This window comes from Moschus berezovskii, chromosome 5 (assembly GCF_049115385.1).
Source record: "Moschus berezovskii isolate FMDL1 chromosome 5, NW_MosBer_1.0, whole genome shotgun sequence".
NCBI classification, from domain to species: domain Eukaryota; kingdom Metazoa; phylum Chordata; class Mammalia; order Artiodactyla; family Moschidae; genus Moschus; species Moschus berezovskii.
Genome location: NC_142464.1, coordinates 40,439,228 through 40,727,585, shown reverse-complemented (window position 1 = coordinate 40,727,585; position 288,358 = coordinate 40,439,228).

Below are 288,358 nucleotides of genomic sequence, written 5' to 3'. Positions count from 1 at the left end.
TGTTCTTGATTTTCTTCTCCCTATTTGATTTCTTATTGCTTGCAATCTTTCTGCCCTGAGATTGTGTCTTACAACAAAGCATTGCAACTGAAACCAGACCCATGCTCTGTTTTTTAGTGGAGTTAAGTAAGACTCCATTTCCCTCTTGAGCAGTGTTTTACTCTATCAACTTGCAAAAATATCATGTATTATGGTAATTAATTCATTTCTGTTGTATATGTGCTAATTATTATTGCAGTGTATACTTGCCTATGAAGTTTATTTTATAGTATGCTTCCTTTTATAAAAGATAATTTTACACATTTTATTCTGTTACGTTTTTCCCCTCTATGATTTCTGGAGATTACTGTGTTGTGTGGAAAGGCTTTCTCCATTCCCAGACTATTTTAACATTCCTTCTAAAGTATAATATTTAAAATTTTTTTTCCTCAGTTGATTTGAACTATATTTTTATGATAATGGAAGGCACAAACTGATTTAGACTTCAAAGGTGAGGTGCTAAATTACTTTATTCCCAGTCCTTTTTGTTCAGCACTACAAAGTCTTTAGGACACATCTGGGGAAAATTGGGGCTTCCCAGATGGCACTAGTGGTAAAGAACCTGCCTGCCAATGCAGGGGATGCAAGATCTAACCAAGGTTTGATCCCTGGGTAGTGAAGATCCCCTGGAGTAGGAAATGGCAACCCACTACATTATTCTTGCCTGGAAAATTCCATGTACAGAGGAGCCTAGCAGACTATAGTCCCTGGGGCCGCAAAGAATCGGACACAACTGAGCAACTGAGCACATATGGGGAAAATTGTGAAAGAAACTACACTCAAATTATCAAAAAAGAACCATTTTCCCTTTAGTTCCAACATGACAGACATAAGAGCATAGGTCTATGACTATGACCTGACAGAACTCAGTCATAGATAAGACAAAAAACCCTCCTGTTAGTCAATTCCTCTTGAACTTCCATTCCAGTCATTAATATTTGTCCTCTATTTGCTATTAATAAGCATTATCCTACCAAATTAATTTACACAGAATCATCAGTATACTTTTTTGGTTCAATTTCAATTCAGGACAATTAGAAACAACTTACCACTCTTCTGCCAGCTAGGGGGGGAAAAAAAGAAAAAATAGCTGTCCCCTTTGGACGAATGCAGCTTTGTAGGTAAGCAGCTGGACAAGCTCTCAGCATTTCTGCACACATTAGAGGGCTCCATCTCAGGACCAAGGCAGCCCAACCTCAGACATACAGCATGCATTGTAGAGCCAAGATCAGTTGAATTTCTGTTCATACCAGGCTCCAAGGCCTGATGCACCAGCATAGTGAAACTGCTCAAATCTATGCTGGGCTCTGCCTAATGCAAAGCTGTCCATGCCCTCTCACCCCAATACATATGGCAGGATAGATTCACTCTTTGAAGGAAAGTACAAGATATTTGAACACAGAAAAACAAGGAGGTGAGGAAAAGGTATATCATACAAATTCTGAGATCTGCCTTCTAAGACCCCCAACTCCCTGGAGTCTCCACACAAGGTCAAGGGCTTCCCTGACATAGACTCATGTCCTTGTTCAGTTCAGTTCAGTTCAGTTGCTCAGTCGTGTCCGACTCTCCGCGACCCCATGAATCACAGCACGCCAGGCCTCCCTGTCCATCACCAACTCCCGGAGTACACTCAAACTCATGTCCACAGAGTCGGTGATGCCATCCATCCATCTCATTCTCTGTTGTCCCCTTCTCCTCCCGCCCCCAACCTTTCCCAGCATCAGAGTCTTTTCCAGTGAGTCAACTCGTCGCATGAGGTGGCCAAAGTATTGCAGTTTCAGCTTCAGCATCAGTCCCTCCAATGAACACCCAGGACTGATCTCCTTTAGAATGGACTGGTTGGATCTCCTTGCAGTATAAGGGACTCTCAAGAGTCTTCTCCAACACCACAGTTCAAAAGCATCGATTCTTCGGCGATCAGCTTTCTTCACAGTCCAACTCTCACATCCATACATGACCACGGGAAAAACCATTGCCTTGACTAGACTGACCTTTGTTGGCAAAGTAATGTCTCTGCTTTTTAAAATACTATCAAGGTTGGTCGTAACTTTCCTTCCAAGGAGCAAGCGTCTTTTAATTTCATGGCTGCAATCAGCATCTGCAGTGATTTTGGAGCCCCAAAAAATAAAGTCTGACACTGTTTCCACTGTTTTTCCATCTATTTCCCATGAAGTGAGGGGACCAGATGCCATGATCTTTGTTTTCTGAATGTTGAGCTTCAAGCCAACCTTTTTACTCTCCTCTTTCACTTTCATCAACAGGCTCTTGAGATCCTCTTCACTTTCTGCCATAAGGGTAGTGTCATCTGCATATCTGAGGTTATTGATATTTCTCCCAGCAATCTTGATTCCAGCTTGTGCTTCTTCCAGCCCAGCGTTCCTCATGATGTACTCTGCATATAAGTCCTTGTTACTTTGTGCTAAACATCAAATGCAGCAATCCTAGCCTCTGCTTCAACTCATCTGTGTATTCTTATTCCATGTGGTCCCTTTTTATTATCCACAGTAGAGGAGTACAGGGCATTTCATTTCTGTCAAATTTATTCTTTCTTTAATATTCAAAATATCTTTTAAATCAATGTATTCATTTTTTAGAGCAAAGCTGATTGTCTCACTATAATTTAAGAAAGCATCGTTTCCATGAACTTACATAATTTGCTATTTTTCCCAGTTTATATTCCATTTCCAATTCCATCTTATCTTCTCCCATTCAACCACCACCATTTTATTTCAAGATATGTCCTCCCCAAAATATATGATGCTATTTTTATGCTATAAATTTTTTTCTTCCTTTTATAATCAGCATATATATTTGAGTTCAGTTAATGTTAGTATATATAAATCTAGTTCATTACTTTTAATTGATCCAGATACAAATATATAATTTTATATATAATACTTTTATTTATCCATTCTTCCATTATTAGATTTCCTCTGTTTCTACCCCATGGACTTTGCTAATTCCCAGTGGTTTTTATCTCCTTAAACTACTTCTTCTCCTGGGATGACCTTTCTTAGCTTAGTTAGATTTCTTACTCTAGAGATATCACTCTCTGAACAGAGAAATCACATCTATACTAATATATCCCTTGGGTAGTCTATGCATTAGAAAGAGAAAGCACTCACCAACCATGACACAGCTTTTCTCCCAAGTATCTCTTTTTAATGTACTTAAAATTTTTTCATAACTGGACACTGAATTGTCACTTTACATTTGATTCTGAAATCCTTCACCCCAGTTTTGACCATTTCTAGTACTCTGAATAATACCATCAGAATAACCCTTATGTCACTCAATTCAGTCTTGTATTATTTTTTTAAAGTCACTGGTTACCCTTTTGTTTTGTGTACATTGTCCTTCCTGATGTTTCACAGCTGCATTTCAGCAGTGTGATACTGTAAATAATTAGTAATACAATTTTTGTACCTTTGCTAAGGATAGTTTTCCAATTGGAAAAAAAGAATCAATCACATTTTCTAAAGTTTATTGTGCTTAAGGCCAGGCTGGGAGTAGTTACTCGCTGCTAATTCATACCCACTTACTCTGGGCATCTAGCCTTGAATTCAGGTACACCACAACTGTATCGCCCTCAGCAGCTGGGATATCAGCTCTACTCTGTGCTCCTCCATGTTTCACAATTCTATGATGAGAAAAAATCATGAACCCAAGTCATTGAAACAAATGTGGTCTCATATAAAATGCTTTTTAAATTAAAATTAAAAAAAAAAAACAACTCTGCACTTCTAACTTTAGAGTCTATAAGGAATTATTCTGCATTTAAAGGGAGATAAAGATGTAGAATCCTACCTCTTCACATTCTCACTTAAGCATCAGAATAAGAGAACAGAAGATAAGGCATACACAGAATCAACAAGTAATTTAGATCTTTACCAGTTTCCATGGCAATCTTACTGTATAAAACTAAGAAAATGAATTCAAAAACTTAAGATTTGCCTCGGCCTTTGTCTTGACACTTTCAGCATGACTTTCTTCAACACGACACATAAAGCAATCAAATTTACACATGAGGCAAAATTTTAACACTACATATAAAGACTTGCATAAACATTAATGCAGGACAGTCCATGTATAGTAAGTGGGGCAAAAAAAATTCTTTTTAAAAGTCAACTTAAAAAATTATGAACACTTGCCTATGAAATGACTGACATGAACTGGTTCATAAATTGCCAGTTTAAGAGGGATTTACACAGGCTGGCTCTGTCCTATCCACTCCTAGATAAAATGCCTTTCACGCTATTTCCCTGAAATTTCATTGCTGACCCTGAGTCACTGAAGATGAATGACTTCTCCAGGTTGTCCCAATAGAATCAATAGCAGCTTTTAAAGCCTTCAAAATGAATCCTCTGGGACCCTAATCTTTGAAAATAAAGATGCACTTTGAATTGCGGACTCCTTGTGGTTCTGAAAGAGGGAAGGTGATGCTGTGACACTTGGCACTTGATTCTCAGGCTTTAGAACTCTAATGTTTACAGACAAATATATCTGATTCCTCTATCACAGCAATGCCTATGGTTCTCCAGCACAATGCTGTCTGGGTTAGTTTCTTCACAAGATGTTTTCTTGCTATTGTATATTTCTTAAGTAGGAGAAGGAAGCATTAATTACTTGCAACAAGTAAGGAGAACATTGAGGATCTTTCCTGAAGCAGTGTCTCCCCTGCTACGCACATTTTAACTGATGATATTCTGAAATGGTTTCTATCATCTTAGTCCAGATTTGTGATAACATTTGAAAATTTTTAAGCAGGCATGTTATTTATAGAATCATATGATTTTACTTTTGTTTTACACTTTTCCTACATTATAGATTTGCTTTCTTTCCATTCAAATTTATTTCTAATATATACTTGATCATTTTATAGTGAGCTATCACCACACACTGGTCAGAATGACCATCATCAAAAAATCTACTAACAATAAATGGTGGGGAGGATGTAGAGAAGGAACCCTCTTGCCTTGTTGCTGAGCATGTAAATTTAAACAACTACTATGGAGAACAGTATGGAGATTCTTTAAAAAGCTACAAATAAAATTAACTTATGTCCCAGCAATCCCACTACTGAGCCAATACCCTGAGAAAATCATAATTAAAAAAAAAATGTACTCCCAATGTTATTGTAACACTATTTATGATAGCTGGTACATGGAAGCAACCTAGATCTCCATCAACAGATGAATGGATAAACAAGTCGTGGTACCTGTATACAATGAAATACTGCTTGGCCATGAAAAGGAATGAAATAGAGCCAGTTGTAGTGATGTGGATGAACCTAGAGTCTGTCAGGAAGGGGAAAGCCAGTGGAAAGCTACTGTGTAACATATGGAGCTCAGATCAGTGCTCTGTGACAACCTAGGGAGGTAGGATGAGTGTGGTGGGAGAGAAGCTCAAGAAGGATGGGATATATGAATAAATATAGCTAATTCATGTTGTACAGCAGAAACTAACACAACATTATAAAGCAACTATTATCAAATTAAAAAAGCATAAATAAAAGGAAATAAAAACATTCTAAATTAAACTTTGTTGAATACATTTATTTCTAGGCCTAAGGAAGGAGTTATGGATATGATAGATCCCTGTCACTAACAGATTTATGTTCAGGGTTCCAGATAAAAATACAAATTACACTAGTGATGACAAGAAAGTATTCTAGGAATTAATATTACTGAACAAAAATTTCTTCTGGGAAGGGAGGAATTATCTACTTAAAGAACTAAAGGAAATATTTTTGGTAGAAGGAATCTCTGGTGTGAGACAATGGATGTATGAAAGAGATTGTCAGATGTAAAGAACCAGAAAAGATACTCAACATGCCAGAGAACAGAGGGAAAAAATTGAAAACACGATTGGTAATGAAAAGTATGGGACACTGTTGTGAGAATTCATGAAAACATTTTGATTGTATTTGTATGTGACAAAATTTGTACTGGGAGTATGCACTAAAGAGTAGAGAAGCACAAGGTAAGAGACATAGAGGCCATGGAAGTTAATTTAATTTTATTTTTTTTTATTGGAGGCTAATTATTTTACAATATTATATTGGTTGGTTTTGCCATACATTGACATGAATCCGCCATGGGTGTACATGAGTTCAATCAGTAAGAATTGATATGGACCTCAGGGCAGTGCAATGATTTGGGAGAATAGCACTGAAACATGTATATTATCATATATGAAATGAATCGCCAGTCCAGGTTCGATGCATGATACAGGATGCTCAGGGCTGGTGTACTGGGATGAACCAGAGGGATGGGATGGGCAGGGAAGGGGGTTCAAGATGGGGAAAATGTGTACACCTGGGGCAGATTCATGTCAATGTATGGCAAAACCAATACAATAATGTAAAGTAATTAGCCTCCAATTAAAATAAATAAATTAAAAACAAACAAGCAAACAAAAAGAAGTAGGAATGAGACAAGAACAGGAATTCACTAAGTTTAATTTTGAAATAATTTTAGACTTCCAGCAGAGTTGCAAAGATAGTACATAGTGTGCCTTAACACCTTTGCAGCCAACTTCTTCCCAATGTCAAGGTTTTATGTAAAATTGCTAATGATTAATTAAAATTAAGAACTTAAAATCACATCATTGTTGAGTGAACTATGGACTTTATTAGAATTTCTTCAGTTTTTGCATTAATACCCTTCTCTCCCCTCCAGGATTGAATCAAGAATACTTTTTCTATTCAGATGTATCTGTTTAGTTATTTTCTATCTGTTACAGTTTCTTGATCTTTGTCTTGGATGAAATGGACAATCTTGAAGAGTATTGATCATATATTTTAAATAATTTTGCTCAATATGTGTTTGTCTGATGTCATCTCATGATAAAACTGATTATTGTGGGTTTAGGGGAAGCATGTTACAAAGGAAAAGATCTTTTATCATACCACCATATCACGGGATACATAATGTCAATGCATTATTACTGATATGCCAATCTTAATCACTTGGCTGAGGTCATGGCTGCAACATTTCTCTACTGGAAAGTTTTGTCTTTTCCTTTCAAATTCTGTTCATTAGAAATGTATCAAAGATCCAGCCCTTATTTAAGAGGAAGGAAATTAAGCTTCAGTTTGCAGAACATGTGGACATATATTAAAACCATCAGACTATAACTAGAAGGTTGATAACATTTCCAAAGCCTCAAATTACCTAATAAATCTATTATTAGAATTACTATTCAGTTCATCTTCCTGTAGTAATTGTTACTGTCATGTTCTAAAGTTCATTTTGTATTTCTCTTATTTCTTCCACATTTATTAATTAGAATTATTTTATAAAAAAATAAATGAGCCCCTTCCTCATTTATACATTTGTTATTTTAAACAAGAAAGGGCTCAGACATATTTATTTTATTGTTAAGGTTATAATCATTCACCTTATACTGATTTGTTTCACAAATTGTTCCAGTACTGGCAATTGAGGCTCTCAGGTTGGCTCCTATAATCATTTTGGAAAGCTCTCATTTTTGAAGCACATCTTATTTTTGCTACCAAAATGTGTTCCAGGCTCATTCGTTATTTATTTTATACTATTTTAGGATTAGCAAAGAAACTATGGCCCTTTTTATTTCTAAAGTATATTTAGAAACCAAGATCTGAGTGCTAGATATGTTTTTCTGTTGTGATGGCCCTCCAAGGCCCCCTTAGTGGACAGAGCTAAGAAATGTATGTTAATACACAGATACAAATATATATGTATTATTTATCTGGATACTGCTATATGTATTTGTATAGTGGCATGTGTGTGTATAGAATATATAATATGCATATATATATTGTTCAGTATAATATATATGTATATATATATTCATTTTGACATCTCAGAATTCAGTTTGGTACCAAACAGCTCATTCTAGCGTTTCCCCTATATTTTGTAACTTTTTCTCTGAAAGTGAGAAACCTAATCTTCTTTATCTATCTTAACTTATACAGTTGACTCTTGAACAACACAAAGTTTAGGTGAACTGGCTACCTTCTCCACAGCTGAAAATCAGAGCATAACTGTACAGCTGACCCTCCGTATCTGCAGCTCCACTTCTGAAGATTCACCAACCTCAGATCTTAAAGTTTGTAAAAAGTAAAGGTGAAAGTAGACTTTGTGATTCCAAGGACTATACAGTCCATGGGATTCTCCAGGCAAGAATACCAAAATGGGTAGCCTTTCCCTTCTGAAGGGGATCTTCCCAACCCAGCCATCGAACCAAGGTCTCCCGCATTGCAGGCAAACACTTTAATCTCTGAGCCACCAGGGAAGCCCTGACCCAGGTATCAAACCAGGGTCTGTTGCATTGCAGGTAGATTCTTTGCCAACTGAGCGATCATGTGTATCTGGTAGAGAAAAGAAAAAAAAAAAAAAAGAACCTACACAGTTCAAACCCATGTCGTTCAAGGACAAACCATACATGGAAACCTAGTTAAATGTATAAGTAGTTTCACAATTGTTAATGTCTACCACTGTGGGAAAACAGTTACCAACTAGAAGAATATACAGGCTTGTATATGAGGAATGAATCAAAAGAAAATTCTTAGGTTCCTGATTTGAACTGAATGGAAAATTCATTAGAGGAAAAAATGATATAAGACACAATAAGTTTTAGATATATTTAGTTCAAAATGACTACAGTTCCTCTAAACAGGTAAGTTCCAAATGTCTTTTAGACATATACATTCAAGGTCCAGGTAATCAATCAATTAGAAACAAATATCTGTGAGTTCTAGTTGTGTCTAAGATATTCAAATACAGTAAATAAAGGCAGAAGATAAAAGGATTAATAAGAGAACCCTATAAAAATAAATATGTATGTTCTGTGAAGAAAAATTCACCAACTCTAGTACTGTGAATTGTATCTCCTAAAACACACCATAAAGATTTATGGCATAATCCAGGGAAAAACTGTATCTCAGAAGCACCCAATATATATCTTCTAATATATACATTTAAGAAGCTACACTTGGATTCATTGTCCATAAATATGCATTTAAATATAGTTATGTTTACTAATATATTTAAATATTTAATATTTATATTAATTTGTAGTGTTTGTATAACAAATTACGACAAACTAAGTTCAGTTCTGTTCAGCTGTTCATTCGTGTCCAACTCTGCAACCCCATGGACTGCAGCACGCCAGTATACCCTGTCCATCATCAATTCCCAGAGCTTGCTTAAATTCACATCCATCAAGTCGGTGATGACATCCAACCATCTCATCTTCTGTTGTCCCCTTCTCCTCCTGCCTTCAATCTTTCCCAGCATCAAAGTCTTTTCCAATGAATCAGCTATTTGTATAAGATCAAAGTATTGGAGCTTTAGCTTCAGCATCAGTCCTTCCAATGAATATTCAGGACCGATTTTCTTTAGGATAGACTGGTTGGATCTCCTTGCAGTCCAAGGGACTCTCAAGAGTCTTCTCAAATACCACAGTTCAAAAGCATCAATTCTTTGGTGCTCAGCCTATGGTCCAACTCTCACATCCATACATCACTACTGGAAAAACCATAGCTTGGACTAGACAGACCTTTGTCGGCAAAGTAATATCTCTGTTTTTTAATATGCTGTCTAGGTTTGTCATAGCTTTTCAATGAAACTATGAGCCATGCCATGTAGGGCCACCCAAGACAGATGGGTCATGGTGGAGAGTTCTGACAAAATGTAGTCCACTGGAGAAGGGAATGGCAAACCACTTCAGTACTCTTGAATTGAGAACCCCATGAACAGTATGAAAAGGCAAAAAGAGACGACAAACTTAGTAAGTTTGTGTTATTCAGAACCACTATCTTACAGTTCTTGAGGTCAGAAGTCTGAAGTGGGTTGGCAGGGATATATTATTTCTGGAAGTTCTTAGGAATATTCCATTCATTTGCTTTTCCCAATTCTAGAATCTGCCCCTATTTTTTCACTTGCAGCCCTGCATCATTTCAATCTTTACTTCCATTGTTACATCTTTTTTTATTATGGTACTCATGACCCCCTCTTATAAGAACCCTGGAGATTACTGAGACCCATTTGTATGACCAGAATAGTCTCCCATTTTAAGGCCCTTAAGTTATTCACATTAACCCTTTGGCTATATAAGATTACATACTCAAAGGTTTCAGGGATGAGAACATTGACAGTTTTGAGTTGGTGGGGGTATTATGCTGCCTACTGTAGGGGCATTGGAATTTGTAATATACATCAGCTAAAGTAATGTTAGCTGCTGTAACAAACTCCAAAGTCTCAATGACTTCTCACAATAGAAATATATTTCTTATTCCCATGCAGTACAAAACAGATGTTTGTGGTTGTTAGGCACTTATTTAGCAAGCAATGATTCAGTGATGCAGTTTCCTTCTACGTCATGGTCCATCTTCTTCAAAAGGACATTTCCAAGTTCACCAGAAAAGAAGGAACACCAACACCCTGGGAAAGTTTTAGAGGGCCAGGGGGCAGTGACATAATTCCTATCAGTTCTGCCCAGATTTCAAAGACTAGAATTCAGTCACATGCCTATACTTAACAGTAAGGCTAGGGAGTTTAGATTAGCTATGTATCCAGTACTAAGAAATATTAAGTATCATGAACAGATACTACCAGTCAACAGGTTTATATATAAAAGAACATTTCAGTGACTTTTAAAAGATACCAGTTTAATCATCTAATAAAAACATTAATAGAAAATAAATTGGACTAACTCTAAATTAGTTATAAGATGAATCAATTGCCTTAAGGATAAAGTAACTATCTCTCAAGTCACCATAGGATTTATAGTACTTTTCTGTTTAGCTAACTCCCAGCTCGTATAATCTTACCCAGCAATTAAAACAGATTCTGATTTAAAGAATAGTTAAATTTTAGTTTTGGGCAAAAAGAAGTTTTATAGAATCTGAGTTTAAAAAATATATTATTTTTAAAAAATATTCTATTGCCATTTACAAGTAGGATGACAATTCATGTGGTTTTTTAATACAGAAAAATAGCTATCCGCTTAATGCAACTACACACTTTGTGAGAAGAAAATGAGAATTATCCTTTGTCTCAGGAGGAATCATTTGTTTCCATTTGTAGTCACCAAATAAGCTAACGTTCATTTATAATCTAAGGTAGGAAATTTTTCTGACACCCTGAAAATCCATGATGATTTGGTTTCTTAACTAATATTCTACTAATCTATTTTTCTATAATTTCTACACCAGCAGTATATCAAGAAGATGTTCTAAGATTCATGGAACAATGGTCACTCTATCCCTTATAATTTTAGGGGCCCCTTTGTAAATCTTAGGGCTTCCCTGGAAGCTCAGTTGGTAAAGAACCCTCCTGCAATGCAAGAGACCCATTGGGTCAGGGGAAGATCACCTGGAGAAGGAAATGGTAACCCATTCCAGTATTCTTGCATGGAAAATCCCTTGAACAGAGAAGGCTGGAAGGCTACCAGTCCAATAGGGTCGCCAAGAGTTGGACATGACATAGCAGCTAAACCACCGCCTTGCAAATCTTTCCAGGAAAGAAAGCATTTGACTTCCTTTGACAAGGCTGCCTCCATTTTTTGGTGCCATGGGATCAATTCTGAATAACTATCATTACAGATTATTTTTGCCTTCAGCCTTGTATATGTGTTTTTGGAATTTTCAAGATGTGCAGAGCTTTAAACATAAAAGAGCATTTGTAATCAGACAGAATTAGGATACTATAGTCATAATATCTAAAAATGTATGTTACAAATGTCTGTGACATCATTCTTAACCTTGCTAATACAGAAACATCTGACAGTTTATTAAAAAGAAAAGCAAGAAGTCAACCCCAGCATCATGGAGTGGATTAGTTTGATATTTAAATGCATTATGGAATTATACTAATCAATTATATGGAACAAAGTTTAAAAGAGAAAATGACTGCTAGGATTTCACAATGTGTGGAAGATAAGAAAAACTCTTTAAAAGAGTATTTCTCTTTGCAATGAATAGTCAGTCAAAAGAAAGGAAAAACTTAAAGTTTCTACTTTCCTCTGGTTTTGTAAAAGAATCTTGAATTATTGTGAAAATTATGCCAATTTAGTAATATTTTCTTATTTTTAAGCACTGCTCCATCATTTTCTTTCTCTTAAATTTACTTCTCAGTTATTCACATGTACAATTTTTCCCACAAAACATTTGTTTTCATTATACATGGTGCCGTAATAGTAAATATATTCTTTCCTAATCCATCACTATGTGTCATTTTAAAATCACTATCATCACAAAGAAAGAAAGTTTATTGGGCATTGTATTTTCTATATCTGTACAATATTCTATGACATGTTTGAAACTTATAATTTTTAAAAAATGAGGCCAAAAAGGCACTTCTGCCATTACATTTTGAAACTGGGTTTAGAGTCTTTAGTCAGCAGTGGTAGGCATTCTAGCAGCACTTAGGGCCTTGCATTTCACTCTGAGGTAAGGAAGGTAGAGGAAGCATCACTTTCAATTCAGTGAATTATTAGAAATCATTTAGAAAGTGTACAATAATTAAAATGGGAGAAATAACAAAGATTTTTCACCAAAATTTGCATTTCTAATGAATTCATAATTTAGCATTCCACATTGGGTGAAAATGAGGAAATTAACTTAGATTTCTATATGTGGTCAAAATGGATGTTCTGATCTTTTGTACTGTTTTTCAATTGTACTGTTAGGAACATCTCAAGAAAGAAAATTCTGATATGGGTGTCAAGTAATTGATACTAAATGGAAAGAGTTGTTTTGGAATGTAAGGACTCTGCATTATATAACATGCAACCTCTAATTCAATATATGATATACCCCAATAACAATAAGCAATACTCATGAAATTCTATGCAAGAATGTTTGCTTGGTATGCCTGCTCTGGCATTAGACTATGAATACTGCTTGTTAGGTTTACACATCTAGTTCAGCAATCTGTGCTTAATATATGGAGTGAGTCTACCTCAGTAGAAAAAATGGTCCTGCCCTTAGAGTGTGACCTTAGGCCCATTGATTTAACCTCTTTAGTCTCTATAATCAGGGCTCCCCAACCCCTGAGCTGAGGTCCTGTTAGCAACAGGGTCCCACAGCAGGGGGTGAATGGCGGGCAAGTGAAACTTCATCTGCTTCTCTCCACCCCATTGCTAGCATTACTGCCTGAGGCACCCCTGTCTCACTTGGAAAAACTGTCTTCCCTGAAACCAGTCCCTGGTGCCAAAAAGGTTGCAGACTGCTGTCTCTAATAATCTATATAGAAATCCCTAATACCATCCCTGACATGGAGTCATTTAGGAAATATACATTATTAATGTTCCTATTCTACTGTGTTGGGTACTATCCCTATTCATTTACTATCAGAACTGGCTGAGGAAGTTAGTAGCATGAAGCACTCACATATCAAACTTGATTGAGAGACATATTCCACACTAGGTCCACTGTGTAAAGAGCAGCTCTGCCTTCTCATGATGGTTAAGATCAATTGTATTTACTAAGGTAGTCATTTCTCTCCTTGCCTGCTGGCTCCTGGACACAAGAATCCCAAAATGAGCAAACCTTATAGTGTAATCACACTCTGGCTCTAACACCTGGCAGAATTACACCCACCGTGGGAATCAGGTCTCTAACCCCACAGAGATCAGCACCGTGGGAATGGAAAGCACACACTTCAAGTCAGTAATGAGGACCGATAGCAAGTGAATCGGAGAAGGCAATGGCAACCCACTCCAGTACTCTTGCTGGAAAATCCCATGGGTGGAGGAGCCTGGTAGGCTGCAGTCCATGGGGTTGCGAAGAGTTGGACACGATTGAGCAACTTCACTTTCACTTTTCACTTTCATTCAGTGGAGAAGGAAATGGTGACCCACTCCGGTGTTCTTGCCTGGAGAATCCCAGGGATGGGGGATCCTGGTGGTCTGCCGTCTATGGGGTCACACAGAGTTGGACACGACTGATGTGACTTAGCATCAGCAGCAAGTGAATTCCTTGTATTTATATCTCTTGGCTCCTGGATTTATGTACTCTTCCAACTAGGGGAATGTTGCCATACAGAAGACATACAGACACTAATGCATCATGGAACACAGTTCTCCATCCCTGTGGAGTGTTACTACTGAGCTGGCACTATATGCCTTCAGTAAGGTGTTCCTATACTGTATTAGATCACAATCATGGTGCTTACTCTTGTAAACTCTTTTGCTCTAAACTGGTCTGACATGATGTTAAATGGGATTCCATGCCAGTGGATCAAACAATCAGTAAGCACTCAGATTCCAGTGATGGCCACAGCCCTAAAAGCATAAAGAAAGTGCATACACAGAATATGTATCTATTCTAACAGAATTACTCACTGATCCTCCCAAGGTAGAAGGGGTCAGTGTTGTTTACTTGTGACTAAGTGGCTAGCTTCCTTGAGAAATGGTGCTATACTGGAGATTCAGCTATGATCTGCCTCTGTTATTGACAGGTTAAATATTCAGCATTGGCGGTAGATATACCAATTTCTATCCACACATAGCCTCCCACCCTTCCCACAATGACTAATTAGTTCATGTGTCCATCATGTCAGCATTTGGATGTCTGATGACAAAAACTGGCTGAAGGCCACTGGTGGACTTCTTGCTAAATGTCTCTTTAATAGAGGATGCTGTGGTTTGCTCCTTAGCATGTAATTATAAGATCTTCATACATTGCACACATTACTAAATATATATCTACATTTTTCTGTTTCAGATTTGGATCTTTCACTATTTCTCCTTCCAAGTCTGTGACCAAGTCTCAGCAAAGTCATTTTTCCAATGACCATGTGTCTGAATGTAGTGTAACTTCAGGCTATTTCTTTTACCATATGAAATGAACGACCAAATGCAGTGCATGAAATCCTGCTCATTTTCTTTTTCAAGGCTATTTCCGAGTGGAGTTAGAATGCATCTGTCTTCATTTTCAGCTTGAACTTATAAACAGAGCCAACTTACAGGTCATAGCACAGGTAGTAGACGAGAGAGAAGCTTTGGTGCAACAGTTGTAATGACTTAGAAGTTGGGGTTACTACCCATGCATTTTGCTTTTATTCTTGACTTGTCCATAGTCAATAATGGATATACAGATTTCATTTTACAAACTGTTTCTGGACCCATTCACTCTTATGACTAGGTAGATTTGAGAAATCACATTTCATGAAGGACAATTATAGCAGTACTGTCACTTGGTCCAGAAATGCACCAAGATGGCAGGACCTTTTTACAAAACTCCAGGGTCTTCAGTGCATCTTCCCACTAGAGCCTGTCAAGAACCTCACAAAGCATCCTTTCCCAACACTGACAGCCTGCATCTGCCCCAGTGCTCTCTTTAGACTCTGAGCTCTGTTCAATGCTGGTAGACCTTCACATCATGCAACATGGGATTTGGAATGGTTTCTCCAGTTGTAGAATATGCTGCTTCAAAAACCTCAAAAGAGGCCCTTCCAGTGTTTTTTTTTTTTCTTATTCATGGTGGAAAGTGCAAGATGAAAATATCTGTTTTTTACTTCAGCTGGAATATCCTGACAGGCCACCATCTGGACTCCTAATTATTTTACAGATGTGGTAAGCCCCAGAGCTTTATAAACTTTAACTCCCAGTGTTAGGAGCACATATATGATTGTAAGACCTCCAGTGTGTTAGTCATCTGTCTGTGAGCAATGCATCCTTGCTCATCTGGATTAACATGAGATTATGATATGTGATAATTTCTGTGGGACGTGCAGAAATTCAGATCTATTTGTACTGTGTATTAGGATGGTGAACTTGAGATAATCCTAGGAAAGAATACAAATATGTCTGTACTGAATTCCATGTGAAACTATACTATCTTGAGCTTTTTTTTTTTCCACAAGGAAAGGAAATAACTTGAATTTAATGGATTCATCAAATCAGTGGCAACACACCACGACCAGAGCTTGTATTAATCTGCTGCCATTTCAGCTGTGATTATGGCTAGTTGTTAGTAATTAAGGCTAGAGATAGTTGAGCTTGAGGTATTCTACTGTCTCTATATCCATCACTTTTGTGCAGTCAGACTGATGAATTTTTGGGAAAATAGTGAGGGCCCAACACACAAGCATCCATTAAATATTTAAAAGCAGCACTAATTTCCAAACATTTTAGCATGTGATGTTCCTTTTGTTTTGCTATCTCCTCTCTGAAAGGGGATGTGAGAGTTGGACTATAAAGAAAGCTGAGTGCTGAAGAATTGATGCTTTTGAACTGTGGTTTTGGAGAAGACTCTAGAGAGTCCCTTGGACTGCAAGGAGATCCAACCAGTCCATCCTAAAGGAAATAAGTCCTGAATAGTCATTGAAAGGACTGATGTTGAAGCTGAAACTCCAATACTTCGGCCACCTGATGCAAAGAACTGACTCATTTGAAAAGACCCTGATGCTGGGAAAGATTGAAGGCGGGAGGAGAAGGAGAAGACAGAGGATGAGATGGTTGGATGGCGTCACCAACTCAATGGAAATGAGTTTGAGTAAACTCTGGGAGTTGGTGATGGACAGGGAGGCCTGGCATGCTGCAGTCGATGGAGTTGCAAAGAGTCAGCCACGACTGAGCAACTGAACTGAACTGAACTCTGAAAGGGGCAAGTTTTAGAGGCAGCTCCTTTGTTTTTCTCATTATGATGATTAACCCACAGACCAAGAACCTAACATGGGGTTTCACTAAATACCATTCAAGTCTCTTCCAATTATACATTCAGCAACCAGGAAAAAAAAAATCTCCCAGACCCATTTAATTATCTGGCCCCAAAATGGCCCCAACCAAAGAGGAAGCCATGAAAATGCTTTGAGTTTCTGGGAGTCAATGTCATCATGAACTCTTGTTTCCAATGATGCTCATAATACTTTTTGCCAGCATTCACTTACCAAGGCAATTGGCCATAGGTTTCTTTGGGAAAGGACTGGAACAGTCACCACCTTTATACTAACCATGGTGTTACAGGTCCTTTCTCCTCAGAGCCTGGCCTATCCAACAGTCAGTGATTCTGTTCTGACTGGCTCAGGTCTACAAACTGGAAAGGATATTGGAACATTTTTACTGAGGCAACTTCTATTAACCTGATTTCTCATCCTTGGTTTCATCTGAGGAAACAAATTGAACAGTACCTTTTTTCACTGCTCATGTATCTTTGCTGTTGCTTTGACTAATATTCTAGTAGGTTGCTGATGCACTGCATCTTCTTGAGTTCTGCATGGAGAAGATGATAGATAATAGATGGATAGATAGATACAATGTCATTTTTTTTTTAACTCAAGTTTCTTTTCTATAGGGATTCTATTGGATTTTTCATGACCAAGGTGTTGGAAAACTTTCTTTCATTTTAAGGAAATGGACACAATAACTTACTTCTAGCTGATATGTTCTCACCAATTTAGTCTAGTACTATTTTTCCCTCATACTATTTTTTCTTAGTCCATCATGACAGTTCAGTTCAGTTCAGTCGCTCAGTCGTGTCCGACTCTTTGCAACCCCATGAATCACAGCACGCCAGGCCTCCCTGTCCATCACCAACTCCTGAAGTTCACTCAAACTCATGTCCATCGAGTTGGTGATGCCATTCAGCCATCTCATTCTCTGTCATCCCCGTCTCCTCCTGCCCCCAATCCCTCCCAACATCAGACTCTATTCCAGTGAGTCAACTCGTCACATGAGGTGGCCAAAGTATTGGAGTTTCAGCTTTAGCATCAGTCCCTCCAATGAACACCCAGGATTGATCTCCTCTAGAATGGACTGGTTGGATCTCCTTGCAGTCCAAGGGACTCTCAAAGAGTCTTCTCCAGCACCACAGTTCAAAAGCATCAATTCTTCAGCGATCAGCTTTCTTCACAGTCCAACTCTCACATCCATACATGACCACAGGAAAAACTAGTCCGCCTTGACTAGACGGACCTTTGTTGGCAAAGTGATGTCTCTGCTTTTTAATATGCTATCTAGGTTTAATCCTCACTATATTTTACGATCAGTCTTCTATGATATGTAGACATAGTGGTTTGCTGTCTGTGTATCCTGGACACCATGTTTCCCATGTTTCCTTTGTCTTGGAGGGAAAGAAATTTCTAGGCATTTAAGTTATAATTGTCTATAGTTGTATAAATATAGCTCTACTTTGTCTCTGCATTATACCAAAACTCCTTTATAATTTTTTCACAGAACTTTAAAATCACTATCTAGTTACCCTTATAGTATTTTATAAGTTGATTACAACTAAATGTTTATGAGGATGATTTTGACACAACTACATTTCTCAACTACATTTATCTATAACTGCTAACTGTAAGTCCTCTGCAAATTCTTCTTTCTTATGATTAATTATACCTTACCTACCCACTTACCCACATATGTGTATATATAACCACACACATATACACCTACATATTTCTATATAACATTTTACATATTTTACATAATATTCTATTAGAAAGTTTAATTATGTCTTACAATATTTAAAACACTAGAAGTTTGATCTGAATCCTATTATGATAATTATATTAGGTCTATTAGTAATTGCAAGGTATTTGATCTTAAAAAGACACAAGTTATTTTAACCTAAGTGTTTAACATAGCAAGATACTGAGAAAGTAGATACAAAACCATGTAACCAATCAAAAGAGACTTTTTCTTTGACCTAATTCTTCATAAGTAGTCAAGGGGAAAATGAATAAAAGTGTTTTATTACTTAAAATGGAATAACTTAAATTAGAAACTCCTCAAATATACTTCAAAACAGATGGTAAGGCAGTTACTAATATCATTCCACTAATTTTCGCAGAATCTTAATCTACTTATAAAACCTTTAATAAAAGCAAGTGAAATTAAATCAGTAGTAGTAATCTTTTCTTGTAGGAGACCCTATATATTATTGTTGTATACCTCCTTTAAGAACTTGAATAATTACCTATCCTTCCTTTAAACTTCAAATTCTTACCCTGTACTGGTTTCTTCACTTCATCCTTGCATTTTATTAAACAGTTTCTACCTCTTTGAATACAAATTCTGCCTTTTTTCCCACAGCAAATATTCTGGAAATAATTTAGTTACCTGCATCATTTATTCCCTTCTATTTATGTACTGTTCAACCCCTTTACATGAGGTTTTGACACCAGTACTGGAACTGAAATTCCACTCTGACCTCTCTGTAGTCTGCTCATCTCAATGTCTTGGTAGGTCCTCAGATTTATTAGAACTCACAAAGTACCTTCCCCCAAAACAAAACAAACCAAGCAAATTTTTCTCACGTTTTCAACATAATGTTAGCATTAACATTGGTTCTTCCAGAGTTTAGGTTCAATGGTTAAATATACCGTTGATTTCTCCTTCTAATGCTTCTCCCATCCCCATTATCAGTAGCATGATTCTTCCATATTATAATTTCAAAACTCCTGTGTTTTTAAAAGTTTTGTTATTGCTGTTGTAATAAGTCACCACAACACTATATACTTTTCTTACCTTGCTGTTTGGAGGTCAGAAGTATGAAATAGTTCTCATTGTATTAAAAACAATGTTAACAGGACCACATACCTTTTTGGACATGCTCCAGGAGACTCGGTGTTCATGTCCTTCTAGACATTGCCCAAATTAATTGGCTCAGTCATATATTCCAGCTTCAAACCGAACAATGACCTGTAGAATCTTCCTCAGGCCATCTCACTCAGTCTCTTAACTCTTCTGCGTCTTCTCCCACAATTAAAGGAAGCTGTGGTTACATAGGGCATACCTGTATAATTCAGGATAGCTTTTCTGTTGATTAGCAATCTTAAGTCCATCTGCGACTTTACCATGTAAGGTAGCATTCAGAGAGTCAGGGGATTAGAATGTAGGGATCCTATTTTTCTCCTATCACGTCCTGCAATAAGCACTGACATATATACTTCTCTGTAATAGGGCAAGTACAGTATTCCTGTGATTTCTATTTATAGAAGTATTCAAATTAACAGGTTAAAATATATGGACTTTGTTAATAACTATTAAAAAACACTCAATATGTCCTGGTGAATATTCTAATTATTAAAGTCTGTGAATAACAACTAAACATTTGAAGTAGTGGATTCCCTTCACTGGTTATACATTTCAATATGAGGGGAGGGGGCATGTGCAACCAATAATTGACAAAATGCTCAAGGAAGGACTAACTCTTTGTCGCAATTAACTGTTCTCAGCTGCTCATAGCTATCTTGGCCTCCCAGGTAGCTCAGTGGTAATGAATCCACCTGCCAATGAAGGATATGTGGGTTTGATCCCTGGATCAGGAAGATCCCCTGGAGAAAGAAATGGCAACCTACTCCTGTATTCTTGCCTGGAAAATTCCGTGGACAGAGGAGACTGGTGGGCTACAACCCATGGGGTCACAAAGAATTGGACATGACTGAGCAAATGAGCACTCATGCTGCTGATAGAGCTGAGCTAAAGCTAGCTCCAGCAGACTGTATCCTCTGTTAGCCTTCTTCTGAAGCTCCATCCTGTTTCCTTCATTCCTCATCTTCCAAGAATACTCTCTCAAGAAATCACTAGCCTAGAAATCCCAGAATTTCAAGTTGTGCTTTCAGAGAAGACAGCCTAAGACTTTTACCAAAGCTGACAATTATCAAGTTTTTAATCACTTCATATATTATTGGCTAACTGTGTTTCTCCTTCAGCAAATTGCTTAATTCCTTTGATATATTAAATTATTCCTATTTGTTATTAATTGGCAAAATGTTTATGTTAAATATATATTTGTTGGTAAGAGTTTCAAAAATATTACCTCCCCTACTTATATTTTCATTTCATTTATGAACATTTTTTGTGATCTTTTTGCTTATTGTCTTTTGATGAAGGTAAAAAAAATAGGATAGTATTGTATTATTGTAGAGAATAAAAATCACATTATGTTAGTGTTATGTGTTTTGGTAATTTACTAGTTCTATTTTTTTTCTGGATTTCTAAGAATATACAACATCATGTCATGGATGAATAGAGATAATTTTGGTTTTACCTTTCCATTCTGAATGCTTTTCTAGCCTAAATGGTCTGGCTAGAACTTTCTGTGTAATGATGAGTATATGTGGCTAGAGTAGATATTCTTCACTTGTTGCTGATCTTAGAGTGAAAATACTCAGTGTTTCTAAATTAAATATCATATTAGTTATAGGTTTTTACACTCTTTATCAGATTGAGAAAGTTCCCTTTTACTCATTGTTTTGCTTTTTTTATATCAGGCAAGGCTGTTAGATTTTGTCAAATAGTTTTTGATATGTCTATTTAGATGATCATATTATTTTATCTTTTATTTTGTAGATACAGTATATTATATGTGAATTTATTTTGCATGTTAATTCAACTTTTTATTCCTCTGGATATATCCACCTTGGTCATGGTATATTTTCATATGTTTCTGGGTTTTGTTTACTAGCAATTTATAATTTTTACTTTGATATTTATAAGATATATTGATAAGCTTTTTTTATTTTCTTGTGATGTTTTGTCTGATTTTGGTATCAAGGTAATACTATCCTTATGAAATTACTTAGTAAAGGTTCTCCAATTTATTATGGAAGACTTTGTGAAGAATTGATATGAGTCATTTTTAAAATGTTTGGTAGGCTACACCAGGAAATTTTCTAAGTGTTAGTTAGTGGAACATGTTTTTTAAATTACTAATTTAATCTCTTTACTTGAAATTGTTCTATTATGATTTTCTATTTCTTCCTGAGTCAGTTTTGATAATTGGTATCTTTCCAAGAATTTGTCTTTCAACATATATGATATGTCTATGTGTAAATATCCTTGTTTTTATACTACTTGGAGTTTGTTGAAGTTTTCAATGTGCAATGTTTTTCATCAAATTAAGAACTTTTAAGGCATTATTTGTTCTTAAACTTGTCTGCTTCTTTTTCTCTCCTGGCACTCACCTTTCTTGTACTTTGATGTGTTAATGTTTCCCAAACTTGGTCTAAGGATATGTTTCTTTTTCTTCATTTTTTTTCTCAATTTCTTTGGGTTGCACAAACTAATGATCAGTCTTTACATTTGCTGATTTTTTTCTTTCCCAAGTTTATATCTGCTGTTGAGTCCCTCTGGTTAAATTTTCACTGAGTTCAGTTCAGTCGCTCAGTCGTGTCCGACTCTCCGCGACCCCATGAATCACAGCATGCCTGTACCTTAAACTTGAGTTTTCATTTGGTTATTTTTAAAACTGTGTATCTCTTTATTGATATTCTCTTTTTGATATTACATTGATGCAAAAGTAATTTCAGGCTTGCATTGTTGAAATTTGCCATTTGATATTGGAAAATATTCCTAAACAAATCACTTTAATGCACAGTTCTTGCATAATTTTTGCTAATGAATTGTTACTTGATGTTTATTCTACATGTATTTTCCTTCCCTGATAGCTCAGTTGGTAAAAAATCCACCTGCAATGCAAGGGACCCCAGTTCAATTCCTGGGTTAGGAAGATCTGCTGGAGAAGAGTAGGCTACCCACTCCAGTATCTTATATTTGATACAAAAATCAGACAAAACATCATAAGAAAATAAAAAAGTTTATCAATATATCTTATAAATATCTTATAAATATCAAAGCCCAGTATTTGTGGGCTTCCCTTGTGGCTCATCTGGTAAAGAATCCACCTGCAATGTAGGAGACTTGGGTTTGATCCCTGGGTTGGGAAGATTCCCTGGAGAAGGGAAAGAAAGAAAGAATTATCACTTGATGTTTATTCTATATGTATTTTAGACTATGTAAATGATGTTGGATAAAAAGTAAATTCAAGCAGTTTTCTTATTCAAGTTCAAAATGGGTCATGATGCAGCAGAGACAGCTGGCAATATCTAATATGCATTTGGCCCAGGAACTGATAATGAATTTACAGCACAGAGGTAGTTCAAGAAGTTTTGGAAAGGAAACTAGAGCTTTGAAGATGAGGAGCCCAGTGCCTGGCCATCCAAGTTGATAATGACCAACTGAGAGGATCATCAAAGCTAATCTTCTTACAACTAAACAAGAAGTTGCCCAAGAACTCAAAGCTGACCAATCTATGGTCATTTGGCATTTAAAGCAAATTGGAAAGGTGAAAAAGCTCGATAAGTGGGTGCCTCATGAGCTCAGTGCATATCAAAAAAATTGTTTTAAAGTGTCATCTTCTCTTATTGCACACAAGAGTGATTCCTCAATCAGATTGTGACATGCTATGAAAAGTGGATTTTCTATGGTAACCATTGATGACCAGCTCAGTGGCTGAACAATAAAGAAGCTCTAAAGCACTTACCAAAGACAAACTTGCACCAAAAATAGGTCATGGTCACTGTTTGTTGGTCTGCTGCCACTCTTGTCTACTACGGCTTTCTGTACCAGGTGAAACCATTACAACTGAGAAGCATGCTTAGCAAATTGATGAGATGCACCAAAAACTAAAAGGCCTGCAGCCAGCATTGGTCAAAAGAAAGGGCACAGTTCTTTTCCTTGACACCTGTCAGCGTGTCGCACAAACAACACTTCAAAAGTTGAAGGATTGGGCTACAAAGTTTTGCCTCATCTGCCATATTCACCTAACATTCTAACAACTGACTATCACTTCATCAAGCATCTAGACAACTTTTTGAAGGGAAAATTCTTCCACAACCATCAGGACACAGAAAAATTTTTTCCAAGAGTTCATTGAATCCTGAAGCATGTATTTTTATGCTGTGTTGTTCCGTTGCTCAGGTGTTTCAGGCTCTTCGCGATGCCCTGTACTTCACCATCTCAGATTACTCAAATTAATGTCCACTGAGTGGGTAATGTCATCCAACCATCTCATCCTCTAACATTCCCTTCTCTTCCTGCCTTCAGTCTTTTTCCAACATTGGGAACTTTTCTACTGAGTCAGCACTTCGCATTAGGTGGTCAAAGTATTGGAGCTTCAGCTTCAGCATCAGTCCTTCCAATGAATATTCAGGACTGATTTCCTTTAGGATTGACAGATTTGATCTTACAGTCCAAGGGACTCTCAAGAATCTTCTCCAACACCACAGTTAAAAAGCATCAAGTCTTTTATGCTCAGCCTTCCTTATGGTCCTATTCTTACGTCCCTACTTGACTACTGGAAAAACAATTTCTTTGACTATACTGACGTTTGTCAGCAAAGTCATATCTCTACTTTTTAATATGCTGTTTAGTTTTTTCATAGCTTTTCTTCCAAGGAGCAAGCGTCTTTTAACTTCCTAGCTGCAGTCACCATCTGCAGTGATTTTGGAGCCCCCCCCCCAAAAAAAAGTCTGTCACTGTTTCCCCATCTATTTGCCATGAAGTGATGGGACCAAATACCATGATCTTAGTTTTTTGAATATTGCATTTTAAGCCAGCTTTTTCACTCTGCTCTTTCACTTTCATCAGGAAACTCTTTAGTTCCTCTTTGCTTTTGGCCATAAGGGTGGTGTCATCTGCATAGTTGAGGTTATTGATATTTCTCCCAGCCATCTTGTTTCCAGCTTGTGCTTCATCCAGCCTGACATTTCACATGACATAGTCTGCATATAAGTTAAATAAGCAGGGTGACAATATAGAGCCTTTACGTACTCTGCTTTTCCAATTTGGGACCAGTATGTTGTCCCATGTCTGGTTCTAACTGTTACTTCTTGACTTTCATATGAGTTTTACGTGAGGCAGGTATTCTCATCCCTTTAAGAATTTTCCATAGTTTGTTGTAATCCACATAATGAAAAGTTTTAGCGTTGTCAATAAAGCAGTAGTACATGTTTTTCTAGAATTTTCTTGCTTTTTCTATGATCCAACAAATGTTGGCAATTTGATTTCTGGTTCCTCTGCCTTTTCATAATCCAGCTTGAACATCTGGAACTTCTTGGTTCACATAGTGTTGAAGCTTAACTTGGACAATTTTGAGCATGGCCTTGCTAGTATGTGAAATGAATGCAATTGTGAAGTAGTTTGAACATTCTTTGGTATTGACTTTATTTGGGATTTGAATGAAAACTAAGCTTTTCCAGTCTGTGGTCACTGCAGAGTTTTCCAAATTTGCTGGCATATTAATGCTACAGGAATAATAAATGAATGCTTTTCTCAATGGCAAAAAAAAATGTGTTGACTGTCGTGGTTCCTATTTTGATTAATAAAGATATGGTTGAGCCTGCTGCTGCTGCTACTGCTGCTGCTAAGTCACTTCAGTCGTGTCCGACTCTGTGTGACCCCATAGACAGAAGCCCACCAGGCTCCGCCGTCCCTGGGATTCTCCAGGCAAGAACACTGGAGTGGGTTGCCATTTCCTTCTCCAATGTGTGAAAGTGAAAAGTGAAAGTGAAGTCATTCAGTCGTGTCTGACCGTTAGCGACCCCAAGGACTGCAGCCTACCAGGCTCCTCCATCCATGGGATTTTCTAGGCAAGAGTACTGGAGTGGCTTGCCATTGGTTGAACCTAGTTATAATTATTTAAAATTCAGAGTCCAAAACCATAATTACTTTTGCAGCAACCTAATAGTTGATTGTTATTACACCTTCATCTACTTCTTTAAGCATAAGGTCTTTTGATTCTTCAAAAATGTTTATAATTCCTCTTTTGAAAATTGTATTTGGAAGGTGATATCTCAGCCCACTCACAGGCTGTTTCTTTTTTTTAATAAAATTTTTAATTTTATTAGAAAACTGAAATTTACAATGTGTTTATATCAATCACTGAGTACATGGCATTTAAAAACATCATTATTACAGAAAGATAACAAAAATACAAAGTCTTAATACCTACGGGATATGGAAATCATTCCACTGAGGGATGCAAGGATCTTCAATAGCCGCAAATCAATCAATGTACTACACCACATAAACAAAATGAAAAAAGGCTCTTTCTTTTGTATGCTTTTTTTTCTCCTCTGTATTGGTCATGTCTGCCTGTTTCCTTTCACATCTACCAATTTCATATTCAAGCTGGACAGTTTTGATAATATATTGCAGCAGTTCTGAGTACTAAACACTCATATTCCTCTGGGGCTTGTTGTTTTGTTATATATCTGTTCAGTGATTTGGTTGGATAATTTTGGTGATGTCTGTTTCATCCATAGTGTGAATCTTGCCCTTTTCAGGTTGACACTATAATCTTTGCCTGGGAGCTGGGGGATAAGGAGCTCAATTTTTTTTTTTTTTTGGCCATACATACAAAGTGTGGAGCATCAATCAGGTTGAGTTTATATGGGTATAGAGGAAGGCAGTCAGAGAAGGCAATGGCAAGCCACTCCAGTACTCTTGCCTAGAAAATCCCATGGATGGAGGAGCCTGGTAGGCTGCAGTCTGTGGGGTCGCTAAGGGTCAGACACTACTGAACAACTTCACTTTTACTTTTCACTTTCACACATTGGAGAAGGAAATGGCAACCCACTCCAGTGTTCTTGCCTGGAGAATCCCAGGGACAGGGGAGCCTGGTGGGCTTCTGTCTATGGGGTCACACAGAGTCGGACATGACTGAAGTGACTTAGCAGTAGCAGCAGAGGAAGGCAGTGGATTGTGGTTAATTAGAGTGGATTGTCATTCCTATCTCCAAGGGTTCTTCTCAACCCAGGAATCGAACCGAGGCCTCCTGCATTGCAGTCAGATTCTTTACCATCTGAGCAACCAGAGAAGCCCCACTGATGGTCTTACTGAGACTTAATAGACTTTCTTTAATCAGTATTACTACATTTATTGTATCTTCTTAGGATAATTCTAGAGACATTAAATGCATGCTTGTTGTTTAAAATAATTTTCACCAGTTATAGTTTTTCCTCTGGTAAGCAAGTTTACAAATGTTTTATACTTTATTCCAGAATGAATCTATCCACAATTACTCTTTGCTTCCCAAATCTCAACATTATACCCCTCTGTATGCCAAAAAAGTATATATTATTTTACAATTAATCACTACAAATATCTATTCTTCATGCATCACTTATTCCTACCAAGAAGGTTATTTGTCTTAAAATATTAATAAGATTACATTTTGACCAATTATAAGTTGAAGTTTAATCATCTTGAAATGAGTTTTTTTAAATTATCCTTTTAATATTTTTTACTATGATTTTCAGATTTTCATAGTTTGAAACAGTCCTATCTTTCTAAACCAGCACCTCTCATCCAAAATAATGTTGCTTCTTTGGAGACATTATCAATAACTGGAGACATTACTGATTATCATGAGTGGGTCAGTGCTTCTGGCATCTAGCCACGTAGAAGCAGAGTTGTTCCTAAACATACTACAAAGCACAAGACAGCATCCTATAACAAAGAATTATGTGGGCAAATGCCAATAGTACCAAATCTGAGCAACCTTGTCCTAATCCATTCATATGCTTTTGAAGAATATTATTTTAGCCACATCACACTTTTATAACATGTATCTCATGCTCCCCACAACTGTTATTAGACTATGTCTAACTTTAATCCAGTAGAATTAGCAAGAAACTCATATCAGTTCTCTTCTAGAAGTGAAAAGATACAAAACAATTTAACATATAGAAAATTTAATGTAAATATTTTCTCATCTTTGGAAAAAATCATATATATATATAATGAAAAACAAAACCTTAAGACATTGCTAATGAAACTATAAATTATTCATTCCAAAATAACAGCAAGGATCTTTCATTTTAAGCAACATAAAAAAGCATTTACCTCAAATATACAATAAAGAACAAAAAGAAAACAGAATTAATGAAAACAAAAGTCAAATGAAAAGCAAATTAAAGTACTTAAAGTACCATCAAAAGCAATATCCCAAGCTCATCCCAAGATAAAGAGAAATAGGACTCCAAAGGAAATAGAATGTTACAAAAGAGTCTCTACCAAAGCCAACACATAATATTGTACTTCTGGCTACTCCTTTTTGGTGCTCAGCCAGATATAGTTGCAAACAATAATAAAAGTGTTCTGGTAATTGGAAAAATATGGTTTATGCCAGTCAGCAAGCAAGACCACATGCAATGGAGGCACTTATAAAACTCTTAATTTGTTTTCAGAAAAATCTGTTCTTCAGTATTATGTGTTACTTACACTGGGCTATGGGGAGAATCACTGTTAAATGACTTGGGAGTTTCTGTAAAATATATGAAATTATTCCTGGGAAACTTTGAAAGTTAAGCTCGTTTTAAAGTTGAAAGTGATTAAATAATTTATTGGAGAAGAATGTCATTTTATGCCCTGGTTTTATAATCATTAGTGTGTACACACACATGATGCACAACACATGCACACATATAATCACTTCCTAATATAGATGTCAGATAGTTATTATTTGAGATGCAATAATGGCTTGAATAATAAAATCTTTAAACCCCTTACACTAACAGGCACTAAAGCATAATAATCCAAAGCCTAAAACTATTATTAAATTAAATTATCCTTTAACTTATGAAAGAACAGCAATCCTTTTTTTTACCATTAATTACTTAACTAAAAATTCAACAAATCTCCAAATGATACAAACACAAGTAAGTGGAAATGTTCATTTATGTATGTTAAATTTTGTTATTGCTTTTTTCATGGTAAATCAGTCTATTCTTTTGCCTGCTTCACTCTTATTTTCAGAAATCAGCGGTGTGAGAGAACTTTCAGTTCTCCTCCATTGTCATTATCCTATTTAGCTTACTACATAGAAGTAGGATTCTGAAATAAACTAATGTTGCATAAAAACAATAATTAAATTGTTAGATTCAGGTTTGATATCACTCTTCTCCTAAACTCTGAGGCTTATTTTGACATAAGAAATAAAGGTTGTTGGCAGAATGGAGGGTCAGGAAAACAGGGACCTAGTTTTAGCTTTGCCTCTAACCAGTGATGAAATAAAATTCATGTTTTAAGGCAAGGCAAGACAAGAAAAATTTAAACAAAAAATGTTTTTCTGCCTATTTGGGCCTCTTCTATCTCCTTCAGTGTGAATTGTATATCTGCATTATACACTGTCCAGACTTCCTCACTGGCAGAAATACCTACTCAATGTTAAAGATCAATTTTTCTTCTTTTGGCATGACCTATGCTGAAACTCCAATACTTTGGCCACCTCATGTGATGAGTTGACTCACTGGAAAAGACTCTGATTCTGGGAGCAATTGGGGGTAGGAGGAGACGGGGAAGACAGAGAATGAGGTGGCTGGATGGCATCACCGACTTGATGGACATGAGTTTGAGTGAACTCCGGGAGTTGGTGATGGACAGGGAGGCCTGGCGTGCTGTGGTTCATGGGGTCGCTGAGTCGGACACGATTGAGTGACTGAACTGAACTGAACTGAACTGATGTAACTCCTTAGAAGATAACATTTCTTTATCAACCCTTAAGGAATCACTGTGACCCATCACTCACCTTGCATATGCAGACATCTTTGGTGAACTTTATGTACAATGCCAAGATATAATTTCCCTTAAAGGTAGTACAACTGATACAAAACAGACTAGGTCAAATGATCTGGGGAAATACTAGACTGCACCTAGAGTAAGTTCTTAGTTTATTTATTTATTTATTTTTATTTATTTTTTTTATTGGAGGCTAATTATTTTACAATATTATATTGGTTGGTTTTGCCATACATTGACATGAATCCACCCCAGGTGTACAGGAGTTCCCCTTCCTGAACACCCGTTCCCACCTCCCTCCTCCCCTTAACCAGCCCTGAGCATCCTGTATCATGCGTCGAACCTGGACTGGTGATTCGTTTCACATACGATAATATACATGTTTCAGTGCCATTCTCCCAAATCATCCCACCCTCACCCTCTCCCACAGAGTCCAAAAGACTGTTCTATACATCTGTGTCTCTTTTGCTGTCTCGTATACAGGGTTATCATTACCATCTTTCTAAATTCCATATATATATGTGTTAGTATACTGTATTGGGGTTTTTCTTTCTGGCTTACTTCACTCTGTATAAGAGGCTTCAGTTTCATCCACCTCATTAGAACTGATTCAAATGCATTCTTTTTAATGGCTGAGTAATACTCCATTGTGTATATGTACCAAAGCTTTCTTATCCATTCGTCAGCAGATGGATATCTAGGTTGCTTCCATGTCCTGGCTATTATAAACAGTGCTGCAATGAACATTGGAGTACATGTGTCTCTTTCAATTTTGGTTTCCTCGGTGTGTATGCCCAGGAGTGCGATTGCTGGATCATATAGCAGTTCTATTTCCAGTTTTTTAAGGAATCTCCACACTGTTCTCCATAGTGGCTGTACTAGTTTGCATTCCCACCAACAGTGTAAGAGGGTTCCCTTTTCTCCACACCCTCTCCAGCATTTATTGCATGTAGACTTTTGGATAGCAGCCATTCTGACAGGTGGAAATGGTATCTCATTGTGGTTTTGATTTGCATTTCTCTGATTATGAGGAATGTTGAGCATTTTTTCATGTGTTTGTTAGCCATCTGTATGTCTTCTTTGGAGAAATGTCTGTTCTTTGGCCCATTTTTTGATTGGGTCGTTTATTTTTCTGGAATTGAGCTGAAGGAGCTGCTTTTATATTTTGGAGATTAATTCTTTGTCAGTTGTTTCATTTGCTATTATTTTTAGCAAAAGTTCTTAGTTTAAATAGTTGCTTATGAACTTATTAATGTCACTAACTATATTACTCATACTTTACCTATTTTACAAGATTATTATTTCTTACAATAACAAATGTGTGACAGACTCTGGTAAAAATAACAATGACTAGGAAACTTGAAACAATTGACTAAAGATACAGTTCTGTCAGATCAATGATGGTTAATAGCGTAATGCTAGATACAGGAAGAAGCAACAAGAGAGAATCAGTTTCTAGACCATAACAGACTCATAAGGCAGGCAGTCTAAGGGCTTTTTTCTTCTATTAGTAGAATCAAGACCAGTAATAGTATGTGCTGTGCTTAGTCACTCAGTCTTGTTCAACTCTTTGCAACCCCATGGACCGTAGCCTGTCAGACTCCTTTGTCCATGGGGAATCTCCAGGCAAGAATACTACAGTGGGCTGCCCTGCCCTCGTCCAGGGGATCTTCCCAACCCAGAGATAAAATCCTGGTTTCCCTCATTGCAGGCAGATTCTTTACCAGCTGAGCTACCTGGGAAGTCCAACAGAATATGGAATGGCCTACCAACAAAATCCTCACCTGACCTAGAAATGAGCATTTCTAGTGTGTGGGACAAGTTGGTCATGAAATGCCTCCGCATCCTTGGTCAAAGTTAAGGCTGAAAGGAAGGGAACTGTAAAATAAAGAAGGGTGCCCACCATCCATTCTACAAGAATCAAGTTTCTAGCCATTGCAGTTGCTGACCTACAATACATCCTGAAAGGAATTCAGGGTGAAGATATGGATGAGACATTTTGTTCTGTGAACAAACTGGTAGAACTGACCCTCAGATATTTTCAGGAGAAAATTTTATGAACCAAGTTTCTTACATCTTTCCATACATAGAAAAGCACTAGAACCATTAACTTAGATGCCTTTTCTGCATAAATAGCAGTAACCTTCTACCAAGATGTGTGCTTGGTTGCAAGTACTCCTTTGTCAAAATCACAAACACCTCCTTACCTCTTCAGAACAGTCCTCAGAGCTTTCTGAAAGACTGACTACTCCATGGTTAAAATCCTCAGGTTGGCGCAAATAAAATTTTCCATTGTTTTCTTAGAATGACTATTGATTTTTTTCATCAATGCCAGTCACGTGGTATCAGACATTCTGCACCATGAGTGACACAGAGTTCCTCTACCTACATGGAAAGAATTATAACCTTGAATATTAATGTGCCTTTGAATCATTTAAGGAATCTTGTTAAAATTCAGATTTTATTAAAAAAGTCTGAGGTGAGGCTCTAGATTTTGCATATCTAACAACTTTCCAGATAATGCCAAGGCTGCTAGTTTGAAAATCAAGTTTTGTGGAATAAGGAGCTAGATGATTTTGAAATTTCTAACCAACATTTTTATTTACTTTTGGTTCAAAGATGCTTTGAGGATGTCTTTGATAAACTTGATAGATAAAACAATCATTTGAACAATTTTTTTAAATTTTAACAGTCTGAATTAAAATATTGGCAATCAGAATAAAAACAGTTCTAAAACACTTGCCCATTTATATTTTGGGAAATTTATGACTTCTGAAAGAATCTCTCATATCTATTTTATTTAGCAGTTGAAGACTTTGTCACTGAGGTGTTCTCTGAAGCAAATATTAGATACATTAGCAATTATACCTCATGAACTTATTCTAAAAATCAAAAGTACATTAGTATAAAGCTACTGCTTTGCCAAAAAGACATATTGGCTCTCTTCACATGAATTTCCAATTCCTGTTTATTGATGCACCACTTGAAATCACAGGATAGCATAATTTAGTGACAGCTTTTATCTCTGAGCTGACAATGTGTATGAGAATTACTTGGCATGCAAGTTCAAAGATGACCTTGTTCTACTGTAAACAAATTGTTGATCTGTAACGCTGTAATGATTCTACAAAATGATATATAATCTATCACATATTCTTTTGTGTGCTGTTTCAGGGCACAATGTTTATAGACAAAATATTCTTCTAAGACAATTATGAATACTTGTTTATAGTCTCATCTCCTTGATGATTAATAGTATGGGTAAAACAGAGTCATTTCTTCATAGAACAGAAAGAGTATTTGAAGATAAGATTCTAGATTCTAAGTAATTTGATTTTATGTAAGATAATCTTAAAGAAATTTTACTCCTGATGGCATTGGAGTTCTAAAAATATTCCTCATACTTCCATTATCTCTAATCTTTCTTAAAAATACCACTAATATTTCAGGAAAATATTAGTAAAGGACATGTGTACATGTGTGTGTACATATATTGTTTCTCATAAATGACATTTAAAGGATGTTCTTATTCTTTATTTTTTTCAACAAAGGATATATGGAATGGAGGGCAAGATTCCAAGGTGGCACCAGAGATTCCAACCTGCATGCTTCATGTAACCTCTACCCCTAAACTGCTGTGAATGTGATGGCATATAACTCCTGTAATTTTTATATTTGATGTCAAGACATTTTGCAGATGAATTTAAGATTCTTGATCACTTAACTCTGAGATCATTAAAATGTAGATTATCCTTGGGCCTGACCTAATCCACTGAACCCTAGAAGAAATCAAAGATTTCCTGCTGTCATTGAAGAGGCAAATAATCATTCTCTAAGTTGCTGATGGTGAGTTCATGTGGCAAATACTTTAGGATGGCTTCTAGGAGCTAAAAATATTTCCTCACTGACATTCAAAAAGAACACTGTCTTATATATGCAAGACACTGAATTTCATCAACAATTGGTGATCTTGAAAGAGGATCCCAAGCCTCAGATTATACTGTAGCCCCTGTCAACATCTTGATTTTAGCCTTATGAAATTATGAGCAGAAGAATCAATTAAGCTATACCCAGATTCCTGTCCCACAGAAACCATGAGATAATAAATATATATTAAGATGCTAAATTTGTAATTTGTTTGGAAGTAAGATATCCAATCATGAGGAACAAAAGAGATGGGAGCAGAAATAATAGTAGATGTCAGCAAGTTTTTGGAAGACTAAAATAATCCAAATGATACTAACAAAGGACAAAATAAACACATTCTGTGTACCAACAGATGTAGGTAATGATTAAAATATCAAGAGCTTATTTACTCCACAGAGTACTGGAAATAAAGGAAGAGGATGTAGCGGTGGTAGTTAACCACTCTCCCCCTCACCATCCCGACAAAAAGCAAAGCTTTATTTTCTGGAAAAATTTAATCAGAGAACCCCTATACTTGGAACATTGGGCACAGTAGAGGGTGAGATAAGTTTCAAGACTGAAAACTGGGATGGTAGAACCACCCTCCCCCTCCGCTACAAATGCGTGCTTCAAAGCCAGGAAACTGGAGAACAGCTTTTTACAGAAACTGCTCAGTCCCAAAGAAAAGATCTTAACAGACTAACGTTTGGGGGTCTTCCAAAGAAAAGGCTATTTTTCTATTTCTCTGTCAATGTAACCATCTGTTAGTAATTCCTACCCATGTCCTCAGAGCTTTTGACAATCTTTTCAGTGTTTTACTCTTAATTATTCATGTGAGGCCAAGAATAGACTGACATTGAAGAAATGTCAAGGGAAATAGAACCCCCAGAACAAATAGAAAAAATAATAACAGAACTTTATACACACTAGATATAAAAGAATGCAATGCCTTCAATATTATGAGGGACAAAAGGATTTTTTTTTTTTTTTTTTTGAGGGGAATTCCTTGGTTGTCCAGTGGTTAGGTCTCCACACTTCCACTGCAGGGGACAGAGGGTCAATCCCCAGTTGGGAAGTAAGATTCTACATGCTGCACAGAGCAGCCAAAAAAAAAAAAAAATGATGTTTTCAAACTAGAATTCTATATCCACTCTAAAAAAATTAATTGTAAGTGCAGAATGAGAAAATTTTCTGACATTCAAGTTTTCAAATTATATCTCCAAAATACCGTTTTCTAACTTCTTAAAGAATAAAGATATAACATAAGGGAGAAAATAAAATTTTGCATTAGGAATATAACTGAACTGTCAAAGATTAAGGGAAACGTGATATACACATTGAAAATTAGAGATACAAATGCAGGAAAATTGTAGACAAAATGAAACATAATCAAAGTAAGTTATTTGGTTTAACATGACCAAATAAGTATTTACATAGTCAAACAGTATGTATAATATGATAGCTAATTGTATGTGTCAACTTGATTGGGCTAGAAGATGCCCAGATAGCTAGTAAAGCATTATTTCTCACTATATTTTTGAGCATGCTTCCAGAAGAGATTAACATTTGCATAGGTAGCCTAAATAAAGAAAGCAGCCCTCATCAAAGTGGGTGGGTATTATCCAGATTGCTGAAGGCCTGGATAGAGCAAAAATGTGGAGGAAGCTTAAATCTGTCATCTGCTTGATCTGGGACATCTGCCCTCTCTTGTCCTCAGACAGCAGCATTATTGGTTATCTGGGCTTTCAGACTTGGACTGCGACATGCACCATTGACTCCCCTGGTTCTCAGGTCTTCAGAATCAGAATGCATCATACCACTGACTCTCCTGGATCTCTAACATGCAGATAAATAAACCCATATGTCTCCTATTATTTCTGTTTCTTTGGAGAACCCTGGATAATACAAATACTCATGCTGTTGATTCAACTGAAATTGTGATAAAACTGTACTGAATAGGGGATAGAAAGTAGAAGGTGAGATGCACACATCTGGTAAATTCTGAACTAGTATAATATAAAAAATATAGATATCTAAATTATTCAGCTATAAAAAGGAACTCTTTTGAGTCAGTTCTAATGACGTGGATGAATCTAGAGCCTATTATACAGAGTGAAGTAAGTCAGAAATCTAAGAAAGACAAACACTGTATATTAACGCATATATACGGAATCTAGAAAGATGGTACTGAGGATCCTATGTACAGGGCAGTAAAGGAGGCACAGACATAAAGAACAGACTTTTGTATTCACTGGGAGAAGGAAACAGAGGGATGATTTGAGAAAATATAATTGAAACATACTATATGTAAAATAGATAACCAGTGAGAGCTTGATATATGAAGCAAGGCACCCAAAACCTGTGCTCTGTGACAACCTGGAGGGGTGGGGAAAGGGGTGGGAGGGCGTTTAGGATGGAGGGTGCACATGTACACCTGTGGCCAATTCATACTGATGTATGGCAAAAATTCACAATATTGTAAAGTAAATATTCTCCAATTAAAATAAATAGAGAAGTTAAACAAATAGATAAAATTGATAAAAAGATAACCCTATTATCTATGCTTATAGAGTTATCACATGAAATAGTTTTAAAAGCAAGCAAAGAAGTTAAAAATAGTTTCTAGGAAGTAAGTCTAGGGGATACAGAGGGGACAGAGAAAAGAATTGCTTCACTCTACACTAAACCATTGATGGGTGCCAATTAAATTCTGTATAGTCAAAGCTATGGTTTTTCCAGTAGTCACATATGGATGCAAGAGTTGGACCATAAAGAAAGCTGAGCACTGAAGAATTGATGCTTTTGAACTGTGGTTCTGGAGAAGATTCTTGAGAGTCCCTTGGACAGCAAGGAGATCCAACCAGCCCATCCTAAAGGAAATCAGTCCTGAATACTCAATGGAAGGACTGATGCTGAAGCTGAAGCTCCAATTCTTTGGCCAGCTGACACAAAGAACTGATTCATTGGAAAAGACCTTGATGCTGGGAAAGATTGAAGGCAGGAGAAGAAGGGGGTGATAGAAGATGAGAAGGATGGATGGCATCACAGACTCAATGGATAAGCTCCCAGAGTTGGTGATGGACAGGGAAGCCTGGCGTTTGGCAGCTCATTGGATTGCAAAGAGTCAGACATGATTAAGTGACTGAACTGAACTGAACACTAAACCGTAAGGACTAGCTCATGTTTTTAAATGTGTAATTATTTAATACAATAAATAAAAGAACCTACTGTAAAGCACAGGGAACTCTACTCAATATTCTGTGATAATCTAAAGAATCTAAAAAAGAATGAATATGTTTCTAATTAGGTCCGATTTGTTTATTTTTGCTTTTATTTCCAATATTCTGGGAGGTGGGTCTTGGAGGATCCTGCTGTGATTTATGTCGGAGAGTGTTTTGCCTACATTCTCCTCTAGGAGTTTTATAGTTTCTGGTCTTACATTTAGCTCTCCAATCCATTTTGAGTTTATTTTGGTGTATGGTGTTAGGAAGTGTTCTAGTTTCATTCTTGTGCAAGTGGCTGACCAGTTTTCCCAGCACCACTTGTTAAAGAGACAGTCTTTTCTCCATTTTATATTCTTGCCTCCTTTGTCAAAGATAAGGTGTCCATAGGTGCGTGGATTCATCTCTGGGCTTTCTATTTTGTTCCATTGATTTATATTTCTGTCTTTATGCAAGTACCATACTGTCTTGATGACTGTGGCTTTGCAGTAGAGCCTGAAGTCCGGCAGGTTGATTCCCCCAGTTCCATTCTTCTTCCTCCAGATTGCTTTGGCTATTTGAGGTTTTTTGTATTTCCATACAAATTGTGAGATTATTTGTTCTCGTTCTGTGAAAAATATCATTGGTAGCTTGATAGGGATTGCATTGAATGTATAAATTACTTTGGGTAGTGTACTCATTTTCACAATATTTATTCTTCCAATTCACAAACACGGTATATTTCGCCATCTACTAGTGTCCTCTTTGATTACTTTCACTAGTGTTTTATAGTTTTCTATGTACAAGTCTTGTTTCCTTAGGTAGATATATTCCTAAGTATTTAATTCTTTTCGTTGCAACAGTGAATGGAATAGTTTCCTTAATTTCTCTTTCTATTTTCTCATTATGAGTGTATAGGAATGCAAGGGATTTCTGTGTGTTGATTTTATATCCTGCAACTTTACTGTATTCATTGATTAGCTCTAGTAGTTTTCTGGTAGAGTCTTTAGGGTTTTCTGTGTAGAGGATCATGTCATCAGCGAACAGTGAAAGTTTCTGCACAGCAAAGGAAACTATAAATAAGGTGAAAAGACAGCCTTCAGAATGGGAGAAAATAATAACAAATGAAGCAACTGATAAAGGATTAATCTCCAAAATATACAAGCAGCTCCTGCAGCTCAATTCCAGAAAAATAAATGACCCAATCAAAAAATGGGCCAAAGAACTAAACAGACATTTCTCCAAAGAAGACATACAGATGGCTAACAAACACATGAAAAAATGCTCAACGTCCCTCATAATCAGAGAAATGCAAATCAAAACCACAATGAGATACCATTTCCACCTGTCAGAATGGCTGCTATCCAAAAGTCTACATGCAATAAATGCTGGAGAGGATGTGGAGAGAAAGGAACCCTCTTACACTGTTGGTGGGAATGCAAACTAGTACAGCCACTATGGAGAACAGTGTGGAGATTCCTCAAAAACCTGGAAATAGAACTGCCATATGATCCAGCAATCGCACTCCTGGGCATACACACCGAGGAAACCAAAATTGAAAGAGACACATGTACTCCAATGTTCATTGCAGCACTGTTTATAATAGCGAGGACATGGAAGCAACCTAGATATCCATCTGCAGATGAATGGATAAGAAAGCTTTGATACATATACACAATGGAGTATTACTCAGCCATTAAAAAGAATGCATTTGAATCAGTTCTAATGAGGTGGATGAAACTGGAGCCTCTTATACAGAGTGAAGTAAGCCAGAAAGAAAAACCCCAATACAGTATACTAACACATATATATATGGAATTTAGAAAGATGGTAATGATAACCCTGTATACGAGACAGCAAAAGAGACACAGATGTATAGAACAGTCTTTGGGACTCTGAGGGAGGGGGTGAGGGTGGGATGATTTGGGAGAATGGCATTGAAGCATGTATGTTGTCATATGTGAAACGAATCAACAGTTCAGGGTCGATGCATGATACATGATGCTCAGGGCTGGTGCACAGGGATGACCCAGAGGGAGGATAAAGGGAGGAGGGAGGTGGGAGGGGGGTTCAGGAGGGGGAACTCATGTACACCCGGGGCAAATTCATGTCAATGTATGGCAAAACCAACCAATATAATATTGTAGCCTCCAATAAAAAATAAATAAAAATAAAAAAGAATGAATATGTTTATATGTGTAACTGAATGATTTTGCTGTACACCTGAAATTAATACAAACTTGTAAATCATTTATATGCTAACACAATTCTAAGAAATTCACAAAACATTTAAAACTGTAGGAAAATTAGATTATGTACCCCTCACCACATGTAGCCCATGCTTCTAATGAAAAACTAAGGATTTAACTTATTCAGAAAGCTCATAAAGGCTTGTAAAGTTGCGGCACAAGTTTAAACTCATCAGTATGACTCCTTGATTTCCTACACCATACTCCTACCATTATAAGGGACCATAAATAATATCTACTGCTATGTAACATAGTTAGTTGGAGCAAAGAGCTTCTGTTTTAGCTTCCTGGGGCTGCCTTAACAAGTTATCACAAATTAGATATTTTAAAATAATATAAATTAATTTTCTCAAATCTAAGGGCCAGAAAACCAAAATTAAGGTGTTGGCAGGATTGTTCCTTCCAGAAAATCCGAGGGAGAATCCACTCCACATCTCTCTCCTAGATTCTGGTGGCTGCCAGTAAGCTTTGGCTTTCCTTGGCTTGTGAACACCTCACTGCAGTCTCTGTGTCAGTCTTCACATTACTTTCCATTCTCTATGTCTTTCCATTGTCTTCTGTTCTATCCTATCTAAGGATGTACAGCCTACCCGATTAATCCAGGATGAGTTCATCTTGAGATCACTAGTGCAATTATGTCTCCAAGATACTTTTCTCAAGTAAGACTACTTTCACAGGTCCCTGGTGGACAAATCTTTTAGGTGACCACCATTCAGCCCATTAGACTACATAAAGCTTACTTTTACACTCTTGTCTTTATGGAGCTGTCTATTTTGATGAGCACTGCCACTGAGCTAAATGAGTTTCCTGCACGTTATTTTTTTTTTTTAATTTAAGAATGGCAGTCCTTTTCCCCCAAAATGTAAGAGCCAGAACTATTTTTAAAAATAGGAAACCTGAAGTCAACATAATGTTATTTCAGAGAAACAGAAGGTCATGTGACTTCACTGTCAAAGGGATATTCTGTTTGTATTGGTAGAGAACTGGCCGACAAGAAATAAATGGGTTATTTATAATATTCTGCTGCATTCTTAGGGCCTAGAAATCCAGAGGGTTCTTTATTTTGTGAGTGGTCAATATGTCTGAATATGTGCACTTGAAAAAAATAGAATAGTAAAATTAGTTTGCTTAAAATAAAAAGAGACACACAACAACTTGCTCAGAGAAAATAAAGAGCAGGTGGAGAATGTAATAAGAGTTGTGCTTAAGGTGGAGGTCAAGAGAAAATTAACTTTATACCATTAAGAAAATAATGTTAGTCTCCATACCCTTCCCTTTTGAAATTTCTAGTTCAATCTATATTAGTCATTATTCCTTTTGTAGGATGAGTTCTTTCAAGTGATGCTATTTGAAGGGCTTTCTGCTTCAAAGTTGGCTGCATATGGGACATAAATGACATTAACCATTATATTTCCTATAGACTGGTAGATAGATGCAATTATTTGTTTTATGTTTAAGATTTTGTTCTGTCAGCAATTGGAGAGGGATGCTAAAGGCCCTACTCATGCTCTCAACGGGACAAAATCTAGGGAAGGAAGAATAGCAAAGAATGAGTCACCTCATAGCATAACTGAATATTCTGTCCAGGTCTTTTGTTAGAAACATAAAATCAGTCATTCACTTGTATAGCCAAATTCCTTCCAACCATCAAGACCAATATATAATCAATAATTAAGTAGCATGCATAATAAGGGAAATTTTAACTCTTGAAATTTCAGTGTTTTGTATGTATAATTCTTCAAGGAGTACTAAAACTATATCCTTTGATTAAACAATTAGTAGAAAACTCTATGGGAGAAGACAAAATATAGATTATGAAAATAATTCCCTATATTTCTCCTTGGCACTCACTATACTGTGATTTAATTGCTTAAATTATTTTTCCCCATCATATTGTGAATTCCATGAGAAAAGTGACCCTTCTGTCTTGTCTAACACTCAAAAATGTCACTCCAACAGTTTTAAGAAATATTTGACAATTAAACTCTTTTTTGCTTGTTGTCAAATACCTTATTTGAAGAATATATTTTGGGAAAATGAATCCAATCTATTTTTATTGTCCTTCATCACATAAGAACTTGGACGTAGAGTGTAGCTTATAAATGAAGCTGGTGATTCTGTTTTTCTCTTTATTCCCTCCAATGGGCTTCCCTGGTGGCTCAGACAGTAAAGAATCTGCCTGCAATGTGAGAGACCTGGGTTTGAACCCTGGGTTGGGAAGATCCCCTGGAGGAGGGCATGGCAACCCACTCCAGTATTCTTGCATGGAGAATCCCCATGGACAGTGGAGCCTGGTGGTTACAGAACTTGAGGTCACAAAGAGTTGGACATGACTGAGCCACTAAGTATAGCACATTACCTCCAGTGACCCCGTTTTCTTTAGAGAAGAAATATGATATTCTACCTAAACTTTGATGAAAATAGTTTGTTAAACTTATTCCCATGAAAGAATGTATGATTATTAATTCCTCCACCTCATATTCTTAAAGAGATATTATATATTTAATAAAAACAAAATTTTGCTTAGTTTTAATTCTACCATATCAGATACAAGCTAGTTTCTTGATGAGGCAATAAAATCATATTCCTCTGCTTAGTACTGCAGTTAATTTTCTTTTGATTCTTTTCTCTTTCATCATAGGTTTAAATATTGTTAAGAGGTAGGGGAAACAGGAGGGATAAGGCTACTCTATGTTATCTTAGTAAATAATGAATAGTCAATAGGGAGGTTATGTGTATCTTTCTTTGTCAACATGTTATTGAATGTAGCTTACATGTGATCTTATAAGATCTTATAAGAACCCCATAGTATTTTTTAAAGGGGGTATATGAATTTCTACTAAACTATAATTCTTCAAAAAGCACAGTATTCAGATTGTCCTAAAAAGGATAGTTTTAATAAGAACAAATTTAAAGATTTAAATTGGAAATTTTGTTAAAAAATAGTAAGGATTTCTCAGTTTTTACTCTTCATATAAACTCTCTAAGCTCTTGACCTAAGGTTGGATAATACTTTTTCTATCTACTCCATTTTTTCCTTTAAAACATAACAGACAATGGAATGGCTCAAGGTCTTAAAGATTGTTCAGTATTCAGTTCGGTTCAGTTCAGTCGCTCAGTCGGGTCCGACTCTCCGCGACCCCGTGAATCACAGCACGCCAGGCCTCCCTGTCCATCACCAACTCCCAGAGTTCACTCAAACTCATGTCCACAGAGTCGGTGATGCCATCCAGCCATCTCATTCTCCGTCGTCCCCTTCTCCTCCTGCCCCCAACCTCTCCCAGCATCAGAGTCTTTTCCAGTGAGTCAACTCGTCGCATGAGGTGGCCAAAGTATTGCAGTTTCAGCTTCAGCATCAGTCCCTCCAGTGAACGCCCAGGATCGATCTCCCTTAGAATGGACTGGTTGGATCTCCTTGCGGTACAAGGGACTCTCAAGAGTCTTCTCCAACACCACAGTTCAAAAGCATCAATTCTTTGGCGATCAGCTTTCTTCACAGTCCAACTCTCACATCCATACATGACCACGGGAAAATGGAATTTGATGTTTCTCTTTTCCAGGTAATTTTGGTGCCTATGTCTATAAGTTTAATAATAATAATATGCTTAAATTGAAATAAAATAAAATAATATGCTTAAAATGGAATAAAAATAGATATTGCTTGTTTTAGAGACAAGAAAGTGCTCAGAATTTATACATTATGTAGAGAGATTTTCCTTGTACTAGTTCAAATGAAAATAAGATTAATAATGAATCTAAATCAGGCCAAACCTTCCAATTTTTGACTCCTGGAACTTATATCAATAAACTCTTCCAGCATTAGATTTGCAAGAAATCAAAATTCCTTCTGTAATCTTGGGATTTGAAAACTGTATTAGTTTCTTATTTCTGCTATAACAAATTATTGCAAACCTAATTACTTCAAACAACATGAGTTCATTATGTTTCCGCTTTGGAGGACAGAGGTCTGAAAAGGGTCTCACTGTGTTAAAATCAAGGTATAGGCAGGGCCCAGAGACCTTTGCCTGTCTCAGCTTCTAGACTCTGTATGCATTCCTTGGATGATGGTCTCCTTTCATCTTCAACTAGTAATGGCAGTCAAGTCTTTCTCACAGTGATTCTTCTGACACTCTTCTGCCTCTCTCTTCAGTATCTCTGTATTTTCTTGTGATTAGATTACACTGGACCCACTGGTTAATCAAGGATAACCCTCCCCTAGATTAAGGTCATCTGATAAGCAACCATAATCTCATCTGCAACCTTAATTCCTTTTTGACATGTAAGGTAACATATCCAAAGGTTTCAGGGATTGATATGGTAATTTTTGAAGGGTCCTATTCTGCCAATAAAAAAAGGCTGAGTGGTGAAGAATTGATGCTTTTGAACTGTGATGTTAGAGAAGACTCTTGAGAGTCCCTTGGAACTGCAGTCAATCCTAAAGGAATCAGTCCTGAATATTCATTTTAAGGACTAACGCTGAAGCTGAAGCTCCAGTACTCTGGCCACCTGAAGTGACAAACTGACTCATTGGAAAAGACTCTGATCAGTATTAGGTGCTTTATTCCTTCTAACTGCTGGATTGAGTTTCCCAGTGAGATAATCATATTGTTATGTGTGTGCGTGTGTTGGGGGAGGGCATGTGGTGAATGATATCATTAAAAATCCTATAGATAATAGCAAAGTATTAAAAACAATATTTCAATAACAAGTTTTTCCATTTTAATGAAATAAGTTAATTTCTTAGAAAGCACATCTTACAAACTTATGTAAGAAGAAATAAAATATATAATTGGACATGACATACTTATTTAAGTAACAAAATCTGTTATGAAAAATTTCTTACCAAAAAATTCTAGATTCAGATGGTTTCTCTGGTGAATTTTTTCAGATATAAAGTAATAAATAATACTTAGAAAACTTTCAGAAAATAGAAAGAAAACATTTTATAACTTGTTTTATGAGGGTAGAATGAGCCTGCTATGACCTGATAATAATTTTACATGGAAAAAAAATTAATAGCACTTTGGAACATAGACACAATTTATTCGCTAAATATCAGAAAATCTAGCAACATATAAAAGTAATAATGTAAAAATTATAACTAAGTGGAAATCTTTGTTTTTTGGTTTTTTTGGTAACATTTCAAAAAAAAATCAGTGTAACTTATTACATTCATAATTTGAAGGAGAAAAACTACCAGATCATGTCAATATGATGCAGACTAACATATGCAGTTAAATTCAATTTAATTCATATTTTTTAAAAGTTTGATTCTATCCATATGAAGTTCAAGAGCAAGTCAAAATAGCTGTATTAAAAACCAGAACAATAATGACCTTAGAAAAGGGGGAATTGGCTAATATATACAATAAGCATTTCTGGTATGATGGAAATAGCCCCTATCTTAATTATTTAGTGGATTCATAAGTATATTCATTTATTTAGTCAAATTTGAAAACTTTTGTCCATATATAAATTGTGCCTCAACTAAAATATTACAATAAATGGGTAATTAAATACTTACAAAAAAGCTTTGCATTTTAGTTTACTCATTTTTCAAAATCTGTTTTCATGAATTGCAAAAAATGCAATGAAGTTAACAAAGTTCCTAGTTAAAACTTACTAAAAATTGTTTACAATTTCACCTTATTGTCATGTTTTATGAAGGAAGTCACATTTTGTGAAGAATTTCAGCCTGTTCGAATATTTGCATTTCTGATAAATTTGGCACATAATTTCAGACATCTACCTATAATCATTAATATTATTACAATTTGTTTTCACATTCCTAAAGTATATAACTGCATTGTGAGTATTACTTCAAAAGTTTTATATCCTGATCTTAGCACCTTCCTTTCCTTTCAGTCGCTCAGTCGTGTCTGACTCTTTGCGACCCCGTGGACTGTAGCCTACCAGGCTTCTCCGTCCATGGGATTCTCCAGGCAAGAATACTGGAGTGGGTTACCATTTCCTTCTCCAGGGGATCTTCCCGACCCAGGGATCAAACCCGGGTCTCCCGCATTGGAGGCAGACGCTTTAACCTCTGAGCCACCAGGGAAGCCCGATCTTAGCACATACATTTATAAAAATGCCACAAATTTGCAATTCTTCCTCAAATAAAATTTAATATTATAAAGTGTTATTTTCAAAATCCATTACTGTACTGTCTAAAAACAGAAATTTTTAAAAGTGGATTTTAAGTAATAATATCCATAAATTATTACAAGAGATTGAACTTTACATACTTTTGTTATAAATTTGCAACAAAATTTATGAGAACCAAAAGAATGTCTGGGCTATTTTGAAGTAAATAATTAGAAACATTTATTCTTCAAGCAGCTCTGGCTATAAACAATACTGTAAAAATTATTTTCTTTCTCTTCTTCACAGCTAAATATTGTTACCTGCTTAAGCTAATTTTATTTAAGCTACTTGCTGCTGCTGCTGCTGCTGTCACTTCAGTCGTGTCCGACTCTGCGTGACCCCATAGACGGAAGCCCACCAGGCTCCCCCGTCCCTGGGATTCTCCAGGCAAGAACACTGGACTGGGTTGCCATTTCCTTCTCCAATGTGTGAAAGTGAAAAGTGAAAGCGAAGTCGCTCAGTCGTGTCCGACCCTTAGCGACCCCACGGACTGCAGCCTACCAGGCTCCTCCATCCATGGGATTTTCTAGGCAAGAGTACTGGAGTGGCTTACCATTGCCTTCTCCGTTAAGCTACTTAAGGACATATTAAAATGCAAACCGAAGAAGTTTGTGTGTCAGATATAGGATAAACTATTAATATGGCTTATTTCTAAGTAATTTATAGTAAAATATAATGCAGTTCAATAAAATACATAATGCTTTCAAGAATGTATATTGAAAGGACAGTTTTTCCACTTGAGTTTTAAAAGTTTTATTTCATCTTAAAATTTGTCAGGGTGGCAATAGCATGAAATATTTGTACTAAAAGTTAAATATGCTTTCGTTCAATATTTTCTATTGGTAGCAAGTAAAAACTTTTTCAGTATATCTTCCAAACAAAAGCATGAATATATTTTCCTGAGTTGTACCGTTCTACATGTTTTTTGAAAGGCTTAGCTATTACCAAACTACTTCTTCTAAGCAAAGTGTGATTGATCTATGTTTCAAATTGTATGAATTACATACTTTATAAATAGTTGTATAATTTAGTCCTCATTAAACTCACAAAAGCATTGAGAAAATTTGAGTAATAATGAAGACTTCTAGGTGAGAAGATTGTACTGTTTTGTTTAAATGTTTAATGTAGTTCAATAATGGAAGACATATCATTGTTGTGAGACTTTTTTTCAACTGTCATTAATATTTATAATTAAAAAATAATAGAGAAAAAGAAATTTACTATTTGTTTTTTGATTAATTGCAAAAATGAAACAACTTCTGTGCCCTTCTCTGAATCCACCTTCACAGACATTTTTACATTTCTGTTCCATATATCATGAGGTAGAGTCTATTTCCTGCCCCTTAAATCTCATTTGTCTTTGTAACTTGCTGTGACCAATAATGTGGAGGAAATAACACAGTGCCAGTTACAATAATAACCTTAAAAGACTTTGAGCCCTATTTCTGCCATGAATACAAGTTTCTGTAGAAGGATGAGAGATCACATGGAGCAGAGCTCAATCATTACCACCAAGGCCAGTCTAAACCACTGAAATCCTAGCAGAGTCACTAGTTCATAACAGATGTGTGAACAAGGCCAAGAAAAATAAACCAAACCAGACTAGATTAGCAGAATTTCCCACCTATTTGTATCTTCTACACAAAATTAATGTTAGCTATTTTAAGTCATTTATTTTACAGTTGTTAGTTATGCAACAAAGCTAACTGATATAGCATTATTTAAGACACTAAAACTATAATTTCCACATTTTCATACAAAAATGCTTCTTACATCTCTACCTTGAAGTGATATAGAAGATTTCATATTATTTTTCAAATTTAGATCTATTTTCCATATGCAAATGAGGTTTTTTGGTTGTTTGGGGCTTTATCTTTGTATATCTAAAGAAAGAATCAATTTATTAATGTAAATATAATAAGTTGTTCAAGCACTACATATTTTAGAGTCATTATTTTCCCCACTCTATGTAACTCTTCTATTACCTCAATCCCTTGTCATAAACCAAGTTAATCACACATGTATGAATATTTAGGGGGATTTGGTACTGTCTTCCATTGGTCTATTCATGTATTCTTATAACTATATCCCAGTAACCTAAAGGCAATAGGTCTTTATAGATACTGATATCGAGTAGGAGAATTTCCTCATAATTAGTTCTTTCTCTTTAGAACTATCTTGGTCATACTTAGTCTTTTACTCTTCCAACTATGCAAATCATATTGTCAGATTTTGTGAAGGATCATGCTAAAATTTTGATTAGAAAAGACTCTTTCCATAGTGGCTGTAAGAAGAATCAATATTGTTAAAATGGCTGTACTACCAAAGGACATATATAGATTCTTTGAAATCCCTATGAGAATACCAACGGAATTTTTCACAGAACTAAAACAAATAATCCTAAAGTGTAACTATAGACATTATGGAAACACAAATGACTCTGAAGAGTCAAAATGATCTTGAGAAAGAAGAACAAAACTGGAGTTACCATGCTGCATGATTTCAAACTATACTACAGACCTATAGTAAACAATATGGTACTGATACAGAAACAGACACTAAGTCAATGGAATAGAATAAAGAGTCCAGAAACAAACCTACATTTAAATGGCAAATTAAAATATGACAACAGAGGCAAGAATACAGTGGGGAAAAGACAGACTCTTCAAAAAATGACATTGGGAAAACTAGATGGTGACATGCAAATGAATCAATTTAAGACTAACCTTCATACCATGCGCAAAAACCAAATAATAAAGTGTTAAATATAATGCCTAAAACCATGAATATTCTAGAAGAAAACAGGAGCAGGAAGCTCACTGAAATTTCTCTTAGTAATATTTTTTTAATATACTCCTCAGGCAAGGGAAACAAAAGCAAAAATAAACAAAGGAGACTACAACAAACTAAAAAGCATATACAGAATGAGGAAAACTATTTAACAAAATGAAAATAAAGAATATAGTTGCAAATTTTATATATTTGATAAGGGGTTGCTGCTGCTGCTGCTAAGTCACTTCAGTTGTGTCCGACTCTGTGCAACCCCATAGATGTCAGCCCACCAGGCTCCGCCGTCCGTGGGATTTTCCAGGTAAGAGTACTGGAGTGGGGTGCCATTGCCATCTCCGTGATAAATGTCTATCAAAATATATCAAATATATCAAAAATATATCAAAAACTCATGCAACTCAGTATCAAAATGATGATTAAGAAATGGGTTCAGTTCAGTTCAGTCGCTCAGTCGTGTCGACTCCGCGACCCCATGAATCACAGCATGCCAGGCCTCCCTGTCCGTCACCAACTCCCGGAGCTCACTCAAACTCATGTCCACAGAGTCGGTGATGCCATCCAGCCATCTCATTCTCTGTCGTCCCTGTCTCCTCCCGCCCCCAACCTTTCCCAGCATCAGAGTCTTTTCCAATGAGTCAACTCGTCTCATGAGGTGGCCAAAGTATTGCAGTTTCAACTTTAGCATCAGTCCTTCCAGTGAACACCCAGGATTGATCTCCTTGCAGTCCAAGGGACTCTCAAGAGTCTTCTCCAACACCACAGTTAGAAATGGGTAGAGGATTTGAATAGACAATTTTTCAAAAAAGAGATACAGATAGCCAACAGGCCCAGGAAGAGATGTTCAACATCTCTGATTATGAGGTAAATGCAAATCAAAATCACACTGACATATCAACATATTTTAGGATGGCTCTTATCAAAGAGACAACAAATAACAAGGGTTGACAAGGATGTGGCGAAAAAGGAACTCTTGTGCACTGTTGATACAAATGTAAATTAGTGCAGTCACCATGGAAACAGTATGGAGAGCCCCCCAAAACACTAAAAGAAACAGAATTATCCTACAATCCAGCAATTCTAGATATTTTTCCAAAGAAAACACAAGCACTAATTCAAAGAAATATATGCAACTTTATGTTCACTGCAGCATTGTTTACTATACCCAAGATATGGAAGCCCACTAAGTGCTTGTCAATAGGTGAATATATAATTTTATGTATATGTGTATATCTATATATTTAATATTTATATATTGAATAAATCTAAGATGGCAGAGTAAAAGGACATGCACTCATCTTCTGTGAAAACATCAAAATCGCAACTGGTTGCTAACAACCACTGACAGGAGAATGTTGGATCCCACCAAAAAGGATACCCCACATCCAAGGGAAAAGGAGAAGCACCAACAAAATGGTAGAAAGGCACAATTTCATTTTAAATCAAATCTCAGACCCACCAGAGATACTTGGAGGGTGCAAACAAAATCTTGTGTGCACCAGGACCCAGGAAATTGACAGTGACCTCCACAAGAGACATAACCAGACCTGCCTTTGAGTGTATGAGTGTCTCCTGTGGAGGCACAGGTCAGCAGTGATTTGTCATGGGAACAGTTGCAGCAGAACAGGGGGGCACAGTGTATAGCATAAATCCTCTTGGAGGAGACTGCCATTAGCTCCACTATAGAGCTGCTGAGCAGACAGCCCACAAACTGGAGAACAACTGAACCAAATAATTTCTCATACTGTTGCAAAAGTTCTAGGGACACAACAGATTTTCCAACCTGGGTCCTGGCAAAGGGAATGAGAACCCCCAGGGAACTTGACTTAGAAGGCCAGTGGGATTTGATTACAGAACTTCCACAGGACTGGGGAAACACTCTTAAAGGGCACACACACACACAAAAAAAACCTTTTGTGCACCAGGAACCAGAGGAAAGGAGAAATGACACCAGAAGAGATTGAACCCGCCTTGCTTGTGAATGTCCAGGAGTCTCTGGTGGAGGTGTGGGTCAACAGTGGCCTGTCGTGTTGTCAGGGGCACTCAATACAACAGTCCAGGGTGCTGGCATAAGTCCTTTTGAAGGAGGTCAGCATTACAGCCATTACCCCTCCAACAGTTTGGCTTCAGGAAAAACTGAGGGAACACAGCCCCTCAGCAGAAAACTGGATTAAAGATTACTCAGCATGGCCCCCACACACCAGAACAAGGCCCAGTTTTTTCCACAACCAGTTCCTCCTTACAGGAAGTTTCCACAAGCCTCTTATCCTTGTTCATTAGAGGGCAGACAAAATGAAAACCACAAGTACAGGTAATTAAAACTGACCACATGGATTACAGCCTTGTCTAACTCAATGAAGTTGATAAGCCATGCTATGTAGGGCCACCAAAGATGGACCAGTCATGGTGGAGAGTTCTTAAAAATACATGGTCCACTGGAGAAGGAATGGCAAACCATTTCAGTATTCTTGCCTTGATAATCCCATGAGCAATATGAAAAGGCAAAAAGCCTTAACCCTGAAAGATGAACTCCCCAGGTTGGTAGGTACCCAATATGCTACTGGAGAAGAGCAGGGGAAATAGCTCCAGAAAGAATGAAGAGACTGAGCCAAAGCAGAAACAATGCACAGTTGTGGATGAGTCTGGTGGTGAAAGTAGAGCCCGATGTTCTAAAGAACAATATTGCATAGGAACCTGGAATGTTAGGTCCATGACTCAGGGTAAATTGGAAGTGGTCAAAAGGAGATGGCAACAGTGAACACTGACATTTTAGGAATTAGTGAACTAAAATGGACTGGAAAGGGCAAATTTAATTCAGAAGACCATTTTATCTACTGCTGTGGGCAAGAATCCATTAAAAGAAATGGAATAGCCCTCACACTCAACAGAAGAGTCTGAAATGCAGTACTTGGGTGCAATCTCAAAAATTACAGAATGATCTCTGTTCCTTTCCAAGGCAAACCATTCATTATTACAGTAATCCAACTCTATACCCCAACCAGTAATGCTGCAGAAGCTGAATTTGAACAGTGCTATGAAGACCGACAAGACCTTCTAGAATTAACACCCAAAAGAGATGTTCTTTTCAGCATAGAGGACAGGAATACAAATACAGGAAGTCAAGACATAACTGGATTAACAGACAAGTTTGACCTTACAGGACAAAATGAAACAGGACAAAGGCTAACAGAGTTGTGTAAAGAGAATGCACTGTTCATAGCAAACACCCTCTTACAACAACACGAAATGCCTCTATACATGGACAACCCCAGATGGTCAATACCAAAATCAGGTTGATTATGTTCTTTGCAGTCAGAGATGGAGAAGCTCTATCAGTTCAGTTCAGTTCAGTTCAGTCGCTCAGTCGTGTCCGACTCTCCGCGACCCCATGAATCACAGCACACCAGGCCTCCCTATCCATCACCAACTCCCTGAGTTCACTCAAACTCATGTCCACAGAGTCGGTGATACCATCCAGCCATCTCATTCTCAGTCGTCCCCTTCTCCTCCCGCCCCCAACCTTTCCCAGCATCAGAGTCCTTTCCAGTGAGTCAAATCATCGCATGAGGTGGCCAAAGTATTGCAGTTTCAGCTTTAACATCAGTCCTTCCAATGAACACCCAGGATCGATCTCCCTTAGAATGGACTGGTTGGATCTCCTTGCGGTACAAGGGACTCTCAAGAGTCTTCTCCAACACCACAGTCGGCTAAAACAAGACTGGGAACTGACTGTGGCTCAGATCATGAACTCCTTATTCCAAAATCAGGCTTTAAATTGAAGGAAGTAGGGAAAGTGCCTGAAGAACTATGGACTGAGATTCATAACACTGTATAGGAGGCAGTTATCAAAACCATCCCTGAGAAAAAGAAATGCAAAAAGGCAAAATGGTTATCTGAGGCAGCTTTACAAATAGCTGAGAAAAGAAGAGAAATGAAAGGCTAAGGAGAAAAGGTAATATATATCCATCTGAATGCAGCTGTACAAAGAAACAGCAAGGACAGATAAGAAAGTCTTCCTAAGTGAACAATGCAAAAAAAATAGAGGAAAGCAATAGAATGGGAAAGACTAGAGATTTTTTCAAGTAAACTAGAGATACCAAAGGAACATTTCATGCAAAGATGGGCACAATAAAGGACAGAAACTGTATGGAAGTAATATAAGCAGAAGATAATAAGAGGTGGCAAGAATACACAGAAGAGGTATACAAAAAAGATCTTAATGACCCAGATCACCATGATGGTGGGGTATGATCACTCATGTAAAGCCAGACATCCTTGAGTCCAAAGTCAAGTAGGTCTTAGGAAGTATCATTATGAACAAAGCTAGTGGAGGTGATGGAATTCCAGGTAGACTATTTCAAATTCTAAAAGATGATACTGTAAAAGTGCTACAGTCAAAATACCACCAAATCTCAAAAATTCAGCAGTGGCCACAGGACTGAAAAATATCAGTTTTCATTCCAATCCTAAAGAAAGGAAATGCCAAAGACTGTTTAAACTAGCACACAATTGCCCTCACTTCACATACTAGCAAAGTAATGCTCAAATTCTCCATGCTAGGCTTCAACAGTACATGAGCTGAGAACTCCCAGATGTTCAAGCTGGATTTAGAAAAGGCAGAGGAACCAGAGATCAAATTGCCAACATCCATTGGATCATAGAAAAAGCAAGAATTTCAGAAAAACATCTACTTCTGCTTCATTGACTACACTAAAGCCTTTGACTGTGTGGATCATAACAAAATATGGAAAATTCTTCAAGAAATGGGACTAACAGATCAAATTACCTGCCTGCTGAGAAAACTGCATGCAGGTCGAGAAACAACAGTAAGAACCAGACAGGGAACAATGGACTACCTCAATTTGGGAAGGGAGTAAGCCAAGGCTGTATATCGTCACCCTGCTTAGTTAAATGATAGGCAGTGCTCAGTTCAGTTCAGTTCAGTTGCTCAGTCGTGACCAACTCTGCAACCCCATGAATCACAGCACGCCAGGCCTCCCTGTCCATCACCAACTCCCGGAGTTCACTCAAACTCATGACCATCGAGTCGGTGATGCCATCCAACCATCTCATTCTCGGTCGTCCCCTTCTCCTCCTGACCCCAATCCTTCCCAGCATCAGAGTCTTTTCCAGTGAGTCAACTCTTCGCATGAGGTGGCCAAAGTATTGGAGTTTCAGCTTTAACATCAGTCCTTCCAATGAACATCCAGGATCGATCTCCTTCAGAATGTACATCATGTGAAATGCCAGGCTGGGTGAAGCACAAGCCGGAAACAAGATTGCTGGAGAAATATCAGTTATCTCAGACATGCAGATGACACTACCCTCATGATAGAGGGTGAAAAGGACCTAAAGATCCTCTTGATGAAGGTGAAAGAGCAGAGTGAGAAAGCTGTCTTAAAACAACTTTCAAAAAACTAAGATCATGGCATCTGGTCCCGTCACTTTATGGTAAATAGATAGGGAAACAATGTAAACAGTGACAGACTTTATTTTGGGGGGCTCCAAAATCACTGCAGATGGTGACTTCAGCCATGAAATTAAAAGACACTTGCTCCTTGGAAGAAAAGCAATGACAAATGTAGGGAGCATATTAAAAAGCAGAGACACTACTTTGCCGACAAAGGTCTGTCTAGTCAACACTACTGTCTAGTCAAAACTACTGTTTTACAGTAGTTATGTATGGATGTGAGAGTTGGACTATAAAGAAGGTTGAGCATAGAAGAATTGATCCTTTTGAACTGTGGTGTTGGAAAAAATCTTGAGAGTCCCTTGGACTGGAAGGAGATCAAACCAGTCAATCCTAAAGGAAACCAGTCCTGAATATTCATTTGAAGGACTGATGCTGAAACTGTAGCTCCAATACTTTGGCCACCTGATTGTGAAGAGCCAACTTTGGAAAAGACCCTGATACTGGGAATGATTGAAGGCAGGAGGAGAAGGTGAAGACAGATGAGATGTTTGGATGGCATCACCGACTAAATGGGCATCAGTCTGAGCAACCTCCATGACAGTGTGAAGGACAGGAAAGCCTAGTCTGCTGCAGTCCATGGTGTCACAGTCAGGCATGACGAGCAACCATGGGAAGCTAAAGGAGGTGGCTTAACTTCCTACTAGTCTACATTAACATATCTGCATTTTCACTTTGTCTTTCTGACTATAAACCTCTGAATATTTGAATGTTGGTTTTTTCCTTTCAGCAAACCTGCAGTCAATGCCAATCTTATTATATCTCTAATACAACACTTTTGGAAGAATTAGGATACCAAATCACCTAGCAAGTTAATCTTTGCTGCAGGAGATAAGAAGTAAAAAGGATTAATTCGGCATTACTGAGGGTATGTAACTTTCCAGTCTATCCCTTGATTATCACTCTTTATTTTTTCTCATTTTCTAGATATTGCTGGTGTCTGTATACTTTCAGTTCAGTTCAGTTCAGTTGCTCAGTCGTGTCCGACTCTTTGTGACCCCATGAATCGCAGCACGCCAGGCCTCCCTGTCCATCACCAACTCCCAGAGTTCACTCAAACTCATGTCCATCGAGTAGCTGATGCCATCCAGCCATCTCATTCTCTGTTGTCCCCTTCTCCTCCTGCCCCCAATGCCTCCCAGCATCAGAGTCTTTTCCAATGAGTCAACTCGTCGCATGAGGTGGCCAAAGTATTGGAGCTTCAGCTTTAGCATCAGTCCTTCCAATGAACACCCAGGACTGATCTCCTTTAGAATGGACTGGTTGGATCTCCGTGCAGTCCAAGGGACTCTCAAGAGTCTTCTCCAACACCACAGTTCAAAAGCATCAGTTCTTCAGCGATCAGCTTTCTTCACAGTCCAACTCTCATATACATACATGACCACTGGAGAAACCATAGCCTTGACTAGATGGACCTTGGTTGCAAAGTAATGTCTCTGCTTTTTAATATGCTATTTAAGTTGGTCATAACTTTCCTTCCAAGGAGTAAGCGTCTTTCAATTTCATGGCTGCGATCAGCATCCGCAGTTATTTTGGAGCCCAAAAAATAAAGTCTGACACTGTTTCCCCTGTTTCCCCATCTATTTTCCATGAAGTGATGGGACCAGATGCCATGATCTTAGTTTTCTGAATGTTGAGCTTCAAGCCAACTTTTTCACTCTCCTCTTTCACTTTCGTCAAGAGGCTTTTGAGTTCCTCTTCACTTTCTGCCATAAGGGTAGTGTCATCTGCATATCTGAGGTTATTGATAATTCTCCCGGCAATCTTGATTCCAGCTTGTGCTTCTTCCAGCCCAGTCTTCCTCATGATGTACTCTGCATATAAGTTAAATAAGCAGGGTGACGACAATATACAACCTTGACATACTCCTTTTCCTATTTGGAACCAGTCCGTTGTTCCATGTCTGGCTCTAACTGTTGCTTCCTGACCTGCATACAGGTTTCTCGATATATGTTATACAATTTCTTTTGCTATAATGATTTTGAGACAATTAGGATGATATAGATAAATTACATAAGACTACCTGGTTAACTTTTTAAATTGATGGTGATAACTGAAATAGTGACAGTTAAAATCTAATCATAATACTAGATATCTAAAATAGACTCCATAAAATAATTGCAAGTTATTTTGCAAGTGTCAACTGCCTACACATGCAGAATGTGGTTTTAGGGTTTTTTAAAGCCAGGTTTGGTTTATTGAAAGACTGCAACAATGTGGTTATATACATATTTCACCTAGTATTGATGAGTTTAAAAAAATACTGTAAAATATTTTATCTTCATTTACCTACTGAAAATAGAAATAAATCAATATATACAGTATAAACATTAATTAATTTAATGAAAATAGATTTTGATTAACCCAAACTAGGGGCACTTGGAAATTGTACAGAAATATGGCAAATTTTAAAAATTATTTTTTCAATTGGCAGTATATCAAGTTGTAGCTTGGTTTAAAATTTCTCAGATTAATTTGATGTTATTTTTATAGTCTTAACAGATTAGAAATATATTGTTAGCCACTTCATGGAATGACTTTTCACATCTAATCTTGTTACCTCTTTTAAGTATTATAAAATGTTTTTAGTCAGGTGACAATTTTTATTAAAGTTTGAACCCTTTCTTCTATCTGATCAAATTAATAGAGTGTCCATTTGCAGACTCTATTGGAAAGTATTCACTTGTAAACAACTGAATACACTGCAGTCAGTCTTTTTAAGGTAGGAAAGGACTAAATGCAGGAAATTGGGCTTGTACATAATTTTTTTAAAGGCAGAAGGTCACTGTCTAGATCCCAGGAAAAATTTTTAGCACTGAAATCTATTGTAACTCTGCTAAAATCAAAAACGTTGTCCCATCATTGCAGAAATTGATGAATCAACAATCTGCTAGCTTCAAGCAATGTGGATGAACCTAGAGATTATCATGCTGAGCAAAATAAGTCAGAAAGAGAAAGAAAAATGCCACACAATATCATTTATGTGTGGAATCTAAATACAATACAAGTGAACCCAGCTACAAAAGAAGAACAGAATTACAGATATAGAGATCAGACATGTGGCTGCTAACAGGAGCTGGGGGAGGACTGGGAGTTTGAGATTACCAAATGAAGCCTATTATATATAGGATGGATAAACAACAACGTCCTACTGTATAGCACTGGGAACTATATTCACTATCTTGTGATAGCCATAGTGAAAAAAATATGAAAAATAATACATATGTGCATAGCTGGGTCACTTTGCTATACAGCAGAAATTAAACACAATATTATAAATCAATTGTACTCTAATAAAATTAAAAAATAAAGAATCTACTACCTTCAGGACCATTTTACCACTAGTATGATCTGTTCTACAAAATATATATCTTACATCCTGCCTTTATCTAACCTAAGCCTTGCAAACATGCATCCAATTGCTATAAATTATATTCCAAACTCTAAATGCAAAGAAATCTGGGCATGTACTTTTTGCTTTTCTGCTATCTGCTCATGAGAGATTATAGGAAAAGATGTTGCGTGAGTAAATTCCAGTATTTGCCAAAGTCAACAACTACTCAACAGATGCACATAAACACATATCTTTCTCATGCTTAAAGTTTTGACCAATAATACTGCAACAACAGCCTGAAAACAACTAACTTAACAGAAATAATTTCTTGTATGTTCCTACCCCTTTCACAAAATAGAACACTCAAACTCTGATCTGTCACACTTACATGTCTGAGTGGTATTCATTCTTCCTTTCAGATCAGTAAAAATCTGTCCTTAATTTCCTGTAACTTATAAAATAACAGGTAGCTCAGCTTTTAAAGAATCCATCTGCAATGCAGGAGACCCAGGTTTGATTCCTGGGCTGGGAAGATCCCCTGGAGAAGGAATAGGCTACCCACTCCAATATTCATGGGCTTCCCTGGTGGCTCAAATGGTAAAGAATCCACCTGCAATGCAGGAGACCTGGGTTTGATCCCTGGGTTTGGAAGATCCCCTGGAGGATGGCCTGGCAACCCACTCCAGTATTCTTGCCTGGAGAATCTCCATGGACAGAGGAGCTTGGTGGGCTACAGTCCATGGGGTTACAAAGAATCACACATGACCGAGTGACTTAGAACAGCACAGATAAAATAACATATCTAGTCCCTTCTATATAATATAGTAGTGTAAAAAGGGAGAGGGAAATAAAAAATAAAATTAGTTAAATATTTATGTATATAACTAATGAAAGAATTAAAATGCAGGATAAAATGGTAAATATGGAAAATATATTAAATGAAAGAATGAATAAATAAATAAAACAAATAAGATAATATTTGTACAAATGTATGTTTACTATAGATATCTGATAATAAAAATCTATTTTTAAGAAGATGTCCATCTGCAGACGAATGGATAAGAAAGCTTTGGTACATATACACAATGGAGTATTATTCAGCCATTAAAAAGAATACATTTGAATCAGTTCTAAGGAGGTGGATGAAACTGGAGCCTATTATACAGAGTGAAGTAAGCCAGAAAGAAAAACACCAATACAGTATACTAACACATATATATGGAATTTAGAAAGATGCAAATGATAACCCTGTATACGAGACAGCAAAAGAGACACAGATGTATAGAACAGTCTTTGGGACTCTATGGGAGAGGGTGAGGGTGGGATGATTTGGGAGAATGGCATTGAAATACGTATGTTGTCATATGTGAAACGAATCACTAGTTCAGGGTCAATGCATGTTATAGGATACTCGGGGCTGGCATGCAGGGATGACCCAGAGGGAGGATAAAGGGAGGAGGGAGGTGGGAGGGGGGTTCAGGAGGGGGAGCTTATGTAAACCCGGGGCAAATCCATATCAATGTATGGCAAAACCAACCAATATAATATTGTAAAATAATTTGCCTCCAATAAAAAATAAATTAATTACCTAAAAAAGAAAAAAGAATAATTTGTTGAGAAGGCCATGGAATTCTGATAATTTTCCTGGGAAACCTTATCAAACTTTGGAAATCCTGCTCATAAGGGAAAAATATAAAGACTTACTTATGTAAATAATGTCCCAACACTGCTTTCTAAAGAAGACTTAAGATTCCTAATATGGTTGTATTAAGGATGCTCATGTAATTACAGTAGAAATCACACAAAGCTCACCATAAATTTTCCAACCTTATTATACCAAATCAGTTTCCATATAAGATTCTTAGCACAAATATTGAAGAGATAATTTAAGACTTTAAAATTCCATTTCCATGACTTTGTTCCTACTATGCCAAAACTAGGACAGTGTCATCAGCTTTACTGTGAATTTTAAAACAATCTTTGGTAGCCATCTGTATGTCTTCTCTGGAGAAATGTCTATTTAGTTCTTTGGCCCATTTTTCGATTGGGTCATTTATTTTTCTGGAGTTGAGCTGCAGGAGATGCTTGTATATTTCGGAGATTAATCCTTTATCAGTTGCTTCATTTGCTATTGTTTTCTCCCATTCTGAAGGCTGTCTTTTCACCTTGCTTATAGTTTCCTTTGCTGTGCAGAAGCTTTTGATTTTGATTAGGTCCCATTTGTTTATTTTTGCTTTTATTTCCAATAATCTGAGAGGTGGGTCATGGAGGATCCTGCTGTGATTTATGTCAAAGAGTGCTTTGCCTACGTTCTCCTCTAGGAGTTTGCTCAACATCCCTCATAATCAGAGAGATGCAAAGCAAAACCACAATGAGATACCATTTCACACCTGTCAGAATGGCTGCTATCCAAAAGTCTACATGCAATAAATGCTGGAGAGGATGTGGAGAGAAGGGAACCCTCTTACACTGTTGGTGGGAATGCAAACTAGTACAGCCACTATGGAGAACAGTGTGGAGATTCCTCAAAAAACTGGAAATAGAACTGCCATATGATCCAGCAATCGCACTCCTGGGCATACACACCGAGGAAACCAGAATTGAAAGAGACACATGTACTCCAATGTTCACTGCAGCACTATTTTTAATAGCCAGGACATGGAAGCAACCTAGATGTCCATCTGCAGACGAATGGATAAGAAAGCTTTGGTACATATACACAATGGAGTATTATTCAGCCATTAAAAAGAATACATTTAAATCAGTTCTAATGAGGTAGATGAAACTGGAGCCTATTATACAGAGTGAAGTAAGCCAGAAAGAAAAACACCAATACAGCATCAGTTCAGTTCAGTTCAGTCGCTCAGTCGTGTCCAACTCTCCGCGACCCCATGAATCACAGCACGCCAGGCCTCCCTGTCCATCACCAACTCCCGGAGTACACTCAAACTCATGTCCACAAAGTCGGTGATGCCATCCAGCCATCTCATTCTCCGTCGTCCCCTTCTCCTCCCGCCCCCAACCTTTCCCAGCATCAGAGTCTTTTCCAGTGAGTCAACTCGTCGCATGAGGTGGCCAAAGTATTGCAGTTTCAGCTTTAGCATCAGTCCTTCCAATGAACACCCAGGATCGATCTCCTTTAGAATGGACTGGTTGGATCTCCTTGCAGTATAAGGGACTCTCAAGAGTCTTCTCCAGCACCACAGCTCAAAAGCATCGATTCTTCGGTGATCAGCCTTCTTCACAGTCCAACTCTCACATCCATACATGACCACGGGAAAAACCATTGCCTTGACTAGACGGACCTTGGTTGGCAAAGTAATGTCTCTGCTTTTTAATATACTATCAAGGTTGGTCATAACTTTCCTTCCAAGGAGCAAGGGTCTTTTAATTTCATGGCTGCGATCAGCATCTGCAGTGAATTTGGAGCCCAAAAAAACAAAGTCTGACACTGTTTCCACTGTTTTTCCATCTATTTCCCATGAAGTGATGGGACCAGATGCCATGATCTTCATTTTCTGAATGTTGAACTTCAAACCAATCTTTTCACTCTCGTCTTTCACTTTCATCAAGAGGCTTTTGAGTTCCTCTTCACTTTCTGCCATAAGGGTAGTGTCATCTGCATATCTGAGGTTATTGATATTTCTCCCAGCAATCTTGATTCCAGCTTGTGCTTCTTCCAGCCCAGCGTTCCTCATGATGTACTCTGCATATAAGTTAAATAAGCAAGGTGACAATATACAACCTTGACGTACACCTTTTCCTATTTGGAACCAGTCTGTTGTTCCATGTCCAGTTCTAACTGTTGCTTCCTGACCTGCATACAGGTTTCTCAAGAGGCAGGTCAGGTGGTCTGGGATTCCCATCTCTTTCAGAATGTTCCACAGTTTATTGTGATCCACACAGTCAAAGGCTTTGGCATAGTCAATGAAGCAGAAATAGATGTTTTTCTGAAATTCTCTTGCTTATACTAACGCATATATGTGGAATTTAGAAAGATGCAAATGATAACCCTGTATACGAGACAGCAAAAGAGACACAGATGTATAGATCAGTCTTTGGGACTCTGTGGGAGAGGGTGAGGGTGGGATGATTTGGGAGAATGGCATTGAAACACGTATGTTGTCATATGTGAAATGAATCACTAGTTCAGGGTCAATGCATGTTATAGGATGCTCGGGGCTGGCATGCGGGGATGACCCAGAGGGAGGATAAAGGGAGGAGGGAGGTGGGAGGGGTGTTCAGGAGGGGGAACTTATGTAAACCCGGGGCGAATTCATGTCAATGTATGGCAAAACCAACCAATATAATATTGTAAAATAATTTGCCTCCAATAAAAAATTAATTAATTACAAAAAAAATAAAATAAAATGAAACAATATTTGGGCAAAAAAAAAAAAAAGAAATCATTTGTTGGTAGTCATAGAAGCGTTCTAACTTTCAGAACTCAACTTGATCTGAAGATAAGAACATGGACATGCAAATTTTCTTTCTTTAAGCTGTCTAACACAGTTGCAAGTACATGCCAGCAACAGAGTTAGTGTATTCCTTATGGCAATCTTGTTCTATTTTGGCAGCAATGTGGTCCATCACAATGTTAACATCAACAGGCATTTCATACTGGGTCATAGCACTTGATAATGTAAGTAATTGGTTCATTAGTCTATGGTTTGATGTCACAGCATTGTGTTCCATCTACTAAAGGATTTTCACTAGTGTCAAACAAGTCAGGCAGTGTCAAACAGTCCTGGGTGTTCATTGGAAGGACTGATGTTGAAGCTGAAACTCCAATACTTTGGCCACATAATACGAAGAGCTGACTCATTGGAAAAGACCCTGATGCTGGGAAAGATTGAGGGCAGGAGGAGAAGGGGATGACAGAGGATAAAATGGTTGGATGGCATCACCGACTCAATTGACATGGGTCTGGGTAGACTCCGAGAGTTGGTGATGGACAGGGAGGCGTGGCATGCTGCAGTTCATGGGGTCGCAAAGAATCAGACAGGACTGAGAAACTGAACTGGAACTGGAAACAAGTTAGATAAATCAGAAAGGCAATCATAGAGTTCTCCTTCTTTGAAGTTGAATGTCTACAAATACTTCTCATACCTCTGTGTGGTTCAAGTTATGCATAAAATTTTAATAGGTGCATACAAGACCATTTCATCGGGGAAAGGGGTGTGGTGGGCATGCAAGTAGAAGAGTAAGCTCTAGGCTGAACACACTGAATCAAAGCCCAGGAAAATCTTCTTTGTCACTGCCATATCTGGGAAAGCTACCACTGCCACTTCAAAAACTACTTACAGCAAAATGATATTTCTATTTCCACTACAACCAGAGCTGTGATATAGAAAAATGGTGCCTTCGCTGTAGTAAGTGGCAGATTCAGGAAGGTTTTATTAATAGCTTAAAACCATTCTTTTGCTACTGATATCAAATCTGATAAAATAAATGTCTTGCACCCTTTCTCTCTTCTCACCTGTCTCAGTTCCGAATTGGTAAAACTGTTGCAGAACCCAAACTTTAAGAAGATTGGAAAGAATGCTGAACAAGTTAATCATATTATCTGCCACATAAGCAAAGCACAGATTTTACTTTGTTTTCCTTTCTTTAACAAAATGTAAGACTGACTGATTCTGATGAAATAAATTCTACAGAGTCAAAGATCAAGACAGGATTTCCATGTTCAATCAGTCTGAACTTGAAAATGAAGGTCGATTTCAAGATAATACACATATTAAAGAATAGTTTTAATATTTAGGAATGCAAAGTTTCTTTCTTTGGTGAGTAGCAATATGAAGTTTTCTTTTTGTTTCTTTGTTTTGTTTTTTAACATGACTCTAACCATCTGAATATATTAAATCCCATCTCTGGAATTCAACTTAATTTGGAAACTTGAACACTATTCTATCATTAGATTTCTAAGCCATGATTATCTTTGGAGACTGTCTATCGTTTAGATGTATCGTCTGTAAATTCCTACTGCTGCTCAGGGAAAACACACATGAAAGTCTAAATTCAAATGTATTATCCTCATTTCTTATTAATCTGTCTTCCTACACATAACTCAAAAAATTCTGATCTGTGCAATGCATTAACTCCACAATTTTATCATCACCACTTTGCTGACATGCAGTCTAAATCATTCACAGTCATTTTGATAGTTATTAGTTTAAGATGAAACAGAGATAATTTAAACAGTTATATTATTTTCTTACACACGATAATAAGAACCACTGAAAGTCAATGGCATTAGGGAAAAATGTCTTAAGCTTCATTAATAGATGCAGTTATATCATTACTTCTGCTGATGTATTTTAAATGTGTTTTGAAGGAATATTGTTCCACTGTATCTTTGGTATGTGTCAGTGCACAAGCAGGCATGTGTGCGTGTGTGTGTGTTTTATAATAAAAACCATTTCATTTTTCAAGGGTTACTATCTAACGACCAGTTCTGTATATTCTGAAAATACCAAAGGCCTTTTGCCCTCCTATTTTCACTCTACATAAGGTTTAGAAAACTTGATGAATTTGTGTCATTACTAAATTGTGTGTCATCGCAAATTGAAAGTTTAGTATTAGTTGCCTTAGGTTTCCCAGGTGGCTCAGTGGTAAAAAACCCACCTGCCAAGCAGGAGATTTGAGTTCAGTCCCTGGGTTAGGAAGATCCTCTGGAGAAGGAAATGGCAACCCACTTCACTATTCTTGCCTAGGAAATCCCATGAATAGAGGAGTCTGGCAGGCTACAGCCATGGAGTCAAAAAAGAGTCATATATGACTTAGTGAATAAACAACAGCATTACTGCTTTAGTCATTGACCCTTAAAATAATGCATTTGCATTTTTAAGACATAGAGTTATAACTTTGTTTTACAAGTTTAATTTTACAAGTAGGAATGGTAAAACTGTAAAAAACAAAATACTATACCTTTGATGGTGTTCCTGCCATTGAAATTTCAGTTGCAATATAGACAGTATTTATTTTAAAATACTTTTCTGCAAGAAGACTCAGGGAACTATCTTGATAACATTTTAATACATCCATATTTCATTCTCTGAAACATCTATTAAAAACTCACTTTAAACCCAGATAAAGTGATAGAAGATGAGAGTGAAGATCAAGAGAAACAAAGTTGCAAAAGACGTATTATGAAATCAAAGAATTTTCAGGTGAAATACATTAACTTTGGAAAAAGAAAATGACAATGATATTTTAAATGAAACTGCAAATATGGATAATGTACATGTGAAAATATGATTCTTTTGTTTCTACAAATTTTTAAGGAAAAACTAACAGAAGAGTACACGAGAAAGGCATTATCTTTTCCATCAAACAATATTTTCTGTGTTTAAACTGTCTAATTTACATGTTATCAGTCTTCATCTATGGCAAAATTCTAAGTGAAGCATTGGTCATAGAATCATTGACCATAGTTTTAAAGGTATTCTGGCATATCATAATGGAATGAAATACACCAAAGAGAAAATTTCACAGAACTATAATTTTGTTGTTACTTTCAGTTGCTAAGTCATGTCCAACTCCTTGAGACCCCATGGACTGTAGGGGACTCCTCTGTCCTTCACTATCTCCCAGTATGTGTTCAAACTCATGTTCGTTAACTGGTGCTGCTATCTAACTTTCTCATCCTCTGCCACCCGCTTTTCATTTTGCCCTCAATATTTCTCAGCATCAGGGTCTTTTCCAATGAATTAGCCCTTTGCATCATGTGGTCAAAGTATTGGAACTTCAGCTTCAGTATCAGTCCTTCCAGTGAATAATCAGGACTGATTTCCTTTAGGATTGACTGGTTTGATCTCCTTGCAGTCCAAGGGATTCTCAAGAGTCTTCTCCAACACCACAGTTCAAGAGCATCAATTCGTCGGCACTCAGCCTTCATTTGGTCCAGCTTTTACATCCATACATGACTACTGGAAAAACCATCAGATGAGATCAGTTCAGTCGCTCATCGTGTCCAGCTCTTTGCGACCCCATGAATCACAGAACGCCAGGCCTCCCTGTCCATCACCAATTCCGGGAGTTCACTCAAACTCATGTCCATCGAGTCGGTGATGCATCCAGCCATCTCATTCTATGTTGTTCCCTTCTCCTCCTGCCCCCAATCCCCCCCAGCATCAGAGTCTTTTCCAGTGAGTCAACTCTTCGCCTGAGGTGGCCAAAGTATTGGAGTTTCAGCTTCAGCATCAGTCCTTCCAATGAACACTCAGGACTGATCTCCTTTAGAATGGACTGGTTGGATCTCCATGCAGTCCAAGGGACTCTCAAGAGTCTTCTCCAACACCACAGTTCAAAAGCATCAATTCTTCGGCGATCAGCTTTCTTCACAGTCCAACTCTCATACATGACCACTGGAAAAACCATTGCCTTGACTAGATGGACCTTTATTAGCAAAGTAATGTCTCTGCTTTTTAATATGCTGTCTAGTTTCGTCATAACTTTCCTTCCAAGGAGTAAGCGTCTTTCAATTTCACGGCTGCAATCAGCATCTGCAGTGATTTTGGAGCCCAAAGAAATAAAATCTGACACTGTTTCCCCATCTATTTCCCATGAAGTGATGGGACCAGATGCCATGATCTTTGTTTTCTGTTTGTTGAGTTTCAAGCCAACTTTTCACTCTCCTCTTTCACTTTCATCAAGAGGTTTTTCAGTTCCTCCTCACTTTCTGCCATAAGGGTGGTGTCATCTGCATATCTGAGGTGATTGATATTTTTCCCTGGAATCTTGATTCCAGCTTGTGCTTCTTCCAGCCCAGCGTTTCTCATGATGTACTCTGCATATAAGTTAAATAAGGAAGATGACAATATACGACCTTTTCCTATTTAGAACCAGTCTGTTGTTCCATGTCCAGTTCTTACTGTTGCTTCCTGACCTGCATATAGGTTTCTGAAGGGGCAGGTCAGGTGGTCTGATGTTCCCAAATCTTTCAGAATTTTCCATAGTTTATTGTGATCCATACAGTCAAAGGCTTTGGCATAGTCAATGAAACAGAAATAGATGTTTTTCTGGAACTCTCTTGCTTTTTCCATGATCCAGCGTATGTTGGCAATTTGATCTCTGGTGCCTCTGCCTTTTCTAAAACCAATTTGATCATCTGGAAGTTCATGGTTCACATATTGCTGAAGCCTGGCTTGGAGAATTTTAAGCATGACTTTACTAGCGTGTGAGATGAGTGCAATTGTGCGGTAGTTTGAGCATTCTTTGGCATTGCCTTTCTTTGGGACTGGAATGAAGACTGACCTTTTCCAGTCCTGTGGCCACTGCTGAGTTTTCCAAATTTGCTGGCATATTGCGTGCAGCACTTTTACAGCATCATCTTTCAGGATTTGTTTCACATGTACAACCGGCGCACTTTCTCAGGTGGATGTCGACTGGCCAGAATCCCAAGAAATCTTGTTTAGCAACTAAACCTGATTGCACTTTGGTAGATGATGCCTCTCTAGGGCCGCGATTGCCCCCTTCTGGCTCTGGCAACCCTCCCCTACCTGTCTTGGCGGGGGATGGGCCATCTGCAGATGGCTAGCTCTGCTCAGTCCTTTGTTCTGTGAGTAGGTCTGGCGATGTTTTAGGTTAGGACTTTTCATCTTTTCTTGAGGTAGATATCCCACAGTCTGCTTTGTTATCTCAAGTTGGTTCCCTCAGATTGCCCTCGGGGCTTTCAGGCCTGGTCCTCACTCTAAGCAATGCAGCCCCACTTGCTAATGGGGGATGTGGGCTTCTCAGCTGGGAATTACTGTCGGGCACGTAATCTGTGGGGTTTAATTATTTATTTATTTTTCCTCCTGGTTATTTTGCCCTCTGAGGTTCCAAGGTTCGCCACAGACTCACCAGTGAGAGTGTTTCCTGGTGTTTGGAAATTTCTCTCTTTTTTAAGACTCCCTTCCTGGGACAGATCTTTGTCACTACCTCTTTTGTCTCTCTTTTTATCTTTTATATTTTTTCCTACCTCCTTTGGAAGACAATGGGCTGCTTTTCTGGGTGCCTGATGTCCTCTGCCAGTGTTCAGAAGTTGTTTTGTGGAATTTACTCAGTGTTCAAATGTTCTTTTGATGAATTTGTGGGGGAGAAAGTGGTCTCCCCATCCTATTCCTCCGCCATCTTAAGACCACTCCTATTCATTTTCTTTACTATCTTTGTCTATTTTCTTGTTTTCAACTAGAATATAGAATTTTTTTTTCTTGAAGCTGAGATGTGTACCACATGGCCTTGAATGTTTTAATAAATATATAGCCAGAGGTTCACTATGAATTATTATCCAAATCAAATAATTTAAGCAGTTCCTCTTCAGCAGCTCTATTCAGAGCCTTGGTCTTTGACCTGTTAGTCTATCCCATTGCTACTGGAGATAGCTCTAGAAAGAGTAGATTTTCACATCTTGGCCATGTTCTTCCTAATTTCTACCATCACACCAGACTCTGTTTTTCTATATAGAAAGTAGTTTTCAATATCTTAAAATTATTTTAAATAATAAAATATTTTTAAATAGTTTATAAATCATAAAACTTAAATGCTTGCCAGGCTTGCTAATAAAAAAATAAGATAACCTTAACTTATAAAAAATTAGAGATGGAACCACTTCCCTGTAGTCTGAAACTCAGTTCCCTTAAAGAGTTTTTAGTCACTGTGACTAATATGACATTTGAGTGACTTGAAACTTTTGTGGATAACAGGGAATCCAACTAATGGAAACTAATAAAAGGCATTACCACAGCCCACCATTCATAATTCCTTTAAAATGTCTTAGGGTCATTAATGCTTCCTAGAAGGTGAGAAATCACACAGGCTTTCAACATCTCCAGTAGTAGACACAGCAGGATAAAAATGTGTGTGCTTTATTTGTAGTTTCAAACATGCTATTGGATGCCCCTTCTCACACAAAAGTTGCTATGTTATAAAAAGTGGCTGCTACTACTACTTAGTCACTTCAGTCATTTCCAACTCTGTGTGACCCTCTGGACTGCAGCCTGCCAGGCTCCTTTTTTCATGGGATTCTCCAGGCAAGAATACTGGAGTGGGTTTCCCTGCCCTCCTCCAGGGGACCTTCCTGACCCAGGGATGGACCTGGATCATCTGCACTGTAGATAGTTTCTTTATCGCTGAGCTGCCAGGGAAGACCCTAAAAGATGCCCATGTCACCATCAATAGATAAGAAATGATGCAGGCCAACACATTTATTGTGTTGAATATTCCTTGTAAGGGCTGATGCTGAAGCTCCAATATTTTGGTCACTTGATGCGAAGAGCCACCTCATTAGAAAAGACCCTGATGTTGGGGAGGATAGAAGGCAGGAGGAGAAGGGGATGACAGAGGGCAAGATGGTTGGAAGACATCACTGACTCAATGGACATGAGTTTTAGAAACTCATGGAAGATGAAACTCTGGAAGATTGTGAAGGACAGGGAAGCTTGGTGTGCTACAGTCCATGGGGTCACAAAGAGTTGGACATGACTGAGCAACTGAACAACAACAACACATTTAAGACAGAGAAGTCCCAAATCTGAAAACCCTTCACTTATTCAACAACTTACAATAACTTTGTAAATTTTTAATCATCATAAACATCACAAAAAATTTATATAGCCATACAAAGCAGTTTTCACTTTTTGTTATGATAGAATGGCAATGATAAAAAATTTACACTCATGTTTATTATTTGACATTACTGTCAGACATATGATTTTGAATTTTTTGAGACAGTAACAAGTAAATAAATTTTATAACTCTCATTCCTCATAAATAGTTTTACTCCTAGTGATGTCTTTGTAAGTTCTTCCCTAATGATCTCTATATTTGTTGAACATAGGAGTGTGATTTCTTTATTCACAAAAGTTGAAATATTAACTGAATCTCAATCAATGCTTAATATTAACTGAATGTCTCTCATGTGCCTTGCACTGTTAAGCTGTGTGAATTCTAGAGATGAATCAGGCAGGGACAAATCTGAGCACCTCAGATCTTTTACTCTTCTGGCTCCTGAAGAATGTCTAGTTTCCCTTGGAAATAATGTTACTTCCTGAATCTGCTTCAGAAATGTTTTGGGTCAAAGACAGACACCATCTCTACTGTCTCTGAAAATTTTTCATTATCACAGGAAGAGCACAGTGGAACTGCCATGAGAAAGACCCATGAAAATCCTGCTGCATACAACAAGCATTGTCTTAGCAAACTCACTTTTGAACCTCTTCAGTTGCACATGACTGAGGGCTTCCTGTACATTTTTTTTTTTTAATCACAAAGCTCATTCAACCTGTATAATATGAAAGTTACAGCGATAAAAATGTGATAACAAGTTGAGGTAGACTGAAAATTTGAATCAATCTAACTCTAATGTTGGCTTTTGTATGTTGACTTCCTTGAAATTATGATTTATGTAGTATTAAGATATGATTAACCCGCTGATAAGAATGTCATATAATATATTGGTTTAAACATGTACTTCATATTAGTTTATGGAAAGCCCTCCTCTTCTTAATAGCTTGCATTCATGGAAACAATTCCTCCATTTTGATACCTTTTCACCACTAATATTTCAACCATGTTAGCTCCTAAGTATATATGTGTGTGTGTATGTATATGTTATATGTTTTTTTTTCCTGGCTAATGTAACAACTAAATATTAGAAAGAAGATAATGCCTTCTTCAATGTCTGAAATTCCTGGGAAGACTTGGCCCATTTAAAAAAAAATCCCAAACTATTTAGACTTAGCTATCATTTCTCTTAGAGGCTTATTAAAGACAACAGCAGTAAGTATTTGTTTACAACCAAATTTCTAGAAACATAATCAAACACACTCCCAAGGATGCAATCAGTCAGGAAACATCTTACACAACAAATCCCTGTGGGATAATCTGACACAGTTGTGGGCCCCTTGATTTCTCTGATGCATGAAACAGAGCACAGACTGTGTTTTGGAAGTATTCCTGGATTTGTGTGGGAATGGTGAACTCCTTTTTTGACTGAACAGTTTGCATATCATTACTTTTGTACTGTTATCTCTGTTAATGCTTCTCTGCTTCAGACCTATAAACTATTTATTTACCTTACAATTCTTCAAAGTTATTCTCTTCACACAACAAATAACCTGAAAATTAGTTCTTTAAAACTGACAACTGTTTCAAAAGGAAAATCTTTTTTAATTTAAAGGAAAAGTTTATAAAAATTACGTATTTTATTGGCAGAAATATGAAAGCTGTTGTTTTTTTCCTTAATGAATGTGACAGCATAACTCTGAAAATGCCCCCTCCTCCCAAGATTATCTGCCCTAACACCTGGGACTACGAATATGATGATATTTCATGGCCGTGAATATGTTATATATCATGATAAAAAGGACTTGGCAGATATAATTAAGAGCAATTTACTTTGAAATAGATCACCTTGGGTTATCAGGTGGGCCTAATCATATGAGCCCTTTGGGAACAGGGGGTTTTCTCCATCTAGGAGGAAAAGGACAAGTCAGAAAAATCGTAAGCTCAAGGTTGACATAATATCGTTGGCTTGAAGATGGAGAGCTTCCTGTGCAATGACAGAAGAGTCATCTCTAGAAGCAGACCCTGACTGACAGCAAGGAAAGAAAGAGGAATCCTCCAAGCCACAGAACTGAATTCAGCTAACAACTTAGATGAGCCTGAAATAGGATTCTTCCCCAGGGTCTCCAGAGAAGAGCACATCTCTGCCAAGGCCTTGATTTCAGCATTGTGAGGCAGGACCATTTGCATCTACCCTGAGTTCTGTCCTACAGGGCTTTGAGATAATAAATGAGGGTTGTTGAAAGTGATTGAAATGTTTAACAGCAAAGGACAACTAATACAGAAATATTCTGAATTTTTTCTTTTTTTCTGAGATATAAAAGACATTTATTGTATCAGTTAGAATTCTTTGGGCTACAAATACACAAACAAAATTGAATTAAATGTCAAGATGTGTGTAATCAAAACAAAAATATCTAAAGGAAACTTTTTAGGTTAATTTGTGGCTTAATAATATCAGCAAAGAATCAGAGGCTTTCATCTTCCACTCTGCTGAATTCAGGTTATCAGTGGTCTTCTCTCCTGGTTGCAAGGCAGGTGTAGCAGTTCCAGGCACTATATGTAAGCACAAGCTTGCCCACTGAATTATTTATTTGCTACTTTCAGACTACAAGCAAGAGATCTAATGCTGAGCACTTCATGATGAGGTAGAGTAATGCTTTAAAAAAGTTTTTTTTAAGGCAAAAACCAACCAACCAAAATAAAATATACACTCATGACTGATTCATGTCACTGAATGGCAAAAACCACTACAATAATGTAAAGTAATTAGCCTCCAATTAAAAAGAAAAAGAATAAAAACCTAAAATCCCTGCCTGAGGGCTTTCCTGGTATTCCAGTGGTTAAGAATCCAACTTACAAGACAGGGGCCACAGGTTCGATCCCTGGTTGGAGAATCACAAGCTGAAATCAAGATTGCCAGGAGAAATATCAATAACCTCAGATATGCAGATGACACTACCCAAATGGCAGAAAGGGAGGAACTAAAAAGCCTCTTGATGAAGGTGAAATAGAAAAGTGAAAAACTGGCTTGAAACTCAACTTTAAAATAAGCAAAGATTATGGCATCTGTTCCCATCACTTCATAGCAAATATAAGGGGAAGAAGCGGAAGCAGTGACACATTTTATTTTCTGGACCTCCAAAATCACTCCAGATGGTGCTTGCAGCCATGAAATTAAAAGACGTCTGTTCAAGGAAGAAAAGCTATGACAAACCTAAACAGCATATCAAAAAGCAGAGGCATCACTTTGCTGACAAAAAGTTCCATATAGTCAAAGCTATGGTTTTTCCCCTTGCCCGAGGTCAGGGTCAGCAGCCAAGAGGAGCAACCCCACGTCCAAGTGGTGGCGGCTCCGTGGGCACAGGAGGGCTGAGAGGAGCTACTCCACGTTCAAGTTCAGGAGGGAAGGTCATGAGGAGATACCCCTCATCCAAGGTAAGGAGCAGTGGCTGAACTTTTCTGGAGCAGCCGTGAAGAGATACCCCACAACCAAGGTAAGAGAAACACAAGTAAGATGGTAGGTATTGCGAGAGGGCATCAGAGGGCAGGCACACTGAAATCACAATCACAGAAAACTTGTCAATCTGATCACACAGACCACAGCCTTGTCTAACTCAATGAAACTAAGCCATGCCTTGTGGGGCCACCCAAGACGGGCAGGTCATGGTGGAGAGGCCTGACAGAATGTGGTCTACTGGAGAAGAGGATGGCAACCACTTCAGTATTCGTGCCTTGAGAACCCCAGAACAGTATGAAAAGGCAAAATGGTAGGATATTGAATCAGGAACTCCCCAGGTAGGTAGGTGACCAATATGTTACTGGAGATCAGTGGAGAAATAACTCCAGAAAAAATGAAGGGATGGAGCCAAAGCAAAAACAATACCCAGTTGTGGATGTGACTGGTGATAGAAGCAAGGTCCAATGCTGTAAAGAGCAATATTGCATAGGAACGTGTAATGTTAGGTCGATTAATCAAGGCAAATTGAAGTGGTCAAACAGGAGATGGCAAAAGTGAACGTCGACATTATAGGAATCGGTGAACTAAAATGGACTGGAATGGGTGAATTTAGCTCAGATGACGATTATATCTGCTACTGTGGGCAGGAATCCCTTAGAAGAAATGGAGTAGCCATCATGGTCAACAAAAGAATCCGAAATGCAGTACTTGGATGCAATCTTAAAAATGACAGAAGAATCTCTGTTCATTTCCAAGGCAAACCATTCAATACTACAGTAATCCAAGCCTATGCCCCAACCAGTAATGCTGAAGAAGCTGAAGTTGAACTGTTCTGTGAAGACTTGCAAGACCTTTTAGAACTAACACCAAAAAAAGATGTCTTTTTCATTTTAGGTGCATTATAGGTGTATTATAGGTTGTAAAACTAGAATCAAAAGAGACCATAGCAAAAATCAACAAAAGCAAAAGCTGGTTCTTCAAGAGGGTAAATAAAATTGACAAACCACTAGCCAAACTCATCAAGAAACAAAGGGAGAAAAGCAAATCAATAAAATTAGAACTGAAAATGGAGAGATTACAAGAGACTACACAGAAATACAAAGGATCATAAGAGACTGTTATCAGCAATTATATGCCAATAAATTGGACAACTTGGAAGAAATGGACAAATTCTTAGAAAAGTACAACTTTCCAAAACTGAACCAGGAAGAAATAGAAAATCTTAATAGACCCATCACAGGCACGGAAATTGAAACTGTAATGAGAAATCTTACAGCAAACAAAAGCCCAGGTCCAGACAGCTTCACAGCTGAATTCTACCAAAAATTTAGAGAATAGCTAACACCTATCCTACTCAAACTCTTCCAGGAAATTGCAGAGGAAGTTAAACTTCCTAACTCATTCTATGAGGCCAGCATCACTTCAATACCAAAACCTGACAAATATACCACAAAAAAGAGAACTACAGGTCAATATCACTGATGAACATAGATGCAGAAATACTTAACAAAATTCTAGCAATGAGAATCCAACAACACTTTAAGAAGATCATACATCATGACCAAGTGGGCTTTATCCCAGGAATGATTGAAGGATTTTTCAATATCGGCAAATTAATCAATGTAATACAACACATTAACAAATTGAAAAATAAAACCCATATGATTAACTCAATATATGCAGAGAAAGCCTTTGACAAAATTAAGCATCCATTTATGATAAAAACCCTCCAGAAAGCAGGAATAGAAGGAATATACCTCAACATAATAAAAGCTATATATGACAAACCTACAGCAAACATTATCCTCAAAGGTGAAACATTGAAAGCATTTCCCCTAAAGTCTGGAACAAGACAAAGGTGACCACTCTCACCATTACTATTCAAAATAGTTTTCAAAGTTTTGGCCACAGCAATCAAAGCAAAAAAATAAATAAAAGGAATCCAGATTGGAAAAGAAGAAGTAAAACTCTCACTTTTTGCAGATGACATGATCCTCTACATAGAAAACCCTAAAGACTCCACCAGAAAATTACTGGACCTAATCAAGAATACAGTAAAGTTGAAGGATATAAAATAAACACACAGAAATCCCTTGCATTCCTATACACTAATAATGAAAAAAAGAGAAATTAAGGAAACAATTTAATTCACAGTTGCAACGAAAAGAATAAAATACTTAGGACTATATCTACCTAAAGAAACAAAATACCTTTATAGAAAACTATAAAACAATGGTGAAAGAAATCAAAGAGGACACTAATAGATGGAGAAATACACCGTGTTCATGGATTGGAAGAATCAATGTAGTGAAGATGAGTATACTACCCAAAGCAATCTATAGATTCAATGCACTCCCTATCAAACTACCAATGGTATTTTTCACAGAGCTAGAACAAATAATTTCACAATTTGTATGGAAATATAAAAAACTTTGAATAGCCAAAGCAATATTGAGAAAGAAGAATGCAACTGGAGGAATCAACCTGCTTGACTTCAGGCTCTACTACAAAGCCACAGTCATCAAGACAGTATGGTACTGGCACAAAGACAGAAATATACATCAGTGGAACAAAATAGAAAGCCCAGATGAATCCATGCACCTATGGACACCTTATCTTTGACAAAAGATGCAAGGATATACAATAGAGAAAAGACAATCTCTTTAGCAAGTGGTGTTGAGAAAACTGGTCAACCACTTGTAAAAAAATGAAACTAGAACACTTTCTAACACCATACACAAAAGTAAACTCAAAATAGATTAAAGATCTAAATGAAAGACCAGACACTATAAAACTCCTAGAGGAGAACATAGGCAAAGCACTCTCTGATATAAATCACAGCAGGATCCTCCATGACCCACCTCCCAGAATATTGGAAATAAAAGCAAAAATAAACAAATGGGATCTAATTAAATTCAAAAGCTTCTGCACAACAAAGGAAACTATAAGCAAGGTGAAAAGACAGCCTTCAGAATGGGAGAAAATACTAACAAATGAAGCAATTGACAAAGAATTAATCTAAAAAATATACAAGCAAATCCTGCAGCTCAATTCCAGAAAAATAAACAACCCAATCAAAAAATGGGCCAAAGAACTAAACAGACATTTCTCCAAAGAAGACACACAGATGGCTAACAAACTCATGAAAAGATGCTCAACATCACTCATTATCAGAGAAATGTAAATCAAAACCGCAATGAGATACCATTTCATGCCAGTCAGAATGGCTGCTATGCAAAAGTCTACGAGTAATAAATGCTGGAGAGGGTGTGGAGAAAAGTGAACCCTCTTACACTGCTAGTGGGAATGCAAACTAGTACAGCCACTATGGAAAACAGTGTGGAGATTCCATAAAAAACTGGAAATAGAACTGCCTTACGACCCAGCCATCCCACTGCTGGGCATACACACGGAGGAAACCAGAATTGAAAGAGACATGTGTACCCCAATGTTCATTGCAGCACTGTTTATAATAGCAGGACATGGAAGCAAAATAGATGTTCATCAGCAGACGAATGGATAGGAACACTGTGGTACATATACACAATGGAGTATTCAGTTCAGGTCAGTCCAGTCTCTCAGTCGTGTCCGACTCTTTGCGACCCCATGAATCACAGAACACCATGCTGCCTGTCCAGGACCAACTCTGGGAGATCACTCAAACTCACGTCCATAGAGTCAGTGATGCCATCCAGCCATCTCATTCTCTGTCGTTCCCTTCTCGTCTTGCCCCCAATTCCTCCCAGCATCAGAGTCTTTTCCAGTGAGTCAACACTTCACATGAGGTGGCCAAAGTATTGGAGTTTCAGCTTCAGCATCAGTCCTTCCAAAGAACACCCAGGACTGATCTCCTTTAGGATGGACTGGTTGGATCTCCTTGCAGTCCAAGGGACTCTCAAGAGTCTTCTCCAGCACCACAGTTCAAAAGCATCAATTCTCGGTGATCAGCTTTCTTCACAGTCCAACTCTCACATCCATACATGACCACGGGAAAAACCATAGCCTTGACTAGACGAACCTTGGTTGGCAAAGTAATGTCTCTGCTTTTGAATACGCTATTTAGGTTAGTCAGGACTTTCCTCCAAGAAGTAAGCGTCTTTAAATTTCATGGCTGCAATCAGCATCTGCAGTGATTTTGGAGCCCAAAAAAATAAAGTCTGACACTGTTTCCCCATCTATTTCCCATGAAGTGATGGGACCAGATGCCATGATCTTTGTTTTCTGAATGTTGAGCTTCAAGCCAACCTTTTCACTTTCCTCTTTCACTTTCATCAAGAGACTTTTGAGTTCCTCTTCACTTTCTGCTATAAGGGTGGTGTCATCTGCATATCTGGGGTGATTGATAATTCTCCCGGCAGTCTTGATTCCAGCTTGTGCTTCTTCCAGCCCAGCGTTTCTCATGATGTACTCTGCATATAAGTTAAATAAGCAGGATGACAGTATACAACCTTGACGTACTCCTTTTCCTATTTGGAACCAGTCTGTTGTTCCATGTCCAGTTCTAACTGTTGCTTCCTGACTTACACGTAGGTTTTTCAAGGGGCAGGTCAGGTGGTCTGGATTTCCGCAATCTTTCAGAATTTTCCACAGTTTATTGTGATCCATACAGTCAAAGGCTTTGGCATAGTCAATGAAACAGAAATAGATGTTTTTCTGGAACTCTCTTGCTTTTTCCATGATCCAGCGGATGTTGACAATTTGATCTCTGGTTCCTCTGCCTTTTCTAAAACCAGCTTGAACATCTGGAAGTTCACGGTTCATGTATTGCTGAAGCCTGGCTTGGAGAATTTTGAGCATGACTTTACTAGCGTGTGAGATGAGTGCAATTGTGCAGTAGTTTGAGCATTCTTTGGCATTGCCTTTCTTTGGGATTAGAATGAAGACTGACCTTTTCCAGTCATGTGGCCACTGCTGAGTTTTCCAAATTTGCTGGCATATTGAGTGCAGCACTTTCACATCATCATCTTCCAGGATTTGAAATAACTCAACTGGAGTTTGTTCGTAGTGATGCTTTCTAAGGCCCACTTGACTTCACACTCCAAGATGTCTGGCTCTAGGTGAGTGATCACACCATCGTGATTATCTTGGTCATGAAGATCTTTTTCTGTAGTTCTTCTGTGTATTCTTGCCACCTCTTCTTAATATCTTCTGCTTTGGTTAGGTCCATACCATTTCTGTCCTTTATCGAGCCCATCTTTGCATGAAATGTTCCCTTGGTATCTCTAATTTTCTTGAAGAGATCTCTTGTTTCTCCTATTCTGTTGTTTTCCTCTATTTCTTTGCATTGATAGCTGAGGAAGGCTTTCTTATCTCTCCTTGCTATTCTTTGGAACTCTACATTCAATGATTATATCTTTCCTTTTCTCCTTTGCTTTTCACCTCTCTTCTTTTCATAGCTATTTGTAAGGCCTCCCCAGACAGCCATTTTGCTTTTTTGCATTTCTTTTCCATGGGGAAGGTCTTGATCCCTGTCTCCTGTAAAATGTCACGAACCTCCATCCAGAGTTCATCAGGCACTCTATCTATCAGATCTAGTCCCTTAAATCTATTTCTCACTTCCACTGTATAATCATAAGGGATTTGATTTAGGTCATATCTGAATGGTCTAGTGGTTTTCCCTACTTTCTTCAATTTAAGTCTGAATTTGACAATAAGGAGTTCATGATCTGAGCCACAGTCAGCTCCTGGTCTTGTTTTTGCCGATTGTATAGAGCTTCTCAATCTTGGCTGCAAAGAATATAATCAGTCTGATTTCGGTGTTGACCGTCTGGTGATGTCCATGAGTAGAGTCTTCTTTTGTGTTGTTGGAAGAGGGTGTTTGCTATGACCAGTCCGTTCTCCTGGAAAAACTCTATTAGCCTTTGCCCTGCTTCATTCCATGCTCCAAGGCCAAATTTGCCAGTTACTCCAGGTGTTTCTTGACTTCCTACTTTTGCATTCCAGTCTCCTATAATGAAAAGGACATCTTTTTTGGGTGTTAGTTCTAAAAGGTCTTGTAGGTCTTCATAGAACTGTTCAAATTCAGCTTCTTCAGCATTACTGGTTGGGGCATAGGCTTGAATTACTGTAATACCGAATGGTTTGCCTTGGAAATGAACAGAGATCATTCTGTCATTTTTGAGATTGCATCCAAGTACTGCATTTCGGATTCTTTTGTTGACCATGATGGCTACTCCATTTCTTCTAAGGGATTTCTCCCCACAGTAGTAGATATAATGGTCATCTGAGTTAAATTCACCCATTACAGTCCATTTTAGTTCACTGATTCCTAGAATGTCGACGTTCAATGTTGCCATCTCCTGTTTGACCACTTCCAATTTGCCTTGATTCATGGACCTAACATTCCAGGTTCCTATGCAATACTGCTCTTTACAGCATTGGACCTTGCTTCTATCACCAGTCATATCCACAACTGGGTATTGTTTTTGTTTTGGCTCCATCCCTTCATTTTTTCTGGAGTTATTTCTCCACTGATCTCCAGTAGCATATTGGTCACCTACCGACCTGGGGAGTTCCTGATTCAGTATCCTATCATTTTGCCTTTTCATAGTGTTCATGGGGTTCTCAAGGCAAGAATACTGAAGTGGTTGCCATCCTCTTCTCCAGTAGACCACATTCTGTCAGACCTCTCCACCATGACCTGCCCGTCTTGGGTGGCCCCACAAGGCATGGCTTAGTTTCATTGAGTTAGACAAGGCTGTGGTCTGTGTGATCAGATCGACGAGTTTTCTGTGATTATGATTTCAGTGTGCCTGCCCTCTGATGCCCTCTCGCAATACCTACCATCTTACTTGTGTTTCTCTTACCTTGGTTGTGGGGTATCTCTTCTCGGCTGCTCCAGCAAAGTACATCACTGCTCCTTATCTTGGAGGATGGGTATCTCCTCTTGGTTGCCCCTCCTGACCTTGAATGTGGAGTAGCTCCTCTCGGCCCTCCTGCCCAGCGCAGCCACCTCTACTTGGACGTGGGATAGCTCCTCTTGGCCACCTGACCTCAGATTTGAGGTAGCTCCTCTCGTCCACTGCCCACCCAGCCTTTAAAAAGAATTCATTTGAGTAAGTTCTAATGAGCTGGATGAATCTGGAGCCTATTATACAGAGTGATGTAAGCCAGAAAGAAACACACTAATACAGTATAATAACACAGATACATGGAATTTAGAAATATGGTAATTATAACCCTGTATGTGAGACAGCAAAAGAGTATAGAACAGTATTTTGAACTCTGTGGGAGAGGGCAAGTGTGGGGTGATTTGGGAGAATGGCATTGAAACATGTATATTATCATATGTGAAATGAATCGCCAGTCCAGGTTCAATGCGTTATACAGGATGCTTGGGGCTGGTGCACTGGGATGACCCAGAGGGATGATATAGGGAGGGAGGTGGGAGGGGGGTTCAAGGTGGCGAACACATGTACACCCGGGGCAGATTCATGTCAATATATGGCAAAACCAACAAAATATTGTAAAGTAATTTGCCTCCAATTAAAATTAAAACAAACAAACAAAAATAAATTAAAACATTTTTAAAAATGAATAAAGAAAGCAATGGGGTGGATGTTCTTATTATAGAGATTAACAAGTTTCAGCAAGTACTAGGGCAATGGCAAGCCACTCCAGTACTATTGCCTAGAAAATCCCATGGATGGAGGAACCTGGTAGGCTGCAGTCCACGGGGTCGCTAAGGGTCGGACACGACTGGGCGACTTCACTTTCACTTTTCACTTTCACACATTGGAGAAGGAAATGGCAACCCACTCCAGTGTTCTTGCCTGGAGAATCCCAGGGACGGGGGAACCTGGTGGGCTTCCGTCTATGGGGTCACACAGAGTCGGACACGACTGAAGTGACTCAGCAGCAGCAGCAGTTCAGAAAAGATGTTGCTCGAGATAGAATATACCTAACAAGAGAGAATTGTTCGTGAAAACCCTCTGTGAGGACATAGAATGTTAAATTGAAAGAGGGGGTGTGAGAAAATTCACTCATAGGAAAAGTAGAGAAAAGCTTGTTTAAAGCTTTTAAAAAGAAAACAGTACACATGTAAAGAGTTTAAGGCACGAAAAAAAAGAATTTTTTTTTTAATAAAGAAAATGGAAGACTAATGACCTAGAACTCCAAAAAAAAAAAAAAAAAAGAAGTGACTCCAGAGGGAAAACAAGCCAGGCCACCCACCATCTGGTATCCGAGCCATAACCACCATAGACCTTCAGCCTGTGATGGCAGTTCCCAGTCCACCCACCAGTAGGCTGGCAACAGGCCTGGGATTCCTTGGCCTGGCCCCACTCACCAATAGGCTAAGACCAGCTCTAAGTAACCATGGATCCATCAACCAGGTGCCATGACATACCAGTGAGCCTATGTTAGCTTCAGGACATCCCAGACCCTTTAGCCCGCTGTGGCAGGAACAGACCCCACCCACTAGTAGGCTAACACCAGTTCTAGGGCTCCCTGAGATATACAGCCAATGATTCCAGGATTCAGCCCCACCCAGCTATGAGCCAGCACCAGTTCCTGAGGCTCTAGGCCCTGCAGTCATAGACCCTACCTTGCTCTGCATATCAGTGGGGCAGTACTAGTGCTTAGGTCTTGGCCCAACCAAACAGTGGAAACTACTGCAGCCCCATAATCTGCCTTGTCAAGCTTTAGCTGCCAACACAGCAGCAAGCTGGCCCCATACCAGGTACCCCCAGGTCCCATCTCTGTCCACTAGCAGGTCAACCATCCTTGTAACACCTTGGAATGCTTCATCAGTGCCCCCAGGATCCAGCTGTACCTACCACCAGGGTGATACCAGCTTTAGAAATCCCTTGACTTTGCAATCAAATAGTTTGGAACTCAGCTTAGTGAGCTGTCGCTAGTATCAGTACACTCTGGGCACAGGCTCTGCCCACCAGAAGGCTAAAACCAGCTCTGAAGTACCATGGATCCCTATGCCAACCACCTTGGGATCTAGTCTCACTCAACCAGTTGGCCAGCATCAGTTTTGGGACACCATAGGACCCACAAGCAGCTATGTTAAGAACCAGCAGGCCACCATTAGATCCAAGAATCTTAGCCTCACAAACACCCACCCCAGGTCTTGGCTCTGTCCATCAGGAGGCCAGCACTAGCCCCAGGATTCCATGGGGTTCTGCAGCCAGCCATCTGTGAACTGGTCCCACCAAAAATGACTGACAGCCAGCCCAAGGCAGGACCTGGCAACCAGCTTGACTAGAGGCCAGCCACACCTACCAGACTATCCACAGTTATCAACCTGCCTCAATAGAAGGACCCATACAGCCCAAACAGGGGGCAAATCTAGAGTATTTATATCTAGGAAACAATGGAGAGTGTGCTGTTGGAATCATAGGATGGTCATCCAAAAGGCCACTTTTTTCAAAGTTGGGAAACATAATAAGGACAGTTTAAGAGATACTTTAGACAACATTAAGCATATTAACACTTGCATTATTGGGATTCTAGCAAGAGAAGATATAAAGGGTTGAGAACATATTTGACAACATAATAGCTGAAAACTTCCCTAACCTGTTATAGGAAACAAATATCCAAGTCCAGAAAGTGTACAGAGTCCCAACAGGATCAACTCAACACATTTATATCTGTCTGGACAGATCATCCAGACAGAAATTTAGTAAGGAAACACTGGCCTTAAATGACCTATTAGAAAAAAGGACCTAATAGACATTCATAGAAAATTTCATCCATAAAGAGTATAATACAATTTTTTTGTGCACATGGAACTTGCCCCAGGATAAGTCTCATGCTCAACCACAAAACAAGTCTTAGTAAATTTAAGAAAACTGAAATAATATTTAGCATCCATTCTGACTATAACACCATGGCACTAGAAATTGACTGCAAGAAAAAAACTGGCAATAGGGAAAATCCCATGGACAGAGGAAGGAACAAGATGGCGGAGGAATAGGACGACAAGACTACTCTCTCCCCCACAAATTCATCAAAAGAACACTTGAACGCAGAGTAAAGTCCACAAAACAACTTCTGAATGCCAGCAGAGGACATCAGGCACCCAGAAAAGCAGCCCATTGTCTTCGAAAGGAGGTAGGAAAAAACATAAAAGATAAAAAGAGAGACAAAAGAAGTAAGGACGGAACTCTGTCCCGGGGAGGGAGGCTTTAAAAAGAGAGAAGTTTCCAAACACCAGGAAACATTCTCACTGGCGAATCTGTGGCGAGCCTTGGAACCTCAGAGGGCCACATAACCGGGAGGAAAAAGAAAGAAATAAAACCCACAGATTACCCGCCAAACAGTAACTCCCAGCGGAGAAGCAGCACAGATGCCTGCATACGCCATTAGCAAGTGGGGGCTGGGCAGGGAGGAGCCAGCTGAACTTCTTAGAGAGAGGACTGGGCTTGAATGCCGCAGGAACAATCTGAGAGAACCGGGGATAGCAAAGCAGACTGGGATAGCTTCCCCATGAAAAGGTGGAAAGCTCTAACCTAAGACTCTGCCAGCCCTGCTCACAGAACAAAGGGCTGAGCAGAGCGAGCTGGCTGCGGTTGCCCCATCCCCCATCCCCCGCTGAGACAGGCAAGGGAGGGCAGCCACAGCCAGAGGGGGCAACCACGGCCCCAGAAAGGCATCCGATACGAGCTGAAGGCAGGCTTGTTGCTAATCAAGACTTCTTGGGCTTGGGCCGGTCGATATTCACCTGAGAAGGTGCGCCGGTTGTACACCCAGAAAACCGAGTGGCAGGGACTGGGGAGGCGATAAGTTGCAAGACCGCGCTCACCAAACACCTGGTCACCTGAGCTGCTCGGACCGAGGAAGGCACAAAACGCAGACCCAACCAAGTCTGCACCTTTGTGGAGTACCCGAGAACCTGAACTTGAGCCGCTCAGACCTAGGAAGTGCATACAACACAGCACCGGCCTCGGACAGTTCCCGGCAGAGCAACCTAGAGCCTGTGCAGTGTAGACTGGGACAGCTCATGCGCTGTGAGCAGGGGCAAACCCAGTGTGGCCGAGACGCTGCGAGCACTCCCCACAGACGCCAGAGATATTTGTCTGCAGTGTTCCTCCCTTCCCAGAACAGGACTGAGCAACTGAGCCTTAAAAAGTGTCCACCCGCAACCTAGTGTCAGAGCGGAAATTAGACACTGAAGAGACCAGCAAACAGAAGCTAAAACAAAGGGAATCACCTTGGAAAAGACAGATAGAGAAGTCTAGAGGCTACTTCAAGAATAAGACCGAAAACCAGAAGCAAGAGGCTTAAGCCCGAATCCTAAGAACACCAGAGAACTCCTGACTCCAGGGAACATTAATCGATAGAAGCTCATCAAACGCCTCCATACCTACACTAAAATCAAGCACCACCCAAGGGTCAACAAGTTCCAGAGCAAGACATACCATGCAAATTCTCCAGCAACACAGGAAAATAGCCCTGAGCTGCCCAAAGTCACTCCAAACCCACTGACATCGCATAACTCATTACTGGACACTTCATTGCACTCCAGAGAGAAGAAATCCAGCTCCACCCACCAGAACACTGACACTTCCCTAACCAGGGAACCTTGACAAGTCACCCGTCCAACGCCACACACAGCGAGGAAACTACATAATAAAGAGAACTCCACAAACTTCCAGAAGAGGGAAAGGCCACCCCAAGCAAAGCAATATAAGCAAGATGAAGAGGCAGAGAAATAGCAAGCAAGTAAAGGAACAAGATAAATGTCCAGAAATACAAACAAAAGAGGAAGATATAGGGAATCTACCTGATAAAGAATTTCGAATTTTGGTGGTGAAAATGATTCAAAATCTTGAAAGCAAAGTGGAGTTACAGATAAATAACCTGGAGAAAAGGATTGAGAAGATGGAAGAAAGGTTTAATAAGGACTTAGAGGAAATAAAAAAGAGTCAATATACAATGAATAATGCAATAGGTGAGATCAGAAACACTCTGGAGGGAACAAACAGTAGAATAACAGAGGCAGAAGACAGGATAAGCGAACTAGAAGATAGAATTGTAGAAATACATGAAACAGAGAGGAAAAAAGAAAAACGAATTAAAAGAAATGAGGATAATATTAGAGATCTCTGGGAAAATGTTAAACGCTCCAACATTCGAATCATAGGAGTCCCAGAAGAAGAAGACAAAAAGAAAGACCATGAGAGAATACTTGAGGAGATAATAGTTGAAAACTTCCCTAAAATAGGGAAAGAAATAATCACCCAAGTCCAAGAAACCCAGAGAGTCCCCAACAGGGTAAACCCAAGGCGAAATACTACAAGACACATATTAATCAAATTAACAAACATGCAACACAAAGAACAAATATTAAAAGCAGCAAGGGAAAAGCCGCAAATAACACACAAGGGGATTTCCATAAGGATAACAGCTGATCTTTCAACAGAAACACTTCAGGCCAGGAGGGAATGGCAAGACATACTTAAAGTGATGAAAGAAAATAACCTACATCCCAGATTACTGTACCCAGCAAGGATCTCATTGAAATATGAAGGAGAAATCAAAAGCTTTCCAGACAAGCAAAAGCTGAGAGAATTCAGCATCACCAAACAAGCTCTCCAACAAATGCTAAAGGATCTTCTCTAGACAGGAAACACAGCAAGGGTGTATAAACTCGAACCCAAAGCAATAAAGAAAATGGCTATGGGATCATACTTATCAATAATTACCTTAAACGTAAATGGGTTGAATGCCCCAACCAAAAGACAAAGCCTGGCTGAATGGATACAAAAACAAGACCCCCATATATGTTGTCTACAAGAGACCCACCTCAAAACAAGGGACACATACAGACTGAAAGTGAAGGGCTGGAAAAAGATATTCCATGAAAATAGAGACCAAAAGAAAGCAGGAGTAGCAATACTCATATCAGATAAAATAGATTTATAACAAAGGCTGTGAAAAGAGACAAAGAAGGAAACTACATAATGATCAAAGGATCAATCCAAGAAGAAGATATAACAATTATAAATATTTATGCACCCAACATAGGAGCACCGCAACATGTAAGACAATTACTAACAAGTATGAAAGGGGAAATGAACAACAATGCAATAATAGTAGGAGATTTTAATACCCCACTTACACCTATGGATAGATCAACTAAACAGAAAATTAACAAGGAAACACAAACTTTAAATGATACAATAGACCAGTTAGACCTAATAGAACTCTATAGGACATTTCACCCCAAAACAATGAATTTCACCTTTTTCTCAAGCGCATACAGAACCTTTCAAGGATAGATCACATCCTGGGCCATAAATCTAGCCTTGGTAAATTCAAAAAAATTGAAATCATTCCAAGCATCTTTTCTGACCACAATGCAGTAAGACTAGATCTCAATTACGAGAGAAAAACCATTAAAAATGCCAACATATGGAGGCTGAACAACACGCTGCTGAATAATGAACAAATCATAGAGGAAATCAAAAGAGAAATCAAAATATGCATAGAAATGAATGAAAATGAAAACACAATAATCCAAAACCTCTGGGACACTGTAAAAGCAGTGCTAAGGGGGAAGGTTCATAGCAATACAGGCACACCTTAAGAAACAAGAAAAAAGTCAACTAAATAACCTAACTCTACATCTAAAGCAACTAGAAAAGGAAGAAATGAAGAACCCCAGAGTCAGTAGAAGGAAAGAAATCGTAAAAATTAGGGCAGAGATAAATGCAAAAGAAACAAAAGAGACCATAGCAAAATTCAACAAAACCAAAAGCAGGTTCTTTGAGAAGGCAAATAAAATTGACAAACCACTAGCCAGACTCATCAACAAACAAAGGGAAAGAACCAAATCAATAAAATTAGAAATGAAAATGGAGAGATCACAACCGACAACACAGAAATACAAAGGATTATTAGAGAATTCTATCAGCAATTATATGGCAATAAAATGAATAACCTGGAAGAAATGGACAAATTCCTAGGAAAGCACAACTTTCCAAAACTGAACCAGGAAGAAATAGAAAATCTGAATAGACCCATCACAAGCACCGAACTAGAGGCTGTAATCAAAAATCTTCCAGCAAACAAAAGCCCAGGTCCAAATGGCTTCACAGCTGAATTCTACTAAAAATTTAGAGAAGAGCTAACACCTATTTTACTCAAACTCTTCCAGAAAATTGCTGAGGAAGGGAAACTTCCAAACTCATTCTATGAGCCCACCATCACCCTAATCCCAAAACCTAGTAAAGATCCCATAAATAAAGAAAACTACAGGCCAATATCACTGATGAACATAGATGCAAAACTCCTTAACAAAATTCTAGCAATCAGAATCCAACAACACATTAAGAAGATCATACAACATGACCAAGTGAGCTTTATCCCAGGAATGCAAGGATTCTTCAATATCCGCAAATCAATCAACGTAATACACCACATTAACAAACTGAAAAATAAAAATCAAATGATTGCTCAATAGATGCAGGGAAAGCCTTCGACAAAATTCAACATCCATTTATGATAAAAACCCTCCAGAAAGTGGGAATAGAAGGGACATACCTCAACATAATAAAAGCTATATATGACAAACCCACAGCAAACATTATCCTCAAAGGTGAAACCCTGAAAACATTTCCCCTAAAGTCAGGAACAAGACAAGGGTGCCCACTCTCATCACTACTATTCAACATAGTTCTGGAAGTTTTGGTTACAGCAATCAGAGCAGAGAAAGACATAAAAGGAATACAAATTGGAAAAGAAGAAGTAAAACTTTCACTATTCGCTGATGACATGATCCTCTACACAGAAAACCCTAAAGACTCTACCAGAAAACTACTATAGCTAATCAATGAATACAGTAAAGTTGCAGGATATAAAATCATCACACAGAAATCCCTTGCATTCCTATACACTCATAATGAGAAAATAGAAAGAGAAATTAAGGAAACTATTCTATTCACTGTTGCAACGTAAAGAATTAAATACTTAGGAATATATCTACCTAACGAAACAAAAGACTTGTACATAGAAAACTATAAAACACTAGTGAAAGTAACCAAAGAGGACACTAATTGATGGAGAAATATACTGTGCTCGTGGATTGGAAGAATAAATATTGTGAAAATGAGTACACTACCCAAAGTAATTTATACATTCAGTGCAATCCCTATCAAGCCAACAACGATCTTTTTCACAGAACTAGAACAAATAATCTCACAATTTGTATGGAAATACAAAAAAACCTCGAATAGTCAAAGCAATCTTGAGGAAGAAGAATGGAACTGGGGGAATCAACCTGCCGGACTTCAGGCTCTACTACAAAGCACAAAATAGAAAGCCCAGAGATAAATCCACGCACTTATGGACACCTTATCTTTGACAAAGGAGGCAAGAATATAAAATGGAGAAAAGACAGTCTCTTTAACAAGTGGTGCTGGGAAAACTGGTCAGCCACTTGTAAAAGAATGAAACTAGATCACTTCCTAACACCATACATCAAAATAAACTCAAAATGGATTAGAGAGCTAAATGTAAGACCAGAAACTATAAAACTCCTAGAGGAGAACGTAGTCAAAACACTCTCTGACATAAATCACAGCAGGATCCTCCATGACCCACCTCCCAGAATATTGGAAATAAAAGCCAAAATAAACAAATGGGACCTAATTAAAATCAAAAGCTTCTGCACAGCAAAGGAAACTATAAGTAAGGTGAAAAGACAGCCTTCAGAATGGGAGAAAATAATAGCAAATGAAGCAACTGATAAAGGATTAATTTCCAAAATATACAAGCAGCTCCTGCAGCTCAATTCCAGGAAAAATAAATGACCCAATCAAAAAATGAGCCAAAGAACTAAACAGATATTTCTCCAAAGTAGACATAAAGATGGCTAACAAACATATGAAAAAATGCTCAACATCCCTCATAATCAGAGAAATGCAAATCAAAACCACAATCAGATACCATTTCACACCAGTCTGAATGGCTGCTATCCAAAAGTCTACATGCAATAAATGCTGGAGAGGATGTGGAGAGAAGGGAACCCTCTTACACTGTTGGTGGGAATGCCAACTAGTACAGCCACTATGGAGAACAGTGTGGAGATTCCTCAAAAAACTGGAATAAATGTTGCCATATGATCCAGCAATCGCACTCCTGGGCATACACACCGAGGAAACCAGAATTGAAAGAGACACATGTACTCCAATGTTCACTGCAGCACTGTTTATAATAGCCAGGATATGGAAGCAACCTAGATGTCCATCTGCAGATGAATGGATAAGAAAGCTTTGGTACATATACACAATGGAGTATTATTCAGCCATTAAAAAGAATGCATTTGAACCAGTTCTAATGAGGTGGATGAAACTGGAGCCTATTATACAGAGTGAAGTAAGCCAGAAAGAAAAACACCAATACAATATACTAACGCATATATATGGAATTTAGAAAGATGGAAATGATAACCCTGTATACGAGAAAGCAAAAGAGACACAGATGTATAGAACAGTCTTTTGGACTCTGAGGGAGAGGGTGAGGGTGGGATGATTTGGGAGAATGGCATTGAAGCATGTATGTTGTCATATGTGAAACGAATCGCCAGTTCAGGGTCGATGCATATTACAGGATGCTTGGGGCTGGTGTGCGGGGATGACCCAGAGGGAGGATAAAGGGGGGAGGTAGGTGGGAGGGGGTTCAGGAGTGGGAACTCATGTACACCCGGGGCGGATTCATGTCAATGTATGGGAAAACCAACAAATATAATATTGTAAAATAATTAGCCTCCAATAAAAATAAATAAATAAATAAATAAAAGAAAATCCCATGGACAGAGGAACCTGGAGGGCTACAGTCCATTGTGTCGCAAAGAGTCAGACACAACTTAGTAGCTAAACAACAACAACAACAACAAAACCTGTCAATAAACACAATCACATGGATGGAGAGGGTGTGTGTGCTAAGTTGCTTCAGTCATGTCCTACTCTTTGCAACTCTATGCACCATAGCCCACCAGGCTACTCTGTCCATAAGGCTTCTCCAGGTTAGAATAGTGGAGTGGGTTGCCATGCCCTTTCTAGGGACCCAACCCAGGGATCGAACCTGCACCTCTTATGTCTACCTGCTTTGATGGGTGGGGGTTTCTTTACCACTAGCACCACCTGGGAAGCCCATGGAGAGTAACAGTATCCTACTAAACAACCCATGGATCTCTGAAGAAATCAAAGTTAAAAAATTATCTGGAGACAAATGAAAATGAAAACAATGATTCAAAATCTATGAAATACAGCAAAAGTAGTACTAAAAGGGAAGTTTACATCTGTAAAAGCTTAACTCAAGAAACAAGGAAAATCTAAAATGAACACCCTTACCTTATACCTAAAGGAACTAGAAATAGAAGAGCAAGCAGATCCTAAATTTAGTAGATGGAAAGAAATCATAAAGATCAGAGCAGAAATAAATAAGGTAGAGACTAAAAAAATACAAAGATCAGTGAAATGGAGAGCTGGTTCTTTGAAAAGATAAAACTGATAAATCATCAGCCAGATTCATCAAGAAATAAAGAGGGCCCAAATTAATAAAATCAGAAATGAAAAAGAAATTATGAGCAAAAGAAACAAAATTAAAAATAAACAGTGGGATCTAATTAAACTAAAAGCTTTTGTACAGCAAAGAGAACCATCAACAAAACAAAAAGTTAACCTACTGAATGGGAGAAATATTTGCAAATTATATGACCAATAATGGGTTAATACAATATATAAAAACAGCTCATACAACACAATACCAAAAAACAACCTTAATAAAAAAATGGACAGAAGACCTGAATAGATGTTTTTCCAAAGAAAACATGCAGATGACCAACAGGCACATGAAAATATGCACATCACTAATCATCAGAGAACTGTAAATCAAAACCACAGTGAGATATAAATTCAAGATTGTCACAACTGAAATGGTTATCAACAAATTGACTACAGTTAACGAATGTTGGCAAGGATATGCAAGGAACACTTGCACACTATTGATGGGAATGAAACTTGGTACAGCCCCTACAGAAAACAGTGTAGGAGGAGAGGAGGTTCTCAGAAAACTAAAAATCCAGCAATTCCACTCCTGGGTATAGATTCAAAAGGAAAAAAGAAATAGTAATTCAAAAACTATATGTGATTCAATGTTCATAGCAGCCTTATTTACAACAGTCAAAATATGGAAGTGATCTAAATGTCCATCAACAGATAAATGGATAAAAAAGGTGTCTTATATGTGTATAATAGAATATTACTGAGGCATAAGAAGGATGAAACTTTGCCATTTTCCACAACTTCAATCAACCTAAAGGAATTATGCCTACTGATGTAAGCCAGATAAAGACAAATATTGAAGGTTATCATTTACATGTAAAATCTAAGAAATAATACAAATGAATATAACAAAAGAGAAATAGACTCACATGTATAGAGAACAAAGTAATTGCCAGTGGGAGGAGGGAAGGGAAAAGGGTTAGAGAGAGATAGCAGGTTAAGAAGTACAAACTACAATTTATATAATAAATAAACTGACATACTGTACAGACAGAGGGAATATAACCAATAATTTATAATAATTTTAAATAGAAAATAATCTATAAAGATTTTTAGTCAGTATATTGTATACCTGAAGCTAATATAATATTATAAATCAAGTATACTTCAGTAAAACAATTAAATAAGTATAATGTAGGACCTTGAAGGTCATTGTAAACAGTTTGGATATTAATCTAAATGCAGTTGGAAGCCACTGCCAACTTTTGCCATTTTGTTTCCATTTGAAATGATTAGTCTGTTTCCTGAGTGAAGATTAAATTGATTGAAGAAAAATAGTAAGAAAGGAGACAAGAGACTGTTGCATAGCCCAGGGAAGGAATGTTGATGACATGTAGTTGAAAGACAAGTTCCACATGATGAGGTGGAAATTGTTACAAATGATGGACTGGTCATATAATGCGGAGCTTGAATCAACAGAATTTTCTGGTTAATTGAATGTGGAGGATGAGGTGAAATCAGAAACCAAGAATGGCTCAGATTCCAAGCTCAAGCAATAATATGTTTAATGAGGTATTCATGAAGATTGGGGAAAATGCTATCAAGTTCTGTAATAATTGAGATTGACCCACTGAAGTTATCTGACAATTTAAAATCCTAAATATTCTCATGAAGAAAATATTTTCTTTTTATAAGCTTTTATTTATTTAGATTGTCACAGGTAGTCTAATATCCATTATCTAAAACATAAATTATTGTTCATTTTCCTCTTTTTTTGAAACATGAGAAAAAGTCTGATATAAAATAAATGTGTGATATTTGGGTGAGATAAGACAAATTCATACCTGCCTCATGTCTGTTTCTCAGTTATTCTACTTTTTCCAGAAGTGTGAACAAAACTGTCTTGATATTTGTTGCATTATGATTGGTATAAAATTATTGGAACAGCTCATAAAACTTGAAACTAGTTTTTAAAAAGACTTAAAAAGCATCAGAAAGAGATTACATTGACAAAATATTTAAAGTAAATACCTAAGGAAGATACTGTAATTGGTGTCAAAATTTAATTTGACAATTTATTTTTGCATTTCTCTGATAGCCAGAATCCATGAGAGCCTCAATGATCATGACCTCCTGGTATTCACATCCTTGTGTAGCCAGACCCCTCCCACATTGAATCAGAGCTGGGCTCTGTGACCCATAGAATATGCCAGAAGTGATGGTATATCACTTCTGAGGGGAAATCATTAAAGATATTGTAAATTTTCCTCTCTCATGTCAGCTCTGGGATCTCAGTAGCTCAGGGAAAGCTGGCTTTCATGCCTTAAGAAGTCCACATGGCGAAGAACTGACATTTCTGGAGAACATCCAGTGAGGGACTAAGGCATCTTATTAATAGCCATACGAATGAGTTTGAATGGAGATCCTCCAACCCTTATTAAACCTTCCGATGACTGCAGCTCTGGCCAACATCTGGATTAAAACCCCATGAGAAACTCTGAGTTCCAATTACTAGCTAAGCTGTTTCTAAGTTCCCAGCTTACAGAGGCTGTGAGGTAATAAATATGAGACAATAAATACATTCTGAAAGTTTTGGAGGTAATTTGTTTATATAGCAAAAAAAAAAAAACCAAAAAAACAAAAAAACTAATGCTCCATTCCTTATAAGAAACAGAGGAATAAGTGAATCTTCCATATTAAAGGAGAGATAAGGATGCCATGAATTCAGAATGAGAGATGAAAATTCACTTTTGAGGAGGGACTGATGGAAAAGTTGTCTGGGAGGATGTATTAGTACTTTCAATATAATGCCTGTAACCACAGTTGTGACCAGATAAAAGAGAAAAGATATTATACTTGTAGTCAAGAGTCATAGTCCTAAATGTCTAATTAAGAAAATTGAAAAACTGAGGCAGATTCAGAAAGAGTGTTCTACCAATGCCAGATTTGTGAGATGTTCTATGAAGAAAAAGAGGCAAGTGAATAATGTGGGAAACAGAAGGCATTGAAAAAATATCACAATTAACACTTGCACAATAAATAAACCTATTTACCGTAATTTCACCCTCAGTGTTAGTCTACTTGGGCTGCTATATAAAAAAAAAAAAAACCAAGGATTTAAGGCCTTAAACAGAAATCTATTTTCCCAGACTTCTGGAGGCTAAAAGTTCAAGATGAAGGTTATTGGCAGGTTTGGTTTCTACTGAGGCCTCTCTCCTTGGTTTCTACATGACTGCCTTCTCATTGTATTCTCACATGGCCTGGTCTCTTTGTACTCACATTCTCCAGGGTCTTCTCTTGTATGTCTTAATACCTTTTTATGAGGATATCAGAGGTATTGAATTAAGCACTACACATAAGACCTCATTTAACCTTAATTACCACTGTAATGGCCCTGTCTCTAAATACAATCATATTATGAGACACCAGGGTTTAGGCTTCAATATATGGATTGTAGGGGGACATAGTTTATTCCATAACACCCACATTTTCCCAAATTATTGGACTATGAAACCTGTACTTAGACTAAAGGGCATCCCTGATGTCTAGGAATTCACCAAAGTAGTTCTCAAAGTACCTTAAGTAATATCTTTTCTCTAATGTGTTCTCTAATAAAACAGTCACTGAAAATTCAGTGTCTACCCCAACAATCTGCCATACTCAATAGAAAATGCATTCCTGCCCCTCATGAGCCACATTTCACTCCTTGTGTCTGTGTGGCGCCATCAAGAAAAAAGAAATCATTGTGCTTATTTAAAACAGGTGGAATTTAATCCAGAGAAATAGTTTCAATATTGTTGAAAAAGGCAAAATGAGGAGCAGTGAAAGGAACAAGGAAAAAACGATAATACTGAGGTGCCACCAATCCTGTTCTGTAACCCACAAGCTTGTGACTGCTGTTGTGTTTGGAGATTTGTTATATTTGGTTTTGGATCCCCTCCCAAACTGCAGCAGTGACAAGGGCTATAGTATCAACAAGCATGCTGCCTGTGCTTGAGATTTCAAACTAACCTTACACCTCCTGTTGCCATAAGGCAACCTCCAGCAGTTTTCATACTTTGGGGAGACAGAAGATTGACGTGTCTCTCTTCTTTCTGCCTTGTGATTTCCTACCCCCGTTTCCTATTTTCAGTGGCCTAGAGGAAGCCTCTAATGACAGACTGGGAAATAAAGTTCAAGACTTCCAGCCCCAGCAGTTTGAGATTGAGAGACAGGTAAATAGCTAGCACAGTGGTGGCCCAGTCTATGGTCAACTGTACTGTATACTTAAACAAAACAAATGCAGTACAATCATTGCAAACAAAATGAAAGTCCTGCAAATGATTCCATGACTGATTGAAGTGAAAAGAAGAAGACGCCCTGAAGAACACTGAATTAGCTTTCAGATATTTTTGCAAGAAAGATTCTCTTTGAATGTCTTTTATAAAAGTCAAATATGAAGCTCAGGATATACTATCATACTACTTGGTGTCATTAGTAAAACAATGGTACAAAAATTTAATATTATTTACTTCTAAAATTAACACATTATAATACTAACACAATTTTAATAGATAATACTAACTAATTTCCATTGTTTTTCACTTTATTTTGTAAAATACAGGTGCAAATCAAAATATTAAAATTATCTTCCATGAAATTAAATTTCCCTTCCTAAGTGGATTCATTTAAATCAGACATTTTTCGCTACCAACTTGATTCAGAGAATGGAAACTTCTGTAATGACTATCAATATGCTGAAAACCACTTTTCTACCAAATATATTTTGAGGAACATTGATGTAAGAATAAAAGTCAGATTTGCCACAATGACTGCTTTTCTATAAAATGGGGAAATTTGGCTTACTTCATGACTGATGTAAAATTTCAGGATACTTTTTCAAGAATATTTGATTAAGAACAGTAGTTTTGCAAAGCTAAACTACAAATGAACTTATGCGTTCCTTTTCTAGCTAACAATTCTGATATATGTGTCATGGGCTTTGGTTCAATATTAGTTAAGTGTGTGGCTTATGAGTTCCTGCAGCTCTGTGTTCCCATGATTTAGAGTAAGGTTAGTCTTGAGTTGATATTTTCAGCAATAAAGTAATATTTTGTGGAAAATCTGTTTTTACCTTGTGCTTCACTGATATCCACATGGCTTATTTTATTTTTTTCCTATATGGCTAAGGGAGTCAGGCAGATGGTTAAATAAATGCTTCAAGCATGTTAAAATTAAACTTGACATTTCTGATTACCTTGGCAGATACTGCCACTGGTTTACCACAGTGAAATTTTGGGATAAATTATTTCAAACTTTTCTTTTTTACATAAAATGGAGTTCTAAGGATAAAAATTATTATTATATACAGAAGAGTATAGTTACAGTATGACATAACTGATAGCTATATAACTTAACTTATATAGACTATACTATTTAAAATTATGAAACTATTTTATTAGTTATACTTCAGGACCTTAAGACAAATCATACTTTCATAAATGTAGTAATGTTATCAATATTGTGAAATATTTAGTGAAAATTCATTGTGGATCCAGTATTCTCAGCTGCAACCTTTTTGGAGCCGAGTATAAGAACAGACTATTAGGGGTTTTATTCCTGAAACTATGACTAAGCCATATTTGGTTGTGCCAAGTGACTCATTATTCATAGGAAGAATATTTAGGAGGCGTGTGGTGATCCATCTGGCAAGTAACCTAGAGAAGAAAGAAATTTGCTCATCTCTGCAATGTCTGCTTTGGAAGTCAGGTGTTTTATCTCTGCCTTACAAACTCATATCTTCCTGGGAGAAAGGGACAGCCTCATTTTTAGACTAACTGAAAGGACACCATGGCCATTCTGAACTTTGATGAGACAGAGAAATAGTCAGATATAGACCAGAATTTGAGATACACCAGAATTTGTGTAAGAAGATAAACCGACTTGGTTGGCTGCCACACATGGAATCAATTACAGAGTTGCAGTTAATTGGGCCAATATTTAAAGGGAAGGTTTCTATACTTAGTTACTGACTGATGAGTGCCTTTCTAATCCCTTAAATAATCTTGGAATTGTGAAACATGATGGTAGTATTAACATTTTTTTAACCTGAAAATCTGCTTTAAAATTATAGAGGTAAAACTATTTTTAATTATTAAAATAAATGTTGATGTGTAAAAACAAGATGAAAACTTCCATAAATATTTATTAAGTGGATCATCCAGCTTCTAAGGTCACACTGAAATAACAGGGTTTGGTCCAAAGGGTTTGTGTTTTAGTGACTGAGTCCTGGGATCCATTATGTTCCTACAGTTGATGTCAGAGAGATGATGCTGAGCTCCTCGTTTGAGGTGAAGATTGGGGATATACTTCTGAATCATAAATAGGAGAACAAATATTTCCACCCATTCTCCTAGAATTTGGCAGAAAATTTATGGTTGCTTATATTCAGAAAAAAATCAAAGGTACAAATTAAATGTTGGAAATGGCCAGCCTCTGACCTATACAATACTCAACTTACAGGTAGAAATAACAGCTATTAGAGGCTTTTAATTAACAAGTAGATAAGTTTGAAAAAATCATTTTTCAACAATAAAATATAGAACTGGAAAGTTAGAATAAACGATGGTCTTGATAAACCAAACAGAGGATATTAACTTAAGAGGTAAAGAGTATCAAATCTGCCCGCAGACAACTTGGAGAAATGAAGTTAAGGAAAATATAAGAGAGAAGTTAAAGACAGGGAAGATAATTCATGTGTTTCCAAACTGATGACTATAATGATTTTCCAAGGCATATAGTAGAAGGGAGAAGAAAAAAGTGATGAAAAAAGAAAATGACTGAAAATCTCTGGAACTAAATAGCATGACTCTCAAAACTAAAAATAAGTAAATAAATAAATAAAAATTCAGAGTGCTGAGTATGATTAAAAAATAACTTAGGAGGGTAAAACAGAATGATAGTATTGCTGCTAAGTCACTTCAGTCGTGTCCGACTCTGTGCGACCCCATAGATGGCAGCCAACCAGGCTCCCCCCGTCCCTGGGGCAGAAACACTGGAGTGGGTTGCCATTTCCTTCTCCATATCTCAAGATATTAATATTTCTTATAGTAACAGAATACATAGGCACAAAAACACCTACAGACAACCTCTGCAACAAACTAAATAAGTTAACAAATCCCATCATAAGAATAAATAGTGCCAAATCACTTACATCAGCATCGTACAGAAAGCAATGGAGATAAGAAGAGATAAGAGGGACTTAAAATATCTCTGAAAACTAGACACCTTGTTATAACTTGAATTGAATGTCCCCAGCAAGATATTGCTGCTACTGTTTAGTCACTAAGTCGTATCCTACTCTTTGTTCATGGGATTTCCCAGGCAAAAATAATGGAGTGGGTTGCCATCTTCCTCTCCAGGGGATCTTCCCAGCACAGGGATCAAAACCAAATCTTTTGCTTGGCAGAAAAATTATTATTATTTACTACTGAGCCATGAAATTAAAAGACACTTACTCTTTGGAAGGAAAGTTATGACCAACCTTGATAGTATATTAAAAAGCAGAGACATTACTTTGCCAACCAAGGTCCGTCTAGTCAAGGCAATGGTTTTTCCCGTGGTCATGTATGGATGTGAGAGTTGGACTGTGAAGAAAGCTGATCACCGAAGAATCGATGCTTTTGAACTGTGGTGTTGGAGAAGACTCTTGAGAGTCCCTTATACTGCAAGGAGATCCAACCAGTCCATTCTAAAGGAGATCGATCCTGGGTGTTCATTGGAGGGACTGATGCTAAAGCTGAAACTGCAATACTTTGGCCACCTCATGCGACAAGTTGACTCACTGGAAAAGACTCTGATGCTGGGAAAGGTTGGGGGCGGGAGGAGAAGGGGACGACGGAGAATGAGATGGCTGAATGGCATCACCGCCTCTGTGGACATGAGTTTGAGTGAACTCCGGGAGTTGGTGATGGACAGGGAGGCCTGGCGTGCTGTGATTCATGGGGTCGTGGAGAGTCAGACACAACTGAGCGACTGAACTGAACTGAACTGAACTGAGCCATGTGGAAAGTCCTGGCAAGATATGTTGAGGCTCTAATTTCCAGTATTCAGAATGTGACTTTATTTGGAAATAAGGTCTTTAGAGAGGTAGTCATGTTAAAATGAGAATCAAGTAGGTGAACTGTAAGCGAGCATAATGTCCTAATTAAAAGGAGAAATTTGGACACAGACACATACATACAGGGAGAATGCCATGTGAACATGAAAACAGAGATCAAGAAGATGCAACTACAAACCAAGGAAGATCAAAGATTGCCAGCAAATTAGAAGCTAGGAGAGACATATGGAACCGGTCCCCCTTATTAGAAACCAAGCCTGCCAACACCTTGGACTTTTAGCCTCCAGAATTGCAAGACAAAAAACTTCTGTTGTATTAATATAAGGTACTCAGTGTGTGATGCTTTATATGGCAGCCCTAGCAAGCTAATACAGAATCAGATATCAAATTGTCAACATCTTTTTTTTTTTTTTCAGGAATGCTCACAGTCCTTATGAGAGCAGCTACTCAAGAAAAGGGCTCAGTGGCTCAGTTGGTAAAGACTGCCTGCAATGCAGGAGACCTGGGTTCGAGCCCTGGGTTGAAAAGATCCCCTAGAGAAGGAAATGGAAACCCAGTCCAGTATCTTGTCTGGAGAATTCCATGAACAGAGGAGCCGGACAGGCTCCCACAGTCTGTGGGATCGCAAAGCTTCGGACACGACTGAGTGATTAACTTCTAAAGAAAGGCCCTAGATTTAGGAGGGGGAAAGGGACCAATAAATATCATCTGAGTCTTAGAATTTCTTAACTATGCAAAAAAGTTTCACCCTAATAGAAATAGTGACTAAGGTGTTGAATCTTAACTTAATGTCTAGAGTTAAACATTTCCATCTCTACAATTCTGGCAGAATTTCTGATGGTTTCTCTGTCCTGTTGCAGTAGGTCTACCTGGGAAAGCCTGGATTCTCAGCCTCTTGCTTTGCACTCAGAATTGGTAAGCACCTCCCAGAGTAAAACCAAAAGCATAATTTTGGCTGAACTCTTTGGCTTTTCCTTTTTGGTAATATAGGTCTTTCTTATCCTGGATTTTTGGCCTTCTCTGCTGGCTCACATGGTAAAGAATCTGCCTGCAATGTGGGAGACTCAACTTCAATCCCTGGGTCAGGAAGATCCCCTGGAGAAGGGAATGGCTACTTGGTTACCCACTCACAGTATTCTTGCTTGGAGAATCCCATGGACAGTGGGGCCTAGTGGGCTACAGTCCATGAGGTCACAAAGAGCTAGACATGACTGAGTGACTAACACTTTCACTTTCAAAATGAATTTAAGACACTAACAACTCTCATATCATTACTATCTTGTATATGAAATGTATATGCATGGCTGTATATACGTGTATGTATACATGTGGCTTTCCACATTTTATTCTCATATATGTGTATGTTGCTTTTCATATTTTTGATGGAAATATTAAATATGACCTATACATTTTTGTCGGAGAAGGCCATGGCACCCCACTCCAGTACTCTTGCCTGGAAAATCCCATGGGTGGAGGAGCCTGGTAGGCTGCAGTCCATTGAGTCAAGATGAGTCGGACATGACTGAGCGACTTCACTTTCAGTTTTCACTTTCATGCATTGGAGAAGGAGATGGCAACCCATTCCAGTGTTCTTGCCTGGAGAATCCCAGGGACAGGGAAGCCTGGTGGGCTGCCGTCTGTGGGGTCGCACAGAGTTGGACACGACTGAAGCAACTTAGCAGCAGCAGCATATATTTTTGTAAAGACATTACATAAGCTAACCAATACCATAAACTATCAAAAACATACATACTATATTTGGTATGGTATTTTAAAAAAGATCTAAGTGAAATATTTAGCTATACAATAATAAACGTGTTGTTTCCTCCTTTTCAGGTAAGTTTATTCAACCTGTAGTTCTATATCCCCCTCAAGAATGACCATTTCACACCATGACTCTCTTTACAGCAACTGAGATAAAACAATTTCTCAGCATTTTCTCACTTAAAATTATTTTAGAAGAGAACTGGAGCCTGGACATCTTTACTAACATTCAGGGGAGCCTAATGATCTGTTTGTGTGTAAAGTGGCCCTAAATTCTGTGCTTGAAGTTACTGAAGCTTTATATCCCTAATATGTTAAACCTAAATTATTCTTAATGCAAACAACAAAGGTAATCTCAAACCTAAGTTTCCTCCAGAAATTTTTTGGGCTAACTTACAATGTGCGAATAATCAGAAGCAAAGAGATTTGGCCACACTTTCTAACTAAAACAAGTGTAAGTTTCTCAGAATTTGTAAAATACAAAACCACCTATCTGACTTCTCTCACTTCTCTTCTAGACTTGAAAAAGAATATTCTCTTTTATTTCCTCTTCTTGCTACAAAATTTAAATTCAAGGAATGAATCCATTTACATTAGGAATAAATCTCCTTAAAACAAAAAGAGAAGAAAACACTCAAATGCTTCTCCCATCCAACCTATTGCAACACAAAAATTTACATTTTTCCTCCTAAAATTCATTTAGAAGGAGCACTATTCAGTTCAAGGCAAAGATTGCCCAACAATACAAAAGATAAGCATAAAGTGTACATTTCCCAATTTGTTCTTTTATTATATTATTTTTCTTTTTAAAATTGATAAGAAAATTATCACACTACATTGATAATTATTATCTCCTTAAAAATAGTCACACTGACAATTCAGTAAGTTTGTAAATGTTTTACAAACTCTTTGGGTTTGTGAATAAGATTATTTTCCACATGTTATATGAAGGGTTTGGCACATGATATTCATGAGCAATAAAATGAGTCTGGCGACTAATTCCTCTTTCTCTACCAGACTGGAAAATTTCCCATAAATTTTATTTGTGTTCCTCTGTTTGTGACAACCATCTGCTTAGTCTTTACACCATTTTGTGTTTAGCCAAGATGAAATTAAAACTGACAGAAGTATCTACTATTAAAAAAAAAGCAGCACAGATAATTGGGGAGGAGAATGCACCATTGCTTTGCATCCAACACATTCATTATGACAGTGTTCTGCATGCAAACATTTTGAGAGTTGCTGAGAAGAATCTGTTTATAATGGAGTGTTTAAGTTTAATGAAACAATATTGAGGATGTATAAATATTTATTTCATTAAGTGAAAAGATTAGCAATTTAAAGTGTCATACTTCTTTGGCCACCTGATGCAAAGAGCTGACTCATTGGAAAAGACCCTGATGCTGGGAAAGATTGAGGGCACAAGGAGAAGGGGGCAACAGAGGATGAGATGTTTGGATGGCATCACTGATTCTACGGATATGAGTTTGAACAAACTCCAGGAGATAGTGAAGGACAGGGAAACCTGGCATGCTGCAGTTCATAGGGTTGCAAAGAGTCAGACACAACTTGGTGACTGAACAACAACAGTTGTAAAGCATCCCTCTGAAACAGAGCTAATCCTCATATTTCTTCCTCCTTGGTTATAGGTGTGAGACTCTGAAACAAAAGTATTATTTAATAATAAACATTAAACAACACAATACTTTTACATCAAATATTTTAACTATATCAACAGATTGTAGCTCTAATTCCTAGTCATCGGGTAAACTGTGAGCTTACCAGTTTGTTACTATAAGAAAGGAAAATAGCAAGGGAATGACAATGTGTGAAATATCAATAACATATCAAGTCAAATTGTTTGAAGATAGAAGAGAAATATTGTAGGGGGTCCACTGAACACATTTAAGTAAGTTTGAGATTGACTATCAATCACTGAAATGAAATTTATTTTTGCCCTTTCTAATCAGGTGGCTTTAAGTGTAGGTAATGAAAGACACACCCAAACAAGATTAGTCCTTATTCTGGGAGCACTCTTTAAAGGAGGAATCTTCACAATACCCACTTAAAATTGGTCAAATACAGCTATCACCTCTTTTCAGACTGTTTATGCAATTCTCAATTACTATCAAATAAGAAATAACGATCACTACACATTAATTTTGGTTTTGTTTCTGTAAAATTATGTCATAAGAACTATCCCTCATAGTAATTAATATAGAAGGCTCTGAAATGAACCATTAAAACTAGAGATTTTTATATATAAGGACAGACAACTTCTAAATTGTTTTATATATAGTGAAAATGTATATAACTTATTTTACTTTTTGTGGTCAAAACAAAAAAGAACTTGTTGGGTCAAAGACATATCTGAGATTTTACTTTTGTAAGAATATATAATTCATATATATATACATATATATATGGATTTTATGTAGTCTAAGCATTTGACCTTTTAAAGATATTTTGAGGTTTGTATTATATGACAGTTATATGTAAAAATCAAGTGAAATAATTTTTTTTACTTCAGTAAGATCAGTCTGTAATTAGACATGTGGATTTTATTAATTGAAAAATTTTAGTTTTGTCAAGGAGCAGGTCAGTCATAGTTCTAAATATTTCTCTAAGAGTGTATTTCTTAGTTTCTAAATATTTTCCTAGAATATTTTCCTAAATATTTTCTTATATTGTAATAGAAGTATTGCATTCACACACACACACATGCACTACAACTTCTGGCAGTTTGGTGAAGCAACATTCCCAGCCACCAGTAACTATGATTAAAATTTTATGTAAAATATGGATAACACTAAAGTTAAATATTAATGGACTTCATTTTTTACAGCACATATGGTTTACAGAAAAACTGAGCAGATGATATAATATATTCCTTTATACCTTTGCTCCTCCCCATCAAGGGAGAGTTTCCCCTATTATTAACATCTTCACTACTGTAGTACATTTGTTACAAATTGGTGAATCAATGTTGATACATTGTTGTTAACTGAAGTCCATATTTTCAATTTGGGTTAATTCTGTGTTGTTCATTCTATAGATATTATCTAACGTAAAATGACGTGTTTTCACCATGACAGTGTCATGCAGAAGAGGTTGATTAAACATTCCCTGTGTTCTTCTTTTTCATCTTTTCTTCCTGAAATGCTGGCATCTAATAATTTTTCTGTCTCTATAATTTTGCCTTTTTCAAAATGTCACATAGTTGGAGTCAAACACTATACAGTCTTTTCATATTAGCTTCATTCTCTAAGCAATATATTTACATTTAATTTTCCTCTGGTGTCTCTTCATGACTTGACAGTTTTTAACATCATTGAGTAATAATCTGTTGTATGGATGTATCTCAGTTTGTTTATCCATTCATTTTTTGAAGGACATTTTTACCACTTTCATTTTTTATTATGAATAAAGTTGCTGTACATACTTTCTTCAAACTTTTATGTATATAAATTTTCAACTCATTTGGGTACATACCTAGGAGCACAATTACTGGATCACATGGGAAGATTCTGATGAGCTCTGTAAGGAACTTCCAAATGACCTTTCAAAATTGTGCAACCATTTTTCATTCTCACCACCAATGAAGGTGAATTTCTGTTGCTCTACATCCTAACCACCATTTATTATTGTCAGGCTTATCAATTTTAACCATTCTAATAAGTGTATAGGCATCTAATGTCACTGGGAAAGACTCTGATGCTGGGAAAGGTTGGGGGCTGGAGGAGAAGGGGACGACCAAGAATGAGATGGCTGGATGGCATCACCGACTCTGTGGACATGAGTTTGAGTGAACTCCGGGAGTTGGTGATGGACAGGGAGGCCTGGCGTGCTGTGATTCATGGGGTCGCGGAGAGTCGGACACGACTGAGCGACTGAACTGACTGACTGACTGAATGTCATATGATGTTGAGCACATTTTAATATGCATATTTATTATTATTTATTAGCTACAGTAATATATCTGTTTACACCTAGTTTTTAATCAGATTGTTTTATTATTGTTTAGTTTTAAGTGTTCTTTTTGTATTTTGGATATAAGTCTTTATCAGATATCTGTTTTGCAAATATCTCCACCTAGTCTGTGACTGATCTTTTCATTCTCTTAAACAGGATCTCATATAGAACATAAGATCAAGTTGATAGATGGTGATGTTCTATTTAACTATAGCTTTACTAAACTTCTGCCCTCTGCATTTGTCCATTACTGCTATAGAGAGGTGCTGGAGTCTCCAATTCTGAAAGCGGATTTGTCTATTTCTCTTTGCAGTTCCATCATGTTTTGCCTCAAATGTTTTCAAAGTCTGTTTTCAGGCACATACCCGTTCAGGATTATTATGGTCTTATAGAGATTTGATCCCTCTTTCATTATGTATTGCTTCTCTTTATCCCTGATGATTTTCCTTGTTTCAAGTGTGTTTTGTTTGAAATTAATATAGCTATCCCTGCTTCCTTCATTTGTGTTACCATGACATACGTTTTACCATTTCTTTACTTTAAATCAATACATATATTTATTTTCCATGTGGGTTTCTGTAGACAAAGTATAGCGGTTTTTTTATTTATTCACTCTGACAGTCTAATGATACTCATTAAATCATTCATATTTATTGTGCTTATTAATATAGCTGGGTTAATAGCTAAAATATTTGCAATTATTTTCTGTTAGTTGCCCTGGCACTTTTTTCTTTTTTTCTTCCAATCTTTTTCTGCCTTCTGTGGTTTTATTTGAATGCTTTATATAACTCCTTTTTCTCTTTCTTAGCATATCAATTATACTTCTTTAAAATTTTTTTATTGTTATTGTCCTAGAGTTTGCAATATACATTTGTCGTCAATCCTCTGATGTATCTAACAAGAATTGGTGATTTTCAGATATTTTCTTGTTACAATATCTGGGGTAACAAATTCCTAATTAGTAAAAAAAGAAACACAGATGTATACATAAACTTGTGAAACTTATTAAGTATACTTAATAAATCATGTAACCATATGTTGATTGTAACAGTGTCAAGGACCGTAAATTACTTTCAGTGGAACAAAAATTATACTGACACTGACTTCCTAAAAGAATGTAAGTCAAAAAGTAGTGGAATAATCTTACTCCATATTTATTTTTTTCTTGACATCCTTTGTAAGGATGAGGTTAAAAAAAAATACATTCTACAACGATAAACAGATTTTATTACAAATGTAATATTTCTAAAGAAAATTCTTAAGATATTGTAAGCAGAAAAAAATAATAGCAAAGGAAAATTTCAAGATGCAAAAAAGTAAAGAAGAAACAACAAAAGCTAAAAATAAGTGCAAAAATATAAAGAAATCTGTAAAAACAACAATAACTCCTCTGTGGGTTTCAGAAATAATATACATGATAAAACTAGCATATAAATGTCAAATAATATGTTTGATATTAAAGTACTCTCAAGTTTAACTTAAGGAAGAGTAGTAAATATATAAAAAAAAATTTAGATTTTGATGACCAAAGAATTAATGATAAAATATTTAGTGTAACTACACAAATTGAAAATAGAATGCATAATATTCTAGTTAATATGGGAAATGATAGATTAAAAAATAATTCTGGCAATCAAGGGGGATATTGCAGTGGTGTCAGGGCATAGGGATGTACTACAATAGAGCATGTAAGTTAAGTCTGTAAAATAATAAATTTGAATACATTAAGAATTTCAAAGGAAAATTTGGTTTTTTTTTTTAATAGAAGAATCACTGTAAAGTTTGAATCAAACTTCATGCAAATAGAAATACTGAATAGGAAGAAAAATAAACAGTTTAGGAAAAGAGTGAAGCAATACTAAATTCTAACTTTAAAAAGCAAATAACAGCTATAGTACTATCATTTTGTGATATTTTATAGATATTTATGTAAAGTTGTCAAGAACAGGGAGAGATATCTGTGCTGGAAATGAATATTAGGGAGTATCTATGCACAGAAAATATTTAAAACCAGAAGACTTGATAAGACACTAAGGGAGTGAATTTTACTAAAAAAAAAAAAGAGAGAGAATCATGACCGTCAGAAACCACAAGCTCTTAGAGAGCAGAGATGAGGAAGCAGCAGTAAAAGAGATAAAACACAAACCATCCGTTTGAAAGGAGAAAAGCCAGGAGAACGCAGTGTTCTGGATCTGAAGTGAAGTATGTCAAAGAGAAATGATTGATGAACCATGTCAAAGCCTGCTTATAGTTCAAAAAAGAAGATTGGAGATGATGACTCATTATTAGATAACAATGATGAGGATACTGATGATGTTGATTACTCCTATGGCATATGAGTTCCCCATTTCCTTTATCAAAAACAATGGTTTAATTTTTAAAAATAATTATCCCTTATCTTCCCTTTAAATAACAAGTGAAATTTTACTTTTCATTGGCATGTTTATTCCCAAACCCTACACATTAAATATAGAGGGTCTCTGTATTTTAGACTTAACTGGTTCATATTACTTAGGAAGAGAAATTTCATTTAAAAGTTTTTCTCATGGTTAAGTCTTGCTGAGCAGAACAAGTCATTGTATTTAGAGTACACAAGATTAGTATTTCTTTTTTTTCATTAATATAGATGTGGCTGCTGCTGCTGCTAAGTCGCTTCAGTCGTGTCCGACTCTGTGCGACCCCATAGACGGCAGCTCACCAGGCTCCCCCGTCCCTGGGATTCTCCAGGCAAGAACACTGGAGTGGGTTGCCATTTCCTTCTCCAATACATGAAAGTGAAAAGGGAAAGTGAAGTTGCTCAGTCGTGTCCGACTCTTAGCGACCACATGGACTGCAGCCTACCAGGCTCCTCTGCCCATGGGATTTTCCAGGCAAGGGTACTGGAGTGGGGTGTCATTGCCTTCTCCATAATATAGATGACACTCTATAAAAATAACTTTAAGAAATATTCTATTCAGAATCATGCAAGACCCTGACTGGGAGTAAAGAACCACCTCAGCTGTCACCAGGGATTCTTCTGTTATAGGAAGAGGGACAACTAAATTTCCTCTGTCTGCTCTAATAGTACCACTTTTCATTTCAACGACCCTATGGGACTTGTACAGACATTCTTGCTGATCTAGGCTTAAATGAATTTGTTACTACATTCCTTTAGATAGGACTTTTATTGACTAGATATCTTTATGAAATCACTCCTTCTAAGCCAATTTTTCTAATCTTAATCTTGCTAAATTTAATGTCTTACTGTTCCTACTGGTTTTCTTCTGAGATTTCAAATTTCCATATATAGAGCCTAACTTATGACAAAAGCTGAATATTAAATTTTGGTTTAATAATTCAAAATATAGTCATATTTGGCAAAGAGAAAAATAAGATCTCCAATTTTCATATGCCATCAATTTGCCACCCACCTGCTTTCATTACCTGTGTATTTACAAATATTTATACTGAAGAAGGCACATATTAGGAAAATTTCCAATGTATTTGGGTGTATTTTGTTTCAACTACAAATCCTTTTTCCACAGCTAACCATGAAAGGCCTCATGTATGTCTTAAAGTTTCCTTATGTTCCTTTTATTCGCAGTTTAGACTGAAAGAAGATATAGGTTGCTTGCTTTATAGTTCCTTTTCCATGATCCCCAAATTGATTCCTATTTGACCTTATACAGGATAGCAATTTCTAAGCACAGATTATATCTGGGTCTCATCTTTCAAGCCACGTGGAAATGTTAAAAAGAAAAAAGTGAAACTTGAAGGTCATAAGAAGAAAACGGAATAGCTCTGCCTATTTTTTTTTTATAATGACTTTTCTCCTTCCCATTAAATGTCAATTCCATATTATGGCAGACTGTGATTTTCATGATTCCATATAGTATTTTACTAACATTAATGATTCTTGATGGGTAGACTGCAGCAAGTAGTTTGAAGCTCTGAAGTCACCCTACAGATTGAAGTGTGCGATCAAACAATTATTATTTATAGCACCATTCAAACAAAAAATGTCCAAACCTAGAATATAGCAATCTTAAATAAAATAGGCACATTTTTGGTTGTATCCAGACAAAGTTGAGATTTCTATCCCATCTATGATATATACTCTATGATATCTTCATATGAAAGAGTAAAAATGAGTATTCATGAAAGTTTATAAGATTTGTGATGAGGAATGTTATACACTAAGAAACCAAAATCAAAATTCTTTTTAAAAAAGAAAAACTCATGAAATATGTAACTAGAGAGAGCCATGAGCAATAGTGCTGACTGAAAGCTGAACTGATAAAATTTGAAAATACATTAATGTCTTTCTTAACCCAGTAGTAGTATACATAAGCATTTCAATGTATAATGTGATTCAACTAGGAGAACAGGAAAAAAAGAAAAGAGATAAGTTGAAGAACCTTCAATGAGAACTGAGCTCAATTTCATCACGTGTAAAGTTTGAGATATTGAAATAGATATTCTTCATGGTTCTCGCCATATCTGAAATGTGGGTTTTTTAAACAAATTTGTTTCTGAGTGACTCTTGCATGCTATAAAATCAGTTCCTTTATATTGCATACTCTGTATTCATGGGCTGAATGAATAAAAAGTCTGGTTGACACCAAACTGAAGGAAAGCTCTATAAAATATCTCTATAAAATGGGGCATTTGATCAACCTAATATACTTTGGTTACACCGATATATATTTTTTTTTACCTCTAAGATTATTTTATAATAATACCTTCCTGGAAAAGGTCATGATTAAATTTTTGTTCTTCTTTCCTTAACGTTAAATTTTGTAAATTCAGAACCAGACAAAAATGGTATATTCTTTCTCTATGTATGACTCATATATTAATCAGAACTACTAGAAATTCTATGAGGAATTATAATTATCTCAGAATTGCTTTACAGATAGTTTGATTTTAGTGAATGAATAGATCATATTTGTTCCCTCCTTTTGCTGACAGAATTGTTAGCAAAAATTTCAGTGAATGAAAATTACTGCTATGCTATCTGGAATTAGTACAATTTCTAGGAAGCTCCAAAAATTCTGGGCAGCTTGTGTGAATTTAAGGAGAAATTTAATTTCTTGATGCTGGTGAACTCATCCAACTTTCTCTATATCCTCTTTCTATAAATTTCCAGGTCCAGATGATTAGAGGTTGTGAAATTGAACACATCGTATAGCACTTCTTTTATATTGGAAATTTCTTCTTCACTAGTATCCAGTCATACTCAAGATGTGGAAGATTTCTACAACCTCATGAGCATCATAAATGAACATAGGTTCTGAATTCAAACTATGTATCATTGGGCCGAGAGGAGCTACTCCACATTAAAGGTCAGGAGGGGCAACTATGAGGAGATACCCCTCGTCGAAGGTAAGGCACAGCGGCTGCACTATATGGAGCAGCTGTAAAGAGATACCCCATGACCAAGGTAGTTCAGTTCAGTTTAGTTCAGTTGCTCAGTCGTGTCCGACTATTTGCGACCCCATGAATCACAGCACGCCAGGCTTCCCTGTCCATCACCAACTCCCAGAGTTCATCCAAACTCATGTCCATCGAGCTGGTGATGCCATCCAGCCATCTCATTCCTGTCGTCCCCTTCTCCTCCCGCCCCTAATACCTCCCAGCATCAGAGTCTTTTTCCAGTGAGTCAAATCATCGCATGAGGTGGCCAAAGTATTGGAGTTTCAGTTTTAGCATCAGTCCTTCCAATGAACACCCAGGATTGATCTCCTCTAGAATGGACTGGTTGGATCTCCTTGCAGTCCAAGGGACTCTCAAGAGTCTTCTCCAGCACCACAGTTCAAAAGCATCAATTCTTCGGCGATCAGCCTTCTTCACAGTCCAACTCTCACATCCATACATGACCACGGGAAAAACCATAGCCTTGTCTAGACGGACCTTGGTTGGCAAAGTAATGTCTTTGCTTTTTAATATGCTCTCTAGGTTCGTCCTAACTTTCCTTCCAAGGAGTAAGCGTCTTTTAATTTCATGGCTGCAATCAGCATCCGCAGTGATTTTGAAGCCCAAAAAAATAAAGTCTGACACTGCTTCCACTGTTTCCCCATCTGTTTACCATGAAGTGATGGGACCACATGCCATAATCTTTGTTTTCTGAATGTTGAGCTTCAAGCCAACCTTTTCACTCTCCTCTTTCACTTTCATCAAGAGGTTTTTGAGTTCCTCTTCAGTTTCTGCCATAAGGGAGGTGTCATCTGCATATCTGAGGTGACTGATGTTTCTCCCAGCAATCTTGATTCCAGCTTGTGCTTCTTCCAGCCCAGCGTTCCTCATGATGTACTCTGCATTAAGTTAATTAAGCAGGGTAACAATTTACAACCTTGACGCACTCCTTTTCCTATTTGGAACCAGTCTGTTGTTCCATGTCCAGTTCTAACTGTTGCATCCTGACATGTATACAGGTTTCTTAAGAGGCAGGTCAGGTGGTCTGGTATTCCAATCTCTTTCAGAATGTTCCACAGTTTATTGTGATTCACACAGTCAAATAAGACAGTAGGTACTGCAAAGGACATCAGAGGGCAGACACACTGAAATCATAATCATAGAAAACTAGTTGATCTGATTGCACGGACCACAGCTTTGTCTAACTCAATGAAAATAAGCCATGCCGTGTGGGGCCATCCAAGAAGGGTGGGTCATGGGGGAGAGGTCTGAAAGAAGGTGGTCCACTGGAGACGGGAATGGCAAACTACTTAAGTATACTTACCTTGAGAACCCCAGAATAGTATGAAAAGGCAAAATGATAGGATACTGAATCAGGAACTCCCCAGGTTGGTAGGTGCCCAGTATGCTACTGGAGATCAGTGGAGAAATAACTCCAGAAAAAATGAAGGGATAGAGCCAAAACAAAATTAATACCCAGTTGTGGATGTGACTGGTGATAGAAGCAAGGTCCAACGCTATAAAGAGCAATATTGCATAGGAACTGGCAATGTTAGGTCCATGAATCAAGGCAAATTAGAAGTGGTCAAACAGGAAATGGCAAGAGTGAACGTTGACATTCTGGAAATCAGTGAACTAAAATGGACTGGAATGGGTGAATTTAACTCAGATGACCATTATATTTACTACTGTGGGCAGGAATCCCTTCGAAGATATGGAGTAGCCATCATAGTCAACAAGAGTCTGAAATGCAGTACTCAAAAACAACAGAATAATCTCTGTTTGTTTCCAAGGCAAGCCATTCAATATGACAGTAATCCAAGTCTACGCCCCAAACAGTAACGCTGAAGAAGCTGAATTTGAACCATTCTAGGAAGACCTACAAGACCTTTTAAAACTAACTCCCCCAAAAGATGTACTTTTCATTATAGGGGACTGGAATGCAAAAGTAGGAAGTCAAGAAACACCTGGAGTAACAGGCAAATTTGACCTTGGCGCACGAAATGAAGCAGGGCAAAGGCTAATAGAGTTTTGCCAAGAGAACGCACTGGTCATAGGAAACACCCACTTTCAACAACACAAGAGAAGACTCTACACATAGACATCACCAGATGGTCAACACCGAAATCAGATTGATTATATTCTTTGCAGCCAAATATGGAGAAGCTCTACACAATCAGCAAAAACAAGACCAGGAGCTGACTGTGGCTCAGATCATGAACTCCTTATTGCCAAATTCAGACTTAAATTGAAGAAAGTAGGGAAAACCACTAGACCATTCAGATATGACCTAAATCAAATCCCTTATGATTATACAATGGAAGTGAGAAATAGATTTAAGGGACTAGATCTGATAGATAGAGTGCCTGATGAACTATGGATAGAAGTTCATGACATTGTACAGAAGACAGGGATCAAGACCATCCCCATGGAAAGAAATGCAAAAAGGCAAAATGGCTGTCTGGGGAGGCCTTACAAATAACTGTGAAAAGAAGAGAAGCGAAAAGCAAAGGAGAAAAGGAAAGATATAAACAACTGAATGCAGAGTTCCAAAGAATAGCAAGGAGAGATAAGAATAGAGGAAAACAACAGAATAGGAGAAACAAGAGATCTCTTCAAGAAAATTAGAGATACCAAGGGAACATTTCATGCAAAGATGGGCTCGATAAAGGACAGAGATGGTATGGACCTAACAGAAGCAGAGATACTAAGAGTTGGCAAGAATACACAGAAGAACTGTACAAAAAAGATCTTCATGACCAAGATAATCACGATGGTGTGATCACTCACCTACAGCCAGATATCTTGGATTGTAAAGTAAAGTGGGCCTTATAAAGCATCACTATGAACAAAGCTAATGGAGGTGATGGAATTCCAGTTGAGCTATTTCAAATCCTGAAAGATGATGCTGTGAAAGTGCTGCACTCAATATTCCAGCAAATTTAGAAAACTCAACAGTGGCCACACGACTGGAAAAGGTCAGTTTTCATTCCATTCCCAAAGAAAGGCAATGCCAAAGAATGCTCAAACTACCAAACAATTGCACTCATCTCACACGCTAGTAAAGTCATGCTCAAAATTCTCCATGCCAGGCTTCAGTAATACGTGAACTGTGAACTTCCATATGTTCAAGCTGGTTTTAGAAAAGGCAGAGGAACCAGAGCTCAAATTACCAACATCCGCTGGATCATGGAAAAAGCTAGAGAATTCCAGAAAAAACATCTATTTCTCCTTTATTGACTATGCCAAAGCCTTTGACTGTGTGTATCACAATAAACTGTGGAACATTCTGAAAGAGATGGGAATACCAGACCACCCGACTGGCCTCCTGAGAAACCTGTATGCAGGTCAGGAAGCTACAGTTAGAACTGGACATGGAACAACAGACTGGTTCCAAATGGGAAAAGGGGTACATCAAGGCTGTATATTGTCACCCTGCTTATTTAACTTATATGCAGAGTACATCATGAGGAACGCTGGGCTGGAAGAAGCACAAGCTGGAATCAAGATTGCTGGGAGAAATACCAATAACCTCAGATATGCTGATGATATCACCCCTTATGGCAGAAATGAAGAGGAATTCAAAAGCCTCTTGATGAAACTGCAAGAGGAGTGTGGAAAGGTTGGCTTGAAGTTCAACATTCAGAAAACTAAGATCATGGCATCTGCTCCCATCACTTCATGGGAAATATATGGGGAAACAGTGTCAGACTTTTTGGGGGGGGGGTCCAAAATCACTGCGGATGCTGATTCCAGCCATAAAATTAAAAGAGGCTTACTCCTTGGAAGGAAAGTTATGACCAACTTAGATACCATATTAAAAAACAGAGATATTACTTTGCCAACAAAGATCTGCCTAGTCAAGGCTACGGTTTTTTCCCTGGTCATGTATGGATGTGAGAGTTGAACTGTGAGGAAAGCTGAACGCTGAAGAATTGATGCTTTTGAACTGTGGTGCTGGAGAAAACTCTTGAGAGTCCCTTGGACTGCAAGGAGATCCAACCAGTCCATTCTAAAGGAGATCAGTCCTGAATGTTTCTTGGAAGGACTGATGCTAAAACTGAAACTCCAATATTTTGGCCACCTCATGCGAAGAGTTGACTCACTGGAAAAGACTCTGATGCTGGGAGTGATTAGGGGCGGGAGGAGAAGGGGACGGCAGAGAATGAGATGGCTGGATGGCATCACCGATTCCTTGGACATGAGTTTGAGTGAACTCCGTGAGTTGGTGATGGACCAGGAGGCCTGGTGTGCTGTGATTCATGGGGTCGCGGAGAGTCGGACACGACTGAGCAACTGAACTGAACAGAACTGAACTGATCATTGTTATTTAAGCATCAAATGATTTGAAGACAGAATATGTTCCTCATGTATTTATTCAGCATTGAATAGGGTCATAATATTGTTGGTGCAGAATTTATTTGTTCATTATTTAGATTTTATGTTTATATTAATATTCATCTGAATATTATAAGTATCAGAACATTTGTAGTTCATACACTTTAAAATACTTTTTCGTTGTATTTTTCACCAAAAGTGACTGGGAATTTGTAAGTGTCTGTGAGTCTATATGTATATGTGAATATGTGAATAAATGTACATGAGTTGAATAAGAGAATAAACCATTGAGATCAGGGATTATTATAACATGGCGGCATAGGTTTCTCCATGAGATGACACTAATAGAGTACAACTGTATTTTATGATGCAGAGATTTTTGTCCTTTATATGCAGGCTATAGGATTGACTTTGTTTAGTTACTTTTTGTTGTTTTATTTCCTTTTTGTTGTTTCATTCAGCAAATGTTTATTGAACACCTTTTCTATGCCAGGAAGTGAGCACAACACTGGGGTTTATGCAATGAACAAGCTAACAACCCAGCAAAGTAGAGAAATGTGTGAAAATGTAATTAGAAATAGTCAAAGGACATAAAAGAGTAAACCATGCAGGGGAAGAGTAAAATAGAGGTACCATCTTGGGTTTGGTGGTCAAAAAGAGCTTCTGGAAAGTTTAGGTATAGCTGATATCTGAAAAATTCAGTCAAGAAGAATGAGCTGCAGGGGTAAGAATGATGACATTCCAAGCAGAGAATATGGCATAAGACCTATGAAGTCCAGAATTATTTACTTCTTTTTACATGCTCTTTTTGCACCAGTGAATTTTCCTCTCCTCTGTAAGTGTTGAAACACTATCTTGGTATGTCATGAGGGTTATCTTCAAGGTTCCATCACCAATACCATTCTCTGCAGCCCTTAGGCAAAAGTTCTTGGATTTAGGCATTGAGTACTACATTGAGAAACAAAAAGTCCCATGGAATCCAGAAGCTCTGCATGTTGAAAGATCTGAGTGTACAATGAGAATGAGTATCATTGCTTATTAGGCAGAGGAGTAAAATCCTGGAGACAGAGAATGTGATGTTGTAAAGGAGTTAAGCTATATCTGTTTTACAAAACAAAACAAATAGTTCGCCATAAACTGTTAACCACCATGATTAAATGCAGCTCATATTTTAAACCAGGATTTACTATTAAAAAGTAAGTGAAAATAACCTGCCTAATCAATCCAACATGTGAACCAACACTGAAGTAATATGTTGTAAAATATTTTGATCTTGGTCTAAGTACCTGTTAACATAGAGACAGCTGAAAGACCTACTATCTTTTGGGTCATTTCTGTGGAATCAAACTTAGATGTAATGTTCTATTATCAATAGTGAATGACGTGACTGTGATAATTCAGACAGTGATAAATTTCTAAATAAATTTGTCATCTCACTAATTAAAACAGTAAAAGATAAATTCTTAATATTATGGGTTATATGTCTTTATCTAAAAGCTAATAATCACTACTATTTTTGGCCACAATGGACTAACAGAAACCAGCTTGATCTTACTATCTTAAGTTAAAAAAATGCTTATTTTTTAAATGCATTTATGAAATAATTTATGAAACATTTTTTTTTTTTTCAAATTTAGAGCAACAAACAATCTCTGAGAACACAAAAATAAATGAGACGAATCATAGCTTTCTGCCTAGAAAAAGTTTCTGAGCAGCAGTGTGGGGAGGAAGAACCCAGACAAATTTTGGCAATCTCCCTAATTGAAGAAACAGAGTTCAGAGTTGTGGAAACCTAAGCATGGACAGGGAGGCCTGGCGTGCTGTGATTCATGGGGTCGCAAAGAGTCGGACATGACTGAGCGATTGAACTGAACTGAACTGAAGCAGGTTAAATTTTTAGGGTATAGTACTGAGGAGGAGACAGTTGCACACACAAGTGCACCACAGATACACACACACACACACATGTCTACAGCTAAGTTCTGGTCAGTGTGTTCGTGTAGAAAAATTCTCACATAATAACGTTAACTTTCTAATTTCATAAATTAGAAAAAGAAAAGCAAATTTAAACCAAAGTAAGCAGAAGAAAGCTAACAAAGAGGAGGAATTATTAAGAGAGATGACAAAAGAGTAAAAAAATGAAAGTAAGCAAAACTAGTTTTTAAATGATCATAATGATAGTTCTCTAGCCACAGTGACCAAGAGAAGATTAGAATGAGAAGGGATACCAATGAACATTCTAAATTGTACGTGTATTAAAAGTTTAATTAGGCAATATTAAAAAATTTATGACAACAAATTCAACAATATAAATGAACACATTCAAGCACATACAAGAAGCAGTACATAAACTGAGTCACCCTACATGTATTAAAGAACTTAAATTTGTAGTGAATCTCTTTGATGAGAATGTCAACTCTTGATGGTCTCAAAATTAACTTATTCAAAAAATTACTGGAGAAATATTATCAATTATGTACACAATTTCATTTGTTCTCAGAGATGAGAACAACATCTCCCTGATGCTAAAATCCAAAAGTGACATTCCAAGAGAACTCTAGACCAATATCTCTCAGGAACACAGACACAAATTTGTCCGTAACAAAATTTTGTTAAGTTTAACCAAATAATACATGAAAAGGATGAGACATCAAGACCTTATGGTATATTTACCCCCCGAGGGAAGTTGATGTAACAACTGAAAATCAATATAGTTCAACACGTTAAAAATGTTTTAAAGTATCGTCCTAACCAGAAAAATAACAGGGGAGACCGGGAGAAAAAACAAAATGCAATCAGATGGCAAAAGAAATATCAATGTCTTTAATCACAGACACATGGTTATCTATGTAGAAAATCCTAAAGAATACACAAAAAATATTTTAGAATCAATGAGTGCAGTTAGCACCTTTACAGAGTACAAATTCAACATACAATAATTGATTCTATTTAGTGATACTTGCAATGTTCAGCTATAAATATTTTAAACATCACTTTCAGTAGCATCAAAGTGTAATGAATTAGGAATATATTGGATAAAAGAAGTATAAGTTCAACACACTGAAAGTTGTAATATATTACTGATAAAAATAAAACATCTAAATAAGTGGAAAGATACACTATTTTTCAGATAGAAAAACATGTGTCTATCTATCAAAATAATTGATATTACTAAAACATCAATTCTACCCATATTACCTAATAGATTCAAACTCTAATCAGGTGACATTATAGGAATTGATGAGTTTATTCTACAGTGCACATGGACATGGAAAGGACTAAGATAGCCAAAGAAATTTTAAAAAAAGAACCTGAACAACTTATACTACTTGATATCAACATATACTATAAAGTTTCAGTAATGAAGACTGCATGATACCAGTATTTTATAAATACATATACACCAATAAGACAAAATAGTGTATTGCTAAATATATCTATACATATAAAAAGTCGATTGACATTCAACAAAGATGCCTTGAAGGGTACTGAGAAAGAATGATTGTTTTGATAAGTAGTGCTCAAACAATTGGATAGTCATGCAGAGATGAATAAATGAGTAAAAAATTAAAGACATAAATACATACAAGAACATGAACTCTTTCTTTACTTACTAAAGTTAAACCAAAATGTATCATTGGCCTAAATGTTGGGGCCAAAATGCTAAAATTTCTTAAGAAAAACTATAAATTCAAGAATTGTTAAAATAGCCACAAAAAGAATAAAAAAGAAAAAGTCAAAAAATTGGCCTCAAAAAAAATAAAACATTCACTAGTAAGATTCTATTAAGAAAATAGAAACGTAAACCGAAGGGCTAGGTGAAATATTATCTTACACCAACCAAGAACTTGTTTAAGAACTAATGTTGGGCTGCACCTCCGTTGGTCTGAAAGCCTTGTAGTTGCCAAGCCATGAGAGTGAAGAGACCAGACAGTGACAAAGACATCCAAGATTTATTGGATGGGGAATCTCCAAGTCAGAAACAAAAGGTCGTGGAGCCCACCCACCCACCAGGTAAGCAGACAAGGTAGGGCAAGGTAGCTCAGCTAGGACAAGGCAGCAAGCTTCATTCCCAGGAGGTTGAAAGCGGTAGCAGTTACAGAGGGAACTGACATCAGGTTGGCTCGTCAGTTACCAGGGAAACCAGCATATCATTTTAGTCTTTCAGGTTAACAATGTTTGGATTGTCATGGGGATGGATGTTTCTCTTTCATAACCTAGAATGTGGAGCCATTCTTCCCTAAGGATTAGAACAATCACCATCTGGAACAGGGGCAAATACAAAGGAAGTCGCTGATTAAGGGAAGGACAGTCATGCAAGTAGGGTGTGGGTGAAGCAGGCACTGGCTGTGCAAGGGATGTACAGACAGCAAGAAGAGCCACCTTTAGTGGCCTGATCATACAACTGTATAAACAACACTTATATCCTGAAATAATGTGCTCAGGCACTTCAGTGGTGTCCGACTCTTTGTGACCCTATGAACTATAACTCACCAGGCTCCTCTGTCCATGGGATTCTTCAGGTAACAATACTGGAGTGGGATGCCATTCCCTTCTCCAGGGGATCTTCCCAGCCAGGGATCGAACCTGTGTTTCCTGCAGCTCCGGCACTGCAGGTGGATTCTTTACCACTGAGTCACAGGGGAAGCCCCTGAAATAACATATGGTTGCAATAGACACTTCAAACAAGCTATATGGATAACAACAGCAGGTCTGCAAGACTTGTAATGGCCCAGCCTCAAGACCAAAGAGCCTGGAGACAATGACAGCGACATCAATGATTTACAGACACGGAATCTTACATGTCAGAAACAAAAGTGTCCTGGAGACATCCTAGTATGTACAGCAGCAGGACATGGCAGCAATCTTCACCACTCAGAAGGAGGCTATCACTAATTGGAGGAACTGATGTCAGATCGGCTCACCAGTTACCAAGGAAACAAGCAGCAGGGGCACTTCCCTTACCACACTTCAGGCTAACTACCATACAGAGGGAAGATGCTTCCCTCTAACAAATTAGCAAGTGGAGCCTTTCTGGCCTAAAGGTTAGAACAATAACTAGCTGGGACAGGGAGCAAACACTTTCATGGGAGTAGGATGTTGGTGAAGCAGGGACTAGTCAAGCAGGGGATGTATAAAGAGCAAGAGAAGAGCTATCTTGAGTGCCCTGATCATACAGAAGGTAATATCTTTAACTGTGATTTTATTGAATTAACATTTGTCAAACAGAGCTCCCTAGGATGTCAGATTGTGAGATCAGGTTCAACAGAAGACTGCAAGGGACCTGAAATAGAGAAATTTATTACTCGTGGGTCCTAGAAGAAGTACACAGCACTCTTCAATAGGTGAGCCTAGGAGGCAAGGCAGGATGTAGGCAGAGAGAGCAGCAGTAACTGGGGCATGTGCCCCTATTAAGGTCTATGGGTAGAATGCTTTGCAGTTCCCGGGCTAAGACCAGGTTTGTCAATTCAAAGCAAAAGTAGCAGGGTTTTGGTAAGCTTCAGTAAGTCTTATCTAAAGGGTGAATGAAGGGAGTCCTGGAAGAAGGGAGACTGTATCACAAAGGTAGTTAGGAAAGTCACATTGAGAACTTAAATTTACCTGTGTGTAACTGCAGGCTGTTATCTACAGCATAAATTTGTATTAGGGACTAGGTTTGGTTTAAGGCCTCCACAAGCCTCTTGGTCAAACCGAATGGATGCTGAGGCAACAATACCATGAAGTAGTTTCAACATTACTGTATAGACTACTTAAATGTTTTTTCACATTCATGTCAATGTATGGCAAAACAAATACAATAATGTAAAGTAATTAGCCTCCAATTAAAATAAATAAATTAAAAAAACCCTACGGGAATGGCTAAACTAAAAAGAATGACCATTTAAGTATTGACAAGCATATGGAGTTTCTGCTATTCTTATCACTCCTGGTGGGAATCTAAACTTATTAAACCACTTTGGAGTACAGGCATACCTTGGCAATATCTGAGGTTCTATTACGGACAACCACAATAAAAGGAATATTTCAATAAAGGAAGTCTTTTGTAAAAAATTTTCCAGTACATATCAAAGTTATGTTTACACTATACTATGGTCACAACTGGAGAAGGAAATGGCAACCCACTCCAGTATTATTGCCTGGAGAATCCCATGGACAGAGAAGCCTGATGGGCTACAGTCCACGGGGTGGCAAAGAGTTGAACATGACTGAGCGACTTCACTTTTACTTTTCACTTTCTATGGTCACAAAAAACTGTGGAAAATTCTGAAAGAGATGGGAATACCAGACCACCTGACCTGCTTCTTGAGAAACCTGTATGCAGGTCAGGAAGCAACAGTTAGAACTGGACATGGAACAACAGACTGGTTCCAAATAGGAAAAGGAGTACGTCAAGGCTGTATATTGTCACCCTGCTTATTGAACTTATATGCAGAGTACATCATGAGGAACGCTGGGTTGGAAGAAGCACAAGCTGGAATCAAGATTGCCGGGAGAAATATCAATAACCTCAGATATGCAGATGACACCACCTTATGGCAGAAAGTGAAGAGGAACTAAAGAGTTTCTTGATGAAAGTGAAAGAGGAGAGTGAAAAAGTTGGCTTAAAGCTCAACATTCAGAAAACTAAGATCATGGCATCTGGTCCCATCATTTCATGGGAAATAGATGGGGAAACAGTGGAAACAGTGGCAGACTTTATTTTTCTCGGCTCCAAAATCACTGTGGATGCTGATTGCAGCCATGAAATTAAAAGACGCTTACTCCTTGGAAGGAAAGTTATGACCAACCTAGATAGCATAGCATAGCAGAGACATTACTTTGCCAACAAAGGCCCATCTAGTCAAGGCTATGGTTTTTCCAGTGGTCATGTATGGATGTGAGAGTTGGACTGTGAAGAAAGCTGATCGCCGAAGAATTGATGCTTTTGAACTGTGGTGCTGGAGAAGACTCTTGAGAGACCCTTGGAATGCAAGAAGATCCAACCAGTCCATTCGAAAGGAGATCAATCCTGGGTGTTCATTGGAAGGACTGATGCTAAAGCTGAAACTCCAATACTTTGGCCACCTCATGCGAAGAGTTGACTCACTGGAAAAAGACTCTGATGCTGGGAGGGATTAGGGGTGGGAGGAGAAGAGGATGACAGAGAATGAGATGGCTAGATGGCATCACCGACTCGATGGACATGAGTTTGAATGAATTCCGGGCGTTGGTGATGGACAGGGAGGCCTGGCGTGCTGTGATTCATGGGGTCGCAAAGATTCGGACACAACTGAGTGACTGAACTGAACTGATGGTCTGTTAAATGTATGATAGCATTATATTTTTAAAAAATGACCAAAGTTATAAAATAATCAAAATATTCACATCAAAGATCACTGATCACAGATCAATACAATAAATATAATAATAATGAAAAATGTGAAGTATTGTGAGAATTACAAAATGTGACTGAGACATGAAATTAGCAAATGCTGTTGGAAAAGTGGTGCTAATAGACTTCTCCACACAGGATTGCTGCAAACCTTCAATTTGCAAAAAATGCAGTATCTGTGAAGTGCAATAAAGCAAAGTGCAACAAAAGGAGGCATGCTTGTACTGTTTAGCAGTTTCTAAAAAGTTAAACATACATTTCAAATTTGACTCAGCCATTCTACTCAAAAATTTCCCCAAGAAAGCATATATCCATGCAAGTATTTGTATGAGAGTGTTTATAACAGCTTTGTTTGTAATAGTAAAAAAAAAAAAATGGAAGAATAAATAAATGTAATATATTCATATAATGGAACAGTATTAGGAAAATTTGATACAAAAATACATATGTAAACATCAAATTTTAAACTTTAGATATTTTTATTTTATCATACTATAATTATACTTAAAGCTGTAAATATAAGAAAGTAGTAATAATACAACCCTCTCAAGTGAACTGGTGAAGTTTCAAGTCACTAGTTTTCTTAACGTGATAGTAGCCTACAAAGGATAAGCAAGCTAGTGAAAATTAAAAGGTGACTTCAAGACAGCAGGTAGACCTCCAGAGGTGTTCTATTTGCTCCCTTCTTTAAACTGTTATTATTAAAATCCGTGCTGTGATTCATGTGGTTGCAGAGAGTCGGACACGACTGAGCGACTGAACTGAACTGAACATCATAATGGAGAGAACTGAGGCCAAGAGAGTCATGTGACTTGCTTATGTTGTTCTTCCAAGTCCAAAGACATAGAGAGAGAAGATAATCATTTGATGTTCATAATTATTTAATATATTATTTCTGCCGTGTAATATAATATTTGTTTTATAGCTAAATGTTTTATCTGATATCTTCGCAATAACAGACTCTGCCAGTAAACTAAATAGTTGATAGCTTTAAGAAATGGCTTGAACATTCTGATATATATTGAAAGCAAATATCAAATTTGTGGTAATATTTCTGAGTCTCACATTGATGTGAAAATAAAATAATTTCAAACCAAAAATGGTAAGTTACTACTATTTTACTTTAAATGAATATAGAGAATTTTTAAATTTCTTTAAAATTTAAATTTTCTCCGGGATTATATAAAATGAGGCTTTCATTTTTTATAAAATACAGTGTTTACAAATTATGTGTTCATAAATTCTGAATGAAGTGGGAAGTGAAGTGAAAGTCACTCAGTCGTGTCCGACTCTTTGCGACCCCATGGACTATACAGTCCATGGAATTCTCCAGGCCAGAATACTGGAGTGGGTAGCCTTTCACTTCACCAGGGGCTCTTCCCAACTCAGGGATCGAACCCAGGTCTCCCACATTGCAGGCAGATTCTTTACCAGCTGAGCCACAAGGGAAGCCCAAGGGAGCCTACAATTCCAAGAAGTGAAATTTTCTTGTATTATCAACTATTTTATACAGTGAATTTGTCTTTGACTTCCTGGGAAATTATTTTTGTCCTAAGAACTCAAACTGCAAAGGAGCAAATAGTATATTTCAATTAATTCTCAATTATTGTTTTCCTTTATTAAAACTTTCAATTTTGTAATTTTAAATCTTCTTTCTTTATCCATTCATCATTAAAAGTACATACATTCACAATAAATTGTCTTAAGATGAATAAAGAGGAAAGACTCTTTGGAATATGTATGGTCTGTTCAAGAGTGAAATAATTGAAGAACTTCTGGAAAATAATTAAAAAACAGCAAAGAATATTTTTGCTTGAATAATTTTTGTTTTAATTCTTTTTGGTTGGAATTTTCTGGAGTAATTAATAGGATTAGTAGAATTAATTGTTTACTTGTAAAACTGACCTTAATAGAAATGGACATTGAAAATACACAAAGTATTTTCCTGTTAGGGCAGACATCTTGCTATATTGCATAAATGAACCAAGTTCAATATTGTTCTTCTATTTTCACACAGACCAGCCCAAAGTCTTCTCTATTGGCTGAAGTATACTCAGAGTTATAATGATCACTTATGACAAATTGGTTGGAGGAGGAAATGGCAACCCACTCCAGTGTTCTTGCCTGGAGAATCCCAGGGATGGGGGAGCCTGGTGGGCTTCCGTCTATGGGGTCACACAGAGTCGGACACGACTGAAGTGACTTAGCAGCAGCAGCAGCATGACAAATTGGTACCTTCAAGATTTAATTATGTTGCAGTTATTTTTTACATATTCCTTGGATGATTGTAATGATAATGAAATTTTAAAAAAATCCACCACTTATTCAGAACCTAAGTAGTATGTGCCTTTCAATTATTTTGCTTATCTGATCTTATTTAACTTTTGCAATAATTCTACTTGAATATTATCTAGGTTCTGCATCTAAGAGTTACAGGTACATCAAATGACGTAATTTGAGGAAACTGTATGTGTTTTTATATTTACTTTAGTACTTATGGTCTCCTTAGGAAACAAATATTTACCTTTTATTAAGCAATTATTTATTATCGAATATGTTTCATACATATTATTACCATTTTATAAACATGGTTCCATCGCTTTACAGGCTCTATTATTAAATTTTTATATCTTACTAAAAATAATGAAAAAATGACTGAAAGATTTTAAGAAAGGAAGCAACTAGTTAAATTAAAATTAATTTTAGATAGTTTAAAGGAGGTTAAGTGAGGAGATGATCTAGCAAGTTATTTCCATAATACAGGCCTGAGACAATGGTGCTTCAAACTAGTATGGTCGGTGTCAGGGAAGATGGAGACATGTGGATAAAATAAAGTTGTATTTTGAATTTAGAATCACAGGGATTGAATGTGGAAGGGAAGGGAAAAGTTTTCAGGTTTCAGATACAGGAGTTATGAATTACAGATGCCTGTGGGACTGCCACACAAAATGTCAAATATATAATTGAGTATGCAAATCCAGAAGAATATCTTTGCCTGAGGGTAAAACTTTAGGACCTTTCAGGCTTACAAATAATTTTGTAAGTCCCTAAGAGTGAATAGAATCACCTAAAAGTAATTTGTGGAGAGAAAAAGGTACAGGACATAGCTGTGAGGGAATTTGATATACCTGAGAAACCAGTAAAAGGAATTTAGAAGAATCTGTCTGAAAGATAATAGAAAAATCAGGAGAGTGGAATGTCACAAAGAAATAAAAAAGCTAAGTTAATAAGGAAAAACTAATTAAAGAACCTGAATCAGAGATGTAAAAAAATGATATATTAAAAAAAAATTCCTGAAAAGGGAGCAATATCCAGGAAATAAAGGGATTCAAAAATATTATCAGATTGAAGAAAATCTGTCTCAATGACAAAGAGTAATGCATGTATGTTTTATGATGTGAAAGTGAAAGTATTAAGTTACTCAGTCGTGTCCAACTTTTTGCAACCCCATGGACTGTAGCCCTCCAGGCTCCTCTGTCCATGGGATTCTCCAGGCAAGAATACTGGAGTGGGTTGCCATTCCCTTCTTCCTGACCCAGGAATCAAACCCAGGTATCCCTCACTGCAGGCAGATTCTTTGCCATCTGAGCCACTAGTGATCTGTTTCTCCCTGTTGTTGCAAGATACTATAACTAAGGAGGACATGGCCATGACAAAGAGCAGCTCACCAGCACTGGAGATGATCAGAGTTTACAGGGATGCAGCACATCTACATTGTGGATCCAAGTAGGGACACAAAAGGAACTGCAAATAGTTCATTTCTTTTTCTTGCTAGGCTGAATCAAGTAACATACCATGTGATCACGGAACTACCTACTTTGATGTTTATGAGAGTGTTTTACCAAAGCACGCTGTAGTCATCTATTATTGTCTTTGACTTCTTCACTGTGCGCCATACAACTTGAGAAAAAGTACTTTTAAAAACCTGCATCCTAACTCTGTGTGGTTCATTCATTAACTATTTGCTAACTAAATTGTGCATGAATGCACAAGTAGAGAAATATACCTTGTTTTAGTCCAAATGATCATGTCAAGAAATAGTAAGTAGGAATTTTAAGAACATTCATTTTGAATCTAGAGGAGACAGATATTTCAAATACTTCAGTTCAGTTCAGTTCAGTTCAGTCGCTCAGTCATGTCTGACTCTCCACGACCCCATGAATCACAGCACGCCAGGCCTCCCTGTCCATCATCAACTCCCGGAGTTCACTCAAACTCATGTCCACAGAGTCGGTGATGCCATCCAGCCATGTCATTCTCGGTCGTCCCCTTCTCCTCCCGCCCCCAACCTTTCCTAGCATCAGAGTCTTTTCCAGTGAGTCAACCCTTTGCATGAGGTGGCCAAAGTATTGCAGTTTCAGCTTTAGCATCAGTCCTTCCAATGAACACCCAGGATCGATCTCCTTTCGAATGGACTGGTTGGATCTTCTTGCAGTACAAGGGTCTCTCAAGAGTCTTCTCCAACACCACAGTTCAAAAGCACCAATTCTTTGGCGATCAGCTTTCTTCACAGTCCAACTCTCACATCCATACTTAGAACAATCTAAAAAGGAAGGATAATTGCATATTTTATAACTTTTTAAGTTTTTTTCTATCTTAATATTATGCTATTATTTCCAGTCTTTAATATTCTCAGTACTATATGATACAGTTTCTAGTCCTAAAAAAAATTAATGGGATCTGAGAAGAGGAAAAATAATTATTATAAAAAGAACTGAGAAAGTGAACAATTAGAGAATGAAGAGAAAATGGGTATGGGTACTTAATATCTTATTAGATACAATATAAAATGGTCATCTAGAAAGTAACTGTTATTATTAAACGTAAGTGAAAGTGTTAGTTGTTCAGTCATGCCTGATTCTCTGTGACCTCATGGACTGCAGCCCACCAGGCTCCTCTGTCCATGGGATTTCCCAGGCAAGAATACTGCAGTGGTTTACCACTTTCTTCTCCAGGGGATCTTCTTGACCTAGGGGCTGAACCCAGCTCTTCTGCACTGCGGGTAGATTCTTTACTAACAGGGAAGCTAACAGGGAAGCCTCACTAAAGATAACCTGGCTGCAATGATTTGGTCCCTCTTCCTCTCTGTCAGTCTCCCTCTCTAAGGGAAAGGACAGAATGGCAAGTACAAATATTAAAACATGAATTTTCAGGGAATTTTATGGTACATCCCTAAATAAAACAATTTTTTAAACAAATAGCTGTATTTGTTATATGTCATCAGAAAAGTAACATAAATAATCATAGTCATACAGTAAAATAAATGTTTCTATAACACAGAAGAGCAAAAATGTGGTGACAATCAGAAAAGCAGTCAATCAATTAATGACTCAAATTCATAGAGACTCAGTTCAGTCAGTTCAGTTGTGTTTTACTGTTTGCAACCCCATGGACTGCAACATGCTATGGTGACTCAAAATCAAAATATATGACAGTAAAATGATTTCTTATAACGATTATGTGGGTAATATTATTATTTTAACATGAGTGTAATAGTTTATTTCTATATTTAAAATGTTATTACTTTGTCAGCACTTTTTGAAGATATCCATATTTCTTCCTATATATCACATGAAAAGAACAAAACATGTCATAACGTGTTTTTTATCAATTTACCATTTTTGATAGGTCAAAATATTGAAACTTTTAAATGCATTTATTGATGGTACCAATATTCAGCTTCAGTATCATAAGACTTCTTTTATCAAAATATAAAATAATTCAGTCTTTATTATCACTTCAGTTCAGTTCAGTTCAGTAGCTCAGTCGTGTCCGACCCTTTGCGACCCCATGAATCACAGCACCCAGGCCTCCCTGTCCATCACCAACTCCCGGAGCCCACCCAAACTCATGTCCATCGAGTCGGTGATGCCATCCAGCCATCTCATTCTCTGTCATCCCCATCTCCTCCCACCCCCAATCCCTCCCAGCATCAGACTCTTCACTAGTTAATACTAAATTATTTTACTAAAAATTCAATACTTTGATAGATATTCTATACTGTATGATTCTTAATTGACTCATTTGAGAATGAATTTTTACCTAGGGAATATTTTACAATTATTTTATATGAATGAATCTTATTATTTTACAAACACACAGAGGGTACTTTCAGAGAAATGTTACGTTTGTTTCAGAGAAATTATTCCAATGGTCCTGAAAATATACAGATAATAATTAGAAAGTGAGATGCAAGCAAAGATGTATTCAAGGTGAAAATTTCTTTACTAGAGAACAAGAAATGTAAGTTCAGTTAAGATATAAATGTAAATTTATGACGTACCATTTTAATTAGAGGCAAATGTCATCAAATACCATCCACATACCAGGAAGTATCACAGCCCCTTGAGAAACATCAGTGAACATACTAGGCAAAAATCTTTGCTCCAGAGTTGCTTCCACTTTAGTGAGGGTGTGGAAGACAGACCATAAACAATAAATGTTTTAAAAAGTGAAATTACAATGTATGGTAAAATTGATAATTGCTATGAAAAGAGAGCAGAATAAAGGGGAAAGGAGTAGACAAGTAGATCAAAAACACAGTTTTGACATTGGATGAAATGTACCTTGAGTCTCATCCATAGTTGATGTAGATGATATTTAAATGAGACTGGATTTTAGAGTTGATGCTGGAAGTTAAGACTTTCGGAACTGTTGGGATGGAATGAATGTATTTTTCATGAGAGAGAGATAAGAATTGGAGGCAGAGGCAGAACACAGTGGATTAAATGCCTGTATCCTTTTCATATTCACATAGTGAAATCTAACCCTCAATGTATGTGTGGACTTTGGTTGCGGGGGCTGGTGGTGGCGGTGGTAATGGTGGTGGTGATGGTGTGTGTGTGTATGTTAGTTGCTCAGTTGTGTCCCTCTCTTTGTGACCCCATGGATTGTATGGACTGTAGATTGGACAGACAGACTTCTCTGCCCATGGAATTCTTCAGATAAGAATACTGAAGTAGGTGGTCATTTCCTTCCCCAGGAGAGCTTCCTGACCCAGGGATTGAACCCAGGTCCCCTGCATTGTAGGCAGATTCTTTACAGTCTAAGCCTCCAGGCAGGGTGTAGGCATGGGGCATAATTAGATCATGAGAGTGGTGTCCTCATGAATGGGATCACTGCCATTCTAAAAGGGACCCTGGAAAGTGCTTATCCTCTTTCCTCCATGTGAGGATACAAGAAGTATGCAATTCAGAATAGAACTCTCACAATTACCCAACCATGCTGACACCTTGACCTGGGAGTTTTAGCTTCCAGAATGACAAGGAATAAATTTTTGGTTTTGATAAGCCACACAGACTATGGTAATTTGTTTTAGTAGCCTCAAATAAGGCAGAATGGTAGATTTCCACTTGAAATAGAATGGTCAGGGTCAGGCTCATTCAACAAAGGAAAGGGGAGAAGATAAAGGTATTAGCTTCATGGATATTTGAGGGAAGGGTATTTTAAGAAAAGGAGGAAAAATGAAAGTTGCTCTGTTGTGTTCAGCTCTTTGGGAACCCATGGACTCTGTAGTTTATGGAATTCTCCAGGCCAGAATACTGGAGTGGGTAGCCTATCCCTTCTCCAGCAGATCTTTCTGACCAAGGAATTGAACCAGGCTCTCCTGAATTGCAGGTGGATTCTTTACCAACTGAGCTATCAGGGAAGCCCAAGAAAAAGAGAGAGTTTAAAAGCTAGGAGTTTCTGAGAAACTTCTAGTGGGTCACTGCACCCAAAACAGAGCGAGTAGGATTTAGAGTATTTGGAGGGGGAGACAGACATAACAGTGGACAAATTTTGTATAAGGTCATACATAGTCCATGAAAGACAGCCTATATTGCTTTTACACAGAGAGAGTTCTTGGAGGGTTTAGAGCAGAAGAATGTTAGATTTGAATTACATTTTGGGAGACTCACTTTGTTTGCTATGCTGAGAAGAGGAAACACTGGGGTTTGGGGTGGTGAAAATAGTGAAAAAGGACAAAATTTTCCATTTCATTTATTTCCATTTTATGTCCATGTAGTCAATGCCATAATCCATTCACTTGTAATTCACTTTTTATACTTTATAGGATGGCATCACCAACTCTGTGGACATGAGTTTGAGTGTACTCCGGGAGTTGGTGATGGACAGGGAGGCCTGGCGTGCTGTAATTCATGGGGTCGCAGAGAGTCGGACACGACTGAGCGACTGAACTGAACTGAACTGATAGGTTATTTAAATCTCAGACTATATTTTCCTTTTCCCACATTACCTGCTGCCAGAATTGGTAACTCTTACATCCATGTTGATCATCTATTAAATAGCTCACATCAAAGACTTCTAATTTATTTTAATAAAGCACACCCTGGTCATATCCTAAATCCTGGAAACACAAAAAATGTCCCATCTTTTAGATAGTGAGTGTTTTCTAACAACTTTCCTCTTAAAAAGTTCCAAAATTGTAATTTCAAAGTTCTTATCTCATCCTCCAAAACTATTAACAGTGTTTGGATTAAGTCATCAGAACTGACACTGATCACCAAGATTGTTAACATTCCCTAGCATCATGAAATTATAATTTAATATAAATTTTAGACTCAGTTATAGAAAACAAATTCTTAGTACCATACTTGTCAATTTATTAATGTCATTTCCCTTCTTTTAATCATTTAAGCAATATTTAATTTGAAGTGTTTTCTACCTTGAACTTAAGATCAGATAAAAATGCATCAATGTTAACTAAAGCAAAGAGTGAGATAATACACTTGGTTTAAAATAGAGGATCATATTTTTAAATTCATTGCTTCATTTCTACTTCCTCTGTATGCCCACTACCAAAGCCAACTGCTATTTCCAGAATATTTTGTGTCCTGAGCAGATAATACGAGAGAGGTATAAAAACTTGTGCAACATGAATTCTACTGCAGTGTTATTTATAAGAGAGAACGGGTACAAACTAAGTCTGAAGCAGCAGGAAACAGTAATTATATCATGTTATTTCAACCTAACAGACAATTTTACAGCCACTAAAACTAGCAGATACAAAACTGCATCATCTTGAAAATGACTTTGATAAGGAAAATCTACAAACTTAATACTCTATCACTTCAGTGACTGCTAACTTGAGAAAATTATGTATGTGGCCATAACTGAAATGAAATATTGAAGATAGAAATATGAGTTTTCAAAATGGTCAGTCCGCTAGTGATATTTTAGTATAGTTTTCATTTTTTACAATATCTGGATAACAATATTTCAGAGCACTAAGGAAGTCTCACATTTACATAGTTATATGCTTTTGGTCAATAAGGGGATTAATAAGCATATTTGAATACATGGAATGGACTAGATCTTTGTGCATCTAGCTGTCCATAAATAATATTTAGACTTTTAACCCACATATAGAAGTCCAAATCGTATTTTCCAATATTCTTCCTTTTCCTTCTTTTATAAAGGATGCTACTATTTTCAGATTATCTGTTACATTTCAATTACTAATCATCCACAAATCAGTTTTGGCATGTATCCCATATCATATGCAGGTTTTACAAAATGTTTTACACATTATCAGTAAGTTCATTCTTTTTGTTGCTTCTCACAGGTGTTAAACAAATGCTAAACTATCTTCAAGTGATTAAAATTCCTGTTATTTTGACAATTTTGTATACTTTTAGAATCAACAATGCTAGATTTTGTTTACAGATTTTGTGAAGGATAGTATGAAATCTCCATACCGCTGCAATATATTGTTGAGCTCTGTAAAGAACACTTGATTTTATTTTTCTCTTTGTGTCTTTGTCTTTCATTTGCCCTCTGGCTTTATATCAGGCTACACTGATTTCTGGAGTGAAAATGATGATCATATCTGTTGTAACTTCAAGTGATAAAAGATATACAACTTTTACATTATCTATAATTCTATCTGTATTTGCAACAAATAGTTATTAGACTAGCACTGAAAAATGATTTTTAAAAAACATCTTTTTATTATCTAAGAATATTTTTTTGCTCTTTAAAAGACAACTTTTTATTGTCTAGGAATATTTTTTTATCTAAACCTACATCTTCTAATTTTGCAGCAAATCCTACAAAATTTAACTTGAACACATCTCTGTACTCTTCCTCTTCCTTAGTATTTTTTCTCCAATTATTAAAGGCTTTGAAACAATGCTTTATTCACATCTACTTTCTTAAAAAGTTCAAGTTATTTCATACACTGCCTTTTTTAAATCTAAAAACCTCTATATTATACTGAATACTATTTATATCTTTTCATTATACTTCATAGATTTGCAGATGTATTGGTTTAGATTTTTATCATATTATCTCAATATGTAAACTGTACCTACTATTTCACCATTTAAAAATACAGTAGTTAATTGAATTGATTATATTGGATTATAGACTTTCAGTATGGTATCAATCCAAGCAGGCATATATGGTTTCTAAATATCAATAATAATGTTAAATATCACAAGCAAAGTCCTCGGCTAATTTATCCAAAGACTGGCTTTACAAAATAAGTATAAAATTTTAGTCAGTTTCAAAATTTACCTTACCTGTCAAAAATGTATTTTTGAGTAGCTAGCATGTGTAAAATTATTTCAGTTTTAGTTGCAATACATCAGAATTCTCTGGAAGCCTAATTTAATATATGAGGGTTTTCAGGAAAATCATGAGTATTTCAAAACTGTTAAGTGTCAAGAGAGATAACAAACACTCTGGAGGCTATCTTGTGAAATTTAGAAAGGAGGAATGGATAGGAAAATCTTATTGTCTCTCGATGCATGATACAGGATGCTCAGGGCTGGTATACTGGGATGAACCAGAGGGATGGGATGGGGAGGGAGGTGGGAAGGGGGTTCAAGATGGGGAACACATGTACACTCGGAGCAGATTCATGTCAATGTATGGCAAGACCAATACAATAATGTAAAATAATTAGCCTCCAATTAAAATAAATAAAAATAAAATAAAATCCCCCTGGCCATTCTGTTCCATAGCTTCCTATGGCTCTGGACATGTCTTAATGTACTGCTGCCCATGCTGCCTAATATATGACTTTGCTACTGTGACGACAGCCTGCTGGACCAAAGGAGAGCACTAATCTGAATGAAAGATCATCTACAGGATGATTGGTGGACTTTGTAAAGTTTCTTAGTAATGAATGTTTCAGCTGACAAGCAAGAGATGGTGGAATTGAGTCTTTCAGTGAGGAATTGAAAGTGTTATGCTATACAAAGCCAGTGTTTACCAGCAGCTGCTAAAGCTGAAAGAAACAGGAGGAAATGGTATCACAGATTGCATGGGTCAGTTCAGTTCAGTCACTCAGTCGTGTCTGACTCTGCAACCCCATCGACTGCAGCACTGCAGGCTTCCCTTTCCATCCTCAACTCTCAGAATTTGCTCAAACTCATGTCCATCAAGTCAGTGATGCTATTCAACCCTCTCAACCTCTGTCATCCCCTTTCTCCTCCTGCCTTCAGTCTTTCTCAGCATCAGGGTCTTTTCCAATGAGTCAGTTCTTCGCATCAGGTGGCCAAAGTATTGGAGCTTCAGCTTCAGCATCAGTCCTTCAGATGAATATTCAGGACTGATTTCCTTTAGGGTGGACTGATTCGATCTCCTTACCATCCAGGGGACTCTCAAGATTGCATGGAGAAGAGTAAAATTAATAATGTTTATGTTATGACACTACCACTCATAGTAACATATAGAAATAACTGGTAAATATAAATAGGAGCTTAGAGGGAGTGTGTAAATCATGAAAATGATGCAGTACTAAAATGAATGAGCTTTATTTTATTCTTCATAAAATAAACAATGCTGATTCTTTAACAAGATAATACCATGATAGGATATCCTGGCAACTCTAGATCCTGAATTATTTCCTGGTTCCCACCATCTTGGAGCAGGAAATAGCAACCCACTCCAGTATTCTTACCAATAAAATCCCATGGACAGAGGAGTCTGGCAGGTTACAGTCCATAGAACTGAAGAGTTGGACACGATTGAGCAACTGAGAACACAACAAGGTGCCATCGTCTAGTTTATGAGAGGTATGACTGTACTGTAGTTCTGAATTTCACTTTCTTGTCCTGGTCTATCTACTATTCCTGGATTCCCACAAGCCTTGCCTATAACAAGGAAATTTTCTTTCTTCTCATTTCCTTGTATATTTTTAACCAACTCTATTTTTCTAATCTAAACGAGTTAACATCTAAAGAAGTTTAACTCAGAATTTAGCTACTTTAAGAAAGTTAAACATTTCTAAGTTGTTTTTTTTTTGGTCCTTAGTTAAAAGTATGATCCCAAACTTATTTCAACTAGAAGTAAATCATAGAGAGCATATATAGCTGTAAGGTGGTTTACAATCTACTGCATATAACTTTTCCAATATTACTAATCTTTTCTATATATCAACTTTTTATAATTTTTTTGTTCAAAAAGAGTTCAAATAAATATATAATTCCTCATGCTGTAGAGAATGATTGTACTTGTAACTAAACACTGAAAATAACTCATAAATCTCTATGACATCTCTTTAAGAAAGCCATCAAGAAATGTGTGTATGAATGAAATTTTTTGATGTTAGGAAATGTCATCAGCAGTGCAAAAGATTTATCATACAAAACCAAGGGAACTTAAAGTGACTTCATAGTGCTAAACGATAAACTGAGGTACATTAATATTTTTAGGTGTTATTCTGAGCAAAAATTGATTCATCCACTCTAGCAGATAAAAGAAAGTCCAAAGGAGCTGTACAAAATGAAAGACTTTTTATAGGCAGAAGGGAGTCAGAAGTTACAATAGGCAAAAAAAAAAAAAAAAAGAAAAAAAAACAGGATGGTTATTATAAGGATATTTTCTTATAAGGTATGGCAGGAGTCAATCAGAGAGATTATCTAACTCATGCTGATCAGCTGAATATTGATTGATTGGATTTCTGGGAGATTTCTCATCAGTGGGCTTAAAACATTCAGTTAAGCATGTTGTCAACAGACATGCCATCACCCAGGCTTTGTCATTGCGTGTGTAAAGCACCGGCAGAGTCAATTTAGCATAATTCTTAAGAATCCCAGGATTTTGGGAATGATAAATGAGCACTGGCTAAAATCACCAGCAGGATCAGTCCCTAAGAAAAGAGTCAGACTGTGAAGTTGTGAAGCCAGGTGGTGACTTCTGTTCTCCAGCTATTACTTTTTTCCAACCAAAAGCTGTATTATCTACATTGAACATCTGTTGTTTAGTGTAGCTACCTTTATGAATTATGTTAAAGAGATCTTCTTGATAACTTGCTGCAGGTTATAAATCTGCACTGACTGCTTCACCATGCACTTTTATGTTATGGAGACAGCTTCTTTCCTTAAACCTCATGAACCAATCTCGGCTAGCTTCAAACTTTTCTCTACAGCTTCCTGAATTCTCTCAAGCCTTATAGCATTGGAGAGATAGAGGACCTCTGGATTAGGCTTTGTCATGAGGTAACATTGTGACTGGTTGAATCTTCTATCCAAACCAGTAAAATTTTCTCCGTATCAGAAATGAGCTGTCACACTTACTTATCATTCGTGTGTTAACTGGAGTAGCACTTTTAATTTCTGTCATTCACAACTTGGAAATTTTCCTTGCATTCACAACTTGGCTAACTGTTGTAACAGGCCTAAACTTTGACCTGTCTCAGTTTTCTACATGACTTTCTCACTAAGCTCAGTAATTTTTAGTTTTTTATTTAAGGTGAGAAACATGTGACTCCTCCTTAGGACTGAACACTTAGAGGCCATTGTAGGTGTTTTGTAATTAATTTTGTTAGAATGTAGTTTCTTCATTGTAGGATTTCTAATTAGCCTAGATCTTCACCACCCAGATAATCATGATGGTGTGGTCACTCACCTAGAGCCAGACATCCTGGAATGTGAAGTCAAGTGGGCCTTAGGAAGCAACACTATGAACAAACCTAGTAGAGGTGATGGAATTCCAGTTGAGCTCTTTCAAATCCTAAAAGATGATGCTGTGAAAGTGCTGCACTCAATATGCCAGCAAATTTGGAAAACTCAGTAGTGGCCACAGGACTGGAAAAGTTCAGTTTTCATTCCAACCCCAAAGAAAGGAAATGGCAAAGAATACTCAAACTACCACACAACTGCACTCATCTCACACGATAGTAAAGTAATGCTCAAAATTCTCCAAGCCAAGCTTCAGCAATACATGAACTGTGAACTTCCAGATGTTCAAACTGGTTTTAGAAAAGGCAGAGGAACCAGAGATCAAATTGCCAACATCTGCTGGATCATCAAAAAAGTATGAGAATTCCAGAAAAAACATCTATTTCTGCTTTACTGACTATAACAAAACCTTTGCCTGTGTGGATCACAATAAACTGTGGAAAATTCTGAAAGAGATGAGAATACCAGGCCACCTGACCTGCCTCTTAAGAAATCTGTATGCAGGTCAGGAAGCAACTGTTAGAACTGGACATGGGACAACAGACAGTTTCCAAATAGGAAAAGGAGTACATCTAGGCTGTGTATTTTCACCCTTCTTATTTAACTTATATGCAGAGTACATCATGAGAAATGCTGGGCTGGAGGAAGCACAAGCTGGAATCAAGATTGCTGGGAGAAATACCAATAACCTCAGATATGCAGATGCTACCACCCTTATGGCAATAAGTGAAGAAGAACTAAAGAGCTTCTTGTTGAAAATGAAAGAGGAGAGTAAAAATGTTGGCTTAAAGCTCAACATTCAGAAAACTAAGATCATGGCATCCAGTCCCATCACTTCACAGAAAATAGATGGGGGGAAACAGTGGAAACAGTGGCTGACTTTATTTTGGGGGGCTCCAAAATCAATGCAGATGGTGACTGCAGCCAGCAAATTAAAAGATGCTTTCTCTTTGGAAGGGAAGTTATGACCAACCTAGACAGCATATTAAAAAGCAGAGATATTACTTTGCCAACAAAGGTCCATCTAGTCAAGCCTATGATTTTTCTAGTATTCATGTTTGAATGTGAGATTTGAACTATAAAGAAAGCTGAGCGCCAAATAATTGATGCTTTTGAACTGTGGTGTTGGAGAAGACTCTTGAGAATCCCTTGGACTTCAAGGAGATCCAACAGTCCATCCTAAAGGAAATCAGTCCTGGGTGTTCATTGGAAGGAGTGATGTTGAAGCTGAAACTCCAATACTTTTGCCACCTAATGCAAAGAGCTGACTCATTTGAGAAGACTCTGATGCTGGGAATGATTGAAGGTGGGAGGAGAAGAGGATGACAGAGGATAAGATGGTTGGATGGCATCACTGAGTCAATGGACAGGAGTTAACTCCAGGAGTTGGTGATAGACAGGGTGTGCTACAGTCCATGGGGTTGCAAGTAGTCGGACAAGACTGAGTGACTGAACTGAACTGAACAGCACCATTGAGGAAGGAATCTCTTCTTCATCCTTTCACAGCAGTTGGGATGGCCTGCTGACTTGCTTGTCTGCTGTGGCAAGCTGTAGGGTTTGCTTCATAGCTGCCTAGCATCTCTGGCCAGGCCTCCTAATCTAAACATGTGGGCTGGTTACTTGATTTCCTGCCCACGCAGGACCCTAGAATGGGCTCTGAGGTTGGGATGGCTGAGTCGGGCACAATTGAGCGACTGAACTCAAGTGAACTGAATTTCAATAATTTTGTATCACAGAGAATAGGAAGGCCTGATAAGAGGGAGAAAGATGGGGGAGCTGCCAATTAGTGGAGTGGTCAAAACATATACAGAATTTACTGATTAAGTTCACCATATTAAATGGTCATAGTGCCTGATGGCCCAAACAATTACAATAATAACATCAAATATCCCTGATCATAGACTACCATAACAAATATAATCATAATGAAAGGTTTAAAATATTGCAAGAATTACCAAATGTGACACAGAAACACGAAATGAGCAAATGCTGTTGGAAGAATAGCACCAATTGATTTACAGATAGAGAGTTGCCAAAAACCTTCAATTTTTAAAAAACATAGTAAAATGAGCTATGCCTCATAAAACATTTATGACACTATGCAAAAGTTCTAAATAAGAAGAAGCAGACCTATATCATAATCCCCTTTAACAAATAAAAAAATATCAGTTTGCAATATAAGTATATATTCTTTCCATCCTGCATTTTCAATGTAAAATATATTCTGGATTATTTTATATTTGCACATACTTTGTATCGTTTACTACATTTTCACGTTTCATGAAAAAATAATATTTTGAATATGTTTAATACTTTCAATAAATGTATGATACACTTATATTCTTGCTTTTACCACTCAATATTATATTTTCGAGTTTTGTGTGTGTGTGTGTGTGTGTGTGTGTGTGTGTGTATTGATGTAGGTTAATTTTATTGGTTAATATTCATTGCTAATAGTACTAATTGTTTAGATAGATGATCATTTAGTTTTCCATTTTTGGGTTAATAGGCTATTACTCCATTTTTTTTCTTAAAAAAAAAAAGACAAAACACATTGCTATGAACATGGACATTGGTATATATCCCCCTGTTACAAGTGAAAGAATTTCTCAAGGGTGTAAGGACTAAGATGTGGGGATACTGAATCATGTACAATGCACTTTTCAATTCAGATATTGCTCTTCATATTGGTCTCATTGAGGCACATTCATCCTCCATTTCCACCAACACGTAGGAGTTCTCTTTCTCCACATTCTTCTTACTTACACACACATATAAAGAAGTCTCTTTATATCCCTAAAAGATAATTTTGGATTAGAATTAGAGACATGTAAGCTTTTATCATCTGAAACAGGTCAGTTTTTGTGTCATCTCTTTTTGCTGGCAGCTTGATTTGTCTTGGATCACCTCTAAACATTGGGTGTCCTAGCTTTCTGTAAGGCTTCCAAGTCCCAACAATGTAACTTGTGTGCCCCCCCAAAATAGCTCTTTCCCCAAAGGTCTGGTAAGGCAATAACCTTTAGGGCACAGGATTTGACAACTATCTGAATGTTCCTTTAACTTCAGTTGCTGCTGCTGCTGCTAAGTCACTTCAGTCGTGTCCAACTCTGTGTGACCCCATAGACGGAAGCCCACCAGGCTCCCCCGTCCCTGGGATGCTCCAGGCAAGAACACCGGAGTGGGTTGCCATTTCCCTCTCCAATGTGTGAAAGTGAAAAGTGAAGTCGCTCAGTCCAACCCTTAGCGACCCCACGGACTGCAGCCCACCAGGCTCCTCCATCCATGGGACTCTCCAGGCAATAGTACCGGACTGGCTTGCCATTGCCTTCTGCAGCAGTTTACTAATGTTATGTGATTCATATTTGCTCATTTAAGAAGGCAAACAGATGGCCGGAAGACACAGGACAAGATGCTCAACGTCACTAATTATCAGTTCAGTTCAGTTCAGTCTCAGTCGTGTCTGACTCTTTGCAACCCCATGAATCACAGCACGCCAGGCCTGCCTGTCCATCACCAACTCCCGGAGTTCACTCAAACTCATGTCCATCGAGTCGGTGATGCCATCCAGCCATCTCATTCTCTGTCGTCCCCGTCTCCTCCTGCCCCCAATCCCTCCTAGCATCAGACTCTTTTCCACTAATTATCAGGGTATTTAAAATCAGACCTATAAGATATACCACTTCACACCTCTCAGAATGGCTATCAGCAAGAAGAGACATCAAATAAGTGTTGGGAAGGATGTGGGGAAAACGAAATACTCATGCACTGTTGCTAATATTGTAAATTGGTGTTGCTACTACAGAACCACTGTGGAGGTTTCTCAAAACATTAAACATACAACAACCATATGATTCAGCAATTTCACTTCTGGGTATTTACCCAATGGAAACAAAAACACAGATTTGAAATCTGAATATCCATTGTTCATTGCAATATAATGTACAATAGCTAAGATATGGAAGCAACCTACATGTCCTTTGATGAATGGATAAAGATGAATAATACACACACACACACACACACACACACACACACACACACACACAATGGAATATTAGTCATTAAAAAAGCAATCTTACCATTTTTCAACAACCTGAATGGATCTAGGCTTAGTAAAATAAGTCACAGGAAAATAAATCCCACATGATATTACTTACTTGTGGAATATAAAACCAAAATAAGCAAAATACAAAACAAACAAACAAAAACCAGACTCATATACACAGATACAGAGAACAATAGGTGGTTACCAGAATGGAGGTGGGTAAAGGGTTGGGGAAAGTAGGTGAATGGAATTAAGAGGTACACACCACCAGCTATATAATAAGTAAGTAACAGGGATGTAATAAACAGCACAAGGAATATGATAAATAACAATGCAATAATTTTGAGTGGGGACACATGTTTACCAGATTGTTTAATTCATCATGATAAGTACAAATATCAAGTAATTATGTAGTATACCTAAAACTATCATAATAGTGTATGTAAACTACATTTCAATAAAAGCAGAAAATTAATTTTAAAAAATAAGTACACTCCCTTATCCACCCCTCCAAAAAAGAAAAAAAAAAGATGAAGAAAAGAAAAACAAAGAACACTGAAAAAAAATTAAAAGCTATTTAGGAGCTCTGATTACAAGAGTGGGGTCTGACATACACAACCTTCAGAAATGCCAGAATGAAATGTATACTCAGGCTTTAACAATCACACTGTCTTCTTTAGATAAACCTGCTAGAAATTTTACTTAGTCACCACTGAGAAAAACCTTCCTAATTTTGAATGAAAAACTGGCTTCTGAAATAAGAGTATATTATATAATCACAAGTAAAGATCTGTAAATAACATTTTGTTGTCACTATCACGATTTATCCCACAGGTTCTGTATAAAAAACCCAGACTTCAAGGATTTTATAAGGAACGTTGAGTCTGCCCTGGCTGCAGCCTTTCCATGTGTACTTTTAAATTCCTTGCTCTCTGCTTTTCTTTGCCAGTTACCATTTTCTAAACCCACTTCAGTTCTTCAGAAAATTTTTCAAAGATTTTTATCATTCTCTTCATATTTGTGGGCACTTACTTTTAAAAATGTTCAGTTCAGTTCAGTCGCTCAGTCGTGTCCGACTCTTTGTCACCCCATGAATCATAGCACGCCAGGCCTCCCTCTCTATCACCAACTCCCGGAGTTCACTCAAACTCATGTCCATTGAGTCGGTGATGCCATCCAGCCATCTCATTCTCTGACGTCCCCTTCTCCTCCCGCCCCCCATCCTTCCCAGCATCAGAGTCTTTTCCAGTGAGTCAACTCGTCGCGTGAGGTGGCCAAAGTATTGGAGTTTCAGTTTTTCCATCAGTCCTTCCAATGAACACCCAGGATCGATCTCCTTTAGAATGGACTGGTTGGATCTCCTTGCAGTCCAAGGGACTCTCAAGAGTCTTCTCCAGCACCACAGATCAAAAGCATCAATTCTTCAGTGATCAGCCTTCTTCACAGTCCAACTCTCACATCCATACATGACCACGGGAAAAACCATAGCCTTGACTAGACGGACCTTGGTTGGCAAAGTAATGTCTCTGCTTTTTAATATACTATCTAGGTTGGTCATAACTTTTCTTCCAAGGAGTAAGCATCTTTTAATTTCCTGGCTGCAATCAGCATCTGCAGTGATTTTGGAGCCCAAAAAAATAAAGTCTGACACTGTTTCCACTGTTTTCCCATCTATTTGCCATGAAGTGATGGGACCAGATGCCATGATCTTTGTTTTCTAAATGTTGAGCTTCAAGCCAACCTTGTCACTCTCCTCTTTCACTTTCATCAAGAGGCTTTTGAGTTCCTCTTCAGTTTCTGCCATAAGGGTAGTGTCATCTGCATATCTGAGGTTATTGATATTTCCCCTGGCAATCTTGATTCCAGCTTGTGCTTCTTCCAGCCCAGTGTTCCTCATGATGTACTCTGCATATAAGTTCAATAAGCAGGGTGATAATATACAACCTTGATATACTCCTTTTTCTATTTGGAACCAGTCTGTTGTTCCATGTCCATTTCTAATTGTTGCTTCTTGACCTGCATAGCTATCAAATAAATGGAACTATGGGAGGGAGAAAGAAGATAAGACCATATGCTATGAACAGCATCTTAAAGTTAAAATTCCTGCTAACTAGCTGTCTACAAGTGTTAATATTTTAACAGTGAAAGGCAATATTAATAAATACTGAAGACTCTGGCAATTTGGAAAGCTAATACCCTTCTAGTAGATAGCTACTTTTTAGATTCTCACAGGAATACAAGACTAGTATTATCACATTTCAAGATTCTTAGAAATATTTCAGTCTTCAGAGTTTTTACATCAGACCTCCTACGTTCTTAATGATGGCATGATTTTTGTTAGCACTGTGTGAGTTGATGTGTCTGCAAGAAGTATCCAGAGTATATGATGCTAATTTTTTTAGATCTACTGTTATTTTGAAAAGCTTGACAACTAGTTATTATTTTCCACATTTACAAATAAATAAACTGAAGTAGTCTAATGCTAATTAGCTTGCGAGATGCTACAGAGAGGACTTGAATTTTATTCTAAGTCCAGGTTGACTGACATCAAACTTACAATACTGTGAAGGAGAGTGTATGTTGGTGCTGTGCTGTGTTTTGTCGCTCAGTCATGTCTGACTCCTTGTGACCTATGGATTGTAGCTTGCCAGGTTCCTCTGTGCATGGGATTCTCCAGGCCAGAATACTCAAGTGAATAATCTGTACCTCCTCCAGGGATCTTCCTAACCCAGGGATCTGAACCCAGGTCTCCCATATTAGGGGGATTCTTTAACATCTGAGTCACCAGGGCAGCCCAAGAATACTGGAGTGGGTAGCCTATCCCTCCTCCTGGGGATCTTCCTCACCCAGGAATGGAATGGCAGTCTCCTGCATTGCAGGTAGATTCTTTATGAGCTGAGCTACCAGGGAAGCATGTTGGTCTAAGGAAGTGGTAAAAATAAGAAATCATACAGTTACCTCACGAAATGGAGATCTTACTCTAAATTATTTTTTTTGAAAATGCTACAAATATTTTAAAAAATATAGTTTAATTTTGAGATGATTCCTCATTGTCCTTATCATCAAATAACTTGAAAGCTGGAACCAATACTAACTTCCTTCAGTCTTAACCACCTACACATTTCTCAGGCTCTTCAAACTGATTTCAGCTCCACCCACTCTATTCTAAGAAGACAAGAGTAACATTTTAAGGGGTGTTTTATTTTTATATGCAGCAGGTGGAAATTATTTCTTATTAAACACTTCATAAGCTTGTTTAATAATGAACGCACTGCATGGCAAGTGAAATTGTGTTAGTGTATGTGTCACCTATTCCTGTACATGGGACCTTAATAAGTTATGCTCAACAAGCTAAGAACAATTTGAAATAATGAGCTGCAGATATTTTATATGACTCCTATGAGATATCAGTTGTTAGCAAAATTTTTCTTACTAATGTTCTGTGATATTAATATTTTGTTTTATGATTTGTAAGATATAAAAGTCATGTTTCTATCCTTTAAAATATTTGAAATTTTGATGACCAAGTTGTGCATTTATTCATGTCACATGCTCCAAAATGAATAAACCTCATGTTATATATGTTCCAAATACTTCCATTTTAGCAGATAATTAGAAATTACATATATATTTATGTGTCTATACAATATGTATGTGTGTATGCATGTAACTTAAAATATATGCATTTTTCTTCCTAAATATATCATAGAAAATCAATCTATGAACTCATTACTGGCTAAACAAACTTGATCTAACCACTGCCTCTACTGGTTACACTGAAGTCAAGCCTCCATCATCTCTCTCCAGAACTAATGTCTCAGTTCAGTTCAGTCACTCAGTTGTGTCCAACTGTTTGCGATCCCATGAATCACAGAACGCCAGGCTTCCCTGTCCATCACTCCCAGAGTTCACTCAAACTCACGTCCATCGAATCGGTGATACCATCCAGCCATCTCATTCTCTGTCCTCCCCTTCTCCTCCTGCCCCCAATCGCTCCCAGCGTCAGAGTCTTTTCCAGTGAGTCATCTCTTCGCATGAGGTGGCCAAAGTATTGGAGTTTCAGCTTTAGCATCAGTCCTTCCAATGAACACCCAGGATTGATCTCCTTTAGAATGGACTGGTTGGATCTCCTTTCAGTACAAGGGACTTTCAAGAGTCTTCTCCAACACCACAGTTTAAAAGCACCAATTCTTTGGCGATCAGCTTTCTCCACAGTCCAACTCTCACATTCATATATGACCACTGAAAAAACCATAACCTTGACTAGACGGACCTTTGTTGGCAAAGTAATGTCTCTGCTTTTTAATATGCTGTCTAGGTTGGTCATAACTTTCCTTCCAAGGAGTAAGCGTCTTTTAATTTCATGGCTGCAATCAGCATACGCAGTCTAGGTCCCCCTAAAAATCTCTTCAGTCAAATTTTGCCCTGTCCCCTACCTGTATATTCATTTCTGGAGCCTACCATGTGGAAGAGCTTTTAAAACATTTTTTCATGCCTCTGCTTACATTCTTTCAATAACTGTCATCAAGCTTAACATGAAAATACAAAGCCCCATATTCACCTTCCTGGCCCTACATAAAATCTGCACTTTCTTCTCCAGCTCATATTTGAACATTCTCCCTTTCCACATTACATTCCAGCCACAGTGGTGGAACTGTCATTCATCCAAAATGCTACCTTTGAGCTTTGTCACTTTCCCAAACATGGCACCCTATTTTATTTGTACTTTACTATGAAACTGATTTTTAAATAATACATTCTGACCTTCCCTAACATGCTATGTTTCTTTTTAATTTTTTATGCATGTATAGTGTACTACAGAAAAGTACACAAACCAGAATGCACAGCTCGGCCAATTTACAAAGTGAACATATCCATCTAAACACCACTTAACACAAGACAGTGGATATTACCAACTCCAGAAATCTCCAATATTCTCTATCCCAACCACATCCTCCTAAACAATGTTCTGATTAGATTTCTCTATTTCAAATTCAAATCAATGATATATTATTTTATGACTTATTTCTTATACTCTTATGTATTATTGTGTCTGGTTTCCTTTTTATTGTGGTAAATAAATATACTGAGAAATCTACCTCTAAATTTTTAAGTATCTAGTACAAGTATTGTTAATGTATGTACATTCCTATGAAACAAATCTCTAGAACTTTATTCCATCTTGCATAACTAAGGCTCACTCTCCCCCTGACTCTGTAAACTATCTTTATACTTTCTGCTTTTGAGAGTTAGACTACTTTAGATACCCCAGTTAAGTGGAATCTTGTAGTATTTGTCCTTCTGTGATGGCCTTATTTCACTTAGAAAAATATCCTCAAGGTTCATCCATGTAATCACATATGGCACAATTTCCTTTTGAATAAATGTTGAATAGTATTCTATTGTATGTAAATATGCTACTTTTTATATACTATATACTCTATATACTACATTTTCTTTATCCATTCGGCTATGAGTGAACATTAGGTTGTTTCCACCTCTTGGTTACTGAATAATGTTGCAAAGAACATGAAATTGCAACTGTCTCTCCCAGATCCTAATTATAAACATTTGGAAATGGGATTGGCATTTAATAAGGTAGCCCTGTTTTTTATTTTTCTGGATCAACTTCCATACTGCTTTCCACATTGAATGCACCTTTTTACATTCCTATCAAGGGTGCACACAGTTTCCAATTTCTCTAAATCTTTATCAGCACTTATTTCCTAGTTTTAGGACATTTGTTTTGGTTATTGTATTTCAATTTTGGTAACATGATAACATGTGTGAGGTGATGTTTCATTGTGATTTTGATTGCATTTCTCTGATGATTACTGATGTTGAACATCTTTTCATACACCTGAGATTTTTATGTTTTTGGAGGAATGCCTGTTCAACTCCTTGTGCATGTGTGTGTGTTACCCACTCAGTCATGTCCTACTCCTTGTGACCCCGAGGACTGTAGCCCGCCAGACTCCTCAGTACATGGGATTCTCCAGGAAAGAATACTGGAGTGGGCTACCATGACCTTCTCCAAGGGATCTTCCTAACCCAGGGATCAAACCCAGCTTCTCTGCTTTGCAGGCCGATTCGTTACTATCTGAGCCACCATGGAAGCCCTATTCAACTCCTTAGCCCATTTTTAATCAAATATTTTTTTCTGTTGAGTTGTATTAATTTCTTATATATAATGGATATTAATCTCTTACTAAGACTATGATTTGTAAATAATTTCTCATTCTGTCAGTTGCCTTTTACTCTATTGTTTTTTTGTTTGTTTGTTTGTTTATCTGTTGTTCTTCAGCTTTGTAGTTTGATGTAGGCAATGATATTTTTGGATAAGAAACCAAAAGTACAAGCTATAAAATTAAAAATAGACAAGTGGGACTACATCACTGCCAAATTTATTTGGATTTTTAGTCACTAGATCAGCAAATTGTTATATTTTCTGTTCTCCACTAACAGAAAGCAGAAGTTAAATTCCAAAAGAGGGATGTGTGTATTTGTTCGTGGAAGTTTGTGTGCTCATATTTGTTTACATTGTTGCCGATTGTTGAAGGAAAGAGGCTAAGGAAAGAGAATTTTTTCACAAGGAAAAACAATATGATACTTTTTTATGAAAAATTATTTATAAAGTTTTATTATGGGTTTACCTATGTCCCTGTGGCTGATTCATATTGATGTTTGGTAGAAACCAACACAACACTGTAAAACATTATCCTTCAATTAAAAGCAAATAATGTTTTTTAAGTTGGAATTGTAAACAAAGGGGACTTTTAGAAGGAAATATTTTTGATCTTCTATTTTATTTCTAGAGCTATGGAAAGGGCTGGAAATGTTAAAATGTTTAACTTCATCAGTAGAGATGTTCCTCTTCTTTCTCCAAATATTTGTGATCCACAGAGAGAACTGTGGATGCACTAACTACGAGTTAATGAACCGAGAAAACAGCCTTAAAGAAAGGCCAGGTTAAAAAAAAAAAAAAAGAAAAGAACTAAGCAGAGAAAATATGCAGGATTAGGCAGCAGAGAAAAATGTAGCATATGTTAATAGAAACTTTAATATGGAAATATTGCTAAACTGGAGTTATAAAGGAAAATCGATAAAATCATCAAATGTATATGATGCATTGTGGGGCTTTAGGATAAGGATTTGTTATAATCTTAGCATTTATTAACCAGGGGATCTTAAGCAAATTAAGTGACCAGAGCTTCATTTTCATCACTTGGAACATGGAAATGCCTATTTCATTTAAGATTGATAAAGTGTTCATATACTGCTAGCTATCATGAGATTATATATTTTAAAAATTATTCTAATCATTGTAATCAAAACTTTGCCAGCTCCTTCATGTCATCAATCTTTACCAATGTGATGCAAAATATCAAATTCACACTCCTAGTCTGATGACATTGCAACAATCTTTGATACTCCCTCCTTTGTAAAAGGAAAGGTTATGAGGTAAGTGATCCTCAGGTTAGTTAAAACATTGTAAGCTTTTATAATATTTTTAAAAATTCAAAGCACTTCTGAGCTTAATTCACGTTTTAGAAGAAAGCAAAATAAATTCATGGGAAAAATTTAATGTATCACTTAATATTGTCTGTTTTGTTAAAAGTTAGTTTAGTTACTCTATTCTTAAACTGCACCCAAAAAGTTAACTTCTATACTAATTTCTTCTTGACATCTCATCTATTCTACACATATTCTTTGCCATTTAAAGGCTCTCTCTCTCTCTTTTTTTTATTGCAGAATTATTGGCACTACTGGGCATGTATAATCACAGCCAGTTAAAAAATAGTATAAGTAATTCCTTCATTAACATTCTTATCACTTTAAAACAAACTCACTCAGCAAATAACATATTCATTCTGGACCTTGATTTTTCGCCATTTATTCATAAGCTCAGCTGATACACTATCCTTCTTTGCTTCAAATAAATTATTCTGCTTATAATTTGTCATTCTACTCATTCAATGCAAGTGGTGATTTTTTAAACATAGGCTTCATTTTTTGAGTTTATAATATTTCCTGTTTCCTTTGTTCCTTTTGTATTAGTTCTAAACCTCAAAGTCAATTATTTGCCAGTCATTCTTTGTTAATGTCTTCATAAACTACAATGAAGAAATTGTCTGAATTCTCATACTCTTGACTGGTATTGAAAATTTATTTACACCTTCTAATAATACATCTAAATGCAGAAGACTTGTCCCTTCTAAAATTAAAGGAAACAACTAAAAATATTTAATATTAGTTAACTGTGCACTGAAAAATAGAATACATATATATCATTGAGAAAAATTGTATGATGGCATTGAATCAAGAATAATCAGAATATTATGTTGTTTAATGTTACTTAAATAACAAATTTTATATGGCACAGTATTATCCTTGTTCTAATTTTTCAAAATGTCTTCTAGTGTTCTAGAGTTTTCTATTAATAGAAAAATGCTTGTGGCTTTTAATATCAGCTTTATCTTTCGTTCTTAGGACTGCCAAGACAAATAACCACAAATTGACTGGCTTGAAACAACAGAAATTTATTTTTTCACAGTTCTGGAGAGAAGTCTGAAATCAAAGTGTTGGCAAGTTTGGTTCTTTCTGGAGGTTCTGAGGGAGAACATTTTCCATGTCTGTCTTCTAGTTTCTAGTCGTTGCTGGGAATCTATGGGTTCCTTGACTCTACTCAATGCTCTGCTTTCATCATCAGAAGGTGTTCTCTATGTGTATTCTCTGCGTCTTCCTATGGCCTGCTTAATAATGACACTGCTCTATGCTTACTTGCTCATTCATGTCCAACTCTTTGTGATCCAGTGGATTGTAGCCAGCCAGGTCTCTTGTCCATGGGGATTCTCCAGGCAAGAATACTGGAGTGGGCAGCCATTCCCTTCTCTAGAGGATCTACCCACCCAGTGGACCTTCCCAACCCAGGTATCGAACCCAGGTCTCCCACATTGCAAGCAGATTCTTTACTGTATGAGCCATCAGGGAAGCCCAAGAATACTGGAAAGGAAAGCCTATCCCTTCTCCAAGAGATCTTGCAGACCCCGGAATCAAACTGGGTGCTCCTGCATTGCAGAGGGATTCTTTACCAGCTGAGCTACCAGGGAAGCCCAATAATGACACCAGTCCTTATTAAGAGTCAACTGATTTAGGGCCTAGCCTGTTCCAGTTTGACCCCATCTTAGCTAATTACCTCTGCAGTGACTCTGTTTCCAAATAATATCATATCTGAGGTTGCCATAACATAAAGTTTGGGGGAAGGGGTACTATATTACTCAGTACACAGTTGAAATATAAAAAAAGTTATAAGGCTATGCTAAGTGTGGAACATTTGACTCTTAAAATTAGTTTTCTTTGAGATCAATAATAAATGCAAGAACAGAGGATTTTTCTGAAAACATTTAATATATATAAGCCAATATGCATCATTTTCACTTATGATTGGTGTAGTCTGATTTATAGGTTTCTATGTCTTGAAAATAACATTTTAAGTATGTATATTCTATCTATATAAAAATTCTTCTTATTTCTGGGGTGCAAAGATGAATTTTCAGAATTTGACATTTCCTGCAGAAATTATTGAGGGATAGTGTAATATATACTGTGAAAAGACTTTTTATACACATTGCAAATATATGTTTGGCATGTTAAGGAAATTCCTACCTCATTTAGTCTCATTTAAACAAAAACTACTACATAGCTGTTAACTTACCCTCAGTGATATTGAGGATGACATCTATTACTAAAACCTAAGTTCCAAGATTTAATGAAGCAGATAAAAACTTTTATTCCTGAATCCCTAATATCTAGGCTATCTTTAGCCCACAGTGAGCACAGTAAATATAATGGAAGAATGAATATCTTAGTATGATAAGTTCTTAATTGATGAAGATTAAGAAAGTCTGATATTTACTGTTTTATTCACCACTTTTTAAGGACATTCCTAAACATCCTAATTTTAAAATATAGAATTATCAACTAATACTTCATTTTTTAGATGCCTAAATTTTTCTTTGAGGATAAAAATACAATTGTAATGGAGGCATATAAATTAGTTTGTGATATTTTCATTTTCACTAAGTAAAAATCTATTCCCTGGTTTGATTGAGTAGCTATTGTTTTCTTATTGAAATAGGTGCCATCCATGTTTACAGTGTGGTCAAGTCATTAAAACACCTATCTGGTTTTCACTGAACTCTATAGCATGGGGAAATAGAGAGCAAATCTAGAAATATTTCTGAGAATTTTTAAATATTTGAATGCCTTTATATTTGTTACCAAGCACATAAATATTCAATAGCTATCATAAAAGAGGAGATCTAAAAGATATCTAACATTAGATGGTTCCTCAATTCTTGTTAGGGAGAACCTAAATACAATTTAAAAAATTTACTCTAATTTCACTGTGATATTCCTTATATAATAAAAGTTATCTTTATAAATCAATAGAAGTAGCAAATGTATAAAATTTTATTTTATCCCTTATATTATTATTACAAGTATTAATTATAATCTGCCAAGAATCAATATCTACAAAGACTTTTTGTCAACCTTCCATGAACATAATTACATTAATTCAATATTGTTATGTGTTTGGTAGAGCATTTGGCCATGAGATAATTCTTAATGATTTATTTATAGCTGAGTATTCTCCCAAATTTAACTCTCATTAAGGAAGTGATATTTTTGTTACATTAAATACTGTGTTGATTAAGCACAACAATAAGAAAACAAATGTTGGCCTTTTTGTTTTTTTCTTGAGATATTTACTTTAATGGAAATAACATTTTCTGAATGGTAGAAAAATGATCTAATGCATACATATCTTTTATAAATCTATTCATTTGAATGTAAACAATGAGATCATCTCAATTATTAAAATAATATAGTTTTCATGAGTAATATATTAACACATCAATTTAAAAATCACAAAATGTACAGTAAAGAATTAAATTATCTTAACTAACTTAGTCATTTATTAAGCCATTAGTTTAAACTACAATCAATGTATGGCAAAACCAATACAATAATGTAAAGTAATCAGCCTCCAATTAAAACAAATTTAAAAAATAGAGAAATAAACCTTAAAATTATAAAAAGTAATAATTTTTGTGTATAATTTACCAATGTTTTAAGAAAACGTCAATAACTAGGCATTACTTTCATCAGTGTTTTAGCCTTTGTTTTAGTAGGAAAACAAAACATTAACAGATTTTTAGGTGAACTGTGTGTAAGAAAAACTATTTCAAATGACTTAAACAATAAAAATGTCTTCTATCTCAGTAACTGGAAATCTAGACATTCAACAAACATGTCATCAAAGACCCCTTTTTTTTCATCTTTATGCTGTTCTATCTTCTCTGTTATCCTAATGCTGGGAACCCTTACAGTAGCAAGATGACTAGGTGTGAAAGTGTTTTAGTTTTGTTTTTCTATATATACATTATGCTAAAGCTGAAACTCCAGTACTTTGGCCACCTCATGCGACGAGTTGACTCACTGGAAAAGAGTCTGATGCTGGGAGGGATTGGGGGTAGGAGGAGACGGGGACGACAGAGAATGAGATGGCTGGATGGCATCACCAACTCGATGGACATGAGTTTGAGTGAACTCTGGGAGTTGGTGATGGACAGGGAGGCCTGGCGTGCTGTGATTCATGGGGTCACAAAGAGTCGGACACGACTGAGTGATTGAACTGAACTGAACTGAATGGGAATGAAGAAGAGAAAAAAGAAATGGACAAAAGAACTGTAAATTCTTCCCTTCAGATTTATTGGGTCAAGTTGACCATTTCTGGAGTAATAGCACCTGTCAGGAGAATGATACAAACTGATTGGCTTAAATTTATCAAATACTTTCCTAGTTGATCTTGCAGAGCCACAGATAGAGTAGAAACCTTTAAAAATAAGTTTTGTTTGGAAGAAATAAGTTATTATGGAAACAGAAACAGTATGGAGAGAGAAGAAAGAGGCAACCAACATTATCTGAATTATTTGCTAATGATACTTTCAGTTTCACCTCGTGTCTACACAATTCATATCAGCAGTAGTTAGAAACAATGCAACAAATTTGCATACTAATTGGAATGCACTTTATACAAATATATCAAAACCTGAACCAGGGCTTGGTAACAACCTAGAGGGAGGTGGGAAGGATGATCAAGTGGAAGGGACATGGGTAAACCTATGACTGATTTATGCTGATGTTTGGTAGAAACCAACACAATACTGTAAAACAATTGTCCTTCATTTAAAAATAAATTAAAAATATATATATTTGGTAGTTCCCTTTTATACCTTAACCAAACTCTGTACTATCCAATATTTCCAAGACCATGCTCTACGTCTTTATTTAACTTAGGGATGTTCAGTCTTTGAGTCTCCTTATAATCACCATACTTTAAGATCACTGCCATTTGCCTCTGATTTTGTATTATTTCAAAGATGTAGGATTCTGGTTTTCACCTTCTGATAGCTACTTCATCTGTTCTCCCACTCCTGTTTGTATTAATACTATTCCATTGAGTTATTTCAGCATACTTGCAATAAAATAATTAGAATACATCTATATTATCTGAATTTAATATCAAAATAACACTACGAGCTGTCAAAACTAAGCTGATTAGTAAAAGTTTCTTATCCCTATAGTCATTACTCTTCAGTTGTTCAGAATTTCCATGACTAAAGTTCAAAATACAAACTGCCACTGAATTCAGTTCAGTTCAGTCACTCAGTTATGTCCGACTCTTGGCGACCCCATGGACTGTAGCTCGCCAGGCTTCCCTGTCCATCACCAACTCCCTGAGCCTACTCAAACTCATGTCTATTGCATCATGATGCCATCCAACCATCTCATCCTCTGCCATCCCCTTCTCCTCCTGCCTTCAATCTTTCCCACATCAGGGTCTTTTCCAATGAGTCAATTCTTCACATCAGGTAGCCATTGAATTATTGAAGTTTAACTCACAAGCAACATAGTGAACATATTTAATGTGCAAAATTTAATGAATTTTTGACATAAACATATAACTTTGAAATTATTACTTCAGGATAATGAAATCCACCAGCCCAGAGTCTCCTCTTTCCTTTTTTAAATTCCTTTCTCTTCCCCTTCCTGCTTCCCTGGTGGCTCAGAAGGTAAATTGTCTGCCTGCATTGTACCATGGACTGAGGAGCCTGGCAGGCTATAGTCCATGGGCCACAAACAGTGGACATAACTGAGCAATTTCACTTTCTTTCTCTTCCCCTTTCTAGCTGTTCCTTCACCAGGCAACCTCTAATTTGTCTGTATAGTTGTTTGCATTTTCTACAATTTTGTATAAAGAAACCATACAGAATGTCTCGCTTTTTTTTTCATTCCAAGTAAGTATTTTGAGATTTATTCTTATTAAAGTATGTTTAAATAGTGCATTCCCTTTTATGGCTGAATACTATGCATTATATAGCTAAATACTAATTTATTCAATCACATGTTGAGTTTTTTGGGTTTTAGCAGTTTGGGCTTTTTAAATATAGTGCTCTGAACATTTGTGTGCACATCTTTATGTGGATAAATCTTTTTATTTCCCCTAGGTAAATGTCTAGGGGGTGGGAGTTTTGGGTTATAGGATAGAAACTGTCTTAAATTGAAAAACCATTTCCAGATGTATCATTTTATAGTACACTAGGATCTTCCCTAGTGGCTCAGACTACAAAGAATCCACCTTCAATGTGGGAGACCTGGGTTCAATCCCTGGGTTGGGGAGATCCCCTGGAGGAGGGCATGGCAACCCACTCCAGTATTCTGGCCTGGAGAAGCTCCACTGACAGAAGGAGCCTGGCGGGCTGCAGTCCATGCGGTCACAAAGAGATGGACCGGACTGAGCACAGCACAACATAGAGTGCAGTACATAGGGGAGATAGACTTGCTTCACTTCAATCCCACTTTTCAGTATTTTCAATCCTTTTCATATTTCCCATTCTAGTGCGAGTATAATGTCATGGTATGTCTTTATGAGTTTAACTGGATTTTCCTAATGGCAGGTATTTTTTTCATGCGTTTATTTACTTTTCATATAAATCTTTGAGAAAGTGTTCAAACAATTTGGCCATTTCTAATAGAGTTCTTTGTCTTCTTCTTTTGGAGTTATAAGAGTTCTTTATCTTTTCTAGATGTAAACGCTTGGTCTGACATATGTTTGCACATATTTTCTGCCAAGCAGTGGCTTACATTTTCATTTTTTTATAAATGGCATTTTGCATTAAAAAGTGTTTAATTTAGAGGAAGTACAACTTAAAAAATTTTCTTTCACAGTTCATGCATGTCATATCCTAATTAGAAAATACTTTTCTAACAAAAATTACTACCATTTTTGAGAAATTGTATATTTTAAACTAAATTTTATGATGCATTTTGAGTTAATTTTTGTGTATGTTTTGAGGTAACATTTGAAATTCTGGTTTTGTTTTTGTTTTTTGTGTTCTTTGGAGGGGGGAATACATATGTCTACCCAATTGTTCAGGCATCATTTCTTAACAATCTATGATTTCACCAATTATATTAATACCTTTATAAAAAATTAATGACCATTCATATATATTTCTGGACTCTCTATTATGTCTCACTGTTTGTCTTTTTGGTTTTACTATGTGGTCTTGATTACTGTAGTTTCATAATATCTTGAAATCTTATAATTTTCTTCTTATATGTCAAATGTGCTTTGACTTTTCAAGTTCCTATACATAACTATGTACTTTTTAAAATCATATTGGCATTTTCTACAAAAACACTTCTAGAAATATGATTGGGATTAAACTGAATCAATAGATCAATTTGTAGAGAAATGTAACCTTTTCTTTCTTTTTCCTTTTTTCAGCCATGCCACGCAGCTTGCAGAATCTTAGTTCCCCTCAATACAGAACTGCCAGGGAATTCCCAAGTGTAACGTTTACATAGTTCTCCTGCTAATTTTGACATAGTGGATTTTCCTCTAATCATTTAAGAAAGTAAGTTAAATTATTTAGAGACCATTCTTTCTCTATTGATATTCTTTAATTGAATCCCACAAAACTTCTTATTGAGTTTTCATATTAATTCAATGCCAAATACTAATTTTCCTTGTAATATCTTCTTGATTCATTGAGGTTTCTTTTTTAAATGTTTTAAGTTTGCAAATATTTTGTTTTTCAGATATTCCTCTGAAATGTGTTTCTAATTTGATTTCACATGACCAAAGAATGTATTTTGTATGGCTGAATCCTTCTAAATATACTCATATAAGCTCTATTGCTCAGAATATGGTCTATTTAGTGTATGTTCTGTATCATTTTGATATGAATGTTCATTCTGCTGTTGAGTAAAGTGTAATATAAATATCAATTAATTTGTTTGTTATTTAAGTCATCCACACACTTACTGAATTTTTTTGATTCTTATTCCATCAATTATTGAGAGGGTTTATAACTCTGACTATAATTTGATTTGTGCATTTATCTTTTCAGGGCTTTTTCTTAATTTTGTTTCATTTTGGATTTTCACGAAATGCAAAAATGTTCAGAATGACATGCTGATACATGTTACAACATGGATGCTTTGCAATTTTTAATGCAAATTTCCATTTCTTTTGTTAAATTCACTACTGATATTTTATTCTATTGATGTTATCATTTAAGTAGAAATATTTTTCATAGTATTTTCAGATAGCTCATTACTTCTACAGAGAATTATAATTGATTTTTGTATTTTAATTTTGTATCTGTCAGCATTGCTGGACTGCTTTATTAGTTCTTACCACTCATTTTTCTCTTTCTACTTTCAAGATTTTCTTTTTTGTTCTTTGGCTTTTAACATTTTCACTGTTATATGTACAGGTATGAATCTTTTTGTTTATATATCCTACTTGAAGTTAAATTATTGTTTGTGTAGAGTAATATTCTGCATCAAATTTCTCGCAGTTTTTAGCCATTTTTTTCAGTTATTTTTCTGCTGCACCTTCTCCTCTCTTTGCATGTAATCCTATTATACATATGATGGTATGCTTAAATAGGTGTCTCACACTTCTCTAAGTTTCTGTTCCTTTTTCTTCATTCATTTTTCTATTTGTTCTTCTGAATGCATAACCTCTATCTACATTTGCTGATTCTTTCTTCTGCCAGTTCAAATGTACTGTTGAGTTCCTTTAGTGAATTTTTTACTTCAGTTGTTTTATATTTATCTCTAGAATTTTCATTTGGTTCCTATTTTATAATTCCCATCTCTTTATTGATAGTCTCTACTTGATGGGAGATTATCATAATACCTCTCTTTAATTATTTAGGCATAGTTTCCTTTAGTTTTCTAAGTATTTTTATAATAGCTGCTTTGAAGTCATTTTTCTTAACCTAATATCTTAGTACTCCAAAAAACCTTCTTATGTTATTCAATAAAGTCTCCAGGCTGCTTATTATGAGGGCATAATTTATAACATTAAAAATCATGTTCTTACTTGGAAAAAACACCCAATAGCAGTTTTCTTTGGGAAATAAATTTTTCCCTTTCAAAAAAAAAGCATGACAGATGAGGTTTTCTTTGAAATTGAATTGCAGGTTGATTTCTTCCTCTGACCAATTCTGTGTTCTTCCCTTCCATTAAAGGCTGTAATCCCTGGAGCACACCCCAGTAAATATCCTGCATGCTAATCTCTGCTCAAAATCTATTTTGAGAAACACATCCTGCAATGCGGCTGTTGTGCAAAATTTTCAAAAACATAAAGTTGCAGCTGCTGCTGCTAAGTTGCTTCAGTCGTATGTGACTGTGCAACCCCATAGACAGCAGCCCACCAGGCTCCTCTGTCCCTGGGATTCTCCAGGCAAGAATACTGGAGTGGCTTGCCATTTCCTTCTCCAATGCATGCATGCATGCTAAGTTGCTTCAGTTGTGTCCAATTCTGTGCAACCCTATCGACAGCAGCCTACCAGGCTTCTCTGTCCATGGGATTCTATAGGCAAGAATACTGGAGTGGGTTGCCATTTCCTTCTCTCAAAGTTGCAGAGATGAAAGCAAATAGAATTCATATAATCAATCATTCAGTAATCTATAAGGATACATTGCATATATTTTTAATTATTTTCTGAACCGTTTTATAGTTAACCTATATATTTTGTTTTGTAACTTGGATTTTTACCTAATAGTATATTGTCTCAAACTTCAATTAATTTGCACACCTACCTGTTGTTTCTGAAAAATATTTCATTTATTATAACAGTATCAATACTGTGCATTACAAGTAAACTTGATAAACAACACATATTCTCTTTATTAGTTTTCTAATATGTTTCATAAGTATAGTCAAAAAGGACTAGAATTAATTTTCAAAGTATTTTTTCGTCATTTATATTGCCCCATTTTCTTCAATAATCTCTGGTACTATCTGAACCACATAAAGAGGAAATGATAATGTGCCTTTGTGCTTAGTTGCTCAATCATGTCTGACTCTTTGAAACCCCATGGATTATAGCTTGCCAGACTCCTCTGTCCATGGGATTTCCCAGGCAAGAATACTAGAGTGGGATGCCCATTTCCCTTCTCCAAAGAATGATAATGCTCTTGTTTAAATCACTATCTCATTCAAAATTCTATAAACAATGCCATATGATATAACAGATTTCTCAACCTGCTTGGACTGAGAACACAATTTGTGACATTGAAATATGTGGATATTTAGAGAAAATATCTTAACAAACTATTTACTGATTTTTCACTTAAAATACGATATCCATTCTTATGGAAACTCTCATATATAGGCACTTCCTCAACCTGAGAAAGGAAACTAGGAAAGATCTACAGGTTTTCTTTCTGCCACATTCTTAATTATAAAAAAGTGAATGGTTTCCTTGCTGAGTTCAGGAACAAAGAAAGGAAAGCTACTCTCAACATTTCTACTCAACATTTTACTTGTACTTCTAGGCAGTGCAATAAACAACAACAAAAAGAAATAAAGCAAATCAATTTTGGAAAACAAGAAATAAACTCTTCTGTTTGCAGATGGCATAATAATCTATGCAGAAAAGTCTATGGAATCTACCAAAAACTACTAGAAATAGCAATTGCATTTTGCAAGGTTGCAAGATACAAAACTAACATAAAAATTATAATACATATATACATATAATACATATACATATATGAATTAACAAAAGCAGTTCCCGTCTTTTGATGGGGTGCTCTTGGTTTATAACACAAATGGCATTATTTTGAGAGAGGGATAACTTAGGTATGGCATTGGGCTTTTTTTCTTTTTGGAGCCTGAGGCAGTTGTAAAATAACTTAAAGTAGCTTTTTAAAACTGTGTATTCTATAGTATTTTTTCATTTGGTGAAATTTTAACTGTTAATGTTTTTGGCATCATGCTTTGTACCATTTAATAAACAAAAATTTTAGAAAAGAAAATACATATATACTAATAATAAAAAGTCAAAAGCTTAAATTAAAAAGAGTACTGTTTAAAAGAACATGAAAATTCTAAATAGTTAAGGATAAATATTATAAAAGTTGTAAAAGACCTATACAATAAAATATATAAACAATTGATGAACAAATTAAAGAAAGAAAACATTATACATTGAGAGGTATGCAGTGTTAACACAACAATATAGTTAAAAGGTTAATTCTACCCCTACTTATTTAGCAGATTTCTCATAATCTCAGTCAAAATCTCACTTCAGTTCAGTTCAGTTCAGTCACTCAGTCACGTCCGATTCTTTGCAATCCCATGAATCACAGCACACCAGGCCTCCCTGTCCATCACCAACTCCTGGAGTTCACTCAAACTCATGTCCATCGAGTCGGTGATGCCATCCAGCCATCTCATTTCTGTCATCCTCATCTCCTCCCAACCCCAATCCCTCCCAGCAGACTCTTTTCCAGTGAGTTAACTTGTCTCATGAGGTGGCCAAAGTATTGGAGCTTCAGCTTTAGGATCAGTCTGACTTATTAGCAAGTAACAGTCATCAAGAGAATAGATACTGTGGCAAAGATGGACAAATAGATCAGTGGAACACAATAGCGTATCACGAGATATTCTCACACTTAGATGGACAATTTCTTTTGACAAAGTATAAAGGCAATTGCTTGGAGAAAAACAGCCCCTTCCACAAATGAAATTATATATTTATAAACAAATTCTGATCCATACTTACCACCATATAAAAACCTTAACTTAGATTGTATCACCAGTTCAGTTCAGTTCAGTCGCTCAGTCGTGTCCGACTTTTTGTGACCCCATGAATCACAGCACACCAGGCCTCCTTGTCCATCACCAACTCCCGGAGTTCACTCAAACCCATGTCCACCGAGTCGGTGATGCCATCCAGCCATCTCATTCTCTGTCGTCCCCTTCTCTTCCTGTCTTCAATCCCTCCCAGCATCAGAGTCTTTTCCAGTGAGTCCACTGTTTGCATGAGGTGGAAAAAGTATTTGAGTTTCAGCTTTAGCATCAGTACTTTCAGTGAACACCCAGGACTGATTTCCTTTAGAATGGACTGGTTGGCTCTCCTTGCAGTCCAAGCGACTCTCAAGAATCTTCTCCAACACCACAGTTCAAAAGCATCAATTCTTCAGCACTCAGCTTTCTTAATAGGCTATCTGCTACTGTTGTTAAGTCACTTCAGTCGTGTCTGACTCTGTGACCCCATAGATGGCAGACCACCAGGCTCCCCTGTCCCTGGGATTCTCCAGGCAAGAATACTGGATTGGGTTGCCATCTCCTTCTCCAATGCGTGAAAGTGAAGTCACTCAGTCGTGTCTGACTCATAGGAACCCCATGGACTGCAGACTACCAGGCTTCTCCGCCCATGGGATTTTCCAGGAAAGAGTACTGGAGTGGGTTGCCATTGCCTTCTCCAATATGCAATCTAGGTTGGTCATAACTTTCCTTCCAAGGAGTGTATTTTCATAGATCTATGTATAAAATAAAAGACTTAAAATTTCAAAATACTAAGAGAAGATCTTTGTGAACTTGAGTTTGAGAAGTGTATTTTTTAGACACTAAATGTATAATCCATTAAATATGTAAATGTTAAATAGATTTTATCAAAATTAAGCTCTTGGAAAGACACTAAGAGAATGAAAAGACAACTTCAAGTTATACACTGGACAGCCCATAATCTATTTAACATGTGCAAAATATCTGAAGAGCATTAACAAAGAAAGATAGATATATAGAAAGATATATAGATTGCAAGCGATAATATATTCAACACCACTACTCATTCAACACCACTACCCAATAGACATATTTCTCTTAAAACCACAGTGAAAAACTGTTATACACTTAGTAGAATGACTCCATGGTAAGAGTGTTACACAGCTAGGTGAATGTAAAATAACACAACATTTTGCAAACAGCTTGGGAATTTCCTAAAACTTTAAACATAGGTCCTAGTCATTCTACTCCAAGGTATAATGGTATATTCATACAATGAAATACTACTCAACATTTAAAAGGAATAGACTATTGAGACATTCAACAGTAAAAATGAATCTCAAAATAATTATGCTGAGTGAAAGCAGCCAGACAAGAAAGAATATATACTTTATGATAGCTTTATATATATTTATAGAATATTCAAATTAACCAATAATAAGATAAAGCAGATTAATGGCTACCTGGTGATTGGTGTGGGATGAGGAAAGATTAGATAAAGAAATTACCATAGAGTAGTTGTGGATGTGACAGTTATTTTCATTACCTTAATTGTAGTGATGGGTAGTGATGGTTTCAAGCATATACATATATCACAACTAATTAAATTGTATAATATAAATATTTACAGTCATTTTATAGGACTTTTTACATATCAGATTTGATTTAACTTTACATAATATGCTCCCTGAATGAAATACTTACATTACTTATATAAGTATAGATTTTTAAAATATAACTTTTATATTTAATTATTATAGGGGCTTCCCTGGTGGCTCAGACAGTAAAGAATCTGACCACAATGCCAGAGACTCAGGTTTGATCCCTGGTTTGGGAAGATTCCCTGGAGAAGGGAATGGCAGCCCTCTCCAGTATTCTTGCCTGGAGAATTCCATGTACAGTCCATGGTGTTGCAGAGTTGGAAAATGACTGAGCGACTAACACTTTCAGACTTTTCATTATAGGATAAAAAACTAATCTATACAAAAAAAAGGCATAAACTATTAATTATTTCTATTGAATATCATAATGAAACAGTAGGGAAAAATCAATACTGATTGACAGAATTTAAAGCACTTAAGAAACATCATGCTGTTTTCTTAGAAACATGTATATCAAGTACTAATATATATGACTCTGTGCTGCTATATGAGTGAAACATTAGTGTATTTTAAGTGTGTGTATTGTTTGAGGTCACCAACTGAGGTCACTAGTGTATTTTATTAGAAACCAATATTCTGTGCACCTATATGATGTTATAGGTATATATTAAAGAAGCCTAGAAAAATGCCTGGCACGTCGTAGAGACTAAGTAAATATTTGTTAAATAAGTACTGCTTGAAGCCTCTAAAAAAATGTAAAATTAATTCTTAAGATGTGTTACTTTAATTCCAATTAGAGTTAACATTTTAAAATAGGCTAACAATTTAAAGTTTCATTTTAGTTTGCCTATAATAGATTATTTCTTCCTTGTTTAAAAATATATGATTTCTCATTCTCCTATCCAGAGCTTATCTTTTAAATTTTCCCTTGAGTCTGAATAATGCTTAGTGACGGCATCTTGACTACCTCCCTGGGCACCCTATTAGATTGCCTCATTGACCTCATGACTAAGAATTTCTTCATGTTATCTACCTTAAGAGTTCTCTCTTCATGTTTCGGGCCATTACTTCTTGTCTTACCATCTTTAACTATCTTGAGTAATTCATCCCCTCAGGAATTTTAGCTACCCATAAATATAAAAAGAAAAAGGCATATCTCGTTGCCTGACAGTTTGTGAAAATTAAGACAACTCTATTCTAGAGATAGAAGTACTTAGGGCATCCAGAGAACAATGGTGAAAGAAGACAATCCCATGTTAACTGACCTAAGGCAATGAAACTATATTAATATTTTATATGCATAGATTCCTGAAACTCTTTTTCATTTATCAAACAGGTAATGTTTTAATTTGTGATACTGGCTTACATTTAATCAATTTTTCCTTTGAACTATGACCATATGTCTTGCTGCTTTACTTTTAATATTAAGAAGGCAAGGAAGAGAGAATGAAGGATGTAAAAACGTTGTTATAAATTATTAAAATATTATCATTTTGTCACCACTTCTCTCTTGACTCCATTTTTCTATTTTTCAAAGGATTCCTTTTGTTTTGTTTATATCTTAGTAAATTCAACAATCTATAGTATTTGAAAAACAAATGACCTTTTGGAAAATCTTTTGGCTTAGGCATATTTGTGATTCTCTCAAGAGGTTTCGGAGAAGGCAATGGCACCCCACTCCAGTACTCTTGCCTGGAAAATCCCATGGAGGAGGAGCCTGGTAGGCTGCAGTCCATGGGGTCGCAAAGAGTCGGACACGACTGAGCGATTTCACTTTCACTTTTCACTTTCATGCTTCAGAGAAGGAAATGGCAACCCACTCCAGTGTTCTTGCCTGGAGAATCCCAGGGACGGGGGAGCCTGGTGGGCTGCCGTCTATGGGGTCGCACAGAGTCAGACACGACTGAAGCGACTTAGCAGCAGCAGCAGCAGCAGCAAGAGGTTTAGTGGACTTGAAATATTTTTGAGATGCTTTCAAAAATAAAAGCTTAAAAATATATTATGTGCATTCACACACACATATAAATTTATATGTTTCCTTGTATAAAATATTTGTCCCTGGAAGAATAGACTTTAAACTACTTGAACTCCCTTGTTTATCACACTTCTCACATCAAGATTCCCTCTGTACAGTACAAATCAGTTGAAATCTATAGTGCCAGAAACTCTGTACAATTCCAACAAGTTCTCTAACTTTTAAGACCTGCTTTCAAATCAACCAGCCCAGGACCTAATACTATAAATACCTTTCTCTAATTTCTTTTTTTTTGAGACTCTATTAAGATTAGTATCTGCCCTTAATGTAGTAAGTCTAGTAGATTTAGTTTTGTTTGATTGTGTTTCTTAAGTGGCTTTTGAGATGTTAGCAGGTGACATTTACCTATCACAAAATTCATGTTATAATCAATATGACTTTTAAAGAGCAAGCCAATGCAAAATATTTTTATATTATGTACTCTCAGGTTCACTAGAAAGTGATATAATCTTTTACTGCTAAAAGGTTTTGATACTTATAATTTTCTATCATTATGTAGGTTGAACTGTGGCTTCTCAAAAGATATATCTAAGTCCTAACCATTGGTAACTGTGAATGTTACTTTATTTTAAAATAAGAATTTTGTAGATATAATCAGTGGAGAAGGCAATGGCAACCCAATTCAATACTCTTGCCTGGAAAATCCCGTGGATGGAGAAGCCTGGTAGGCTGCAGTCCCTGAGGTCCTGAAGAGTCGAACACGACTGAGCGACTTTACTTTCACTTTTCACTTTTATTCCTTGGAGAAGGAAATAGCAACCCATTCCAGTGTTCTTGCCTGGAGAATCCCAGGGACAGGGGACCCTGGATGGCTGCTGTCTATGGAGTCACACAGAGTCAGACACGACTGAAGCGACTTAGCAGCAGCAGCAGCAGCAGCAGATATAATCAAGGTAAAATGACCAAGATGAGTTTATACCAGAATAGCACAGGTTCTTATCTAATAACTGGTATCCCTATGATAAAAAGAAATTCTGCCTCAAGAGTGCAGTACCAACTCCTGCTTGACTTTCCAGTCCGTTTACTGCCCTACATATTTTGGACTTGCAAACTCCTACAGCCACATAAGCCAACTCTTAAAATACATCTCTTCATAGACGGACAGGTGGATGGATAGACAGATATATGGACAGAGATATACATAGGCGCTATAGACAGACACATAAGCAGATATAGATATAATCTTTTATTGATCAGTTTCTCTGTAGAACCCTAACTAATATAGACACTGGGAAGTGAGGTGTTTCCACAACAAACATCTAAGAATATGGAAGTTACATCTGAGGTAGGTAATAGATTGAGGCTAGAAGAGCTTTAAGCAAGTGACAGAAAAAGCCTGAATTGCCTTACAGTGATTGTCTATATTTTTACTGTTTGAAGTAAAAATATAGACATTATAGCTGATTATGGTGCAAACTCGAGCTTCCTTAGTGCCTCAGACAGTAATGAATCTGCCTGCAATGCCGGAGACCTGGGTTTGATCCCTGGGTTAGGAAGATCCCCTGGAGGAGGGCATGGCAACCCACTCCAGTGTTCTTACCTGGAGAATTCCCATGGACAAAGGAACTTAGCGGGCTACAGTCCATGGGGTGGTAAAGAGTTGGACATGACTCAGCAACTAAGCACACGGTCAAGACTCAGAAAGAAGTGAAGAGAGCTAGAGAGAAAGTTTCTTTCATTTACACATATACATATATAATTAACAACAGAACACTGCCTGAGTTATAATAGTTCTTTCTAATGATATTCCAGATGGAAATGAAGAATGTGTTATTGAACACTGGAGGTAAGTTGTTTCTTGTTATAAAGCAAGAGTAACTGTCTAAATCATGTTCAACTATTGAGTGTGAAATAGAACTTGCAAGCAATGAGCTTGAACATTTACCTGAGAAGACTGTCAAGTAAAATGTGGAAGGTGCAATCTGGTGTCTCCTTGTTGTTCTCTCAGAGACTTCAAGAAGAAATAACCCTCCTTACAACATGATTTTGGACTTCTAGAAAATTTGCTGTATTCTTTTGTGGTGATTTTTAAAGCAGCCTTAGAAAACTAATGCAAGGCCCCATATTGTAAATTTTAGAGATGCTTTCATTGGATAAATCTTAAAAGAAGTGTTAGAGAGGAGAAAGTGTATAGAGTAAGGCAGTAGGGCATGATCTAAAGGAAAAAACTGATAAATTGGAATTTATTAAAATGAAAAACTTTGCTCTGCAAAAGTTACCATTTAAAAAAAAAAGACAATAAAAATACTTGCTAAACACATATCTGGTAAAGAACTTGTATCAAAAGCATACTTAGGACTCAAAATTTAACAATAAGAAAATAAACATGTCAATTAAAAAATGGGCAAAATATCCTAACCTCAACAAAGGAGATATGCAGGTGGCAAACTAACATTTTAAAAAGTGCTCAACAAGATGTGTTTTCAGGCAATTGCAACTTAAACAATGTGATATCAATGAGATACACATATATTAGAATGGCCAAATATTTTTTTAATTTCAAAACTAACAATACTAAATGTTACTGAGGCTCTGAAGCAGCAGGGAACTCACATTAAAGGCTGGTGAGAATATGAAATGATTCAGCCATATGGGAAGAGAGTTCAGCAGTTTCTCACAAAGCTAAGTGAAGTCGCTCAGTCGTGTCCAACTCTTTGAGACCCCATGGACTGTAGCCTACCAGGCTTCTCCGTCCTTGGAATTCTTCAGGCAAGAGTCCTGGAGTGGGTTGCCGTTTCCTTCTCCAGGAGATCTTCCCAACCCAGGGATCGAACCCAGGTCTCCTGCACTGCAGGCAGACGCTTTACCATCTGAACCACCATAGTCTTATTATATGATCCAACAACTATACTACCAGGTGTTTCCCCAAGTGAGTTTAAAATATATACCCACACATACAAAAATGCATATAAATGTTTGAGGTAACTTAATTCATAACTGCCTAAAACTGGAAGCAACCAAGTTTTCCTTCAATAGATTAATGGTGAAGCAAATTGGGATATATCTATACAACAAAATATTACTCAGCAATAAAAGGAAAAAAGCTTCAAGCCACAAAAAGGCATGGAGGGAAGAGTCACATCACGATGATGGCGACATAAGTTGTTCATAACTTCATCCTCCTTCACAAGAACAACCAGCAACCATTTAAGAACATCACTGAGAGAATCCTAAAACGCATGGGTGAGGTTGAAGTGCCCCCTGTACCAAAGAGATCAAGACAGACTAGAAGGGTAAGAGAAGTGGCTACATGTAGACTGTATGGCCCCTCCCCAAGGCCAGCACAAGACCATGTGGAGAGGGCTCTGGTTCCTCCAGTGAGAAAAGAGAACACACTAGGGACAAGGAAATCTGCAGGGCTCAACCACTGACAGTGAGAGAGGAGGGGCTTGGAAACAACCATCACACGGATCTTGGCAGACCAGATTCACACATGTAGTACCCAAGTAGTACCCTATGGCTTTGCTCAGTGCAAAATGAAGTCGTGGGCATACTCTGATGAAGGAATTCAGTGGGGTACTGAATTTGGACCCTCAAATGAGTGGACCCTCAAATGAGCAGTTTTGTGAGCCCTATAGTGCAGTTTTACTACACCCAGGCAAGAAACTGTGTCATGCTCCCACCCCCTGTGAAGACTGTCTTCAGGCCCATGTGACCAGAAGGGCAGCACCTACAACACCTGAAAACAATGCCCTTCAGTGGCATGTGAGTCAAAGGAAATAGCACAGGCCTGACTGCCCCTAAAGTAAATGCCAGTACAGAGCATAGAGAATTTCCATGCTATGGACAGATGGGGGATTAATTTACAGCCAAGGTTGAATGTAGCTCCTGACATGTTCCACATGGAGAGCCTGTTTTGGAAATATAGATTAGCCTGGAGAAGGCCTTTCTCCTTTCCCCAGGGCAAAGAGCTGAATCACTGCTACTCAGAGTAACCCTTCATGTAGAATACATTTTTTTTTTAATAAAAAAAAAAGTAATAAAGCAGTGCTAGCTTTAAGGCAGGAGATAGATGGGCCCTGGGCTGAATAGTTGGAGTTTGTCCCCTGGGGACAAATACTCCAAGATGAAGAGGAAGAGGAGATTAGCCATGCCAAAAGACCACATATTTCTCATTCTTGAGGGCGAGGAGACCTTCTTGACTACACATGTGCAGAAATGCTCTTTGGAGGTCAAAAGGGAAGGGCCCTCACCCCATCATAGGTAATGTCAAGCTACCGATAAACCTCTTCAGTAGAACCCAACTTGGCTAAGAGGTGTACACACACGTAGGAGGACCCTGAGAACCAGGCAAAGCAAGATGATTGGCCAAAACAAAGGCAGAAGAAATGCCCCGTATAAGTGATCCAAACTACCACAAGGGCACAGCTTTCTCTGAGCATCCCCATGTGTTCCTATTCATACATACTCTTCTGCTCTTCATAAATACTTTACTTGTTTCACTACTTTCCATTTCTTCGTGGAAATTGATTTTCTACAAAGCTGTACTGGCCAGGCCCTTGTTATTGGTCAGGATTGTCAATGACCACTGGTCCCAGGTCGTCTAGTGGCTAGGATTCAGCAGGCTTACTGCCATGACCTGAGATCATTCTCTGGCTGGGGAACAGAACAAAGTCCACCTGAGATCAGTTTGAAACATGTATCTACACACAAATATATATAATACACACATATAAATATAGTGTACATATATGTACATGTATAAAAGATACGTATATGCATGCATAAAACAACACTAAGTGCTATATTTGTTTTAGTTAGAACTTAAATCACAAAGGAATTTTTAGTGAATGAGTATTTTATCACTGAAAACATTTAGAACCACTGGTGTAATAAAAAGGAGATAACTCTTAGTAGGGTTTTTATTGTCTTTAAGTTATCTACAAAGAATACAGCCCCTTCATTCTGCATTTCATTACTTCATAAGAAAATGAAGGAATGCCTCAAGTTCAGCATTTTAAAATAATCTTGTGAGATAGACAAAGGAATTTTAACTAAGATTTTCTCCTTTGAACTAGCTTTTCAGTTTTATTATCTGATTGGCTAGTAGCTAGAACTAACTGATAGATTTAGAAGGGTAAGCTTCACTAGAGACAGCTCTCAGGGAATACATGACTGTGTGAACAGAGTACTTGATTAAGTTGTAGAGCACCAGGGAGCAACCTGGACACTGGTTATGTAAATATAACAGATGGCTAAGAAAATGCTGTGCTGTATTAAGTCTACATTTATTGTAGTAATCTATGTTTATATAGAAGATTTAAGAGGCACACTAGCCAAGTTTTTGAAGCCAAGCCAGGTATTGACAATATAATTGTCATGAAAATTATTTTATTTAATTATGTTCGCACAGAGTGCAAAAGACTATTCTATGTATCTGTGTCTCTTTTACTTTCTCACGTACATAGTTATCATTACCATCTTTCTAAATTCCATATACATGCATTTTTATACTGTATTGGTGTTTTTCTTTCTGGCTTACTTCACTCTATATAATAGGCTTCAGTTTCATCCACCTCATTAGAACTGATTCAAATGTATTCTTTTTAATTGCTGAGTAACACTCCATTGTGTATATGTCCTGGGTCGGGAAGATCCCCTGGAGAAGGAAACGGTAACCCACTCCAGTATTCTTGCCTGGAGAATCCCATGGATGGAGAGGCCTGGTAGGCTACAGTCCATGGGGTCGCATAGAGCCGGACACGATTGAGCGACAGAACAGGATGGAACGGAACAGAACCACAGCTTTCTTATCCATTTGACTGCTGATGGAAATCTAGGTTGCTTTCATGTCCTGGCTATTATAAACAGTGCTGCGATGAACATTGGGGTACATTTGTCTCTTTCAGTTCTGGTTTCCTTGGTGTGTATACCCAGCAGTGGGATTGCTGGGTCGTATGGCAGTTCTATTTCCAGTTTTTTAAGGAATCTCCACACTGTTCTCCATAGTGGCTGTACTAGTTTGCATTCCCACCAACAGTGTAAGAGAGTTCCCTTTTCTCCACACCCTCTCCAGCATTTATTGCTTGTAGACTTTTGGATAGCAGCCATTCTGACTGGTGTGAAGAGGTACCTCATTGTGGTTTTGATTTGCATTTCTCTGATTATGAGTGATGTTCAGCATCTTTTCATGTGTTTGTTAGCCACCTGTATGTCTTCTTTGGAGAAATGTCTGTTTAGTTCTTTGGCCCATTTTTTGATTTGGGCGTTTATTTTTCTGGGATTGAGCTGCAGGAGCTGCTTGTATATTTTTGATATCAATTCTTTGTCAGTTGCTTCTCTTGCCATTATTTTCTCCTATTCTGAAGGCTGTCTTTTCACCTTGCTTATAGTTTCCTTTGCTGTGCAGATGCTTTTAATTTTAATTAGGTCCCATTTGTTTATTTTTGCTTCTCTTTCCAATATTCTGGAAGGTGGATCATAGAGGATCTTGCTGTGATTTATGTCGGAGACTGTTTTTCCTGTGTTCTCCTCTAGGAGTTTCATAGTTTCTGGTCTTATTTTTAAATCTTTAATCCATTTTGAGTTTATTTTTGTGTATGGTGTTAGAAAGTGTTCTAGTTTCATTCTTTTACAAGTGGTTGACCAGTTTTCCCAGCACCACTTGTTAAAGAGATTGTCTTTTCTCCATTGTAAATCCTTGCCTCCTTTGTCAAAGATAAGGTGTCCATGGGTGTGTAGATTTATCTCTGGGCTTTCTATTTTGTCCCATTGATCTATATTTCTGTCTTTGTGCCACTACCATACTGTCCTGATGACTGTGGCTTTGTAGTAGAGACTGAAGTCCAGCATGGTGATTCCTCCAATTCCATTCTTCTTTCACAAGATTGCTTTGGCTATGTGAGGTCTTTTGTATCTCCATACAAATTGTGAAATTATTTGTTCCAGCTCTGTGAAAAATAGCATTGGTAGCTTGATAGGAAGTGCATTGAATCTATAGATTGCTTTGGATCAGTTCAGTTCAGTTCAGTCGCTCATTCGTGTCCGACTCTCTGTGACCCCATGAGTCACAGCATGCCAGGTCTCCCTGTACATCACAAACTCCAGGAGTTCACTCAAACTCATGTCCACAGAGTTGGTGATGCCATCCAGCCATCTCATTCTCGGTCGTCCCCTTCTCCTCCCGCCCCCAACCTTTCCCAGCATCAGAGTCTTTTCCAGTGAGTCAACTCGTCGCATGAGGTAGCCAAAGTATTGCAGTTTCAGCTTTAGCATCAGTCCTTCCAATGAACACCCAGGATCGATCTCCCTTAGAATGGACTGGTTGGATCTCCTTGCAGTCCAAGGGACTCTCAAGAGTCTTCTCCAACACCACAGTTCAAAAGCATCGATTCTTCGGCGATCAGCTTTCTTCACAGTCAAACTCTCACATCCATACATGACCACGGGGAAAACCATAGCCTTGGCTAGACGGACCTTGGTTGGCAAAGCAATGTCTCTGCTTTTTAATATATTAGCAAGGTTGGTCATAACTTTCCTTCCAAGGAGTAAGCATCTTTTAATTTCATGGCTGCAATCAGTATCTGCAGTGATTTTGGAGCCCCCAAAAATAAAGTCTGACACTGTTTCCACTGTTTCCCCATCTATTTCCCATGAAGTGATGGGACCAGATGCCATGATCTTCGTTTGCTGAATGTTGAGCTTCAAGCCAACCTTTTCATTCTCCTCTTTCACTTTCATCAAGAGGCTTTTGTGTTCCTCTTCACTTTCTGCCATAAGGGTAGTGTCATCTGAATATCTGAGGTGATTGATATTTCTCCCAGCAATCTTGATTCCAGCTTGTGCTTCTTCCAGCCCAGCGTTCCTCATGATGTACTCTGCATAGAAGTTAAATAAGCAAGGTGACAATATACAGCCTTGACACACTCGTTTTCCTATTTGGAACCAGTCTGTTGTTCCATGTACAGTTCTGACTGTTGCTTCCTGACCTGCATACAGGTTTCTCAAGAGGTAGGGCCCGTGGTCTGGTATTCCCATCTCTTTCAGAATGTTCCACAGTTTATTGTGATCCACACAGTCAAAGGCTTTGGCATAGTCAATAAAGCAGAAATAGATGCTCTTCTGGAACTCTCTTGATTTCTCCATGATCCATTGGATGTTGGCAATTTGATCTCTGGTGCCTCTGCCTTTTCTAAAACCTGCTTGAACATCTGGGAGTTCACGGTTCACATATTGCTGAAGCCTGACATGGAGAATTTTGAGCATCACTGTATTAGAGTGTGAGATGAGTGCAATTGTGTGGTAGTTGGAGCATTCTTTGGCATTCCCTTTCTTTGGGATGGGAATGAAGACTGACCTCTTCCAGTCCTGTGGCCACTGCTGAGTTTTCCAAATTTGCTGGCATATTGAGTGCAGCACTTTCACAGCATCATCTTTCAAGACTTGAAATAGCTCAACTGGAATTCCATCACCACCACTAGCTTTGTTCATAGTGATGCTCTCTAAGGCCCACTTGACTTCACATTCCAAGATGTCTGGCTCTAGGTCAGTAATCACGTTATCGTGACTATCTTGGTCATGAAGATCTTTTTTGTACAGTTCTTCTGTGTATTCTTGCCACCTCTTCTTAATATCTTCTGCTTCTGTTAGGTCCATATCATTTCTGTCCTTTATCGAGCCCATCTTTGCATGAAATGTTCCCTTGATATCTCTAATTTTCTTGAAAAGATCTCTTGTTTTTCCTATTCTGTTGTTTTCCTCTATTTCTTTGCATTGATCACTGAGGAAGGCTTTCTTATCTCTCCTTGCTATTTTTTGGAACTCTGCATTCAGATGCTTATATCTTTCCTTTTCTTCTTTGCTTTTCGCTTCTCTTCTTTTCATAGCTATTTGTAAGGCCTCCTCCGACAGCCATTTTGCTTTTTTTCATTTCTTTTCCATGGCGATGATCTTGGTCCCTGTCTCCTGTACAATGTCACGAACCTCCGTCCAGAGTTCATCAGGCACTCTATCTATCAGATCTAGTCCCTTAAACCTATTCCTCACTTCCACTGTATAATCATAAGGGATTTGATTTAGGTCATATCTGAATGGTCTAGTGGTTTTCCCTACTTTCTTCTATTTCAGTCTGAATTTGGAAATAAAGAGTTCATGATCAGAGCCTCAGTCAGCTCCTGGTCTTGTTTTTGCTAACTGTATAGAGCTTCTCCATCTTTGGCTGCAAAGAATATAATCAATCTGATTTCGGTGTTGACCATCTGGTGATGTCCATGTGTAGAGTCTTCTCTTCCTGCAGATGCTGATTGCAGCCATGAAATTAAAAGACGCTTACTCCTTGGAAGGAAAGTTATGACCAACCTTGATACTATATTAAAAAGCAGAGACATTAATTTGCTAACCAAGGTCCGTCTAGTCAAGGCTATGGTTTTTCCCGTGGTCATGTATGGATGTGAGAGTTGGACTGTGAAGAAAGCTGATCACCGAAGAATTGATGCTTTTGAACTGCGGTGCTGGAGAAGACTCTTGAGAGTCCCTTGGACTGCAAGGAGATCCAACCAGTCCATTCTAAAGGAGGTCGGTCCTGGATGTTCATTGGAAGGACTGATGCTAAAGCTGAAACTGCAGTACTTTGGCCAACTCATGCGACGAGGTGACTCACTGGAAAAGGCTCTGATGCTGGGAAAGGTTGGGGGTGGGAGAAGAAGGGGACGACAGAGAATGAGATGGCTGGATGGCATTACCGACTCTGTGGACATGAGTTTGAGTGAACTCCTGGTGTTTGTGATGGACAGGGAGGCCTGGCGTGCTGTGATTCATGGGGTCTCAAAAGAGTCGGACACGACTGAGCGACTGAACTGAACTGAACTGAAAGCTTTTGATTTCTCCTTTATATTTGAATGAGATCCTTGCTGAGTACAGTAATCTGGGCTGTAAGTTATTTTCTTTCATCACTTTAAGTATGTCCTGCCATTCCCTCCTGGCCTGAAGAGTTTCTATTGAAAGATCAGGTGTTATCCTTATGGGAATCCCCTTGTGTGTTATTTGTTGTTTTTCCCTTGCTGCTTTTAATATTTTTTCTTTGTGTTTGATATTTGTTAATTTGATTAATATGTGTCTTGGGGTATTTTGCCTTGGGTTTATCCTGTTTGAGACTCTCTGGGTTTCTTGCAATTGGGTGATTATTTCCTTCCCCATTTTAGGGAACTTTTCAACTATTATCTCCTCGAGTATTTTCTCATGGTCTTTCTTTTTTGTCTTCTTTTGGGACTCCTATGATTCGAATGTTGGGGCATTTAACATTGTCCCAGAGATCTCTGAGATTGTCCTCATTTCTTTTAATTCATTCATTTTTCTTTTTTCCTCTCTGTTTCATTTATTTCTACCATTCTATCTTCTAGCTCACTTATCCTATCTTCTGCCTCCCTTATTCTACTCTTGATTTCCTCCAGAGTGTTTTTGATCTCATTTATTGCATTATTCATTATATATTGACTCTTTTTTATTTCTTCTAGGTCCTTTTTAAACCTTTCTTACATCTTCTCAATCCTTGTCTCCAGGCTATTTATCTGTAACTCCATTTTATTTTCAAGATTTTGGATCATTTTCACTATAATTATTTGGAATTCTTTATCAGGTAGATTCCCTATCTCTTCCTCTTTTGTTTGGGTTGTTGGGCCTTTATCCTATTCCTTTACCTGCTGAGGATTTCTCTGCCTCTTCTTCTTGCTTATATTGCTGTTTTTGCGGTGGCTTTTCTGTATTCTGGCAGTTTGTGGAGCTGTCTCTATTGTGGCGTTCCCTCACTGAAGGTGGGTTTGGACGGGTGGCTTGTCAAGGTTTCCTGGTTAGGGAAGCTTGTGTCGGTGTTCTGGCGGGTGGTCTCCTGGATTTTTTCTCTCTGGGGTGCAATGAAGTGTCCAGTAATAAATTCTGCGATGTCAGTGTGTTTGGAGTGACTTTGGGCAGTCTATATATTGAAGCTCAGGGCTATGTTTCTGTGTTGCTGGAGAATTTGCGTGGTATATCTTGGTCTGGAACTTGTTGGCCCTTGGGTGGTGCTTGGTTTCAGTGTATGTATGGAGGCATTTGATGAGCCCCTATCGATTAATGTTCCCTGGAGTCAGGAGTTCTCTGGTGTTCTCAGGATTTGGACTTAAGCCTCTTGCTTCTGGTTTTCAGTCTTATTCTTACAGTAGCCTCAAGACTTCTCCATCTAGCACTTCCAAGGTGGTTCCCTCTGTTTTAGCGTCTTCTGTTTGCTTGTCTCTTCAGTGTCTAATTTCCACCCTGACTCATGGGGGCGGTGGTGGATACTTTTTTTGGCTCCTTTGTTCAGTAGTGCTGTGGGGAGGGAGGAACACTGCAAACAAATAACACTGGCATTTGTGGGGAGTGCTTGCAGTGTCTCAGCCACACTGGGTTTGCCCATACTCACGGCATGTGTGCTTTCCCAGTCTACGCTGCTTCGGCTCTAGGTTGCTCTGCCAGGAACTGTCTTAGGCCGGCTCTGGGTTGTATGTACTTCCCAGGTGTAAGCTGCTCAGGTTCAGGTTCTTGGGTACTCCACAAAGGCCCAGACTTCATTGGGCCTCCGTTTTGAGCCCTTTCCCTGTCTGAGCAGCTCAGGTGACCAGGTGTTTGGTTAGCGTGGTTGCTACGACTTATCACCTCCTGCCACTCGGTTTTCTGGGTTTACAACTGGCGCACCTTCTCAGGCGGATGTTGACCGTCCAGAAACCCAAGAAGTTTTGGTTAGCAACGAAGCCTATTTGCAGTTTGATATCTGATGCCTCTCTGGGGCCATGATTGCCCCCTTCCAGCTCTGGCTGCCCTTGCCTGCCTGTCTCTGGCTGCTCTGTCACCAGCTAGCTCTGTTCAGTCCTTTGTTCTGTGAGCAGGCCTGGCGGTGTCTTAGGTTAGGGTTTTCTGCCTTTTCCCAGGGTGGCTATCCCACAGTCTGCTTTACTATCTCAAGTTAGTTTCCTCAGATTGCCCATGGGGCATTCAGGCATGGTCCTTAATCTAAGCAATGCAGCCCGCGCCTCCCTGCCCAACCCTTGTTTGCTAGTGGGGGATGTGGGCGTCTGCGCTGCTTCTCTGCTGGGAGTTACCAATGGGCAAGTAATCTATGGGTTTTAATTATTTATTTATTTTTCCTCCTGGTTATGTTGCCCTCTGAGGCTCCAAGGCTCACCACAGACTTGCCAGTGGGAGTGTTTCCTGGTGTTTGGAAACTTCTCTCTTTTTTAAGACTCCCTTCCCTGGACGGATCTCCCTCCCTACCTCTTTTGTCTCTCTTTTTATCTTTTATGTTATTTCCTACCTCCTTTCAAAGACAATGGGCTGCTTTTCTGGGTGCTGATGTTCTCTGCCGGCATTCACAAGTTGTTTTGCAGAATTTACTCAGCGTTCAAATTTTCTTTTGATGAATTTGTGGGGGTGAAAGTGATCTTCCCATCCTATTCCTCCACCATCTTAGGACTGCCTCTCGAAAATTATTTTAATATATGAATTTTTCTTAAACTTAATATCCTCTGGATAAAATTGTACTATTTTATATAATCATTTTATTATAACTTTTATGTTTTAAAAATATTTCCTGAAAAATGGCATTTAATAATGGCTCAGATCAAATTAATCTGGTGAGGGTTATATCATTTAGTAGATGACAAAGTTGGTAAATAATATCCATTGAGGAAGCAATATATGAATGAAGACTCTGAACTTCAGGTGTCACGTGTCAAGCAGAACACCATGCACTGGTTACCAATCCCATGAGAAGACTCAATACTGCATCTTGAGATCAGAGTTGCCAAGGAAAACACAATGCTGTCAAGCACTAAACTGAACCACACTTAACTCAGGTAGGGAAGAGACAGAGCAAAGTCAGCTTCAACAACGCGTGCCCTTCCACGGCTAGAGCATCGCTCTGGTAGCCAACACAAGACAGCTGTCTTGTGCTGCAGTATAAGGATCCACACAGAGTATCCACAGGTGGTCTGGTATTCCCATCACTTTCAGAATTTTTCCAACTGTCCATCACCAACTCCCGGAGTTCACTCAAACTCATGTCCATTGAGCTGGTGATGCCATCCAGCCATCTCATTCTCTGTCATCCCTGTCTCCTCCCACCCCCAATCACTCCCAGAATCAGAGTCTTTTCCACTGAGTCAACTCATCGCATGAGGTGGCCAAAGTATTGGAGTTTCAGCTTTAGCATCAGTCCTTCCAATGAACACCCAGGATTGATCTCCTCTAGAATGGACTGGTTGGATCTCCTTGCAGTCCAAGGGACTCTCAAGAGTCTTCTCCAGCACCACAGTTCAAAAGCATCTATTCTTCGGTGATCAGCTTTCTTCACAGTCCAACTCTCACATCCATACATGACCACGGGAAAAGCCATAGCCTTGACTAGACAGACCTTGGTTGGCAAAGTAATGTCTCTGCTTTTTAATATGCTATAGAGGTTGGTCATAACTTTCCTTCCAAGGAGCAAGCATCTTTTTAATTTCATGGCTGCAATCAGTATCTGCAGTGATTTTGCAGCCCAAAAAAATAAAGTCTGACACTGTTTCCACTGTTTCCCCATTTATTTCCCATGAAGTGATGGGACCACATGCCATGATCTCTGTTTTCTGAATGTTGAGTTTCAAGCCAACCTTTTCACTCTTCTCTTTCACTTTCATCAAGAGGCTTTTTAGTTCCTCTTCACTTTCTGCCAGAAGGGTGATATCATCTGCATATCTGAGGTGACTGATATTTCTCCCAGCAATCTTGATTCCAGCTTGTGCTTCTTCCAGCCCAGCATTCCTCATGATGTATTCTGCTGCTGCTAAGTCACTTCAGTCGTGTCCGACTCTGTGCGACCCCATAGATGGCAGCCCACCAGGCTTCCCCATCCCTGGGATTCTCCAGGCAAAAACACTGGAGTGGGTTGCCGTTTCCTTCTCCAATGTGTGAAAGTGAAAAGTGAAAGTGAAGTTGCTCAGTCATGTCTGACTTGTAGCGACTCCATGGACTGCAGCCTACCAGGCTCCTCTGTCCATGGGATTTTCTAGGCAAGAGTACTGGAGTGGCTTGCCATTGCCTTCTCCGATGATGTACTCTGCATATAAGTTAAATAAGCAGGGTGACAAAATACAACCTTGACGCACTCCCTTTCGTATTTGGAACCAGTCTGTTGTTCCATGTCCAGTTCTAACTGTTGCTTCCTGACCTGCATACAGGTTTCTCAAGAGGCAGGTCAGGTTGTCTGGTATTCCCATCTCTTTCAGAATTTTCCACATTTTATTCAGAGGGCAGACAAACTGAAATCATAATCACAGAAAACTAGTTGATCTGATCATATGGACCACAGCCCCGTCTAACTCAATGAAACTAAGCCATGCCATGTGGGGCTACCCAAGACGGATGGGTCATGGTGGAGAGGTCTAACAGAATGTGGTCCACTGGAGAAGGGAATGGCAAACCACTTCAGTATACTTGCCTTGAGAACCCCATGAACAGTATCAAAATGCAAAATGATAGGATACTGAATGAGAAATTCCCCAGGTCGGTAGGTGCCCAGTATGCTACTGGAGATCAGTGGAGAAATAACTCCAGAAAGAAGGAAGGGATGGAGCCAAAGCAAAACAAATACCCAGTTGTGGATGTGACTGGTGATAGAAGCAAGGTCCGATGCTGTAAAGAGCAATATTGCATAGGCACCTGGAATGTTAGGTCCATGAATCAAAGCAAATTGGAAGTGGTCAAACAAGAGATGACAAGAGTGAACGTAGACATTCTAGGAATCAGAGAACTAAAATGGACTGGAATGGGTGAATTTAACTCAGATGACCATTATATCTACTACTGTGGGCAGGAATCCCTTAGAAGAAATGGAGTAGCCATCATGGTCAACAAAAGAGTCTGAAATGCAGTACTTGGATGCAATCTTAAAAATGACAGAATGACTTCTGTTCGTTTCCAAGGCAAACCATTCAATATTACAGTAATCCAAGCCTATGCCCCAACCAGTAATGCTGAAGAAGCCGAAGTTGAACGGTTCTATGAAGACCTACAAGACCTTTTAGAACTAACACCCAAAAAAGATGTCCTTTTCATTATAGGGGACTGGAATGCAAAAGTAGGAAGTCAAGAAACACCTGGAGTAACAGGCAAATTTGGCCTTGGAGCACCGAATAAAGCAGGGCAAAAGCTAACAGAGTTTTGCCAGAGAACGCACTGGTCATAGCAAACACCCTCTTCCAACAACACAAGAGAAGACTCTACATATGGACATCACCAGATGGTCAACACCAAAATCAGATTGATTATATTCTTTGCAGCCAAAGATGGAGAAGCTCTATACAGATAGCAAAAACTATCTGAGCTGACTGTGGCTCAGATCATGATCTCCTTATTGCCATATTCAGACTGAAATTGAAGAAAGTAGGGAAAACCACTAGACCATTCAGATATGACCTAAATCAAATCCCTTATGATTATACAGTGGAAGTAAGAGATAGATTTAAGGGACTAGATTTGATAGAGTGCCTGATGAACTATGGACGGTGGTTTGTGACGGAGTTTGCAATAGGGAAAGATATTCCCACACCAGACAAGAAGCCTGACATGGATTGCCTGGGATCTTTATTTCTTGGTAAGGAAGTATTCAAGGCCCAAGGTCCAGGCATACACAACAGGGTAGAAAGACTATGCATAGGAGACTACTCCTTTCGACGCTATGTTTGCTGTTATTTAATCTTTAACTCAATATTTAAGTCAGGTGCAGGAAACTGAGGTTAAGATAGAAAATAATAAATGATAAAAAGAAAAAAAATTGCAGGGCAATACTGTACACCAAGTAGATATCCAACAGTATATGATATCCACTTAAATGTAACCGTTTAGATTTCAGTATTTGGAATGTGATCCCTCTTTCTTTCTTTCTTTCTCTGACCAAGAAAAGAAAAACAATTAGGAGAAAAATGTAGCACAGATATATTTTGGGTATGACTTATTTCTTTTTATTATAAATTCAGAGTTAGAAGATTTCATGGAAAGAAATGCCTTACAGGAAGTTTGTGAATGGGTGCTTATGTTATATGTTGAGGCAATAAACAGAAGTACAGGGTTTCCCTGGTAGCTCAGTCAGTAAAGAATCTGCCTGCAGTGCAGGAGACCCAGGTTCAATCCCTGGGTCAGGAAGATCCCCTGGAGAAGGAAATGGCAACCCACTCCAGTAATCTTGCCTGAAAAATCTCATGGACAGAGTAGCCTGGTGGGCTACAGTCCATGGAGTTGCAAAAGTCAGACTTGATTTAGCAACTAAACCACCACAAAACAGAAGCACCATCCAATAAACATAAGTTTAGAAAAAGATCTACTGCAGCTTATAGATGTCAATCACTGCTTATGCAGATAATCTTTATTAGAAGTCTGGAAAAAGAAACAGTATATTTTAATGTCATTCATTCTAACAAATACATTAAGCACTTATTATGGGCAGGCAATGGTCTCTAGTCACTTGCAGCCTACAGTTTCATGCAGTATCCTGCAAATTTATCTGATGGAAATGTATATCAAGTGACTGTTAAAAGCAGAGATTGTCAAATTGTCTCCTGGAATTTCAACTCAGTTTGTTAGAAAAGTCTTAGAAAACCAAATTTTTATTAACCACCTCAAGCGGCTATTACCAGGCATTGTGGAAACCATAGTCTAGTGGACTTCTGAGTAACTTATAGTTAAAATAAAAAACATAATTACTTTAACTAGAGGAGCACATCTAAAATAAACTGTCTGAGGGAAAGCAAATTAAAAGCAGAGAGTTGTTTCTTTTTAAAATATTCTCTTACTTTAGTGTCTATAGACGATTACATTGTTCATTTTAAATAACCAATTTAATAGAAGATTTTACAAATTATATCATTCTCATTCTAATCTACTAAGAAGATTCTTGCTGAAACTACTAAGCTAAAATATTTCTGTTCTTGTTGTTATTTAGGCATCAAGTCATGTCCAACTCTCTGCAACCCCATGGACTGTAGCCCGCCAGACTTATCTATCCATGGGATTTCCCAGGCAAGAATACTGAAGTATGTTGCCATTTCCGTCTCCAAAATATTTCTACCTGGTGCTAATATTTGAGAACATAACCAAAGGCCCAGACTGCCACCCAGGACCAAATCTAAGAGGGCCTATAGAACCTAGGGTCGCCTCATTAAAAAAGTTTTGATTCCTAGCAAGTCCCATTATTATCTTCTTGAATGGATAAAAAACAGAATATACTAAAATTAGTTATCAAGTTCCCTACACTGGGTTGGGGAGAGAAACTCCAACAGCTTTACCTTTGTAATGATGGTAGTGGTAGTACAGTTGACATGGCAGATATACCTGTGTGCACCCATATACATGGCTTCCATGGTGGCTCAGTGGTAAAGAATCTGCCTGCCAATGCAGGAGACACAAGAGAGGCGACTTCAGTCCCTGGGTTGGGAATATCCCCTGAAGAAGGAATGACAACCCACTCCAGTATTCTTGCCTGAAAAATCCCATGGACAGAGGAGCCTGGCAGACTATGGTCTATGGGGTCACAAAAGAGTTGGACAGGACTTAGCAACTAAACAAGAACAACCCATATACATATGTACTTACAGAGTCTACATAATTTCCTTGTAATGCTAGCTGCCTGGTCATGCAAAATATGATACTTTTTTCATTAAGAAATTGATAATTATTATTCTGCCACACTGAAAAATAAGTTTGATGACTTTTTTCTCTGTTTTTCCTTTATTTTGTTTTTTTATTTAAATTTTTTATTGGACATTTTTCTTTTTAATTGAAGAGAAAAAGAAAAAAGCTCATGTTATCTTTAACTGCTGTCTAGTTGCCAATCAAATCTTTATAAGACATTTAACATCTTATGTGAAGGAAATGGTCTAAGGCAATAAAGCATGTCTTAGTTTTATGCTGCATGGTCAGCAACTAATATAGACGTTTAGGAATAATTATTTTAACAGATGAAAGATATCTGTCTTGTATATCATCTTATAACCTAGAATCATAGAAAATAGAACTCCAATCTTCTACAATAAAGTTTAACATTATAGTTTAAACGCATTTTTAGTTTATTCAGGAAATCTATGCAAAACAAGTTTTTTATTTCATCTACTAAACTATGTTCTAGCATTTCTAGTTAATTGAAAATAAACAAATGTATTCAGTTCAGTCACTCAGTCGTATCCGACTCTTTGCGACCCCACGAACTGCAGCATGCCAGGCCTCCCTGTCCATCACCAACACCTGTAGTTTACCCAAACTTATGTCCATTGAGTCAGTGATGCCATCAAACCATTTCATCCTCTGTCGTCCCCTTCTCCTCCTGCATTCAATCTTTCCCAGCATCAGGGTTTTTTCCAATGAGTCAGCTCTTCGCATCAGGTGGCCAAAGTATTGGAGTTTCAGCTTCAACATCAGTCCCTCCAACGAACACCCAGGACTGATTTCCTTTATGATGGACTGGTTGGATCTCCTTGCAGTCCAAGTGACTCTCAAGAGTCTTCTCCAACACCACAGTTCAAAAGCATCAATTCTTCTGCACTCAGCTTTCTTTATAATCCATACACGACTACTGGAAAAACCATAGCCTTGACTAGATGGACTTTTGTTGACAAAGTAATATCTCTGCTTTTTAATATGCTGTCTAGGTTTGTTATAATAGGCAAAATGATCAATCCATCAGTAAACTTTAATGCTTTTCATATTTGTTTCTTGGTAGTGAAGCACTCAAATTCAAATATAGTTATAAAGGAGAATAAAATCTATTTTGAAACAAGGAAATTTTGAAACAGTTTTTACTTCACTGTTACTCAGACTAACTGTACAAAGAAAGCAAATTTCTTGCTTACAATGAAGGAAATAAGTGAAATTTACCAGATGGAGAATCTACAACATAAATAAAACACAATTTAAATATAGTATTTCGCTCCTTGAAGAGCTGCAACTAAATTTATAAATTACAATTTCCCTAGATTTCAAGAGAGTCATAATAAGATTCAGTAAATATTTTTAAAGCTGAACAGTATATTTTTCCATGCTTTCTTGATTTTTAAGTTGGCCAATAACAAAATTGTCTTTCATTTTCTTACAAATGTCAAAATGTCAACATTTCTCCCTTAATAATTATTTCTCCTGAAACAGTTTTAACTCTTTTTCTTGAAATTTATTTTAGAAAGAAGTACATAGTTAGTCAAGCTGAATATTATTTAATTTTAAAATGATTAATTTTTATATTTTTCCATGGAAAATTAAATGCTGAATACATCTGAAGAATTGAACATTTAATATTTTACTCTGTGATTATACTTTTAGTAAGAAAGGTGTTGTAGAAAGAAGCAGGTATAATCTGTAACAGTGAGAGCTCATGGATACTGATATCAACATGACCTTCAGTTCAGTTCAGTCAGTTTAGTCACTCAGTCGTGTCCCACTCTCTGTGACCCCATGAATCACAGCACACCAGGCCTCCCTGTCCATCACCAACTCCCAGAGTTCACTCAAATTCATGTCCATCGAGTCGGTGATGCCATCCAACCATCTCATTCTCTGTCGTCCCCATCTCCTCCCGCCCCCAACCTTTCCTAGCATCAGAGTCTTTTCCAGTGAGTGAAGTCTTCGCATGAGGTGGCCAAAGTATTGCAATTTCAGCTTTAGCATCAGTCCTTCCAATGAACACCCAGGATTGATCTCCTCTAGAATGGACTGGTTGGATCTCCTTTCAGTACAAGGGACTCTCAAGAGTCTTCTCCAGCACCACAGTTCAAAAGCATCAATTCTTTGGCGATCAGCTTTCTTCACAGTCCAGCTCTCACATCCATACATGACCACGGGAAAAACCATAGCCTTGACTAGATGGACCTTGGTTGGCAAAGTAATATCTCTGCTTTTTAATATACTATCAAGGAAGGAAAGTTATGACCAACATGACCTTACTTAAATAAAAATATTTATAACCATGAAAATAGTGAAGTCTCCAAGAGAATAAGTAATTACTTTCAGGAGGAAAAAAGTAATTGGGGCTCTCCTTTATACTTCCCAACTGGGGAGAGGAGAACAAATTGGCAATTATAGCAATCACTAGGATGTTCATTGGAAGGACTGATGCTAAAGCTGAAGCTGCAATACTTTGGCCACTTCATGCGACGAGTTGACTCACTGGAAAAGACTCTGATGCTAGGAAAGGTTGAGGGCGGGAGGAGAAGGGGACGACAGAGAATGAAATGGCTGGATGGCATCACTGACTCTGTGGACATAAGTTTGAGTGAACTCCGGGAGTTGGTGATGGACAGGGAGGCCTGGCGTGCTGTGATTCATGGGGTCGAGGAGAGTCGGACACAACTGAGCAACTGAACTGAACTGAACTGAACCAGAGAAAAGCACAGTATTAAAGGGACTCTGGTGCCTTAACCATGAGTTATTTCTATTGGGTCATCAACATAAACTAACACAAATGCTAACCAAAGATGAGTGAATTCTAGAAGGGACAACAGAGGACAGAAAGCAAACAGAGCAATTTCAATTTCAGAAACGAGTGCAACCAGAGAGTGTAGCTTGTCTCACTAAACATACTATGTAAATTCTTTTGATTTAGATGTTTTGACTGATAATGATCTTGAAAAATCAATGGGAGGACAGAGGAATTTAATGTAAAGTACAAGTATACTTGAATGGACTGTAGTAGGTGCTCTTGGTGTTTGGCTTATAGTTACCCAGCATTCAAGTTCACTGCTTCTTGGAAGATGATAGTGTCTCACTACAAGTACTTACACTCTCTTCCTGAGAACTTTCCCTAATGCCATGAGGAGGATTTGCTGCATGAAGAGCAGGTCAGAATTCCAAAGATAAATGCTTTTAAATGAATTTGAAACCCTCTGCCAATGACAAAAGATGTTATTGCACAGTCCAACTTTGGACATTTTGGACAACTCTGGAGCAAGCCTGATGTATGTTCTACTTTCCCATAGAAGCAACCTACTCATTAATGTGCCAATTTTGGCCTATTTTCCTTCCCTGTTCTATTCTCCCATTCCCACATTGATACTCTTAGGATCACCTATCAGATGAAATCTTTCTCCTTAAATCTTTGACTCAAGATCTACTTTTTAGGGGATTCAATTTAAGAATCCAGGCACATCCTAATGTGTTAGCCACTCAGTCATGTCTGACTCTTTGCAACCCCATAGAATTCAGCCTGCTAGGCTCCTCTGTCCATGGAAATCTCCAGCAAGGATACTGGAGTGAGTAGCCATTTCCTTCTCCAGGGGATCTTATCAAGTCAGGGATTAAACAATTCAGTTCTCCTGAATTGCAAGCAGATTCTTTACAGTCTGAGCAACCTGGGAAGCCCCGTTTTATTTTTACTCCACATATTTTTTTTTTAAGTAATTAATTTATTTTTTATTGGAGGCAAATTATTTTACAATATTATATTGGTTGGTTTTGCCATACATTGACATGAATTCGCCCCGGGTTTACATAAGTTCCCCCTCCTGAACACCCCTCCCACCTCCCTCCTCCCTTTATCCTCCCTCTGGGTCATCCCTACATGCCAGCCCCGAGCATCCTATAACATGCATCGACCCTGAACTAGTGATTCGTTTCACATATGACAACATACATGTTTCAATGCCATTCTCCCAAATCATCCCACCCTCACCCTCTCCCACAGAGTCCCAAAGACTGTTCTATACATCTGTGTCTCTTTTGCTGTCTCGTATACAGGGTTATCATTTGCATCTTTCTAAATTCCATATATATGCGTTAGTATTCTGTATTGGTGTTTTTCTTTCTGGCTTACTTCACTCTGTATAATAGGCTCCAGTTTCATCCACTTCATTAGAACTGATTCAAATGTATTCTTTTTAATGGCTGAATAATACTCCATTGTGTATATGTACCAAAGCTTTCTTATCCATTCGTCTGCAGATGGACATCTAGGTTGCTTCCATGTCCTCGCTATTATAAACAGTGCTGCAATGAACATTGGAGTACTTGTGTCTCTTTCAATTCTGGTTTCCTTGGTGTGTATGCCCAGGAGTGCGATTGCTGGATCATATGGCAGTTCTATTTCCAGTTTTTTGAGGAATCTCCACACTGTTCTCCATAGTGGCTGTACTAGTTTGCATTCCCACCAACAGTGGAAGAGGGTTCCTTTCTCTCCACATCCTCTCCAGCATTTATTGCATGTGGACTTTTGGATAGCAGCCATTCTGACTGGTGTGAAATGGTATCTCGTTGTGGTTTTGATTTGCATCTCTCTGATTATGAGGGATGTTGAGCATTTTTTCATGTGTTTGTTAGCCATCTGTATGTCTTCTTTGGAGAAATGTCTGTTTAGTTCTTTGGCCCATTTTTTGATTGGGTCATTTATTTTTTTGGAATTGAGCTGCAGGAGCTGCTTGTATATTTTGGAGATTAATCCTTTATCAGTTGCTTCATTTGTTATTATTTTCTCCCATTCTGAATGCTGTCTTTTCACCTTACTTATAGTTTCCTTTGCTGTGCAGAAGCTTTTGATTTTAATTAGGTCCCATTTGTTTATTTTTGCTTTTATTTCCAATATTCTGGGAGGTGGGTCATGGAGGATCCTGCTGTGATTTATGTCGGAGAGTGTTTTGCCTACGCTCTCCTCTAGGAGTTTTATATTTTCTGGTCTTACATTTAGCTCTTTATTCCATTTTGAGTTTATTTTTGTGTATGGTGTTAGGAAGTGTTCTAGTTTCATTCTTTTACAAGTGGCTGACCAGTTTTCCCAGCACCACTTGTTAAAGAGACTGTCTTTTCTCCATTTTATATTCTTGCCTCCTTTGTCAAAGATAAGGTGCCCATAGGTGCATGGATTTATCTCTGTCATGACCAAGTGGGCTTTATCCCAGGAATGCAAGAATTCTTCAATATCTGCAAATCAATCAACATAATACACCACTTTAACAAACTGAAAAATAAAAATCATATGATTATCTCAATAGATGCAGAGAAAGCCTTCGACAAAATTCAACATCCATTTATGATAAAAAACCCTCCAGAAAGTGGGAATAGAAGGGACATATCTCAACATAATAAAAACTATATATGACAAACCCACAGCAAACATTATCCTCAATGGTGAAAAACTGAAAGCATTTCCCCTAAAGTCAGGAACAAGACAAGGGTGCCCACTCTCCCCACTACTATTCAACATAGTTCTGGAAGTTTTGGCCACAGCAATCAGAGCAGAAAAAGACATAAAAGGAATACAGATTGGAAAAGAAGAAGTAAAACTTTCACTATTCGCTGATGACATGATCCTCTACACAGAAAACCCTAAAGACTCTACCAGAAAACTACTAGAGCTAATTAATGATTACAGTAATGTTGCAGGATATAAAATCAACACACAGAAATCCCTTGCATTCCTATACACTAATACTGAGAAAATAGAAAGAGAAATTAAGGAAACTATTCCATTCACTGTTGCAACGAAAAGAATTAAATACTTAGGAATATATCTACCTAAGGAAACAAAAGACTTGTACATAGAAAACTATAAAACACTAGTGAAAGTAATCAAAGAGGACACTAATAGATGGAGAAATATACCATGTTCATGGATTGGAAGAATAAATATTGTAAAAATGAGTATACTACCCAAAGTAATTTATACATTCAATGCAATCCCTATCAAGCTACCAACAATATTTTTCACAAAACTAGACAAATAATCTCACAATTTGTATGGAAATACAAAAAACCTCGAATAGCCAAAGCAATCTTGAGGAAGAAAAATGGAACTGGGGGAATTAACCTGCCGGACTTCGGGCTCTACTACAAAGCCACAGTCATCAAGACAGTATGGTACTGGCATAAAGACAGAAATATAGATCAATGGAACACGTATTTTTTTAAAATAATAAAAATAACATTGGAAGGACTGATACTGAAGCTGAAATTCCAATACTTGAGACTGAAGGCAGGAAGAGAAGGGGACGACAGAGGATGAGATGGTTGGATGGTATAGCCAACTCCATAGACATGAGTATGAGCAAGCTCCAGGTATTGGTAATGGCCAGGGAAGCCTGGTGTGCTACAGTCCATGGGGTCACAAAGAGTCAGACATGACCAAATGACTGAACTGAACTGAAGATCCATAAACATACCACATGGATTTTATTAGCCTGGTAAAATCTTGTAACCTCTAAAACAGCTAATGGGATAACCAGGGATGACACCCCTGCTTGAAAACATAGAAAAACGATGAAAACTTACAATAACTTCCTTCAACTTTTGCCTCCCCACATTAGAGATAATCCAAAATTGGTGTTATCATTTATCTGCTTTTTTAATTATCTAAAATACATATGATTATCTTTCTGTTTTAACTTTATAAAAACAGGATCACATTATATGGAATATTCATGGAACTAGTTTTTCACTAAATATTGTTAAATTCAGTTCTGTTACTCTAAGTAGGTCTAATCATTGATTTTCAGTGCTACATGATATTCTGCTATGTAACTATATCACAATGGATTTATCTGTTCTTCTATTAAGCACTTCTCAGTATTTAGACTATTTCCTATTGTGAATATAGTCATTTCTTGGTATCTTCAAGGGATTGGCTTCAAGGATTCACAGTAAATACCAAAAGTTACTTGTGTAAAATAGCAGAGTGCTTATGCATAACTTACACACAACCTCTAGAATACTTCAGATCATTTCTAGATTACTTATAAAACCCAATACGTTATAAGCGCTATGTAAATATCTATACTTTTTGGAACTTCCTGCAATTTTTAAAACTTCTTTTCTATCCAAGTTTCATTGACTCTCCAGACGTGGAATCCATGGATATGAAGGGCTGACTGTACTGCTGTTTTGAATATTCATATTCATGTTTCCTAGTATACAAGTACAGAATTTTTATTGAAGATATGTTTAAGTATGGAATGTCATACAGAATAGGAAATAGAAGAGATTTTGTTAATCCACATTCCTGTTAACAGTTAATAATGTTCGGCTTAAGTATAGCAATAAACTCTGTTTAAAAAAAATCATTGTAACTGCTATGATTTGTCTTTCATTAATTTCTAATAAGGGAGAGTAGAGTATCTGTTCATTATTTTATGTACCATGTATGTTTTCTAGTCTCTAAAATTGGAAAAATATATCTTATATACATGTTCATATTCTATTATCATTTCTTAGAGATTAGTAGAAATTATTATATATCAATCTTTATTATCTAAGTTATCATTTTCCTGTTCATAACTTTACTTTTTATTGTATTTTCATGAAATGCTAGCATGGCATCACTTTATTATAATCAATACAAAAGTTTTATGTCTTATTATAAAATTCCCACAATGGCTGGATAATAAAAGGTTGTTCACTAGGCATTATACTAATTTTTTAAAAATTAAGTTTATATATTTTAATCCTTGATTCATCCATATTTGAATTTTATGTATAATGTGAAGTAGGATTTTATTTTTTCCATGTATATATATATATATATATATATATATACATTTAATCTTTCTTTTTAACAGTTTATTCTATCCTCACCTCACATGTTACTTCTGTCATAAATTTCATTAATGGTTCTTGCATGGGCAATCTTTTTCTATTGCTCTGGTCATTTATATATTTCTACTTATGAATACTGCTGCAATTTCACAGTAAACTTGGTATTTGGTAGAGAAGATTATTAACCTGATACTTCTTCAATTTGACTATTTATGGCTATCCTATTTCATATAAGATTGAGAACTAGCTTGCCAATTAACACATATAAGTATTAATATTATAAATCAAAAATAAGAGAAGAAAATATAAATACTTAAAAACAAAAGAGTATGAAAACAAAACATAACAAATTTTGTGTGATGCAACGGAGCGGTAATATTTACATTAACAAAGGAGAAGCAAAAAGTCAGAACGGTAAATACAATATTGAAGGAGAAGAGCTGGAGGACTGACCCCATATGACCTCAAGACTCACTATGAAGCTACACTAACCAAGACAATATAGTATAGATTAAAAAATAGATCAATGAAACATATGCAGGCCAGACACAGACTCATGTAAATACAGTCAATAACACAAGAGATAACTCTATACAATTTCATCCCCAGATGATCAATACTGAAATCAGACTGATTATATTCTTTGCAGCCAATCATGGAGAAGCTTTACATAGCAAAAACAATACCAGGAGCAGACTGTGGGTCAGAGCATGAACTCATTATGGCATTTTCAGACTTAAATTGAAGAAAGTAGGGAAAACCACTAGACGATTCATTTATGATCGAAATCAAATCCCTTATGATTATATACTGGAAGTAACAGATAGATTCAAGGGATTAGATCTAATAGAGAAGGTGCTGAAGAACTTTGGACTGAGGTTCATGACACTGTACAGGAGGCAGTGATCAAAACCATCTGCAAGAAAAAGAAATGCAAAAAGGAGTAATGGGTGTCTGAGGAGGACTTACAGAAGCTGAGAGAGGAAGAGAACCAAAAGGCAAAGAGAAAAGTAAAGATATAGCAAACACCCTCTTCCAGCAACACAAGAGAAGACTCTACACATGGACATCACCAGATGGTCAATACTGAATTAGACTGATTATATTCTTTGCAGCCAAAGATGGAGAAGCTCTATATAGTCAGCAAAAACAACACCGGGAGTTGACTGCAGCTCAGATCATGAACTCCTTATTGCCAAATTCAGACTTACATGGAAGAAAGTAGGGGAAACCACTAGACCATTCAGGTATGACCTAAATCAAATCCTTAACAATTATACATTGGAAGTGAGAAATAGATTTAAGGGAGAAGATCTGATAGACAGACTGCCTGATGAACTATGGATGGAGGTTTGTGACATGGTGCAGAAGAAAGGGAGCAAGACCATCCCCAAGAAAAAGAAATACAAAAAAGCAAAATGGCTGTCTGAGAAGGCCTTACAAATAGCTGTGAAAAGAAGAGAAGAAAAAAGCAAAGGAGAAAAAGAAAGATGTACCCATTTGAATGCAGAATTCCAAAGAATGGCAAGGAGAGAAATAAAGCCTACCTTAGTAAACAATGCAAAGAAATAGAGGAAAACAATGGAATGGGAAAGACTAGAGATTTCTTCAAGAAAATTACAGATACCAAGGAAACATTTCATGCAAAGATGGGCACAGTAAAGGACAGAAACTGTATGGACCTAACAAAAGTAGAAGATATAAAGAACAGGTTTCAAGAATACAAAGAACTATACAAAAAAGATCTTAATGACCCAGATTACCATTATGGTGTGATCACTCACCTAGAGCCAAACATCCTGGATGCAAAGTCAAGTGGGCCTTAGGAAGCATCACTACATATAAAGCTAGTGGAGGTGATGGAATTTCAGCTGAGCTATTTCAAATCCTAAAAGATGATGCTGCAAAAGTGCTGCACTCAATATGCCAGGAAATTTGGAAAACTCAGCAGTCACCACAGGACTGAAAAATATGTTTTCATTCCAGTCCCAAAGAAGGGGAATGCCAAAGAATGTTCTAACTACTGCACAATTGCGCTCATTTCACTTGCTAGCAAAGTAATGCTCAAAATTCTCCAAGCCAGGCTTCAACAGTCCATGAGCCATGAAATTCCAGATGTTCAAGCTGGATTTAGAAAAGGCAGAGGAAGCAGAGATCAAATTGCCAACATCTATTGGATCATAGAAAAAACAAGAGAATTCCAGAAAAACATCTACTCTGCTTCATTGATTAAAGACTTTGACTGTGTGGATTACAACTAACTGTGAAAAATTCTTAAAGAGATGAGAATACCAGCCACCTTATCTGCCTCATGAGAAACCTGTATGTAGGTCAAGAAGCAGCAGTTAGAATTGGACATGGAACAACAGACTGGTTCAAAACTGGGAAAGGAGTTTGTCAAGGCTGTAATCGTCACCTTGCTTATTTAACTTATATGCAGAGTACATCATGCAAAATGCCAGATCGGATTAGTCACAAGCTGGAATCAAGATTGCCAGGAGAAATATCAATAACCTCAGATATGCAGATGACACCAACCTTATGGCAGAAAGCAAAGAGTAACTAAGGAGCCTCATGATGAAGGAGAAAGTGGAGAGAGAAAAAGCTGGCTTAAAACTCAACATACAGAAAACGAAGACCGTGGCATCTGGTCCCATCACTACATGGCAAAGAGATGGGGAAACAATGGAAACAGTGAGAGGTTTTATTTTTGGGCTCCAAAATCACTGCAGATGGTGACTGCAGACATAAAATTAAAAGACACTTACTCCTTGGAAGAAAATCTATGATGAATCTAGACAGCATATTAAAAAGCAGAGGCATTACTTTGCCATCACAGGTTCATCTAATCAAAGCTATGGTTTTTCCAGCAGTCATGTATAGCATGTGAGAGTTGGACCATAATGAAGGCTGAATGCCAAAGAATTGATGCTTTCGAATTTTGTTTTTAAGAAGACTCCTGAGAGTCCCTTGGACTGCAATAAGATCAAACCAGTCAATCCTAAAGGAAATCAATCCTGAATATTGATTGGAAGGATTGATGCTGATACTGAAGCTCCCATACTTTGCCACCTGATGCAAACAGCTGACTCATTGGAAAAGACCCTGATGCTGGGAATGACTTAAGGCAGGAAGAGAAGGGGACCAGAGAGGATGAGATGGTTGGATGGCATCACTGACTCAATGGACATGAGTTGGAGCAATCTCTGAAATATGGTGAAGGATAGGGAAGCCTGGCATGCTTCAGTCCATGGGGTTGCAAAAAATCAGACATGACAGAGTGACTGAACAACAAAATATGGTCAACTGATCTTTGACAAATACACTCTTTCAGCGAATAGTGCTAGAACAACTGATCATCCACACATACAAAAGTAATTTAAACACAAACCATACACACTCCACAAAAAAATTAACTCAAAATGGATCAGACATTTAAAGGTATAATCAAAACTATAAAGCCCCTGGGAGGTAATATAGGAGAAACCCAAGATGACTTTGGACATGTGATGCCTTCTTATATTTAACTCCAAAGAAACTATCAATTAAAAAAAAATCTCATTGACAACCTAGAGTTTATTAAATTAAAATCTTCAACTCTGAAAGACAATTTCAAAAGAATTAGAAGACAAGCCACAGACTGTGAGATAATATTTGCACACATCTGATAAATGACTGTTACTCAAAATATACAAAGAACTCTTAAAAATTCATTTTTACAATAGCCAAGACATGGAAGCAAACTAAATGTCCATTGACAGATGAATAGATAAAAAGATGTGGTGTGTGCATACATATATATACACACAATCAAATTTTACTCAACAGTTTAAAAGGAATAAAATAATGCCATCTGCAGTAACATGGATGGACCTAGAGATCATCATAATAAATGAAGTAAGCCAGACAAAGACAAATATCATATATTATTACTTATAAATGGAATCTAAAAAAACATACAACTTAATTTATATACAAAACAGAAATAGACAAACAGGCATAAAAAACAAACTTATGGTTACCAAAGGGAAGGGGGTGGGGTACAAGAGAAGTTTAAATAAACATATATAAATACTATGTATAAAATAGATGACCATCAAGTCTACCATATAACACACAGAACTATACTCAACATTTTATAACAAACTACAAGGAAAATGAATCTGGTTAAGAATATATATATATATATAATACTTATATATATATTTATCACTTTGCTGTATACCTAAAACTAACACAACATTGTAAATCAACTATACTTCAACAAAAATAAAAAACTTCACAAACCTTAGTCAAAGAAGATATGCAGATGGCAAATAAATATATGATAAGATGCTCTACATCATATGGCATAAGTAATGCAATTTAAAACAATAAGATATCACTACGTTCCTATTAGAATAGCCAGATCTGGAGCACTGACATCACCAAATGCTGACAAGGATATGAAACAACAGGCATTCATACATTACTGCTAGGAATGGAAAATGGTACAGACATTTTGGAAGACAGTTTAACAGTTTCTTAGAAACATAAACATACTCTTACCAGGCTTCCTGGTATTTACCCAGAGGAGCTGAAAATTTGTATCTTTAAAATATCTGTGCACAGATATACATATTTACACACAGATATGTATAGCAGCAATGCTCCTATTTGCAAAAATTTGAAAGCAACCAAGATGTCCTTCAACAGATGACTGGATAAATAAACAGTGGTACATCCAGACAATAGAATATTATTCCACTAAAAAGAAATGATTAAGAAAAGACATGGCAACTCTTAAATGCATATTTCTAAGTGAAAGAGGTCAATCTGAAAAAGGATAAATATTATATGATTCCAATTATATGACATTCAGAAAAATGCAAAACTATGAAGGTAATAAAAAGATCAGTGGTTTCCAGGGATTTTTTGGGGAGAATGATGAATTGGGAGAGCACAGAGGATTTTTTTTAACAACAAAAATAGTCTGTGCATACTATGATAATGGACACATGTCATTATACATTTGTACATTATACATTTGTCCAATAGAATGTACAATTACAAGAATTAACCTTAAAGTAAACCATAAACTTTGAGTGATTATGATATGTTAATGCTGGTTCGTTCTTGATAAAAAGTGAACCATTCTGATGAGTGATTTTTGATAATGAGGGAAGCTACGTATGTATATGGGCAGAGAATTTATAGACAGTTTCTATACCTTCCTCTCAATTTTGTGTAAACCTAAAACCACTCTAAAAAATAAAGTCTTAAAAAACACTGATATAAGCCAGAGAGAGAAGTTGAAATATTAAAATCAGTGGCTAATATAAGAAGTCAGCTGAAGAATAAACAGTAGAAACATAGGACAATAAAAATTAAAATGCAAATCATTAAACAGGGATAAGTAAAATCAACAAAGTCAAAAGTTGTTTTTTGATGTGTTAACAATATACTTTGAAAGATTGATCAAAAACAAAAAAAGAAAATAAAAAAGGTATTGTGATTAAAACAGAAAAAGGTAAAAAACAGAAATTTCTAAAACTTTATCACAAGAAACCTAACAAATGTTTTGCTTAGCTTTTCTGAATGATTTACTAGAAAGTATGCCAAAAAAGAGATAAAAATTCAAATATCAATGAACAGGAATGAGCGATAAACTTTGACATGTTTTTAACAGTATTTGTCGACATAATCATAGGCCCTTTTTCTAATAACTATCAACATGATAAACTTACTATATTTCTAAAATTGAATAATCTTTGCATTCCTGAAATAAACCCAAAATGGTGATGTATTGTATTTCTTAAATATTTTATTATTTTGCAGATATTTTATTTAAGAGCGTTCCATCAACATTCACAAGCTATGTTTACCTGTACTGGGTTGTTTTAATTCTTTTCTTGTTTTGGTAACAGACTAAGGGTATATTCACTATAAACAAATGATTTAAATGTTCCCCTTTTTCTATACTTCAGACCACTTTAATCTTCTGAATTTACAAATTTGGGAGAATTACCCTAAGAAGCTATCTGGGTCTTATTTACCATTTTTGCAAATAGTATATAAACCTTTTCTAGAAGTCCACTGAAAATCTTTCTTTATGTGTCTTATATTCTCCACAAATAAAAACGGTAAAAAGGAATGAGGTCACTATAACTTATTAAACCTTTACAGAAGTCTTCACAGAAGTACATGGATTCTCACAGGAGGGTTAAAAAAGATCAAGGTTTCTTATAAAGGCAGAGTAGAGGATAGATGCTGACTCATCAGCCAGTTATATCTACCGCAGGTTAACTGCCTTTTTTTTTTTACCTTTTATACTTAATTTATTTAAGTCCTATAGAAATTATACTTTCTTTAATCACAGTTAATTTGATTTATTAACTTTATGTAACTTTTTATGTCACATCAAAGCAATATGTTGGAAAATTACAGAAGTATTACTAAGTTATTAGGAAAATCTAGTCTGAAAGCTCAGTTAGCAAGAGACAAGGAAATTAACTGGTGGAATAGAATATTTACTGTGAGAGAGGGGGTTATTAGCAAAGGCTGTTAGTGAGACAGGTATAGGGAAAAGATACAACAACTAAAAGTAGAGTGAAAAGAAGAGGTCAAGTAAAGGACATGCAGATGATCAGAGAGACTGGGCATATTTGGAGGCACGCTTTTTAGGTTTAAAGGGATTGGGGGCAGGAGGAGAAGGGGACGACAGAGAATGAGATGGCTGGATGGCATCACCGACTTGATGGACATGAGTTTGAGTGTACTCCGGGAGTTGGTGATGGACAGGGAGGCCTGGCGTGCTGCGATTCATGGGGTCGCAAAGAGTCGGACAGGGCTGAGCGACTGAACTGAACTGAAGATGTCTGTATTTGATTTTCACTGTTGCTTTTTCAAGAACTAGGACTAGAAGATGTGATTATAGATCTACTATACTCCATCAGAAAATCATGGGGCCAGCTGAGGTTTTTTTTTTTCAAGCTTCATATATGTTGCATCGCCTAACACCTTCAGTTGAGTCCAGGAACACATCCAAGTGAAATGCATCCACATTACTTCAGCAAACTAAAAGCATACCACATGTGTTGGGCATTACAAAAAACTAAATGGATTTGTTTCAGTTCTGGTTTGGTTTTATCATTACCTGAGTTCAGCTCAACTCAGATAAGATTTAGCAACCAAAAGGTTTAAGAACAAAACACAATTTTTAGAATGTTTGAATTTCAGTATAATTACTGGCTTGCCTTGTAGCTCAGTCGGTAAAGAATCTGCCTGCAGTGCCGGAGACCTGGGTTCTGTTCCTGGGTCGGAAAGATCCTCTGGAGAAGGAATTAGCAACCCACTCCAGTATTCTTGCCTGGAGAATCCCATGGACAGATGAGCCTGGCGGGCTATAGTCCACCGGGTCACAAGAGTTGGACACGACTTAGTGACCAGTGAAACCATAATGAATATGACTGTGTTTGCACTGTTATTATCACAGCTATAAGTAATAATATACTTCTAGTATAAGCTAATATAAAATTAAGTGGCTTGCTACACTTCAGCTATTTCAGTTCAGTTCAGTCGCTCAGTTGTGTCCAACTCTTTGCGACCCCATGAATCACAGACAACAGGCCTCCCTGTCCATCACCAACTCCCAGAATTTACCCAGCTCATGTCCCTCGAGTAGGTGATGCCATCCAGCCATCTCATTCTCTGTCGTCCCCGTCTCCTCCTGCCCCCAATCCCTCCCGGCATCAGAGTCTTTTCCAGTGAGTCAGCTCTTTGCATGAGGTGGCCGAAGTACTGGAGTTTCAGCTTTAGTTTCAGCTTCAGCATCAGTCCTTCCAATGAACCCAGGACTGATCTCCTTTTGAATGGACTGGTTGGATCTCCTTGCAGTCCAAGGGACTCTCAAGAGTCTTATCCAACACCACAGTTCAAAAGCATCAATTCTTCGGTGATCAGCTTTCTTCACAGTCCAACTCTCATATTCATAGATGACCAGTGGAAAAACAATAGCCTTGACTAGACGGACCTTTGTTGGCAAAGTAATGTCTCTGCTTTTTAATATGCTATCTAGGTTGGTCATAACTTTCCTTCCAAGGAGTAAGCGTCTTTTAATTTCATGGCTGCAATCAGCATCCGCAATGATTTTGGAGCCCCCCAAAATAAAGTCTGACACTATTTCCACTGTTTCTTCATCTATTTCCCATAAAGTGATGGGACCAGATGCCATGATCTTAGTTTTCTGAATGTTGAGCTTCAAGCCAACCTTTTCACTCTCCTCTTTCACTGTCATCAAGAGTCTTTTTAGTTCCTCTTCACTTTCTACCATAAGGGTGGTGTCATCTACATATCTGAGGTGACTGATATTTCTCCTGGCAATCTTGATTCCAGCTTGTGCTTCTTCCAGCCCAGCATTCCTTATGATGTACTCTGCATATGAGTTAAATAAACATGGTGACAATATACAGCCCTGACGTACTCCTTTTCCTATTTGGAACCAGTCTATTGTTCCATGTCCATTTCTAACTGTTGCTTCCTGACCTGCATACAGGTTTCTCAAGAGGCAGGTCAGGTGGTCTGGGATTCCCATCTCTTTCAGAATGTTCCACAGTTTATTGTGATCCACACAGTCAAAGGCTTTGGCATAGTCAATAAAGGAGAAATAGAAAACCAAGGAATTGTGACAGGCCACATTCTCTATCAACTGAGTAAAAAGCAGAAATGAGTCTTACTTTCTCTTTAGGAAGACAGATTTAAAAATAGAATGGCTTGCTTAGAAATACACATTTAATTATTTCATAAAATCAAAGATTCAGCATCTTATTAATTTTGTCTGATTTTAAATCTTTTTTTTTGGTAATTAATTTATTTTTTATTGGAGGCAAATTATTTTACAATATTATATTGGTTGGTTTTGCCATACATTGACATGAATTCACCCTGGGTTTACATAAGTTCCCCCTCCTGAACCCCCCTCCCACCTCCCTCCTCCCTTTATCCTCCCTCTGGGTCATCCCCGCATATGGACTATAACAGATTGTTAAACGAAATTACTTAGAATGGATTAAAAATATAAACCTCATTTAGTCCTTTGAAAGTCTCACATAGCTTAGAGAAAGATACATTTGTTCTGGGGGTACATTGCTAGCATTCATTTTATCACTACAAACTTGCTTTTGACTTTTTCAATACATTTATTAAATATGAAGTATTTTTAAAGTGACTTTTATAAACCCCACACTAATAGTCAATTTTTAAATATTTTTAAATTAAATACACATATATAGATATACACACTTTATTTTTAAATGTTACTTTCACTTCACAATTATTACAAAATATTGGCTATATTCCCCCCTTTTGTATAATACAACCATGAGGCCTTTGCACCCAATAATTTATACTTCTCCCACCTCCAACCCTAGATTTCCCCTCCCCCCATCAAGTAGTGAAATCTGAGCTTGTTTTTTTTGTGCAGATGTAGGTTGCAGCTACACCATATTGGGAAATGGGCACAATATATTACCCAGTTCAGAGACTTGCTGAGAATTGTAATTTTTTCAAATTATCCTAATTGTCCCCAAATTTAAAAAGATTTCCATTGCATGTAATATCCTTATAGTAAAACATACAGAAAATATAATAAGTAAAAAACAATAAAATAAAATAGGAATATATATTTTAATTTCACCACTTAATGTCAAAGAATCTGAAATAAGATTTAAAGTATTAACCTAATAATTCATTCCCTTAACCAGGCAGGCATGTTTTCTTAAGTTTAATACCACTGCTCTTAAGAGGTGTTTTTATCATGGACAAATAAGTATATTAACTTTTCTGAGAGAAATACTATAGGTGTAGCCTAAGCGTAAATTGATCTCTGTCATATCAGTTCTTCATATTAATACATAATGTATTTATGCACTTATATAGATGCAAGTATGTACTTATATTAATGTAAACTCACCATTAAAGTAATTCTTAAAGGCCAGCACATTTATTCTTAATATTTCTTGATTATTCAACACATGCATGATTCTATAAATGAAAAGAGAAGGAATGAAAAAATGAATGAAATAATTGAATGCACATGCTATCATGTGATAATTATAAAGAACTGATTGCTTTAGTTACTGAATTTTACTTAAAGTGGCTAACCACAGTATCAGTTGGTAAAATAGGATTTAAAACATGATCTAGAACTTACACGGAATTTGGACTTTCATCTACTTCTTCCTACGTTGAATTAAGGGAACCCAGTCACAAACAGAAATGTCCTATGCCTGTTATACATAAAATAGCTGCTGCTACTGCTGCATCTTTGTCTAGAAAGGGAGGAACAAATATGATGTGAAGAGAATAAAATAATTTTTCTTAATTGTTCACAAAGAAGTAGGAGGTTCCTATTTTTGAGACTAAAATAAGAAATTGGAAACAACCCAGTGCACCACTGTTGGTTCTAAACCTTAGAAGCTTCCCAGGAGAAATCTGAAACTAGCTCCCATACACAGAGCTAAAGGATAAACTGAAGAAAGAAGTGGGTCACTTCAGACTGGTAAGTGACAGATTTAATGAGCAAAGGAACTTAAATCCAAGGCTTATCTTGGATTGCCATAAGATGAGTAGATCTCCACCCTCTCCCACAAGAATCTTAAAAGTTTATAGAAAGAAATTAACTGGGTTCAATCACATATACAGTCTATGTTGTCTCAGCCACACATTGCTTTTTCAAGGCTGAATCAATGAAAATGGTTCCCATAATGGAAATGGTGAGCAGAGCATAAATTCCAAGGAGAAGGGAAATTGGTAAAGGAGCCTCTGATTGTCAGGGTCTGGCTTCTGGGCCAACAGAGGTCCCATCAACCAGGTCATCAATATATAGTAATAGGATTCTGTTCAGTTCAGTTCAGTCACTCAGTCGTGTCCAACTCTTTGCAACCCCATGAATCACAGCACACCAGGCCTCCCTGTCCATCACCAACTCCCGGAGTTCACTCAAACTCATGTCCATCGAGTCGGTGATGCCATCCAGCCATCTTATTCTCTGTCATCCCCGTCTCCTCCCGCCCCCAATCCTTCCCAGCATCAGAGTCTTTTCCAGTGAGTCAACTCGTTGCATGAGGTGGCCAAAATATTGGAGTTTCAGCTTTAGCATCAGTCCTTCCAGTGAACACCCAGGATTGATCTCATTTAGAATGGACTGGCTGGATCTCCTTGCAGTCCAAGGGACTCTCAAGAGTCTTCTCCAGCACCACAGTTCAAAAGCATCATTCTTCGGCGATCAGTTTTCTTCACGGTCCAACTCTCACATCCATACATGATCACTGGAAAAACTGTAGCCTTGACTAGATGGACCTTTGTTGGCAAAGTAATGTCTCTGCTTTTGAATATACTGTCTAGGTTGGTCATAACTTTCCTTCCAAGGAGTAAGCATCGTTTAATTTCATGGCTGCAATCAGCATCCACAGTGATTTTGGAGTCCAGATAAATAAAGTCTGACACTGTTTCCCCATCTATTTCCCATGAAGTGATGGGACAAGATTCCATGATCTTAGTTTTCTGAATGTTGAGCTTTAAGCCAACTTTTTCACTCTCCTCTTTCACTTTCCTCAAGAGGCTTTTTAGTTCCTCTTCACTTTCTGCCATAAGGGTGGTGTCATCTGCATATCTGAGGTTATTGATATTTCTCCCGGCAATCTTGATTCCAGCTTGTGCTTCTTCCAGCCCAGCGTTCCTCATGATGTACTCTGCATATAAGTTAAATAAGCAGGGAGACAATATACACCCTTGAAGTACTCCTTTTCCTATTTGGAACCAGTCTGTTGTTCCATGTCCAGTTCTAACTGTTGCTTCCTGACCTGCATACAGGTTCCTCAAGAGGCAGGTCAGGTGGTCTGGTATTCCCATCTCTTTCAGAATGTTCCACAGTTTATTGTGATCCACACAGTCAAAGGCTTTGGCATAGTCAATGAAGCAGAAATAAATGTTTTTCTGGAACTCTCTTGCTTTCTCCGTGATCCAGCAGATGTTGGCAATTTGATTTCTGGTGCCTCTGCCTTTTCTAAAACCTGCTTGAACATCTAGAATGTCTATATTATCTCAAAGGTCTATGTTTAGTTTAAACATGAAATTGTCAATACAATTTTTAAAAGTTCTAAACAAGACTAAAATCATGTTCCTTCCCTAAAGGAATGCACTCTGTTAATGACAACTGTGACACTAGTGACTGCCCATATCGAAGAAGAAAACATTTTTTGATGTTGCAGCTATACAAATATACAGCTGTTTCTAAATTCAATTGTATGGAAGGAATCTTGACTCTGTCACTTTATGCAACCTTGGATAAATTATTTAATGCCTCTAAGTTTTAATAAATTTATTCACAAGATGGGATACCGAAGACTCTTTGAATTTTTGTTGGTGAGTTTTACAAGTGCTAAATCTTCGGAAAAATCATTTGAATTTTCTTTTTTAAGCCATTAAATAAAGAAAATGCTTCTTAAATTCTTAATATAGATCTTATCACACAGGAGGTACTTTCTCCATATATCTATTAGTTATATAACATTTTTAACTTCATCATTATTGTTGTTCATTTTTTAATTCAGAAGTCACATACTTAGATCCTTGACTTTGACTAGTTCACTGTTAGCAGGCACAGTCTTTCATGGTAACTTTCTAAGGATTCTTATATAACTGGTGTCCTCTGAATGTTTCTCTGATTCAGCAGAAGTCCACAAAAAGAAACTCTTTTTCATAGATAGTACTTAAAAATAACAAAAGAGAGAAAGTCCTTTCTGAAATTTGTGCTTCTTCCTCCTTTAGGCAAGACATTCCCATAGTAATGAAATAAGAATCTTCCAGATGCATATGAGCTTTCCTGGTGGCTCAGCAGTAAAAGGACCCACTTGCCAATACAGGATACATGGGTTCCATCCCTGGGTCAGGAACGTCCCCTGGAGAGGGAAGTGGCAACCCACTCCAATATTCTTGCCTGAGAAATCCTATGGGCAGAGGAGACTGGCAGGCTGCTGTCCATAGGGCTGCAGACAGTAGGACAACTTAGCAAGTAAACAAGATGTATATATGTTAAAAACAATCTAAGGAAGATGAATCTCCCCATTCCTTACAATCGCTGTTTTCATTTTCAGTTTTAGGCCAGTGGAAATAAGATTGCAAGAAGGTATTTGAAGACAATGAGAGAAATTTTGAATCATTTGCATTGTGTGCTTTACTTCCAGTTTGCAACATTGCGGTTAATATCAGAAAAAGATAAAATTGAAAAAATAGCAAAAACTTGATTAGAAATGCCTTAGAATAGCATCATTATATGGTATGTTATATATAATTTTGCAACCTATATATTGTATTCTTCTTCTGTAACTACCACACATATTAGGTAATAGGTTTTGAGAAAATAATGATAGTGAAAATATTGATATACCACATTTTATTCCATCTTAAGTATACTATTGATCAGATTGTAGACTATAATTTTTAGCTCTGCTGAGGAATGACAGACACAATCATGAATTGTATTATGGGTTATAAAAGGATACTATATAAAATCCTCACTCAAAAATTGTTCCTCAACAATAGATATCTTTTGTGCAAGTACTTAAATAACACTTATTCGTCAGCTGTAACCCTTTCATCAAGGTTTTGGGTCAAGGACTGAAAAATGCAGTACTAAAAGCTTAAGTCCTATTACTCTGTGAAAGGCTATTGTCATCACTTATATTTTAAAATTGTTTTTAACCCTAAATGAACTGAGCTATATACATCTTCCAAAATATATGTTAGTTGCTCTGCTGTGTCTGACTTTGCAACCCCATGGACTATAGCCTGCCTGTCTAAAAGATATGGGTCAATATTAAAATTTTTATTTTCCTTACTCAAATTCACACTTTTAGCTTTAGTTTTATAAAATCCAGATAAAGGAATGTACTTATAAATTGTATGTTATAAAATCATTTTACTTAGATAAAAAAATTATTTTACCTAGATCAAACAGGACCATAAAGCACTAGACAAACTATATTTGGGAATAAAGCAATTCAGATTGACTATATTTTAGTGCTCTGAAATTTCAACACTTTTTCTTAGAACTAATGACCTTGTGAAAAGGTCATCCTGATAGATTTCAGGGTTTTCTTTCAGAGGAAATTGTTCCATTTACTGTATACCTATAGACTCAGCATGTCTCTGGACAAATGTGAGGCCAGGAATTTTCTTTTATATATATTATTTATTTGGCCATGCTGGTCTTAGCTTCTGCATGCAGGATCCTCATCTTTGATGCAGCATGTGGGTTCTTTGTGGCATGCAGAATCCTCTTTTAGTTTCAGTAAGCAAGCTTCCAGTCCCAGTTTGTGGGAACCAGTGCTCTGACCAGGGACTGAAACCAGACTCGCTGCATTAGGAGTCTTAGCCACTGAACCACCAGGGAAGTCCCAAGGATTTTTCTATGTCACCATCTTGAACCAAAATCCTGTATGTTCCAGGTTCTAATAAAAATTCCTATGTGATCTAGGGTCAGCTGATTAAACAGACAATATCTACTTTTTAAAGTCCTGACAACTTTGAAATTTTTTCCTCTCTTATTAAACTCATTCATGATACCAGAAGCCAAGTTATTTTATGACTAGAAGAAAAACATTTTGTAGGTTTGGAGCTGATTATATACAAGTATTTGAGAAGTTTAAATAGATTTTTCTGTTATAAACGAGGCCCAGGTTGTAAGGACAATTCCCAGATAACATATAGCAAATTTAGTTTCTTTCTTACTGTTACTTTAAATTTATTCTTGCTATGATATTACCGCTCCACGAAAGCCTCTATTTCTTAACACTTACTATGCCCTCTTTCTAGTCAGCATGTGTTTTTGCTGTTCATCAATATTAGAAACAACTCTGGCAAAATGGGGAGATAAAATCTTATCATTTTTCAGACATATACACTTAAAAACTTACCACATCTTAGGTCATAAATTACTAACAGGTTAAATTTTTATTTAACATAAATTTTACACCACCCCCATATCTTACTAAACTAATGGAAATAATATATTCAGTACATATATATTATATATATATATTGTAGCTTATTTCCTAAATACTTCATCTTGTAGGAAATTTTCAAAGGAAAGTACATTTTTCTTGCTAATAATTTGTTATATGGCTAGCTGGATTTTTGGCAGATAGTTTTCTGAAAACACTTTAATCCATAATGATACTAGCACCAAAAAATTTAAATTTCTTATTCATTGCTTGAAAGCTTTCATCCCTTTAAAAATGAGCACACAGAATCATTCCTTAAAAGAAGGATAATGAATAAGTAGGGAACTTTTTATTCTTTAACTTTTGGCATTACTTTAAATATTGTATCTATAAAGATTTCAAGATGCCATAATGCAATAATTGAAGTGAGTGAAGTATAGCTGAATATCAATAACCTAGGCATAGGTTCTCAATGTATAATCAAGTTAATTTTTTAAGAATTTTCTATAGTGAATATGGGAGAAGGCAATGGCAAGCCACTCCAGTACTCTTGCCTAGAAAATCCCACGGATGGAGGAGCCTGGTAGGCTGCAGTCCGTGGGGTCGCTAAGGGTCGGACACGACTGAGCGACTTCACTTTCACTTTTCACTTTCACATATCGGAGAAGGAAATGGCAACCCACTCCAGTGTTCTTGCCTGGAGAATCCCAGGGACGGGGGAGCCTGGTGGGCTGCCGTCTAAGGGGTCACACAGAGTTGGACACGACCGAAGTGACTTAGCAGCAGCAGCAGCAGCATAGTGAATATGTGTAGTGTTACACTGATATCCATCCATTAGAATGTAACATACTACTTAAGGCTCTAAAAGATAAATTTGATTCAGAATCAAGTTTGCACTCAAAAAAGATCTTACAGTTAGAGATACATGTAAGCATCCAGGGCAAGAGTTCTATTCAAAATGTAAGAGAATGCTTGCTGCTGAATGCTTAGGGTAGATAAAAAGAAGAAGGCAATTAATCAAATGTTTTTTTTTAATTAGTGCATATTTTGAAGCTCCAATAATTTGGCCACCTAATGCAAAGAACCCACTCCCTAGATGAGATGGTTAGATAGCATTACTGACTCAATGGACTTGCTTGAGTAAGCTCTGGGAGATAGTGGAGGACAGGGAATCTAGATGTACTACAGTCCATGTGGTTGCAAAGAGTAGGACATGACTTAGCAACTGAACAGCAATATTAAATTATTGTATTATTGATAGATCTTCAGTATTTTTTATAGTGTGTTAAAATATTTAACTTGATTCACCTATTATAAAAAATTTGGTAATCACCAACACAGGGAAATCTGCTCAAAATTCTGTAATAAACTAAATGGGAAAATAATTTTAAAAGAATAGATAAACGCATATGCATAACTGTATCAATTAGTCGTACACCTAAAACTAACAAATTATTAATCTACTAAGATCCAATATATAATAAACATTCTTAATTAAATAATATACTACAAATTTGGTAATCAGAAGCATAAAAAAAGATACAAAAAGTTGAAAACCATTATCCTAAAGGTACAAGTAAGAAGGGTAAATGGTCATCTGAGAAGTCCTTATAAATAACTGAGAAAAGAAGAGACATGGAAGGTAAAGGAGAATGGAAAAGATATACCCATCTGAATGCAGAGTTCCAGAGAATAACAAGGAAAGATAAGAAAGCCTTCTTAAGTGACCAATGCAAGTAAATAGAAGAGAACAGTAGAACGGGAAAGACTAGCGATCTCTTCAAGAGAATCAGAGATATCAAGGAACATTTCATGCAAAGATGGGCAAAATAAATGGCAGAAATGGGAAAAACATAATAGAAGCAGAAGAGACTAAGAAAAGGTGGCAAGAATACACAGAAGAACTATAAAAGAAATGTCTTAATGACACGGATAACTACAAAGATGTGGTCACTCACCTAGAGCCAGACATCTTGGAGTGTGAAGTCAAGTGGACCTTAGGAATCATTACCATGAACAAAGCTAGCAGACATGATGGAATTCCAGCTGAGCTATTCCAAATCATCAAAGATGAAGCTGTTAAAATGTTTCACTCAATATGTTAGCAAATTTGAAAACTTTGCAGTGGCCTCAGGACTGAAAAGGTCAGTTTTCATTCCAATCCCAAAGCAGGGCAATGCCAAAGAATATTCAAACTACTGTACAATTGTACTCATTTTATACAGAAGCAAAATAATGCTCAATATCTGTCAAGCTAGGTTTCAGTAGTACATGAAATGAGAACTTCCAGAATACAAACTGGGTTTAGAAAAGGCAGAGGAACCAGAGATCAAATAGCCAACATTCATTGGATCATAGAGAAAGCAAAGGAATTCCAAAAGTAAAAATAAACCAACTTCTGCTTCACTGACCACACAAAAGCCATTGACTATGTGGATAACAAAAAACTGTGGAAAATTCATAAAGAGATGGGAATACCAGACCACCTTACCTGCCTCTTGAGAAATTTGTATGCAGGCAAAGAAGCAACAGTTAGAAATGGATGTGGAACCATAGACTGATTCAAAACTGGGGAAGGAGTAGATCAAGGCTGTATATTGTCATCCTGCTTATTTAGCTTATATCCAGAGTACATCATGCAAAATGCCATGATGGATGAAGCAAGCTGGAATGAATGTTACTGGGAGAAATATCAACAACCTCAGATATGCAAATGATACCACTCTAATGGACGAAAATGTAGAGGAACTAAAGAGCCTCCTGAGGAGGGTCAAAGAAGACAGTGAAAAAGCTGACTTAAAACTCAACATTCAGAAAACAAAGATCATGGCATCTGGTCTCATCATTTCATGGCAAATGGATGGAGAAAAAGCAGAAACAGTGACAGATTTTATTTTCTTGGGCTCCAAAAATCTCTGAGGATGGTGACTGTAGTCACAAAATTAAAAGAAACTTAATCCTTGGAAGAAAAGCTATGAAAAACCTAGACTGCATATTACAAAGTAGAGACATCATCTTGCCAACAAAATTTCATATAGTCAAAGCTATGGCTTTTCCAGTAGTCATGTACAGGTGTGACAGCTGGACCATAAAGAAGGCTGAGGACCAAAGAACTGATGCTTTCAATTTGTGGTGCTGGAGAAGACTCTTGAGAGTCCCTTGGACAGCAAGGGGATCAAACCAGTCAATCCTAAAGAAAATCAACCCTGGATATTTATTGCAAGGACTAATGCTGACACTCCAATACTTTGGCCACTTGATGCAAAGAGCCAACACATTGGAAAAGACCCTGATCCTGGGAAATATTGAGGGCAGAAGGAAAAGGGGGTGACAGAGGAGGAGATGGTTAGATGGCATCACCAATGCAATGGACATGAGTTTGAGCAAATTCTGGGAGATAAGGAAGGACAAGAAAGCCTGGCATGTTGCAGTCCATGAGGTCACAAAGAGTCAGACAGGACTTAGCAATGGAACAACAACAAATGGGAATTTTTCATATGTGTGTTCATTTACTTCTCTGAAACCTTTGGAATAATAATAAATGTATACTTCTAAGTGTGGTTTGGAGGTTCCACAGGACTAATAATTTATTATAAGGAAACCATAATGTGGTTTTGGAGTTATTTAGTTTTACTTGCTTATTTCTATGCTGTGAAACAAGATAGAAAATATTTTAAATACATGTGTCAAGTTGTTTTTATTTTTTAATTTAATAGTATTGATATTCTGAAACAATGTATTTTAATATAATATTACATATTAGTCATATTTTAATTTTCCTTCTTCTACTCTATCTACTCTTGACCCCAGAGCAACTATAATCAAAGTGATTTTAATATAGGAATAATCATTCTCCAACTGAATATAATCTTTACCATTTCAAATATTTATATGTGTGTATTAATAAGCAAAGAATCTAGTGTCACAAACTGATAGGCAGAGGAAAATTATGATTTTTTAATAGGAATGCATATTTATGATCATAAAGTTTATTTTATATAATTTATTAACATTTTAGTTAATTTCTTAATTTTCTTAAAATGTCAGTTCAGTTCAGTTCAGTCACTCAGTCATGTCTGACTCTTTGCAACCCCATGAATCGCAGCATGCCAGGCCTCCCTGTTCATCACCAACTCCCAGAGTTAAACTCACGTCCATCGAGTTGGTGATGCCATCCAGCCATCTCATCCCCTGTCATCCCCTTTTCCTCCCACCCCCAATCCCTCCCAGCATCACAGTCTTTTCCAGTGAGTCAACTTGTTGCATGAGGTGGCCAAAGTATTGGAGTTTCAGCTTTAGCATCAGTCCTTCCAATGAACACCCAGGATTGATCTCCTTTTAGCATATTAAAATGGATAATAGTTTGCTATGACTCAAATTTATTATCTATTTTCTTAAGTCTAACAACGGAACATTTTTGTAAGGAAGTGTATCTAAAGGATGACATAAAAGTGGTATTAGTATAGCACCTCTAAGTTTTCATAATACATTTCTATTTTTCCTTTGATATTTTCATTAACTTTAAAAATCAGGACTTTAGTTTATCTCATTATTTAGAGGAGAAAACAAATCATAAAAGACCTAAGTAAAACAAGGGAACATTGGTAAGATTGCAGTTGTGGCAACCACAGAAATTCACAGTCCAGGTCTTCCTTCAGGACAAACTTGACTCATGGAATATGGAGAATCAACAGCCTTCACTTTCTCCACCTTCTAGGTTACATTACCCCCTTGGTTTAGGCCACGGCCATGCACCCTGGGTGCTCCCAACCAGTGACTGAGCCTGGTGGGATTCCTAGAACTGAGCCATCCCTGACTAATATGGGACAATTCTAATACATAATCTTTGTCCTGGGACTCCCTATCGGCCCTGGCTGAGACTTTCACCAGGCTGCACTGCAGTCTAAGGCTCTTTCTACTCAGTGCTCCTTTCTTCCCTTCTTGAACAAAATGTCAGACCAAGACTGCAGTCTGCAAGGTCTCTCTGCCTACTTTTGCTCTTCCTCTTCTTTATCTTGGGGGTTTATTTTCTCAAATATATCTCCTTAAGCAGAGTTCAATGCTGATATCTGCCATAGAGGGTCTGAGATAACAGAGTGGCTAATTACCTTCACGGATAGCAGAGAGAGATTCATACTGGTAGGACTACTGGTAACTGAGAAATGTTGTCTAGCTAAAATATGAAATCCTATTTTATAAATAGATCACAAGAGTTCTGCTTCTAAGAATGATAACAAAGCATGTGTACATACATGCTCAGTCATGTAAAATTCTTTGCTACCCCATGGACTGTAGCTCACCAGGCAAGAATACTAGTGCAGGTTGCTATTTCCTTCTTCAGGGGATCTTTCTGATTCAGGAACTGAACCCATATCTCCTGCATTGGCAAGCAGGTTCTTTACCAACTGAGCCACCAGGGAAACCCTAAAGAATAATATTGCATGTTATCCTAATAACAGAAGCAACAAGAAAAATTTGATGAAAAAAAATCTGTTTGATGAATCAGAAAACTCTTAAAATATAGGGAATTTTTAAGGCCAGACCTGGGGAGAAAAGAATAAAATAAGCAAAATATTCTAAGCATTTTTATAACAGAAACATTTCAGAAAGGAACAATGGACCAAAGGTTGGGATATAATCACATAAATAAACTATCTAATTTCAAGCTAAACACTATTCATAAAAGGCTCAAAAATTAACTTTCATACTTCAATGTGTATTAATTATGTGAATTTAAGCAAGGGCTTTACCTCAATTTTCTCATTGTGAAGTGGGTGAAATATTAATATACTACCTCATAAGTGTATTATGATAATTTTGAGATAACATTTCCAGTGCTCTGAGAAGACAGTCCAATACATATTAAGCACTAACATTTTGTGAAAGTAAGTGAAATTCTCTCTCTCTCATAAACACACATAGAAACACATTCCCTCAAAAACAGTTTTATTTAAAAGCTCTCATATTTTCACAAAAAAATTATTCTCCCAAATGACTTTTGAGGATCACTCACAAAAATTCATCAATATTTATTCTTAGGTAAAAAGTCTAAAATGTAGATACTCTCATAATATTCTATGGTATATATTTAGAAACTGATGATGAAATACAGTCTCTGAAGTCTCAGAAATTGTAATTAGTGGAATGCTTAAAAACAAACATTTCAAGTAGTTGCTCATTACTCTGGCTTTTTTGTGACACAATTTAGCTGTAATGTGATCCATTACTTATGTAATACGACTTGATTATACTAAACATTATTGATGTTACTCAATTTGGAACTATCTGTTAGAAACCCTAACCCTAATTTGGCAAAAATACTGTGTCATGACTCAGAGGTATATTATGTCAGGGTGGTCTGAATATTTTTAACCATAGTAATGGGTAAAAAAATATTCTATATTTCATCAGTATTTTTCCTACTGAAATAATGTATATAATAGTATTGCTTTAACAATGTATTTTTTTAAAGAATCAGTTCAGTTCAATTCAGTCGCTCAGTCATGTTCGACTCTTTGTGACCCCATGAATCACAGCATGCCAGGACTCCCTGTCCATCACCAACTCCCGAAGTTCACTCAAACTCATGTCCATCGCGTTGGTGATGGACACCAGCCATCTCATTCTCTGTCGTCCCTGTCTCCTCCCACCCCCAACCCTTCCCAGCATCAGACTCTTTTCCAGTGAGTCAACTCATCACATGAGGTGGCCAAAGTATTGCAGTTTCAGCTTTAGCATCAGTCCTTCCAATGAACACCCAGGATTGATCTCCTTTAGAATGGACTGGTTGGATCTCCTTGCAGTCCAAGGGACTCTCACCTATCTATTGCAGTGGAACAGAAGATATATAGCACTTTTCAAAATTTTGTAAAATTTCATTAAGTATTTCTACCAATTATCCTGTAACCCGGCATTAATATTTTAATTATGCATAAAGAAACTGAATAACATAAATGTATCAAAGAATGTGAATAATTAAACAAAAGTGAATGACTGTAGTGTCTATTCTGTGTTCTACCATTATGAAGTTTCACTGTTTACTGAATAATGATGTTGGACTGTAGTAAACCTTTTTTCACATAAAAAAGTAATGATTTATGACATTATTAATTGTCTAGATACCATCTGGGCAGATTCACCATTTTATTCTGAAATTAATTTTCAAAATGTATGCAGGAGTTTCAAAAATCATAATTTATTTCTATCTCCACACCATGTTTGGTCAGCTAGCTATTATTTCCTAGCCTGTTGGCACTGACAATTTGGATCAGTTTGTATTTCAAATCATTCAGGCACTTAATAGCTTATAAATGTTTACACTGGGACCAGAATGGAGAAGAAAACAAATTTTGAAGGAAAACATCAGTTTGCACACCAGCCCTGGACAATACCCAGTAATGTTGGCTTCATTTTTTATTATTAGTTTCACTCTCTCTGTAGTTGAAGCCAATTCTTCCTACAGTCTTCCTTTCCATACTAACCTAGTCTTTGAAAAATAAAATCTTTGATATTGTGTATCTTTGTGGAAGAAATCAAAACTATTCAGATACAAAATTTCTCATAGATTGCTATAATTTATTCAGCAATAAATAAGTTATTGCTAAATTTATACTGACTAACTCTAAGTCAGTCAGTTGCCTCCTATACTGACTCTAAGCACAGCCATGCAGATCACTTTGGTTAATAGAAGTGGCAAATGTAGCACAAGCAGGAAGTTGAAAATTGCATCTTCACTGAGACAATCCCTATTTAGTGCTATTGAAATATGAAATCTTATATATATATATATATATATATATATAGCCTAGAGTAGCCTGTCAGCTGATAAAAAACAATGATCACATCAACCCTGTAATTCCAACTAGTATGTAGCAACAGTTTTCAGGCATAAGAATGAGTCACCCTAGACCAACCAGTCCTTAGATGACTTCCTGATGTCTAGACAAGACGGACTTGAGTTCAGCAAAACATACCCTACATCAGCAGAAGTGTCTAATCAACACAGAGATCTGTGGGAAGTAATAAATGGCAGTTGTTAAAAAACTAGACTTGGGAGTGATCTCTTGTATAGCTAAAGGTGATTAATACAACATAGTTTGTATGGTGAGTCATAAAATCTCTCACTCATTGGGACTGTTTTCAAATTTTCAAAGCAAATGTTGGCTAATAAATTTTTAGGATGGGATCAACATTTTGGGGAATGAAAAAACAAACAAAATAAAATTAATGTTTTAAGTAGCAGCAACTAGGGTCTCTTTCAGTGGGGTGAAGAGGAGGTAAGAAAATGCATTGGAACTCCATGTAGAGTATTTTGCTCAGAATTCTGGAAGCCAGAAGGAAATTTTGTTATTTTGTTTTTAATGGCCATCAAAGGTTACTATAATAATATACATACAATACACTAATTATCTTTAATATTAAAATCAAGTGTGTTTATTTATATGCATTCCTTATTCCTCTAGATATTAAGTGAATTTTAGTTTTGCTGAAACTTTTAAGTAATTTAAAATCTTTTATTGACTTCTATGGTCATGTATGGATGTGAGAGTTGAACTGTGAAGAAAGCTGATCGCTGAAGAATTGATGCTTTTGAACTGTGGTGCTGGAGAAGACTCTTGAGAGTCCCTTGTACCGCAAGGAGATCCAACCAGTCCATTCTAAAGGAGATCAATCCTGGGTGTTCATTGGAAGGATTGATGCTAAAGCTGAAACTGCAATACTCTGGCCAACTCATGTGACGAGTTGACTCACTGGAAAAGACTCTGATGCTAGGAAGGATTGGGGGTGGGAGGAGACGGGGACGACAGAGAATGAGATGGCTGGATGGCATCACCGACTCTGTGGACATGAGTTTGAGTGAACTTTAGGAGTTGGTGATGGACAGGGAAGCCTGGCATGCTGTGATTCATGGGGTCACAAAGAGTCGGACACGACTGAGAGACTGAACTGAACGGAACTGAACTGATGCTTCATTATTTATTTCATATTCAATATCACTAGAAAATAGAATTTGATAAAAAGAGAAATATCAGATTTTCCTTTCATTAGGTAGATAATTAGTAACCATTAGCAAAATTTCCATCCATCAGAGTTTTTTCTCATTCTTGGTGGGTCTGAGGGGATAGTGGAAACTATTCACTGGAAAAGATTAATGTGGTTTATTGGCAGAAAGTTTCTCCTCTTTTTTATTCAACCTAAAAGAGATCAGTCCTGGTTGTTCATTGGTGGGACTGATTTTGAAGCTGAAACTTCAATTCTTTGGCCACCTGATGCGAAGAGCTGACTCATTTGAAAAGACCTGATGCTGGGAAATTGAGGGCAGGTAGAGAGGGGGAAGACGGAGGATGAGATGGTTGGATGGCATCACCAACTCTATGGACATGGGTTTGGGTAAACGCCAGGAGTTGGTGATGGACAGGGAGGCCTGGCATGCTGCGGCTCATGGGGTCGCACAGAGTCGGACACGACTGAGTGACTGAACTGCTGCTACTGCTAAGTCACTTTAGTCGTGTCCGACTCTGTGCGACTCCATAGATGGCAGCCCACCAGGCTCCCCCGTCCCTGGGATTCTCCAGGCAAGAACACTGGAGTGGGTTGCCATTTCCTTCTCCAATGCATGAAAGTGAAAAGTGAAAGTGAAGTCGCTCAGTCATGTCCGACCCTCAGCAACCCCATGGACTGCAGCCTTCCAGGCTCCTCCCTCCATGGGATCTTCCATGCAAGAGTACTGGAGTGGGTTGCCATTGCCTTCTCCGGAACTAAACTGAACTGATGCTAAATTTATCAATTTATTTTCTAATAGCAAGGAAAGGAATAAAGCTATACTTAATGATTAGTACAGAATCATATTTGAGGATTTTATTGAACATTAGTAGTTTCAATTGTATTTTATGAAAAGTACAGGTATTATGTGAAGATATCAACTAGTTTGTGATTATAACCCTTTACTGATAAGCAGAAACAATTGTTTTCTTTATTAATAGCTCAATTTTTCTAATTTTAAAAAATAGAGTACTAGTGGTGGAGAAGGCAATGGCAAGCCACTCCAGTACTCTTGCCTAGAAAATCCCAAGGATGGAGGAGGCTGGTAGGCTGCAGTCCATGGGGTCGCTAAGGGTCGGACACGACTGAGCGACTTCACTTTCACTTTTCACTTTCACACATTGGAGAAGGAAATGGCAACCCACTCCAGTGTTCTTGCCTGGAGAATCCCAGGGACGGGGGAGCCTGGTGGGCTTCCGTCGATGGGGTCACACAGAGTCGGACACGACTGAAATGACTTAGCAGCAGCAGCAGCAGTGGAATTAATAAGTCAAATTTAGTGAGGGAGAAGATGAAAACTGTAATGTAAATAGGTTTCTGGGCAAAGTGTTCAGTTCAGTTCAGTTCAGTTCAGTCGCTCAGTCGTGTCCGACTCTCCGCGACCCCATGAATCACAGCACGCCAGGCCTCCCTGTCCATCACCAACTCCCGGAGTTCACTCAAACTCATGTCCATCGAGTCGGTGATGCCATCCAGCCATCTCATTCTCCGTCGTCCCCTTCTCCTCCCGCCCCCAACCTTTCCCAGCATCAGAGTCTTTTCCAGTGAGTCAACTCGTCGCATGAGGTGGCCAAAGTATTGCAGTTTCAGCTTTAGCATCAGTCCCTCCAATGAACATCCAGGATTGATCTCCTCTAGAATGGACTGGTTGGATCTCCTTGCAGTATAAGGGACTCTCAAGAGTCTTCTCCAACACCACAGTTCAAAAGCATCGATTCTTCGGCGATCAGCCTTCTTCACAGTCCAACTCTCACATCCATACATGACCACGGGAAAGACCATTGCCTTGACTAGACGGACCTTGGTTGGCAAAGTAATGTCTCTGCTTTTTAATATACTATCAAGGTTGGTCATAACTTTCCTTCCAAGGAGCAAGCGTCTTTTAATTTCATGGCTGCAATCAGCATCTGCAGTGATTTTGGAGCCCAAAAAAACGAAGTCTGACACTGTTTCCACTGTTTTTCCATCTATTTCCCATGAAGTGACGGGACCAGATGCCATGATCTTTGTTTTCTGAATGTTGAGCTTCAAGCCAACCTTTTCACTCTCCTCTTTCACTTTCATCAAGAGGCTTTTGAGTTCCTCTTCACTTTCTGCCATAAGGGTAGTGTCATCTGCATATCTGAGGTTATTGATATTTCTCCCGGCAATCTTGATTCCAGCTTGTGCTTCTTCCAGTCCAGCATTCCTCATGATGTACTCTGCATATAAGTTAAATAAGCAAGGTGACAATATACAACCTTGACGTACACCTTTTCCTATTTGGAACCAGTCTGTTGTTCCATGTCCAGTTCTAACAGTTGCTTCCTGACCTGCATACAGGTTTCTCAAGAGGCAGGTCAGGTGGTCTGGGATTCCCATCTCTTTCAGAATGTTCCACAGTTTATTGTGATCGACACAGTCAAAGGCTTTGGCATAGTCAATAAAGCAGAAATAGATGTTTTTCTGAAACTCTCTTGCTTTCTCCATGATCCAGCGGATGTTGGCAATTTGATCTCTGGTGCCTCTGCCTTTTCTAAAACCTGCTTGAACATCTGGGAGTTCACGGTTTATATACTGCTGAAGCCTGGCTTGGAGAATTCTGAGCATGACTTTACTAGCGTGTGAGATGAGGGCAATTGTGCGGTAGTTTGAGCATTCTTTGGCATTGCCTTTCTTTGGGATTGGAATGAAGACTGACCTCTTCCAGTCCTGTGGCCACTGCTGAGTTTTCCAAATCTGCTGGCATATTGAGTGAAGCACTTTCACAGCATCATCTTTCAAGACTTGAAATAGCTCAACTGGAATTCCATCACCTCCACTAGCTTTGTTCGTAGTGATGCTTTCTAAGGCCCACTTGACTTCACATTCCAAGATGTCTGGCTCTAGGTCAGTGATCACGTTATCGTGACTATCTTGGTCGTGAAGATCTTTTTTGTACAGTTCTTCTGTGTATTCCTGCCACCTCTTTTTAATATCTTCTGCTTCTGTTAGGTCCATACCATTTCTGTCCTTTATCGAGCCCATCTTTGCATGAAATGTTCCCTTGGAATCTCTAATTTTCTTGAAGAGCTCTCTTGTTTTTCCTATTCTGTTGTTTTCCTCTATTTCTTTGCATTGATCACTGAGGAAGGCTTTCTTATCTCTCCTTGCTATTCTTTGGAACTCTGCATTTAGATGCTTGTATCTTTCCTTTTCTCCTTTGCTTTTCGCCTCTCTTCTTTTCACAGCTATTTGTAAGGCCTCCTCAGACAGCCATTTCGCTCTTTTGCATTTCTTTTCCATGGGGATGGTCTTGGTCCCTGTCTCCTGTACAATGTCACGAACCTCTGTCCAGAGTTCATCAGGCACTCTATCAATCAGATCTAGTCCCTTAAATCTATTTCTCACTTCCACTGTATAATCATAAGGGATTTGATTGAGGTCATATCTGAATGGTCTAGTGGTTTTCCCTACTTTCTTCAATTTAAGTCTGAACTTCGCAATAAGGAGTTCGTGATCTGAGCCACAGTCAGCTCCTGGTCTTGTTTTCGCTAACTGTATACAGCTTCTCCATCGTTGGCTGCAAAGAATATAATCAATCTGATTTCGGTGTTGACCATCTGGTGATGTCCATGTGTAGAGTCTTCTCTTGTGTTGTTGGAAGAGGGTGTTTGCTATGACCAGTGTGTTCTCTTGACAAAACTCTATTAGCCTTTGCCCTGCTTCATTCCGTGCTCCAAGGCCAAATTTGCCTGTTACTCCAGGTGTTTCTTGACTTCCTACTTTTGCATTCCAGTCCCCTATAATGAAAACGACATCTTTTTTGGGTGTTAGTTCTAAAAGGTCTTGTAGGTCTTCATAGAACCGATTAACTTCGGCTTCTTCAGCACTACTCGTTGGGGCATAGGCCTGGATTACAGTAATATTGAATGGTTTGCCTTGGTGTACAACCTGAGAATATGCATTAAACATAAGCATAATATTATCAAGTCTTATTCCTACCAGCCAAAAGAGTAAAGTGTTTCTATATAATTATTGTTGTGTTTTCATAGCAAGTTTGGCTTTTACTTTGCAGTCACATAAGCAATATTCCAGTCCCTGGGTTGGGAAGATCTGTTGGAGAAGGAAATGGTTATCCACTCCAGTATTCTTGTCTAGGAAACCCATGGACAGAGGAGCCTGGCGGGCTACAGTCCGTGGGTTGGCAAAGAGTCAGACAGGACTGAGCAACTAAAAATATACTATAAGCAATAACTCTAGGAATACATGCCAGAACACACAAACACACACGCACACACACACAATGATAAATTCACTTTACATCAGTTAGGATGATTATTATTAAAAACAAAACCAAAATAAATAAATAAATCAACAAGGGTTGCCAAGAATGTGTAGAACTTGAGAAATTGGGATACTTCTAAACTGTTGATAAGAATAAAATGGTGCAATCACTGTGGAAACACTAGGGAGGTTCACCAAGAAATTAAAGACATATCTACCATATGACCCAATGATTTCACTTTGGGGTTTATACTCAAAATAATTAAAAGTAGGGTAAGAGTTATCTGCTCATCCATTTTCATTGCAGTACATTCACAATAGTGAAAGTATGTAAACAACCCAGATATCAATCAAAATATAAATGGATAAATAAAATGTAGTATATACATATGATGGAAAACATTCAGATTTTAAAAAGAAGAAATTGTTGCTATTTGTGACAATATGGATTAACCCTGAGAACACCATGCTGAGTAAAATAAGGCAGTCAAAGAAAGACAAATACTGCCTGATTCCACTTAACATGAGGTACCTAAAATAGTCAAATAGAGAATAGAATGGAGGTTTGAAGAGTTGGTGGCTAGAAGAGTGGGAAATAATTCAACTCTTATGAAGTTTCAGTTATGCCACATGAATTTGTTCTAGAGATTTGCTGTACAGCATTCTACCAATAGTTAACTATACTGTGCTATGCACTTAAAAATTTCTTAAGAAGCTAGATCTCATGTTAAACATACGTACCACACACAAATATAAAAAGGACACAAGGAAACTATTGGAGGTGATGAATATATCTAATACTTTGGTGTGAGGATGGTTTCATGGATCATCAAACTGTATATATCTTAAAGGTACAGTTTTTTATATCAATTTTACCTCAATAAAGTTTGTTACTTACAATAGTGCGTTAGTTTCAGTATACAGCAAAGTGAAATGGTTGTGCATATATATGTATATATCTATACGCCTTTAAAATTATTTCCCATTATAGCTTATTACAAATTATTGAATATAGTTCCCTGTACCATAAATAAATCCTTCTTCATCTATTTCATATATGGTAATACTGCAAGGAGATCCAACCAGTCCATTCTAAAGGAGATCAATCCTAGGTGTTTTTTGGAAGGACTGATGCTAAAGCTGAAACTCCAATACTTTGGCCACCTCACGCGACGAGTTGACTCACTGGAAAAGACTCTGATGCTGGGAAAGGTTGGGGGCGGGAGGAGAAGGGGACGACGGAGAATGAGATGACTGGATGGCATCACCGACTCTGTGGACATGAGTTTGAGTGAACTCAGGGACTTGGTGATGGACAGGGAGGCCTGGCGTGCTGTGATTCATGGGGTCACGGAGAGTCGGACACGACTGAGTGACTGAACTGAACTGAATACTGTTGGTTTTTTGAAAGAAAGAAAAATCTTTATAAATAAAATAGCACGTTTTCCAAAATTTTCTTTTATATATAATTGAGATTCTATCCTTAAGACATAATCACCCTATTTGGTCAGTAAAATGTCTATGGGGGAAAATTATTAATGACTTTAGAAACCAAGTCTTTAAAATCATGTATGATTCCAAAACAATTATTTATTTTTCAACAGAATCACCTAATAATTATCTATTCAATAATCTATAATAAAGCCATTAGTTATAAATGGTTAGGATCAGTCAGTCAGTTCAGTTACTTAGTCACATCCGACTCTTTGAGACCCCATGGACTACAGCACACCAAGCTTCCCTGTCCATCACCAACTCCCAGATACCTTACTTAAAGATAGAAATAGATGCCATTTATAAAAGAATTGAGATATAAAATGAAATAAAGCTGACATTTAAATTTGTCATTGATAGTACAGTAACATATGTGGGCAAAATATACAGTGTATATGGAAAAAATGGTTTAGAAATTACTTTAAACTATGTAATCAAATATTATTGTTTGTCTTAAACTTTCATGTGGCTTACCCCCTGTTTTGTCCACATATCATTTAGTGGCATCTATTTTACAGTTCTAGCATTAAATGGCAACCCACTCCAGTGTTCTTGCCTGGAGAATCCCAGGGACGGGGGAGCCTGGTGGGCTTCCGTCTATGGGGTCACACAGAGTCGGACACGACTGAAGTGACTTAGCAGCAACTTAGCAGCAGCAGCATTATAATGCAATTATTTTGTTAATATTTGTCTTCTCTCAGTGACCTCCTTGAGGATCAGACCTGTTTCTTGTTTATATTTTTAATACCTAGTATTTGGCACAGGTGCTCATAATCAATTGATGATTTTAAAATGATAGCTCAACCTACATGTCCATCAGCAGACGAATGGATAAGAAAGCTTTGGTACATATACACAATGGAATATTACTTAGCCATTAAGAAGAATACATTTGAATCTGTTCTAATGAGGTGGATGAAACTGGAGCCTATTACACAGAGCGAAGTAAGCCAGAAAGAAAAACACTAATACAGTATAATAAAGTATATATATGGAATTTAGAAAGATGGTAACGATAACCCTATATGTGAGACAGCAAGAGATACAGATGTTTAGAACAGTCTTTTGGACTCTGTGGGAGAGGGCGAGGGTGGGATGATTTGGGAGAATGGCATTGAAACACCCATATTATCATATGTGAAACAGATCACCAGTCCAGGTGCATGAGACAGGGTGCTCCTAAAATCAATAAATTTATATTAAAAAATAAATAAAATTATAGCTCAATGAATGTTCCCCTGTCAGTTTTCTCAAATTTAAGAAACTAATATATTCCACATTAATGCCATGACACATTTCTTGAAGGCTTCCTTCTCCTTCTCAGAGACTCCATTTAGCCTAAATTGCTCCTTGTAAGACAGGAGAAGAGACCAAATAGAGATTAAAAATAAGGAAGTAGATGGCAATGAAAGAAAGTCCAAATACACAATTAAATCATAGGATAAGGATGTTGTTGTCCAGTCGCCAAGTAATATCTGACTCTTTGTGACCCCGTGGAATTCAGCACCCAAAGCTTCCCTGTCCTTTGCTATCTCCCAGAGTTTGCTCAAACTCATGCCCATTGAGTTAGTGATGCCATCCAACTATGTCAGCCTCTGTCACCCGCTTCTCCTCCTGCCCTCAATATTTCCCAGCATCAGGGTCTTTTCCAATGAGTCAGCCAGGAGGTGGCCAAAGTATTGAACCAGCATATTTTCATATAAGTATGTATGGGTAGAAAAATCTAAAAACTTTTGATTTTTATGGGCTTGTTGCTTGCATGGTTTATACAGCAAAGTAAGCAGATTTTCATGCTGAATATTTTTACTCTGACTCTGTTAACTAAAACATAGTTGATGGAAGAAATTAATATTTTAGATAAGCTAATGTAATGCAATTAGTATGTATACTTCATCTTAAAAACTGTAGTATTACTACATCTACTGTAAAATAATTCCAACACAAAATTCTAAAATTGATACTAGCCAAGTGAAATTCTCATGAATCATTAGTGAAGATTCATGAAATATTCATTTACCTAAGCTTATAAGCATTCATTAAAATTCACAAATTAGAGTGCTTATAGACAATCTATAAAATCTAGGAACATAAAAGGCCACACTGGGTTCCTAAGTCCTATTTGAAAAGTGACTTTTTATGAATTTACTGCCTTGTTAGACCATCAAGTTGTGTCTGACTCTTTGTAACTGCATGGACTGCAGCATGCCAGGCCTCCCTGTACCTTACTATCTCCCAGTTCAGTTCAGTTCAGTTCAGTCGCTCAGTCGTGTCCGACTCTCCGCGACCCCATGAATCACAGCACACCAGGCCTCCCTGTCCATCACCAACTCCCGGAGTGCACTCAAACTCATGTCCACAGAGTCGGTGATGCCATCCAGCCATCTCATTCTCTGTCGTCCCCTTCTCCTCCCACCCCCAACCTTTCCCAGCATCAGAGTCTTTTCCAGTGCGTCAACTCGTTGCATGAGGTGGCCAAAGTATTGCAGTTTCAGCTTTAGCATCAGTCCCTCCAATGAATATCCAGGATTGATCTCCTTTAGAATGGACTGGTTGGATCTCCTTGCAGTATAAATAGGGACTCTCAAGAGTCTTCTCCAACACCACAGTTCAAAAGCATCAATTCTTCGGCGATCAGCCTTCTTCACAGTCCAACTCTCACATCCATACATGACCACTGGAAAAACCATTGCCTTGACTAGACGGACCTTGGTTGGCAAAGTAATGTCTCTGCTTTTTAATATACTATCAAGGTTGGTCATAACTTTCCTTCCAAGGAGCAAGCGTCTTTTAATTTCATGGCTGCAATCAGCATCTGCAGTGATTTTGGAGCCCAAAAAAACAAAGTCTGACACTGTTTCCACTGTTTTTCCATCTATTTCCCATGAAGTGATGGGACCAGATGCCATGATCTTTGTTTTCTGAATGTTGAGCTTCAAGCCAACCTTTTCACTCTGCTCTTTCACTTTCATCAAGAGGCTTTTGAGTTCCTCTTCACTTTCTGCCATAAGGGTGGTGTCATCTGCATATCTGAGGTTATTGATATTTCTCCCAGCAATCTTGATTCCAGCTTGTGCTTCTTCCAGCCCAGAGTTCCTCATGATGTACTCTGCATAGAAGTTAAATAAGCAAGGTGACAATATACAACCTTGACGTACACCTTTTCCTATTTGGAACCAGTCTGTTGTTCCATGTCCAGTTCTAACAGTTGCTTCCTGACCTGCATACAGGTTTCTCAAGAGGCAGGTCAGGTGGTCTGGGATTCCCATCTCTTTCAGAATGTTCCACAGTTTATTGTGATCCACACAGTCAAAGGCTTTGGCATAGTCAATGAAGCAGAAATAGATGTTTTTCTGAAACTCTCTTGCTTTCTCCATGATCCAGCGGATGTTGGCAATTTGATCTCTGGTGCCTCTGCCTTTTCTAAAACCTGCTTGAACATCTGGGAGTTCACGGTTTACATACTGCTGAAGCCTGGCTTGGAGACTTTTGAGCATGACTTTACTAGCGTGTGAGATGAGGGCAATTGTGCGGTAGTTTGAGCATTCTTTGGCATTGCCTTTCTTTGGGATTGGAATGAAGACTGACCTCTTCCAGTCCTGTGGCCACTGCTGAGTTTTCCAAATCTGCTGGCATATTGAGTGAAGCACTTTCACAGCATCATCTTTCAAGACTTGAAATAGCTCAACTGGAATTCCATCACCTCCACTAGCTTTGTTCGTAGTGATGCTTTCTAAGGCCCACTTGACTTCACATTCCAAGATGTCTGGCTCTAGGTCAGTGATCACGTTATCGTGACTATCTTGGTCGTGAAGATCTTTTTTGTACAGTTCTTCTGTGTATTCTTGCCACCTCTTCTTAATATCTTCTGCTTCTGTTAGGTCCATACCATTTCTGTCCTTTATCGAGCCCATCTTTGCATGAAATGTTCCCTTGGAATCTCTGATTTTCTTGAAGAGGTCTCTTGTTTTTCCTATTTTGTTGTTTTCCTCTATTTCTTTGCATTGATCACTGAGGAAGTCTTTCTTATCTCTCCTTGCTATTCTTTGGAACTCTGCATTCAGATGCTTATATCTTTCCTTTTCTCCTTTGCTTTTCGCCTCTCTTCTTTTCACAGCTATTTGTAAGGCCTCCTCAGACAGCCATTTCGCTCCCTTGCATTTCTTTTCCATGGGGATGGTCTTGGTCCCTGTCTCCTGTACAATGTCACGAACCTCCGTCCAGAGTTCATCAGGCACTCTATCAATCAGATCTAGTCCCTTAAATCTATTTCTCACTTCCACTGTATAATCAGAGTTTGCCCAAATTCATGTCCATTGAATCAGTGATGCCATTCAACCATTTCAACCTCTGCTGCCCTCATTTACTGCCTTAGCCATCTAATACATTTTTATTATATTGTGTTTCTGAATCTTTGAGAATAATCTGGATAGTATTTACCTGTGCCAAATAATATATAATTTAATGAAAGAAAATGACATTTAGGTCATTTGTATTTTGTAGAATTAGTTCATAGGCACAAAGCCAATGTATTTAAGAAGGCTTTGATGAAAGGGACATCTGTTAAAGTGAAAAATAAGAAAAAAAATGAGGTATTTTGGCCAAGAAAACTTTGTATCTTAGGAGGTTTTGTTGTTGTTTAATTTGTTTTTACTTGTGTGTCCAATGAAAGCTCTTTATTGCTAGTTACTCCTTTAATTCCATGCATTATTGCTCCCCTTCACTTTGTGATTTCTTCTCCTGCACTAGCATAGGCTTTTAGGCTCTAAAAGATTTCATAAGCTTTTAGAAACTTTTAACATTTCTTTCTCCAGTTTCACATATTAGAATGAATAAATACCACACAGCATATCAAACCTTTTTCATTGTTCCTGTTTTATATTTAATCACATTTATTTTATGTTCTTTTTGAAAGTTATAAACAGGATAATCTAATTTACTTTTGAACAAAACACACAAATTCAGCTCAATTGGATGAATATTTTTGGAAACCTACCCTAGGTCAAGGGGCTTCCCAGGTGGCACAGTGGTAAAGAATCTGCCTGCCAATGCAGGAGACTCAAGAGACACTGGTTTGATCCCTGGGTCAGGAAGATTCTCCTGGAGTAGGAAATACTGGCAATACTGGCAACCCAAGCCAGTATTTGTGCCTGGAAAGTTCCATGGATAGAGGAGCCTGGTGGGATACAGTCCATCAGGATGCAAAGAGTCAGACAGGACTGAGCAACTAAGCACACATACTCTATATCAAACATTAATCAAGATCTGAATATACAAAAATTCTCTCAAGTTTTTGGAACTAGATTGTGTATTAGGTGAAACAGTTTGCATTTAGTAGAAAATATAAAGTCAAAAACTTAAATTTTACATGCTGACTTGTGTCAATCAATCTTCAGAGAGTGACTCTTCCTTCGGAATAGACTGAGCAAAAAGACTTCTTATTGCAAAAAGACTTATTGCCACAAGTCTTCCCACAATAAAAAAGGAGAGGAGCAGAGCATTCTGATGACTTCAGTTAAAATACCCTGAACCATCAGTACAGGGCTACTTAGGTTAGAGGCAAAAGCCACTATAATTTCTGAATTTTGACATGTGCACTATAATGTACACATCCCACACTTATGTCCTTTCAGCTAGAAACAATTGTTTCCCTGTCAAAATGCTTCAAAAAGATTCATTGTTTACTTTTCAGAAAAGACTGAAGCTTGACCTTGGGCTATCACTTCCTAGCCAGTTCTGCTATAAGGATCATAAAATAAATGCCTCTGCCATAACCAAGTTCCAATGTCTAATATATATCACCTGCTTTTCAGTCTCTATTGTGGGGAAAAAAGTCCCCAAGCAGAAAGTTCATCATAAGGGACAAGTGGAAGTATAGAAAAGCGACCAGTAGCATTGATGAGTTTGCATGTCAGGAAGATTATTTTTTATTCTACTCAAAGAAGATGTTATTAGGTATTAATTCATCAATCACATAATCTAGTTCAGAGGTCCCATAAGTATGTAACTTGGTGAAATTCCAAAGAGAACAATTTGTAGAATAAACCCTCTTTTGTTTAAAATTTTCAAATAGATGCTCAATTATATTTTCAAATGCTCCTAATGTAAGCATAAAATATGTAAGACATATTTTAATTTCATATTATTTTTTCTTTATAAAATCAACCATATGTTCCCATCAAAAAGTTTTTAAAATAGGAAAACCATAAGGTTAAGAGGAAGAATCTCAACATATTTTGGTTATTATTCACTTTTACATATCTGTATGCTTCTAAAAACGAATAATATTTTGAAAATATTAAACTGATTTATTATTCATTCTCCCTAAATAATATTTCAGTGTTGCTTCCCACAGATTTACTAGTTCCATACTGAGATTATTGAAAACCTATCTTTGTTTTAAAAATAAATGGTTTTTATAAATTCTATCACTTGCTGAACATACACATTTGTGATGAAATTTAGAAGGTTTCCCATAGAATCATGTTACACAGGGAATAATTAAGTATTCAAGTGTGACAGTCAATCTTATGTGCTAACTTAGCTAGGCCAAGCTGTCCAGATATTTGGCCAAACATTATTCTGGATGTTTCTGTGAAGGTGTTTTTTTGGATGATATTAAAATTTAAATCAGTAGATGCTGAGTAAAGCAAATATGGATGAGCCCATCTCATTAATTGAAGGCCTCCATGAAAGAAAGACAGAGATCCTGCAAAGTAAGAAGGAATCCTGCCAGCAGACTGCTTTTGAATTTGAATTGCAACACTTCCCTAGTTCTCCAGCCCACCAACATACCCTGTAGAATTTGGAATTCAGTTCAGTTCAGTTACTCAGTCATATCTGACTCTTTGCGATCCCATGAATCACAGCACACCAGGCCTCCCACCAATTCCCAGAGTGCACTCAAACTCATGTGCATCAAGTCGATGATGCTATCCAGCCATCTCATTCTCTGTTGTCCCCTTCTCCTCCCCCAATCCCTCCCAGCATCAGAGTCTTTTCCAGTGAGTCAATTTTTCGCATGAAGTGCCCAAAGTATTGGAGCTTCAGCTTTAGCATCAGTCCTTCCAATGAACACCCAGGACTAATCTACTTTAAAATGGACTGGTTGGATCTCCTTGCAGTCCAAGGAACTCTTAAGAGTCTTCTCCAGCACCACAGTTCAAAAGCATCGATTCTTTGGTGATCAACTTTCTTCACAGTCCAACCCCTCCATAATTCTGTGAGCCAGTTCCTTAAAATAAATGTGTCTCTCTCTATATATACACACAGCCTGTTAGTTTTGTTTCTCTGGAGAACCCTTCCTTATAAAATGATGAGGAAGGGATATGCTTAATCTACAAGAATAAAATTTTTCTGAGACTGATGTAGCTGCTTCCAGGGAGATACCTCAAAAAGAAAGAGAAAATAAGAAAGACAGGAGATGAGATTCAGTTAGCCTGAATCTCCCAATAGTTGAGGTAATAGACCAGGAAATAGGAGATGTAGAATTATTCTGTTACATTTGGGGAATCCTGCTTCCTAGGGCAAAGGAGAAGAAATTGTGTTCGTACAGTGCCATGTCCAGATTGGTGTTGGGAAGAGTACTAGCAATATCTTGAGGGGAGGTGGAGAGATGCTTGTCCAACAAGAATAGGTCTAGAAGAGGCTTGGGACAATTAAAAGGGAGACTGAAATTACTGGAGGCTAAGCAGAGCTCACAAACATTAGCAACAAACATAATCAGTCTCCTAAAAAAACAGAAACATCAGTGGACAGCAGTACAGAGCAATCATGTCAGTGGTCCATACCAGTCACGTTCCAATGAAGATTTGCAACTGAAGATAGACCATGGATCTATAAATACTCCCTTTTATTGCCCACACATATACTCACTGCACCCCTACAGCCACTAGTGTCAATTTCTTATGCATTCTCCTAGAACTGTTTTAAGTTTGAATAGGTATTTATGTGTATAGCTATTTTTAAGTCATTATCTCTATATATTTTAAGGTGAAAGTGAGAATCTGTCAGTCGTGTCCTACTTTTTGTGACCCCATGGACTATATAGTCCATGGAATTCTCTAGGCCAGAATACTGGAGTGGGTAGCCTTTCCCTTTTCCAGGGGATCTTCCCAACCCAGGAATTGAAACCAGGTCTCCCTCATTGCAGGCAGATTCTTTACCAGCTGAGTCACAAGGGAAGCAAAATATAGGTGTAGCTAACATGTGTGTATGTGCATATGTGTGTATGTGTTCAGTCACATCTGACTCTTTGCAACCCCATAGACTGTACCCCGCTAGTATCCTCTGTCCATGGGATTTTCCAGGCAAGAATACTGGAGTGGGTTGCCATTTCCTCCTCCAGGGGAACTTCCTGACCTAGGGATTGAACCCACGTATCTTGTGTCACCTGAATGGGCAGGTGGATTCTTCACCACCGAGCCAACCTGAGAAACTCAAATATATTTTAAAATTATGGTTATATGATTATACCTTAGAGATATATATTTACTTTTCATTCTATACAGTTTTCTGCATTATACTTATTTACTCATATGGTAAAATTCTATTAATTTAAATAAAATTGCCTCATTCCTTTTAGAGGGTTGCACTTTTACATAGTATCAGTGTTCTACAATCTGCTTAAATCTCTTTTTCAAAGTTTGGCCTTTCAACTGACATTCAGGTTTTCGCAACTTTTCTATTGATCAAATAATTATTTTACCCATACATTATGCTACATATCAATATGTATAGGGGATTCTATTATTATTGGAATTTTTTACAGAATCTATCTTACTTCAACAAATATGTTTGTAATTGTTCTTTGAATCATTCCTATGACAGCTACTTAAAAATCTTTGTCAGATAATTTCAACATCTCTGTGATCTTGGTGGTGTTAGCTTTTTGATCTTGGTGTCTTTTTCCATTGAATTTGAGACCTTCCTGGCTCTTGGTATGACACATTTCTTTAGATTGAAACATAAAAATTTAGGGGCATTATGTTATGATAGTCTGGATCTAATTTTAAACCTGTTTTACATATTCCTCAGACATTGTTCTGGCTTGGGTGGGAGGCCTTGCTTGTCATGACTAAGGCTGGATTGAAGCTCAGATTCTCCACTTGGCCTCCACTGATGCCTGAGGGAGAAGGTTCTGTAGGTTGGAGTGAGAGCTTTAGCTTCTCACTTGGCCTCCACAGGTTCAACCCTGGTTAAGAAGGATAAAAGAACTTCACTGCTACAGGCCAAATGGTCTCCCCTGATAACACATGAAGAAAGAGATGATGGTCCATTTTCTACTGACTGATAAGAGTTCTAACCCCTACTAGACCTCCTGTGATACCATCCCACAAGGAAGGAGAGGTGAAAGTGTGTCACACTACTTCTGGATGGGGGACTTCCATGCCCTTCTGTGGTCTTCTCTGTCACTGGAATTGGGCCACATTGGAGGCCCTCTCTGGTGGGATGGAAGCTCTGACGCCTAGCTGGCCTTCCCTGAAACCACTGTAGCAAAGAGTTTGAGCATCTTGGTGCAGCATGGCAAGGTTAGAACTCCTGGCTCCCCATTCAGCTTTTGCTGCCATGGATGCAGGTGGGGGCAACAGCTTTTGCTTTGGTGTCTGGCTGCAGTGCAGTGAATATTTTCTAAAAGTTTTTGTCTTCCTAGGCTTCCCTTTTGTTGATCCTTTGATTAGAAAGGCCTTTGTTGGAGCTTACTTTTGTTGCTTCTGCTGGCAATTCTAGGTTGCCAGCTTTTCCACCACTAATCTTAGATAAATGAGTCAAAAAGAACTTAATGTGTCATCCTTTGTATCCTGAGATCTCAACCAGTCAGGCTCCTCCTCTATACCTTTAGGAATTTTCATATCTTTCTTTTATAATATGCAGTATTCAACACTGCTAATTGTTAATGGGAGAAAGAGGGGGGTAAACGACGTCTACTGAAGAATCTGCCTGCAGTGCAGGAGACCCCAGTTTGATTCCTGGGACTGGAAGATCTGCTAGAGAAGGGATAGGCACCCACTCCAGTATTCTTGGGCTTCCTTTATGGCTCAGTTGGTAAAGAATCCACCTGCAATGTGGGAAACCTGGGTTTGATGCCTGGGTTGGGAAGATCCTCTGAAGAAGGGAAAGGCTACCCACTCCAGTATTCTGGCCTGGAGCATTCCATGGGGTCACTGAGAGTTGGACACGACTGAGCGACTTTCGCTTTCACTCCATATTCCCAGAAGCAGAAATCTTCATTTCTTTTATTAGCTCTTGACTTCTTATCCTGATTTCTTGTGTGTTTTAAGAAAAAGAATATGAAATCCTATACTTTGTATTGAACAGATGCATCATAATACACTCTAGGAAAATCAAGTGTAGTCCACATTAGCTACTCAATGTAGTACTTAGTTGAGCATTATTGTAGTACTTAATTGAGCCCTTTTTCTTTCTGGACATGTAAGATGATGGGGATGGTACTAAAGAAAAGGCTTCATAAAACAGTCCTCAGTTTGTCTAGTGTTTCGGTAGCTTTAATGAGTTTTTATAGAATTTTACCTTAATGTCACTTAGAGCATTACCTCCCATATCCTATACACTACAATGACCAGTGTGTAAGAGAGAACAAGATTTTAAATACTCTTAATCAGAAAATATTATTACTTTAATATTTCTTAAATTAGAAATATTCCTAACTTGATTTTCTGACTTGATAATTGCAGAAGAGTAAATGAAGTAAAACCAAATCAAAAAGATAAGATGAATATCTTATTCTGAACCATGTCATACCAAAGTGTAAAGAGTTTTTATTGTTAAGGGTGGGATTGAAATCAAACTTTATCACTTGCAATCTCAGATAAATAAGGGTACTTTGCCTGTTTGAGCAGTTAACTTCTACAAAGAGGGAGTCATAATTTCCTTGAAATATTGCTGTGAGAATTTCAAATGATGTTTAGCAGTGTGTGTTTTGTTGACATTCCTTTGGGATCTCTCAGTTCTAGGAACATACCACACTGTCTTCAAATTTCTTATTTACTTATTCCTCTCCTTCAACTTCAAGAAAACAACTACGCTTTTTATCTTGTTATCACAAATAACTAACTCTGTAACTCATGAAAATTAGTCACAAACTGGATTAATTAAATAAATGACATGGGCCCTAAGTAATTTTTCAGTTTTTCTCTGTGTTACTGGAATCATGATACATGGAAAAAATCATTTTGTCATTTTTAAAAGAAGAAATTCACTTATCTTCAGTCTCCTTTATAATATCACAATGTTTTGGCCTTACTATTTATAATATCCACATATATTGGCTTACCCAAAAGAAAAGATGCCCTCTAAAATTTCTTTCTGGCCTATTGTAACAGCAAGTATAGCTAATGAACATTAAGCAAGAAGGAACTGTCTTTGTATAATGATTAAATAAACAAATCATGTTTTTTATAACCTTTGTTCCTATATTGAAAAATTCTTATTACGTTTCTCAAAAAAATGGTAAAAAAAAAAAAGTTTTGCAATGTACAACTAGGTTCTGGATCCATACATTTTACCCTATATGTAGGTAAGACTCAATTTATGCTTTTAAGATAATTTCTCTAAAAGTAATATGTGTGAATGTTGTTGAAAACTACTAGCTCTGGAGATGTTTCCAGTTGAAAGAACAAAAGCAGAAAATAATTTATACAATGTGAATCATAATCTCTTACAAGTAAGTTTATGCAGACCCTTATAATTTTTTAAAAATTAATCCTAAATTGCATCTTTAATATTATAATCATTTGAGTATTCAAAGAAACTGCAAAAATGAATTTTTAACATAATTTACCTGCTTTAGCTGATAGAAACATGAAGCTAGAAATTTAAATGCTCTTGCCTTAAGTTTTTATACAGTGATTCTTACACTGCATTTTGAACACACATATATAAGCTTTATTATCTTTTGTTATTAATCATTTGGACTATAATTTACAAGTATAAATTATATTGAAAAGCTACATGGAATGAAGGCCTCTGCTTTAGTGCTAGCTGTGCATATAGACAATTTTCTTTACCTTGGATTCAGCCTTCATTTAATAGTTTTAGTGAGGTATAATTGGTATATAAGAACAAAACTAAAATCTCTGCACATACTCTGTAAAATCAGTCTTTTTGTTCCCTCAATAAATTTTTATAAGCATAAATTTTCAAGACATTTTCTAACTCTAAATTATAATTTTCTGTGAAGAACTAAATTATACTCTTTGATCTGTTATAATAAGCATGTTCTAAATCAAATGACATAATATAAATTTCTGCAAGCACTTGCTTACAGTGATTTCTCTCTCCAGAACATACACCCAGCTTTCAAAGATATTAATGACATGGGCCCCCGGAAGACAGATAGATTATAAATATCTTGTTCCAAGAAAGAAATTAATGTGATATCGAGACTAATATTTTTAACATTATGATTGAATATATTGAGAAAGTGTAAATGGAGGTACAGGGTAATTAAGTTCTATCTCTAACACATTCTGTCATGTGGCAACACTACTTACTGACTGCATTATCAGAACATAACACGTTTATAGTAATATTAGCTCACTGCTCATGATGAAAACCACTGTGACTGACACTACCCAATAAAACTAGAAACTGGAATAATACTTAATACATGTTATTTAGAGTAACAAAGATATTATTTTGTTGCCATGATTAAAGTCTTTTTTTTTTCTTTTGTATTTTATTAAAGTGTCTTACTTTAGTGATTATTTTAAGTACTTTGCAATGTGCTGCCTTGTTAAACATTTTTAATTAACTGTCCAAAGACCTTGCTGGAATAATATATTAATAGCTCAAGTCATACAAAATTAATGTATTCAGTGCCTCTGTAATATCTACTATACCTTAACAAGTGCTCCATGGCAAGTTATTGAAACTAATTAAGTCTTGCTAAAGGAATGCAAAAAAGTCAACTAAAAGAATAACTGAAAGCATTATAAACTTTTTGTGTAAATATTCATATGATTGAATAAGAAAGACATCTTGTAAATTTGATTAATTATCAGATCAATGATTCTTAACATTTATATTTGAAATATCAAAGATATCACTGCTTGCTATCATGCATTAAATCAAGTTTTCTGAGTACTGCAATCATACTTTTGATATAGTTTTTGATTAAATTTGTTTAGACATTCAAAATTTTTAAAATCATCTTTTTTAAGAAGCTTGAGTTAGATGGCAGAACTAATTTGCTACTTTTTTAAAATGACCTATCATTTCTCACTTTTCTGAAATTCTCTTTCACAACTCCATAGTTATCATAATATATTGTCACTCTTCTTTGTTCTAGTCAAAATATATATGCCTGCACCATATCATCCTTATTTTCTGCAAGGTGGATATTATATTCTTTGACATAAACACTTAAAGCCATTTAGTTAATGCATTTGTTATCATTTCATGCCCATACAAAATTTAAATGCATATCTTTTTTAGATAACTTTTGTAGACTAAGGCTATAATTGTTCATTGAAAACATTGGAAGACCTTTCAGAGAAATGTTTCAAATAGGAGAGCCCCAAATGCTTCTCAACAATTAAGAAAAACTAGCCTTTATTGAATATATACCTATGTGACAAATACGAGGCTAAGCACTTTAGGAGCAAACAAATCCTGCTTAATCTTTATGTAACTCCTATGAGGTCTATGATAGCATAACTATTATTAAGTATGAATATATGTAGAATAATTGACAGATAATTAATACATGCAGAAATTCCACCTCAGAGAAGTTAATTTAGTTATTCAGGATCTCTTGATTAGTAAGTGATAGATTTCAAGATTTGAACCAATGTAGTCAGAGCCCAGAGACAGCTGTAATTTCAGGAACTATGCATAATTCCTGAAGTAAAACTAGATTGAATGCTACTTACTCCAAGGATAGTCCTGTTTCCTGATGACTAATAAACTAACAGGTACTAAGCAGAAATTTGTTAACAGTCAACCTACGGCTATCTGTGAACATTATAAATGTTGTCTCTATGGGTTCTTCTTTTCTTTCCAATAATTGTTCACATTAAGTTGAAGAATACATTTTAAAGTAAATCAGAAATAGTCAATGGGGAAGTCTGGGGACAGAAACTCTATGCAAATTAATAGGAAAATTTATTTAGGAACAGTAGATAAACATAGAGTGAGATTAGGTCAGGCCCTATACCTGTATTCATCAACTTATTCACTGTAAAAAGATTATTTTAGACATCATAAAAATCAAAGAACTGATGTTTTTGAACTGTGTTGTTGGAGAAGACTCTTGACAGTCCCTTGGACTGAAAGGAGATCAAACCAGTCAGTCCTAAAGGAAATGAGTACAGAATATTCATTGGAAGGAGTGATGCTGAAGCTGAAGCTCCAATAATTTGGCCACCTAATGTGAACAACTGATTCATTGGAAAAGACCCTGATTCAGGGAAAGATTGAAGGCAGGAGAAGAAGGGGATGACAGAGGATGACATGGTGGGATGGCATCACCAACTTGATGGACATGAGTTTGAGCAATCTCCGGGCGTTGGTAATGAACAGGGAAGCCTGATGTGCTGCAATCCATGGGGTTGCAAAGAGTCGGACATGACTGAGCAACTGAACTGAACTAAAAAACCTCTCATTAGTGATGGGCTTCTGTCTATGGGGTCACACAGAGTCGGACACGACTGAAGTGACTTAGCAGCAGCAGCAGCAGCAGCAGTGATGCATATACTATATAGTCTACATCTTCTCTAAATGAATGTCTACATACATTTTATACTTTAAATGTCAGAAATTCACCTTTTGCATTTCATCATAAAACATTCACAATCAATGTATAACATACTTTCTTATTGCTATTTTTATAATCCAATAAAAAGGGATATTTTGAAATAAACATTACATGAATATGATGGTAGTTTGTTCATAAATTTATTTTTATTTATATATATATATATAAAATCATGAATTACCATGTGCCTAGCACTTTGCTAGATACCAGAAAAAATGACAGTAACAGAAAACATACAATTAACGCATAAATGAGTATATAATAATTACTTATGTTTTTTATATTTCTATTCTAGTTTAAGAAAGAGGCAATTTGTTTCAGAATATTAAAATATATTAATTGGATATTATTGTAGTATTTTGAAGAAGGAAATGGCAACCCACTCCAGTATTCTTGCCTGGAAAATCCCATGAACAGAGGAGCCTGGTGGGCTACAGTCCATGGGGTGGCAAAGAGTCAGACACATTTGGTGACTAAAACATTGTAGTATATCAGAAGGCTTAAGAAATCAGTGAGAAGGCTGAAGGAGGAGATGCTACAGTTTCAGAAACAACTACTCAAATCACTCCAGGGGATCAGTATGCCAAGGAAGTTTCTTTTTAAGATTATAAATTTTAAACCCTAAAACCGCATTTCATTGTCACCAGCAACTATGAAAAATCAAAATGTACCATAATTAGGAATCCCCATATTCACATGCCTACAAATATTCAGAATACCACTGTTGAAAAAATTACAGGGAATTCCCTGCCAGTCCAGTGGTTAGTACTCAGCACATTCACTGCCATGGCCCAGATTTGATGCCTGGTTGGAGCCGTAAGATCTCACAAGCCGCATGGTGTGGCCAAAAAACAGAAAAGAAAGAAAAAATTACAGATTTTGCTCTTGTCTCCAGAACCACACTATACCTACTACAACCTGCATCAACAAAATTGGTGTTTGTACCCTTTCTGTTGCTTTCATGGAGCCAGTTACTGAACCATGGCACAACTGTTGTGGTGTTGCATAAAACAGCAAATGCCTCAGTATCTGTATTTGCCAGGTGAAATAGCAAAAGAAGCTGCCATATGGCCTACTTCTCACTTCTGTCTTCCAGTGTCTTGTGTGTTCGTATGATCTGCCAAATCTAAATCACATCTAGAAATCTGAACCCAATAAGTTTGGAAAATGCATTTTATATCTTTCCAGCCTTTGTATTATAGGAAAGCAAACTAGAGGAGGGTGGAATGGATGTGAAATGGGTAACATGGGATATACATTCTCTATTAAAAATGGATTATATGTAATAGTGAACTCATCATTTAGATGCTAATATCTTTGTATTTTTTAATCTAGTTTTGATTTTCCAAGCTCCCAGGCTTTGCCTCTGTATCAGAGTGTTTTCGGCTGCCACGAAACACCATACCCTGTTAAAGGTGACTTAAACAATGTAGATGCATCATTACCTCACACACAAAAAGAGCAGTTTCAATGTTGGTGAAGTAGTTAAAAAAATTTTTTTTATCAAAAACTAAGTACTTCCTTTTTTATGCTCCATCATCTCAAAGTGTCAAGTTTGATTCTGAGGCTTGCATCTCATAACCTGAAGACCCAAGATGCATGTTGACATAGAGCTTGTTGCAAAGACAGAAACTGGGAGCAGCTTCTCCTCACCTGATTATTTAGGGGGAGGAAAGTCTTTCTCTGAAACCCAACAGCTCCTTTTTGTTAGAACTGATTGAAATGCCAGGGCATTCTTAAACACTTGAAAAACTACTACTACTACTAAATTTCAGCAGGAAAAGAAAGACTTTACCAGCAAGTGAGAAAGGCTTAGGAGTTTTAGGAAGGTATCTTCAAATCTACCAACCAGGTCAGACTTCATTATATTTCTTCTGGACATTATCTGCCACTTTTCTTTAGTATCTATTTCCATGAGTGATATCCTCCTCTCTTCAGTCACCTAAGTCATTCCTTCCTTTGCTCTACTACCATAATTCAATTGGCTCCCAAGTTCAATTTTTATTCTAATACATCTCAAATCTATTCCATTCTTTTTTATTTTCAATGTCTCAGCTTTAGGTCTGAACCTCATCACTACATTATTACAAAAATGTCATACTCAGTCCCCATACAAGGGTCTTAATTCTCTTCAATGCCAGAATGATTCTATGAAATGCAAATTTCATTGTATTATTCCCCTACTTAAAGTTATTACTGGCTTCTCCTGGCTTTTAGCTATGAAATATAGATTAATAACAGCACACAGTCCTTTATCTGGTTATTACTAACTCTAGACCCTCATATCTTGCTGTTTCACCAAATGCAATTCAAACCTCAGCCATATCAGATTTAATAATACAGCCTATATTTTTCACCTCTATGGTTCTAAACATATTAATGATTCTTTATAAAACCTCTCTTACCGACTGTCTTTGTCGTCTAATGTTATTTGCTAACTAAAGCTCAACTAAATGCTCCTCCAAGAATTATTTCCTGACCTGCAAATATAAATTAGGCCCCTTGTTTTCCCCCTGTATGCTAGGCATGTATGAGTCATAAAACTTATGATATTATCATGTAATTTTATCTAAATATCATTGATTAACTTTTGCAGGGAACTAGAACAGTATCTTTTTCTCATCCATGAAACTATTAACTTAATTCAAAAAGTGTTTGTTGAGTGGCTACTCTATAGCATGCAATGTTCCAGATATGAAAAAGTAAAAGGTAAGATGTCTTTCCTGTTTTCAAGGACATAAAACATTACAATATGGACTTTTATATAGGAAATTTCTCCCCCATGCATAGCAGTAATCAAAACTTGCAATTATATATCTTTTACTTCCAACAGATTGCACGTTAATATTAAAAGAGAGTACGTCTACTTTAACCCTGTGCACCCATTGTCCTCATAATACCTAGTCCATAGAAAGCTCTGATTTTTAAAAATATTTGAAATAGCATTTTGAGATAAAATCAGCACAAAATAAACTATATATGTTTAATATGTACAATGTGACAAGCTTCGATATGTATATGCACCATGAGAGCATCATTAGAATCAAGATAATAAACATATGTCAAAAATTTCCTTTTGTCACTTTCTAATCTTTTCACATCTGCACCCACATTTTGTCAATGACCCACAACCATAGGTGTGTATTTTGTGAAGGTCTGTTAGCTTAAATTTTCTAGAATTTTAATAAATGTGATTATATAATATGGAATCTTATGACTCTGCTTATTATACTTAGCATAATTATTTTTAAATAGTTTTTTTCCCCTTTTTTAGTGTTGAATAGTATTCTATTTGTAGATTTCAGTTCAGTTCAGTTTAGTTCAGTCGCTCAGTCGTGTCCGACTCTCCGCGACCCCATGAATCACAGCACGCCAGGCCTCCCTGTCCATCACCAACTCCCGGAGCTCACTCAAACTCATGTCCACAGAGTCGGTGATGCCATGCAGCCATCTCATTCTCCGTCGTCCCCTTCTCCTCCCACCCCCAACCTTTCCCAGCATCAGAGTCTTTTCCAGTGAGTCAACTCGTCGCATGAGGTGGCCAAAGTATTGCAGCTTCAGCTTCAGCATCAGTCCCTCCAATGAACACCCAGGATTGATCTCCCTTAGAATGGACTGGTTGGATCTCCTTTCAGTACAAGGGACTCTCAAGAGTCTTCTCCAACACCACAGTTCAAAAGCATCAATTCTTCAGCGATCAGCTTTCTTCACAGTCCAACTCTCACATCCATACATGACCACGGGAAAAACCATAGCCTTGACTAGACGGACCTTGGTTGGCAAAGTAATGTCTCTGCTTTTTAATATATTATCAAGGTTGGTCATAACTTTCCTTCCAAGGAGTAAGCGTCTTTTAATTTCATGGCTGCAATCAGAATCTGCAGTGATTTTGGAGCCCAAAAAAATAAAGCCTGACACTGTTTCCACTGATTTTCCATCTATTTCCCATGAAGTGATGGGACCAGATGCCATGATCTTTGTTTTCTGAATGTTGAGCTTCAAGCCAACCTTTTCACTCTCCTCTTTCCCTTTCATCAAGAGGCTTTGAGTTCTTCTTCACTTTCTGCCATAAGGGTAGTGTCATCTGCATATCTGAGATTATTGATATTTCTCCCGGCAATCTTGATTCCAGCTTGTGCTTCTTCCAGCCCAGCGTTCATTTACCAGATTGTTTACCCAGTCGTGTATTAACAGACACTTAGGCTATTTCTAGCTTTTGCTTATCACAAATAAAGCTGCTATGAATATTCATGTATAAATAATTTTATGGAAAAATGCTTTGTTTTTCTTGGATAAGTACCTTGAGTGGAATGGCTCTGTAGGCATATGTTTAACTTTTTAAGATGTTATCAAACTGTTTTCTAAAGTCATAATATTGTTTTATATTTCCACCAACAATGTATGTGAACTCTGTTTTCTCTATGTCTTTGCAACACTTGATATATTCAGACTTTAATTTTAAGTATTCTTATAGGTGGGTTGGGCTTCCCTGGTGGTTCAGATGATAAAGAATCTGCCTGCAATACAGGAGACCTAGGTTCAATCCACGGAGAAGGCAATGTCAAGCCACTCCAGTACTCTTGCCTAGAAAATTTCATGGATGGAGGAGCCTGGTAGGCTGCAGTCCGTGGAGTCACTAAGGGTCGGACACGACCGAGCAACTTCACTTTCACTTTTCACTTTCACACATTGGAGAAGGAAATGGCAACCCACTCCAGTGTTCTTGCCTGGAGAATCCCTGGGATGGCCTGGTGGGCTTCCGTTTATGGAGTCGCACAGGGTTGGACACGCCTGAAATGACTTAGCAGCAGCAGGTTCGATCCATGGGTCAGGAAGATCCCATGGAGAAGAAAATGGCAAACTTCTCCACAATTGTTGCCTAGAGAATCCCATGGACAGAGGAAACTAGTGGGTTACAGTCCATGGGGTCACAGAGTTGGAAACAACTGAGTGATTAAAACTTTCATAGGTGGGCAGTGGTATATGATCATGGTTTTTGCATTTTTCTAATTACTAATGATGCTGAGCATTTTCATGTGTTTATTTGCCATTAGTATGTCCCCTCTAGTGAATTATCTGTTCAAGGCCTTTGTCCATCTTTTTACTGGGTTCATTGTTTTCTTACTATTGGATGTAGAGTTTTTAAAAATATATTTTGGATATACGACCTTTGTTGGATATATGACTTGAATATGTTTTCACTATAAGCTCTAAAGTTTGCAAATAGGGGGGCTGACGGGAAGATGGCGGAGGAATAGGATGGGGAGGCCACTTTCTCCCCCACAAAATCAACGAAAGAACATTTGAACGCTGAGTAAATCCCACAGAAAAACTTCTGAATACCGGTAGAGGACATCAGGCACTCAGAAAAGCAGCCCATAGTCGACGAAAGGAGAAGGAACTGCCTTGGAAGTAACAGAGGGAGAAGCCTTGAGCCTACTACAAGAATAAGACTGAAAAGCAGAGGCAGAGGCTTAAGGCCAAATCCTGAGAATACCAGAGACCTCCTGTTCCAGAGAACATTAATTGATAGGTACTCATCAAATGCCTCCATACATACACTGAAACCAGGCACCACCCAAGGGTCAACAAGTTTCAGTGAAAGACATACTACACAAGCTATCCAGAAACACAGGAGAATAGCACTGAGCTTCAATATACAGGCTACCCAAAGCCACTCCAAACCCACTGACATCTCAAACTCTTTACTGGACACTTCATTGCACTCCACAGAGAAGAAATCCAGCTCCACCCACCAGAACATCGACTCAAGCTTCACTAACCAGGGAACCTTGGAAAGTCACCCATCCAACCCCACACACAACGAGGTAACTACATAATAAAGAGAACTCCACAAACTGTCAGGAGACGGAAAGGCCACCCTGAACACAGCAATATAAGCAAGATGAAGAGGCAGAGAAACACCCAACAAGTAAAGGAACAGGATAAATGCCCACCAACACAAACAAAAAAGGAAGATATAGGGAACCTACCCAATAAAGAATTTCGAATTTTAATTGTGAAAGTGATTCAAAATCTAGAAAGCAAAATGGAGTTACAGATGAATAAACTGGAGAAAAGGATTGAGAAGATGGAAGAAATGTTCAATAAGGAATTAGAGGAAATAAAAAAGAGTCAATATATAACGAATAATACAATAGATGAGATCAGAAACACTCTCGAGGGCACAAACAGTAGGATAACGGAGGCAGAAGACAGGATAAGCGAGCTAGAAGATAGAATTGTAGAAATAAATGATACAGATACGGAAAAAGAAAAAAGAATTTAAAAAAATGAGGACAATATTAGAGACATATGGGACAATATTAAACGCCCCAACGTTCGAAACATAGAAGTCCCAGAATAAGACAAAAAGAAAGACCATGAGAGAATACTTGAGGAGATAATAGTTGAAAACTTCCCTAAAATGGGGAAGGAAATAATCACCCAAGTCCAAGAAACACAGAGAGTCCCTAACAGGATAAACCCAAGGCGAAATACCCCAAGGCACATATTAATCAAGTTAGCAAAGATCAAACACAAAGAAAATATATTAAAAGCAGCAAGGGAAAAACAACAAATAACACACAAGGGGATCCCCATAAGGATAACAGCTGATCTTTCAGCAGAAACTCTACAGGCCAGGAGGGAATGGCAAGACATACTTAAAGCGATGAAAGAGACCAGAAACTATAAAACTCCTAGAGGAGAACGTAGGCAAAACACTCTCCGACATAAATCACAGCAGGATCCTCCAAGACCCACCTCCCAGAATATTGGAAATAAAAGCAAAAATAAACAAATGGGACCTAATTAAAATCAAAAGGAAACTATAAGTACGGTGAAAAGACAGCCTTCAGAATGGGAGAAAAGAATAGCAAATGAAGCAAATGATAAAGGATTAATCTCCAAAATATACAAGCAGCTCCTGCAGCTCAATTCCAGAAAAATAAATGACCCAATCAAAAAATGGGCCAAAGAACTAAACAGACATTTCTCCAAAGAAGACATAAAGATGGCTAACAAACACATGAAAAAATTCTCAACATTCCTCATAATCAGAGAAATGCAAATCAAAACCACAATGAGATACCATTTCACACCAGTCAGAATGGCTGCTATCCAAAAGTCTACATGCAATAAATGCTGGAGAGGGTGAGGAGAGAAAGGAACCCTATTACACTGTTGGTGGGAATGCAAACTAGTACAGCCACTATGGAGAACAGTGTGGAGATTCCTCAAAAAACTGGAAATAGAACTGCCATATGATCCAGCAATCGCACTCCTGGGCATACACACCAAGGAAACCAGAATTGAAAGAGACACATGTACTCCAATGTTCATTGCAGGACTGTTTATAATTGCCAGGACATGGAAGCAACCTAGATGTCCATCTGCAGACGAATGGATAAGAAAGCTTTGGTACATATACACGATGGAGTATTATTCAGCCATTAAAAAGAATTCATTTGAATCAGTTCTAATGAGGTGGATGAAACTGGAGCCTATTATACAGAGTGAAGTAAGCCAGAAAGTAAAACACCAATAGAGTATACTAACGCATATATATGGAATTTAGAAAGATGCAAATGATAACCCTGTATACAAGACAGCAAAAGAGACACAGATGTATAGAACAGTTTTTGGGACTCTGTGGGAGAGGGTGAGGGTGGGATGATTTGGGAGAATGGCATTGAAACACGTATGTTTTCCTATGTGAAACAAATCACTAGTTTAGGGTCGATGCATGTTATAGGATGCTCGGGGCTGGCATGTGGGGATGACCCAGAGGGAGGATAAAGGGAGGAGGGAGGTGGGAGGGGTGTTCAGGAGGGGGAACTTATGTAAACCCGGGGCGAATTCATGTCAATGTATGGCAAAACCAACCAATATAATATTGTAAAATAATTTGCCTCCAATAAAAAATAAATTAATTACCAAAAAAAAAAATTTAAAAAAAAGAAAAAAGAAAATAACCTACAGCCCAGATTACTGTACCCAGCAAGGATCTCATTCAAATATGAAGGAGAAATCAAAAGCTTTACAGACAAGCAAAGCTGAGAAAATTCAGCATCACCAAACCAGCTCTCCAACAAATACTAAAGGATCTTCTCTAGACAGGAAACACAGCAAGGGTGTATAAACTCAAACCCAAAACAATAAAGAAAATGGCAACGGGATCATACTTATCAATAATCACCTTAAACGTAAATGGGTTGAATGCCCCAACCAAAAGACAAAGGCTGGCTGAATGGATACAAAAACAAGACCCCCATATATGTTGTCTACAAGAGACCCACCTCAAATCAAGGGACACATACAGACTGAAAATGAAGGGCTGGAAAAAGATATTCCACACAGATAGAGACCAAAAGAAAGTAGGAGTAGCAATACTCATATCGGATAAAATAGATTTTAAAACAAAGGCTGTGAAAAGAGACAAAGAAGGAAACTACATAATGATCAAAGGATCAATCCAAGATGAAGATATAACAATTATAAATATTTATGCACCCAACATAGGAGCACCGCAATATGTAACACAATTACTAACAAATATGAAAGGGGAAATTAACAATAACACAATAATAGTGGCAGACTTTAATACCCCACTTACATCTATGAACAGATCAACTAAACAGAAAATTAACAATGAAACACAAACTTTAAATGATACAATAAACCAGTTAGACCTAATAGATATCTATAGGACATTTCACCCCAAAACAATGAATTTCACCTTTTTCTCAAGTGCACACAGAACCTTTTCCAAGATAGATCACATCCTGGGCCATAAATCTAGCCTTGGTAAATTCAGAAAAATTGAAATCATTCCAAGCATCTTTTCTGACCACAATGCAGTAAGATTAGATCTCAATTACAGGAGAAAAACTATTAAAAATGCCAACATATGGAGGCTGAACAACACGCTGCTGAATAATGAACAAATCATAGAGGAAATCAAAAGAGAAATCAAAATATGCATAGAAATGAATGAAAATGAAAACACAGCAATCCAAAACCTCTGGGACACTGTAAAAGCAGTGCTAAGGGGGAAGTTCATAGCAATACAGGCACACCTCAAGAAACAAGAAAAAAGTCAATTAAATAACCTAACTCTACATCTAAAGAAACTAGAAAAGGAAGAAATGAAGAACCCCAGGTTTAGCAGAAGGAAAGAAATTGTAAAAATTAGGGCAGAGATAAATGCAAAAGAAACAAAAGAGACCATAGCAAAAATCAACAAAGCCAAAAGCTGGTTCTTTGAGAAGGTAAATAAAATTGACAAACCACTATCCAGTCTCATCAAGAAACAAAGGGAGAAGAACCAAATCAATAAAATTAGAAATGAAAATGGAGAGATCACAACTGACAACACAGAAATACAAAGGATTATTAGAGAATACTATCAGTAATTATATGGCAATAAAATGAATAACTTGGAAGAAATGGACAAATTCCTAGAAAAGTACACCTTGCCAAAACTGAACCAGGAAGAAATAGAAAATCTGAACAGACCCATCACAAGCATGGAAATAGAAGAAGTAATCGGAAAGCTTCCAGCAAACAAAAGCCCAGGTCCAGACGGCTTCACAGCTGAATTCTACCAAAAATTTAGTGAAGAGCTAACAGCTATTCTACTCAAACTCTTCCAGAAAATTGCTGAGGAAGGAAAACTTCCAAACTCATTCTATGAGGCCACAAACACCCTAATCTCAAAACCTGGTAAAGATCCCACAAAAAGAGAAAACTACAGGCCAATATTACTGATGAACATAGATGCAAAAATCCTTAACAAAATTCTAGCAATCAGAATCCAACAACACATTAAGAAGATCATACATCATGACCAAGTGGGCTTTATCCCAGGAATGCAAGGATTCTTCAATATCCGCAAATCAATCAACGTAATACACCACATTAACAAACTGAAAAATAAAAACCATATGATTATCTCAATAGATGCAGAGAAAGCCTTTGACAAAATACAACATCCATTTATGATAAAAACTCTCCAGAAAGTGGGAATAGAAGGGACATATCTCAACATAATAAAAGTTATATATGACAAACCCACAGCAAACATTATCCTCAATGGTGAAAAACTGAAAGCATTTCCCCTAAAGTCAGGAACAAGACAAGGGTGCCCACTCTCACCACTACTATTCAACATAGTTCTGGAAGTTTTGGCTACAGCAATCAGAGCAGAAAAAAACGTAAAAGGAATACAAATTGGAAAAGAAGAAGTAAAACTTTCACTGTTCGCTGATGACATGATCCTCTACACAGAAAACCCTAAAGACTCTACCAGAAAACTACTAGAGCTAATCAATGAATACAGTAAAGTTTCAGGATATAAAATCAACACACGGAAATCCCTTGCATTCCTATATACTAATAATGAGAAAATAGAAATTAGGGAAACTATTCCATTCACTGTTGCCACGAAAAGAATTAAATACTTAGGAATATATCTACCTAAGGAAACAAAAGACTTGTACATAGAAAATTATAAAACACTAGTGAAAGTAATCAAAGAGGACACTAATAGATGGAGAAATATACCGTGTTCGTGGATTGGAAGAATAAATATTGTGAAAATGAGTATACTACACAAAGTAATTTATACATTCAATGAAATCCCTATCAAGCTACCAACGATATTTTTCACAGAACTAGAACAAATAATCTCACAATTTGTATGGAAATACAAAAAACTTCGAATAGCCAAAGCAATCTTGAAGAAGAAGAATGGAACTGGAGGAATTAACCTGCCAGACTTCAGGCTCTACTACAAAGCGACAGTCATCAAGACAGTATGGTATTGGCATAAAGACAGAAATATAGATCAATGGAACAAAATAGAAAGCCCAGAGATAAATCCATGCACCTATGGACACCTTATCTTCGACAAAGGAGGCAAGAATATAAAATGGAGAAAAGACAATCTCTTTAACAAGTGGTGCTGGGAAAACTGGTCAGCCACTTGTAAAAGAATGAAACTAGAACACTTTCTAACACCATACACCAAAATAAACTCAAAATGGATTAGAGAGCTAAATGTAAGACCAGAAACTATAAAACTCCTAGAGGAGAACGTAGGCAAAACACTCTCCGACATAAATCACAGCAGGATCCTCCAAGACCCACCTCCCAGAATATTGGAAATAAAAGCAAAAATAAACAAATGGGACCTAATTAAAATCAAAAGCTTCTGCACAGCAAAGGAAACTCTAAAGATGGCTAACAAACACATGAAAAAATGCTCAACATCCCTCATAATCAGAGAAATGCAAATCAAAACCACAATGAGATACCATTTCACACCAGTCAGAATGGCTACTATCCAAAAGTCTACATGCAATAAATGCTGGAGAGGGTGTGGAGAAAAGGGAACCCTCTTCCACTGTTGGTGGGAATGCAAACTAGTACAGCCACTATGGAGAACAGTGTGGAGATTCCTCAGAAACCTGGAAATAGAACTGCCATATGATCCAGCAATCGCACTCCTGGGCATACACACCAAGGAAACCAGAATTGAAAGAGACACATGTACTCCAATGTTCATTGCAGCACTGTTTATAATAGCCAGGACATGGAAGCAACCTAGATGTCCATCTGCAGACGAATGGATAAGAAAGCTTTGGTACATATACACAATGGAGTATTTTTCAGACATCAAAAAGAATGCATTTGAATCAGTTTTAATGAGGTGGATGAAACTGGAGCCAATTATACAGAGTGAAGTAAGCCAGAAAGAAAAACATCAATACAGTATACTAACGCATATATATGGAATTTAGAAAGATGGTAACCTGAACCCTGTATACGAGACTGCAAAAGAGACATAGGCATATAGAACAGTCTTTGCGACTCTGTGGGAGAGGGTGAGGTGGGATGATTGGGGAGAACGGCATTGTAGCATGTATATTATCATAAGTGACCAGTCCAGGTTCAACGCATGATACAGGATGGTTGGGGCTGGTGCTCGGGGATGACATGGAGGGAGGATATGGGGAAGAGGGAGGTGGGAGGGGGGTTCAACAAAGGGAACACATGTACACCCAGGGCGGATTCATGTCAATGTATGGCAAAACCAACCAATATGTTAATGTAAGGTAATTTGCCTCCAATAAAATAAATTTTAAAATAAAATAATAAAGTTTGCAAATATATATAAAGCCAGAATATGTGAATATTAAATTTTTTTTCGAGTTGATCACCACTTCTCACCAGGATGAAGTACTAGAGATCAGATTTATCCTATTATATGAAATAGTAAAAATAAAAGCAAAGAAAATGAAAAAGAAAACACAAAATAATGAGGCAAGAGATTCAAGAAAGAATTAATAAATGCCTTGAATAACATCTCAAGTTAAAAATTAAATTAGACAAACTCTTTGTCTAATTTATCACCATAAGACAGTTTCTAGGCCACGGTTCAGGAGAAGGAGAAGCCAGTAGAGACCAGAAAATTAAATGAATTGAGCAGAGAGATGGAAGTTCAGGATGAACCAAGCAACTAGAAATAAGACAGGGAAATGGAGAGGAGAAACTTTAGAACTCTGGAAATTTAATTAGCTCAGTTCAGTTTCTCAGTTATGTCCGACTCTTTGTGACCCCATGGACTATAACACACCAGGTTTCCCTCCCTATCACCTGCTCCCAAGGGTTGCTCAAATTCACGTCCATCAAGTCAGTGATGACATCCAATAAACTGATACTAGGTCATCTCCTTCTCCTCCTACCCTCAGTCTTTTCTAGCATCAGGGTCTTTTCTAATGAGTCAGATCTTTGCATCAGGTGACCAAAGTACTAGAGTTTCAGCTTCAGCATCAGTCCTTCCAATGAATATTCAGGGCTCATTTCCTTTAGAAAAGACTGGTTTGATCTCTTGCAATCCAAGGGACTCTCAAGAGTCTTCTCCAACACCACAGTTCAAAGGCATCGATTCTTCAGAGATCAGCCTTCATTGTCCAACTCTCACATCCATACATGACTATTGGAAAAGCATAGCTTTGACTGTATGGACCTTTGTCAGCAAAGTAATGTCTCTTTTTTTTAATATGCTATCTAGGTTTGTCACAGCTTTTCTTCCAAGGAGCAAGCATCTTTTAATTACATGGCTGCAGTCCCCATCTACAGCAATGCTGGAATTAAAGAAAATAAAGTCTCTCACTGTTTGCATTTTTTTCCCCATCTGTTTACTATGACGTGATGAGACCAATTCCATAATCTTTGTTTTCTGGATGTTGAGTTTTAAGCCAGTTTTTTCACTCTCCTCTTTCTCTTTCATCAAGAGACTCTTTAGTTTCTCTTCGCTTTCTGCCATAAGGGTGGTGTCATCTGCATATCTGAGGTTATTGATATTTCTCCCAGCAGTCTTAATTACAGCTTGTGCTTCACCCAGTCTGGCATTTTGCATGGTGTACTCTGCATATAAGTTAAATAAGCAGAATGATAATATACAGCTTTGATGTACTTCTTTCCCAATTTGGAACCAGTCCCTTGTTCCATTTCTGGTTCTAACTGTTGTGTCTTGACCTGCATACTGACTTCTCAGGAGGCAGGTCAGGTACTGGTATTCCCATCTCTTTAAGAACTTTCCACAGTTTGTGGTGATCCACACAGTCAAAGGCTTTGGCACAGTCAATGAAGCAGCAGCAGATTTTTTTCTAGAATTCCCTTGCTTTTTCTAGATCCAAAGGATGTTGGCAATTTGATCTCTGCTTCCTCTGCCTCTGGAAGTTCATGGTTCATGTACTATTGAAGCCTAGCTTGGAGAATTTTAACATTACTTTGCTAGCTTGTGAGATGAGTGCAATTTTGCAGTAGTTTGAAAATTCTTTGGCATTGCCTTTCTTTGGGATTGGAATGAAAACTGACTTTTTCCAGTCCTGTGGCCACTACTGAGTCTTCCAAATTTGCTGGCATATTGAGTGCAGCACATTCACAGCATCATCTTTTAGGATTTGAAATAGCTCAGCTGGAATTTCATCACCTCCACTAGCTCTGTTCATAGTAAAGCTTCCTAAGGCCCGTTTGACTTCATTCATATTCCAGGATGTCTGGTTCTAGGTGAGTGATCACACGATTGTGGTTATCTGGGCATTAAGATCTTACTTGTATAGTTCTTATGTATATTCTTGCCACCTCTTCTTAATATCTTCTGCTTCTGTTAGGTCCATACTGTTTCTTTCCTTCATTGTGCCCATCTTTGCATGAAATGTTCCCTTGGTATCTCTAATTTTCTTGAAGATATCTCTAGTCTTTCCCATTCTATTGTTTTCTCTATTCTTTGCACTGTTCACTGAGGAAGGCTTTCTTATCTCTTCTAGCTTTTCTTTGGAACTCTGATTCAGATGTATATATCTTTCCTTATCTCCTTTGCTTTTTGCTTCTCTTTTTTCACAGCTATTTGTAAGGCCTCCTCAAATAACCATTTTGCCTTTTTTGCATTTTTTTCCCTTGGGGATGGTTTTGATCACTGCCTTCATCAAAGTGATCAAATGTCACAAACCTCCATCCAGGTTCTTCAGGCACTCTATCTATTAGATCTAATCCCTTGAATCAATTTGTCACTCCCTCTGTATAATCATAAGGTAATTGATTTAGGTCATACCTGAATGACCTAGTGGTTTTCCCTACTTTCTTCAATTTAAGTCTGAATTTTGCAACAAGGGGTTCATGATCTGAGCTACACTCAGCACCTGGTCATAATTTTGCTAACTGTATAGAGCTTCTCCATCTTTTATTGCAAGAAATATAATCAATCTTATTTCAGTATTGACCCTATGGTGATGTCCATGTTTAGTTGGAGATTTGTAAAGGCTCTCTTTGAATATTGATGCTGGGAAAGACAAGGCAAAAGGAGAAGGGGGTGGCAGAGGAAAAGCTGGAGGTTAGACAACATCACTGTCTCAATTGACCTGAATTTGAGCAAACTCTGGGAGATAGTGAAGGACAGGGGGATGTGGCATACTGTAGTCCATGGAGTTACAAAGAGTCAGACACTATTTAGCAACTGAACAACAACAATTCAATATTTTGCTAAATATTCATCAGCATGCCTATTTAGGGAAACTAATCAAAGACAAGGGGAAAAGAAAATGAAATAAACAAGCAAACAAAAGAAGCAGCAGCTGGTTCTCATACAGGACTGAAAACATCTTATAATTAGGTAGATGATACCTTAAGTTTCATAAGTGTCATATATGTATGAAAACTTAGTCCTAAATTGAACATTGTTCCTATCCCACCTAATATGTCTTAGAAACAAAACCAGGACTTAATTGCATTCAAAAACAAAGTTCAGAATATTTATAGGAATACAAATATACCTAATATCTGGCAGGATAGAGTATAGAATGTCTCACATTTAATAAAAAAATGGGGGGCAGTCCTAAGATGATGGAGGAATAGGACGGGGAGACCATTTCTCCCCCACAAATTCATCAAAAGAACATTTGAACACTGAGTAAATTCCACAAAACAACTTCTGTATGCCAGCAGAGGACATCAGGCACCCAGAAAAGCAGCCCATTGTCCTTGAAAGGAGGTAGGAAAAAATATAAAAGATAAAAAGAGAGACAAAAGAGGTAGGGACAGAGATCCGTCCCGGGAAGGGAGTCTTAAAAAAGAAAGAAGTTACCAAACACCAGGAAACACTCTCACTGGTGAATCTGTGGTGAACCTTGGAACCTCAGAGGGCAACATAACAGGGAGGAAAAATAAATATATAAGTAAAACCCATAGATTACGTGCCCAAAGGTAACTCCCAGTGGAGAAGCAGCACAGACGCCCACATCCGCCACTAGCAAGTGGGGGCTGGGCAGGGAGGCACTGCTGCATTGCTTAGGATAAGGACCAGGCCTGGATGCCCTGAGGTCAATCTGAGGGAACTAACTTGAGATAGCAAAGCAGACTGTGGGGTAGCTACTCCGCAAAAAGGCAAAAAGCCCTAACCTAAGACACCACCAGACATACTCACAGAACAGAGGACTGACTACAGCTAGCTGGCTGCGGACGGCCCATCCCACACCGAAACAGGCAGGGGAGGGCATCCAGAGCCAGAAGGGGACAATCGTGGTCCCAGAGAGGCATCATCAACCAAACTGCAAGCAGGCTTCGTTGCTAAGCAAGACTTCTTGGGATTCTGGGTGGTCAACATCCACCTGAGAAGGTGCGCCAGTTGTAGACCCAGAAAACTGAACGGCAGGGACCAGGGAAGCAATAAGTCACAGCGACCACACTCACCAAACACCTGATCACCTGAGCTGCTTGGACTGGGGAAGGGCACGAAACGCAGGCCCTACCAAGTTTGTGCCTTTGTGGAGTACCCGATTACCTGAACCTAGAGGGTTTGACTTGGGAAGTGCATGCAACCCAGGGCCTGCCTCAGACAGTTAACAGCAGAGCAACCTAGAGCCTGAGCAGTATAGACAGGAAAGCACACACACCATGAGCGGGGGCAAACCCAGTGTGGCTGAGGCACTGTGAGCACTCCCCACAGATGCCAGTGATATTTGTTTGCAGCATTCCTCCCTACCAATAGCACGACTGAACAAGCGAGCCTTAAAAAGTGACCATCACCAACACCCCCATGTGTCAGGGCAGGAATTGGACACTGAAGAGACCAGCAAACAGAAGAAGCTAAAACACTTCTGCCTTGGAAGTGACAGATGGAGAAGTCTTGAGGCTACTTCAAGAATAAGACTGAAAAGCAGAGGCAGGAGGCTTAAGTCGAAACCCTGAGAACACCAGAGAACTCCTGACGCCAGGGAACATGAATTGATAGGAGCTCATCAAACGTCTCCATACCTATATTGAAACTAAGCACCACCCAAGGGCCAACAAGTTCCAGAGCAAGACATACCACACAAATTCTCTAGCAACACAGGAAAATAGCCCTGAGCTTCAATATACAGGCCGTCCAAAGTCACTCCAAACCACTGACATATCAAAATTTATTACTGAACACTTCATTGCACTCCAGAGAGAAGAAATCCAGCTCCACCCACCAGAACACCGACACAAGCTTCCCTAACCAGGGAACCTTGACAAGCCACCCATCCAAGCCCACACACAGCGAGGAAACTCCACAATAAAGACAATTCCACAAACTGTCAGAATACTGAAAGGCCACCCCAAACACAGCAACATAAGCAAGATGAAGAGGCAGAGAAATACCCAGCAGGTAAAGGAACAGAATAAATGCCCACCAAACCAAACAAAAGAGGAAGAGATATGGAATCTACCCGATAAAGAATTCTGAATAATGATAGTGAAAATGATCCGAAATCTTGAAAATAAAATGGAGTTACAGATAAATAGCCTGGAGACAGGGATCCAGAAGATGCAAGAAAGGTTTAACAAGGACCTAGAAGGAATAAAAAAGAGTCAATATATAATAAATAATGCAATAAATGAGATAAAAAACACTCTGGAGGGAACCATCAATAGAATAATGGACACAGAAGATAGGATAAGTGAGATAGAAGACAGAATGGTAGAAATAAATGAAACAGAGAGGAAAAAAGAAAAATGAATTAAAAGAAATGAGAACAATCTCAGAGACATCTGGGACAATGTTAAATGCTCCAACATTCGAATCATAGGAGTCCCAAAAGAAGAAGACAAAAAGAAAGACCAGGAGAAAATATATGAAGAGATAATAGTTGAAAACTTCCCTAAAATAGGGAAGGAAATAATCACCCAAGTCCAAGAATCCAAGAGAGTCCCAAACAGGATAAACCCAAGGTGAAATACTCCAAGACACATATTAATCAAATGAACAAAGATCAAACACAAAGAACAAATATTAAAAGTGGCAAGAGAAAAAGAACAAATAACACACAAGGGGATTCTCATAAGGATAACAGCTGATCTTTCAATAGAAACTCTTCAGGCCAGGAGGGAATGGCAGGGCATACTTAAAGTGATGAAAGAAAGTAACGTACAGGCCAGATTACTGTACCCAGCAAGGATCTCATTCAAATATGAAGGAGAAATCAAAAGCTTTACAGACAAGCAAAAGCTGAGAGAATTCAGCACCACCAAACCAGCTCTCCAATAAATGCTAAAGGACCTTTTCTAGACAGGAAACACAGAAAGGTTGTATAAATTCGAATCCCAAACAATAAAGTAAAAGACAACAGGATCATACTTTTCAATAATTACCTTAAATGTAAATGGGTTGAATGCCCCAACCAAAAGACAAAGACTGGCTGAATGCATACAAAAACAAGACCCCCATATATGTTGTCTACAAGAGACCCACCTCGGAACCAGGGACACATACAGACTGAAAATTGAAGGGATGGAAAAAGATAATCCACGAATATAGAGACCAAAATAAAGTAGGAATAGCAATACTCATATCAGATAAAATAGACTTTAAAACAAAGGCTGTGAAAAGAGACAAAGAAAGAAACTACATAATGATCAAAGGATCAATCCAAGAAGAAATTATAAGAATTATAAATATATATGCACCCAACATAGGAGCACCGCAATATGTAAGACAAATGCTAACAAGTATGAAAGGCAAAATTAACAATAACACAATAATATTGGGAGATTTTAATATCCCATTCACACTTGTGGATAGATCAACAAAACAAAATTAACAAGGAAACACAAACTTTAATTGATACAATAGACCAGTTAGACCTAATTGATATCAATGGGACATTTCATCCCAAAACAATGAATTTCACCTTTTTCTCAGGCACACACGGAACTTTCTCAAGGACAGATCACATCCTGGGCCATAAATCCAGCCTTGATAAATTCAAAAAAATTGAAATCATTCCAAGCATCTTTCCTGACCACAATTCAGTAAGATTAGATCTCAACTACAGGAGGAAAGCTATTAAAAATTCCAACACATGTAGGCTGAACAACACGCTGCTGAGTAACCATAAATCATAGAAGAAATCAAAATATACATAGACACGAATGAAAATGAAAAGACAACAACCCAAAACCTCTGGGACACTGTAAAATCAGTGCTAAGGGGAAGGTTCATAGCAATACAGGCATACCTCAATAAACAAAAAAAAGTCAACTGAATAAACTATCTCTACACCTAGAGCAACTAGAAAAGGAAGAAATGAAGAACCCCAAGGTTCTTGAAACTGTAATCAGAAATCTTCCAGCAAACAAAAGCTCAGGTCCACATGGCTTCACAGCTGAATTCCAACAAAAATTTAGAGAAGAGCTAACACCTATCTTACTCAAACATTTCCAGAAATTTTCAGAGGAAGGTAAACTTCCAAACTCATTCTATGAGGCCACCATCACCCTAATGCCAAAACCTGACAAAGATGCAACAAAAAAAGAAAACTACAGGCCAATATCACTGATGAACATAGATGCAAAAATCCCTAACAAAATTTTAGCAATCAGAATCCAACAACATATTAAAAAGATCATATATCATGACCAAGTGGGCTTTACCCCAGGAATGCAAGGATTCTTCAATATCCTCAAATTAATCAATGTAATACACCACATTAACAAAAGGAAAAATGAAAACCGTATGATTATTCCAATAGATGCAGAGAAAGCCTTTGAAAAAATTCAACATCCATTTATGATAAAAAAAAAAATAATAATAAAAAACCTCCAGAACACAGGAATAGAAGGAACATACCTCAACATAATAAAGCTATATATGACAAACTCACAGCAAACATCCTCAATGGTGAAAAATCGAAAGCATTTCCCTTAAAGTCAGGAAAAAGGGTGCGCACTCTCACCACTACTATTCAACATAGTTTTGGACGTTTTGCCCACAGCAATCAGAAAAGAAAAAGAAATAAAAGGAATCCAATTGGAAAAGAAGAAGTAAAACTCTCTCTGTTTGCAGAAGACATGAACCTGTACATAGAAAACCCTAAAGATTCCAACAGAAAATTACTAGAGCTAATCAATGAATATAGTAAAATTTCAGGATATAAAATCAACACACAGAAATCCCTTGCATTCCTATACACTAATAATGAGAAAATAGAAAGAAAAATTAAGAAAACAATTCCATTCACCATTGCAACGAAAAGAATAAAATACTTAGGAATATATCTACGTAAAGAAACAAAAGACCTATGTATAGAAAACTATAAAACACTGGTGAAAGAAAGCAAAGAGGACACTAATAGATGGAGAAATATACCGTGATCATGGATCAGAAGAATCCATATCGTGAAAATGAGTATACTACCCAAAGTTATCTATAGATTCAATGCAATCCCTATCAAGCTACCAACGGTATGATTCACAGAGCTAGAACAAATAATTTCACAATTTGTATGGAAATACAAAAAACCTCGAATAGCCAAAGCAATCTTGAGAAAGAAGAATGGAACTGGCGGAATCAACCTGCTGGACTTCAGGCTCTACTACAAACCACAGTCATCAAGACAGTATGGTACTGGCACAAAGACAGAAATATAGATAAATGGAACAAAATAGAAAGCCCAGAGATAAATCCAAGCACCTATGGATGCCTTATCTTTGACAAAGGAGGCAAGGATATACAATGGAGAAAAGACAATTTTTTTAACAACTGGTGCTGGGAAAACTGGTCAGCCACATGTAAAAGAATGAAACTAGAACACTTCCTAATACCATACACCAAAATAAACTCAAAATGGATTAGAGAGCTAAATGTAAGACTAGATTCTATAAAACTCCTAGAGGAGAATGCAGTAAAAACACTTTCCGACATAAATCACAGCAGGTTCCTCCAAGACCCACCTCCCAGAATATTGGAAATAAAAGCAAAAATAAACAAATGGGACCTAATTAAAATCAAAATCTTCTGCACAGCAAAGGAAACTATGAGCAAGGTGAAAAGACAGCCTTCAGAATGGGAGAAAATAATAGCAAATGAAGAAACTGACAAAGAATTAAACTCAAAAATATACAAGCAACTCCTGCAGCTCAACCCCAGAAAAATAAATGATCCAATCAAAAAATGGGCCAAAGATCTAAACAGATGTTTCTCCAAAGAAGACATACAAATAGCTAACAAACACATGAAAAGATGTTCAACATCACTCATTATCAGATAAATGCAAATCAATACCACAATGAGGTACCATTTCATGCCAGTGAGAAGGACTGCTATCCAAAAGTCTACAAGCAATAAGTGCTGGAGAGGGTGTGGAGAAAAGGGAACCCGCTTACGCTGTTGGTGGGAATGCACACTAGTGCAGCCACTATGGAGAACAGTGTGGAGATTCCTTCAAAAACTGGAAATACAACTGCCAAACGACCCTGCAATCCCACTGATGGGCATACACACGGAGGAAACCAGAATTGAAAGAGACATGTGTACCACAATGTTCATCGCAGCACTGTTTATAATAGCCAGGACATGGAAGCAACCAAGATGTCCATTAGCAGAGAATGGAAAAGAAAGCTGTGGTACATATACACAATGGTGTACTATTCAGCAATTAAAAAGAATACATTTGAATCAGTTCTAATCAGATGGATGAAACTGGAGCCTATTATACAGAGTGAAATAAGCCAGAAAGCAAAACACCAATACAGTATACTAAGGCATATAAAAAAACAAAGGAGAAAAGGAAAGATACAAGCATATGAATGCAGAGTTCCAAAGAATAGCAAGGAGAGATAAGAAAGCCTTCCTCAGTGGTCAATGCAAAGAAATAGAGGAAAATAAGAAAATAGGAAAGATAAGAGCTCTCTTCAAGAAAATTAGAGCTACTAAGGGAACATTTCATGCAAAGATGGGCTCGATAAAGGACAGAAATAGTCTGAACTTAAGAGAAGCAGAGCTATATTAAGAAGAGGTGGCAAGAATACACAGAAGAACTGTACAAAAAAGATCTTCATGACCAAGATAATCACAATAACGTGATCACTGACCTAGAGCCAGACATCTTGGAATGTGAAGTCTGGTGGGCCTTAGAAAGCATCACTACGAACAATTCCAGTTGAGCTATTTCAAACCCTGAAAGATGATGCTGTGAAAGTGCTGCACTGAATACACCAGCAAATTTGGAAAACTCAGCAGTGGCCACACGACTGGAAAAGGTCAGTCTTCATTCCAATCCCAAAGAAAGGCAATGCCAAAGAATGCTCAAACTACCGCACAATTGCACTCATCTCACACGCTAGTAAAGTCATGCTCAAAATTCTCCAAGCCAGACTTCAGCAATACGTGAACCGTGAAATTCCAGAGGTTCAAGCAGGTTTTAGAAAAGGCAGAGGAACCAGAGATCAAATTCCCAACATCCCCTGCATCATGGAAAAAGCAAGAGAGTTCCAAAAAAATATCTACTTCTGCTTTATTGACTATGCCAAAGCCTTTGACTGTGTGGATCACAACAAACTGTGGAAAATTCTGAAAGAGATGGGAATACCAGACCACCTGAACTGCCTCTTGAGAAATCTGTATGCAGGTCAGGAAGCAACAGTTAGAACTGGACGTGGAACAACAGACTGGTTCCAAATGGAAAAAGGAGTATGTCAAGGTTGTATATTGTCACCCTGCTTATTTAACTTCTATGCAGAGTACATCATGAGAAACGCTGGGCTGGAAGAAGCACAAGCTGGAATCAAGATTGCTGGGAGAAATATCAATAACCTCAGTTATGCAGATGACACCACCCTTATGGAAGAAATTGAAGAGGAACTAAAGAGCCTCTTAATGAAAGTGAAAGAGGAGAGTGAAAAAGTTAGCTTGAAGCTCAACATTCAGAAAACTAAGATCATGGCATCTGGTCCCATCACTTCACATAAGATAGATGAGGTAACAGTGGAAACAGTGTCAGACTTTATTTTGGGGGGCTCCAAAATCACTGTGGATGCTGACTGCAGCCATGAAATTAAAAGATGCTTACTCCTTGGAAGGAAAGTTATGACCAACCTAGATAGCATATTAAAAAGCAGAGACATGACTTTGCCAACCAAGGTCCATCTAGTCAAGGCTATGGTTTTTCCCATGGTCATGTATGGATGTGAGAGTTGGACTGTGAAGAAAGCTGATCGCTGAAGAATTGATGCTTTTGAACTGTGGTGCTGGAGAAGACTCTTGAGAGTCCCTTGGACTGCAAGGAGATCCAACCAGTCCATTCTAAAGGAGATCAATCCTGGGTTTTCATTGGAAGGACTGATGCTAAAGCTGAAACTCCAATACTATGGCCACCTCATGCGAAAAGTTTACTCACTGGAAAAGACTTTGATGCTTGGAAGGATTGGGGGCGGGAGGAGAAGGGGACGACAGAGAATGAGATGGTTGGATGGCATCACTGACTCAATGGTCTTGAGTTTGAGCGAACTCTGGGAGTTGGTGATGGACAGGGAGGCCTGGTATGCTGTGATTCATGGGGTTGCAAAGTGTCGGTCACAACGGAGTGACTGAAATGTACTGAACTGAACTGAAGCAGAAAGGGAGAGGGAGGGATTATTTAGGAGCATGAAATTAACAAAATATTATACATAAATAAGGATTTACTGTGTAACACAGGGTACTACATTCAGTATCTTATAATAACCTATAATGTGAAAAATATATGTAACTGAATCAATTTGCTGTATACCCAAACTAACACAATATTGTAAATCAGCTATAGTTTAATTTTAAAAAGTTATTTCCAGATAGTGGCTACATTTCCCCATGCTATACAACATATCCTTGTTGCTTATCTATTCTATACATAGTAGTTTGTATTCCTTAATCCCATACTTGTATTGTCTCTCTCATCCCTCTCCCCACTAATAATCCCTAATTTGTTTTCTGTAAGTCTGTTTCTCTATTGTTATATATATTTTTGTTTTATTTTTAGATTCCACTTTTAAGTGACATGCAATATTGATATTCCTCTGTCTGATTTATAGCATCAAGCATAATATTCCCTAGATCCGTACACATTGCTGCAAATGGCAGAACTTCATTTTTACTTTTACAGCTAAGTAATATTCCATTGTACATATATAACACATTCTTCATTCATTCATCTGTTGATGGACACTGTGTTTGCTCCAAATCTTGGCATTATAAAGAATGATGGTATGAATATTGGGCTGCATTTATCTTCTCAAACTAGTGTTTTTATTGTTTCCAAATATATACTAAGGAGTGGAAGTACTGAATCATATGGTAGTTATATTTTCAGTTTTGGGGGGAACCTTAATAGTGGCTGTACCAATTTACATTTCCACCAACAGTATAAAAGGGTTCCTTTTCCTTCACTTCCACTCAAACATTTGCTATTTGTATTCATGATAGCCATACTGACAAGTATGAGGTGATATCATATTATGATTTTGATTTACATTTTTCTGATAATTAGAAACAACTAATAACTTTTCATGTGCTTGGTAGCCATCTGTATGACCCCTTTGGAAAATGTCTATCCAGGTCTGCCCAGTTCTTAATTGGGTTAGGTTTGGGGGAGTTATTTTTGTTTTTTGATATTGAGAGGTATGAGCTGTTTATAGATTTTGGATATAACCCCTTATAAGTCATATTATTTACAAATATTTTCTTCCATTCTGTAGGTTCTCTTTTTATTTTCTTGATGGTTTCCTTGCTGTGTAAAAACTTTTACATATAATTAGATCTCATTTGTTTATTTCTGCTGTTTATTTTGCCTTAGGAGACATTCAGAAAATATTCCTACAGTTTATGTCAGACAGTATTTTGTCTAGCTTCTCTTCTAGGAGTTTTATGGTTTTAGGACTTATATTTAGGTCTTTAATCCATTTTGAGTTTATTTTTCATTTGGTATGAGGAAATATTCTAATCTCATTGTTTTATATTTATATGTCCAAGTTTTCCTGCACCACTTCTTAAAAATATTATCTTTTCTCTGTTGTATATTCTTACTTCCTTTGTTATAGACTTTTTTAACCACAGATGTGTGGGTTGATTTCTGGGTTCTCTCTTCTATTCCATTGATCTATGTGTTCACTTTTGTGCAAGAACCATGCTGTTTGATTACTGTAGCTTTGCAGGATAGTCTGAAGTCTGGAAAAGTGATAGCTTAATCTGTTGTTTTTGTGTTTTTTAATCCTCAAGAGTCCTTTGACAATTCAGGATATCTTGTCATTCCATATGCATTTTGGGGTTATTTTCTCTAGTTCTGTGAAAAATTTCATGGGTATTTTGATAAGGTTCATATTAAATCTGTAGATCACTTTGAGTGTTATGGCTATTTTAGTATTTTTATTTCAAATCTTGTAGCACATGATATCTTTGCATTTCTTTGTATTATCTTCAGTTTTCTTCATCAGTGTTTCTCAGTTTTTAGAGTATAAGTTTTCACCCCTTGATTAATTTTATTCTTGGTATTTTAGTCTTTTTGATATGATTTTAAACAGAACTTTTTTTTTAAACTGTTATTTCATTATTAGTGTATAGAAAAGCAACATATTTCTATATTAATCTTGTATCCTACAACTTTTCTGAAATCATTTATTAGTTCTAATAGCTTTTGGGTAAAGAGTTTAGAATTTTTTATATATAGTAACATTTCATCTGCAAAAAAAAAAAAAAAAGCAACAGTTTTACTGCTTCCCTTTCAGTTTGGATACGTTTTATATCTTTTTCTTATCTGTTTGCTGTAGTTAGGACTTCCAATACTATGTTGAGTAGAAAAGGTGATCGTGGGCATCTTTGTCTTGTTCCTGAATTTAAAGGAAAGGCTCAGCTTTTCACCATGAAGCATGATGCTTGATGTTCTCTGGGATATGTCATAAATAACCTTTATTATGTTGCTTTCATACCCATTTATGAGAACTTTTTTATGAATGGGTGCTGATTTTTGTCATATGTTTTTCTGCACCTATTTTGATGCACATGTGATTTTTGTCCTTCCTTTTGTGCCTTTTGTTAATATGACCTATCATATTGATTTGTAAACATGGAACCATCCATGCCTCTCTGGAATAAATCCAACTTGATCATAGTGTATAATTCTTTTTATATATGTTATATTTTGCTTGTAATATTTATTGAGGATTTTGCATTTAGAGTCATCAGAGATATTCGCCTGTAATTTTATTTATCTTTTCTTTTTCGGGGGGGTTCACTATATTTATCTAGTTTTGGTTGAGTAATGCTGCCTCATAGAATGAATTTGGGAGTGTTCCTTCCCTTGGAGAGTTTAGAATAGGTTGAGAAAGTTAGGCATTAGCTCTTATTTCAATGTCTGGTAGAATTCCCCAGTAATGCTGCCTGGTCTTCGATATTTGTTTCCTGGGAGTTTATTTTTGTTACAAATTGAATTTCACTATTGTGATCAGTTAGTTCAAATCATCTATTTCTTCTTTTGTCAGTTTTGGTAGGTTGTATGTTTCTAGAAATCAGTCCATATTTCTAGGTTGACCACTTTGTTGGTACATAACTGTTCATAATATGATTTTTTATATCTCTTATGATTTTCTGTATCTTCTGTGGTGTTGATTGTTACATTTCATTTCTTATTTTGTTCATTCGGGTCCTGTCTCTTTCCTACTTGGGAAACCTGACTATAGGTTTATCAATTTTATTTATTGTTTCAAACCAACACTTAGTTTCATTGATCTTACCTGTTTTACTAATCTCTATTTTATTTCATATCTAAACTTTATTATTTCCTCCCTCCTGCTATGTTCAGCTTCGTTTTTTCTTCTTTGTCTAATTCCTTTAGGTGGAAGGTTGGGTTGTTTGAGATTTCTCTTGATTCTGTATCAGTTTAAACTTCCCTCTTAGAACTGCTTTTCTGTACCCCATAGATTTTGACATGGTATTTCCATTTTCATTTCTCTGATGTATTTTTATGACACCCTCTGATTTTTCACTCACCCATTTTTTTTAATAGCAAACTGTTTATATTTCTTCTTTTCCTATTTTTCTTTCAGTAATTGACTTCTAGTTTCATATTACTGTGGTTTGAAAAAATGCTGGACATAATTTATATCCCCTTATCAGTTCAGTTCAGTTCATTTCAGTCACTCAGTCATATCCGACCCTTTCTGACCCCATGGACTACAGAAAGTCCTCCCTGTCCATCACCAACTACCAGAGTTTACCCAAACTCATATCCAGTGAGTCGGTGATGCCATCCAAACAGTTCATCATCTGTCATCTCCTTCACTTCGTGTCTTCAATATTTCCCAGCATGGGAGTCTTTTCAAATGAGTGAATTCTTTGCATCAGGTGCAAAAGTATTGAAGTTTCAGCTTCAGCATCAGTCTGTCCAGTGAATATTCAGGATTCAGGACTGATTTCCTTCAGGATGGACTGGTTGGATCTCATTGCAGTGCAAGGGACTCTCAAGAGTCTTCTCTATCACCACAGTTCATTCTTTGGCACTCAGCTTTCTTAATAGTCCAACTCTCACATCCATACATAACCATTGGAAAAATCATAGCCTTGACTAAACAGACCTTTATTGGCAATGTACTGTCTCTGCTTTTTAATATGCTGTCTAGGGTGGTCATAACTTTTCTTCCAAGGAGCAAGCATCTTTTAATTTCCTGGATGCAGTCACCATCTACAGTGATTTTGGACACCCGCCCCAAATAAAGTCTGTCACTGTTTCCACTGTTTCCACATCTATTTGCCATGAAGTGATGGGACCAGATGCCATGATCTTAGTTTTCTGAATGTTGAGCCTTAAGCCAACTATTTCACTCTCCTCTTTCACTTTCATCAGGAACTCTTTAGTTCTTCTTCAATTTCTGCCATAAGGGTGGTATCAGCTGCATATCTGAGGTTATTGATATTTCTCCCAGGAATCTTGATTCCAGCTTGTGCTTCCTCTGGCCTAATGTTTCTCATGATGTGCTCTGCATATAAGTTAAATAAGCAGGATGACAATATACAGCCTCGACGTACTCCTTTCCCTATTTTGAACCAGTCTGTTGTTCCATGTCCAGTTCTAAATGTTGCTTCCTGACCTGCATACAGATTTATGAAGAGGGAGGTCCGGTGGTCTGGTATTCCCATCTCTTTCAGAATTTTCCACAGTTTATTGTGATCCACACATTCAAAGTCTTTGATATAGTAAATAAAGCAGAAGTAGATGTTTTTCTGGAACCCTCTTGCTTTTGCAATGATCCAATGGATGTTGGCAATTTGATCTCTGGTTCCTCTGCCTTTTCTAAATTCAGCTTGAACATCTGGAACTTCATGGTTCACGAACTGTTGAAGGCTGGCTTGGTGAATTTTGGGCATGACTTTACTAGCGTGTGAGATGAGTGCAATTGTGTGGTAGTTTGAACATTTTTGGGCATTGCCTTTCTTTGGGATTGGAATGAAAAACTGACCTTTTCCAGTCCAGTGGCCACTGCTGAGTCTTCCAAATTTGCTGACATATTGAGTGCAGCACTTTCACAGCATCGTATTTAGTATTTGAAATAGCTCAACTGGAATTCTATCAACTCCACTAGCTTTGTTCATAGTGATGCTTCCTAAGACCCACTTGACTTCGCATTCCAGGATGTCTGGCTCTAGGTGAGTGATCACACCATCATGATTTTCTGAGTCATGATGGTCTTTATTGTGTAGTTCTTCTGAGTATTCTTGCCACCTCTTCTTAATGTCTTCTGTTTCTGTTAGGTCCATACCATTCCTGTCCTTTATTGTGTCCATCTTTGCATGAAATGTTCCTTTGGTATCTCTAATTTTCTTGAAGAGATCTCAAGTCTTTCCCTTTCTATTGTTTTCCTCTATTTCTTTGCATTGATCACTGAGGGAGACTCTCTTATCTCTCCTTGTTGTTCTTTGGAAATCTGCATTCAAATGGGTTATTTCTTTCCTTTTCTCCTTTGCCTTTGGCTTCTCTTCTTTTCACGGCTATTTGTAGGGCCTCCTCAGACAACCATTTTGCCTTTTTGCATTTCTGTTTTTTGGGGGATGTCTTGATCCCTGTCTCCTGTACAATGTCATGAACCTCTCTCCATGTTCTTCACTCACTCTATCAGATCTAATGCCTTGAATCTATTTCTCACTTCCACTGTAAGGGATTTGGTTTAGGTCATACCTGAACAGTCTAGTGGTTTTCCCTACTTTCTTCAATTAATGTCTGAATTTTGCAATAAAGAGTTCATGATCTGAGCCACAGTCAGCTCTCGTTCTTATTTATGCTAATGGTATAGAGCTTCTCCATATTTGGCTTCAAAGAATGTAATCAATCTGATTTCAGTATTGGCCATCTGGTGATGTCCATGTGTAGAGTCTTCTCTTCTGTTGTTGGAAGAGGGTGTTTGCTATGACCAGTATGTTCCCTTAGCAAAGCTCTATTAGCCTTTGCCCTGCTTCATTCTGTGCTCCAAGGCCAAATTTGCCTGTTACTCCAGGTGTTTCTTGACTTCCTACTTTTGCATTCCAGTCCCCTATAATGAAAAGGACATCTTTTTGGGTGTTAGTTACAGAATGTCTTGTAGGTCTTCATAGAACCATTCAACTTCAGCTTCTTCAGCATTATTGGTTGGGGCATAGACTTGGATTACTGTGATATTGGTTTGCCTTGGAAATGAACAGAGATCATTCTGTTGTTTTTGAGATTGTATCCGAGTACTTTATTTTGGGCTCTTTTGTTGACTATGATGGCCACTCCATTTCTTCTAAAGAATTCTCTCCACAGTAGATATAATGGTCATCTGAGTTAAACTGACCATTCCAATCCATTTTAGTTAACTGATTCCTAAAATGTCAACATTCACTCTTGCCATCTCCAGTTTGATCACATCCAATTTGCCTTGATTCATGGACCTAACATTCCAGGTTCCTATGCAATATTGCTCTTTACAGCATCAGACTTTACTTCCATCACCAGTCACATTGACAACTGGGTGTTATTTTTGCTTTGGCTCCATCTCTGCATTCTTTCTGGAGTTATTTTTCCACTGATCTCCAGTAGCATATTGGGCACCTACCAATCTGGGGAGTTCATCTTTCAGTATTCTGTCTTTTTGCCTTTTCATACTGTTCATGGGGTTCTCAAAGCAAGAATACTGAAGTGGTTTGCCAGTCCCTTCTCCAGTGGACTACATTTTGTAAAAACTCTCCACCATGACCCATCTGTCTTTGGTGTCCCCACAGGGCATGTCTCATAGTTTCATTTAGTTAGACAAGGCTGTAGTCCATGTGATCTTATTGGTTAATTTTCTGTGATTGTAGTTTTTATTCTGTCAGTCCTCTGACTGATAAGGATAATAGACTCATGGAAGCTTCCTGATGGGAGAGACTGACTGCTGGGGAAACTGGGTCTTGTTCTGATGGGCGGGACCATGCTCAGTAAATATTTAATCCAATTTTCTGTTGATGGTTGGGGCTGTGTTCCCTCCCTGTTATTTACCTGGAGCCAAATTATGGAAGATATAATGAAGATAATGTTGATCTCCTTCAAAGGTCCCATGCACGCACTGCTACACTTAGTGCCCCCAACCCTGCAGTTGGCCACCGCCAACCCACCCCTCCGCCAAAAACTCCTGGACACTCACAGGCAAGTATTGGTCAATCTCTTGTGGGGTCACCCCCTCTTTCTCCTGGATCCTGGTTCACACAAGTTTCTGTTTTTGCCCTCTAAGAGTCTGTTTCCCTAGTTGTGTAAGTTCTGGAGGCTCTGTGGTGGGGTTAATGGCTACCTCCACCAAGAGGGCTTATGCCATACCCATATCTGCTGCCCCCAGAGCCCCTTCCCCCTGCAGCAGTCCACTGCTGACCCATACTTCCATAGGAGACACTCAAACACAGTTCTGTCTCAGTCTCTGTTGATAATTATAGCCTAGCATGTGATCCACTCAAAGAGTTTTTATGTCACTTAAATAGAATGTGTGTTCTACTATTTGGGGATGTAATATCATGTGAATATCTATTAATTCCAGCTATTAATCTATTACATCATAGGAGCTGAGGTGGGAACTAAGGTGGTCATGGGAAATCTGGAAGTCATTAAAGCAGACCTCTCTCTGCCCTGCTTTGGGAGCAAACCAGCACATGTGTGCTCCTCAGGAGCAGAGTCCAGGTTTCCCACAGCCCTCTTGTTAGTCCTGTCAGTATTTCAGCCATCCAAAAGGACACAACACCCACACATCAGATCCCTCTGTACTAGAGTACTCAGTCTGCAGCTCTCACTGCTCAGTCCGCAGGGTAGGTATCTGTCTGTGTATTTTTTCCTTTTCCACTGCAGGAGCCCTGAGCCCAACCTAATTGCTTTTCTTCCCTTCCTACCCTATTATATGTACAACTTTCTTACACCCTGGCTTGTACAACAGTCCCTCTGTCATTTTCCAGTTAGTTTTTAATGAGAATTATCTCATATGTAGATATATTTTTGATATGTTCCTTGGTTTAGCTGAACTCCACAACCTCTTACTATACCATTTTGGTCTATCTCCCTGCATACACAACTAAATGACTATTTTAGAAAGGAAGAAATGTCTCAAATCAATGATTCAACCAGAAACTGATAAATATGAACAAATTAAAGCCAAAGTAAGCAGAAGAACATAATAAAGATCAGAGCAAATATAAATGAAATAGAAAAAGTAATAATAGAGAAAATCAATAAAACCATAAGATAGATCTTAAGAATATTAACAAAATTGGTAACTCTCAAGCCAGACTGATTAGGGAGGAAAAAAAATAAAGCACAATATATAATAATATCTGGAATAAGAGAGGTAATATAACTATTGATTCTATAGATATGCAAAAGATAATAAAAAATATGAACAATTTTAGGTCAGCATATTTGATAATTCATATGAAAAGGACAAATTCCTTAAAAGACAAGCAACTACAGATCAGGAAAGAAGAAAAGGATAAATGAGTTCTTTAGCTTTCAAGGACTTTATATTACCTCATTTATGCTCTTACCTCTGAAAGGAAAAGGGTTAACTTCAGCTTATAACTCACTCTCTATTTCTTTTCTATATGAGACATCTAATGATCTTGACCAGAACTCCTTGTAAAAATGTTAATATCATTTGCAAGAAGGATAGGAATGCCCCTATCTAAAAGTGCTTTTTAGCAGGATATATCTGGTCTGTCTAGATCACTTATTATAAGTAAACCTATATTTATGGATTCTTCATGGCTAGCTGGGAAAAAGGAAGTAAAATATATTATTCTGTATATGTAGCAAATGAATTAGACACACAGGATTCTCCAGTACAAAATGACTTCCTTTGTAACAATTTTCTTGTACACAGTGTTCAGAATTTTGGGTTATCTGAATCCAAAAACCACCTATAATATAGGAAAAGGGGACATTTTGGGGAAACTGTGTTTGATGGATGGGACTTTCTCCAGAAAATGTCTATTACTGTACTTATTTCTATCTTGCATCCTTGAAATCATTAGTAAAGTTTGGTATTGGGTAAGAAGCATAACTTGCATAAATCAGCTTGACAACTCAGTCCTTTGTATTAACATGACCTCACTTTGCCTACTATAGTCTTAATGTATAGAATTTATTGAGAAATGCTTCAATATTTTGTTTAAAATCTGAGTTAAAAGACATCTACTTTTTTGGCTCAATGTGATACATACTAGACATCCGACACATACAAATGTGACACAATTTAACCTACAATATGAACATTTTATAATATTTTACATGTAATTTATAACAATGTCTTTACACAGAGTGATGTGTTATACCCTGATATGTATATAACACTAACATATTTACTATGGTTAAAATTATGTATACATATATATATAAATGTATAAACATAGTTATTACTATAGTAAGTAATTTATATTTATCACACTAGTTGTCTAAATTATTATTCTGTGGTACTTGTCTTAGTGTATTAGGAATTCCTTCCTCTCTTTTTCTTCCCCATGACCTTTTAATAGAAAGTTCCAACATCTTGGAAACTAGGAATTTTGTGCCATTTTGGTTCAATGCTATTCTGGATTCAGATATAACAGTGTGGAGTTTGATGCTGTTTGAAGAAGCTAGGGTTCATCTTGTGTGATGCTTTGAAAATGAGAAGAAAGGGCTTTCCTATATTTGGAAGTATCCTGGCAATGAGAAAAGGGTAAAGAAAATCACTGCAGAATGCTGTTTGTTCAATTCAAAAAGAAGTCTGCTAGTTCACGGGCCATTTTTATTCTTTGACTAGCTTCCCTGGAGAGATTCAAATAAAGAGGTTTGAAATATACTAGGTTGAAAGGCTGAATATGTCAAAAGTATGGATCACTGAAGCAAGATCTTCATCTTGCAGCTTAATTTTCTGGCTGGAGCACTTTACAAATGAACGGAGACATTTGTGGTTATTGCTGATGCCTCAGACTCCAGGAACATCAATGAGTCTCCAAGGGGTTCAAAATATTTCACCACATTGAACATCAATTGGGAGTTTTTCTCTAGCAGAACATATGCTATAAACCTTACCAAATTTCCAAATTTCTCCTTTCAATAATAAATACATTGTTACACTGTGTAGCAAAGGTCAAGGCAAGCAAATTGTAAACAAATTTTATCATTTTATGCAACAGGGAAAACTTGTCATTTTACGCAACAGGGAAGCTGGTTTCCCTGTTGCATAAAATGATAACTGTACATTAAAATGGGCAATATTGACCTGTATATCTTTTGAATATTTCTGCTTCTTTATTATTTTGTCATTAATCTTCCTGTGGTCTCAAGCAGAAAGCATAAATGCTCAACTCTGTGGAGGTTTCACTCAAGGTGCTTCTATAAGTATTGCTATAGTTATGTAAAGATCCAAAATCCTTTTTATGCAAATTTTATTGACTGACAATGAATGTACTTTCCAACTCTAGGAGAAAGACCCTGGAATGGAATAGTGAATTTGGAGTTCAATGTAAGAAATTTAAAAAATATTTCCAGGAGCTTGCTATTTAAGAAATAACTTTTGGCTTGCTACAGGGCCCCAGGATACCAAATGACTATGGTGACCTACACTGCCTCACTTGAATAAGATTTACCCAGTAGGGCTTTCCTCATAGCTCACTTGGTAAGATTCCGCCTGCAATTCAGGAAATCTGGGTTCAATCCCTGAGCCAGAAAGATCCTCTGGATAAGGAAATTGCAACCCATTCCAGTATTCTTGCCTGGAGAATCCCATGGACAGAGAAGCCTGGCAGGCTACAGTCCATGGGGTCACAAGAGTCAGACATGACTTAGTGACTAAACCACCACCACCAAGGTTAGGCCTGCCCATCAGGCCTCAGTAACCAAGCAGGGATAAGGATGAGTCCAAGCATATACTAAAGGAACAAATAAAGTAAAATCCAACTTCTCTCATATTCAATATATATCTTTGTCTCACCATACTGCAGCCCCTACTTCAAGCCATAAATACAACCTCATAGAGAGATTTCTATAACCAGCTCAAAGAGGAGGAAATGGCTTGAGCCTGGCTTACCAACAACTTTGCATAATATCTGTCACCAGCTGTAAATGATAGCTCAGTTGGTAAACAATCTGCCTGCAATACAAGAGACCCCAGTTCAATTCCTGAGTCAGGAAGATCCACTGGAAAAGGGACAGGCTACCCCCTCGAGTATTCTTGGGCTTCCCTTGTGGCTCAGCTGATAAAGAATTCACCTGCAATGTGGGAAACCTGAGTTTAATCCAGGGGTTGGGAAGATCTCCTGGAGAAGGGAAAGGCTGTCCACTCCAGTATTCAGGCCTGGAGAATTCCATGGACTATATAGTCCATGGGTTTACATAATGTCGGACACAACTGAGCGACTTTCACTTTCATACAGATACCTTAAGTATTCTACTTACTACGGTTGCTTCTAAGGGCACAAATATAGATCATGGGGTCACAAAGAGCTGGACACAACTGAGCAACTTTCATTTTCACTTTCATAAATAGACTGCTGTAGCATGTGTTTCCCATCTAGGTATGTTTCTTTAAGACAATGGAGACAGTCAATCTTTCATATGGCCATTTTGCCTACTTCTTGCAGAACAATGAATGACTTATAGTGAGTATATATTATGGTTTGTGCCTGGTGTCGACGGGTATGAAAAAATGTACTGAATAACGAGGAACTTGGAAAAAAAAGACTGGACATTTGATTACAAGGACGTTTTATACCCCTAAAAGTCAGGAACAAGACAAGGGTGCCCACTCTCACCACTACTATTCAACATAGTTCTGGAAGTTTGGCTACAGCAGTCAGAGCAGAAAAAGACATAAAAGAAATACAAATTGGAAAAGAAGAAGTAAAACTTTCACTGTTCGCTGATGACATGATCCTCTACACAGAAAACCCTAAAGACTCTACCAGAAAACTGTGAGAGCTAATCAATGAATACAGTAAAGTTGCAGGATATAAAATCAACATACAGAAATCCCTTGCATTCTTATACACTAATAATGAGAAAATAGAGAAATTAAGGAAACTATTCCATTCACTGTTGCAACGAAAAGAATTAAATACGTAGGAATATATCTACCTAAGGAAACAAAAGATTTGTACATAGAAAACTATAAAACACTAGTGAAAGTAATCAAAGAGGACACTAATAGATGGAGAAATATACCGTGTTCGTGGATTGGAAGAATAAATGTTACAAAAATGAGTATACTACCCTAAGTAATCTATACATTCAATGCAATCCCTATCAAGCTACCAATGATATTTTTCACAGAACGAGAACAAATAATCTCACAATTTGTATGGAAATACAAAAAAACTCGAATAGTCAAAGCAATCTTGAGGAACAAGAATGGAACTGGGGAAATTAACCTGCTGGACTTCAGGCTCTACTACAAAGCCACAGTCATCAAGACAGTCTGGTACTGGCATAAAGACAGAAATATAGATCAATGGAACACAATAGAAAGCCCAGAGATAAATCCAAGCACCTATGGACACCTTATCTTTGACAAAGGAGGCAAGAATATAAAATGGAGAAAAGACAGTCTCTTTAACAAGTGGTGCTGGGAAAACTGGTCAGCCACTTGTAAGAGAATGAAACTAGAACACTTCCTAATACCATACACCAAAATAAACTCAAAATGGATTAGAGAGCTAAATGTAAGACTAGATTCTATAAAACTCCTAGAGGAGAACGTAGTAAAAACACTCTCCGACATAAATCACAGCAGGATCCTCCAAGACCCACCTCCCAGAATATTGGAAATAAAAGCAAAAATAAACAAATGGGACCTAATTAAAATCAAAAGCTTCTGCACAGCAAAGGAAACTATAAGTAAGGTGAAAAGACAGCCTTCAGAATGGGAGAAAATAATAGCAAATGAAGCAACTGATAAAGGATTAATCTCCAAAATATACAAGCAGCTCCTGCAGCTCAATTCCAGAAAAATAAATGACCTAATCAAAAAATGGGCCAAAGAACTAAACAGACATTTCTCCAAAGAAGACATAAAGATGGCTAACAAACACATGAAAAAATGCTCAACATCCCTCATAATCAGAGAAATGCAAATCAAAACCACAATGATATACCATTTTACATCAGTCAGAATGGCTGCTATCCAAAAGTCTACATGCAATAAATGCTGGAGAGGGTGTGGAGAAAAGGGAACCCTCTTACACTGTTGGTGGGAATGCTAACTAGTACAGCCACTATGGAGAACAGTGTGGAGATTCCTCAAAAAACTGGAAATAGAACTGCTTTATGATCCAGCAATCACACTCCTGGGCATACACACCAAGGAAACCAGAATTGAAAGAGACATATGTACTCCAATGTTCATTGCAGCACTGTTTATAATTGCCAGGACATGGAAGCAACCTAGATTTCCATCTGCAGACGAATGGATAAGAAAGCTTTGGTACATATACACAATGGAGTATTAAGCAGCCATTAAAAAGAATGCATTTGAATCAGTTCTAATGAGGTGGATGAAACTGGAGCCTATTATACAGAGTGAAGTAAGCCAGAAAGTAAAACACCAATACAGTAAACTAACGCATATATATGGAATTTAGAAAGATGCAAATGATAACCCTGTATACGAGACAGCAAAAGAGACACAGATGTATAGAACAGTCTTTGGGACTCTGTGGAAGAGGGTGAGGGTGGATGATTTGGGAGAATGGCATTGAAACATGTATGTTGTCATATGTGAAACGAATCACCAGTTCAGGGTCAATGTATGTTACAGGATTCTCGGGGCTGGTGTGCAGGGATGAACCAGAGGGAGGATAAAAGGAGGAGGGAGGTGGGAGGGGGGTTCGGGAGGGGGAACTCATGTACACCCGGGGAGGATTCATGTCAATGTATGGCAAAACCAACCAATGTAATATTGTAAAATAATTAGCCTCCAAAAAAAAAAAAAGAAAGAAAAAAAAAGAAGCAATGGCACTATATTTTCTGAATAAGTTTTGCCTTTGGTTTTCATACTTACATGAGTGCCACTATTCTTGAACACACTGAATACCTTATAACATATTCTCTTATAAAACATTTCTTGTTTCCAGAAAAAAGTAAATCAATGTCCTGATGCCTTAGGAATTTGAGGTCTTCTAATATACTGTGTACTCCTTTTCCTATTTGGAACCAGTCTGTTGTTCCATGTCCAGTTCTAACTGTTGCTTCCTTCCAACCAGTCCATTCTAAAGGAGATCAGTCCTGGGTGTTCATTGGAAGGGCTGATGCTAAACTAAAACTCCAATACTTTGGCCACCTCATGTGACGAGTTGACTCACTGGAAAAGACTCTGATGCTAGGAGGGATTGGGGGTGGGAGGAGACGGGGACGACAGAGAATGAGATGGCTGGATGGCATCACCGACTCGATGGACATGAGTTTGAGTTAACTCCGGGAGTTGGTGATGGACAGGGAGGCCTGGTGTGCTGTGGTTCATGGGGTCGCAAAGAGTCGGACACAACTGAGAGACTGAAATGAACTGAATATACTGTGTATCATACAGATTACTAATATAGAATAGTGGAAATAACTTATTAATTGGATAAAAATACATTCTTGATCTATAAGAAATTGTTTTCTGAGTATAATTTTCAGTAGTGTCTTCTCATTCATATAAATAGTGATTTGAATGGCATATTATGTGATACTCTAATTAGTAAACACATTTTTAGTTACACCTAGGAAACAACAGGAGAAGGAAATGCCAACCCACTCCGCTGTTCTTGCCTGGAGAATCCCAGGGACGGGGGAGCCTGGTGGGCTGCCATCTATGGGGTCACGCAGAGTCGGACACGACTGCAGTGACTTAGCAGCAGCAGGAAACAACATTTTGTATTACTATATAGAAGGGTTAAGTCTACCGGAAGTCTGATGTAAACTTACATAGGCAACAGTAGCCTAAATTATGGCTCTCATTCCTCCAAGTTAACTTTTGGCTTATCTTACCTGGACTAGAACCCTGAACAGCACACAACTAACTGGTTAAGAGTACCTTATTCTCACGTCTAACACTTACTGTCCACGTGATTTTCAGCAAATAACTTCCATAAGATGCAATAGCTTTATTTGTATAATTAAAAACTATATGGCCAAATTCAGTCTTACCATTTTATTGGTTTCCCCATTTATGGATTAAACAAATCTTTAAAACATACTGACTCTTTGTGTAACAGTTTTTAACTTTAAAAAAAAAGTATCATTTAATATAAGACATCCAAGCAGGATCACTTGCTGAAGACAATTAAACCATGTAGCCCAAAAAAGTGTACTTCACATGCTGTTTAAGTCCAGAGATGTGTATATATTTTTTCTTCTTAGAGTAAAGCACAGCAGCGAAAGAATTTTACTTCGGTTGCCTCTCTGAATCTCTGTTTTCACTTCTGACTCTGTTTTCACATGTTCATTGTTTTTGGCCAGGTGTAGTTTTGATTCTAGTTTAAACATGACTTTCTCATCGGTGGCAATAGTGTTTGGGAACTACGATTTAATTTTCTGATCATTTGATGATTTCTGTTGAGTAAAAGAAGGGAACTATTCCTTCCTGGGCTTCTCTTGTAGCTCAAGCATTAAAGAATCTGCCTGCAGTGCAGGAGACCCGGGTTCAATCCCTGGGTTGGGAAGATCCCCTGGAGAAGGAAATGGCAACCCACTCCAGTATCCTTGCCTTTAAAATCTCATGAACAGAGGAGCCTGGTGGGTACAGTGCATGGGGTCTCAAGTTCAGTTCAGTTCAGTCGCGTCCGACTCTTTTTGACCCCATGAATCACAGCACGCCAGGCCTCCCTGTCCATCACCAACTCCCGCAGTTCACTCAAACTCATGTCCACAGAGTCGGTGATGCCATCCAGCCATCTCATTATCTGTCGTCCCCGTCTCCTCCCGCCCCCAACCTTTCCCAGCATCAGAGTCTTTTCCAGTGAGTCAACTCGTCGCATGAGGTGGCCAAAGTATTGAAGTTTCAGCTTCAGCATCAGTCTTTCCAATGAACACCCAGGATCGATCTCCCCTAAAATGGACTGGTTGGATCTCCTTGCAGTACAAGGGACTCTCAAGAGTCTTCTCCAACACCACAGTTCAAAAGCATCAATTCTTTGGCAATCAGCTTTCTTCACAGTCCAACTCTCACATCCATACATGACCACGGGAAAAACCATAGCCTTGACTAGACGGACCTTGGTTGGCAAAGTAATGTCTCTGCTTTGTAATATATTATCAAGGTTGGTCATAACTTTCCTTCCAAGGAGTAAGCGTCTTTTAATTTCATGGCTGCAATCAGCATCTGCAGTGATTTTGGAGCCCAAAAAATAAAGCCTGACACTGTTTCCACTGTTTTTCCATCTATTTCCCATGAAGTGATGGGACCAGATGCCATGATCTTCGTTTTCTGAATGTTGAGCTTCAAGCCAACCTTTTCACTCTCCTCTTTCACTTTCATCAAGAGGCTTTTGAGTTCCTCTTCACTTTCTGCCATAAGGGTGGTGTCATCTGCATATCTAAGATTATTGATATTTCTCCCAGCAATCTTGATTCCAGCTTGTGCTTCTTCCAGCCCAGCGTTCCTCATGATGTACTCTGCATATAAGTTAAATAAGCAAGGTGACAATATACAGCCTTGACGTACTCCTTTTCCTATTTGGAACCAGTCTGTTGTTCCATGTACAGTTCTGATTGTTACTTCCTGACCTGCATACGGGTTTCTCAAGAGACAGACATCTAAAAAAGTAAAGACACTCTCAACCTAGACATTCTCAGCTACAGAAAAGTTCTCTGTGAATTATAATGGAATTGTTCCATTATATGGGTTTGGGTAGACTCTGGCAGTTGGTGATGGACAGGGAGGCCTGGCGTGCTGTGGTTCATGCGGTTGCAAAGAGTCAGACAGGACTGAGCGACTGAACTGAACTGTTCCATTATATTGTGGAAGACGGGCCACACACCTGAAGTAGAAAGGAGTCTGCTCAGGAAGGATTATAGACGTGGCATTTAGGTCATAGAGTGAAACACAGTAACTGTCATAGAGCAATAGCTACAGGTTGCTTGTTTCTTTTTAATGCTCCATTACTGTTTGCTGAATGTGTGGTGTGTATGTATGGGGGTTGGGAGAGTGTTCATATGTCTTTGGTAGTTGATACTTTGGCCACCTCATGAGACGAGTTGACTCCCTGGAAAAGACTCTGATGCTGGGAGCGATTGGGGGTAGGGGGAGAATGGGACGACAGAGAATGAGATGGCTGGATGGCATCACCAACTCGATGGCCATGAGTTTGAGTGAACTCTGGGAGTTGGTGATGGACAGGGAGGCCTGGCATGATGTGGTTCATGGGGTCACTAAGAGTCGGACACAACTGAGCGACTGAACTGAACTGAAATCTTCATCATAGTAAAACAGTCATCAAGCTAATCTTTATATATATATGTATACACACGCACGCATATATATACATATATTTCCTTCTATTTAATTTCATACAGTTGGATTATGTTGAAACAATTAATAATATTGTAATTATGCATTTTGTCTATTTCAGAAAGAATGAAAGGAAATATACAGCTATTGAGGGTTTGCTTTTTTTTTTCGAAGAACAAGTTAGTTACTTTCAAAAGAGGGTTTGAGAAAAGGAGAAGAGTAAGGAATGAATATAAAAAGAACGATGAAGTTAATCACTACTGACATTAAAACCAAAATGTGAATATAGAAATTTTGTTTTTATTAACACATTATTTCCTTTTTTCTTATAATCTATTTTTATTTCATAGTTATTAAATCTTTTCCATTTATGTTTGAACGAATAAATTACATTCAGCAGAACTATACAACATAAAACTAGGTACAATATCTACCCTAGAATTTATAAAAAAGTTTTTTCATTACTAATTAGAACTTGATTTCTGATCTTTTAAAAAGTTTATGTTTCTTTACCTATTTTCTTCTTTTCATGAATTCACAGAAGAAAAAATTAGGCCCAAAAAACTATCAATTTATAAATTTTTCCTTTGAAATCTTTATTATACTATTTTTTAAAAATTAAATTTATCCTTAATTCACTGTAGATATTAGAAATATCAAATGTTTGAGAAATACAATTTCTGTATAACAAGGTTATCCACTTTGCATGATTCTGATGTACCTGTCAGTTTTTAGCTAAAACTTTCATTTTCCCCTGAGCTAAAATAAATGTATGTAATATAACAACTGAAAAAGTGACCTATTTCACATTCATTGTAGATTACTTTCCTTTATAAATACTATATCAGTTTCTTTACAATAATTAATTATCTTTATGGTTCATGTGATATATGTATATATTGCTGTCTTTAATTAGATATCAATCATGAACACTAGCTTTGATCCCAAAAATAGATTACACATTTCTCTGTATGGAAGACAATGGCATTTCTACAGGGCGGCATCAGTTTTCTGAACTGCCTATTTGATTGTTTCATCCCTTAACCAGAAAAAACATCTGGGAAGAAAACCTTTGTTAAAATAGGAAATTTGAAAGCTATTGTTTTAAAGTTTCTTTTCATTCTGATTTTGAAAGATCATTACTTTCTCTGAAAAGGAAAGGAAAAACTATTACTATTACCAAAGCATGATTACACACTGTGAATTTTTAAAATAGTGATCGTAAAACTCAACATGAATGTAGATGCGTGCACTATTAAGGAGCAATTATAGTAGGTTTTGCCTTTCCAGCTTTAGCTAAAATATCTTCATACTCACCACTTGAATTTTAGGTTATGCAAACCAGATATTCTTTCTCAAAGGCTGACTTTCTCACTTGGCTATATTTTACCTACACTGAAAACTAACAAAATACTAATTAACATCAATCTAAAGTAAAACATGTGTATCCATAAATCCAAATTAGGAGTATTTGATGTGTTTATGTAACATGTGTGTGCAAATATATGTTTTAACATACTTATTTTTGCCATATATTTTTATACATCTATTATTTATCTATATCCATATTTTTAAGTATATACCAATACACAGACACAAACACTTCCAATATTCCTTTGTGTGTATAATGAAATTACAAATAGAAGACATTCAATTATACTGTAAAACAACCTCTAGGTGCCATTATTAATTGTTACTTAATAATTTCTTTAAACATATGCAATAAAATATGTAATATATATGTAATATGTATATTAATTTACATTTTTAATATTCTTACTAAGTGTGCTAGACATAAGCAAGTTACTTAGCATCACACCTTTGGCCAAAGAATTATTTTTCCATTTTTTGGTGACATAGTCCCCAATGACTGTACTATTAGTTCCACTGGGACCAATTTAAAACTATGCAGCCCTGTCCTCATGGATTGAATACAGTAATGTATCATTGTTTAAGTGTGCTACTCAAAAATTTGGAACCTGGAGGGAAAACACAGGGAAATTGAGTAAACAAAAAACAACCACCTCCCCAACAAGTCCTCTTTTTAAAAAGTTTTAGAATATTTCTTACATCTAATTTATTTATAGTGCTTAAGGTATTAAAAAAAAAACAACAACAGGGAGCCAGAAATTCCATTTATATTCTTTACATTTTTTCCCTTGGGAAAATACTGAATATATGTACTAGGAGAGATACTGCTGCTGCTAAGTTGCTTCAGTTGTGTCCGACTCTGTGTGACCCTATAGACGGCAGCCCACCAGGCTCCTCCATCCATGGGATTTTCCAGGCAAGAGTACTGGAGTGGAGAGCTACTATACTACAGCAAATCCAAAGAAAAGAGAGATTATGACATATTTAAAAGCAAGTGCTAGGGTATGCTAGTTATTGTTCTGTTTTTGCAGAAATATTACTCCAATCTCTGTCCCATTTAATTTTGTTCATTGAATTAACTGCTAACTAACTGTGGAAATAACTATCATGTTTATGTTTGCATTTGTTTCATTTTATTCATGCATTGCATGTACTCCACAATAGATTTTAGGTCACCTGAGAACACAGTGTCATTCACTGGTGTGTGTACAATACTTGGGAAAAAGTAGGGATTAATGAAATATTTGGTGCCTGACAGGACGGATAGAACCATGTAGAAATGAGTCCTAGCAACTGTGATAAATGAAGTTAGATTGTCTTTAACTCTGTAATGGTGCCCTGCTACCAGCTGGTAGACAGCAATTCTCAGGAGCTCAAATTGCATAAACTCAGAAAGTTTTAATTTAAAGGTCACCATCTGGAATGAGATCCACACATACTTAGTTCCAAAACACTGGTTTAGGGGGAATTATTACATTCCAAAGCTTTTCACTAATTCTCAAAATTGTTTATCTTGTTTATCAAAAATTAAATGTTTTCTTTGGAGACTTATAAAGGTCAATAACTCCATCTTATCTTAATTTGAGATTTTATCAAACCCCAAATCTTGCTTTGACTATAAATAACTGAATCATGTGTTTATTAAAATAGAACTATGTTGACTTTTAAAAATGGGGATAAAATTTAAAAATCTATCTAATTTTATTATTAAGTATTTCTAATGAGTATATGAGTAAGCAAAATTAAGTCATTTAATGAAATAAAAAACATGCAAAACCTATTTCTTAATAATGTACCATGTGCAACAAAATTCAGTTTTGTCATATCCAGTATTCTTGCCTGGAGAAGACAATGGACAGAGGAGCCTGGTGGGCCAGAATCCACAGGTTGCAAAGAGTTGGACAAGACAGAAGCAACTTAGCATGCATGCATCCAATTATTAAAATGCCATGACAACTATTGACTCAGTTAATGTTTACATAAACACTTCAAGCTTAACATGGCATATATTAATTTATTATGTCATTTTTTAGTGAAGAACATCAATTTCAGGAAAATTAAGTTACTTTGCTAATTCATTCTTTCGCAAATGTTAACTGGATACTTGCAAGGTGCCAGGCAATGAGCAAAACATATATGTTCCCTTTTACCCTCTATGATACAAACACACTCATCAATGACACAAATAAACCTGTTTTAAACAATATGACCAAAACAGCACAAAAGTACATATAATTGGGGGAAACTGATCTTTCCTGAGATATCAGGGAAACCTTTCTTAAGGAAGTGAAATTGGAACTTATATCTGAAGAATGAGTAGAAATTAACTGGGGAAAAGGGAGTGAAGTTATACTATATTACAGATAAAGGAGTTAGCAAGTAAAAATAGCCTAACGAGAAAGAAAGCTGGTACCTATATTTTCTATTTATAACCCAATATTATTATATAATAACAAAGGGAGTAGTTGCAATTAATTTATTCTAGACAAATAAATTATTCAACAACATGGATGATTTCCTTTATTAATACAGGTCTGGCTACCCTAACAGAAACCAGATAACATTGGTAGAAAGCAGAGCATTGCAACAGTTGCTTCATGGACACATATGTCACTTGTGCATACATGAGTAGTCGCTAAGTTGTGTTTGACTCTTTGTGACCCTATGGACTATAGCCCTCCAAGCTCCTCTGTCCATGGGATTCTCCAGGCAAGGATACTGGTGTGTGGTAACCATTCCCTCCTCCAAGAGATCTTCCTCACCCAGAGATCAAATCTGGATCTCCTGTATTGCAGACAGATTCTTTACTTGCTGAGTCATGAGGGAAGCCCATGCCACTGGTAGCAGAAACCAAGGAGCTTTTACCTCATCTGTATGCCCAGCATGCTGTACAAACATCATTTTCTATGTGTGCAATCAGGTAAAGCATAGTGTCAAACACTGGCTTAAACAAGACATAATTTTATTTACCTCTTTAATAACAATCTAAGCATGATCAGTCCAGGGCTAAAATTGCATCACCTCTGCCTTAGGGATCTAGGACCACTTTATATTAACATCTGTAAAGTACTGACTCATACAAGTTATCCAGGATGATACATGGTACATGGTAGCTGTACTCTAACTTACTAAAACGTTCATTCCTATCCTGTGCTCTAAATTGCTTGAAAGCTCATTCCTACCCTATTAAAGCTTAGTGTGAGAGCTGAACACATCACTTCTGGCTACATTCTATCAGCCAGAAGATGATTACTAACCATGATTAACTTGAAAGGAATCTGAGAAATATAACCTTTCTTTTGGATGTACTTCTTTCTATCTCCAATCAAAGAATTTATATTGTTAATGGCTCATATATTCCACAAGTATTATTGAATAGCTCCCAGGTATCAACACTTTTCCAAGTACAGATACGTTAGATATACATCTGTGAAAAGTATAAAAATGTCTATCCTTGTTTTTATAATTTAATAGAGAAGAGTGACAATAAATAAATAAACTTAAAATTAAGTACATTAAGATGAATTTTAGAAAATTATAAGTACTATAGAAATAGAGGAAGTAAAAGAGACTGATAGTAATGTGCTGGCAAATGTTTAATAACCAGATGTGAAAATAATTCCTAATTTACAGCATTTTCCAATTTCCATGGAGTAAATAATCCCACACCACAGACAATTTTAGCTACCAATGTGATATCAACAACTTTGCAAAATTTCTAAAATATTAACAGTTAACTATCATAAAACTGTGCGAGTTCACTCCAGTATATCACAGGAATTCAAGAAAGGTCTGGTCTTAGATTTTTTATATCATGATTAGAAACAGATACATAACACAATGACATCTGTACTATCTGGATATATGGGAGAAAAGTTCTTTCAAAGGAAGGAAAGCACCTTTGCTAAAAATTAAGGATCTGGTACTCTGAAGAACAGTAAACTGACTAGCATGGCTGCTGCCAAGTAAATAAAAGGAGTGGTATAGGAGATGAAGTCAAAGAGGAAACTGAGGTGAGACCATGTAGAGCCTTGTCAATGTTTATAAGGACTTTTTATGTGATTCAAATGGGTAGGCACTCAACTGATGATCTCCGAGCAGAGAGTGAGATAACCTTATCATTCTTATCCTTAAAATGATTTCTCTAGCTGATTCTCCAAAAATAGACTACAGAGAGCATATAGGAGAGATAAGGTTACAGAAAAATGATCCAGTCAAGAGATAAATTTGGCACAGGTCAGTGATGGATTTCAATTTAAGTCTGAATTTGGCAATAAGGAGTTCATGATCTGAGCCACAGACAGCTCCCGATCTTGTTTTTGCTGACTGTATAAAGCTTCTCCACCTTTGGCTTCAAAGAATATAATCAATCTGATTTTGGTATTGACCATTTGGTGATGTCCATGTATAGAGTCTTCTCTTGTGCTATTGGAAGAGGGTGTTTGCTATGACCAGTGTGTTCTCTTAGCAAAACTCTATTAGCCTTTGCCCTGCTTCATTCTGTACTCCAAGGTCAAATTTGCCTGTTACTCCAGGTATTTCTTGACTTCCTGCTTTTTCATTCCACTCCCCTATAATGAAACAGACATCTTTTTTGGGTGTTAGTTCTAGAAGGTCTTGCCGGTCTTCATAGAACCGTTTAACTTCAGCTTCTTCAGCATTACTGGTTGAGGCATAGACTTGGATTACTGTGATACTGAATGGTTTGCCCTGGAAAAGAGCAGAGATCATTCTGTTGTTTTTTCAGATTGCATGCAAGAACTGCATTTTGGACTATTTTGTTGACTATGAGGGTTATTCCACTTCTTCTAAAGGATCCTTGCCCACAGTAGTAGATATAATGGTCATCCCAGTTAAATTCGCCCATTCCAGTCTATTTTAGTTCACCAATTCCTAAAATGTCAGTGTTCACTCTTGCCATCTCCTATTTGACCACTTCCAATTTGCCTTGATTCATGGACCTAATATTCCATGTTCCTATGCAATATTGTTCATTACCACATTGGACTTTACTTCCATCACCAGTCACATCAACAACTGGGCATTGTTTTTGCTTTTGGATATCTCTTCATTCTTTCTGGACTTATTTCTCCACTGTTCTCCAGTAGCATATTGGGCACCTACCAATCTGGGGAGTTTATCTTTCAGTGTCCTATCTTTTTGCCTTTTCATACTGTTCATGGGGTTCTCAAGGCAAGAATACTGAAGTGGTTTGCCATTCCTTTCTCCAGTGGACCATGTTTTGTCAGAACTCTCCACCATGACCTGTCTGTCTTGGGTGGCCCTACAGGGCATGGCTCATAGTTCCACTGAGTTAGACAATGATGTGGTCCATGTGATCACTTTGATTAGTTTTCTGTGATTGTGGTTTTTATTCTGTCAGTCCTCTGACTGATAAGGATAAGAGGCTCATGGAAGCTTCCTGATGGGAAGGACTGACTTCTGGGCAAACTGGGTCTTGTTCTGATGGACGGGGCCATGCTCAGTAAATCTTTAATCCAATTTTCTGTTGATGGGCGGGGTTGTGTTCCCTCCCTGTTGTTTGACCTGAGACCAAACTATGGTGGACGTAATGAAGAAAGTAATTAGCCTCCAATTAAAATTAAAATAAATAAATTATATATATATATATATATATATATATATATATAAGGTCCTATGCATGCACTGCCACACTCATCGCCACTGACCCTGTAGCAGGCCACTGCTGACCCACAACTCCACCAGAGACTCCTGGACACTCACAGGCAAGTCTGAGTCAATCTCTTGTGGAGTCACTACTCCTTTCTCTTGGGTCCTGGTGGGCACAGTGTTTTGTTTGTGCCCTCCAAGACTCTATTTCCCCAGTCCTGTGTAAGTTATGGCAGCTCTATGGTGGGGTTATTGTGACCTCCTCCAAGAGGGTTTATTCCACACCCAGGTCTGCTGCACCCAGAGCCATGCCCCTGGGGCAGGCCACTGCTGACCTGTGCCTCTGCAGGAGACACTCAAACACTCAAAGTCAGGTCTTGCCCAGTCTCTGTGGGGTTTCCTGGTGCACACAAGGTTTTTTTTGAGCGCTCTGAGCATCTTTGGAGGATGTGGGGTTTGATTTGGTAGACGGAGAAACAATGAAAATAGTAAAGGAATTTATTTGGGGGGGCTCCAAAATCACTGCTGATGGTGACTGCAGCCTAGATTTTAAAAGACACTTACTCCTTGGAAGAAAAGCTATGACCAACCTAGACAGCATATTAAAAAGCAGAAACGTTACTTGCCAAAAGGTCTGCCTAGTCAAAGCTACGGTTTTTCCAGTAGTCATGTATGGATGTGAGAGTTGGGCTATAACATAAACTGAACATGGAAGAATTGATGATTCTGAACTGTGGTGTTGGAGAAGACTCTTGAAAGTCCTTGGACTGCAAGGAGATCTAAACAGTCCATCCTAAAGGAAATCAGTCCTAAATGTTTATTGGAAGGACTGATGATGAGCTGAAACTCCATTACTTTGGCCACCTGAAGTGAAGAATGGACTCATTGGAAAGGACCCTGATGCCAGAAAGACTGCAAGCAGGAGGAGAAGGGGACAACAGAGGATAAGATGGTTTGATGGCATCACCGACTCGAGGGACATGAGTTTGAACAAGCTCTGGGAACTGGTGAAGGACAGGGAAGCCAGGCATACTGCAGTCCATGGGATTGTAAAGAGTCGGGCATGATTGAGCTACTGAACTGAATGCTGGATTAGCATATGCAAAGGTAAGTGAGGACTCTGTGTATTTAGAAGATAGAGGCGATGAGATGTACGAGAAGACTCTAAGGATTTTGATTTCAGCTACTAGAAGCATAAACATAGCTATTTGTAATCTGGCACATTAATGCTTCTCCATCCCCCCACCTCCAACACTCCAACTACCCCATATCCAATATAAATATAATGGTAAAAATTGAAATAGGATAACTGTAAGAAAAACTCCCACATAGAGCAGGGAATAATGGAAAACATATAGCTATTATTTGCCCCAAACAGCTGTTATATCCTACTAGATAAGCTGCAAAACCCTTTACAGTACAGCTAGAGAACATTCCAAGGTTGTTCCATATCACAGCCTTTGGTTCTTACTGTTCTCTCTGAAGGACTCCTCTATCATCCTCATTGTCCCTGATTCTGCCCACTGGAAGTTTCTTCCTCATTTATTCCCTTTCTGCATAACTTGAATTGGCCAATGCAGGTTGTGCCCTTGAGAGTTTAAGTTATTTCACAATCTATTTCATGTTGGTACAGTCTCTAGGACCTGTGAGTGATTTTTGAGTATCAACAAGTATAGGCTTTTTAAGGCTAGGCATATAGTTTTCCAGGCAATATAATCCCTTGAAAACAGTAGATTTTGTTTCTGTTTACTTTCATACACTATCGTTAATGAGGAGACAAAGATAAGTTTATATTCTAGATATAATTTCTAATCCTGAAAAGTTCTTTTACTCTGTATTCTATGCATTCCCTACTCCACATTCCTTCATAGTGTCTACCTTGAAGCTATCTGAAACAAAGGCTTGGGTGGAGCAGCAATAACTACCTTCTGGATTTTGCTGTTGAACTGTTTCCCACTGCCTATGAAATAACTTAATGATAGTTGTTTAAACCTGTAAGGTTACAGTTTTATCGGCTTTCAAAGTTGTATCCTCAGAGTCATGTCTTACCACTACTTTAGTTTGGTCTTCAAAAGCAGTTAGCATTTTTAGCCTTGCCAGCGTTGAAATGATCAGAATTACTGAAAGAAAAAAGAAAAAGACCACAACCACAACAATCCCTCTTATTGAAACTGTGTTCTCAAGTATTTCTTCTTTGAAATCTCTATTACTATTCCAGGATGCTGTCTCTATAACAAGATCCTGCTACAAATGTACTAAGAAAACAATACTTTTTCAATATTCTAATTTTTTTTTTCCCTATCCCACCCCTTTAAGCCATAGACACTGTTGTCTGGTATTCAGACTTCTGAAATTTCCAACATCACAGAAAGTTCTGTTGGATAAGGCTGGCAACAAATATTTTGTTTTGCACAACAGAGGTAACTAAAGCTCTTGCTTACAACATCTGTGTGCTTGGGACTGCCACACAAACAAGCTGAGGATTTGTATTTGAGACTTGTAACTGTAGCTCTGATGCTGGGAAAGGTTGGGGGCAGGAGGAGAAGGGGACGACCAAGAATGAGATGGCTGGATGGCATCACCGACTCTGTGGACATGAGTTTGAGTGAACTCCGGGAGTTGGTGATGGACAGACAGGGAGGCCTGGTGTGCTGTTATTCATGGGGTCGCAGAGAGTTGGACATGACTGAGTGACTGAACTGAACTGAACTGAACTGTAGCTCTACATCTGGAATCAAATTATGTATAAGTTTCTTATAATCACAAGTCATGCAACAATGCAAAAGTAGATTTTAAAGTTATATGTTTATTTCTAGAACAATAACACAAATGAAAATAATCCAGAGACAGAGGACTAGTCTTCCATGTTATTGTTCTGTCATCCCTTAAGATGCTGCTTTTGTTCACATGCCCAAGGAAATTCTTGAGCAAGATATTTCAACCAGTAAGAATTGGGAAAATAAAAGGGCACCCCCATGTTCTTTAGGAGCATAATTTGAAAGCTGCATTTTACCTCATGTTCCATTGGCCTGGACTCAATTGCATGGCTGCTCAAGGCATTTGGATGTGTCTGTAAAGTGTGTCTTTTTTTATGGGTAGATAGTTGCACCTAAATTTTAAGGCCATATTACTACATTTTTTTTTAAAAAACACAGAGTAGATACTAGATCACATCTAGACATTGATGCTCAGTTTCAATATCACGTTTTTATTTTTGTTTTTTTAAAGATAGTATATGGAAAAAAAACAATCAAATAAAAGTGTTTTAACTTCAGGTTTAAGAGTGCAGGCCAAAGTTCCTTGGGTTCTTAAACCCATCCCTCCCACTTGTAAACTGTATGATATTGATGGAATTATGGAATTATTTGTTTCATTTTCTTTATCTAGAAAATGAAAGTGACTTTTTTTTCTCCATTGGTTTGTGAGAGACTTAAATAATATAAAAATCTAAGGTGCTCACTGGAAAAGAGTCTGATGCTGGGAGGGATTGGGGGTGGTAGGAGACAGGGACAACAGAGAATGAGATGGCTGGATGGCATCACCTACTCAATGGACATGAGTTTGAGTGAACTCCAGGAGTTGGTGATGGACAGGGAAGCCTGGCGTGCTGTGGTTCATGGGGTCGCAAAGAGTCAGACACGACTGAGCGACTGAACTGAACTGAAGGTGCATAAAACCAAATGTAGAGACCTTCAGAACCTCCAGAGACACAGGGGAAATTGTCTTTTGCCTGGTCACCTGCTGAAAATCCCTGATGTTGGGAAAGATTGAAAGTGGGAGGAGAAGGGGTCAACAGAGGATGAGATGGTTGGAGGGCATCACTGAACCAATGGACATGAGTTTGAGTAAACTCCAGGAGTTGGTGATGGACAGGGAAGCCTGGCATGCTGCAGTCCGTGGGGTTGCAAAGAATCAGACTAAGTGCCTGAAATGAACTGAACTGTTGACAAGACTTTTCACTGACTGTGGCTAGGATATGCTGGAGCCAATTACAGGGCTTTTCAAAATCTACAATTTGATCAAATTTAGTTGGCTGACTTCCATCTTATAACCATCTTATAACGGGAATTTATCCATTTCAATTTAATAAACACTACATTTTTTAAATACCACTATAAAAGGCGAGAGACGCCGGGTCCGGCGGCACAGACGCGAGAGACGCCGGCTCCGCACAGCTGACCACGCGCAGAAGCATGGCGGAGAGGAGCTACGCCACGCCCAGGGTCAGGGCGGTGGCCGAGAGGAGCTGTCCCACATCCAAGAGGCGGTGGCTGCGCGGGCACAGGAGGACCGAGAGGAGTTACTCCACGTTCAAGGTCAGGAGGGGCGGCCTTGATGAGATACCCCTCGTCCAAGGTAAGGTACAGCGGCTGAACTTTGCTGGAGCAGCTGTGAAGAGATTTTCCACGACTAAGGTAAGAGAAATCCAAATAAGACCGTAGGTTTTGCGAGGGGGCATCAGAGGGCAGACACACTAAAATCATAATCACAGAAAACTAGTTGATCTGATCATATGGACCACAGCCCTGTCTAACTCAATGAAACTAAACCATGCCGTGTGGGGCCACCCAAGACGGATGGGTCATGGTGGAGAGGTCTAACAGAATGTGGTCCACTGGAGAAGGGAATGGCAAACCACTTCAGTATACTTACCTTGAAAACCCCATGAACAGTATCAAAATGCAAAATGATAGGATACAGAATGAGGAATTCCCCAGGTCGGTAGGTGCCCAGTATGCTACTGGAGCTCAGTGGAGAAATAACTCCAGAAAGAATGAAGGGATGGAGCCAAAGCGAAACAAATACCCAGTTGTGGATGTGACCGGTGATAGAAGCAAGGTCCGATGCTGTAAAGAGCAGTATTGCATAGGAACCTGGAATGTTAGGTCCATGAATCAAGGCAAATTAGAAGTGGTCAAACAGGAGATGACAAGAGTGAACGTAGACATTCTAGGAATCAGTGAATTAAAATGGACTGGAATGGGTGAATTTAACTCGGATGACCATTATATCTACTACTGTGGGCAGGAATCCCTTAGAAGAAATGGAGTAGCCATCATGGTCAACAAAAGAGTCCGAAATGCAGTACTTGGATGCAGTCTTAAAAACGACAGAATGATCTCTGTTCGTTTCCAAGGCAAACCATTCAATATTACAGTAATCCAAGTCTATGCTCCAACCAGTAATGCTGAAGAAGCTGAAGTTGAACGGTGCTATGATGACCTACAAGACCTTTTAGAACTAACACTCAAAAAAGATGTCCGTTTCATTATAGGGGACTGGAATGCAAAAGTAGGAAGTCAAGAAACACCTGGAGTAACAGGCAAATTTGGCCTTGGAGCACCGAATGAAGCAGGGCAAAGGCTAATAGAGTTTTGCCAAAAGAACGTACTGGCCACAGCAAACACCCTCTTCCAACAACACAAGAGAAGATTCTACACATGGACATCACCAGATGGTCAACACCGAAATCAGATTGATTATATTCTTTGCAGCCAAAGATGGAGAATCTCTATACAGTCAGCAAAAAGAAGACCAGGAGTTGACTGTGGCTCAGATCATGAACTCCTTATTGCCAAATTCAGACTTAAATTGATGAAAATAGGGAAAACCACTAGACCTTTCAGATATGACCTAAATCAAATCCCTTATGATTATACAGTGGAAGTAAGAAATAGATTTAAGGGACTAGATCTGATAGATAGAGTGCCTGATGAACTCTGAATGGAGGTTCGTGACATTGTACAGGAGACAGGGACCAAGACCATCCCCATGGAAAAGAAATGAAAAAGAGAAAAACGGCTGTCTGAGGAGGCCTTACAAATAGCTGTGAAAAGAAGAGAAGCGAAAAGCAAAGGAGAAAAGCAAATATATAAGCATCTGAATGCAGAGTTCCAAAGAATAGCAAGGAGAGACAAGAAAGCCTTCCTCAGTGATCAGTGTAAAGAAATAGAGGAAAACAATAGAATGGGAAAGACTAGACATCTCTTCAACAAAGAGATACCAAAGGAACATTTCATTCAAGATGGGCTCAATAAAAGAAAGAAATGATATGGACTTATCTGAAGAAGAAGATATTAAGAAGAGGTGAAAAGAATCACAGAAGAACTATACAAAAAAGACCTTCATGACCCAGATAATCACAGTGATATGATCACTCACCTAGAGCCAGACATCCTGGAATGAGAAGTCAGGTGGAAAGAATTACTAGGAACAAAGCTAGTGAACCAGAGGGATAGTAGAGGGAGGGAGGTGGGAGGGGGGTTCAAGATGGGGAATACATGTACACCCGGGGTGGATTCATGTCAATGTATGGCAAAACCAATACAATATTGTAAAGTAAAAAAAAAAAAAGAAGAAAAGAGATCAATAAAGATTTTAAAAAAAAGATGAAAAGTGTTACACTCAATAAAATAAAAGATGAAAGTGTTACACTCAATAGGCCAGCAAATTTGGAAAACTCAGCAGTGGCCACAGGACTGGAAAAGGTTAGTTTTCATTTCAATTCCAAAGAAAGGAAATACCAAAGAAGGCTCAAACTACCACACAATTCCTCTCATCTCACACGCTAGTAAAGTAATGCTCAAAATTCTCCAGGCCAGGCTTCAACAGTACGTGAACCATGAACTTCCAAATACTGAAGCTGGTTTTAGAAAAGGCAGAGGAACCAGATATCAAATTGCCAACATCTGCTGGATGATTGAAAAGCAAGAGAGTTCCAGAAAATCATGTATTTCTGCTTACTATGCCAAAGCATTTCATTCTGTGGATCACCACACACTGTGGAAAATTCTTAAAGAGATGGAAATAACAGACCACCTGACCTGCCTCTTGAGAAATCAGTATGTAGGTGAGGAAGCAACACTTAGAACTGGACATGGAACAACAGCCTGGTTCCAAATAAGAAAAGGAGTATGTCAAGGCTATATATTGTTACCATGCTTATTTAACTTATATGTAGAGCACATCATGAGAAATGCTGGGCTGGAGGAAGCACAAGTTGGAATCAAGATTGCTGGGAGAAATATCAATAACCTCAGATATGCAGATGATACCACCCTTATGGTAGAAAGTGAAGAGGAACTAAAAAGCCTCTTGATGAACGTGAAAGAGGAGAGTGAAAAAGTTGGCTTAAAACTCAACGTTCATAAAACAAAGATCATTGCATCTGTTCCCATCATTTCATGGGAAATAGATGGAGAAACAGTGGAAACAGTGACAGACTATTTTTGGGGACTCCCAAATCACTGCAGATGGTGACTGCAGCCATGAAATTAAAAGACGCTTACTCCTTGGAAGAAAAGTTATGACCAACCTAGACAGCATATTAAAAAACAGAGACATTACTTTGCCAACAATGTCCGTCTAGTCAAGGCTATGATTTTTCCAGTAGTCATGTATGGATGAAAGGCTTGGACTATAACAAAAGCTGAGCACCAAAAGCTTGATGCTTTTGAACTGTGGTGTTGGAGAAGACTCTTGGGAGTCCCTTGGACAACAAGGAGATCCAACCAGTCCATCCTAAAGGAAATCAGTCGTGAATATTGATTGGAATGACTGATGCTGAAGGTGAAACTCCAATACTTTGGCCACCTGATGAGAAGAACTGACTCGGTTGAAAAGACCCTGATCCTGGGAAAGACTGAAGGTGGGAGGAGAAGGGGGCGACTGAGGATGAGATAGTTGGATGGCGTCACCAACTCAATGCACATGAATTTGAGTAAATTCAGGGAGTTGATGATGGACAGGGAGGCCTGGCGTGCTGCAGTCCATGAGGTCACAAAGAATAGGACATGACTGAGTGATTGAACTGAATTGAACTGTGATGATAAGATGATAAGGATTGAGGAGTTTGGTGACATGCTTTGAGGTGAGAGGAAGCATTATATAATCCCATAAAATTGGGTCTGTCATGAGCTTGTGTTCTCTCTCTCTGCTCTGTTGATCATGACCTTCTGAACTTTTTCTTCCAACTTAGGTAAGACCCGAGGGGTTCCCCCAAGTTAGTTAGACTCTGTTAAAGATATATTCACTGATGGCAAGTTTTTCTAAGGAAAATGGAGTACTCTTGATGTATTTGAAATGGTTACTTTTTGCTTCTCTTCATCTGTCTTTACTCTGAAGACTTTGGTGGGGCTCCCAGAAGTAAAATTTATGAAATAAGATAATGCATTAGCTTTTATCTCCCAAGCTGTTTTTGATGCTCAGTTTTCAACAATTAGTCAATTACCATTTAACTGTTCTGACTGGCCTCTAGCAGCGGCTTCTGCTCCCAATAAACTGTGAAGTTCTGTGTTTGCCTCTCTCTCCAGTTTGGTGGACTGTGGTCTTCCCAATTTTCTGATGGCTATTAAAGACTGGTTGATTTTCAGTTTGCTAATTTTTAAATTATTATTATTATTATTTTTACTTTACATTATTGTATTGGTTTTGCCATACATTGACATGAATCTGCCCCAGGTGTACGTGTGTTCCCCATCTTGAACCCCCCTCCCACCTTCCTCCCCATCCCATCCCTCTGGTTAATGTGAGGAAGAGAGATAGTAAGTGCTTTACATACTGAATCAGAAATTTGGATGCATCCTAAAGTATGTTTTATAAATTGGAAAAGCATGTTCAATTTCTATAAACCTCATTTACCTACATAAAAATATAACAGAATCTTAGAAAGCAAACACTGAAGAAATTTCAAGTTAACACGGCTTTGTGAAAAATATATCCTATCAGAACAAAAATGTTTACATTTTACAGTACAGGGTAAACTTTTGAGACTCATGGATACATGCAATTGCCTTTAATAGGATTTCAAATGCCTTGTGCATATATGTGCTAACTCATAAACTGGGAATAAAAAGTATGCATTTTTAATTTGATAGGTAAACAACTGAAAAGAACACCTAAACATATTTCAAAAATAGATAAATTATTTATTACAAGTTTTGTATCATAGGAGACAAGTTTTGGATTTATTTCTATTTAAGATTTTCAATAAATGGCATAATATATGGAATAATTTTAATTTTTAAAATATTTATCAAGACGAATGGAACGTTTTCAATAGCTTATAGATATTAATTAAAATTAGCAATGTGTTTTTCATATAAGAATTGAAATGGAAATGATGTCATTGGAAATGTTGAGGTAAAATGATCACTGTTTGCAGATGACATGATAGTAAGCAAAGAAAATCCTAGAGATGTAACCAGGAAAACTAGAGCAATCAATGATGTGATAAAGTTGAGGGAAACAAAATTAATACACAGAAATAATTTGCATTTCTAAGGGATTAAAGAAGCAATCCCATTTACCATCACATCAAAGAAAATAAAATACCTAAGAATAAACCTACCTAAGAAGGCAAAAAACCTGTACTCAGAAAACTGTAAGAAATTGATGAAATAAATTGAAGATGACACTAAAAGATGGAAAGAAGAATCAATACTGTAAAAATGACTAAACCATACAAGGTATTCTCCAAATTCAATTAAATCACGATCTAAACACCAATGATATTCTTTGCAGATGCCTAACTAAAATCTTAAAATTTGTTTTCAAACACAAAAGACCACAAATAGCCAAAGCAATCTTCAGAAAGAAAACCAGAGCTGGAGAAATGAAGCTGCCTGACTTCAGACAATACTATAAAGCTACAGTAATCAAAACAATGTGGTAGCCACAGACTGGGAAAGGCCAGTTTTTCATTCCAATCCCAAAGAAGGGCAATACAAAAAAATTTTCAAACTATTGCACAACTGCACTCATTTCACATGCTAGCAAAGTAATGCTCAAAAACCTTCAAGCTGGGCTTCTATAATATGTCAACCAAGAACTTCCAGATGTACAAGCTAGATTTAGAAAAGGCAGAGGAACCAGAGATCAAGTTGCCCATGTCCGTTGGGTCATTGAAGAAGCAAGAGAATTCCAGAAAAAAACCAACTTCTGCTTCATTGACTATACTAAAGCCTTTGACCCTGTAGATCACAACAGACTG